General features: G+C 37.9%; 11 protein-coding genes, 2 long non-coding RNA genes, 3 other non-coding genes and 1 pseudogene across 25 annotated transcripts; 10 read left to right on the forward strand and 7 right to left on the reverse strand.

The window, feature by feature from the left end:
* Positions 1 to 6080: 6080 nt before the first annotated feature.
* Positions 6081 to 9961, forward strand: LOC148854661 (protein trichome birefringence-like 19). Its single transcript, XM_088982133.1, has 2 exons — positions 6081 to 6897; positions 9014 to 9961. Exons 1-2 carry the CDS (start codon positions 6385 to 6387, stop codon positions 9815 to 9817), a joined length of 1317 nt encoding a protein of 438 aa, XP_088838259.1. The 5' UTR covers positions 6081 to 6384; the 3' UTR covers positions 9818 to 9961.
* A 17195-nt stretch (positions 9962 to 27156) lies between these two features.
* LOC148854662 (protein trichome birefringence-like 19) lies at positions 27157 to 32609 on the forward strand. The gene is made up of 2 exons (XM_088982894.1): positions 27157 to 27742; positions 31080 to 32609. Exons 1-2 carry the CDS (start codon positions 27248 to 27250, stop codon positions 31863 to 31865), a joined length of 1281 nt encoding a protein of 426 aa, XP_088839020.1. The 5' UTR covers positions 27157 to 27247; the 3' UTR covers positions 31866 to 32609.
* A 4909-nt stretch (positions 32610 to 37518) lies between these two features.
* On the reverse strand, positions 37519 to 41096 carry LOC148854663 (uncharacterized). 2 transcript variants are annotated; one of them, XR_016113431.1, is made up of 5 exons: positions 40648 to 41096; positions 40409 to 40539; positions 39999 to 40102; positions 38531 to 38656; positions 37519 to 37847 (listed from the first exon to the last, which is right to left on the reverse strand). It is a non-coding gene; the product is annotated as an uncharacterized LOC148854663 (long non-coding RNA). The 2 variants fall into 2 exon arrangements; XR_016113430.1 differs by lacking the exon at positions 37519 to 37847 and having other exon boundaries at positions 38376 to 38656.
* A 12339-nt stretch (positions 41097 to 53435) lies between these two features.
* LOC148854664 (glycosyl hydrolase family 81 protein) lies at positions 53436 to 56249 on the forward strand. The gene has a single exon (XM_088981845.1). It carries the CDS (start codon positions 53857 to 53859, stop codon positions 56059 to 56061), a length of 2205 nt encoding a protein of 734 aa, XP_088837971.1. The 5' UTR covers positions 53436 to 53856; the 3' UTR covers positions 56062 to 56249.
* Positions 56250 to 65177: 8928 nt separating this feature from the next.
* On the forward strand, positions 65178 to 91705 carry LOC148854665 (Metal-dependent phosphohydrolase). Its single transcript, XM_088984415.1, has 8 exons — positions 65178 to 65689; positions 77335 to 77459; positions 79035 to 79072; positions 80158 to 80268; positions 80358 to 80437; positions 86032 to 86068; positions 91121 to 91162; positions 91270 to 91705. The coding sequence occupies exons 1-8, from the start codon at positions 65357 to 65359 to the stop codon at positions 91347 to 91349; spliced, it is 846 nt and encodes a 281-aa protein (XP_088840541.1). The 5' UTR covers positions 65178 to 65356; the 3' UTR covers positions 91350 to 91705.
* Positions 91706 to 101891: 10186 nt separating this feature from the next.
* LOC148854666 (proline-rich receptor-like protein kinase PERK8) lies at positions 101892 to 117723 on the forward strand. Of its 2 annotated transcripts, XR_016113435.1 has the most exons (9): positions 101892 to 104112; positions 104503 to 104913; positions 104997 to 105083; positions 113332 to 113402; positions 113498 to 113574; positions 113724 to 113871; positions 116721 to 116882; positions 117015 to 117465; positions 117551 to 117723. XR_016113435.1 is itself a non-coding variant. In XM_088986772.1 (8 exons), exons 1-8 carry the CDS (start codon positions 103146 to 103148, stop codon positions 117195 to 117197), a joined length of 2106 nt encoding a protein of 701 aa, XP_088842898.1. In that variant the 5' UTR covers positions 101892 to 103145; the 3' UTR covers positions 117198 to 117531. The 2 variants fall into 2 exon arrangements, 1 of the variants encoding a protein (XP_088842898.1); XM_088986772.1 differs by lacking the exon at positions 117551 to 117723 and having other exon boundaries at positions 117015 to 117531.
* A 9193-nt stretch (positions 117724 to 126916) lies between these two features.
* LOC148854667 (uncharacterized) lies at positions 126917 to 127517 on the forward strand. Its single transcript, XM_088983131.1, has one exon. It carries the CDS (start codon positions 126964 to 126966, stop codon positions 127456 to 127458), a length of 495 nt encoding a protein of 164 aa, XP_088839257.1. The 5' UTR covers positions 126917 to 126963; the 3' UTR covers positions 127459 to 127517.
* Positions 127518 to 127748: 231 nt separating this feature from the next.
* Positions 127749 to 143297, forward strand: LOC148854668 (dihydroflavonol 4-reductase/flavanone protein). Of its 2 annotated transcripts, XM_088983128.1 has the most exons (10): positions 127749 to 128284; positions 129175 to 129283; positions 129455 to 129555; positions 131976 to 132101; positions 132196 to 132316; positions 132426 to 132510; positions 141080 to 141193; positions 141303 to 141342; positions 142186 to 142334; positions 142665 to 143297. In XM_088983128.1, exons 1-10 carry the CDS (start codon positions 128117 to 128119, stop codon positions 142687 to 142689), a joined length of 1038 nt encoding a protein of 345 aa, XP_088839254.1. In that variant the 5' UTR covers positions 127749 to 128116; the 3' UTR covers positions 142690 to 143297. The 2 variants fall into 2 exon arrangements, with proteins under 2 accessions (XP_088839254.1, XP_088839255.1); XM_088983129.1 differs by lacking the exon at positions 142665 to 143297 and having other exon boundaries at positions 142186 to 142539.
* Positions 143298 to 146412: 3115 nt separating this feature from the next.
* On the forward strand, positions 146413 to 147474 carry LOC148854669 (putative calcium-binding protein CML15 pseudogene; annotated as a pseudogene). The gene has a single exon (XR_016112444.1). The product of XR_016112444.1 is annotated as a putative calcium-binding protein CML15 pseudogene (transcript).
* A 527-nt stretch (positions 147475 to 148001) lies between these two features.
* LOC148854670 (putative phospholipid-transporting ATPase 9) lies at positions 148002 to 156636 on the reverse strand. Its single transcript, XM_088983132.1, has 11 exons — positions 155260 to 156636; positions 152737 to 154088; positions 151687 to 151797; positions 151273 to 151549; positions 151023 to 151111; positions 150825 to 150933; positions 150128 to 150334; positions 149912 to 150037; positions 149719 to 149817; positions 149119 to 149310; positions 148002 to 149021 (listed from the first exon to the last, which is right to left on the reverse strand). The coding sequence occupies exons 1-11, from the start codon at positions 155650 to 155652 to the stop codon at positions 148386 to 148388; spliced, it is 3591 nt and encodes a 1196-aa protein (XP_088839258.1). The 5' UTR covers positions 155653 to 156636; the 3' UTR covers positions 148002 to 148385.
* A 7337-nt stretch (positions 156637 to 163973) lies between these two features.
* TGH (SWAP (Suppressor-of-White-APricot)/surp domain-containing protein) lies at positions 163974 to 232714 on the reverse strand. Of its 5 annotated transcripts, XM_088985750.1 has the most exons (18): positions 232392 to 232539; positions 232089 to 232265; positions 231810 to 231900; positions 231611 to 231705; positions 222450 to 222553; positions 222243 to 222304; positions 222082 to 222156; positions 217704 to 217842; positions 202963 to 203111; positions 178923 to 178998; positions 178748 to 178813; positions 178511 to 178588; positions 177953 to 178097; positions 177178 to 177667; positions 176769 to 177056; positions 176547 to 176675; positions 175717 to 175935; positions 163974 to 165295 (listed from the first exon to the last, which is right to left on the reverse strand). In XM_088985750.1, the coding sequence occupies exons 7-18, from the start codon at positions 222121 to 222123 to the stop codon at positions 164351 to 164353; spliced, it is 2766 nt and encodes a 921-aa protein (XP_088841876.1). In that variant the 5' UTR covers positions 222124 to 222156; positions 222243 to 222304; positions 222450 to 222553; positions 231611 to 231705; positions 231810 to 231900; positions 232089 to 232265; positions 232392 to 232539; the 3' UTR covers positions 163974 to 164350. The 5 variants fall into 5 exon arrangements, with proteins under 5 accessions (XP_088841876.1, XP_088841871.1, XP_088841872.1 ...); XM_088985745.1 differs by lacking the exon at positions 217704 to 217842 and having other exon boundaries at positions 232392 to 232714; XM_088985746.1 differs by lacking the exon at positions 217704 to 217842 and having other exon boundaries at positions 232089 to 232277; positions 232392 to 232668.
* A 1421-nt stretch (positions 232715 to 234135) lies between these two features.
* Positions 234136 to 235539, forward strand: LOC148854672 (uncharacterized). The gene is made up of 3 exons (XR_016112681.1): positions 234136 to 234673; positions 234908 to 234989; positions 235463 to 235539. It is a non-coding gene; the product is annotated as an uncharacterized LOC148854672 (long non-coding RNA).
* A 10660-nt stretch (positions 235540 to 246199) lies between these two features.
* On the reverse strand, positions 246200 to 246272 carry TRNAK-CUU (transfer RNA lysine (anticodon CUU)). Its single transcript has one exon. It is a non-coding gene; the product is annotated as a tRNA-Lys (tRNA).
* Positions 246273 to 251221: 4949 nt separating this feature from the next.
* Positions 251222 to 251294, reverse strand: TRNAM-CAU (transfer RNA methionine (anticodon CAU)). The gene has a single exon. It is a non-coding gene; the product is annotated as a tRNA-Met (tRNA).
* Positions 251295 to 255532: 4238 nt separating this feature from the next.
* On the reverse strand, positions 255533 to 255605 carry TRNAK-CUU (transfer RNA lysine (anticodon CUU)). The gene has a single exon. It is a non-coding gene; the product is annotated as a tRNA-Lys (tRNA).
* A 1231-nt stretch (positions 255606 to 256836) lies between these two features.
* Positions 256837 to 258384, forward strand: LOC148854676 (uncharacterized). Its single transcript, XM_088982621.1, has 2 exons — positions 256837 to 257708; positions 257910 to 258384. Exons 1-2 carry the CDS (start codon positions 257061 to 257063, stop codon positions 258000 to 258002), a joined length of 741 nt encoding a protein of 246 aa, XP_088838747.1. The 5' UTR covers positions 256837 to 257060; the 3' UTR covers positions 258003 to 258384.
* A 15426-nt stretch (positions 258385 to 273810) lies between these two features.
* On the reverse strand, positions 273811 to 280001 carry LOC148854677 (phosphate transporter PHO1 homolog 1-like). 2 transcript variants are annotated; one of them, XM_088982982.1, is made up of 14 exons: positions 279678 to 280000; positions 279255 to 279558; positions 278665 to 279073; positions 278504 to 278552; positions 278342 to 278413; positions 277810 to 277939; positions 276480 to 276600; positions 276110 to 276359; positions 275829 to 275933; positions 275664 to 275708; positions 275376 to 275528; positions 274984 to 275262; positions 274365 to 274501; positions 273811 to 274227 (listed from the first exon to the last, which is right to left on the reverse strand). In XM_088982982.1, the coding sequence occupies exons 1-14, from the start codon at positions 279900 to 279902 to the stop codon at positions 274137 to 274139; spliced, it is 2370 nt and encodes a 789-aa protein (XP_088839108.1). In that variant the 5' UTR covers positions 279903 to 280000; the 3' UTR covers positions 273811 to 274136. The 2 variants fall into 2 exon arrangements, with proteins under 2 accessions (XP_088839108.1, XP_088839109.1); XM_088982983.1 differs by lacking the exon at positions 274984 to 275262 and having other exon boundaries at positions 279678 to 280001.
* Between the last annotated feature and the right edge of the window lie 8357 nt (positions 280002 to 288358).

The raw sequence follows: 288358 nt of genomic DNA on the forward strand, positions 1-288358 counted from the left end.
ACAAATGGGGACTTAGTGAATAAATAAGTACTTGTAGGATAAATAGTGTATCCATGCTCATGCTTGTAGTGCACCATTAAGCCCTAGTTTGGGAGTGCATATTGGATAAATAAGTGCTTATCCTAATAATTGCTTACGAGTGTTAGGCAAAAACTATAATATGGGCAAAGATGGGCCAGAAACACAATAAGCACTTATTGAAAAAGTACTTGAAAATGAACCAAAAATTTTGGCTTCTCGAAAACGGGCTTATTTTCTAGAATAAGCACTTATCGGCTTCTTTCCCTAATGCATAAGTGCTTATTGGCGCATCCCAGCTTAAAATAAGTGTTTAAAAATAAGCATTCCCAACAAGGGGCTAACTACCATGACCAAGCTATATGTTGACTAAATGCTATGGCTAGAACTAGATCCTTGCCTAAAAGTGGAATCATCGGTGGTAATCAATGGTGATAATAGGTGCATTAAAACTAGGGGTACAACTTTAGTTTGCCCATATAAGCATTTTAGACTGCTTCTGGCTCAGGCATTTGGGCCAAGCCCATTAAAATTTTGACAAAAACCTAACCCAAGCCCCTCCAAGTTGCACCTGCAGTTAAGAACAGAAATTACGGTAAATTGCTGTAATCTCCCCTGAAGTTTAATAATTGCAATCGTTTCTCTTAAACTTTCTGACATAATTGCAAGTAGACCCTTTTGTTAGAATTCTCTATAAAGAAGTACGAAAATGTCCAAAATACCCATACAGTTACTTTTGATCAAAATGTTTATTTTCCAAAAATTTCTCCTCGTATGAATCAGTAGCCAAGCCCTTCCAATCTTTATTTCTGAATCAACTATTTCTAACCCTTCATATCAATCAATCAAAGGTGAAGATGCAACTTTAAATTCTCTATTTTTTATTGTTTATAAAGTATGTATTGCTCTTTTTTGGGTAAAAACTAGCTTTGATAATTGCATGGGTATTTTGGACATTTTCATACATTTTGTTAGATGATTCTCACAGAGGGGGTCTATTTGTCATATGTCAAAAGTTTAGGGGAGGTAATTGCAATTATCAAATTTCAGGGGAGGTTTCACGAATGGTTAGAAACGTCAGGGGAGGTTTTAGCAATTTACCCTAGAAATTAAAATAATGCATTCAACCTACCCCTCTTGAACTTTATAAGTCTGGTTGAGATTTGGTAACCCTAACCTAGAAGCCAAGTCTTAGAAAAAAAATTGGAAGTCAAGTTAGATAAACTAGTTTATTTTTTCTATTTCATTTCATATATATATATATATATATATATATATATATTTTTTTTTTTTTATATAATTTAAAATTTTTTTAATCAAATCGAATTTGAATTAGATATCCTAACACATAAATGGATCGAATACAGATATCACAGATTATTATTGGATCATATTTGAATAGACGCCATCTGAATTTGAATTTGATCAATTAAACCATTATGGCACATAGGTCTCAGCTGCAAGGTTTGGCTGGTGGCAGCTTGGAAGTTGAAGGCAAATTCAAGCCCATCAAACTCAAATTTGTTTGCGAGTCGGCCCATTAAGTTATAACCTTAGCCATGACTGCACTTCGAGAGGATGGGATTATGATTGTAGAAAGATACGATATCCAAAAAAACTTGTAACCAATCGGGTGATATTTATCAAAATTCACATATGAGTTGTGATCAATCAAAACTCTTCAAATACTATATTTTTTCGGCACCCTAAATTTTCTCATTCCCATAAAACTGAACAGTTAAACCCTCCCCCTCCCTAAAAAATAATAATAATAAATACAAAGAAAAAAAAATGCTTGGAGCCAATAGATTCCATTTTATATGACATGGCAATAAAAGGAATGAAAAAAAAAATCAAATCAAATATATCAGATTATCACTCCCTTTCACTTCATCTCATATTAAAAGCGAAAACAAATCAATCCTTTCGCTGCTGCCAATTCACAGATGATTTCATTTCTCACTCCAAATAATCCAACTTTCCTGTTAAGCTGACCAACAAACCCCATATCATTGTATTCTAGATGTCCAATCCATACAATAATGTGGTGAGCATGATCAGATTAACATTAGCAGACCAACCTATATATACTGTTAATGTGTTATGGGGAAATGGCGTGTTGATTAGAAAAATCCTTTAACAAAGCACTCAATTGAATACACATTTGATGGGCTTTGTTTGTCGTGTCTTTCCTACAGAGTGGATGACCAAACCATCTTTATATTAAGTTTTTGTCATGTTGTGATTGGTTAGCATTCAATCGCATTTCTCCAGCTATGCCATTTCAGAGAACAAACAGCAAGGAAAAGTACACAGTTCAATGAAAACTAAATTGTTCCTTTCCTCTTGTTACAGGTCCCTTGTCAACATCCATCTTCAGTCTCTTTTCTTCTTTTAGGGTTGTCAATCGACTCAAAAAAAAAAAAAGTCTGTACCCAATTCGGTATCCAATCAAATTATCCTATATTTCAATATTAGAATTTGCATTATATTTGAATGTAAATTTAACCCCATTTGGTATGATATTAAAAGAACTTTGACCAATCAATCTCTCCGAATGAATATTGAGGAATACCACCTGATTGCATACAATTTTTATGTACCCGTTAATTAGTTATTAACTTTTCCAATATCATAGTCAGACCTATATATATTATATGCAATTATATAAAATCTATAGCCAATAAACTTGCTATTTTAGGTTTATATACACTCGCTATATATGTATAAGTTAAAATTAATTGGTTTTTTTTTTTAATTTGTGTCATTTTCAGCACAATAAGTTGCATTGGATGCGAACTCAATCCAAATCTGATATTGGATTCGGATCCAAAAAATACGATAATCAGATTATTAGATGTAGATATGCATGGATCCAACCTAAATCCAATCCGATTACAGGCTTCCGTTCTCCATTCTAACTAATTTTTGCTGATATGAACCATGAATCTTGAGGACGTAGTGGCCTTACTCGTGAGGTATTATTGGCAGCTGATTAAAGATGATTAGCATGGCTCACCTAACTAATGACATGATCATGGTGGGGTATGCCATATTTAAGCATCATGAAAGCTTGACCACAACCAACCTGACATGATTATGATATCAATTGATAATTTAATTAAAGTGGTATACTCATAACTCGTTAATTTTATTTAGTGGAGAAACAGAGGTGCTGGCATTTCAGACCGACCTCTTTTTTTCATACAGTTCTAAGGTCCGTTTGGTATGCAGTTAGAATTGGAATGGTTCATTCCTATAATCTATTTAATTCATATAGGAATAGGAGTCAGCAGGATCGAGATTTCATTCCCAAAGGAGGGGTAGGGAATGTCTATTCTCTGAAATAGAGGAATGTCATTCCATCAAGAATGAGAATGAGATTCTGATTCCACCCAATCAAACAGTTAGAATCGGAATAGTCCATTCGAATTCGATTCTAAACCCTTATTCTCACGAACCAAACAGGATCTAAATATGAAACCATCATTTAAAATAGAACAATAATGCATCTACAATGATTTTCAGGAAATAAGAAAAGAACCAACTTCACGATTTTAAGACTTAGCCTCTATTGCCATTTGTTATGTTGAATCACAAGGTTGGATAGGATGATTTATTGAGGATCAATTTGGTTTGCAGGAATAGGGGTTTGGAATCAGAATGGTCCATTTTAATTTCAACTGTTTGATTAAGCATTATTCAGTTAAAACTGAAAAACCGAACAAAAATTTTTTGTTTTTTTGGTTTTGTTATTTTGGTTTTTGGTTAATTTGGTTTGTTTGTTTTTTTTTTTCATTTTTAAATATTTCAGTTTCGGTTTCAGTTGTTAGGATTAGAAATTCGATTAATTGAAAAAACCGAATTAACCAAACTTCGCTATATAGCATGTAATATATAATATATTATATTTAATATATATATATATATAATAAAATATATTTATATATTATATGTTATGATATATAATATATAATATAGTATATATTTTTGGAATTCAATTTTAACCGAATTAACCAAAAACCAAACTAAAAATTTTGGTTCCGCTTATTTCAGTTTTCCTCTAATTTTGTTTCAATTTTCATTTTCTAATTTAGTTTTTAAATTTTTGGTTTATTCGGTTTGGTTTTTAATCAAATAAACCGAATGCTCACCCTTACCTATTCCCATTCCTGATGAAATGGCATTCCCTCTCAGAATGAAATCCCATTCTAAGGTCCCATTTGGTTCATGGGAACAGTGGTCTGGAATCGGAATCAGAAAAAGCTATCCTGATTCAAACTGTTTGGTTGGGTGGAATCAGAATCCCATTTTCATTCCTGCTATTCCCCCATTTGAGGGAATGCCCCTCCCTTGAGAATGAAATCCTATTCCTGCTGATTCCAATTTCCATTCCTGTCTGATCCAAACAGACTATGGAAATGGACCATTCCGATTCCAACTGCAAACCAAATGGACCCCAACTAATTTTAATTCTGATTCCAATTTCTGCCTAAACCAAACAGACCATAAAATTTGACTATTTTGAGAAAAAATTTTGATTCCAATTCTAACTGAGAATCAAACAGACCCTGAATTTATTCGACTCCTGGCCTTGGTTTTCAAATCTCACTTAAACAGTTGTTGATAATTGAGATCATTTGGTCCACCTTTTCCCTTCCTTTCTCCTTCTCCCTTTTGTTTCACTCACTGTGAAGGTGCAACTCTCTAATAATGAATTGTATTTCAACCAATTAGCTACGATCGAAGAGACTGCACATTAATTAATAAACTTGTTGGCCTGGAGCATGAAGGAAAAGAAATGTGGTCCAATTGGATCAACTAGTCATCCTTTTTTTTAAAAAAAAAAAGAAAAAAAAAAAATCTCTTAGAGGAATCGTTTTGTCAGTCGGTACAGGTCATCCATTAGATTCAGTAGGCAGTAGTGCCCTCTTAACTGGCTATAGTTCTCTAACTCCGGATCTATCAAAGGGCAGCACTATACCCAACCTAGGAAGTGAAAATTTTCAACTTAAATGGCAGCAACCGAAAAACTTAAACAATAAGCTTAAAAATGGCTTTTGTTTATTTATTTATTTTTTCTGAAAATGCTGGAATTTGGGGCAATAATAAAGGCTAGGGTCAGGGAGAAGAACACATGAAACCCTAATAACCCCACTTATGTTGCCATGTGAAAGATTCCTAATTGCTCAGACATATCCAAACCTAATTCATCCTTTCTCAAGTGATTAAACTCTTTTACCATTAAGTACTCTACCTTTTAATAGAGAAAAAACTCAAAAAGTGGCTAGCTTGTTCCCTTTCTTTTGCCTTTTGCTCGTAAGAATTGAAGGATAGGACACACTAACACAGACCACTCTTCTATTTTAATTAATAGTTGCTACAGTATTTAATTAATTCGAGTAGAATAACCAGAATTTATTAGTAAACTTAAACCTTCTTTAGGGGTGCTAGCTACTACCTAGCTAGCCACATGGGTGGCCATCTATCTATATATTTATATATATTCTTTTTAACACCAACTGACGAACACTAAAAGAGTTGAATTGGTTGGTGATCTTCTATAGCTTGTTTATTTATCAAAACGCAAATGTTTCGCTTTGTCATTTTGTGTTTACGAGGAGAGGGCTGTGAGCCTTACAATTTGCACTCCTCGAAACACACTCACCAACTCTGCCACCCCGTTTCGCCATTTTTTGAACTAAAAGCCACCACCATTTTACCTTACAAAACAATCCAAGGACCATCTACAACATATAAAAAAATGTGGTAAGGTCATTGTTATTGGATTCAAGCCGAGTCGGGGTGACGGGTTGACGGGTTGCCCAATAGCTAAACCTGACTTAAACCCCAGAAAACCCAAACCCGAGAATGAGGGGCATTAGTTGGGTCCAAGTTAAAGCGCGCAGGCCAATTAGTTGAATTTCTAGGTCTCAAATGGATTTCGGAAATCGACAACCCGCCTAACTCCACATGTTGCCATTCTAGAGAGCTGGTATAACTGAATTTCATCACCACTTAACCCCACCTAAAAGAAAAAAGGAAAAATACTAAGAAAAAAACAACGAACCTTCCACCCACATAACATAAGAACAGAGAAAGAAAGGCAGAAAGCTATGCACTCATCGCCAAAACAAAGCAAGCACGCACAGTTTCTCCTTTTGGTAAGTCGGAAGTCCCTTTAACGCTTAATGGAAATTCGAGAGATTGGTTGAGGTGTCCTTTCTTTCTTCCCTTTTCTTTTTCTCTTTTATACTTCTTTGCATCATTTGCAATTCAAACCACAAGTACCGCCTTCTTCTTCTAGCATTCTGAACCCATATTTGCATTAATTCTATTCAACCTTTCGTCCATTATTCCTTTTCAATGAAGCTTCAATTCTGGCTGAATCATCTCCTTGAGAAAAGCCAAACACTTGTTCAAAAGACACAAAAAAGAGTTCTTGTAGCAATCACAGCCCTGATTCTTGTAACCATCGTACCTCTTTATTATCCGTTCCTTGGCTATTTCCCTTCATTCTTATGGAACAATTCTTCTCAGTCATCACCGTCTTCTTCCTCCTTCAACACTGTAAAGAATACAAAAGGCGCAGCATCAACCACACAATGTGACATTTTTACAGGAGAATGGGTTCCGAACCCGGAGGCGCCTTATTACACCAATCTGAGTTGTTGGGCGATCCACGAACACCAGAATTGCATGAAGTATGGAAGGCCTGATACTGAGTTCATGAAATGGAGGTGGAAACCAAACGACTGTGAGCTACCCATCTTCAACCCGGCTAAGTTCCTTCAACTTGTCACCGGCAAGTCCTTGGCTTTCGTCGGAGATTCTGTGGCCAGAAACCAGATGCAGTCTTTGATATGCCTCTTATCCAGGGTAAACCTTCCATCACCTATGCTTTACATATAAGATATATTGTGATTTCTCTTTAGCTTTCATTAATGCTTTTGTTCAAGTTAATTTATTGAAACAATAAATGTTAGTTGTTTTATTTCCTCAAAATTCACAACTCTTCAAGAGTAGTTGTCTTTGTGCTTGCATGCATGTGATGTGCTCGACTGGAACTAATCTCGAACTCAAAGCTAATTAAATCTGTTTCAAAATTTTTATCTAGCATTTTGCAAAGATATTGCCATTAACAGATCTGTGGGTTTTGGTTGAGAACTGGTTTTGAAGTTAAAGCCTTGTTTGGTTTCTTCTGATCATTGAATCGATCAATGGATAGTTCCTTGTTGGTCCATGAGCACTACTGCAACCAAGTTGCCAGAATGGCCACTCTGTTAAAATATAAAAACAATTAATAAGGAAGCTGTTGATCACTTGATATAGATTAATAAACTGATCTATGTGCCCTGTAAGAGGATATGAGATATCCATTCCCCATGTACTGAAAAACTAATAAACAAAGACAACTTGTGGCATTGATAATTAATAGCAACTCTTACATCATAACAACTAGGATATTAAGTCAATAAGATGGATATGTATAAGATATTACATTAAACAAATAGCTTAATGCAATTGTAATGACCAAAATAACCCTGTCAGTTGGAATGTTGCGTCTTAGTTGGAAGTACTGTGAGGAATGATAGAGTACACACTAGTGTTTACACTTTGTCTCAACATGGAAATTGGAAGCAGAACTCCACATATATAGAGCAATTCTCTTGGAATTAATTAATCTGGATGAAGCTTGAAGCTAGCTATCTCCACGTATATTGATCATATATACATAATTGCACGTACGTACATCCAGATATTTACCCAAAATTAACTAGAAATCAAGGGTATTAATGTAAGAGATTAAGATTAATTAATGCATGATAATCCTAGTACTAGTCTCCTCTTGTTAGAGATGAGATGAACTCAATTCCCACTTACATGTGTTTGTGTAGTCTATTGTAAATCTGTAATATGTAAGGGTGCTGTCATTACCAAAGCATCTCCATGTCAAAAGACATAAGCACTCTTAATGTGGACACGTGGGCACAATTATTAACTAAATGACTTCTCCCCATATCCCTAATCTTATCACACGTGCAGTATTGTAATGCAAGGTGAAATATAAATCAAGAATGGAGAGTGCCAGGATTAGAAGTTGACTGGGTTTAACTTGAATCATCAAGACTAATTGATAATTAGCTATAGACGGGCATAGTTTACCTAACTATGAAAAATAAATTAAAAAAAATAAAGAAAAACCAAGGAGAGGTCACGTTTGAGGCTGACAATTGACATTCACAGGGGCCTATATGCATGCTGCATATTAATGCACTCACAAGCATCATATGGTTGTGGGATTTCATATTTGACCCGATTCATCTGGAATCTGGAAAAAAAAAACCCGAACAGAGAGGTGTTGCAGTTGCCATTTGATTCCCCCACCCCACACCTTTATATCCTGGATTTATAGATAGGGGGAGTAATTGAAGGAGATTGTCGGGTCTAGACTCTAGGGGTCAATGGACCGGTAGATGCGGATCTAGGGCACCCAATTGCCTCATTTTCACGTTGATTGATTTCATGCCTTTTTTTTTAGTTTTATGTATATTTAAATGTGTGGCGTGCTAACTTGAAACTTCCAATAATAAAAATAAAAAGAAATCACACATCAACGTTTTGATGGAGAGAAAACAAGGAATTAATTAATTATACACATATGTAAACCTGTGGACGTAGTTTGCCGTATCACACACTACTCAAGCTGGGGTGCTCATTGCCAAAACGCATCGGGCCAGAACAGAACTCTGAGTTCTGACCTGTTGGGATTTTATAAGCTGGGCTATTTGGGCTTCCACTTTCAACCCCATCAGTAAATGGGTGCTTGAATTTTGTTCTGATCAGGCCCAAACTGAGTTGAAGTCGAGCCCAAGCCCAAAGAAGAGAGATCACAGCCTCACAGCATTGCAGATTGCAGAGCATGACTTGTTTTCTCTCATCATCCCTAACAAGTAACAAATTATTGTTTTCATGTCATGTCACATGTGTATAGGTGGAATATCCAGTGGATGTTTCATACACAGCGGATGAACACTTCAAGCGCTGGAAATATATGAGCTACAATTTCACCATTGCCAGCTTCTGGACCCCCTTTCTTGTTAAAGCAGAGGAAACCGAGGCCGACGGTCCCACCAAAACCGGCCTTTTCAATCTCTACCTCGATGAGTTCGACCCAGAATGGACCACCCAGATTGACGATTTCGATTACCTCATCATCTCTGCCGGCCACTGGTTCTTCCGACCAGGCATGTATTATGAGAAGGGTCAGCTGGTGGGGTGCCGCTACTGTCTCATAGAGAATGTCACAGACCTCCCCATGTCCTACGGTTACACAAAAGCCATTCACACTGCCTTCAGAGCCATCAACAGCTTAGAAAGCTTCAAGGGAGTGACGATTCTCAGGACATTTGCGCCTTCACACTTTGAGAATGGTTTATGGAACCAGGGAGGGAATTGTTTGAGGAGAAGGCCGTATAGGAGCAAGGAGAAGCGTTTAGATGGGACGGATTTAGAGCTGTATAGGATCCAGGTGGAGGAGTTCAAGGTTGCAGCAGAGAGAGGAGGAAAGAGAGGGTTGAAATTTAGGTTGCTTGATACAACCCAAGCTTCGTTATTAAGACCAGATGGACACCCTAGTCGATATGGGCACTGGCCTCATGAGAATGTTACTTTGTATAACGATTGTGTGCATTGGTGCTTGCCTGGGCCAATTGACACCTGGAACGATTTCCTGCTTGACATGTTGAAAATGGAGGAGAGGTCTCACGCTGCCAACTTAAAGAAGGTAACTAGGTAGGGCTATTCATTATTTAATGGTGTAATTCTTCTTAATTGTTCCTCGCCTCTGCAGGTCTTGTATCACATCGGATGTGTACATGTACAAATATTTATTTGATCCTAGTGTAAGCATACAAACATTGTTTTTGGCTTTGGCTTCAAAGTTTTCTTAAGGCTTTGGGTTGGGTTCCCTACTTAGCTCAGCTTTCTTAAGCCCATGGACATTGTCAGGTACAATTTTAAGCTCAAAATTTACAATCACACAACTCCATTATTCAAAAACAAAAACCTGGTTCAAACATTAATATCGATCGTCATAAATAAAAAGAAATTAATTTGTTCTTTACGCCAAAAGGCAAAATTTCATTCAAAATACTCGGTGAGTACAGTCAGAATCAATCACTTGTCGGAGAAAAGGACACTCCTACCTGGTACAAGCACCCGAAATTGAAGGTGCGCGCGCATGTCTTGCTAATTCCTTGTTGCAACACTTCATACTAAAACCTCACTGAGTATTGGGAGAATTTGGTAAAAGGATTTCTCTGCAGTCGGCTAAGATCATGTTGATTCACCGAGGGGTGAGGTAATGTACCCAATACAGAATTAATGATAATTTACACATTTCTCTCAAAAATAATATGATCCATATTCAAATCAGATGCTAATTTCAAAGCTTCCAAAAGGGCTCAAGCTTCACTTTCCAAAGGAGTGCAGGTAGCGAGATTAATAGATCGAGCAACAAGAAGATTCTCCAAAAATAAATTAAATTACAAGAGGACGTGTAGCAACTAGAATATAATTTCTAACAAAGGTGGCCTGAGTTGAGCCTTTTATCAAACAACTGAGTTCAAATACAACAGACAGCAAACTGAACTAGCTAGCTAGCATGGCTGGTTGGCAGTGTGAAGACTATTGAACTCAATCTTCAAATTCTGTTCATGACTTCATGTTTTGGATAACCACAAATTTGATCAGAAGTAATCGACTACAAAACCACGAACTAAACAAAAAGTACTTCCAAGATGGAAAATCTGCCTCAGAGATGAATAAAAGTTCAAATCAATTTTTTTCCCTGATTTGGATTTTGTTCCAGTAAATGACCCGGAGGCTGACGCATGTTAATCCTATAAGAAACTTGCATTTTGGTCCCTGTTATGTAGAACTATAAGAAAAAAAAATTGAATTACATGTTTACCTAGCTTTGATAAGACCTAATTTTCTAGGGAAAGGTACATACTTCTCCATCATATTCTGTATTGTCTTTTTTATTTTATGGTTATATTCTGTCTAAGTTGTGAAAAAAGAAATTAATACTCCTTCAGAACTTGGATTCTTAGTAATCCTCTAGCAAGTATCAAATTCCTCGCTAAAGTATAAAACCTCTAATAGAAATAAGTGTTAATAAGTGCTTATTCTCATAAACATTCATAAACGTTTGGTGAAAAAGCAATTAGGCTCTGTTTGCTTCGCAGGAATAGGGATTTGGAATTGAAATCGGATTGGGTTTCAATCCCAACTGTTTGATTGGATGAATGGCATTTTCCCATTTGACGGAATGGCCATCCCCCCCTCACCCCTTTCCTTGGGAATGAAATCCCATACCAATTTATTTCAATTCCCATTCTGATTTCTGATTCCTGTATGAATCAAAACAAATTATGAGAATAGAACAATTCAATTCAAATTTCAAAGGATATTGATTCTAATTCCAACTGCAAACCAAACGGACCCTTATTTTCAAACAGGGGTAGTATAGGTACTTAAAAATGGCATGGTGGGCCATAATAGGTCAGAAAAGGAATAAGTACTTAAAAATAAGCCCAAAATTTGGGCATAAGGATTTATATGAGCTTATTTTCCAAATGCAAATAAGTGTTTATTGGTTTGGTCGTAGTCCAAAATAAGTGTTTATTTGAATAAACACTTATTTTTACGCACTTCCATACTTAGCCTTATAATTAAGAAAAATAAAACGCAATGTGTAAATAGTAATGGCAAGGGATGGGTTAGGGAAACACTCCCATCCCCGTCCCCGCCAACTAGGGGTAGCAAATGTGTGGGTTGGGCTGGGTGTAGGTTGAGTATCAATCCACCCATATTGACCCATTAACTCATTCCTAACCCATATTTATTGATGTTAGTGAGTCACAATCCACCCTGACCCTAACCTGCTCATATGACCCCCTAACCCACATTGGATTTTTTTTTTTTTTACTTTTTTATGTAAAAGAATAGAAATTGCAAAAAAATAGAAAATAATAAAAAATAAACGAACATATACATTTCATTTAAACATAAATAGTAAAAAAATAATGAATTAAAGAAAACACAGAAAATTGCATCAAAAATATAAAAATGCAAGAAAATGAAAAAATTACAGAAAATTTGCAAGGAAAGTAAAAAATGCAGAAAATGCAAAAAAAAATGATAGAAATGGTTGAAAATATATAAAATGATAAAAAACAAAAATATATTTTCATCCAAAAAATCATATATTTCAAAATAATAAATAGTCAAAAAATTATATATTTCAACTAAAAAACAACAACCATGGAAAATACAGAAATTTGTAATAAAAATCTCCAAAAAATTATATATTTCAGGTTAAAAAGAAAAAAAATCATAAAACACATAAAAAGATATTTTTCCAAAAAATATATTTCTGAAAAGAATTAGAAATTATATATTTCTGCTATAAAATTAAAATTGCAGAAAATAATCACAGAAAATGATAAAATAATAATCATCTACTCATCCTTATATATTTCAACTAAAAAATATTTATCAAAATAACTAAAACGCAATAGTCACATAAAAATCTCAAAAAAAATTTATTGGCAGTGGCAATGCCTCCGAATCAGATGGTCTCACCTGACTTCCCCGCATCATCTACTCTGATTGCTTGCCCCTGTTTCTCCTCCTCTGCTTAATCTACCAAAATAAGAACATGGGAAAATAAGATAGAGAAACCACCTTTGGTGAGTTCGGATCTGGTTCCAACAAGATGTTCTTAATTAATGCTCAACTACAATGGCCGTTGGGATCATGGTTTTCAAAACTGGACCGGAATGGATAGTTGGATTGGAAAAACCAGGAATCCGTTAGGTGATCAGTTTCGGTTTTCCCCAAAATCAGATTTTCTTCAAAAATCGTTGATTTTGATCAGTAAACCGCTGATCCGGGAAGTTAATCATTCGAATCATTCGAACGGTTTTGACTGTTTTTTATTTTTTACTTTTTTATCAGAATGGTCAGACCGTTAGACCCAGTAACTAGACCCCTGACCGGTTCGGTCTCTAAATCGATTTTAAAAATCATGATTGAGACTTTATCCAAACTCCCCTAGGGAGGAGGAATGATCGTCGATGGTTTTAAAAACCATCGCCGAGGCTGTTGAAAGAAGATTGCACCAGTGTTGTTGCTTCAAAGCTTGTCGAGGAGAAACGCCAATGTAAAGCTTTGAGACAGGATTCCAAATAATTGTTCCAAGGCTCAGTTGGGAAAGAACATAAATACAAATGTGTATAGCACAAATTCATGTAAATTAGTACAAAATACAAGGTTCTGCACTCTATATATTTGTATTTATATTTCTTGGAAATTAAGGCTTAGTTTGGAAGGAGTATAAATGCAAATATGTACCATACAAATTCATACAAAATAATATATAAGTACATAGTTTTGCACTCAATAAATTTGTATTTATTCTCCTTCCAAACTGAGTCGAATATACAATATAAGGTTTTGCACTCTATATATTTGTATTTGTATTTCTTCTAAATTAATATAAAATACAAGGTTTTGCACTCTATGGTTGTGAAGCTTGCTTTAGCCATTTGAGCAAGCCCTAAAACAGAGGATAAGAAAGCTCTAAATGGTAAATAGAGAAGAAGAAAGAAATTTTCAAACAAGTTTAGACAAAGGGTCACTGGTAACCCAACCCCACCCTGACCTTAATGGGCCACTCGACCCATATTGACCTGTCATTGAATGGCTGGGCATGAGGAGTTCGGATTTTCTCCTCATAAAATACACTTCACACCGATCACATCACACGTTTTAGTCAAGTATATGAAACATCTTCAGAATTGTAAATTTTCATTCATGAGCCAAATGCAGGGCTGGAACTAGAAGTGCAACTTTTCCGGATTAAGGTTGGGATTTTGTCAAATTTTCAAAAGGCCAAACTCAGAAATCAAGCCCAAAACAGTATAAACTGTTAACTCAGTCCAACCCAAGTTGCACCCTTAGCTGAAACATACTATGAGGTCTGGTGTGTGTGAGCAACAGATCGAACTCGAGTATGAATAGATTTTCAAGAGGACAGGTTGAATGAGTTTGGGGTCAAAATTGCGAGCTTACCAACAACGACAAGGTTTCCCGTTCCTGTCCCAAGGGTTTATGATGATAAATTCAAATTACTAATTTTTATTTCTATTTCATTCAAAATCCTATAAAACCCAAACCCAAGAATGAGGTGCATTAGTTGGGTCAAAGTTAAAGCAGGCCAATTAATTGGATTTCTAGCTAGCTTCTAGGTGTGGGGAAGCACTCAAATGCACAACCCGCCTTACTCCACAAGTTGTCATTTAAGAGAGCATATATAACCGAATTTCATCACCACCTAACCCCAACTAAAAGAAAGGGAAAATATTAGGACAAAAACAATGAACCTGCTACCGACATATATTAGAGAAAGCTATGCACATTTACTCCTTTTGTTAATTAAGTCGAAAGTCCTCTTAACGCCTTATGGAACTTGGAGAGATTGGTTGAGGCGATGTCCTTGTCAGCTTTTCTTCTTTTCTTTGTCTGTTTTATAATACATCTCTTCGCATCATTTTCAATTGAAACCACAATCTTGCATAGACACCAATTACCACCTTCTTCTAACATTCTACACTCATATTTGCATTCCACTCAACCTTTCGTCCATTCCTTTTTAATCAAGCTTCAATTCTGGTTGAATCATCCGCTTGTGAAAAGCCAAACACTTGTCCAAAATCAAGACACAAATTAAAAAAAAAAAAGATGTTCTTTTAGCTATCATAGCCTTGATTCTTCTAACCATCATACCTCTCTATTATCCATTCCTTGACTATTTCCCTCATTCTTACGGAACGGTTCTTCTCATCAGCCATCAGACTCATCATCATCTTCTTCCTCCTCTAACGCTGCGGAGGATATAGAAAGCGCAGCACCAACCAAACAATGTGACATTTTTTAGTTCAAATCAGCTCCCATAACGTCCCACAGCACATCCCTACCGTGTTTAACACCTCTCGATGATGACATCATCATTCCTGGTATTATCATTGGGAAGTGTTCCTAATACACAACGGGGATGTGTTGTGGTACATTGTGGGGAGCAGTCTTGTGGAGGCTGATTACAGGAGAATGGTTTCCAAATCCAAAGGCACCTTATTACACCAATCTGACTTGTTGGGCGATCCACGACCTCCAAAACTGCATGAAGTATGAAAGTCCTAGTGCTAGGTTTATGAAATGGAGGTGGAAACCAAATGTTGGGAATTGAGGTCATTGAAACTTGGAGGAGAAGCTCTGAGGCGCAGTTGAAGACTTTGTCTTTAGAGCATTATTTGCCTTCACTTAGTTCTATTAAGTTTGTTGTTGGGTTATAGACAAATCTATTCCCAAGACACAATAGAGCTTTAGTTGAGAATCTGAAACTAGCAAAGTTGAAGAGTCTCCGAAGAAACCTTTTGTGAGATAGTAGCAAACTGTAAGAGACAAAATTGATTTCAAAACTTGTGTCTACAATTTCTCTATTCATGCCATCACAATAAATGTAGTTAACAGTTAATGACTATTAACTTTTGTTGGGAAGATACACTACAGTAGCTGAAATTGAGTGTAAAACCAATCCCATGACAGCAAGAACTTTTCCCCTAAGTTTGTGTATGAAAAATATATGCCAACAACAATGATAACAAGTATATATATATATAGTCACCACACAATAGCACACCAGAATTTTTACGTGGAAAACCCCAAAACCAAGGAAAAACCATAGGACATATGGTCCTTAAAAGTCTTCCGCTAATTAAAAACTAATGGGTACAATAGTCTTCTCTAGTTGCAACTGGAGGTTTACAAACATCAAGAAAACAATCATTGGCTCACAAGAACAACATTAACATCACCAAATGCAAGGTGGATACTACACAAAGGTTTAGATCTCACCAAGTTACTATAAATCTGAACTGAGAAGTAGAGAAATGAAGGATCACCAAATTTGAACTGGAGTGGGATTCTTAACTCCAGCACTTATTATCATCAAGAATGGGCTTGAAGCACCTCCGAGCTTGGCCTTGAATGGAGCAGAAAAATCAACTCTCTTCTTCACAAACTCAAAAAAAAAAAACCCAGAAACCCTTGTTTTTCCTTAGTTCGGTGGTTACAAAACATGATGCCCAAATCAAAAAAAAAAAAAAAAGAGATGGAAGCCTTTTTTTTGGCTTCCACTATGCGGCTCCTTTTGGGAGCAAATAAAAGTGGGTGGGCCCCTTATATGGGCTGGACCCACACCCAACAACTCTGAATGGTGTCTCTTGATTACACCTAAATGAATCTAATGGACGCCAATAAGGTTGCAGAATGGGTGGGCGAATTTCAAAAAATTTTCTACCTTTTTTCAACTGGGAATCATATTCCCTAAATTTAGAATACAATATTCAGGGATCCTACTTGAACCATAATCGAACCAGATCTGAACCAAAAGGTGAAAGGGAGGAATATACCTGATCCGGAGAAGTAGTATCTCCCAAAGTTGGTGTTCACGCCCAAAGAAGAAACCAAAATCCGCTCCTGCTGAAGATGATAGCTGTGGGTGGAACGGAACCAACAGGGTGCGTCCTACACATTGGATCCTTCGCAAGAACCCTCTGGAAACTCTGAACACCGAATCTTTTTCAGTCTTTCCTGCAAGACTGATGTCAAGAACTGATTTCTTGACTTCCTTTTGTTGCAAAGATCAAATCCTGCAAGAGGGAATGGCGGCAGCTGGAGGAGAACTCTTGGGACGAAAATGGCTGAACTGCTTCTCTTGTCTCTGGAGTTTTTGTATGAGATCTAATCTCAGTTCGCAGGATAATTTCTTGCACACTAAAACCCTTGGTTCGAATTCTGATATGTTTCTCTTGGGTTTCTCCTCCTTTCCTCTTGATTAAGAAACCTCCTAATTAGGAATTATTCCAATCCAAATCAGTATTTGGATAGGGGATTATCTTAATCCTATCTGTAGATTAAATTGGCTTACTCTTGTTCTTATCAGGAGGTTACCAGATTCAAATCTGATTTAAAAGGCCCTATCCTTTTGCTAACATAATCTCAGATCCGTCCCATAAATGGGTGATCATATCAGCCCAGCTCGAAATGGGCTTTTGGCCCATTAAGTGTTCAATGATTAACTAGTTTCCAATCTGTTGGCCAGTTGGGCTTCTTTGTATGGCGTGGGAGCCAAGCATTGATCTGCACACCAGCCACATGGGTTCAGCCCAGCCTTTATTACAAGGCTCAGCCAAATTCACTGAAAAACTCAGTGAACCCCTGAGCCCATCACATGGACCCAATAGGCCCAACACTTACATTAAGTGGTCCTTGGGCCAAGCCATCTTATAAAAACCTAGGGACTGTGGGCAGATGCAAGATTAGCTCATAAGGTTTTATCCTAAATGGTCTTACACTTAACTTCTTAGCCCTTAATGATCAAGCACTGCCCGACAAGAGAGGACCTCTCCCTTGGTTGCAAGGAACAGTGTCGCACTCTCCACTCACATGGATCTCGGGAATTAAAACCATTTGCAAACATTTCGAAACCGTACACACATATATATGTATATATTAATTTTGCAAAAACAAAAATTCCAACGATTGAAATCAACTACCGGCAGTTTGGTTTCCATTAGAGAGAGTGCATTCCCGATCATTACCTTTTGTCCGACAAAAGGGCTAATCCTGTCACTATGATCACCCACTCAGATGAATTCTCAGACTGTCCCAACATACCCAGGTTTTGATCCCCATCTAAGGATCTCATTGATTGGCATATCAAAGGCAGCCCGATCCGACACCTAGTGAAGTGTCATAATCAAGTCTAGGGGTCAGGTGTAATTTTTCAATTTTTCCCATCTATCTCCAAGGTTTAGGACAATACTGGAAAACTGGTCTGGTTCAAGGATTCAAATAATCCCAACATGTGCCTTGGGTGTTACCCTGGTAGCCGAGACAGGTCATCCCAACACTTGGTGGCACACCAGTATCAGCCTTGGCAGGATAAATCTCCCCAGACTTATCCAATGGCTGTGAACATTTAAAACTAACACGAGTCTCTATAAGTGTCCAGTTTTAGGTCTTACACAGAATTATACCAAAGTACATCAAATTGGATTGAAACTAAGGGCATACAAAACTGTCTAACAGACTCTTGATCACACCTAACTGAATCATGGCTATTGAAACATTAACGGACAACCTCGCATCAAAAGTCAAAATTGCCCTTCGCGTGTGCGTGCATTGCATGGAAGTAAGCCTCCATACTCTCTTCTTTATTTTCTAAAGAGTGTAAATAAGCTACTATTTAAAAATTCAAAACAAATCTTGTAATTTTATAGTGTGGGACAAGTTAAAAAATGGTTTTAATAAGAAAAGAAACTATTTTTCTAGACATGTATGCATATGTGTTTTTCATATAATTGATCAATCAAACCCCATTAAATTTAATCTCTAATGATCCAACACAAAATGACTGTGATCTATTCATCTTCAACCCGGATCAGTTCCTTCAAATTGTCACAGGCAAGTCCTTGGCCTTCGTGGGAGACTCTGGCCAGAAACCAGATGCAGTCCTTGATATGTCTCTTATCCAGGGTAAATACTCCATCATCTGCTTAACGTAACGTCGTCTTTAGTTTTCAATGCATTTCTTCGAAGTTCTAATTAAGTTTATTGAACAATAATTCTTTAATTTATTTCATATAAATTCACAAATCTTCAAGAGTAGCGTCAGTGCTTGCATGAATGTACTTGAGTGGAAACTAATCTCAAACGCAAAGCTAAATCTGTTACAAAATTTTTATCTAGCATTTGCAAATTATTGTTTGATTTGGTTGTCATTAACAGATCAATGGGTTTTGGCTGAGAACTGGTTCGAAGTTAAAAGTTAAAACCCTATTTGGTTTCTTTTGATCATTGAATGGATGGTACGTCGTCGTTGTTCCATGATTACAACCAAATTGTTAGATGGCCACTCTGTTAACAATAAAAGTAATTAATAGGAAACTGTTTTTCACTTGATATCGCATATAAATATATAAACTGATTTGTGTGCTCTGTAACAGGATGAGATATCCATTCCCCATGTTCATGTACTGAAAAACTAATAAAGACATACACCTTGCGGCATTGATAATTAAGAGCAACTCTTACATCATACCAACTAAGATATTTAGTCATCAATAAGATATGTATATATATCAAAATTAATTTGAATGGATTGGACCGATCAATAAGACATATTGAATAGGACCAGTCCAGAGTTAATGGTCCATCTTATTTATATGGTTGGATTGGACTTCTAGGTTTTGTTCTTTTGTTCTGTTTTCAATCTCTAATTCATATACCTATATATAAAAGAGAGAATTTAACGCTCTCTCCATTTAATCGGATTTGTTCTGGTCATTGGTTTCTAGGTTGATGGTTCAAGCAGACGTTTTGAATGGATGATCCATTCCAATTTAAAAATAATTAAAATAAAAAGGGCTAAAAACCGTTGAACAGATCAAACGGGTCAACATTTTGACTGCTTGCATCAACTGGTCACTGTCCAATTCAACAGTTTATGACCTAAGATCAAGATTAAGGTAAAATGGAACTGGTCTCCTAGATGGTTTCCAGGTTGAATGGTCTAACCATCTAGGTCAAAGGTTATTCAAAAACATTGCTAAAACTTTACAAATAATAATAATAATAATAACAATAATATATAATATATTTATATTTATTAGCATAATAATATTTTAATAAAATAATAATGTTTTCCTAATATTTAATTGTGTATTATTAAAATCATAATTATTTATGATTACTTCATTACTCTATCTGTTATTTGTTACTTAATTACTTAATTATTTATTATTAAAATTATAATAATTTATTATTTTAAATGATTATCTTATTAATAATATTATTATTTAATTAATAATTATAATTAACATCAATATCCATTCTCATAAGCAATTATGGAGGCAAAATTGTAGAATATCCATATTCAGCATTCATCGTCTAAGTTTCAGCTTATCATTCTCTACATTCAGATTTCAGATAACGCAAAAAAAAAAAAAAAAAAAATCAAAGTACATTTTCTAGAGCTTTTTTGCTTTTCAAACATCATATTTTAGACCAAAAGAATGATACTTTACTCTATCTGCAATGGATTTACATTGGATTAAGTCAAATTGAACCAATATCCAATCCATTGAGAGATGATAAGAGTACAAGTGTCAATAGATCAGGTTTGGATTGGCCCCAATCTAAGTTGGAACTAATTTGAACAGATTAAATAGTCTAAACATTAAATTGAAGCAATCCAAAATGGTTCAAAGCATTCATCATATTGAATTGGACCTGATCCATTTGTTATAGATTCATATTAGAAGGTCCAAACATTGAATTGGACCAATCTAAAATGGGCCAAGGTAGTATTGATTGATCGGATTGGATTAGACCTGATCCATCTGCAAAGGACTGACATTGGACCGGTAGGGTTGGACCAATATCCAGTCCATTGATAGTCTTACATTAAACAAGTAGCTTTTCGTAATTGGTATGACCAAAATAGCACTGTCATTGGAATGTTTTTGTCTTGGTTGGTATGTACAGTTACGAGTAATGACAAATGTTTATATTTGTCTTTTAACATGGAAGATGGAAACAAATTAAACTCCATATATAGAGCATCGTTTTTGGATTCTCACAAGTGTTTTAGGCCATTTTTCTATTACACTAGGGAAGCAATTTTCTTGGAATTAGTTTGGATGAAGCTTGAAGTTAAGCTCCATTTATATTTGGTTTATGTACATAATTGCCCTTACATCCAGATATTTACTCGAAGTAATTAAGCACCTTTAATATCGACACGTGGACACATTACAAAAGCAATGATGTATGAAGGAATAGATCTCTCTAGAGTCTATACTCTAATCCTGCTTCTCACAGCACGTCTCAACCGCACATCGGGATCATCTTCCGGTACTTGGGGAGATGTTCCGAATACATGGTGAGATGTGTCTGTGATAAGCTTTGTGAGGTATAAATTCCAATTTACTTCTCGCACGTGCAGTATTGTACACATCAGGTGCCACCCTCTATTTGTAGGTAAATGCCAGTTTGCCACTTGCCATAGGTTAATAGTTGACTGAGTTTAACTTAAAAAAGTAAGGGCTCATAAGCGCCCATCTGATATGGGGAGTAGTTGAAGGACTTCGATGGATCTTGACTCTAGGGGTAGGGGGTCAGTCAAAAGTCAAAACAAACGCTCCAGTGGATGCGGATCCAAGGGCGCCCATAGTGAGTGTTCGAAGAACCAAGCACACCGCCTTTTTGTTAAACCCTCCTTATATGAAAAGAGGTGTAAAGTGGGCCCGGCTCGTGCAAAGTGCGGGCCGTGCTGTACTGGCCCATGGGCCATCATGGGCTGTATCGTTCTCTTTGGTAAAAAATTTGGGGGTTGGCTCGACGGTCCAGGCCCATGCGAGCTCATGGGCCAAGCTATGGATTAAGTCGGGCCGTGCATCGGGCCAAAACTATTTATTTAAAAAAAATAACAAAAAACTTAAAATTTTAATTTTATATGAATTTTGTGTATAAAATTACTTATATATAATAATTAAATAAATTGGTATAATAAAATTAAAAATTTATTTATTTTATTAATATATTATTATATAATTATAATTTATATATATAATATATGGGCTGTGCCAGGCTGGGCCAGCGTGCGGGCTGGGCCATACTGGCCCATGGGTTATGAGTGACACGGCCCATTCAGTCATACGATGCCATAAGGGCTCGTGGACATAAAACCCCAAACCTAACAGAGCACACATAAACGTACCAGGCTTGGCACAGCTCGCGGATCATGATGTCACATTGCCGGCGGTATGGTCTGATTTATACCTCTAGGCAATAATTGTTACAATCACACAGTACATAGCGGCACTCGGCAGAGTATTCCACACGTACGTTGTGTAAAATAAAGAGGGTAAATTATTACCCAATTTAGCTAATTGATTAAGTGTACTCCTGTTTGAAAATTAAAATTGATTAATTCAACCCTTATCGTTTGAATCCATTAATATTTCGCTAAATTCGTATATAAGTCACGTATATAATTTTTTTAAATCTCAATTTTATCATTGCCGTCTTCTTCCTTTCAGCAGCAAACCAAACTGATTCGGTCCGGAACCCAAATCTGAGTATTGCCTCCGTCAAAAATCAATTATACTACCCAGAAAAAGAAAAAACGAAACAAACAGATAGAGCGGAGGATGTCAACCGAATACCCTTAACTGAGAACCAGAGAAGAGCTCCTGAGCGGATATGCTAGAAAGAGCTCTCTGAAGTAATCTCAGCGGAACACAAAAACAGAGAAAGAGAAAAGAGGAGACAGTGGATACCGCCCAAGTCCTTCAAACAATCTCCAACCTACCGCTAACCTTGCCACGAAGGTACCGGTGCTGGAGGGGGTCGATGTAGATGATGGTGGCGGAGCTGTTATAGTGGTTGTTAGTTGCTGCTGCAGTGGCGCATGCGGCATGTCAGCAATTTTTAATCCAAAGCCCAAAGGGAGCCGTGCCTTGCTGAAGCTGAAAATGAAAAATACGTTGATGCCGTATCAATACTTAGAGAAGAAATCACACATCAAGTCAAGGGTCTGACTCTGAGGGAGAGAAAGGTCATACACTACTAGTACTACCCTATGAACGCAGTTTGCCGAATCAATACTTCAGTTGGGCCTGGGGTGCCAATGCCAATGCCAATGCCAATGCCAACTCCCAATACACATTGGGCCAGAACTGTTACTGTTAAGATTTTCTAAGTTGGGCCATTTGGGCCTCCATTTTCAACCCCATTCTGTAAATGGGTGGCAGAATTTTGTTCACTTCGATATATCCAGCTCCAGCCCAAGCCCAAATAAGAGAAATCCCAGGCTCACAGTTACAGCCAGCATGGGGATTGCAGATTGCAGAGCATGAGTTGTTTTGTTGATTGTAGTGAAATTTCTCTTATCATCCCTAACAAGTAACAAATTATTGTTTTCATGTCATGTGTATAGGTGGAATATCCGGTGTGTGTTTACCTCATTGCAAGCAAAATACATTGTTTTGGCTTCAAATTTTGGTAATTTGGGTTGGGCTCCCTACTTAGCTCAGCTTTCACTAGCCCATTGACTGAGTATGATGTCAGAAAAAAATAATAATAAACTTATACCCCAGAAATTAATAAAAGTTAAAATAAAATTTTCCCCAATTTAAATTTTACTCCAATATTTTAAAAACCGACTTGAAGGCTGACCCATTTTTCCCTCTATATAGCATGTTCATCCTAGAAGGAACATGCATTTTTTGTGTTTGTAATGGTGAATTGATGGCTGTTTTAACTGAATCTAATTGAGTTTGTAATATGAATGGGATGATAGATCTTGGTTGTTCTAAGCATACACAATTTCGTGGATGTACAAACCTAATTATGATTTATATATAATTCATGTCTTACTTCAGACTTGTAAATCTATTCCATATAATTAATTATAAATTATATGTATTTAAATAGATCGAATGATCTCAGTGTTGACTACTTAAATCCAAATTTGTGACTGGACATTGTACCAAACAAGTGGAATTATTTTTATTTTTAGCTTTTTTGAGAAGGGGACTATCTCATCATAGTCAATCTCCTTTTTAATCTTGAAGCTTCTCATAACTAGCCAAGCATCACTGAAATAGAATTTTTCATCCAAGTCAACTCCACAACTCTTTTAAAATCTCATTTGGTTTTCAATTAATGTCATTCCTCAACACAAGAATACTTTCACTCCCTATTCGGTAGTTGAGTCGAGACATAGATCCCTCAAATATTAATTTTTGCAACGAGGAAGAGGAATTGTTCTGCACAGGCTCACAGATTAGCTTTCAATTTGGTGAAGAGAAATTGAAACCCATTTCTATATGTTCTTGTTCTTTCCTGAGCAAACTGAAAAACCCATTACTCTAATTAATTACAAGTTCAGAATTGGCACTTCTAAGTTTCACCATGAATTCTCTCTTTTCCAATAATATTAATTCGAGAAACTAAACCAGCGTGTTCCCAACTAAAAACACTGTCATTCCTTTAACTTCATAGGCCTAATTAAATACGTGTATCAAGTGGGTTCTTCATAAATCATAATAATTGGTTCTTTTAATGGGAAGATGAAGTTATCATCGTCCCACAGCCACAAGGATATTAGATTAATGCGACGACGTCTTGAGAATTGAGTAATAATATTAATAGACAAAACCCACTAGTAAGTATGAATTCTGTACAGCGATTAGTTGTGGAGTTGTGGAGACAGAAGCAAGAGTTGGCACTGCAAATAGACTCAGGCCGACGCCATGGCCAAACAGAGAATTAGCTAGAGATATAAATAAGAGGAGAGAGAGAGAGAGAGAGAGAGATGCGGTTCTTCTGGTTCCATGTCATACACTTGGGCTCATTCTTATTCCAATAATATGACATTTTATGATTATTAATAGACTCGGCCAACCAAATCAATATCACCCTACTGAGTAGAGAATATTTTATTAGCATTTCTCAATCAGCCATCAGTATGGATATATTCAATCCATCCATATCACAGCTCATCAATTGGACCTAATTGAGTGAGAGCCACATCTGCTTCGAAAGCCCAGTACCACCCACCTCTTCAGACTTGAGCGATAAGCTAGATCGATATTCGATACTACCATCTTACAAAACAATAATAATTAATTAAACTCTAAAATTATAGCATACTTGAATCAAAGCATTCGGTTTCTCAGTATCTACTTGTCATGGAAACTAAGCAAGTATGACCCCCCCCCCCCAATGTAAGTGGAGATCACACATGAAGTCATCTCTCTCTTTCATTCCAATTCCAAGAGTTCCACCACCTCCCAGTTGGCATGTGGGCCATGCACGTGTTCAAAACTTGCGTTGTCTCTCTCTTTGTTTCCCACGTTCACACTTAACATTGACACCCCCTAATCAGAAGAAAACTCTAGTGCTAATAGGGCCCATGCTCGATTGAAATCTCCTAAAACGCCACGTTACCTATGAATTAAATCAAGATTTCAATCAATCATACATTATATATTGTTGTGAATTATTTTACATCAAAAATGTAAAAACTTCAAGGATATCAACTATGATTTTTAAAATCGGACCAGACTGGACAATTAGACCAGAAAAATTAGGAACCAATCACCTAATTAGTTTCATTTTACCTCAAAAGCTTTTTTTTTTTTTTTGGCAAAAATGTGTTGATTTGGTCAGCAAACCATTTATCCCGGGGTTAGAGTGTCAAACTGCCAATCTGGACAATGTTTTTGGCCATTTTTTATTTTTTGTTAAAACGGGTTGTCCGTTCGAACCAGATGACTGAACCGCTCAATCCGAAAACCGGTTCCAAAACAGTTCCATGTCCAATCTGATTTTAAAAACGTTGATATCAACTGTGAAATATCATTTCATTATTAATTCATATCTTTTGTTGTGCGATACAATTGATGTACATTTTGCTTAAAAAGTAAAAAAAAAAATATATTTGTGAATGTAAAACCTGAAAAACACTTTTGCTTTTATATAAAGGGTAAATTACAATGACCCGCTGTGCTAGAGGATTAGTGACAAATACATCCTAAACTTTTATTTGCAATAAAAACCCTTTGAAGTTCCACTCTGACAAATACCTCCTTTATTAAGAGTTTTGTCAAGTAACTCAGAAAAAGTTGATCTTATTCACCTGTTTACAAATTTTCAAATACCTAAACTACGCTTTTCTTATTTATTTAGATGACTTATTATTCAATTGATTTTCTAAATATAACATTGAAGTCCTCCCATTTTCTCCAATGTATCTTTGCACAGATTTTTGGCTGGATACAGTATTCAAATAAAATTGTAGAGGTTTCTTTCTTATAGATATAAATTTATGATTTTATTTGTTTTTTTTTATTTATTAGAAAGGAATGGATAATTTTTATTTTTTAAGATGAAGAGAGACATTCAGGTCAGTGAAATGAATCAAGAATTAAAATATATATATATGCCAATGAAATGATTCTTGTTATTTTAGTTTATTTCTTTTGGAAGAAAATGGAGGTATATTTGGTCAATTAGAGTTTTAGAGAAAAGGGTAAGGAAAAGAAAATAAGGAAAGTTGGTGTACACATTTTGGTAATTTAACCTATTCCATTATTATTGGATTTAACAGTCAAGGGGTATTTATTTGTCACAAAGTGAAAGACTAGTTCTTTGTTGCAAATAAATGTTCAGGGGTATTTGTTAAAACGTGAAAGTATAAGGGGACTTTGTTGTAAATGAAAATTTAGGTCTATTTGTCATTGACTCCTGGGGGGTCTTTATAATTTATTACCATGTAAAAGAGGAAAACGGTCCTGATCCACGGTGGATGATAGGGTTACGCTTCTTAATTTCTGAAAAGTTCTGTAGATTTTGATGAGATCGATGGCTTTACTTTTAACATCCGCCGAGAATGGGAGCGTTTCCTCTTTTATTTAAAATCCGAGCGAAAGTCAGGTCACAGGAAGATATTCGAATCAGAAGTTTTTTTATGTAACGCCTCAGAGTTTGACGACCAAAACGCCTCACTCGCTTCTGCTGAGTGCTGACTTAGACCACCCGATTTTGAACATGAATGAATCCAATGAATTTTTCTTTTTTTAATTTTCAAATAACAGGGGCTCTTATCTACCAATTAACTTCCAATGGATCCACCATCTCACTGTTCACTAATTCAATTACCTAAATGCCCACGTTGAAACATTGAAACCCATCAGATTCATATACACAAAAATATTCCATTTTATTATCAATAAAAGAAAAGGAAGAGAGAGAGAGCCTAATTCTACGCCAAACGTGTCCTTATCTCAAAATATTGTAACCAAGGGCGGCTTAGCTTCAAGCCTTCAACGGTCTTTTTCATACTTAAAATTTCAAAAAGAAAAAAATGAAGATTACTTTCATAACACGTTCAACATCCATAGAAAAAAGAAAAAAGAAAAAAAGAAAGAAAGAAGAAACATGATAACAGAAGCTCCTTGTGATTATAAGTCTCTATATAAGCACATGGACACAAGGCAGGTGTCTCTGTTCTTGGTTTTCTTCTTCAATGAAGATTAACGTAGCTGATCTTCCACAGGGGAAGACCATCCCCCATAACATCCTGAGATTTCTCCTTCTAGTCCTCACCCTAACCTTCATTTGTTTCACCCTCATCCCTCTCTGTGTATATCAGACTCCTGCTTCCTCCTCCTCCTCCTCTTACCCTTCTCACAGTCACAGGAAAGTTGCATATGAATCAAAACAGCTTAGGTTAATTAGGAAGAGGTGTGATATATCCAGTGGAGAATGGATCCCTCAAACCCAGGGACCTTATTACACCAATATGACTTGCAAACATATACATGACCAACAAAACTGCATGCTCCATGGGAGACCCGATACCGGCTATTTGTACTGGAGATGGAAGCCCGGCGACTGCGAGCTACCTCGCTTCGACGCCCGGCAGTTCTTGGACATTGCCAGAGGGAAGTCCATGGCCTTTGTTGGGGACTCTGTGGCAAGAAACCAAATGCAATCCTTGCTCTGCATGCTTTCTACTACTGTAAGTACTCCTTGTTTCTCAGTAGCATATTTAGGATTAATGGTTATTGGGTTTCTGATGGCCCAGAGGACCGATATAATCTTTTCTTTGGATCTTGATAGTTTTCCATTCATTAAAAGTTGTTGACCATGGTTGTTTACATGCAAATAACGAGCTGTGTCCTGTGAATTCATCAGCTTGTTTGGATATATAGAATTAGAAGCTAATTAAGCCAGACTCAGTCATCGCCTAATATATAAAACTAAAGCAGCCTAACGAACAACGATGGATCACAGGACAGGAGGCCGGTGATCATAGTTGATACTTGATAGAGTCCAAGCCAATACCACAAAACGAGTCGGCCGGGACCAACTTCGACATCTGTAGCTCCGAATGAAACAAGTAGATACGTAAATGGAAACCGTCCAGAAGAATTAATCAAAATTAATATCAAGTCCACCATGTCATGCTGTGCTGCTAAAACATTTTTAATGTTGTGAGAATTAATCCCAAATATATAGCATCTAACTAATAACAAGAAAAAAAAAAGAATGAGAAATAGAATCCAATCATCCATGCTGAACAGCTGAAGTAATACCATTATATATACCAACCCTTGTATTTGTATACCTCACGTAAGTTGCGTTACAGCGTACGCTACAACAATTTATGTTTTATATCCATCTATTAATTCTTTTAATTATCTTTTATTGTAAATATATATTTTTTATTTTATTGAAAGAAAAGAAAAGGATCACCTAGGGATCAGCATGCGTATGTCTGGTTCTTTCTACGTGGTCCCGTTGGTTGACATTTTCCAATTTGTTACGCTGATCCTGTCCGTAGGCTGTGGCACGGTCCTGGTGATAGCATGTGCAGGCCTGATAACTTTGGCTGTCCACGTTCGACAGCCTATGCTGTCCACATGCTCTTTCTGTTTCCCCACGTGATACGCACGCTAGAAAGCGCCGTGAACGTGTTGCACAAAGAAAGCACCGTGAACGTGGACGGCCAAAATTTTCCTGCGAGATCACACCATTGTCCCATTTTCGTGCCATAGCTTGGGTTGACTAAGGCAAGCAGTCAACGAGATTGGATTCAGTTCTCACAACCTCCTTACAACGCTTACAATCATTTATTTAAATCTTAAAACATCTCTATAATTATATTTTTTCATTCATGCTTCCACTACAGGACTACAACTGTTGTGAGAAAGGTGTGAGTACAATTTTTATGAGGACTGAATTCCGATTCCCATGCAACGAGTCACTTGCTTTTGAACTAAAGACCTTGAAATTACAATTTGTGACTTGGTGGAAATTAAAGTCATGGGATTATAGACCAACATTTTAAAAAATGACCCGGAAATGGGACCGTTGTAGGAATCGGTTTCTGGGTCAATGGTCCGATCGTCCAGTTCGAACGGATGGCCCATTTTGACAGTAAAATTAAAAAATTTAAAAATTAAAAAAAAATTAAAAAAAAAAGTCAAAACCGTTGAACGAGTCAATGGTTCGACTACTCGGGTGAATGGTTTGTTGACTTTTTCAACGGTTTTTTACCAGATTCCAGGTTTTGAGTAAAACGGAACCGGTTGCCTGAACAGTTCCTGGGCTGAACAGTCTGACCATCCAAGTCAACGGCGGTTTGAAAACGTTGCTATAGACATCTAGGTTTTTTTGTCCTTTTTTTATTATTTTTAAGAAAGGCCACATGGCAATCATGGTTTGTGGTGCTATCATGTGTTGTGGGCCACATGTGTTGTGGGGCACAAATGCGAACTCCACGAACGGAAGACATTAAAGCTGTTTGATCCTAACATTCTAAATTTTTTAAAAAATTAGGGGGCATGGCCTTATTATCCACATTATAACAAAATTAGTCATGTCAAATGGCCTCTCTTTTTTTCCATTACCCAATGGAGTCTTCTATTTAATTACTCCATATCTCTTACCCATGAAATTTCCATATCTATACCCACGAAACACCACCACCATGTATTGGGAACATCCCCTGTGAATGAAAAGGGAGATATTCTCAATGTGCAGTTGTTATGTCTGTGTGTAGGGTTGTGGGAACAATTAGTGAATAGCAGATTCGAGACCCTATTTGGTTATCGTTTCTCAATTTATCACATTGCCACCCTATTTTTCCCTTTCACTAGAGCTCCGCCCATTTATTCTCTTGATTTATAGGAAATTCTAAATTATGTCCAACCCCCTCTCTTCCCTCTGCTTTCCTATAAAAGCAGGGCCTTAGTTCAGGAAGATTTGATTCCCTAAATCAAAAAAAGAAAAAAAAAATTGATTTCATCCTCCACTCATATGCACAGTTGATCCTGCACCCACCATATGTGTTTTTAAACATCTTCTCCTCGTTAGCTTGTGGCATAGTCCTTTTTATTAGCATGTGGTCTTTCCTTCTCTTCTATTTGGATTGGTTGTTTTGTTTTTCACTAAGGGGACGCTCTTTGTTTGGATTTTGAGAGGGGGAAAAGTTGGTCAATGGGATTTTGGTCCCCATTGATCAAGAAACTCATATTCTTTTTACAAATTTATGCAAGGACCAGAGAAACTTTACTTCCAAGTATCACTTACCCAGGTAAGTGATATCCATCTCCTAAATGGATAATTAACTTTTTCATATAGGAAAAAAGTTGTCAACACTTAAATGGTACAAAAATGATTCTTTTAATAATAGACTTTTATGGGTAAAATGGTCATTACATGAATAAATGCACTTACATTTATCCAGATAAATAACTTACCGAAAAGTTAACAGGGCCTGACTGTTTTTTCCATTATTGAACATGCAGATAAAAGGTTATTCGTTGAGAATTGCATACACTAACTACCCAGAAACTGAACGCCATTAATGAGCTGAAGTCCATGCTTTCATGTTTTCAAAGTTTGTGCTGAAGTCCATAAAACTCAAGATTTTCTATTCAGGCTCAGTTTGGAAGGAATACAAATGCAAATTTGTATGGTAAAATAATAAAAAATAAAGGTTTTACACACTACATAATTGCATTTATACTCCTTCCAAACTGAGCCTCAAGTACACTCCTTAATGGGCCCGTTACTTCGATTAATTAGTAGTCTTCCTAATCGAAAGCATTATGTTTATTCTTAATGACACCATCAATGTGTGTTCCAGGCTTGATCAGTTGTACCATCATAACACCTGTTGAACAAATGATTCATGCAATCCAATCAAAAGCTTCTTTATCTGTATTTACTGAGACAATGCAAATTTGTGCGCTGTCATACATACATGGCTGTTTGAGCAACAATGGAATGCCTGTTTTTGGAAGTTTGTCTTAGGTTCAGGATCTCATGTTAACTCTTTATGCTTTCAGGTGGGTGAGCCTGTGGATGTTTCTGAAAATTCGTGGGATGGAAAATTCAAACGCTGGCTCTTCACTGATTACAACTTCACCATTGCTACCTTCTGGTCTCCACAACTAGTAAAAGCCAAGGACACCTGGCCAAAAGAGACAACTGGTCTCATGCACCTGTATGTAGATGAACCAGATGAGGCCTGGATAACCAAGATTGACAAATTTGACTATGTGATCATCTCAGCTGGGCAGTGGTTCTGGCGGCCACTTCTGTTCTATGAACATGGCAAGGTTGTAGGGTGCCATATCTGCTTTGACAAGAAAATGAAAGACCTTACCATGTACTATGGCTACAGAAGGGCGTTTAGGACTGCTTTCAAAGCCATTAGTAAGCGGAAGGAATTCAAAGGAGTAGTATTTCTTAGGACATTTTCTACTGGTCACTTCGAAGATGGGACATGGAAAACTGGAGGAACCTGTCCCAGGACAAAACCTTTCAAAAGCAGTGAAAAGAGGCTAAAAGAGTTTGATTTGGAGTTCTATTTGACCCAGATGGAGGAATATAGGGCTGCAGAAAGGAAAGCAAGGAAGCGAGGCTTGAAGCTTAGATTGTTAGATACCACTCAGGCTACATTGCTGAGACCAGATGGGCACCCTGGTCCTTATGGGCATTTTCCACAAGAAAACAGAACAGTTCATGACTGTGTCCACTGGTGCTTACCAGGACCTATTGATACATGGAATGAGTTCTTGCTACAGATGTTGAAGACAGATGGTGAGAGATCCTTTGAAGAAAGATTGTAAAGATGTGATGATAAATGAGCATCAGTTAAATTCTTCAAATATTGTTTGGTTCAATATAATTAATCTCACCATTTTCTCGTCCATCAAGTCTTGAAGACATTAAAATGGACACTCCCCACAAATATTCATGTCAGATGCCTGTAAATTTGACACTGGTTTGCACTAATCAATGGGATTTGGTACCCCTTCTTCCTTGCAGAGAATTGGGACTCTGTCTTTAAAAGCTTACTGTTTAAAATTCAATGAGATATGCTACCATCAGAGAAAAGATGTGTTGACAAAGAAAATGATAGAAAACTAGGCAGAATTTGCAATTCTACATATTTCCACAAGGATTGGAAAGCTCACCTCTTTGATCAAGTGTTGACAGCCAGACGACTCAAGACCCCCTATCTTATGGAGTGAAACTGCAAGGATACAGAAAATGTTGTCAAACTTCTCCACTAAGGAGCCATGTATAGAGAACAGCTAGGGAACCTCTTCTAAACAAGACATCAGAGCTTTGACATAAAGCTATGCCAACCTCAAGGGAAAAGCCAACGCATTCAACACCCATTAGGTCGTACTCTGCTCACAGGCCAGCATGGTTCTTCTATCTGAGTTTCTTAGCATAGTATGGTCCAAGGAATCTAATAGCCAAATTTTAGTTGTTTAAACTTCCTGGCAAAAAAATAGGGCTTTTCTCAACAGCACAGATAAGAGCTTATGTGATGGATGACTTCACATCAATGAGTATTTGCTGCTCTCTCTCTCTCTCTCTCTCTCTCTCTCTCTCTTTTGCTTTGTCACAACAGCATCTGAAAGAGGCCAATAGCCAGTTTAGGCCGGCAATATGTCAAATTTTTAATAGGAGCTTCTTTGCCAAATTTGTTGACCCACACTTGCAAGGTTAAGTAGAAAACCTTGAGATCTTACCGTTGTTTTGTCTCAATTCTTATTTCCCATTGTATTGTGTTTGGAATTCAAAATCGGTAGAATTTAAACTTAGGAGGATTTCTGTTTAAGCTTCCCTAACTTGGACGTGTTTGAAATCCTTGGGGGAATTAGTCATCCCAAAATACCCCTGGTTGCAATTCTGGAATTTGTGGAATTTGTTTCCAGTTCTGCAGTTTGACTCCAAACATAGCTTATTATGTTTCAACTTTTAAATAGCAAATGAGGATAAACAGCTTTGAGAATCAAACATTTCCTTGAGTAGGCGTAGAACTGTATGGGCAGAGATAAGTCCCTCTGCTTTCTAATCTCATATTCATATAAAACTTAAGAGAGACAAAAGCAAAAGCAGAATGTCTCAGTCTTTAATCATGCTAATTCCTAGACCATACTGATACAAGGACCATGTACAGTATGTGTGCTAAACACACACACACAAACGACTCCAAATAAATGCAAACCTTGAAAAAGGACAAAAGGAATTCCTGCAGTTGCCACAGCCCACAGGATCCAATGTTGTGATGGACCTGATGTGCAAATGGGATTCCCAATTTGAGGAATTTACACTGCATTGGGCCTGAGCTTTCGGGCCAGGTCCATCCCTAACCCGAGCACACCCAACGGCCCAAGTTGCACTGCGTCCTGTGTACTGTCGAGAGTGTAATGGGCCACGCCTGGGCCATCAGTTGAACTCAAAGAGGCCCAAGATCAATGCGCAATCCATACAGTTGAAGTAAAGGCCCAAACAACCGTTCATTCAGGCACTAAAGAGAGGATAAAACCACCATCTGGCATCTGCCTGGTTAAGGTTAATGGTTTATCTTTCATCAGTTGTCCCTCTGCTCACAATAGAGACGAAAGTGGAGCCGAAGCTAGAAAGAAACGTGAAGTTTGTTTGTTTTGTACCTTGAGGTGCGAGTTTTGTTTTGAGTAAGTAATTGGATGTATTCCACATGATTTGTATTTGGATTGATTGAGCTAACCAGTGATGAGGAAGTATCAAAAATTCAATTTTTTATTATATAATAGTTGCGTTCATGTCCAGCCAAAGTAACCTTGTTTCCTTTCCGATTTTTTTTTTTTTTTTCTTTTGGGTAGTCCCGATTGTCCTTGTTATCTGAAAGCTAAATTGGACTCATATAATATTTTTCTTAGCTCTTAGTTGTTGAATTTGGATTTAGTGACTATATAAGGATTTATATAGTTCAGGTTATGGTTTTCTAATCACTGTTGACCCAAACGGTTGGATTGTTTGGCCCGGAAATTGCTCAGGTTGGCAACTGGTTTTATTTCACTTTGAACCGTTTGTTAAAAAACCGTTGATTTGGTCAGTGATTCATTGAACCGGAAAGTTGAACTGTCCACTCATTTGACCTGAACATTGGTTTTGGCTAATTTTAATTTTAATTAATTTTTTTATTTTTTATGTTTTAAATTACAATGGACTATCCTTTCAAACCAGATGATCAAACCACTTGACCCAAAGTCAAAAAGAGGTGAAGAGACTCGAAGTCGCAAAGTGGGGTTGGATGGTTTAGATTAACAGTTTTAAAAGAAATCAGCCTCGACTCTTTGGTAATTCTTTTTTACATTGAACCGTAAGTTACATTAAGGGGCATTCTATTTTTGGATTTTGAGAGGGGAGAAAGTTGGTTGGTCAATGGGATTTTGATTCTCATTGACCAAGAAACCCATATTCATTTTTCAGATTTATGTGGTGACGGGTAAAAATTTATTTTCCTGGATAAGTGATACCTATCTCGTAGGTAGATAATTTAACTTTCCCATCTAGGGAAAAGTTATCAATACTTGGATGGAACAAAAATGCCCCTTTTAATAATGGAATTTTATGACTAAGATTGTCATTGCCTTATTTACATGAAAAATAAAATAACATGGATAAATGCACTTACCAGATTAAGTGCATTTATCCGGATAAATGACATACCGAAAAGCAAACGGAGCATAAAAATACCTCTTCTAGTATGGTTTTCAAAAAATCCACTTCTCTGTTATCTTGTCTAATTCAATGTTATCATGGGAAAGTTGGACTAGTTGGAAAACTAACCTTATAAGCTTTATAAGGGTATTGACATGGAGACATTACCACACTTTTTAAAGGTATTGACACGGAAAGCTAACCTTAAGAGCTTTATAAAGGTTAGTTGGAAAACCAGCATATTTGTAGTATTTGTACTCATTTCAAACTGAGGCTGAGAGACTGAGGAGAAAGAGAAAGAGAATAAATAGGAGGAAAAGCAATTAGAGTCTGAGACATGCACGGAGATGGAGGGGAATAATATGAACTTTGAAGCTAACAGAGGCAAACTCAATCCGTTTAAAAGATTCCCAGATAAAGAATGGCAATAAAATGACACAACATTGTCTTGAGGTATATGCCGGAGAGTTGTTCCAAAATATTTGGAGACTGGTCTAGGCCTCAGTAAGTAGCACCAATATTACATTACATGATATCCAGTAGTTAGTAGTTGCCAGTTCCTGAGTTCCAGTTGGGGTTGGAGGGACCAGAAATATATGCGAAAGCCAAAGAAAAGGGTAGAAAATGACAGAGTTCAATCTACCTTCATCCCATTTGCCCATTTCCAAAGCACGCTATCTGGGCATCTTCTCTTTTCAGAAACTCCCTTCATCAGAAAGGCATTTCTCATAACACTTTTGAGGATGAGGACATCTTCTTTTTCAGTTTTCACATTTCCCAGGCATCTCTTTGTTTAATTTCCTGATTTTTTCTGTTTGCCCTTTCAACAATCAAGCATGTATGGCTTTTACTGTTTCTCACATTTCCCAACTAGGAATCCCTAGAACTTGCCTATGAATTTGGATTTTGATTTGGACGGGTCCAACCCAAAACTTGTCCATTGACACTTCTGATGAATGATTGTGGGGGATAAACCTCCCCCAACAATCACACAAACAAACAAAGAGAAAAACAAAAGAATTATCTAAGAACAAAACCCCATTAGAGCTCCCCCCAACCCATGACCTGCATTAGCCAGCCAATGCCAATCAGAATTCAGCAGCCGAATTGGCTTCTCTGAGGAATTGTGAATATTGAATATAAAAGCACCACCTTCTACACACAGACACAGTAAAGCATTCATCCAAAATGCTCTTGATACCAGTTACTACGAGCCTCAAGAACCTGACCCAGCTCACCTCTGGCTAAACTAAACAACCAATGGCCGAATCAGCATTTCTAGAGATCTATAAAACTTTTATAGACAATACGCAACCACCCCAAGACTATATTCATCGGTACTGGAAAATGCTTTGCGGCATCCTTTGGATTAGAAATTTTAGAATAGAAAAGTAAGCAGCGATACCGGTACCCACCTATCCTCGTCTTTTGGTCACTTCACTCTCCATACTTTTTTGGTTGCATCAACCAACAGCTACATACATGTCTCGTATTTGACACTTTACAGGGAGTGTTTTGGGAGTAGGGGGACAGGGACTGCAGATGGATCAGGACAACCCACCCCCGCCTATTTACTTGCCATTTGTCCATGTTGCAAGAATTTGGACTCACCATTTGTTTTTTTTTTTTTCATTTTATTTTTGAATGAATATATAGATCCTACTATTTGCACAGCTGTTTTGCAGATTTCGCAGAAACTTTTCTCCACAAATAGAGACATGTGACAAATAGTTTGTAAATCGGAATATATTAATTCAATCGAAGATTTCAATGGAATGAATATCATACGGCTAAAGTGGCTTAACTCCATGACTGTATGCTTTGCAAATTTGTAATATAAAGGGTATAAATAATCGACCCAATTAGGGATAAGGAGTTCACTAATGGAATGACTTTAGCATAAATCCCCCATAGAGATTAAGATTCCTGAGGCAGAGGTTACAGAGAAACTAAACCAAAGTTGAAATAATAAAGATGGGATTGACTTCTTTCTCTCCAGCCTTCAATTTGTGGTGTCCTTGTCATCACATTCTAAGTACCACATGCCCCATGTCAATGCGAAGTGTGTGATTCGTGGGTGGGCAGCAGTTCCAAATGACTTCTTTCCGATAATCTTTCGTCAGTTGTCGCTGTACATGGTAAAGAAGTTGAATGAAGGGGTCCTGAACTCGACTTTCATAGTTTCATTGGAATCAAAGTAGAATAACTTTACTTTCCTTTGTTCCCCCCAATCGCTATCCACCATTCTACTTGGGGATGATGGCTTCGCTAAAGTTGGTTCTCTCTCGCACTGTCCAGATTCTAATTTCTAAAGCAATTCCTTTAGTAGTAGTAGTAGCCATGGTCCCCCAGGAGAAGTTAAACCGAATGTTCTACATTTTTTAAGTTTGAACCAACAAGCAATCAACCCCATAGGGATCAAAATCATATTGGGTCTGGGCGGAGTTAAATTCGAGGGCTACAATCCAACTTAATAATTATGCTAAATTAAGAAGCGAAAATTAGGCCAACTTTCTCAATAATTGGCTAATTGCTATAGTTAGGTGATTTCTTTCAAGAGTCGGCTTCTAGCATTTTGGCGAAAATTCAGAGTCGATATAGAATGTCAGAATCATGACTATAACATAAAACTTAATGTTAACTTATCCGAAACATAGGTGATATACCAAGCAGCTCGATTAATGCGTCTCTACCCATGGGCAAACAATGCTCATATGCGTACAGGAGATTTTCCTTGTATGCTGCCACTGTGGTGTCTTGTGCATAATGTGTACCCAACAATAATAGAAACTGAAGTCATGGCATTATTATTATTATTATTATTATTAAAATACTTCCAAGAATCTCTCGATTTAAAAACTGACACCACACAAGTATTGCATTGTGTACCATTTTGGCATATTTCAACATCGTTTGGGATTGATCAATACAAATTGGTAAGATTTGTCTGGTCACATCACTTATCAGTCATTAGTACCGTCGCTGCTTCTCCCTGAAACGTCAATTTGATCACCCACAGGCCAAAGCACAAAACAGCATTCTGGAAAACAACAGTGCCACCCGTCAAGCGTGCGTCCTTTGGAAGATGACCCACCACTCACCAATTTGATCTGCATTCTTCAATCAAGTGATCAATAATGGATATACACAGCAATCCTAACCGTAAATTAACCATCAATGCTCAGTTACTGTTTGGAAAACAATATCCACCCATTACCAAAATAATTCTCTCTCAATTCAAAGCATCCATACAAATGATATTAAGGATGATGATATAATAAATGGACCGACCGACTAACTGGTCAGACCAAACCCTATCTAAATGTCTATGTGGCTGTGTTTCGTGGCGAGACAAGGATCGTTGTGGAAGAAAAACCCGAGCTTGAAGCATTTTATGAAATTTAGAAACTTCTTCCTTTCACATTCTCAAGATGAATACCATACCATAAACAAAGGATCCCAAAATCCATAAAAAAGAAAATAAATAATTCATGGCAAATGGACAACAAAATATGTCGAATGGGTTCTACCAAATTTCATTCCATCCGCCGATCATTTTTTTTCAAGCTTGCAGCCAACAATGTAATATAGCTTATAATATAACTGTTATAGCTACTTGAAGAGATGACAAGAAGGTGAATCAGAAACCTTATTCAGCAAAAATCCCTTCCATAAACCCTAATTCTGACTGAATTAGAAAGTAAAATAGAAAGCTACATGTTTATCTCAAACAACATAATATCCACATTTATCAACACAACCACTTTTTACCATACTTTCGGTGCAAACCCACCTTTAGTTCAATATTCCCACATAGTTTTTTCCCCAATGTTTTACATTTGAGTAACTTGTAAACGTTCATATCAGGCATTGCAGATTCCTTGACAATGTGGTAGTTCACAGCACTTTCCTCTCAGACCTGTAACACACAATGACAACACGGTCTACAACATTTTTTTTTTTCCTTTTTCTACATTATACAATAGCAGTTTGTATAACCTCTTTTAACATCTGCTGAAAACATCTACATTAAAGTACTTTCTCCCACACATTTCTCTTCTGTAATACTTAGCAGTTGAAGAAACCATTATCCATCATCAAATCCAGCGACATTGATATAATCAACCATGAATTACCTTTAGGTTATGTTTGGTTTGAAAGAAAATGTAAGGATAGGAAGGGAAATGTAGGGAAACCTTTACAAATCTTGTATAGGTTTCCCCACATTTTCCTTCAAACCAAACACAGCCTTAGAGAATAATATTGCAGAATATAGATCCAAGGAATCAACATTTATTAAAGATAATGTGATATATCTCTGAAAAGTAATTAGATGATATATTCCCCATTTCCCTTGGGCATAGGGAGGGATGCAATAAATGACTCTAAGCAAATGCAATAAAAATAGGAGATAGACTGATGCTGCAGATAAGCATCTTTGAATGAGCAAAAGAAGAATGCTGAACTTAAATCAACAGGACAATCAGCACTTCATTTACTCATTGAAACTTCACCATCAATCAAACTAGTAGAAATTAACAGGGCAAGCCTCCACTCTCCAGAGTTAAGATAACTCTTTAGCACAGATGAAAGAGAAAACAAATAAGAAAACGAGGATATGCTACATAGAAATAGCTAAAACAGCTTAACTACATGCCAGGATATTTTTGAAAGATTGTTGACTGAATACATAACGAAGAATCAACAGTTACACATATGCCGAACATGGCTGAAAATGGTGGCAAAGGAAGAACATGCAAGGTTACCTGAGGTAAAAGAATTAAAGAAAAAGAGAAAAGCTATGATATTCTGCATGGACGTTTCTAACTACAAGGTTTTAGACTTCAAACATAATAAATATCAGCAAGAATTGATTAATTTGATCTCATTTATACTATGACTAACACGATTCTCTTAATCATCCAGTTTCTATAATATCAAAGCTGTGCATCATCAAAATATAGTTCTTCAAGAACAAGGAGACGTTTTTTTTTTTCTTTTTAAGAACAAATGCAAGTAAAAGAGATTTGATAAAACATATACAGAAATTTGATGCTGGAGTCCCCTGAAGACTTCAAAGACAACAATCAGAAGTAAAAACATAATTAAATCTCACATGAAACTATACCACAAAATGGAATTAAAACTCAGAATTTCTAACTGGGTATTGTTACATGATAATACTACCAAGCTGTTCTTGGACCAAGAACAACCCAACACAAACTGTACAGTAAGGAAATGTTCACAACCCTAAAACGTACGCAAAATATCTGATTTTTGCATGCGAGGTTAGTGGATAAGAAGCGATATTCCACATAGAGAATCTGCAAGACTGATAAAGCATTTTGGGTCCTAACTGCAGAACCTGATTGAGACAACAAACAAACAATAATTGAGTGCAAGAAGCATAACTATTGTAGAGAGGAAGATATAGCAGATGCTTAGAAGTTAGAAAGATTTTCATAATATGGATAGATTACTCTGGCAACAGTGCAAATATTCCATACACCAATTGAAGTGAACAGTGAGCAAATAACAGGAAAAAATAAATAAGAAAGTATTTAAAAGGGAAAGGAAACGCTACAGAAGAGAGAGAGATAGAGAGAGAGAGAGAAAGAGAGAGAGAGAGAGAAAGAGAGAGAGAGAAAGAGGGGAGAGAGAGAGTGAGCACCGGATGCAGAGGTTTATCGACCGATTCCTGTTTTGTCTTTCACTTCAATTGGCAAGCAATCCGTTCAAACAACCAGTCCAGGAAGAGATCGATAAACCGCTGCGCCCGGAGACACCACAAGTTCGTCTTTCCTGAAACACCAACCAGACGAAGCAAGACATCCTTTCAGAGATGGAAGACCTGCTAACCCACAAGCATTAACACGGAGGAGAAAACAAAATACTTAAAACAATCTAGACCTTGTGTTCTAACTTCCAACTAGGATTCTGTTCTAATCAACTGGATTTACAGATCAGATCTGAAATTTTACAGCTTTAACGATGGAAAATAAAGACGGAGAGTCAAAAGAAAAAGTAAAAAAACAAGAAAAAAAAATCAGGGAATGGAAAACCGAGAAGAGATTGGTTAAGATCAACTTTTTTTCCTCTACCAGATCTGAGGGTAGAAGTACGAATAGATCTGGTGCCATTTTTATATTCTTATTTTCTCCTGGCCAGAGGAGCGAAGAGGAGAGGAGAGGACTCTCTCTCTCTCTCTCTCTCTCTCCCTCTCTCTTCTCTCCAGAGAATCGCCATGCCAAACGTATTCTTCCTTTGCCTTTGCGTTGGTGGTGGCGAGTGCGATGCAGAGCGAGAGAGAGTAGAGAGAGTAGACGAGTCAGTGTGATGGCTGATGGGATTTAGGCTTTAGGCATTTAGGGCACAATGGAATTATAATAGATTTGTGGTTAGGGTTTGGGTCCCACGCTAAACAGATATAAAAGGTTTAATTTACGACAATATCCTTCTTTATGGAAAAAATTGACGAGCACACGTCAGCAAAAGTTGATCACTGGAACTGAGACAAAAGTTGCAAGATAATTGGAGTCAACTAGTCAAGAATATGCTCTTCACCGGTCAATAGGTTTGCCAACGTGGCAAAATGGACTCGAAATCAGCAGGGCCCCAGCTCCGTTCCGGTCTGACCATTGATTAAATAACAACCATTAGACCGGCCAGGCCATGAAAATGGAAAAACGGCAATATACCTGTTAGTTAAAGGCAGATTCCTGGCCGAACGATACTGTGCAGTCACCGCAAGGACTCGGCTGAAGGACAGCGTTTTGGAGTTCAGAACTTCAGATCAACCTGATTCAACCATCCATACACGGTCCCAACACTCGATCAGATCTCTACCTACTAATTCTTCCCACTTCTCTGCCCACACAACACTACAGGATCGCGTGTTCCTAATTCAAGGCGATAGTATCGTGTGGGTGGGGGGATTAGACTTGTTCGTGGATCTGGCTTTCGCTCTTTAACAGAATTTCTTCAAACTTGAGGCCGAAGCCGGTGCGACCATCAAGCCCAAAACCAGCCCTTATAAGAGCCCGAAACTCAGGCCCAAAACTGAAGCCCAACCTAGACTGAGACTGAGGTCCATATTTCCCTTTTTTTTTATTCGATGTTAGGTGCTGGATAATGGTGGTTGGTGGTGGTGAGGCACCACCGTAAGGCAACATTGTGGAGTGGTGCCGTACTACAGTGGTGGTGGACGGTGGTGGTGACGCACCGTTGAGGTGTTGTGGTTGTGAGTGTAGTGGTGATTACTGAGTTGGGTGAGAAAAGCGAAGAGAGAGAGAGAGAGGGGGGGGGGACCTGGTTGATTGGGGAGGTGGTGCTTTCTACTCTGTCATGGTGGTGAGTGCAGCGGAGTGGTGACAAGGAGCTGGCCGGACCTCCTGTGTTTTCACTTTAACAAAAATCTCTCTATACTATTGAAAAAACACAGTTTCCTCCTTTCAATCATTTCCCGAGATAGATAATGCTGATTTAATGCTTTATATTTTGAAAATACCTATTTTACCCTTACCCTTATCTCTATTCATGTATAGTTGTACTAAAATACCCCCAAAATATTTACTTATCTTCTTTCCACCACAACTAAGTATATGTTTGGCATCCATGTCAGATATAACACCATTTTCTCAAAAAACAATGCTGCTGATGTGTGAGTTAGAAGCATTATTTACAGCGTCTTTTTTTTTTCTTTTTGTTTGGAAACATTGCTCCTAGGACCTAGGATGTTTTCTTGAGCAACAGCAACACTTTTTGTTTGGTACAGTCCTTCATATCTGTTTTTAGCGTCACTTTCACATTATGTCCTGGTAGCAACGAGCTCTAACTTGAGAAAACGTCTAATTCAACATTGTTCTAAACCATACTTTCTCAATTTTCAAGACGTGGCTTGAAGAAAAAATGATTTCAAATATATTGACGTTTTCTGAAATACCATTTTTTTCAACGTAACACTAATATGTCACCGTTTTCTGGAGCAACTGCATCAATGCCAAACAGATGCTAAGAGCAGGTGGAGAATAAAATACAATGTTCATATTGGAAATTAATTAATCACTTTTCCATTACTAAATAAACTTGTAGTCTACCCCTCTATAGACTACAAGTGAAATTTTCTACAGCACAATCAAGGAGCTATAAATGCCTTAAACAAAAAATTTGCTAGAAGAAGGACCAGTTGCGGTGCAGGATAGAAAGATACCAGGCATGAAAAGTAAGCAATCTTTATTTCTCTCTCTCCCTCTCTCTCTAAATGAACAACAATCCCTTGATTCCCTGTTTCATTCAATACTGGTATTGGTGCAAACACAAGCAGTAGAAAGAACAACCACAACAGGACATTGTCATCAGGATTTTGGTGGTTCTTGAAACCTCATCACCTGGGCTTTTATTGCTTATCCTCCACCCTTCCATCTTTACAGTGTTCAAATGGGTACTCAGGCCAAATAGGAAGTTGGTTGAATGGTTGGGTATCTAATGGTATCCCGTCCAATAAAATACGGTAAAATCCCATGGTAGTCTATCCACACTGACTTTTAATCAAACAAGTGGCATGCATTCAATATATACGTAACAACATTCTCTTGGACTGGCTTCTCTCAAATGAAACAACAAAACGGTTGTGAACACCGTTTTGGCTCACTCTCTTTATGCCTTTTACCAACCTATATTTTGCATTTGGATAATTTCCTATATGTTTGCTCTTGCTAAGAAAACCCCCAAGCTGCATTACCACCAAGCTTTCAGAGTAATACAATTTAGTGTTGATTGTTGGAAGAAAAGGAAAAGTATAAGTAGTAGACACTACCATGGCCACCACCCACTGTATTACTTGAAGATTAACTAACGTAGAGCTCTAGAGAAATTAAGATGATTTTGGATGCAGATTGTTTGATTGGATTGTACCAGAGTGCCATGTTTTAACTTGATTGCTTTTGGTTTCCCTGATCTTAGTTAAACAAATCATTTAATCATTCTACTCATCAACAAGATGTTGGAAGAGAGGCCATAAGCCCTCACTTGCTAATCCTCAACATGTTAGAGAATTCAATGGTTATGTGACAAGCCACGTATTAATGGAGAACAATTTATCTCTATGCTGGACTCTCACACACACAACCAAGTTTTTCCTTGTATTATTATCTATCTATTTTCCTATAAAAAATCTTTTTTTTTTATTGTTTTTTGCACAAATATTTTTTTTGCATAGACATATTATTATTGGAATACTAACCATATCCATTTCAGCTCTTATTGGGTCAATGGTAGACCATTTGGCCCTAGTATAGACCGCATGATCAAGTGGCAAGATCCATGATCAGTGAGACACTTGTCTCAATCTGGAGGAGCTTTGGCCTAATCAACCAACAATTCTGTTATAATGTTCCTGTTAGCATTAAATGTGCAAGGAAACATTAGAGATTGAGCTTGTTATATAAGGGATACATGGCTTATATCCAACGTATGAAAAAATTCTATGTGAAAAGAGTCAAGAGAGGTCAAAGCTCAATTCGGATTAGTTAGTCCTTCGTTGCACCTTGCTTCAAGGTCTTGTGTCTCGAGTCATTTTTTGTTGCTTATTTTTGCAGGTTGAATCATAGCAAGTTTCATGCATTAATATTTTGGTCACAGTCATGGGTATGCTCATCACTGGTATCAGAGCTACTTCATAAAGTTTTTTGGTGGTGTGCTATACCATATCGCATCCCACTTTAAATGTTTACAAGAGTGAAAAGAGAGAGGAACTGTCATTATTCGTAACTCTCCTCTCACCACCAACTATAAGAGACGAAAGCTCCTCAATGTTTTTAAATCCAATCGGGTCTTTGTTACTCAATCCTTTTCAATCCAATAAAAGTTGTTGCAATACACATCTAGCCATCAATCTGTTGTGTTCATTTTTTTTTTTCCTTTTATTTTCCTCTCTCTTGAGACACATCCAAGAACCCCAGTTTTCTATCAGTGTTTTCCATCAGTAGCTATTTCTTTCCTAGTGCCATCAATGTTAGAGAAAGTCATTTTTTTACTGTTGTTCATTAGAAGGATTAGATCATAATTTTTAGGATTCCATCTGCAACAATTCCTAAACAAATTTAGGGTTTCTTTTTTGGTTGAGCTTGCTTCCAATGCTTATGTAACTCTAATCTCAACAACAGTGGAAGATTGGAACAAAGGGTCAATACGAAAAACAAGTCAGGTATTAGAGATCCACATTCCCCTAATTTTTTGGTTATTTATTATTGTTTAAATTGTTTATTTATTATAATTTTGTTTATCTTTTTTTTTTTTTTTGCAATTTTTGCTTATCTACATGCGGGACTGTATGCTGACAAGGAACATTTGAATCAACATGGTGCAAAATTATTGACACTATAGACTATTGCTGAACAAAGAAGGTAGTCGATTCAGGTGGGTTAAGAGAAATGAAATCTTCAGGGGTCTAAACAGTTAAATCTTCAAATCAGCTAAAATTTTCCTTATTCCCATTTTATTTTTATTTTGTAAACACGCCTATAACTGAAAAGCTGAATGGAACGAACCACTCCCTTTGGAAACGAAGGATTATGAGGATTTTGGACGAGGAAAATGTTGATTACATTTTAGATAAATCAATTCCTCCTAAACCCTCAAACGATGATGCTTTACATATTGTACAAAAATATAATAAATGGAAAAAGGATAATAGAAAAGCCAAAACATGTGCTAACTTTCATGGAGCCTAATGTATAAGTAATTTTTTATGAATATAAATATGCTAAAAAAATGTTTGAAGCAATCAACGAAACATATGGAAAAATAACTAAAACTTATATTCAGTTATTAATAGAAAAATATTATGGTTGTGAGATGAAAAAAGAAGATTCGGTAATTGATCATGTAAACAGAATAAAATGTGATTGCCAAAGAATTGACAACTACAGGTAACCCTATTCTAGAAAAAATTCAAGTTTCTACCATTTTGAATAGCTTACCTCATTCATGGAATATGGTAATAACAACACTGAATCTATCTAGAAGATAAATAAATTTTAAAAACCTTCCAACTCTACTTGGCTTAGATGTTGAGAGAAAGAAGAAGAGATCCCAACCATCTTCTTTGATGGTCACCCCAAAAACAGTTGAGAAACCTCAAGTAACTGAAATGCCTAAGGGCAGACACTTCAAAAACAAAGCTAAGAAATTTAACAAAAAGATCAAATTCTCAAAAGAATTCAAAAAAACTAAGAATAAACACTGTTTTGGTTGTGGGAAGCAAGGCTACACTAAATTTAATTGCCCTAATTGTAGCAAAAGCAAAACAAATACTAGAAAGAGTAGTGCATGAAAGGAAAATATTGTCTATGTGATATCTAAATCATTCTTTACTGATTCTAATTTGTATGGTTAGTGCATAGATTCATGTTCCTCTAGGCATATTTGCAAATCCAAGGAGATGTTCCTAGAATTGGAGTTAAAAGCGAGAAAACATGGAGCATTTATGGGAAATAACTCTTTCACTGATGTGTTTAGGACTAGAAGTGTGAAGATCCTTATAAATGAGAATACAAATCTGATTCTTATTGATGTACTATATGCACCTAACTTTAGGAATAACTTGTTGTCTATCCCCTTATTGGATGAGAAGGGATTTGATGTATGTTTTAGGGGTGGAAAGGTGATTATTGGCAAACATAGAAGAGTATTATTGTTTGGGGTTAAATCTGATGGTTTGTACCATTTAAACACTAATGACAATAAACAAGCCTCCCGTTCCGATTATCTTGATTGTGCTTATCATATAGATAATGATAGTTACATTCGGCATTTAAGACTTTGTCACATAGATAAAAGACAAAATGATGAGAATGAGTTCAAATGAGTTTATACCTAAGATAGAGAAGAATTTTACATATTGTGAGCCATGCTTTATGGAAAAAAAATGTCTAAATTCTCATTCAAAAGGGGAAAAAATCAAAAGTAGGGCTGTTCATGGGTCAGTTCAGTTTGATCTTACTTAATATTATCAATCGAACCGAAAAAGTTGGGTTATCATTAAGAGCAACTGAAACCGACCAACAACTAAAGAAAATTGACTTCTTTTTTCATTTTACCTGAAATCAGTTTAATCGGTTTTAATTAAACTGAGACGTAATTAATGTTTATTTAAAAAAGGTCAATTGTTGATTGGCCCAACCTCTAACGGTTATGCCTACAATTATTGCTAGCCTATAGCTATGCAAGCTATACCTACAATTGCATGCCAGTCGACAGTCTGTCATGGCAAAAATCTGTCAAAATAGGTTTCTAAAAGTTTTCTTTTACTTTATAAAACATGTTGTCCCTCGCCAAATTTACTAATGTGTCAATATAGGCAAATGTATTGGACATGGAATGCAGTGGCTATAAAACTAAGAAAAGACTAAAATCATTATGTTTTTTAACTTTTTACATATACATGAAAAGTTTTACATCGGTTCGGATCGGTTTGAAGTCAGATTACAAGGTCAAAAACCGCATCTGAACTGAATTGTCAGGTTCTACCATTTTTTAAACTAAAACCGACCGACTGCTTTTTAGAAATGACCATGTTAAGTCGGGTTGGTTCAGTTTGGTCAGTTAAATCGGTTTACAAGATATTATGAACAACCCTAATCAAATGAATTATTAGCAATTGTGCATTCAAATGTGTGTGGCTCTCTAAATATAAAAACTCATAAGGGCATGGAATACTTTGTCACATTCATTGATGGTTTTTCAATGTATGGGCATGTATATTTAATTAAGAAAAAATCTAATGTATTAGAGAAGTTTAAAGAATACAAAATTTTGGTAGAAAATCAATTAGGAAGGAATATCAAAACTCTTAGAGGTGATAGAGGTGGAGAATACATCAGCTCATCATGTCCTTTACACCTCAACAAAATGGAGTAGCTGAACGTAGGAATAAAACCTTATTAGACATGGTGAGGTCAATGTTGTCTCACTCAAGTTTGGGATCACATTTTTGGGGAGAAACTCTAGATACAATTGTTTACATACTAAATAAGATTCCAACCAAAGCAAATAGTTTGACACCCCATGAAATGTGGACAGGTAGGAAACTAAACTTAACAGATATCAAAATTTGGGGTTCTAGTGCACATGTAAGGATTCCAAATCAATAAAGGAGCAAGTTGGACAACAAGAGTATTAAATGTACCTTCATAGGATATAGTGAGAATAGCAAAGGGTACAGATTCATTAATCACAAATCTGATAGATCCATTGAATTAATAGAAAGCAGAGATGTTGTATTCTTAGAAGACCAAATTCAAGATAGAAAAGATCTACCAAATTTTTTTGGAATTATTAAAGAAAAAAATGATGATAAAGACACATTTGAATGACAAAATTTGTCTAATAATGGCACTTTAACCAAAACTCAAAGAGAAAGATATCCCTCGTCAATGTTAAAGGATTATTAAACTTATTTCAATGAAGAATGGTGTGAAACCATAAAAGAGGAACTAGACTCAATAAATAAAAATCGAGTTTGGGAACTAGTTGATTTGCCCCAAAATTAAAAACCTATAGAATGCAAATGGGTACTAAAAAGGAAGTTGAATGTTAACGGATCCATAGAAAAATATAAAGCAAGACTCATTGCAAAAGGATATACTCAATTATAAAGGATTTGTTGTAAAGAAACTTATTCCTCAGTTGCAAGGTTTACTTCAATAAGAATCATAATGTCTTTGGTTGCATCCCTAGATTTAGAATTGTGTCAGTTAGATGTGAAAACTGCTTTTCTTAATGGAAAATTAAATGAAGAAAAATATATATGTCTCAACCAATAGGTTATGAGGTCAAAGGACAAGAAGATAAGTGATGTAGCGCGATCTGGGCACTCCTAACTGACTGCTGACTGGCTCCTTGCTGGCAATGAGCGGAACCTAAGAAGATGAAAAGAAGGATTCCCAGGGATTTATCCGGTGGGAATACTCCGATGCTTAAGTTAGTACTGTGTCCGGGTCACGTTGTTTTTCCATACTCAAGAGATTTCTTGGTTTTTTTCCAGAATAAGATTTTATCCTCTGCCCTGAGGGCTTTTATAGGGCCACTCCTTGGGAGATCAGACATAACTGCCACTGGGCCCCCTGCTACAGTCGTTTCCTGCCAGGGCTGCGCAGGTGGCCGTTGCGACGTACTCCTTACCCGGGCGAGTGACATGTCTCCAAAGTGACAGGCACGCCTCTACCTACTGAGAGACGTGGGTGCAGATTGCCGAAAGGACAGGGACTGCGTCGTCAGTAGGGGATATGGTGTAGTCTGATTGGTACGGCCTATCAAATAGAAGCTTCCTGCGGAATGCTCGTGCGACCCATTCGCGAGCTACTTTGTAGTGAGCTAGGAATACTTCAGGAGTACCCTTAGTAGAATTAGTCCTCGGGATGACTTGTTTGCTTGGAAGTTTGGGCGAGCTGGTTTTCTTAGCTTGCGAGCTAAAGTTGCCTCGGAATATCCCTTTGGGGGTAGCTCGAGGAACCCATAGCTTGCATCGTGGCGAGCTGCTTTAGGGGCCCGTTACTTAGCTGTACCAGGCCAGAATGCTGAGTTGTCGCTTACGTCGGGTCAGTGTCCAAGTGTTTCCATTTCATAGATCGGGTCAAATCACCCTTCATCGATTGCCCCCCACTCCTCGGGCTAAGGGTATCACCTTAGCGTAGGGAGTTTATGAAGCGCGATGGGCTAATTTGACCAAAATTCAAACTTGATTGACTACCTTTATTAAATGCGTTCACGGGAATCAAGAGATCTTCTGTCTTCCCTGACTTTTCGGATTTCAAAAACGTGTTGAGGTGGCCTTTAATTCTGAACGTCATGCGGCTGCGACTACCTCAATTGTGAAAGATGTGCCGCCAATCGCCTTCGGTTTTCAGAAGGCGTGCGGTCAGGAAATCTGCAGACCGTTGGATCTGCTTTGATCTGGGCCGTCAGTTTGAAAGGGCGGGGGCTATAAATAGGGGCCCCCCTCGGGCCCTATCTTCCTCCATGCCATCCTTTGGATTCTGAGGTTGCGTTTCTCTGGGCTTGTGGCTTCCGGGTGCCGTAAACCCGGTCTTTCACAAGATTTCAGTTGGGCGGTTATGCCCTATGATGATGGAACCTTTCCCGAGCTGTTTAGCTCGGTTATTGCACTTGTCATTTTTATTTCATTTTTTTTAATGAAAGTTTCTTCCTGCTTCTAAGTATGATGGACTGACTTTATTTTTGCCAAAGCAATCTCATCACTTGAGCTGTTAAAGTTACATACTTGAAGTAAGGCTCTTTGGTAGGCGTTATCCCGATTTGTCACATCTAAGGCCTGTGTGTTATCACGGAGTGATTTACAGCGTATACTCGAGCTAAGCATCGGTTGGCTATTTCTCAGTTCGACCAACGTATCGGGATGAACTATGCTTCGCGGAGTTTAAACCCGAGCTACTTACGCTTTTAATATTTCATACCTTGCTTTTGCCACTAAAAGTGTCTTTTCTTCACGCCGAGGTCTTTGTTAGCTCGGTGTTTTGGCCCTTAGGCTTTGGGAGGGACCCGTAGTCGGCTCCTGGATTTCTCCCAGGTCGAAGTGGCAACTGGGGTCTTCTTGTGCCGAGGTCGTGTTAGCTCGGTATTCTGGCCGTTAGGCTTGGGGAGTGGCTCGTGGCCTACCCGATTCTTACAAATAATATTGTCTTAGGTTGACAATATTCCATGCTTGAGGTATTTGTTTCCCTTCGAGGGTCTCGAGTTTGTATGTTCCTTCCTCGAGCACTCGTTTCACTTGATAAGGACCTTTCCAGTTGGACCTGAGCTTGCCAGCGCCGGGCTCAAGTACCATAACTTTACGAAGGATCATGTCGCCAACGTGGAGGTTTTGCTTCTTGACCCTAGCATTTTAGTACCGAGCTACTCTCTGCTGGTAGGCTGCGGTCCTAATGTACGCGAGGTCCCTTACTTCGTCGAGTAGATCGAGGTTGGTATGTAGCTCATATTCGTTTGTCTAATCACTGTATTCTTCTAGTCGTAGCGTAGGTACTTTGATCTCTGTGGGGATCACTGCTTCGGTGTCGTAGGTGAGATTGAATGGTGTTTCTCTCATGGCGGTCTTCTCCGTGGTCCGCTAGGCCCACGGGACACTAGGTAGTTCATCTGCTCACAATCCTTTAGCTCGGTTTAGCCATGCCTTTAGTCCACGGAGGATGGCTCAGTTCATGACTTCTGCCTGACCGTTTGCTTGAGGGTGCGTGACTGAAGTAAAGTTCTGTTGGATCCCCATGTCTCGACTCCAATCTTGAAAATTGATGTCCTCAAACTGTTTGCCATTGTCGGAAATCAATACTCGAGGTAGTCCGAAGCAGCATACGATGTTCTTCCAAAAGAAGTTTTGGACATTTCGGGCTGTGATCGTCACGAGGGGCTTGGCTTCTACCCACTTGGTAAAATAGTCCACCACCACTACTAAGAACTTTCTTGCACCCATTGCTGGCGGGAATGGCCCGAGTAGATCAATGCCCCACTGCGCAAAGGGCCACGGGCTGGTGAGATTCTTGAGGTCGACAGCGGGTTGGTGGTGAATATTGGCATGTCTCTGGCATTTATCACATTTTATGCCGAGCTCAATAGCGTCTTCCTTCATTGTTGGCCAATAGTACCCTTGTCGAAGTGCCTTTTGGGCGAGGGCCCTACCCCCCCAAGTGCCCACTGCACAGACCCTCATGGATGTCGCAGAGTACGAGCTTGGCTTCAGTAGGTCGCAAGCAGTGCAAGTAGGAGAGCGTGTAAGATCTCCGATATAGTTGTTCGTCTATCATGACATATTTGGTTGCCTGGCGCTGCACCCTTCTAGCTGCATTGCGGTTTGCAGGGAGGGTCCCGTGTAGTAAAAAGCTTGCGAGCGGATCAATCCAGCTCGGCTCTGCTTGAACGACGGGAGCGACCTCCTTTGCCCCTTGAGAATGCTAGGCCGAGACAGGTACTCTATGTACACGGTTCTCATGGTGATGTCGCTAGTGCTGGCTAACTTGGACAGAGCATCGGCCTCGGCGTTCTCTGACCTAGGGATTTGTCTGATAAAGTGTGACTAGAAGTTGAGCAAGGCCTCTCTGACTTTGGCTAAGTAGGCGATCATGGTTGGCTCGCGAGCTTCGTACTCGCCGGTGACTTGGTTAACCACAAGCTGGGAGTTGCTGCAAATAACGATGTGGTTGGCTTTTACTTCTCTGGCTAGAGCTAGTCCAGCTATCAGCGCCTCGTATTTTGCTTCATTGTTGGATGCCTCAAACTCGAAGCGTAGCGCGTACTCCAGTTTTATGCCGCTTGGGGTGTGCAGAACTATTCCGACACCGCTGCCCTGTTGGTTCGAGGAGCCATTTATGTGAAGGATCCAGGGCTCCTCATCCCAGCTCGCGGTTGGCCGAGCTAGGAGAGGTGCCACACTGGCTACTACTTCACGGGATTCGAACTCGATCGATCCGGGAGCTTCGGACTCACCCGAGGTGGGAGCCTCGCGCTCCCTTTTAATGGGCCTCAAAGCCGCAAGGTCGAACAACATCAAACATCTTCTGATAATGTAGACCTAATAGATCTTGTAAATACAAATAGACCCACAAAGCATTGGGTGGATCAACTACATTGCTGCAGTCCAAGGCATGCTAGATCTGACTTTTTGTCTAAAAAATTTGTACATATTAATAGAGAGCACAACCAAATTGCCCATCTTTTTGCTTACATGTCATGCATGGGGCAGTTACTTATCCAATATGGCTATAGACGATCTTCTCATGTAACCCTTTCTACAATCACTTAACGAAAATCTCTTTCTTTTGCAAAAAAAAAAAAACTGTGGGCCTATTTTCCAAGCTGAATTAATAGTACTGATTTTTAAAAAATCAGTAACAAAACCAAATTGAAACCAATTAATTAATTGGTTGATTGGTTTTGTTAACTATCAGTTTGGTTTTTCAATTTTTTATTTTTATAATATATTATAAATAAATATATAAATGTATAATAAAAACTAGAAATACATATAAATTATTAAATTATAAATAAAAAATAATATATTATATATTATAAATATATATAATATACACATATATTCATTTACAATATATAAATAATATAAAATATATATAATATACATAAAGTGAGACAGAATTGATACTTTTGATTTTTCAAAAATATGGAACCAATTGATTCGATTAATCGAAATTTTAGGTTTGATCTTTTATCAGTTAAGTTCAGTCTTTCAGTTTTCATGATAACCCCTAGTATTTTAGGGTTGAGCCAGAATCGGCATTAAACCAGTTACAACCCTCCTCGTATTCGACTACCCGCCAATATGTAATGTTTTGTTTCCTTTTTCCAAAGAAAAAATAATTGTAACATCAGCAAAATACGCGAAACTTCAAAACCTAATATATGGATGAAAAGCAGCTAATAAAGCTAGCTCTATTAGGCTAAGCATTTCTAAGTCAACTAATTCTATTTCAGCATTACATGGCCAGAAACACAATCTAGACAAATTATACCGCCAACAGAAGCAAAACAAATGTCTACTCCAAGTGTAAAGTTATCTTTACTTGGCAGCCAAAACAGAAAAAAACAACTTGGCAAACAAAGATGTCAAGGATCCTTTACTTCACTTGGCAACTATTACTATCTCTAAATGAAAACCAAATTAACTCATGAAACTGCATATTATAGGCCAAAGAACCCAGGTTTCAAACATTTTATTCAAATCCCAAGTCCCAACCCAAAACAACGATATTCGTTTACTTGCATCCTAAACATTCCCTGAATATTAATTACATAGAACTTTCTCATGATCTCATGACTCAATGACTCATCCCCTTGCCTCAAAAACAAAATCCATTAATACCCAAGACTCATTTCTCAAACGCCTCCTCTTCTCAGCACCTTCCTTCATCCATCAACCCCTCCTATCGACTGTTGCCCGTTGCCAAACGTCTTCGGTCTTCCTCCTTCCCTATTAAGTTTCAACTCATTGATTGATTGCGCTTCAGGCTTCACAGAGTCAACACTGGTTCGAGGTTGAAGGTTCAACCACCGAGTTCCCACGCGGCTCCACCTGCTCCCACCTCACCAAGGAAAATGTTGAAAAAGGTCAAGCGAAGAGTCACAGCTCTGATTATAAAAAGCTTCAGAATCAGGAAGCGCCGCAGACCCTCGACACCCCAGCAACAACTGGATCTCCCTCCTCCTCCTCCTCAAGAATTGACGCCCTCAACCATGCCACACAGGCACCATAAACCCTCCTCCACCACTCCTTTCCTTTTCCCCAAGACCCAATCAACGGTTCTCCCTGACCCTTCACCTTTCTTCGCTCCCAACCTTCTATCATCACCTCTCCCCACCAATTCATTCTTCCAGAATTTTGTCCTCAAACATGGCGACCAACCTGAATACATACACCCATACCTCATCAAATCAGCCCCCTCCTCCCTTTCTATCTGCTACCCACCTCGCTTCTGTAACTCTGCTTTCATCTACCAGATATTCAACGCCGACCTCACCATCTCAGCCACCCGAAGCACCAACAACGGCACCGATGTCAACAACATCGTTTCTTCGTATAGCGATCTCAGTGTAACCCTAGATGTCCCTGGCAACCTGCGCTTCTTCCTTGTCCGGGGAAGCCCTTTCTTGACCTGCTCCGTTACCAGCCCTACCCCACTTTCCATCTCAACCATCCACGCTATCCTCTCCCTCACATCCAATGGCAATCAAACAAAGCACATCATTCGGCTCAACAACAATCAGACATGGCTTTGCTACTCTTCTTCGCCCATTAACCTAACGCATAGCATATCTCTTCTTACTTCCGATCCATTCTTCGGCGTAATCAGATTTGCGATCTTGCCGGATTCTGACCCACGTTTTGAAACAATCCTTGATAGGTTCAGCACTTGTTACCCAACCTCTGGCGATGCGGTATTCACTAAACCCTTCTGTGTGGAGTACAAATGGGAGAAGAAAGGATGGGGAGAGCTGCTCCTACTTGCCCACCCTCTCCATCATCAGCTCTTATCGGTTGACGATGGAAATGTCACTGTTTTGAAGGATTTCAAGTATAAAAGCATAGATGGCGACCTTGTCGGTGTCGTTGGCGATTCGTGGGTCTTGAGACCGAGTCAAGTTTCAGTAACTTGGCATTCGATTAATGGGATCAGCGAAGAATACTATCCTGAAATTGTTTCTGCGCTTGTCAAGGACGTCGAGGCTCTGGATTCGACGAAGACAACGACATCTTCGTCTTACTTCTATGGAAAGTTGATTGCTAGAGCAGCCAGATTGGCATTGATAGCGGAAGAGGTGTGTTGTCCCGATGTGATTCCAGCGGTTCGGAAGTACTTGAAGGAGACAATTGAGCCATGGTTAGAGGGGAGTTTCAATGGAAATGGGTTCTTTTACGATCCCAAATGGGGAGGAATTGTCACCAAACAAGGGGCAGTAGATTCTGGGGCAGATTTTGGGTTCGGAGTATACAATGATCACCATTACCATCTGGGCTACTTTCTTTATGCCATTGCAGTGCTTGCTAAGATTGACCCAGCATGGGGGAGGAAGTACAGGCCTCAGGCGTATTCGCTTATGGCGGATTTCATGACTCTGGGCAGGCGAGAAGGTTCGTATTATCCGCGTCTAAGGAATTTTGATCTGTGGAAATTGCACTCTTGGGCGGGTGGACTCACTGAATTTGCAGACGGGCGGAATCAGGAAAGTACAAGCGAAGCAATCAACGCTTATTACTCAGCGGCACTTATGGGTCTGAGCTATGGAGATTCGCAACTTGTATCCATCGGTTCGACGCTGGCTACTTTGGAGATTCAATCGTCTCAGACTTGGTGGCATGTACGAGAGGGAGATGATATGTACGAGGCAGAGTTCACAAGGGAGAACAGGGTGGTGGGAGTTCTGTGGGCAAACAAGAGGGACAGTGGACTTTGGTTTGCACCACCTGATTGGAAGGAATGTAGGCTGGGAATTCAGGTGCTGCCATTGTTGCCAATAACAGAGGTTTTGTTTTCTGATATTGGACATGCAAGAGATCTCGTACAATGGACAATGCCGGCTCTGGAGAGGGAAGGGGTTGGAGAAGGATGGAAGGGATTTGTGTATGCAATGGAAGGACTGTACAACAAGGATGGGGCCTTGGAGAAGATTAGACGTTTGAATAAATTTGATGATGGAAACTCACTTTCCAATTTGCTCTGGTGGATCCATAGCAGAGGTGATGGGGAAGAAGAGTGGGGAGGTACGAGGGGGAATTGCTGGTTTGGCCATTATTGTCACTGAATGAAAGGGTACGTGTGTTTGGTGCTTTTGGTTTCATTTATAATGCAAATGTTGAGTGAGTTGTGCAGAAAATTATACTATTTGCATATAAAATTATTCAGGTTATCAGGTGATTTGCAACAATAATGTTATAAGTTAATGGTAGGGTTCTAATGAACTGATAAATAAAAATAGTTTATATACTCCAATCAGGTGATTGTGCAACAATAATATTATAAGTTATTTGTAGATTCCATAAACGATAAATAAAAATAGTTAGTATACTCGAATTTCTTTGATCTGGGTTTCTGAATCTGCATCTGCTCCTCACTGAGATCACCTCACAAGTCACAACACATTCCAGTCTCGTTCCCTTTTATTTACGTGTTATTATTCCATGGATCTTTATTTTGGAATTCCAGAATGCAGCAGATTCAAGTACCAAGGTGCTTTGTCCTTGAGCTTATCAAAAAAAAAAAAAGTTGCTTTGTCCTTGGGAAAAGCATTTTCTATTTTCTGTTTCAAAAGATAGATGGGAAATTGTCTACAACTCACCATTAATTTTTTGTGCATTTTCTCTTGAATTAACCATAACCAAAACTCACCATAACTCACGTCCAAAAACCACCAAGTAATTAATTTGGCGTTAGATAGATTAAGGGATGTTATTAAACTACAATTTTACCCTTTGTTAAAGTTTTCACTGGCCATCCGGTCTGGGCCGCTTGGCTGTGACTTGTTTTTCCACATCCATAGATCAATCAGAATTTAGAATCTGATACAGTTCGCTTTTAACAAGGTGGTTCCTGATTTGGTGCCTTTAAGTGTTTAGCATCAGGATTGTCATCAAGGTCCATCTATTCCAGACTTTTGTCCCCGATGTTTCTTAAGTTTCTAGAGGCATTTTTTATGCTAATTTCTCACATCTTGTAAACGTTCAACTCTTCTATAATTGTACTGTTCTCCTCTTTCAATGTTTCCACACAACCTGCAAGTTCTTCAGTCAGCTTGCTTACTATGTGTGGATGTCAAAATTAGGAATAAAATCATTACCAAAGGACTGGTAAGCATCCAACAAAATATAGAAGTATGGCTGTTCACGGATTGGGTTGGGTCAGTTTAGTTCACGGGTTGGGTTGGGTTGGTTTATTAATGTTTTTTCAATTGATCCGCCCTAATTGGATTACTTATAGATCAAATTAAAACCGACCCTCTATTAAGTAAAATCGACCTGATCAGTTTGGGTTTGAACGAACTCCAAGCTTGCACAATGCACATGAAGTTAAAGTGTTAATATTATATATAATATTTCAAAATATATTTTCTAGAAATATATATTTAAAACCAAAACATATATACAAATATATCAAAATATATATTTTCTAATTTATGGAAATATATATCTGATATATTTCAGAATATATATATATTTTTAGATATATATTTATTATTTAAAACTAAAATAACTATATTTAACAGATATTTTTCAAAATATATATATTTTTTTACGTAACTCGGTTCGATTTCTGTTTTCACATATGAAAACCAAAACCAAACCGAATTATCGATTTATTTATCGTTGTAACTCAAAACTGACCAATAGTAAAGAAAAAACGGCCAACTCGAATTGAGTCGAGCCGGATTGATCGTTTGATCGATTTGAATTTATTTGTAAACAGTCCTATACAAAAGCATTCAACGCATAGAGGAACCGAGGAAGAGCCTATAAGTCTGAAGGTAAACGGAACGGATTGAACCAGATGAATTCCTCGGAATTAATATGTATCAACATTGAGTGGATGTATCTAGAAGCGGAGGTCGCTTGAAGTGTTGGACAAGATTCAGAAGAGCATCGAAGTTCAAGGGGCATGAAACACCAGCGAGAATTCTTTCTGGGGTCTGCCCAAAACGAGTGATGAGATGTGCTGTGGTGCAGTATGGGGCGGCGCTGATGTGAAGTCGCTTGGAAGGGACGTTACCCAATGTTGGTCGAAATATCTGGGCTCGAGAGGAGTGCAATGCATACGGATTCTCATTCTTATCAGCTTGAGTTTTTATCACTGCATTGAGCCATCTCCCAATGCTGTGGTGTAGTATAAGGTTTTGCAATCTATGTATTTGCGTTTGTACTGCATCCAATGCTGTGTTTTCAAGCATTTTTTGGTACAGTGGTAAAAAACTCAAGCTGACAAGAATGAGAATCCGTGTGCATTGCTCCCCTCTCTTGCTCAGATATCTCGACCAACATTGGGTGATGGCCGTTCCAAACGACTTTACATCAGCACCACCCCATAATGCACCACAGCACATCCAATATTCATCTTGATATTCATCTTGGGGAAATATTTCCAATACAGGTCGGGATGTGATGCAGGGCATTGTGGGGCGCTGATGTAACTCGTTAGGAAAGGCCATCACCCAATGTTGATGTAAACACTCCCAAAAGTTTGCACGTTGAGGGATGCAAATGCTCCAAGCATCCTTGCTCGAGAAAGAGGGGGAAGAGAGGGAGGAAAAAAAAAGATGCTTGATAACTTGGAAATTCTTGGCAAGGTTTAGAAGTGATCGATTGTGGGATTGCTTGATTGCAACCCTGCATTTGATTATCTGTTCTTGATTATTAAAGAGATTATTTCTTCTCAAAAACAAGAAAAGAAACTAGTTGTATTTTAATAAGAAATAGCAACAACAATGAAAACGATAATGCCAAAGACAATTAGGGGATGATGAAGATGGTGATGGATGTGTGACCCTTGCACTTCAGCTTGCTTTCATGCGAATACCAATTATCCTTCTCCTTGAGTTTGGTAGATTGAGGGTGGACTGGAGACTTGGAATTACAAATAATGTTGATTCTATCAACAACCCAACTGGGAAGATTGGCGCATTGACCGTTTGACCTGTTTATTAACTTTTTTTATTGCCATGTGGTGTAGATGGTTGAGCAGGTAATCCATCCGTTTGGAGGGAAAAGTGGTTTAGCCTTCAAGTTTGAATTTTTTTAATAGGATTGAAAATAAAATAAAAAACAAAAACAGAATAGTTGATATTATAAAAAATTATGGAGAGTGGAGATTCTCGTGGGAATGGAGATGGGGATAACCTTGTCTCTATTAGCAGGGATGGGGATTTTCACAAGGACGGAGATGGAGAGAGGCTCTCTGTCCCTGCCCCGTCCTCTTGCCATTCCTATTCACGAACTCTACCTTTCAATCCCCGCCTTGAAAAGGGCTCGATAAGCTTTCAACAGATAGGGTCCATTTGGTTTGCTTCTAAAATTGGAATTGAAATCTAAATCGCTAGGAAATGAAATCAGCCAGAATGAAATCTCATTTCCCTCTTTCAAATGAGGAAATGTCATTCCACCAAGAATGGGAATGGGATTCCAATTCTACCCAGCCAAATGAATGGAATCAGAATGATCCATTCCGACATTGATTCTAAATTCCTATTCTCATGCACCAAACAGGCCCAAAATAAGTAAGGAGGATAAATGTTTTTTTTTTTTTTTGAAAATAGGCCTTTGAGCACTTATAGTTTCAGAGATAGTTTCATTTCAACCTAGCATACATACACTTTTGACCATCAAGTTAGAAGACCTATTTAATCCCATTCCCTTGTTACTTTTTCACATAATGAATGACTCATAAGCAATAATAACATTATATATCATATAGCTTTTTGAAATAAACATAAATTAGAAACGATATATATATTTATCAAATACTTGGGCCAATAAACGAACAACTTAGTTATAATCCATCCTTCCATTCATCATCCAAGCCTTATCCCAATTATGAGTTCAAATCAGCTCCCCACAAGATTTCCCCCCACAACGTCCCACAGCACATTCCTGCTATGTATTGGGAACATCTCCTGATGATGACATCATCATTTCTGATATTATGATCGGGAAATATTCTCAATACATGATGGGGATGTGCTGTGGGACGTTGTGGGAGGCAATATTGTGGGGGGCTGATTTGATCTCCCCAATTATATATGGGGATGGCGGCATAAATCCTGTTTCTGTTTAAAGTCATATCCTTCTTTAAATTATGGATATAAAATGCTATAATGCAGTACAAAAACAATGTAAAAAAAAATATTGGGTTTATTATCTCCAACAACAAAATCAATGATCATATCTCTATGAATTAAAACAATGAAGATGCAATTTATTCTTTTCAATAGTTTCTTATATACAATAAAATCAAGCACCAATTAAATTTTCCTTACCGGTAATAACCCTATAGTTTAAACTACGACATTTATCCACAAACTTTCTCAATTAAGACATTTTGACTAGATTTATAATATATTAGTGGGGATTCGTGAGATGCATAGAAATTAAAGATAAACAATAGAAATATGTAAAAGTATATAATTATTTCATATAATAATTAATAGTCAGTTATATTTTATATACTACTTTTAATAATTTGTTTACAATACAAAAGTAACAATAATTAATTTTAGATAGGGTTGTTTATCAAACATAGGGATTGCAATTTTCCCCATTTCCTTGATCCCCGTGGGGATCTGCCCCGAATGGGGCATGGATGAGGATGATCCCCCCCCCCCTCCCCACGGTAGGGACGGAGATGGGGAAAGTTTCATCCCCATTGGCAAGGATGGGGAAAACATTAGTTGTCCTGCAAGGACCTTGATCCCCGCCAATATATATGTATATATGCATATGTTAATATATGTATATATGTACACATACGCCTATATGTTAATATTTTTAAAAATATGGTTGAATATGTTTGAATCTTTTCTAATAGGATTATAAAATTTAATTATTTTATTTTATTTTTAAATAAAATAATAAAATAAAAAATAAATGGTTTACATTATAAATAATCACAGGGAGTGGGGATCCCCGTGTACATGGGGATGGGAATAGCTTTGTCCCCGTTAGTGGGGATGGGGACCGAGATATGGATGGGGATTTTCACGGGGACGGGGATGGAGAGAGGCTCCTCGTCCTTGCCCTTCCTCATTGTCATTCCTAATCAAACTAATGAAACTGACCAACCTAATTTCTAGTATTTCCAACCAACTTTGGTTCAACAATTTCTCAATCCGATTGGGTTGGATCAGTTTTGCTTTGGCCATTTGTAAAATAACTAAAATCAATGACCCAAATATATATTAATATTTTATATTTTAAATATATTTTCTAATACGAGAAAGTGGAAAAATTCCAATAAGTTTATGTTAAAATATTTTATATCACAAATTTAAAATTTTAAATCTATTTTTTTTCATAATGCCATTATAATTTTAAAAAATTTAAACTTAACTTTTAAACCTAATCTTTTAAATTGATTGACCAATTCAAAAATTGACCCAAACAGATATAACCTAAGTGACCAACTCCCCAACCTAACCAAGTCGATTTGGTTGGGCAAACATACTACAAATGGACTGAACCAACTTGTGAACAATAGTTTAATCTCCAATCATTATTAAAAAATTATAGCAAAAATGCATAATAAATTAAATTTAAAAAACTAAACAATAGTAGTTTAAACTCCAATAGTTATTAAAAATTTTCTGTTAAATAACAAAACAAAAATAGATTTATACATGATTATTGAAAATATATTTATCACAAAAAATAATAAATAATTACTGAAATACAATAATTATTATTTTTAGTATATATCAATTAAGTTTTTTTAATTATTATTAATAAACAATATTTTTTGAAAGTTATTTCAAGGATTATTAATTGGTATAAATGAAATTAATTATTTACAACATTATTTATTTATAGAAATAATATCATTATTTAAAATTAAAATACTAATTACTTGTCAAATTTAATAATCCATAAAATTATAGTACTATTAATGCATAATTTTGTTATTTTAACTATTTAAAATCTAGTTATGTTAATAATTCGTTATTTAAAATATTTTGTTATTTAACTAAGTATTTAAAACCTTAATCTATTTATTATAATTGAAAGTTATTCAGTAACTATTTAAAATATATTATTAATTGACTTAAAATATTAATTTCAATATTTTTTTATGTAATATATTTAGTTGTTGAAATGTTTAATTTTTAATGTTAGATTTTTATTATTTGAATAACATTTAGATTGAATAATCCAGAAAACCATAATTTATATTGTTTGTACATAATTTCATAATGAATTTTATAAAATTATATAATTAATAATAATATGAATATTATTAAATCGATTATAATTATTTTTTGTTTTTTCAATAAATATTTTAAAGTTATTATATAATTCTTTTAGAGTATTTAAATAATTCTTAAATTTTTTAATTCATACTTTCTTTAGATAGATGTAGATAAAAAGTGGGGTGGAAGATAAATAAGAATTAGAGATGATTTAGGAGAGAAACTCTCTACTAAATAATTTAGGTTATTTAAATTATTGGAATGTGTGGGAGACTAGGGAGAGAGAGAGAGAAAGAGAGAGGGGGATTTTATGAAGATTTTTTAGGGAAAGTAGAATTTCTAATTGGTAGTTTCAAAAATGACATTGATTAAAAAATTTTAAAAATTCAAAAAAAGGAGAAAAATTATAGACTTTATTGTTTTAATATATATATATATATATATATATATATATATATATATATATATATATATATATATATATATATATATATATACACACACACACACACACAATTAGGGTTCGAGACAATTAAGTGGACTCTACCAAACAGTTAACAATTTTATAAAATTTTGAAGACTATAAAACGTAGAGACCTACAAATATTGAAAAGACTTTTCTCCTTGTATATTATGTACTAGCGGGGACCCATGCGATGCACAGGCTTTGTTAAGCGAAAGTTAAACAATATGAATACATAATAATATATGATTGTTTTATATTTATACTTTTTAATAACCAATATGATCAAACTCAACCCAAGTTGGTTGGTTGTCTAGTATTTTCTGGTCAGCTTTGATTTAGCAATTTTTCAACCCAACCAAGTTAGGTCAGTTTCGGTTTGGCCATTCGTAAACTGATCAAAACTGAACTGACCTGGCCATAAATATATTAATGTTTTATATTTTAAATTTAATTTTTTAATACAAAAAATAGGAAAGTTCCCATATTTCATAGTCTAAAATGTTTTTATATCATAAATTTATTTTTAATAATATCACTATAATTTATTAAATTTAAATTTATTTTTTAAGTTTAAATATTGTGAAAAAACAAACCAAACAAAAAATAGACCCAAACTGATACAACCCAAGTTGGTGGGTTTTCACTAATCAAGTTGGCAATTTTCTTTGAAAACCATTTGAGTAAAAAATTGAAACGTATGCTTTCCAAAACAAAAGTACCATTTTTTGTTTGACAAAAGCATGCCTATTTGTACTTATGGTGACGGTTTCTGGTGGTTTCGAGGTTTGAGACCAGTGATGGCACTCTGATTCTAGCCGCAACAAGTAGAGGTAAGGTTGATAGTTTATTAAAGGATGGTCACACATGACGACCCATTTGCATGAAAACGAAAGCACAATTTTACCAAAAGCACAAAGTATAAAAAGTTAACTTTGTGCTTTTGAGATTTTTCATACTTTTTAAAGTATAAAAACAAAAAGTATAAAGTGCACAATACAAACACTATGTCATGTTTTTCATACTTTTATACATTCAAAAGTATGAAAGTATTTATAAAAGTCTATCCAAACAAAGCCTAAATTTATAATGAAAATATAATATATATCTAATAAAAATACAATAATTACAAAACTACAATAAAAACTAAAAATATATTAAATTAGTCACTAAATAGTGTAATCTCAAATAATATTTTAATCTCCAATAAATATTAATCCATAAATTATAAAAAGTATAGAATTTTTAAAAACAAATTTATAACAAAAATACAATAAATATGTCAAATTAAACTTCAAAAGTTAAATAATAGTTTTTTAATCTCCAATAATAATTGAATTTTTCTGTTAAATAACAAAACAAAAATAGATTTTAAATAATTATTGAAAACATGTTTATCCAAAAATAAACTAAATAATTACTAAAAATATAATAAATATTAATTTTATTATACATAAATATATAATGAATATACATTATTAATTTTTTTGAAAGCTATTTTCTATAATTATTAATTGATATAAGTGAAATTAGTTATTTACAATGCTATTTAGTTATTTAAAAATTTAAAATATTAATTATTTATTGAATTTAATAATCCATGAAATTATAATTAGTACTATTATTACATAATTCGTTATTAATTTTGTAAAATATTTATTTATTATATATACGAATATTATGAAATCTGTTATAATTATTTTTCTACTTTTAGGATTTTTTTTAGTTATTACATAAATTTTTTATTTTAACTATTTAAAATTTATTCTTCTTAAATATTTATTCTTGTTAAATATTTCATTATTTTAATTTTATTTATTTTAATGTTATTACATAATATTAAATATTTTTATATAATTATGTAGCTATTTTGGATGTTTTTTTATTTAGGATATTTAGTTATTGAAATATTTAAATAATGTTTTATTTTTTAATGTTAAATTCTTATTATTTGAATAACATTTAAATTGAACAATTCATAAAATTATAATTTATATTGTTGCTACATAATTTCATGATAAATTTTGTAAAAATATAGAATTATCATTAATATGAATTTTATTAAATCTATTATAGTTAATTTTGTGTTTTGAATAAATTTTTTAAACTTAGTATATAATTTTGTTATAATATTTAAATAATTTTGAAAAATTTTAATTGAAACTTTATTTAGATAGATATAAATAAAAAATGGGGGAGAGGATAAACAGGAATTAGGGATAGTTTAGGAGAGAATCTCTCTACTAAATTAAATATAGTTTAAGAGATAAATAGGAGTTAAAGATAATTTAGAAGATAAATAAGAATTAGAGACAATTTAAAAATTAGAGATAAATAGGATTTATCTGAATTCAGATAAAATTAGATTTCCATCCAAGAACGTCAGTATTTTAACAGATTCACCCACTCAACCGTCAACACTATTCAGGATTTCAAGTTGACGTCGGAATGTTTATATGAATTCCTAAACGAGGGTGTTTTAATAAATTCTCAAAGTGACACATCGTCTGTTGGACACGTGCATATCAAGGCAACGAACCGTTTTTTTTGAGCGGCACAACGAGACGAGACGAGACACGAGAGAAGAGAGAACGAAATGAAAAATGTTTAGGAGGGGGAACTTGAAAAGCTTGGTCTCGCATTTCATTGTCTGAGATTTGTGATTGGCAATTGGGATCTTTTGCGACCACAATGGCGGCAAATCCATCTCTCTCTCATTCGTCGTATTCATCTTCGTCTTCAACCTCTCCTCTTCATCGCTGCCTTTTTGCTCGCTCTCCATCTCTGCTTCTTTCTCGTCATTCATTAAAGTATGGATTTTGCCACGAAACTCCGAGAATCCTCACCGTCCGATCCCAAGCAATAAATTCTGGTTCAGGTCCAGGTATTTCTTCGGTCCCTTCTAATGGTGGTGGGTTTGGATCAAACGGGTTGGGGAATCTGGGGAAGAACGAAGCTGAATCTTCGGGCGTATCGTCGGCTTCTTCGGCCATCGATTTTCTCACATTGTGTCATCGTCTTAAGGTACGCCAAACTACCAAAGACTAGAGAGGTAGATTGGTTTTTCCGATTATATGACTACTTTGCCATTGTTTGATTTGGACCTCCTATTTATTAGTTTCTGAATTTAACTAGTTTGGTTTGAGAAATGCCCCGTCCTTAGTTGTGGTATACGAATTTTTCAATGTACGTGTCGAATGTGGCTAGACTTTTTCCGCTGGTGTTCTTCATTCTCTTTATGGTCGTAGCATGGACAATTGTGTCGGTGCACTTTATCAAAATTTAGAGACTCTGGAATTTTTTGGTCCTTCACACTTCCAACTACTGAAGTTTCAAATGATTATTTGGGAAAACACCAATATATGGAGCGTGCGTATTTCACAGCCTAGGAAGTGAATGATGCTTTTTTGATAATTAGGAAGCGAATGATTTTCCCTCTTCTTCTTTTCTTTTCTTTCCTTTCTTTTTTTGAATCATTGATTAGGTGTTGACCTCTTCTGAAGCGGAATAGTTTTTCTAAGTTTATCCTGGACTCTCTTTTTTTTTTTTCTTTTTCAAAATATAATCAAAGTAAAATGAGAATGCTATAAAAAATGACAAAAGACTAAAAATGCAGAAAACTTGGAAAAATATAAAACCATAAGAAATGCTGTTTAAAAAGAAAATGAGCGAAGCTAAAATTAAGGCATATGATTATCTATTTCATAAATTCAACACCAAAGAGGGAGAGAACAGAATTTATAAATTGGAAAAAATGAGAAGAAGAAAAGGTAGGCATTTAAACCATGTTAGATGCATTAAAGGGGAAGATTAAAGAGTCTTGATAAAAGATTAGGAAATTAAGGAAAGATGGAAAACGTTTTTGAAAAATTAAATGAAGAATATGCAGTGGGTGCTAGTGGAGGAGGGATTAGTAACTCTAATAGTACTAAAAAGTAACATATTACCTTCATAAAACTAGTATTGTTGGAGTGAAGGAGGCGCTAAACAAAATGAAGAAGGCAAAGGTGTTAGGACCTGATGGTATTCCAATAGAAGTGTGGAAAGATATGGGGTAGATAGGTTTATTATAGCTAATTAAACTATTTAATAAGATAATGAAAACAAAGAAGATTCTAGGTGAATGGAGAAAGTGCATTATGATGTCTATATTTAAAAACAAGGGCAACACACGAAGTTGTAATAATTATTGAGGAATTAAGCTCATGAGGCACAGTGTGAAACTTTTTTTTTATGAATAAAAGAAACTGATTTATTATAATAATAAAGAAAGTGTACAAAGGGGATAAGGGGAGAGATAAACTCTCTAAACTCTCCCAAATACAAACAGCAAAATTATAATACAGTCCAAAATAAATGATTGATCTAAAGTTTGTTAATGAATAATTGATCTGAAGTTTGACATGAAACAAGTATATCAGAAATTGAAAAAAAATAATATTAGTAGATCAAATTGGGTTTATGCCAGGGAGATGGAATCCATTTATTAGGACAATTGATAGAAAAGTTTAGAGAGAAGAAGAGAGATCTTCATATGGTTTTCATTGATTTGGAGAAACCATATGATAGAAAATGTATGAGTCTGCAAAAACAAATGCTAGAACACCTATGGGAGAGAGAGTAACTGATGCTGTTGATGTGAAAAAAGTTGAGTGTGAGATGGAAGAAGGCTTCATGGTGACCTCAAGGTGGAGGAATGTTCTGAAAGTGGAGTCCAAGGAATTTCTGTTTGAGGAGTTGAAAATCACGGGACAACCTAGCTTGAAGGTAAGGGAGACGACAACTATATTGGTGGAAAGAAGAGAGATGGTTGAATGGCTCAAAGCCTTTATGGCTGAGGCTGCAGACGAAGGAAAGAAACCAAGCTGGAAGGGAAGGACTACAATAACAGGAAGAAGTTATGTACTGGAGTGCTGAAGGAATGTTTAAGGTTCCAACATCACTCTCTTAGAGTTCTTTGCCAAGGTTAAGAAGCAAATGGTGCGTTTTCCTGAAGGACAAAATAGCCAAGGATGGAAAAGGGTAGCTGTAGGTTTTCAGGGACTTCTTATGCTGGAAGGCAGAAAAATGTGAGATCTCACAAGTGGGAGTAGATAAAGCTCCCTTCGAGCCTACGGTCTAAAGCATGAATCTATTGCCTTGGCTCACAGCACAACCATTCCCACTGTGAGCATTAATCTCGGGAGAGAACATTGGGAAAGAATGCTAGTAGTTGAAGCTGAGAAACAAGTCTCAGATTGCAGGAGAGTTGCTGATCTTCTGCAGTGTAAATTGAGGTAAGAAGCACCTTCATATTAACTCCTTTTGACAATCTTAAAGCAATGCTCGATCCCCATGAAAATTTGGTGGAAGCTGCTTCTATGAGATTTTAAGAAGCTTGGGGGTCCTTTGATGTGTTTAAGTGGACTCCCTCCTCTAACTCAAAATCATTCTCAGCTGAAGATGGAATGGTGGTTCAGGTGTTTCGGTTGACTTTTCATCTTTGGGAACATGAGGTAGCAGCATTCATTGCAGTTTTATGTGGTGCCCACCTTGATGGTGAATTTTGGGGAGATCTTCGTTCAACAGCCCTTCTCTTGAGCGGAGTAAAACCAGAGGGGATTCCAAGGAAGGTGACCTTTTGTGTGGATGGACTGTTTATCCCGGTGTGGTTGGCTTCCTCCATTGAAAGCTGCAATGTGGAAGGAGGGTTGACAAGAAAGAGATGAGCAGGTGGATGCATAGGTGCTACATGGAAGGTTGGGATTGGAAAATTAGTGGTTGGACAGAAATATTACAAAAATGGGCAAGCAAGCTTTAGTTCTTTCAAAAGAGTTGGGCAGTTTGGCAAGTCAAAGACGTGAAGACCAAGCAAACGGACTAGAGCCTATTTGGACCTATGCCCAAGTGGTGATGGGTGGCACCAAAAGAAGGGACTCAAATAGCGCAATATGTTCAACTTCAAAGGTAAAGCATAATGAGACTAGGCTGGCGGAAGTGATTTTAAAGGAAGGTGAATCGGTGGATCAAACTAGAAGGGCGGACTAACTTAAACAGTCACGTGTGAGACCAGGTTGGTAATTGTAGGCCTGTAGAGTCGAGTGAGCCCACGAATTTGGGAGGAAAAATCAAACATGCAAGAGGCTTTATTTGACCCAACTTCATTTAGCCCATCCAAGGTTCAAAATATCAATGCGTATTGGGCCATATCGACCGGTATGTATTGTACCGGTGGCCTCCCAATATGCCCTTATAGTGGGTGTTTCGGAGTCTGACTTGGTTCAAGGGGTAGATGGGCCTTAAATTGACCTCTCTGAACCAGTTTGAAAAAAAAACCAAAAAAAGACCCTCGATATAGGCCGATACGCCCCAAATGGCGTATCAGCTTGTATTGATATTTTGAACCTTGGGCCCATTTGCTAATGTGGTAAATGGGCTGAGATTAGAAGGCCAATCAGGGACAAAGGCACATGATAACTTAAAAACTCACGTGAGGGAGGGACAACCTAAACCAGATGAAAATTCTGGTCTATTTTCATCATCAGGTTCTTTGGTTCATACCTTAGCTTCTGCCCAAATTGGAAGCTCTTTACAATACAAGTAGAGAGAGGAACTAGTTGAGGGAAATCTAGGAAAGCCTGACAAAGAAATAGACCTTGGAGAGAGCTCGGGCAAATATGAGGTTTTAAGGAGAGGAAGTTGAGAGTGTGGCTAAGGGTTGTGAAAATGAGGGGGGAGAGTTACTATTAAAGAAGTTGTAGGAGGAGGAATTAGAGAGGATATGAGGAAAAATTTGTTCCCTCCTTGAGGAGTACAAGCACAAAGAAGAATCCTTGGAGGAAAATCCAGAAAAGTTTGAGAAATTAAAAGACTTTAGAGAGTGTCTAGGCAAATCGGGGGTAGGAAACAACTGAAAAAAAAGGGAAAAAGAATAGAGGTAGAGAGATTGATCCTGAAAATAGGAGATATTGAATTTATCGGAAGAGGGTAGAGAAGAAAGGCTTCTAAGTAGGGGCCTGGAATGCTAGGTGGGTTTTCAAATTTTTTGTTCCTATGAAAATCATTAGTTGGAATGTGAGGGAATTGGGGAGTGCAGGAAAGAGAAGGATAATTAAGGATCTTGTTAAAAGAGAAAGGCTTGACATTGTGATGTTACAAGAGACCAATTAGTTGAGCTTGATAGAAGATTGACTAGAAGTGTTTGGAAGTCAAGAGGAATAAGATGGGTCTTTTGCACCTTCTTCGGGGGGGGGGGGCTTCAAGGAGTATTGCTACTTTTGGAGAGAGGATATTGTAGCGGTAGTGAAGGAATTAATAGGAAATATTTTGGTGTCTTTGAAGTTTAGATTGGTGGAGGATGGTTTCAATTGGGTGTTAACTAATGTGTATGGACCAAGCAATTACAAAGAGAGGAATGAGTTTTGGGAAGACCAAGGGCTATGGGAGGGCCCTTGGTGTTTGGGTGGGGATTTCAATGTAATCCGTTTTACTAATGAGTCAAATAATCCCCAACCAGCGTAAGGAAGTTTAATGCTTTCATCAATAGTAGTGACCTAAAGGAGCTTCCCCTATTGCAAACTCACTTTACTTGGTCCAACTTCTAGGAATGCCTAACTTGCTCAATAGATTTCTCTTAATGAAAGATGTGAAAGTCATTGGAGGGTTTGATAGAAAAAGCTTTGCCTAGAGTTACTTTTGACCATTGTCCTATTGAGCTAGGATAGAAACCTTTTAGTTGTGGACCAAGACCGTTTAGATTTGAAAATATGTGGTTGACACACTTGATTTTGTTAAAAAGGTTGGGAATGGTGGAGTGAAGAGATGAGGGGGGCGAAGTGGAAAGGGGTCAGATTCCATAAGAAGTTTAAAAAGATTAAGAGCAAAATTATGAGAGTGGAATAGGAACCAATTTGGGAGAATACAGGAAATGAAAGTCACTTTGATGACCCAAATAGATGAACCAGATGTGAAGGAATCTCAAAGAATCATGAATGCATAGGAAAGAGAATGAGGATGGAGATTAAAGAAGTAATTAAAAGAGGTCCTTTCGTGAGAAGAAATCTCTTAGAGGCAGAAATCTAGGTATAAGAGGATCAAGGAAGGTGATGGAAACAATAAATTCTTCTAAGAAGTAGCTAATGGGAGGAGGAAAAATTTAGTGACTAAACTCGAGGTGGATGGAGTGGAATTTGATTCTCAAGAGGAAACTGCCAATTGCTTTGTAGCTCACTTCAAATCTATCTTGAGGAGACCTCTAGCTAGTAGAGTGGAGCTGGCTGATTTGGACTAGTCAAGACTTTCCAAAGAAAATAAACATAGAGAGCAAGCCAAGAAAGAGGAAGCTGAGTGAATCAGAAAGGCTAAGGCGAGATGTAGAAGAAGATAAGGAGTTCAGTGAGAGGAAGGGTAGTAGAAAAGGGGTTAATTGACAAGGGGATAGGTAATGGGTAAATAGTAAGTGGAGATGAAGATTCTTAGTTGGAAAGTTAGGGGGTTGGGAGGAGTTAGGAAAAGGCCTTTAATAAAAGAAGTAATAAAAAGAGAGGATCCAAATGTAGTGTTGATTCAGGAGTCTAAGATGATGGAGTTTGATAGGAGATGGGCTAGATCTTTGTGGAGGGTAAGGGGCATTAACTGGGTTATTTGTCCTTCTTGGGGAAGGTTGGGAGGATTAGTGACATTGTGGAAAGAAGAGGTTTTGGAGGGAGTGGAAGAGCTGATTGGGAAGTTCACTGTATCTATTAAGTTCAGACACAGGGTAGACATGTTTGAGTGGGTACTAACCAATGTGTACGGTCCAACTGGTTACAGAGAAAGAAGCGAGTTTTGGGAGGAATTGGGAGACATTAGATGACTCTAGGAAGGCCCATGGTGTTTAGGAGGAAATTTCAATGTCATCAGATTCACAGAGGAGACCATTAGTGTGAGGAGAGGCAACAATACTAGCATGAGAAGATTTAACAGCTTTATCAATAATTTTGAGTTGAAAGAGGTTCCTTTTCTGCATGGTCTGTTCACTTGGTTCAATCTTCAGGAGAACCCTATATTCTCTAAGTTGGATAGGTTCTTATTCACAACAAATTGGGAGGAGCACTGGGGGACTGTTAATTCTAGAACATTGCCTAGGGTAAAATCAAAATCATTGGCCTATTACCTTGGTGAGAGAGGATCTTGGCACTAGAGGGCCTACACCTTTTATATTTGAGAACATGTGTCTGTCTCACCCTGGATGTATTGAGTTGGTAAAAAATTGGTGGAATGACAATAACTCAATGGCTAATTGGGAGGGTATGAAATTTCATTGGAAGTTGAAGGAGCTAAAAAGGAAGATCAAGGATTGGAACATGCTACATTTTGGAAGGATTGAAGAGAGAAAACAGGTAGTGATCAATCAAATTGAGGAGTAGATGCCAAAGAGGGGGTAATTTGAAGTGAGAGACAAGCAAGAAAGATGGGAGCTCAGGAAGCAGTTAAAAGACATCTTATTACAAAGAGGAAGTCAGCTGGAGGCCAAAGTCTAGGCATAAGTGGGTGAAAGAGGGAGATAGGAACACTAAATTTTTCATGCAACGGCCAACGGTAGAAGGAGGAATAGTCTGATTTCTAAGTTGGAGGTTGATGGGGTGTCCTTAACTCAACAGGATGATATTGTGAGGGCCTTTGTGGAGCACTTTAAATCTATTTCTATAAGGCCCTTAAACCTAAGAATCTGGGTAGAAGGGTTAGAGTGGCCAAAATTGTCCAATGAGAATAAGAAGTCGCTCAAAAGAAAGTTTGAGATGGGGGAAATAAGGGAAGCAATATTTGTTCATGGTAGAAAGATAATTGATTAGATCTTAATAACAAATGGATGTGTGAAGGAGATGAGAAGATCGAATCAAGGTTTCATATGCAAATTGGATCTTGAAAAGGCCTATGATTTGGTGGATTGAAGTTTCTTATTAGTAGTGCTTCAGAAGTGTGGTTTTGGGAATAGATGGTGTAATTGGATGGATGGATGTCTCACATCTTGCTTTTATTCAGTTTTAGTTAATGGGGTAGTAAATGATTTCTTCCCAGCCTATAGAAGCCTAAGACAAGGTGATCCATTCTCCCCTTTCTTATTCATACTGGTTGCTGATGTGCTTAGTAGACTTTTATCAGAAGCATATAGGGCTTAATCAATAAGAGGGTGGAGAATAGGAAGAAATAGAGTCTCAGTAGCTCACCTCTAGTTTGCAAATGATATTATAATATTTTGTGAGGGATGTGATTTGTTGAGGGTAAGGAATTTGAAGAATCTTATAATTCTTTTTGAAAGTGCCTTTAACTTGAAAATAAAATTGAGAAGTTTTGGAATTTGGAGACTATAGCTGCCTGCTTAGAGTGCACCATTTCTGAGTGGCCCTTGACATACTTGGGACTCTCTCTAGGTGCTAATCTGAAGGAGAGTCGGTTTTGGAACCCATTGGTGGAAAAGTTTGAAAAGAGACTGACGGCCTGGAGAAAGAATTGTATTTCTCTTAGGGGTAGAGTAACTTTAATTAGGGCCACACTTGCTACATGCCAACCTGCCTATTTATTTTCTACCAGTCTTTAGAATACCTTCTAGGGAAGGTAAGAGGATAGAAAAACTAGTGAGGGATTTTCTGTAGGAGCTAGGGGAAGAGAAGAACCTGGTGGCTAGTATCCATGGCTGTTTTGAAAATAGTTGGGATGCTGGGGTATCTTGACGGGTGTTACAACACTTTGGAAGGCGATTTTTTGGCATCCTACCTAAATTCCTTGGGCTTGTAAGGTATGATGTCTGCTTTGGTACTTCTAATCCTTTTGGGAAGGTGTTTGGGTGGGTATCCAACCATTGAAAGAAAGAAACACAACTCTTCTCAGTAAATGGTTGTGGAGATTCCCTCGGGAACCAAATGCTCTTTGGATTGATGTCATCACTAGCAAGTATGGGAAGCATTCTAACGGTTGGGATAACAATATTCACTTGGACCAGGTCAAAGATACCAACTTTTAGAAAGGTATAATCTCAACTTATCATTTTTTCATATTTTGTATCAGATATGAAAGGTACCAACTTTTGGTGGGTATCCAACCATTAAGTTCTGGACTGATGTTTGGTGGGGTGACCACATTGGTCAATTTCTTTCCTCGCCTTTTCAACCTTACCCTTAACCATGAATCCCATGTTTTGTCCTCATCCCTTACTCAGTTTAACTGGAACCTAAACCTTAGAAGACCGACAAGGGACTTAGAACTTAGTGAAGTTACTAGATTTCTGCACACCATTAGAGAAGTGTACCTCTCCCCAAATACCCCTGACCTTCAAGTTTGGACCCTTCACCCGTCAGGTAACTTTTCAACCAAGTCTTGCTTCAAGGCTCTAATAGAGGGAAAAAAGACATCAAAACAGTTCCCCTTCAAGAGAATTTGGTGCTCCCATACCCCATCTAGAGTTTGTTTGTTTTTTGTTTTTGTTTTTGTTTTTTTGTTTTTTGGTGTGTGGGAAGCTAGTTTGAAGAGGATTAATACTTATGACCTTCTCCAGAAAAAGAACCTTGGAAGATCTTATTTCTCCCCACATGTCTCCTGCTTCTGTTTAAAAGCTGGGGAATCATCCAACGACATACTGTTTCACTATAAGGAAACCAAGAAATTTTGGAACTTCTTCCTCACCCTATTTGATTACAGTTGAGCCTTCCTAGAGCATGTGGCAGATTGTCTAAGACAATGGACAGGAAGAGGCTTAAATGAAAGAGGGAAGACGTTGTGGCAATCAGCAGCTCATGCTATTCTTTGGAGCATATGGGAAGAGAGAAATAATCACGTGTTCAACAGTAGAACAAGAAATCATGAGGAACTCATTTCCATCATATCTCATAGATGTTTCCTTTGGACTTCCATTTCAGAGTACTTTAAAGGAGTCTCCATCTTTGATCTTCAAAGGAATTCAACAAACTTCATAAATTCCAAACGTATGTCTTTCACCATCCCCTGCATCTTCAGAACTGCTGAGGAAGGGGAGATAACCTTGTATTTTGATGGAAGTGCCATCGGAAATCCAGGTGAAGCAGGAATTCGAGGTGTTTTCAGAAGAAGAGATGGTAACATTAATTGGGATAGCCTCTTCAACAAAGACTGAAGTCATGGCAGCATTAACTGGTATCAGGATTGCAAGAGATTTGGGTTATTTGAATATCACCATCAAAGGAGATACAACAAACACTATCAAGTGGTTAGCTCATCCTGACAGAGGCCCCTGGACTCTAGTTCACTACTTGGCTGAAGCAAGAGGCATTTTTTCCACCTTGAACACACAATTGTGTTGGGTCCCTAGGAAGTTAAACTCTAGCTGACGGTCTAGCAAAGGCTGGTGTTCACAGGGATTACCTTTTTAGTGATAGTTTTCTCCCTGTATAACTCTTTGAGTTAGTAGTTTCTGTGTACATCTTCTCATGTACCCTTTTTCCTTTGAATAAAGTTATTTTCTTTTCAAAAAAAGGGAGCCTATTTCTCAGTTCCTCCCTCCCCTGGTCCTTCTGTTGCCTTTAAACTGGGATTTTGGGTTGAATCTGTTTGTGTCTATAAACTTTTACTTCTACTGGGTTCTGTTTGTCTGGACCCTCTTAAACCTGACAGTAGAATTTGGACTTCGACCTCGAGTGGCTCCTTTACTTGAGCCTCCTTCGTTAAGTCCCTATGCTCTATTCCTTCCCCTTGCTGTTCCTAGTAAAAGAAATTTGGTTAAGGCCTATTCCCCCAAAATAGTTGTCTTCAGTTGGGAAATTTTTCATGGTAAGATAATACTTTGGATAACCTGCAAAAGAAGAGACCTTACTTGTGTCCGTCCCCAAACTGGTGTACTCTGTAAAGTGTAGAATGAGGACTGATACCATCTACTAATTCTTTGCTCTTTTGTTGTGGACATTTGAATTAGGTTTTTATGTCGTTCAGGTGCAGGTGGAACTTGCCATTTTGAAGAAAATTTGCTATTTGATCCGCCTACTTTTGGGTGGCCAACTAAAAGAGGGAAACCAATGCAGTAATGTATCAGAGAACCTCTTTTGTAGACTATTTGGGAGGAAAGAAATGTTAGAATATTCCAAGAAAAGGAAAGAAGCCTGGTTGAAGTCAAGGAGTGTATATTGACAAGGGCAATCCTTTGGCTAAAAAGTTCAGATCTTTTCCTGGACTATTCTTGTGATGATCTTTGAAGGAGTTGGACAACAGTGGCTTCCACTTCCTCCAAAAAGAATAAAATACAAGCAATGTGGATATCCCCTTAGGAGGGTGTTGTAAAGTTGAACTTTGATGGGAGTGGTCAAGGCAATCTAGGGCCTTCGGGTGTAGGAGGGATCTTGAGGGATAAGGACAGCAACATTCTCTTATTATTTTCAGGTCCACTGGGATTTGGAGACTCTACAAGGGCTGAGTTACTAGTTGTACAAGGATTACAAATTGCCAACCAACTTGGAGTTGAAAATTTGATAGTGGAGTGATACTCTAAGGTGGTAGTGGGTTGGTTGTTGGATCTGGATACTGTTATTTGGGGCTACAGGGATATTCTTAAAAATGTTCATAATTGTATCCCGCCAATTGTATCCAAAATAGTTTTTCGGACCACATTTTTCAATACTGCGGGGTCCACCTGAATCTCACCACCTGCTTGATGGGTTTGAAAATTGAAAAGTTCCTCTGTAACGTGTTTATTTGCTTCTCTCTGCCTACGTCCACGTGTCAACAGAGCAAGCAATGGAGCACCCCTGCCATTAGTGCTGCCCGTACACTGTTCCCTCCCTCACCTCCCCTGATTCTCCTGAGCTTTCCACCACCACCTCCTTCTCGGTTGCCCGTGGAACTCCCCCTCCCCTGCACTGTCCCTAGAACGGCACTTGAAGCTGAACTTTGATGGGAGTAGTCAAAGCAACCCAGGTCACTCTGGAATTGGAGGGGCTTTTAGAAATAAGGATGGTGTTGTTATGGCCTTATTCTCAGGTCCTGTGGGAGTAGGAGACTCAATAAGGGCTGAATTACTTGCTAACTTACAAGGAGCCCAGATTGCAAATGAGCTAAGAGTGGAGAATTTGGTGATTGAAGGTGATTCTAAGGTTGTGGTGGTGGGATGGTTAAAGGATCGGGAGTCTATCTTTTGGTGCTACAGGGATGAAATCAAGAAATTCAAGTGGTTAACAAGAAACATGAATTTGAGATTACAATGGGTGGGGAGATCGGCTAATACTATGTTTGGTTACTAGCCAAGCAAGGGGCAAATAGGGATAAGTTGTATTTGGCCCAATTGTGATTTGTTTCTTCGTTTGTGATTTGTGTTTTCAGTTTGGAGGTCACAGCTCATGCCTTTCCAAGGGCTGCTTGTAATGCTTGATTTTCTTGATATTAATAAAATCCTATTTCATAGAAAAAAGACTTGCAAAGATAACATGCTGATGTAGGGATGCCCATTCCCCTTGTTATCAGCTTATCCCTCATTAGACATTTGCTTAAGGCTGCTATCCATGCCATGAAAGATACTTTAAGATACCTGGGTCTATTTATTATTTTTTATTCATCTTGATATGGCGTCAATATTTTTCTTCTAAACATAAGAATGCGGTGATTTTTTGAAGACGACTTATTGTACAGGAACCTTTTTGTTTTAATACTGGGATTTCTCCAACCTTTTTTCCTTTACTTTTTTTTTTCTTCAGACAACAAAAAGGAAAGGATGGATCAACCATGGAATTAAGGGTGCTGAATCTATTGCCGATCACATGTATCGCATGGCACTAATGGCTTTGATTGCTGGTGACCTTCCTGGTGTGAACAGGGAAAGGTTAAGTTTAGCAACAGTATCAATAAATTTCTACATAAATTTTCTAATACCTTTGTTGTTTTTTACATTGTAATATAGAATTTTGTTAAACCACTCTTGTTTCATTGATTTGGGTACAAGTTCTGCTCAGTTAAGTTGGTACTAGAAGATCATACAGAACAATTGGAGGAAAGGGAAAAAAAGACAATTGTGCAAATTAATGGGATATAATAGAAGCTGCCGTTAGGCTTCCATTACTTTGTAAATTCTGGTACAAAGGGCTAGAAAAGTGAAAATGGCCTTGATGAAGGTTGTAAATCCTCTAATGTTAGGATTTATATACTGTCTTAGTTGTAATATCGAATAAAAACATTTCATTTAAATCCATAAGCATTTAAGCTTCTAGTAGAATTTAAATGATCCATGAGATATGAAGAATAACATGAATTAGAACTTCAGCCTTGGGATTGTATATCTTGGTAGGTTACTTTATTTCTAATTCAATTTATAATAGACCATGACATTGCTATTAGTTTCCCTTGTTTGATTGTTAATTCCCTTTAAGGCACTTAGAAAGAAATTTGAGGGTTCATTTGGTTCCCTGGATTGGGTGCCTGGAATTGGAATCAGAACTGCCCATTCTGATTCCAATCGTTTGTTTGGTCAGAATGGGATTCCAATTCTCATTCTTGTTGGAATGGGATTCCCCCATATGAGGAATGGTCATTCCAGGCTCCCCCTTGGGAATGGGATCCCACTCTAGAGGCTGTCAAGAAGTAAATAACTCCTAAGTGCTGACAAAAAACCTCTAAACCCTAATATTAATAAAATATTATTAAAGTAATAATAAGATAATAATAACATAGTAATAACAAACTACTAATAAAATAATAATATAACAAAAACAATAATAAAATAATAAAACAATAATAAGAAAATATTAATAACTAATACAATGAAAATTTTCAGTTGATTCTGATTTCAACTCCAAATGAACCAAACAGCAATAATTGGAATCTGACTCCAATTCCTGTTTGAACCAAACAGGCGTTGGGAATAGGTGATTCTGATTCCCATTCCAATTCCGATCCTGACTGCAAACCAAAGGGACCCTGAAACTGTGTTTGCCTATTCTATGTTAGGCAAACCAAAAATGTAGTGCCACTATTAACCATTGAGGGACAGTCTAGATTTTGAAGATACACATGGAACACTAGGATAAATAGGATACATTAAGACATGAATAAATGAAAGCAAATAAATCATAGAAAGAGAAAAATATCTATGTCAAGCTTACTTAAATAAAAAATAAACTGTTTTCCATGTGCAGTCTGATGTTAGGATCCAGAGGAACTGAGTATTCACTCTAGCTGGCAACTATCCAGCCTCCCTGATGTGGCGATGCAGCTTCCAAGCACCCTTACCACCAGGAGACAAAAACATAAACTTTCTGTCCAAGAGATAAAATTGAATGTCAACTATTTGAATGATTGTATCATAATTTTTTAGTGTTGTACCTTTTTCTGTTTCTCTTTCGTTTACTTTCCAAGTTCAGGGGCTTATTTAAGTTTTTAGTTTTTCTTCTCTTTCTAACAGGTGTATTAAGATAGCAATTGTGCATGACATTGCAGAAGGTAGTTTAACTCTGAATCTGTTTCTTTTTCTTATTGTTTTCTTTCTTAGCACTATTCATGCTCAATATTGGTACTCAAAATATTTGAGTAACTGATCAAACAATGTTTATATAAGTTTTGCCAATTAAGTCAACAGGTTCTTATTCTGTCAGACTGTCACTACCTTCTCTGCTTAATAATGTAATTTGTGCTTAATTTTGATATTTAAATGTCACTGTATATTCTTGTCATACATGTACCAATTATGTTTTTCAGAAACTCTTTGGCATATAACTCAAATGCATTTGTGAACTTGGATTTAACATTTGCGTTGTGTTCTTGTTTATGAATTCGTCGTTGTGTGTATACTGTGGGTTTAACACCAGGGCGAGGTGCTTTACTGCCTTGCTAATTTGCTAAACTGTTCAAATTGTTATTTGTCTTGATAGTCTGACATTCTCTATTTTCTTTAGTGTCTGTGTACCTGGTCATCTACACAAAAGGGAAAGAATATAATATGGAGTGAAAATGTTGTAAGATTGTGGAGAAAGAAAAGTGAGAGCAATAGGTTCTATTCTACATGCCATTTTCCACTCAAATTCTGTATAGTAGCCTGCAGCTGCTGAATAGTCAGCACTTTGTACATTTAACAGAAAACAGAGAGATGTGAAAGACAGGGAAGACCTAAACTTGGGAAGAGGAATTGATCTAAGAGGAGGGAAGTATGGTTTTATTGGAAGAATGTCTTTATTTTCAATGAAAAGATGCAATGGCAAGGCAAGGTGTAAATAGAGATGGGGTGTTCGTGGGAATATGTAATGATCTTGGGCGGGGGGGGGGTAAAGTTATGCCAAAAGTGGGAAGAGAAGGCTGTGCTAGCCTAGACGGGTGGTTCTTATATTGCATTCATTATTTTAATAAAAGTTAAGTTATTCATCAAAAAATGAAAGTAACTATCATTTTAAAAGCATAAACTTATTTGATTACATTTTACAATTTCAATTTCATCTTTTGATCTTTTTCACCCAATATAATGTTTTACTTACAAGTAAGCATACAACTTTTCCTACTTCTGGTGATTGAAAATTCTTACTTGGTTTTGCTAGCAATTGTTGGAGATATAACACCTGCAGATGGTGTGCCAAAAGCAGAGAAGAGTAGGCGCGAGCAAGAAGCATTAGATGAAATGTGTGAAGTACTCGGCGGAGGATTAAGGGGTATTTGATGCTATTTTCTTGGCTTAACTTAATTACAAGCTTGTTTTTACTCAGGGAAACAGTACTTACAATAACTGGAATATGTGCAGCTGAGGAGATAAAAGAACTTTGGGCAGAGTATGAAAACAATTCTTCTATAGAGGCTAATCTTGTTAAGGATTTTGATAAAGTATGTATTTTCTTGAATGTATGAGACTATGAATTTTAGTATGGAGTAAAGAGGTTTATTTTCTGAGAATATATGATGTTAATACTTGAGCTTTCCTACATAATATGTGGATGCAATTGTTGGCATTGCGAGGATTGATACCTTACATCTGCTTGGTCCTAGAAGTCTCCAGGGTCAAAAAGCAGAATTCTAGATTACTATAAGCAATTTGGTCTTGATCTGTTTCTTTAGATGGTCAAAATAATTGTGTTGATTCTCAGAAAAAAATCTTTGATAATAAATGATGATCATGCTAATTCTTTGCCCAGGAAATTCTTGTTAGTGTGTGGGTGGGTGGGCGGGAGGTTGTGGTGGGGGTTGGACATTTGTATTTATCATCTGTGTTGTCATTCCCCCTTTTATACTTTATCTACCTGCAAAATATGTGAATGCAATTGTTGGCATGCAAGGATTTATACCTTATATCTGCTGGGTCATAGAAGAGGAATCTCCAGGGCCAAAAGGCAGAACTCTAGATTGCTATAATCAATTTTTTTCTTGATCTATTTCTTTAGATGGTGAAACTAATTGTGTTGAATATGAGAAGAAAATGTTTGATGAATTATCAGAAATGTTGTCATTCCCCGTTATTGCATCTGGTGACACCCCTGAAAGGCCCACTTATATCTAAGGGTTCATTCTGATTAATAAGTGATTGACTAACCACTTATTACTTGTTAGTGGTGCACATAAGTGTTTCCTTTACTCTGTTAACATTTTGAAACTTTCACAATGACGCTAATATCCCTCAAACCCATGTTTAAATAGAAGGAACTGCAATAGCTACTCCCATCAACAACTTCAACATGATAGTTTATGCAGACTTTAGATAAAGACCGTTCAGAAATAAATATAAGCTCTTATCCCAATGTGATCTAATTAGTCATCAGAGGTTTCAGATTGTTCAGAAATATATATGAGCATGAACTTGTTAAAAGGTATATCTTCCACATGGAAACATGGTTTGGTTCCAAAAGGATCCTGCTTCTTCCCCTCTTAACCTTAAATTTACTGGACACTTTTCACTTTAGAAGCCTTTGCTGCAGTGTTTAAATTAAGCCCTTTTTGTGTGCAGTTCTTCAGTTGAAAAGTTGAAACTTTGGATAGATAATATCACTTGGGAAAAATTCAAATACAAGGTTATACTGAGCTGAGGTAGTATGTGATCTATCAAGAGGTTCCCCTATGGCCCTATCTTATGGACAATTGAGATTTTTTTTATCAGCAAAACAAATAAATTTATTAAATTAAAAGATAGATGAAATTAATAGTCAGTTGACAGGACTGTTAACCCAACAACACAACCAAAAATTACGTAGAAGCCCAAAACAGTTGCTGCCTCAAAACTCCTTGCCTAGCAAGGAAATCAGCCATCCCATTTGCAGTCCTTACCCATTTGAATTCAGCATTTATGTCCTCACCCATTTGAATTTAGCCATTCCACGAGATATGTCTGCTACAATTTGCCCATGAGATAATTAGCTTTGAGTCACCTTCCACCACTATCTTTCTATAACAATGTGTTAAAACGTGGAGGCATGATGCGAGGCGTTTCACTACCTAGAGGCATGAGGCATAGTTCAGAACATAAGAGGCGTAAGCCTCCCGAACACAAGGAGGCGTAAGCCTCCTTAAGAGGAGGGGGGATGAGGAGGAAGAAGAGGAAGAAAAATCTCATTTTTTTTATTTTTAATAAAAAATTTTTATATTAAGAAAAATGAAGATGCATATCACTAGTTGAAAAGGGGGGGGGCTTGTCGAAATAGAGGTAAGCGACCAAAGCGAGTGAGCCGAAAAATATTTCAAGTGCCCCAAGTCCTTAGTCTGGAACAGGCTTTGTGAGAACTATTTGAGCTTTTCAATGCCATGCTCATCACTTCCTATTGTAATAATAATGTCATCAACATAAACTTCCAACACAATCTTTCCAGAGGTAGTATCTCTATTGAACACTGAATGGTCAACCCTACACTGTGTCATTCCAATTTGCTGAACCGCACTACTAAATCTCCCAAACCAGGCCCTTAGAGATTGCTTCAACCCATAAATTGCTTTCTTCAACTGGAACACCTTTCCTTCCTCCCTCTAAGCAACATAACCTGGAGGTTGCTCCATATACACCTCCTCTTCTTGGTCATAGTGGAGAAGTGCATTCTTAATATCCAATTGAAACAATGGCCTATCAAAATGTGCAACTAGAGAAAAAAGTACACTAACTGAACCCATTTTAGCTACATGTGAAAAAGTATTAGTGTAATAAACTCTATAGGTTTGTGTGTACTGTTTGGCTACTAAGCATGCTTTATATCTCTCCACACTATCATTTGCAAGATGCTTAACATTGTAAACCCACTGACAACCAACTGCTTTCTTCCCTGGAGGAAGAGAAGTAGTGTCCCAAGTATGATTAAATCAAGAGAAGTAGACTCTATTGATGAGAAGAAAGAGACATTTTCAAAGGTCACATAAGGAAGGGAAAAGGAGCGACGAAGAGAAGGACTATGGCACTTATACCCTTTTTGGGTCCAAGAGTACCCTCAAAAACACACATTTAAGGGAACGAGCATCTAACTTATCTAAACCTGGACCCAGATGATGAACAAAACAAACACACCCAAAGACATGCGGAGGTAAAGGAAACAAAGATTTGAGAAGGAAAGACAGTAGAGAAGGGAGGGGAACCACGTAACACCGAATATGGCATATGATTAATGAGAAAGAAAGAAGTAAGAACAACATCACTCCAATATTTTTTTTGGAACTGGCATTTGAATCAAAAGTACCTGAGCAATGTCAAGTAAATGTCTATTTTTCCGCTCAGCTACACCATTTTGTTGTGGAGTAAAGGAGCAGGACGATTGATGTATTATGCCATGAGATTCAAAGAACATACGAAACGAGCGTTGGAAATATTCTTTTGCATTGTTAGATCGAAAATATTTAATGGAGATGCCAAGATGATTCTTAATTTCAGCGTAAAAGGAGAGAAAGATATTAAACACTTAGATTTCATTAAATAAGTCCAAGTCATCCTTGAAAAATCATCAACAAAGGAAAAAAAATATTTAAAACCATTGTAAGACTCAACTAGACAAGGACCCCAAACATCTAAATGAACAAGTTCAAAAGGCTCGAGACTCTAGCAGATTCCCTTGGAACAAAAGAGATACGATGATTTTTACTAAGCTGACAAACTTCACATTGTAACTCATGAACAAACACAACATTTGGAACAAGACTATTGAGAGCTGGAAGAGAGGGATGACCCATCCGACAATGCCATTGCAACAATGTAATGAAAGAATGAAGAGCTGTCTGTGATCCACCGCCATCTAGATAATACAATCCTCTAGCTTCATGCCCGCTACTAATCGTCTTCCCCATCTTGAGATCCTAAAAAATACAATAAGATGGAAAGGGTGAGACGGAGCAATTGAAAGATTTTGTTAACTTACTAATAGACATAAACTAAGGGGAAATTTAGGAACATATAGAACCGACAACAAAGAGAAATCAGAATGCAAAATAATGCCACCGGTACCGAAAACAAGAGAGGTAGTACCATTAGCCAAGGTAACCGATTGGGTGGTAGAGGGAGGGGAAAACGATGCAAATAAGTCTGAGGACCCAATCATGTGATCTGAGGCCCCATAATCAATAATCCATGATTTAGTAGAGGAAACGAGACATGTACCTATCTTCGCAAGAGTTGCAGTATTACCAGATGAAGAAAAGGAAGACAAACAAAGCTTTTCATTCTCTTCATGGTGATAGAAACCATTTCCTTCTGCTTCCTAGTGCCTAAAACAGTTGTAGGGTCATCGCCAGCGGTACCACTATCTCCTTCTACAGCAACATGATTAGCCCAAGTAGATGGTGGGCCATGTAGATCATAAGAAGTTTACAATATTTCCTTCCCGTCCACAATAACTTTTGATCATACCTCGACCACCAACATCGACACAACGACCTCTAAAATTCCCATTTCTACCACTACTACGACCTCCTCTCACACCATGGTTACCACCTCTGGGATAACTGCTTCTGCCACGTGATCCACCTCTACCACCTTCCGTTGCAGCTAGGGCAGACTTCTCTAATATTGGAGAACTATCTATATGTGGACTAGTAACCCTTTTTACTTTGGAAAAAACTTCTGATAGTGTAGGTATATCACCTTGTTGTAGTTGAAAATATTCTTGATACAATTGATAGATTCTATTTACATTGTCTTGTCCTGAATACAACTGCTTAGCATGTTCCCAAATTTCTTTCGCAGTATCAAAGAATATCAGGTTCACACTAATATGAGGTTCCATATTGTTCTAAAGACGTCATAATCTATGCATTCTCCTAGATCCAATCATTATACCCTGCAGTTCCTGGGTCTGGTCTATTTTCTTTAATATATTTTAACTTTCCTCTGCCAGTCAAATTTACCTCAACCGACTTCGCCCATGGTACAGAGTTTGTACCATTGCATTTGATTGATGTCATCTGTGCAGCCATGAAATCAGGTTGTTGGTTTCATTGCCAAAAGCTGCCATCAGTTATTTCTGCAACACTCTCCCAAGGCGAACACCTTTCAGACTCAACAAACTTAACTACAGGTTCAGAAACTTCAACAGCATGGCCACAACCCCTAAACCTGGAACATCAGAACAAAAACTTCTTCTACGAGTCAACCAACCTCACGGTTCACAGAAAACAACCCACCAAACACACCAAACACCATCCTCTCTGTAATTTATTGTGATAATTAATGAATTGTGTTTTTTGATAAAAACACCAAACACAAAAAACGACCAACCAAACTTAACATTCACAGTTGCACTTTGAACTGTCAAATAGAGGGAGTCTAAGACACCATCAAACAATCAACCAATGGTGCAACTTGAGGGCATGGAAGCTTCCTAACCTTCTGGGCAATCAGTCCTTTTAGGTCCTTCCCCTTCCTTTCTTCTCTTATTAGTAGAAAACCTCAGCCAAACCAGTTCCAGGCTTCCTTTACTGATGCAGTCAGGAAACTCAATCAACCAGGCTCTGATACCATGTTAATTGGCCTGTATTTAGTTAAACAAATAAGGGGAAACCTTCTGGTATGATTCTAGAATGAGAACTGATGGAGAAGAAGAAGAAGAGAAGGAGACAAAGAGAATAGGGCAAACAGTCTCTGTCAAATGAGAGAGAGCTACTGCCCCTATGTGTTTAATTCATAATGAGAAGGAGAATTACAATATTACACCTGTAAACTGAGACTTAAGAACAGAGACAAAAAACAGAGTTAAAATAAAGGGGAAAGACTAAAATAGCCCCAGAACAAAAACTGTATTTTAACAATGTGCAACTTGTTATTGCTTCCTGATGTAATGTTGCTGCTATTGGAACTGGACTATATGGCTTTCTATTGATTCCACACCTTTACATGTTTTAGTCATCTATTCATCATGGAAATTTGATTTATACTATGTGGAATTTAAAGCCTCTTCTAAATTCAATGTGTCATTCATTCTAAATAAAGTACATAAGCTCTCAACTGTGTTATTTTTGGCTAGGTTGAAATGATTCTGCAAGCATTGGAATATGAAGTTGGTAAGCACTTTGTCATAGAAGCACTTCAAATTCATAGGCTTCAACATCAACTATAGTTGTTTTCAGAACTTCTGAATTGGAGACACTGTGACAAGAACAAGAAAACTAATTGTTTTATTGAATTCTTGCATGATCCTTTTTATGTGTTAATGTGTATGAGAAAGTCAAATTTGTTGGCATTTATATTAATTTGCATACAGGTGTACATTAACAAACTTGTGCAAACAAGCCAGTCCCTGAAGGAATATCTTTAGGAGTGCATCATTAGCATGTTGTACAGTTTCAGTTCTATTGTGTCATTTATTTGCATAAATTTTACCTATGCACAGATATGTGCATGAGTTATTCCTTTAATATGCTTGTGGATGTATTGATACCATGATTTTGTTCTCATTCATATAATTGTGTAAACACAAATTAATCCTCTCTCTCTCTCTCTCTCTTCATTTACCAATATATGAAACTTGTTTCAAGTTATTGATAATTTGATATGACTGTAACTCAAAACAGTAACTAAACCCCAAAAGGTTGTAGTCATTTATTTGCATAAATTTTACCTATGCACAGATATGTGCATGAGTTATTCCTTTAATATGCTTGTGGATGTATTGATACCATGATTTTGTTCACATTCATATAATTGAATGTAAACACAAATTAGTCCTCTTTCTCTCTCTTTCTCTCTCTCTCTCTCTCTCTTCATTTACAAATATATGAAACTTGTTTCATTATTGATATAACTGGAACTCAAAACAGTAACTAAGCCCCAAAAGGTTGTAGAATGTTAATTATTTTTTTGCATTGCAGGATTAATCTGGATGAGAGAGAAATAATAGAAGGGGCATAAGTTTTAGGATGTGTGGTTTCTCTGTGGCCTATGAATTACTTAGGCTTACCTTTGGGGGATGGTCCAAGAAATAACAACTTTTGGTATATAATGGTAGAAAGGTTTACTAAGAAATTGGCTTCTTGGAAAAGCAATTATTTATCTTTGGGTGGAAGGATTGCATTGATTAAGTCCACTTTGGCCAATCTTCTTGTCTATTTTATGTCGGCATTTAGGATTCCACAAGGGGTCAGCAAAAGACTATAAAAGTTGATGAGGGACTTCCTATGGGAACTGAGAGAGGAGAAAAAGGATCACAGGGTCAGTTGAGAGGTGGTTAGTAGAAGGAATATGATGGCTTTAAGTATTGGGAATATTCAGGAAAAGAACATACCCTTGTTGGAAAAGTGGTTGTGGAGATTGCCAAATGATAGGGATAAACTGTGGGCAAATGTAATCATTAGCATTCATGGACTTGTGGCTGAAGGCTGGGACTCTGGAGTGTAGAATAGGGCAACAAGAGCTTCTCCTTGGAAATCCATTCATGACATTCTGCCATCTTTTCTGCCTTTTATCAAGTATAATCCTAGCATTGGGAACTGTGTTAAATTTTGGAAATTTGATTGGGTAATTCAACCCTAAAGGAGCAACTCCCAACCTTATTTGCCTTGTCAAACTGTAGGGGTGAACATATTTCCTCTTTCTTGACTCATTCCAACTCTAGGGATAGACTTGATTGGGACTTGGGTTTTAGAAGAGATCTTTGTGAGTCGGAATAAGTACTATTTTGCCTCTTCTCTAAAGTCTCAAGAAAATGGTCTTGAATCCTCTAGAAAGGGATAGTTGAGTTTGGACGCCTCCTTCTAGATCCTTCACATGTGCCTCTTTTTTTAGGTCCTTAAAATAACCGAGTGATAGCCTAGGATTACTTTTCCAGTTAAAGAGGTTTGGAGTAGACTGTTCCACCTAGAGTTGATGGTTTTTGCTAGGAAGTGTACCTAGAACGAATTAATACCTGTAATTTTCTCCAAAGAAAAAACTTCATTAGTCATCCTTCACTGGTTTTCTCCCTGTAAAGTTGAGGGTGAGACTTGTTTTCACTTATTAATCTCCTGCCCTTTTCCTCTTCAGTTTGGGATTGGTTTTCCTCTTTGTTTGGACTTGAGGTGGAACCCCCCACCTTCTGTACAAATCCTGTTTGCCCCTAACTTGTCATCTGGCCAACGAAGAGGGGGATAACCCTTTGGAGGTGTACAAAGGGCTGTTCTCCTGCTTTAATTGAAATCATTACTATTAGGGTGGTCCATTGGGTGAAGTCTCTGAAACTCTTTGAAGATTTCTGCTGGGAATTTGATGAGGAAGTGGTTTGAGATTGCTTGCTCTTCCTCCTCTAAGGCTATGGTTAGGCCTTTGTGGTCACCACCTAATGGTGGTTTCACAAAGCTTTACTTTGATGGAAGCAGTAAAGGAAATCTGGGTCCTTCGGGTATAGGTGGAATATTTAGGGATGAGGAAGGTAGAGTCCTTCCTCTTTATTTGGGTTCAATTGGGGAGGGTGACTCTTTGGGGGCTGGAATGATGGCTGTGATGGAAGGAGTGAAAAAGGTCAAGGAATTACTTATCCACAAGCTGGTGATCAAAGGAGATTCTAAGTTGGTTGCAAAAAGAGGAGGATACTGGTTGGTGGGACTACATCTTTGAGAAGAGGAAAATTAGAAGCCTGATACAAAACATGGAGGCCATCATACAATGAGTGAAAAGAGATGCTAATTCTTTTGCTGACTGTTTGGCTAAACAAGGGGTGGGAATAAATCAGTTTTTTTTTTTTTTTGGGCAACATTGTGAATTTTTTTCTGTTTTGAGGGAGTTAAGAGAGTTGATCTCTCCTTTTTTTTTTTCCTTGTAATGCTTTCTCTATTATTTTAATGAAATGCTTGTGTTGTCGATAAGAAAAAGTATAGCTCCTTACATGCATATCCTGATTGGAATATTTGACATCTATACTTTGTTCTCTGTTTTCCTTTTTTTTTTTATATTTAGAATGTGTCACTTTTGCTTCTTGTATGATAACTTTTTTACATACATAAGAATGTTGAAAGCTCCTATTTAAATCTTAAGTTACCCCATCGTTTACCCATGAAACAAAGGAGATAGGTTTTGTGATAGAAGTAGAGAGGATGGTTTGTGAAAATTCACATGCAGCTCCTTTTTTTTGTGTTTTGTTTTTCTCTTTTGTGCCTTTCTTTTTGATGAATCAGTGACAAGGGGGACGTTGGTGCAGTATTTTCTATATCCTATTTTTTGGCATATCTTATTTCTTTTCCTTTCTTCTAAGAAGGAAGTGGGGGAGGGGGGGGGGTTGTGGATGACAATTTAGTTAACAAATTTGTTTATTTACAATTTTCAGACAACCATAGTTCAAGATTGTTTCAGGGTTAATATATAGACCATAGAGAAGAAAACTTAAAGCAGATATTATTTCAGTCAAGTATATCAATCAATGTTTTAAAACATGGAGGTGTGACACGAGGCGTTCCACTACCTAGAGGCGTGAGGCGTAGTTTGGAATGTAAGAGGCATAAGCCTCCTGAATCACAAGGAGGTGTAAGCCTCTTTAAGAGGAGGGGGGGGGGTCAGGAGGAAGGGGAGGAGGAGGAAGAAGAGGAAGGGGGATCTCGTTTTTTCTTTATTTTTAATAAAATTCTTTTATATTAAGAAAAATAAAGATGCATTGCACTAGTTGAAAGGGGGGGGGTCTTGCGAAGGGTCCGGGGGCAGACCACTTTCTTTCCCCTTATCTTTTCTTCCCTTCCCTTTTCTTTTCTCTTTTTTTTTTTTTCTTCTCTTTCTTTTTCTCTCCCTTCCCTTTCTTTTCTTTTCCTTTCCTTCTTTTTTTTTTCAGTCTTTTTATATGAGGTGTGCACGAGGCGTACGCCTCTAGCACACCTCATGATTCATGAAAAAAGCACATGAGGCATATGCCTCAGAGGTGTCAGCACCTCTGACATATGCCTCAGGGCGTTCTGGGAGTGCCTCGCTTGGAGGCGCACCTCCAGGTGTATGCTTCCCACGCCTTTTAAAACACCGATATCAATTTTACATCCATTGACTATCATTTACAATTAAAAAGACAAGTGGAAAAGACTTCTTGTTTTGCTTTTAACTATTTTAATCTTTCTCCTAAGTTGTAATCATAGATCCAATGTGACAGGTTGTTATGATTAATTTCCAAGTTTTTTGACCTTTTAAGACGCAAATATCTTTGGCTAGGAGTTAAAGGAATGCATCTTGTGTATGGTTTGAACCACTTTCCCTTTCCTATCAAAGGTCATCCAGCCCTATGTTGTCTACTAAATTTATCCGTGTTTGGGCTTTCCTCCAGTCAAACTTCGTGATTAGACACATTCCATGAAGTATGAACTCATTTCATTCAAGATCAACAAGTATCAAGCTTAGCCAACATAAACCATCTTGTATAGTACTAATGTCAGTTTGCTTCTATTTATTGATTTAGGCTAGGTTTGGTTCTTTGGAAAATAAGGAATTTTCTCAATTTTCTTATAAAATAAGGAGAAAGCGTAGACTATGGTCATTTAGTAAAATAGTTATCGAAAAATGGCTATTTGGTAAAACAAAAGTTATTAACCATACAACCTGGTGAAAGTTACTTTAGTGGGTATGTTTTAAGGAGATTAGATCTCATTTTTTTTCATCCAATTAAAAGCCTGCATGCACAAATTCCAACTTTAATGAAATTCATTAAATTCCCATAATACCCTCTAAAATGTAAAGCAACTTTTTATGATCATCAGACTCGTACATTATTTTGTAACACATATACTACCTTTTATACTAAGAGCAGTCACTTTGTGTGAAAAAATGCCAAAGGTTAGGAACATATCCGGTCCACCCCTACCAAGACTCCAGATAGTTGGGACTTAGGATCAACATTGTGTAATGGCCTTTAAAGACTACCTTCTTACAACTTTAAACTGATCAGAGTATCCCCTTATCTTCTAATGGACTGATCTTTAGTTACTCACCATTATTACCCATCGAAGACAACTAAAGTTCATACAGGTGGACCTTGATGTTATGTTATCTCTTCTTATCCACTTCCCTGTTTCTTATGGTATCATATATTCCACCAATTGTTTGTTTAGATTACCTCTGACCTGTCACTGGTACCTTCACCTTGATGTTATATTCCCATATTATTGTTGCAGATCATGGAAAAGTCTTGGATGAATTTTTTCTCTCAACAGCAGGTAGATCAAAATTTATTGTCTTTTAAGTTTTAACTACACGGTATAGATCAGTTCAGTTTTATTGCCTTCTCAAGTTGGTCATACTGTATATCCTTTTCAATTGACAGGAAAGTTCCAGACTGATATAGGAAAGAATTGGGCAGCTGAAATTACATCACGAAGAAATTTAAGGTTAGGAAAGGCTTAACTAATCATCTTTCTCTAAGCTAAGTGATGTATTTTGCGTCCCTGATTTTATATCAACCCCAGCTCACCCTTCCCACCCTCCTTTGGCCTTTCCTATCCACTACAGTTATATTGAAAGGTTGATAGGTGGAATTTTTACATCATAACTTGTATCTTTTGAAGCTCAATAAAACGTTGATTTGCCTAAGCCATGGCAAATGACAGTAAAGGGTTTATAGCTCTGACTCTGATAAGATTTGAGCTTCGTTGCCTCAATGGCTCAATGTTAACAAAATCAAAATGATTGGTGCCATAGCTGTTGAGTTCTTGTAAATTTGATTTATATATTTTCTCAGAAAAATTGATTTATATCTTTAACAGCTTGGTTTATGGCAGTTGAAAACTGGTTTAAGATTGTTGAAAGAACAAATAATTTCAGCAACTTGAAAAGCTTGGGTTGTCAGCTTGATAGTTGGAATACATGATGTTTAAACAAGTTTACTGGAGTGTAGACTAGAAACTAAAGGCTCACAGGCAGTTGCTTGGAATCATAAACAAGAGATCTATTTATCTGGAACATTCATTCCAGGGGACGCCTCTTGATTTTTATCCACCCAATCCAAGCAAATCAAACACGAAACTGATGATATTGAAAGTAACAAATACTCCAGAGTCTAGATGTTATATGCATCTCATTATAATGTTAATGAGGGTTGGAGGATGATGGGATTATTGTGTGCTGTATGGATTCCATGAACCCTTGAAGTATATGCCCATTCACTTGAAGTTTGCCTAATACAAGGATCATGATCAAGGTTCAAACTCCGTTTTCTGCGGAGGATGCAAATTATGACTCCGGATTTACTACAAAATCCTGTACAATGGGGCTATGCAACCCGCTCATGAGTAAAAACATAGGCAATCCATACAGTTACCAAGTGTGTTTGCTTATGATTGAGTTACATCATAGCCTGTCATTGAATGGGCACCAGATTGCGACAAGATTCCCTGCCCTGCTATGAAAACGTAAGAGTCCAGCTGCACATTGGAAGCATCACCCCGTGAATTTAACATACATGTAAGCCCCATGAATTTGACATACATGTAAGGAAGATATTTCCAATGGGGCTGGATGCTATGTTATTTGTCCCTTGGGTATGGCAGGAAGATGTTCCCAATAGGAATGGCAATGGGTAGGGTACCTAAACCCATCTAACTTTTCATCTCAATTTTTTAAACCCATTAAACCTGGCCCGACCTTCTTACCCTTCTTAATGCTTATAGTGTGACTTGAACCAGTTCAATTAATGATAGTGCCAAATCTCTTAACACTAATTTAAGCCACTAAACCATTTCATCTTTTGTGTTATTTAATAAACTAAAATAGATTTTATTAATTTTTGTCTTCATTGGAACAATAAATACATGTATATGATTAACAATTCCAAATAAAATATTAATAATAGATTAATTATCTTTGTACTTAAAGTTTATAAATTTGTGCATGATATATAATATAATAGGTTCATATTTATGCATCCCAGGTATCGGGTATTGAATACCCTAAAGTCAAAACCCAAACCCGTCCCAAACCCGTCCCAAATCCTATAGGATTTTTATCTAAAATCCCAAACCCTATGGGGTTTTGATAAACGGGTCCTATTAGAATCGGGACGGGTCAGATGCCCGAAAATTCCCATGAAATTGCCATCCCTAGTTCCCAATGCTTTCTTTTAATGACTTGTGGGTATGGGATGTGGGAACAGTTTGTGGGCACAAGATTCAATCTTCTTCATAGTATTCCTCCTCGGCAAAAAAAGAAAAAAAAGAAAAAAAAATTAATAAAAAAAAGAAAAAGAAGAAGGAAATTAATTGAAATATGTTGGGGTCAACTTGAGAATTTATCATTGAATGGTTCACTTGAGAATTCATCCCTGAGTATGTATAAAGTGCTACACAACGAGTTTGGATGAGTGTATTTATGATAATACATGTCCCATATCGTTTGGTGCTTCTACTCATGTACCTAAAACTTAAAAGCCAGTGTTAGGATGCTCATCAAATCGATTAACCAAATTGACCCAACTACTCTAATTGGTTGGCTTTTTAGTATTTTCGGTTGGTTTTAGTTCACAATTTTTCTAACCTGACAAAGTCGGGTTGGGCCAGTTTCATTTTGGTTATTTATTATCCAACTAAAACCAATCCAATATATATGTATATATATTAGTTTTTTATACTTTAAATTTGAAGTTTTCAATTTAAAGAAGTAGGAAAATTTCCATATTTCATAGTCTAAAATATTTTATATTGTAAACTTAATTTTTTAACGATACCACTGTAATTTTTAAACTTAATTTTTTAAGTTTAAATCTTTTGAATCGAATCAAACCGATACAACCCTAGATGATCGGTTTTCATTAATGGTTAGTATATTTTGGGTGGCCAATTTCCCAATCTGATCAAGTGATCAAACTGATACAACCCTAGCTAATCGGTTTTCAAGGTTCAAAGTATCGGAAACGTCGAGTGTATCGGAAAAGCAATTTTAAGAGACGTATCGGGATACGCCTTGGATACACATGCATATTGGAGAAAAAGTAAGATACACATAGATACACTTGGAAACTCTATAAATACTTTAGTGAATCATAAAAATACATCAACAACACTCTATAAATACTTTAGTGAATCATTAAACTAATATATTTTAATGGTTTTATGAATAAATATATTGTAGCTAATTATAACTTCATTAAAAATCCTATGCTTAACTATAATTTATAAATTATAATTCTTAAGTTTTAATGTTTTATGGGATGGGAAAAACCAAACTCTCCTATCCAACCATAAAACATGCATTGGCACAACTTCTATGTGAAATTATAATTAATAATTATTTATTATTCCAAAAATTATATAAAAAATGAACATTATATAATATATTCAAAATAGTTATTAAAGAATAAATTTCAATTCCTTTGTGAATATGATAGATCATCCATAGAATTATAATATATTCAATAATTGTGATCAAATAATAAAATATAATTAATTAATTATTTTTAATTCTAAAAATATAAAAATGAAAAATTATTATTAAAAAAGAAATATCAATTAATCTGTGGATATCATCCATAGAATTATAATATATTCAGTTGTTGTGATCAAATGATAAAATATAATTAATTATTATATATTTTTTAATTCTAAAAATATAAAAAAATATTAAAAAAGAAATTTCAATTGCTCTATGGATATGATAGATAAATCCATAGATCTAAAACATACTTAATCTTTATAGGCAAAGAAAAAATTACATTTTCAAATTTTTTGTTAATTTATATTTCCCCAAATATCTTCCTAAAATTTCCTTAAATCTACTGATAACACAAAAAAAATGATTTTGAATGTAAGAAATGAAGATCAACATAAATTTAAACATCCAAGAAAAAAAAGAGAAATCACAAGATTTTATAAAAAAATGAAAAAAATTATCTATTTTTGCCATATTTTTTCAAAATTTGAAAAATTTAAAAAAAAAATTAATGATTCACACTTGTTTCTTGCAAACTTTTGCAAATCTAGCACTCTAGGAATGAAGTTTGGAGTTTTAGAGTCATTTGGGGGTGAAAAAAGGCTTATTTTGGGAAAAAGTAGATTGCTTTCCCCCTTTATTTTTTTTTAAGTTTTTGGATGTATCTTTTTCGTCAATACACTATCGATAGGCCCCGATACACCCCTGATACGCCCCAATACGGGTCTGATATGCATGCAAAAAGATGAAACATCTAATTTCCATGCGTATCCCGTATCTATTTTTCAAACGATATGATACACCCTGTATCAGGCGTATCATATTGAAATTTTAAACCTTGCTGGTTTTCATTAATGATTGGTTAATTTTTGGTGACCAATTTCCTAACCTGGCTAGGTCAATTCAGTTGACCAAGGAGCATGCAACCAAACTCATCTGACCCATGGACACCCTTATCCAATGTCATGCACCCTCATCCAATGATCAAAAATTTGTCACATATCGGCTTGTATCAGTTGATATATATTGTATTGAGGCCTTCTCGATATGCCCCTACAGGGGGTAGCTGGGACATAAAACGACCCCTCTGAACCAGTTTTGAAAAAAAAAATAAATAAAACACAAAAAAAGCACTGATATAGGATGATGCACCCTACCGACATATCAACCTGTATGGATACTTAGAACCTTGCTCCCATCTATGCTTTGACAACACTCAAAATCTGCTACTCACAAATTTTCACACATCTCTACACATAAAGTACCTCTGCTGTGTATTGAGAACATCTCCCCATGAATGAAAGGGAGATATTCCTAATGCACAACTGAAATGTCCCGTGGGTAGGGATTGTGGGAACAACTTGTGAACAGCAGATCCGAGCCCCTCCAAAGGGTTTGTTTTTTATAACAATCCACTATTGGGCCTTGAGGAGAGTAAGCTTATCTAAACAAAGTAAACAACTAAGGGCAAGTTCCGAAAGAATATAAATACAAATAATTAGAAAACAGGATTTGCTATTCATGTCCTTTAGTGAGCTTCCAATAAAACCAACCAATGAGTCTTATATGTGGCAAGTTAATTTGGAGCATGAAAGGAATACCTCAGTTTTTCTCTCTCTGCCCTTAGGCTTAGTTTGGGAAGAATAGCATAGTGCAAATATAGATTTAGGTTGTGTTTGGTATCATTGCCACTTTTAATTGCAATGTTTTAAATACGATTTTTTTTGTGAAATTGCCTTATCACATCATACCACATAACCACTTTCACTAAAAAAATATAAGCATTAGATTGGGTGTTGGCAATTATAGTAGAAACATCAAATTTGACGTTTTATGAAAAAACAACAATGCTTCCAAATGTTATATTGATAACTCAAAGCATTTGTGTTAGAAACAAATATATTCTCATAAAATTTGTATTAACCAACCTAAAATGGTACCAAACATAACATTAGAAATACAGAACACAAGGCTTTACACTCTACATATTTATATTTATAATCTTTCCAAACTGAGCCTAAAGGAAAATTGAAATCATTTTGTCATGTATGCAAAATAAGCCTATTTTGTTGGTATATAAGTTTTATATTAAAAATTATAAACAACTAATATTCGTAAGAACCATGATTCAAAGTGGGTCATATGCTTGATAGTTGATACGCACTACAGGGTTGAAAGTGTGACCGATCTAGTAGGTTCCCAATCCCTATCTAATGGATCGTCTGAATTTACCACAAGATATCTAAAGTCTAAACACTGCAAGATTATGTGGATTTTGAAGGGAAGTTCCCTGTTTGACCCACTAGTTAGCCTTTTTTTTTTTTTAACAACTACGGTTCTTTTTGATGTTGCTTGCAACTTTTGGGGCCAACACAAATTTGTGAGAAGATACCTTTTTCTATCACAAACCTTTTGGGTTGGTTTATTCAAATTGGCATTTCAACCTGCAATGCAAAATTTGATATTTTGTCACAAAATGCTAATGATCAATAAATTGAATAGAAGGGGCAATGGTGCCAAACAATACCTATATCCAAGATTCAAAGTATTAGTATCGCAAAGAATATTGGAAAGGCAAATTTATGATAAGTATCATGCTACATTTTTTATATGGTGGAATGATTACAATTCACAGAAAAACTCATATAGATCCTACAAATGTATCAGTAACACTAAACCGATTCTAAAACGAAACCATTTTGGTTATCGGTTTTCAGTCGACGGTTCGACCATTCGATTCGAATGGACAGTCCGTTCTAACAAAAAAATTAAGAAAATAATTAAAAATAAAAAATGGCCAAAATCATTGAACGGGTTGATGGGTCAATGGTTCAACCGCCCAGATCAGCAGGTCGTTGACTGATTCAATGGTCTTTTTCTAGGGATTGGGTATGGGGTAAAATGGAACCGGTTGCCTGAATGGTTCCCAGGCTAAACAGTCTAACCATCCAAGTCAATGGCGGTTCGAAAACCATGACATGAACTATACGAGGCGACACGGGTGGAATGGCCCAATTTAAACCTTGTATCTCTAATCTCTATCATGGCATCAAATGGGTCAGAATTAGGGGTTCAACTTGGGTGGGCCCATCTCGAACCCAAATCAGCCCAACCCAGAATTTTACATAGGCTAGGCTCGGATTTTGGATCCTCAAGCTGGGCTCGGGCCCAAGAAGTCAGTTTTTTTTTTTTTTTTTGGCCGGGCTTGGGCCTATCCCTTAGGTAGCCCGAACCCAGCCCAATTATATACATTTATACATATATATATGTATATATATGTAAATGTTGCATACATATTTACATATATATACTTGCATATTTGTATATATAACATTTGTATAGATATTTTGCATGAATATTTACATACACACATAGATATATAGATATATATATTTGCATAAATACATTTATAAATATATAATTTTAGAGTGGGTTCATTAACCAACCCGAGCCCAACCCAAATGCATCAAATTATAGGACAGGCTAGGCTTGGGTTGGGAAAGTCGGACTTGACCTTGGGCTCAGGCCTTAGGCCCAAATTTTAGGGCCAGGCCTGGGTTGACCATAAAGCTGGTCCAACCCGCCCGGCTTGCACCCCTAGTCAGAATGGAGTTAATCTGGCTAAACAGGCATTGGATATGTATATGTTTCGAGATCCAAGCCTGGACTATATGTTCATGTATGCATATAATTTATGAATTTGAGCGGAGTATTTTGTGTTTCTGAAGGGAAAAAAAGCATAAAATGGGATCCAAACCAAGTATAATTTGGATCTACCCATCGATGATTGAACCCGAAAGTGGCCCATGTTGAAATATGATTCCTCTTGGAAGCTCCAAACTTGTTTAGAACGGATACAATGGGAATGGGGAAAGATATCTCAGACCCAACACCCTATTGCAGCCTTATAATTCAGACAACCTAGCAGATCGGTGAATAATTGAGTTGGCTACTTGGCTACACTTACACAGAGGCCCTACCATTCTCCTTGGGAGGTTCATGAACCTGATTGTAGTGAATCCCAGACCTGTTTTCTTGCAAACAGATGGGGATTTCATGTTAAATTAACTTAAGAAAATAAATGGTTGGGAGAGGAGAGAGGGCATTTCACAAAGACTGTTGAGGAAGTTATTTTGTTGTTCTGACCAGTCTGTTGAGGGTTGTTGAAGTTGTGAATAGATGCTCAGTTTAAATCATTTAAATGCCAGAGAAGGAGGCTCTAGGGAAGACAAAAATGCTGATTCATTGGTTGTCAAGTTGGTCATAAGGCATCCCTAATAATGGGAAGGCATGGGTCGTTCAATCTGCGGAAAGGCAGGCTCCACACTCCACACTTACTAGTGGGCCTGTGTGCACCTTGCTACTAACCCCACTAATCCATTAATTAGGTCTGGAGTAACAGTGGTATAGAATCACACCCCCACAGGGATGAGAGAGAGAGAGAGAGAATGCTTCAGTTGTTGTCTTCCAAACCTTAAACAGCTATTGCTAGTTTCGTATTAGGGTCGAAAAGTAGGGCTGATAGTATTGGATTCTATACAGGTCATAAAAAATTAAATTTGATTATATAATGTTAATACAAAACATAATACTTGAAGGGTTTTCACCAAATAAACCCCCTTACTCCTGAGTTTTGATAAATATCACTTGATTCGTTATCTCTTTTATGATACCATTGATTGGTTAAAAGTTTTTCTGGTATCATAGTCCAACAAAAAATATCAACTTATATTTTTACTTTATAGATATAATATAGGAAAGTTTTCTTAGCCGCGCCTCTGTTATCTATTCTTGAAACTCGATGCTTAATTAATGGCTAGCTACCTTTTTCTATTGAAAGTTAAACTGTTGCATCAATTAGGGGAAAATCAATTGTTGAAGCAGTTAAGGGGGGAAAACTTTTGCTCCCCAGCTTTTCTTTTGAGTTTTGATAGCTACTTGTTAGTCAGCTTGGTAAAATATTCTAGGCAACCTGGGATTCTGAATTGAACTTTTATAAATATTTGCATGGTCAACTTCCATTAGCAAAACTAAATTGCAACAACTTTCTTTTTTTTCTTAATTCCTTTCAAAACAATTTGAAAATGCAAAGAAAAGTGAATGACAAGTTCTAAATGGGTAGATGGAGCCCACCACCATGTGTCATTTTATACTTTTGTTCTTCTTGCTAATCAATGTAACAAAGAAAATAAACAGTCACCTTTTTCTTTTTCTTTTTTATTGCTTAGTTTCTTTCACTTTTTCATATTCTCTTGCTATATTTAAAAGGAGGTTAATGCAAGCTTAAGTTATAGGTCTGAGGCTCAGCTGGGACTGGGAACAAACAGCAGGTGCCCACTTCAATTATTTATCTCCACATCTAAATTCTGTCATCTGAAGTCATTTTTAAAAGAAGACAAGTTGATCCTATTAGGGCTACCTAGCTTTTTTTTGGCTTATTGCAATTAATCACTTTTGCTTGTCACGTGCGTGCATTAGAGAGCTAGGAAAAGAAATGGAGCTGCTATCCTCACCCCTAATTCGTCATTGGTTCTGTGATTCATAGAGAGAGAGAGAGAGAGATTAGGCGGTATTTATTTATTAATACTTAATAGTGAGGGAATTGGAAAGAGAATTTGAAGTACGTCCCAGGGTGGAATTGGAGCAGAGAGTGTTTCCATCAAAACAAACAATCTTCTTTACATGGCTGCCAACCTCACGTGTGTGGGGACACATGGGCCCTGGCTGTGGAAAACATGTGACTTCAGCTTATGTACAAATTTGGTGGCCTTGGCTTGACCTACCCACTTGGGTTGGCTCTTGCCAGTTGGCACTTTTACCCTCTCTCAATTCTCCTTTTTCTTACTACCGGCTAGTAGCTACTAGGGATTGGGCCGATTGGGGTAGTTCTTTCTAGGTAGACGGTCCCCACTCGGTCACTCACAATTTGGGCCCCCATTCACTCGGTAATGGCTTGGTGGATCTCTCTCTCTCTCTCTCTCTGTTGAGCATCTTTTCCGAACCATCAGATTGGTATCACTAACGGTCAACCATCCTCATGCAACAAAACAGTCACATGGAAGATCATGGGTCTCGGGCCTATAATAAGTTTGTTTGATTATATTGGTCAACGGTCAACCATCAGATTGGTATTTATCTGGTTGCTAGACAGTGATTAATGTCTATGAACAGACCACTTTTAGATGTTGCCTGCTAAATGCAGACATCCCCACCAACAAAATTCAGTCCACTAACAACTAACATGGTAAAGATAAGTGGATCAAGAAATTCAGAGAACACTCAATTGTATATTCTTGGGTTAATGATTATCCGGTGGCCCACACTTTCATGGGCTACAGCTCTATGATCATTCTTGGGTCAATCTTATCATCTCCAACTCGATCGGATGCTTTGCATTCATCAACAACTTTTGATGATAGGACTATAATTATTGACTCGTAAATCAAACCCGCCTGAATGCACTCGCTCCCCTAGTCCCCTTTTTTAACAGTTACCGGGTTGGGTAATCCAAAGTCGGTTTGATTCTGATATGCTTCAATAATCAATCCGGTTCGGATTCTCAGTTTCTTTCCATTTGCCTGCTAAATGCAGACTTCCGAACATGCCCTAATGGGCCAGCACTTTTTAATTGTTATCCCAATTCCCGGTTGCAGTTCGACCTGAGCATTATTGGCCCAAGAATCCATTCTCCAAATGATGGATATTTGGATCTTATGGGTATGGCCATCCCAACCCAGTTGAAAAACTGGTTCCTATTGTCAACCATGGACATTCAATCCAACCCGACCTCAAAACGGACACGGACATGTCAGTGAAGGTGGATTCTTGTGTCGAGTTTCTAAAGGCTACAAAATGGAGCGGGTTGATACAATGAATGTGGATCCACCGTGACACCATCTGATATGACTCAATTGGATTGTTTATTAATAACATTCACTATTTGATTTATTAATAATAATATTCAATATTTAAATCCAGGTTAAAAAAAAACCCAATGGGTAAAATTAGATTATCCTAAAATCGACGAATCTTGATCGCCGGAGATGAGGGATGGTAGAAGGATAACTGTCGAGGGGTCCGAGCAGTGGAAGAGGGTAACCGTTAAGGACCATTTTCCTGTCCTATATGGATTTGGGTTTTTCTGGTTCCTCAAGATCCTATTCAACGATCACTATTACTAATTAAATGTTGAGCTGAATATTGGCCAAACTGGTCAAAGCATTTACAATCCATTAGATTAGCAAATGGCAATTGTATCTCTTTTCTTTCTTTTGTTTGGGTAATTTTCATTTTATTTTAATTTTTGGTATTGTTTCGTATTGCGACACAGAATCAGAATATGGGGCCCACTACCATTCGCCGGGACCACCTACTTGCCACCTGGCATCTTATTTTACGCACCAACGTCAAAGATCGTCACGCGTAGAGGACTCCCTCAAACAAGCTCTGTAGTCCGTAGTCTGTACCAGTAAGGGTAAAACCGCATCATCATGTAATAAATGGATCAACACGGAACAAATATCACGCGTCGTATTCGGTATTCCTTCTTTCTCTGTTGGTCTGCTTCTTTCATTCTGCAAAATTTTTACAGTATTCTCTAGTTTATACCCGGAATTTCACAGGCTGTGTTCGCACGTAGCAATTCGAATAAAAAGTGAGTCAAAACTCACGACTCTAAACCGAAAAAGTCGGGAAATACGTTCAGAAGAATTACATTAAACTATGAACCCTCAACCCTGGGGAGGTGGGTGGGAAATTGGAACCAAGGAAGATCATTTTCGGTTTTTCCTATAAAAACTTGAAAAAATGGATTTTTCATTTCCCCGTTTATTTAAATTTAAGCAGATCCTGATTTTGAGAGCGCTGACCATAGGAACAGGAACTTGAACGTCAGGTGTTGCTTTTCTTGACTTTATAGAAATGTATTTTGATGAGTTGATGAAGAGGGAAATAGGGCCGAGCAATATCTCTCTGTGCAATGTAAGTATACAATGATGTGATGATGTATATTATTTCCGACGCTCTCTCGTTGGGTGGGAAGAAAATTAGCCTGAAGTCGTTCTCACGCTGTCGTGTTTTCTTTTGGACTCCCTCTCTTTTTCGCGTGCCTCCTCTGAGTTTTTAACTTTTATTTTGGTGGAGAAGAACTTTGAAGCTTCGTGGGCGTGGGGAAGGACTAACTGGAATTCAAGCTTTCACTCCGTAACCCCTAAGTTCAATTGATTGCGATTTGGGCATGAGAAAACCACTGAACAATTAGGAGATATGCAAGGAAATAGGTAGGAATTTGGGATTTAAGCATGTGGGGGCTTTTGTCTTTGCTCATTTTGGTAAGCTGGGTATAATGCATTTGTTCTTGCAAGTTTCTGTATATTTCGATGAACTCGCTTGTGCTCAGAAAAGTATTTGGTGATCTGAGTTTTCTGTTTTCAGTGGAAACGCTCTCGTGATCTAGGTTTTGCAGTTTTGCTTATCAGTTTCGAAGTCTCTCAGTGACATAGAGTGATTATAGATATGGGGTTTTGATTGGCCAAGTTATTGCCGAGTGAGAGATCTATTATCTAGTGCGGAGATTTGGATTTTGGAAAAGAGAAGGGATTGATCACTGGCTTCAGTTCAGAGGAGACTGCTTCCAATGTTTGAGTTTTTTCTGTAGAGACATTGTGGTTTGTGAAGTCCTCGGAAAAGCTTTGAGGTTTGGGTATAATTGATTGTACAATTTCATCTGAGTGGGAATTCTAGGTTTGGATCTTTTGATCATAGAGCGAAATTTCGGTAGAGATGGCGTCACCTGTTTCAAATTCTCCTCCTGCTGCAGTTCCGCCGGCTTTGGCTACTAGTCCACCACCTTCCCCGTCAACGGCTGCGGAATCTCCCTCAGTGACTCGGCCCAATGCCACTCCGGGCTCACCGGCGCCCACAATTCCACCAGTTCAATCCCCTCCCCCGCCTGCTACTACCGTTCCTCCTCCCGCTACACCATCGCCCCCACCGCCAACTCCTACTGCTCCCCCTCCAGCACCGCCACCTTCTCCTCCTGCAGTCTCCCCACCACCGGCTGTGCCTTCATCACCCTCCCCAGTAGTATCCCCTCCACCTCCCGTTGTGGTTCCCTCTCCACCTCCTCCTGCAGGTTCTCCCCCTCCCCCAGTTTCCCGTTTGCCACCTGCAGCATCACCGCCTCCACCTCAAGCAGGCTCACCTTCTCCGCCGCCAGCAGCTGTCTCTCCTCCTCCTCCTCCTCCTTCGGCCACTGTTCCGCCCCCATCGCCCTCCAATTCTCCCCCAACACCGTCGACTGAACCTCCTGCAGGTTCACCTCCACCTCCACCTCCCCCTTCACCTCGAAGGCATGCACCCCCTCCTCCTGGTTCTCAACCGGCACCTCCACCATCCCCAAAGTCTCCTCCAGCCCCATCGTCACCATCACCCAGTGAGCCAGCGGTTGCCACTCCACCACCTCCCTCGCCCCCTTCTCCTTCTTCTTTTTCTCCTCCTCCTCCTCCTCCTAGTAATTCATCTACTCAAAATCCTTCACTTCCCTCACCATCTTCTCCAACTGATCCTACAAATGCATCACATTCCATCTCACCTCGTGCTGTAGTGGCAATTAGTGTTGTAGCTGGCTTTATAGTTCTTGCTCTGATTGGAATAGCCGTCTGGTGTGTAAAGAAGCAAAAGAAGAAAAGTGTCGGATATAATGGTGGCTATATCATGCCTTCGCCAACAGCCTCTTCCCCGAAGTCGGGTAGTGCTTTAAACATTCAATTGTTCTTTACAAGTATTTATCTTATGGATAACTCAACTGTCATCCAGCCCTTCAAATTTTGGGTGCTTTTATTTAGCTTTTCTTATCATGTGGCTTAAGTTAGATTCAGTTCAAAATCTGGTGTATAACCATTAGTGGGATAATAACATTGGTATTTGGTGTATAACCATTCTCTCAATATCTGATATCCATACATATACTATTGAATTGGTACATTGTGAATCTTTTTATAATTAAAATAATTAAACAAGAGGTTAGGCAATATTTTCTTGATAAAGCTTTTAAACTTTACTTGAATAGTTTTTTCTTTTTTCTATGCACTTGAAGGCCATGCAATTAAAGTTAACTAGGCCTGCATCTCTTCTTCAGATTCATACATTTTAAAGGCCCATTCTTCAGCTCCACTTGTAGGAAGTGGCTCTAGCAGTGGTTTTATGTATTCACCATCGGAGCCAGGTGGTTTGAGCAATTCAAAGTCATGGTTCACATATTCAGAACTAGTAGAGGCCACAAATGGTTTTTCCCCACATAATCTTTTGGGCGAAGGTGGATTTGGTTGTGTGTACAAAGGTTACCTGCCAGATGGAAGAGAGGTGGCTGTGAAACAGCTCAAGGATGGTGGTGGACAAGGAGAGCGTGAATTCAGAGCTGAAGTTGAAATTATTAGCCGTGTACACCATCGCCATTTGGTTTCACTGGTTGGCTACTGCATATCAGAGAGTCAGAGATTGCTGGTTTATGATTATGTCCCGAACAACACTCTTCATTACCATCTGCATGGTAAGTTGTACTGTTTAGCTTTCTTGAGTTCATTCATGCACAAGAGTTAAACAATCTTCTGTGCTCTGTTCTACATATTGTAGGGGAAGGGAGGCCAGTTATGGAATGGGCGACCAGAATTAAGGTTGCTGCTGGTGCAGCTCGCGGAATAGCTTACCTGCATGAAGACTGTAATTGTTTTTCTTGTTGCTTTGAATTTAGTTAGTCTATCTTTTTATTGTATTTTCACCACACTCATTACAGAGATAAAGTGAGCTTACTACATGAATGCACAATAATACCCTAGTGGAATTAATCCAACCAACCAGCCAAGCTGAGGCAAGCTTTATCCAGCTTCTCTTGCACTGTCAAACCAAGAGCCGAGATTTTAGAATCCTATAAAGTCAACAATTGTAGGCCCAAGAGTGTCATCATCGCCTTATCTATATGGGGCCGGCTACATGATTCCTGCTTTGCCAATCTGTTCCATTTAATCCATATCCACTTTAAATTATTAGTGGTTAAATCATTTCTTACTACTTCTACCCATGTCTGTTTTGGTCTACCCCAAGCTCTTCTGTCCCCTTCAGTGTGTAACAAATCACTTCTTCTAACTAGCGCAATTGGTGGTCTTCTATGAACATGCCCAAACCATCTTAGTCTAGTCTCTCCCATTTTATCACCTATTGGAGCTACTTCTAGGCTCCTACGGATTGCTTAATTCCTAATCCTATCGTTTCTAGTGTTTCCACTCATCCATCTTAGCATTCGCATTCTACCACATTCATTTTCTGGACATGTTGTTTCTCAACTGCCTAACACTCTGCTCCATACAACATAGCTGGCCTTACAATTATATAGAATTTTCCTTTTAACCCAAGTGATATTTTCCTATCACATAAAATTTCATATGCACCCCTCCATTTTTCCCATCCTACTCTAATTCTTTAGGTAAGATCCTCCTCAATTTAAGAATAGCAACGGGGTGTGGTGGGGCTGGGTTTTGCATGCCTCGTTCTCAACCCCTAACTCAAACACCATCCACCAAACCCCACCGGGGCTAGAAATCCCAACCCCATCCTTGTCCCCATGGGCAACAAGGATCCCCAAATTTGCCCCATCTCACCCCGGTCATTCCTATTTGCAAATTTATTTATTTATTTATTTGTGAGTTCTAAGCTCCCTTGAAACCTGCCCCAAAGTCCGACTAGTGGTAAAAAAACCCACCCAGACTAGGGCGGGGTGGAGCTCCACAGGGACGGGTCAAATTGCCATCTCTACTCAATCTCTCCCTTGTTATGAATTGTTGAACCAAGGATGGTAGTCTACTCTCTCTCACTCCTAGGCCCAAGAATGTGTGGTCACTAAATAAATGGAGCATACATTAATTATGTAAAATATAATATAATAAGCAAGACCAGGGAAAAGATTATGTCAGCCCTACTCCTGGTTGTTTTGGCCAGATGAACTCAATAGAGGCTTTGGCCTTTTGGTCATAAGCCCAAAATTATTATCATGCTTGCTTAAGCATGAGTGTATGACAAACTCGCTCCACTCATTGACAACCTAACTGTAAGGGATACCAAGAAATCATGTCAGTTGGACATAGCACAAGTATTCTTTACATAAAAGATAGTTCATGGATATATACAATAAAAAAGCTCAAGAAACTTGAAAATCAAAGTTTTATCACTATGGATATATTTTTTTTTTTGTTGATTTTTTGGTCATCAGCTTGAAGCATCATTACTATCCTGAAAATTGATATTTTGTCAAATTGTAATATGGTGTCCATATGAGGGACAACTAGAACACTTGGTTTTTAGTAAAAGGAACCTTAATGTTCCAACATATGAACTTTTTTTAAAGTAGGTAAAGTATTGAATTGTATTAAAAACTAAAGCCAATTACGTCGGCCCATGTACAAGGAGAGCCTGTACATTGGGAATATATAAAAAACCTGAGTAATCACCCAAAAAAGGTCCAGCTTGCTAAAAAGAGATAAGCTGGACACCATGAAAAGCCCTTTGTACACTCAACCAGGAACATGTTAAACCTATAAGATTGTTCTTAGCTGAGTCTAAATCAGAAAATTTGTTGTAAAAAATGCAAAGATTTCCTTCCTTCCATAGAGGCCACAATATGGCAGCTGGAAAAGTCCTCCATAACAATTTCGGAATTTCCCCCCTTCAGTTCAAATCCTTGATTGCTCATCCCTGCAGATGCTGAAAGACTGACTCAAGTGCGCATTGTACAACAAAACAGGACCATGCCATTGCCCACAACTGGTGAGAAAAGCTACAATGAGGTCATTGGAGGATTCAGGCAACTCATTACATAAAGGACACAAAAAATACTAGGTAGAGGCATCCCATTTTTGATCAGGTCTGAAGTTAAACATCTGCCAAGAGCTGCAGTCGAAACCAGGAAGGCTATTTTTGATGGGATGTGGGGGCTCCAGATTAAAGCCACAGGGAAATCATTTTCCCTAGACAAGAGGTTATTGTAGAAAGATTTATAAAAAAAAAAAGAGGTTATTTGTAGAGAGACTGAGTTGAAAACTTGCCTGAACTCTCCCATGACCAAATTCTTTCATCACCAGTTTGAGGGTTAGGCTTTGTATTTTGAATGGGACATATGAACTTCTTTATGAAGTTATATGTTAGTAATCAGTTACGGAGGCTCTATTCCACATTGCCCCCTGGTATAATTGGTAAAGTCTCTTGGTGTACATACCAAGGACCTGAATCAAATTCTTCCTCCATTCTAACAACTGCAGGCAGGACATTTATGGGTCTGTTACACCTGATACTGCTATTTAGTGATCTGGGTTCCCAGGGATGGCATAAGAGCAAAACGACTTCTGCTAGCATGGTCACCACCCTGTAGTAGAGCCTGTGTTGAGGGCCCGGGAATAGGATATCGTTACGGGTCGGTCCACGGGGAAAACCTCCTGTTTTCCCTTGTTCCTTCCTGCTCGTGATGAACCTATCTTGGCGCCTTTGGTGATTTGTCCAAGAGATCACCAACTCTCCTAACTCACTCTTGACTGAATAATTTGCTATCTCATTCAATAATGGGGTCTCCTTAAATAGGATATTACAAGAGTCCTAATCAAGGAGAGTCTCCTTGCTGAATAGGGAGACTTCCAGTTCTATCTTGCTAAGGATAAGATAAGCTAATCCTAAATTGATAAGCTACTAACAAGATAAGATAAGCTAAGCTAATCCTAATCTGATAAGCTATTAACAAGATAAGATAAGAGATAAGAACAAGCAAAATGAGCTAATCTGATCTAGATAAGGCTGTTGTTGCCGAATTGGGTAGGATGAGCATCACTGAATCCTTGCTGCTGCTGGCGGTGGGCCCGGGGCCTGTTACTGCCGGCGGCGATGGTACGTCTTCCCGAGGAAGGCATCCATAACATTACTCCCCTCCTGGACTACGAGCTTGTCCTCAAGCTCGAAAGTTGGATATGTGGCTTGGAACTCTGCCAATGGGATCCATGTGGCTTCTGTTGGTGGTAGATCACACCATTCCACCAAGACTTCAAGGATTCCACAATTGAAACGAGAGCGGGTGACAGTTTTAGGCTGGGGGACCAGTTTGCCATCTTTCAAGGGTGGCAGGGAGGGAACTTGGTCCGGGGGAACACCTATAAATGGTTTCAGCAAGGAGATGTGGAAGACATCATGAATTCGGCTAGTCTCTGGCAATTCCAACTGGTAGGCCACACTGCCAATCCGTTGTAGAACCTTGTAGGACCCATAGAACTTCGGGGCAGCCTTGTGGCGCACCACAGTTTCCGGTGGTGCTTATCATAGTGGAGCTTCATGCGGAGCTGGGCCTGCTGTAAGCGAATGCGGACGTTGGCGAGGAGGGCGTTGCGGTCCTGTAAGGAGTGATCGACTGCGTCCAAGCGAGTAGATCCGGGCTCGTAGTACATCAAGCGGGGAGGATCCCTGCCGTAAATGACGCGAAAGGGAGTCATGCCGAGGGAGGAATGGTAGGCTGTGTTGTAGCAGTACTCGGCCCAAGGAAGCCATTCCAACCGCCGTCGAGGTTGATCGCCTACGAAACAGTGGAGATACATCTCGATAGTGCGGTTAACCACTTCCGTCTTGTGGCCGGTAAGCTGATGAGTAGGCCAGGGTGCTGCCATGTAGTTGAAATAACTCTTTCCAGAAGGCACTAGTGAAGACTAGGTCTCTATTGCTGACGATGGATTCCGGCAACCCATGTAAGCGAAAGATATGTGTAAAGAAGGCGAGGGCAACCGAAGTGGCACTGTACGAGTGTGATAGAGGAATGAAGTGTGCGTATTTAGAGAAGCGGTCGACTACCACAAAGAGAACTGATTTGCCCCCTACCTTGGGAAGTCTCTCAATGAAGTCCATGGAGATGTCGGCCCAGATCTGCGATGGGATGGAAAGGGGCTGAAGGAGGCCTGTTGGGTGTAGGTTTTCCCATTTGTGTTGTTGGCATGTGGAGCAATTCTGGACAAAATCTCAAATAGAAGTCTTCATACCTCGCCAATGGAAATCAGTCCGAATGCTGTGTAGTGTTTTTTGAATGCCCTCATGGGTGGAGTTATGGATGCTGGTGATGATGGTGGGAATCAATGGGCAGTCTGCTGGAAGATGGACTCGTCCCTTATACAGTACCAACCCGTCGTGAAGTGACCAATCGGGGTCGGCCGTGCCGGTCTAGATCTTCTGTAGTAAGAGCGACCATTCCGGGGACTGTGGTGCTGCCTTGTTAATGTTGTCAAACAGAGAAATCCGAGGTTGGGAAATGCTACATAGAACCATCGCGTCTTCTTCTCGCCTAGACAAGGCATCAATTGTGCGATTAGAGGATCCCGCCTTATATTCCACCCGGAAGTTAAACCCGAGCAGTTTGCTTAACCCAATGCTGCTGAGGGGAAGTGGTGAGACGCTACTCTAACAGGTATTCGAGGCTGTAATGATCAGTTTTGACGATGAATGACCGTCCCCACAAATACGGCCTCCAATGCTGGATGGCTCGGGCAAGGCCGATTAGTTCGCGCTCATAGGCTGGAAGCTTCAGATGTCGGCCGGCCAATCTGCGGCTGAAGAAAGTGATCAGGTGCCCTTGCTGCTATAGTACGACCGTGATACCCACTTCGGAAGCATCACACTCAACTGTAATTGAGGGCAGTGCATTTCGTAGTGATAGAAAAGCTTCATCAGCTGCGTCGTCCCACCGGAAGGAGTTTCTCTTCAACAAGTTGGTTAACGGGGCTGCCAACACTCCATAGTTCTGTACGAATTTGCGGTAGTAACCCGTTAAACCGAGGAACCCGCGTAAGGCCTTGGCGGATTGAGGTTTGGGCCATTCTGTTATAGCCTGAATCTTGGAACTATCAACTGTGACACCCTGCCCATGGATGATGTGGCCGAGGTAAAGAACCTATCGTTCCCCGAAGGAGCACTTGGACCATTTTAGGAATAAGCTGTGTTGGCGTAGGAGTACGAAAATGGTTCTCAGATGGTGGACGTGCTCTACCCATGATTTGTTGTAAATGAGGATATCATCAAAGAAAACTAAAACAAATTTGCGCAGATGGGGCTGGAATACCTCATTCGTTAGTGCCTGAAATGTAGATGGTGCATTGGAGAGTCCGAATGGCATGACTAAAAATTCGAAGTGGCCATGGTGGGTGCGAAAAGCAGTCTTCACGTCACCGGGAGCCATGCGAACTTGGAAATATCCGGACCTGAGGTCCAACTTAGAGAAATACTGGGCACCATGCAACTTGTCCAACAGTTCGTCCACAACGGGAATAGGGAACTTATCTTTGATCATCTAGTCATTGAGTTCTCTATAGTCAACACAGAACCTCCATGTTCCATCCCACTTTGCCACCAACAGAACCGGCGAAGAGAAGGGGGAGTGACTTTTGCGTATGATCCCTTGGTTCAGCATCGTTGTACATTGTTTTTCTATCTCATCCTTCTGCAAGTGAGGGTAGCGATAAGGCCTGACAACAACTGGTGCTGAACCCGCCACCAAAGGAATATGATGGTTGCAAGCTCGGGAAGGGGGAAGGCCCTTTGGTTCCTAGAACAGATCTGAAAACTCAGCGAGAAGTTTTTCCATGGCTGTCGGTTATGTTTGGAGTGCATGAACCTGCGGTGTCTTTTCTTTAACCCTGCAACCGTGCCATGAAACTTGCTTGCCATTCAGGTGGAAGGTCATGGTGAATGCGCTGAAGTCCCACAAAATCGGGCCTAGGGTAATTAACCATTTGACCCCGAGAACAATATCGAACCCATCCAATGAGAGTACAAATAAATCAACAAGGATTAGTTCAGAATTGACCTGTACTGGGACGTCCTTACAAATTCCTGGACTATGAACTTTTTTCACCATTTGCGACGGCTACCTGTAGTCGCGGCTGGAGTTCCATTGGTAGTTTTAATTGCAAGGCTGCATGTTCACTTATGAAGTTGTGTGTGCTCCCTGAATCGACGAGAATGCTGACCTGCGATCTGTGCCTGTAACTGCATGGTCTGAGAGGTTTTATTACCGGTGATTGCATGGAGAGAGATCTCTGGTTCGAATGTGACGGGTTCCCCTTCCTCCTCCTCTTGCTCATCTATGAGAAGGCAGAAAAGCCTCTTGCATCTGTCCCGTCGAGTAGAGGTCATCACAGTTGAAACATTGACCTCTCACTCGGCGCTCTGCCATTTCTGCCCTGGTCAAGCGCTTGATGGGAGGAGTGACCATGTTACTGCCTGTACTTGTCATTGCTCTAGAGGTGGTGGTCATGGGAGGCTTCATTTTCCGGCTGGTAGCAGAAGAGGGGGTCGTTGCTGCTGGTCTTGGGGGCACCCACGAGTTCGGTGGACGACCCACATTAAAAATTCCGCGGCTGAGCTGCAGCTTGCGCTCAAATGCGTGGGCTAAGTTCATGGTTGTGACCAAATTTGGGGGATTTTGCATCTCAACATCCACTCGCAGGGGTTCTGCTAACCCTGCTGTGAACATAGCTACTTGCTGGTCTGGTTGCACGGAGGATGCCCTCGCGAGGAGGGTTTGGAACTATCGCTGGTATTCAGCAACTGTTCCGGTCTGTTTAAGGTTAATTAGCTCGCCCAGTGGGTTGCTGGTCAATGGGGGTCCGAACCGAAGAAGGCAATAGGATTTAAACTGGGGCCAACTGAGCCCAGGTTCTTCTTTCTCTAACTGATAAAACCAAAGTTGTGCTTCTTCTGTTAAATGAAAGGCGGCTAGGCTTACCTTGTCCCGGTCATTTGTCCGTTGATTCCGGAAGAACTGCTCGCAGCGATACAGCCAGCCTAGGGGGTCTCCATTGCCGTTGTACGATGGGAACTCTAGCCTGCTGTACTTGGGGATGATGGCTGCTCCATGGCCGACGGACTGCTGTTCGCCGGAAGACTCCGACAGATCTGGCTGGCGGTCGTTAGCTGCTGTCCCTCCGTCAGAGTTCCTTTCCCTACTGGAAAGAAACATCTCCATTAGTCGCCGCAGTTCTAGCACTTCACCTTTGATCTCACGAACTTCGGAGTTGGTCTCCACGAGTTGGTGCTTGAGGTCGTGGACCCTGGAAGGTAGCTGCTCCAAATCTCCCATGACGCCTTGCTCTGATACCAAGTTGTTGAGGGTCCGGGAATAGGATCTCGTCACGGGTTGGTCCACGGGTTCCTAGTCGTGATGAACCTTTCTTGGTGCCTTTGGTGATTTGTCTAAGAGATCACCAACTCTCCTAACTCACTCTTGACTGAATAATTTGCTATCTCATTCAATGATGGGGTCTCCTTAAATAGGAGATTACAAGAGTCCTAATCAAGGGGAGTCTCCTTGCTGAATAGGGAGACTTCCAGTTCTATCTTGCCAAGGATAAGATAAGCTAATCCTAAATTGATAAGCTACTAACAAGATAAGATAAGCTAAGCTAATCCTAATCTGATAAGCTATTAACAAGATAAGATAAGAGATAAGAACAATAAGATAAGAACAAGCAAAATGAGCTAATCTAATCTAGATAAGGCTGCTATTGCCGAACTGGGTAGGATGAGCATCACTGAATCCTTGCTGCTGCTGGCGGTGGGCCCGGGGCCTGTTGCTGCCGGCGGCGATGGTACGTCTTCCCGAGGAAGACATCCACAGCCTGTCTTCCCAATAAAAAAGAAATTGTTATCTGAATTGTGCCAAAAAAAATCATGGCCCAAAGCTAGAATAAATGCAATGGAATTTATAAATTTTATGGAAACAAAATAAGAAGCAAGTCAATAAGAACAGCACTAGTATTGAGTACTTTACTAGTAGCATCTTGTGGGAAATCCATGTAAAAAATTCCTTAGAAGAATAATTTATGATTTTCTTGTAAGTTCATTTTCATTTGTGACATCTATATGTCCTTTTTACATTGTTCTTTTGTGTATTTTTCAGGTCACCCACGCATTATTCACAGGGATATTAAGTCATCAAACATTCTTTTAGATAATAACTTTGAAGCTCAAGTATGCTTTTTTTTTTTGGCAGACAATATTTCCGTCACTTTCCTCTTTGCCAGTGATTCATATTTGTCATATTCTTGTTTTTCTCATATTGACAGGTTTCAGATTTTGGGCTTGCAAAGTTAGCTCTGGACACATACACCCATGTCACTACACGTGTGATGGGAACCTTTGGGTAGGCACTATGTAACAAACTAGCAATTTATCTTATTATATTATCTTCTTATGGGACTCTCTACTATGTGTAAGGGTGTTGTATATGAGCTTGTATTTTTTTGTTCATGTTTATATGTATGTAACAAGTGGCATTTGTTGCTTTTCCAGATACATGGCACCAGAGTATGCATCAAGTGGCAAATTGACTGAGAAGTCAGATGTGTACTCTTTTGGAGTTGTGCTTCTTGAGCTAATTACTGGTCGCAAACCTGTGGATGCGTCTCAGCCCTTGGGAGATGAGAGTCTAGTTGAATGGGTAAGTTTTGTATACCAAGGGATGGCAACACATTGGGTATGGTGTGAATTGGAAACAATCAGAACTAAAAGGATAAAGAAAACACTAAGGCTGTGTTTGGCTGCTTTGCAAGTTTATTTGCACTAGTACAAATGCATGGGAGTGCAAATGTAATAAATGCAATTTTTTGTTTAATTTCGTTTTGGATTTTATTTTATTCTGCTTCATGTCCTTCTTTACTTCATTTGTACTGCAATCAAACAAAATAAGCTAAAATTTGAAACAAAAATAGGTCAGAATTTACACTCAAACCATTTGCACTGCCATGGTTTTGCATCAGTGCAAATTTATTTGCATTGCAACCAAACACAGCCTAAGAAAAAAAAGAGAAGAGGGATAATATAGACAATTTTTTTTTTCTAATACTCAAACAATTCTGAGCTAGTTTATGTGGGCATTTGCAATTGAAAGCAGACATATACTGTACACATACAAAATATGCTCCAGTAGGGGTGGATGGCTGGATGATTTACCCCTTTAACCAAACCTCTTACTGTTACAATTTATTTCTACTGTGAACAAATTTTATTTGGAAAAATTTTATATGTTGCTACTTCCATATATTGAGTTTCATATAGTACTCAGGATGAGGAGCATGATTTTAGTTTGATTTTCCATGGACTTGTCCAGCCAAGGTTGTGGCTGTTGCAAAAGTGTTACTTGTGTAGTTTTGTTAGATCAATCTTTGTGGTGCCAACCTCACTTAGGTGGATAAGACAGTTGATTCTGATTTTCTTTTTCTTTAGTGAATCAAAAACTTCATTTTATTTTTTTCTAATAGATAACAGAAATCTCATTAAAAAACTTTTTATTTTCAAGTATCCTATGTTTTATTTTTTGGGTAGCTCAGACACCCACCCTGTACTTATGGTGTCATGACATTTAGCCCCCCAAACTTTGTTTTGTGACAAAGATTCCCGTTCGTCTAGATTCCATCACTTTGTCCCTCATAAGTTAATGGGATAATGATGGAAGTGAAATTTCCAAATTACCCCTTCAAGATTTTATGGGCTAATGGAAGCAATGATAAAATTTGCAAAAGTACCCATTGTAAAGAACAGTATTTGAAAATCAACTATTTCTTCAAGGTGTTGGGGATCAAGTAGTTGTTCAGTAGCACTTCCATAGAAGGTGCGAGCTGCTACTAGCCTTCTTTAAGGGAAACATGTAAGAGCAAAAAAAAAAAAGTTAAAAGGACAAAGTGGTCTTAAAAAAAATAAGGGTTGTATGGGATTTTAGAAATGTATAAACCTACACATGACAGTCGCATAGGAATATTCCATGTAGTTAAACGACAGAATGATAACGGTAGGGGGGGAGTGCTGAAATCCAGAATAACAGTAGGGTCTTTGTTGCAAAAGAATTGGCATCATATGTGAAAGCGAAACAGAGGGTTACGTGCATGCTGAAACAAGAAATTTAAAGAACTGGAAGAAGTGTCACTGAAAATATCCGTACTGTACTTCTGTACAGTAGGGTCTTGCACAAGCAGTCCTGAAGAAGGTTCATGACAACATCCTTCAAAGAATCGACAAGGGTCCAGTTCCTTGTCTTACACAATATAAAAGTATTTTTATTAATGAATAACATAACATTTTATTGATCATGTAAACAAATATGTACAATATTCCTACACCTCTAAGAGAGCATAGTAACTACTGTATCTCCCCAGAAATTTGCTTTACAACTGAACCCAAAAAGGAAAAACTGATTCCTAATCATCCCTTGTTTGCCTAGGGCATCAATCATACAATTAGCCAATCTAGGTACCCACTTGACTTTTACTTGCATACTCCTTGTCAGCCATCTAAACTTAATTTCATTTCCATAGGCCCATGCAGATTTTTCTTTTATTTCTTATTTCTTTCTTTCTTTCTTTCTTTCTTTTTTGACCAGTACCCAAGTACTTTTTCACCATTCAATAGACACCCAACCACTATATAAAAGTATTATCAATTTCCAATCAGAAAACCACAAAAAAAAACAGAATCCTCCAATTATTTTTTTGAAAAGGGAAAATATTGTTTTCTTGTTAATTTTTTGCTAACAGAAATTCTGTATAGTCCTATCATGGAATGGATGTACATGGCATGGGATTGCAATCTCACTTTTTGTTCATAACACAATACCTTTTTAAGAAAAAGTTGTTTTGTCTATGTAGGGTATTTTGCCATCTTAAATTTCTTGTTGCAGCATGCACTTAACCCTCTGTTTCACCTATGATATTTTGCTCCTATGTGTGAGCTAAGAAATTATTACCTCATGGAGAACTGCACATTGATACATGGGACACAAATTAAGATAAAACCTAGATCAAGACAACTACATGGAACTGGAAAGGCATCCTGAAAACTGACTAAGAAGGCTTTAATATATATCTACTAGGAAAAGAAAAAACTGATGAGATTGGAAAAGGGGAAATAACTGGAGACAATGGATAATGAAACGATGCCAATATGCCATCATACTCCAAGATAGAATACCCAACTCTTCAGTAGTATCAATCAAAAGCAGCGGTAGTCCCAAAAGACCATTTCAAGAAGCTATAGCACCTTGATGATACATGTAAACAATAGCTTCCTGAGTTGGTAATGTTGTTGGGTGTCATTTTAAACTGGCTTCAAACCCATATTGAGGCTTGACCTCTTAATTTTTTTCTTATTCATTTCTTTGATGTGGCTCTAAATCACATCTGGTCAGTTCGTCTTTGGTATAGGAGCTTAAAACTTTGTAATGCTGCAAAGCACTAGGATGTTGCATCATGAAAGGGATGGAAGTAGTGGTAACCAAACTGCCTACTTATTTCTCAGGCTCGACCTTTGCTTACACATGCACTTGATAATGAAGAATTTGAAGAGTTGGTAGATCCAAGGCTTGAAAAGAACTATGTGGAAAGTGAAATGTTCAGGATGATTGAAGCAGCTGCAGCATGTGTGCGTCATTCAGCAGCAAAGAGACCTCGAATGAGCCAGGTGATGAATTATCATTTATTCAGTTCACTGAAACCTTTAGTTACTTTATTTTCCTGTTTCTCCTGGTTTTGCTCAAGCATGTGGGGTTGACACTTAAAATTAAAATGGTTAAGGCTTTAATTTGTTTCTCAGGTGGTGAGAACTCTTGGCAGTATAGGGGACCCATCAGATCTTAGTAATGGAATGAAACCAGGCCAAAGTGAAATCTTTGACTCTAGAGAACAGTCCAGAGAATTAAGAATGTTTCGGAGGATGGCTTTTGGTACTCAAGATTACAGTTCAGATTTTTTCAGCCAAAATAGCTGGAGGACTTGAGATTGTTGATTCTGTACAGTGATAGGTGTTTCTGAATTTCCAAGAGGCTGAGAGCCTGAGACAAGTTCAAGAAGTTAGAAGGCAATTCTTTATTGTGGTAAACTTCATGTAATGTGCAAATTACTCGGCCAAATTTCGATGCTGTCTCGTTGTAATCTCAGACTCGGCCAAAAACAGCATGAAGACCAAGCCTCCTGAGTGAGGTCATTCAACCAGGTTCCTCCAAATTACAAGCCTCTTGTAATGTGCAAATTCAAGCCTCCTGCTTGTAAGGATACACGTTCATCCCTCACCATTTTTTTTCCAGAGCTGCAATAAAAATTTCATTTGTTTACTTCTTCTTTTTCTTTCAGATGCTGGAAGTTGCTTCAATCTGTGGGTATTTCGTTCTTTTCCTTCTTTTAACTCTCTGAGACCAAGTAAACTGTGCACAGAGAATAGGGCGTTCTTTTGCTTGAAAGTTGGAATCGGAAGAAATATAAAAAATTCAAGGAAGAAAATCTTTAAGGTTACTTTCAATGATAAATGGCTGTATGCGTGCTGTACACACTAAAATTTAAACCCGTTTTTAGACCTTGGAAGTAGTCATTGATGTGGGAGCAAAATACACCAATGTCCCCTTCCAGCACTATTCTCAGTCCTGTTCTTTGCGTGTTCATTAAGCAGACATTGAAATGAAACGAGAAGCACGAGTTGGAGCCAAAGATGGTGCATTCTGAATTCATGCAAATACCAAATTATCAAGGGAAAAAGATCAGAAGCGACAGGAGTGAAGTGGGGTTTTTGAAAATGAAACCAATGAAAAGAGTATTTAGCGAGAATATATACACTTATTCCTTGTAACATGAAGTGGTTCCTCAAGAAAACTAGTCCAAAATCCCAATTATTTTTCACTACTGGTAGAATGAATCAGATTCAGCTCAAAGGTGGTCAATGTCGTCATACAATCTCAGATGACCTGATCTCTCTCTCTCTCTTGGTGGGTATGTAGGGCTGTGTAATTTCGCCCAACAAGCAATGTAGGACCCAAGGAAAGACTAAGTTTTGTTATACCAGTCTTCCATTCCCTGTTTGGGGAAGAAAGAAAAGTTTTATCTTGTGTTTGAAGCTGGTTTGTCTAATGTGAAATTGTGGATCTATTAAACATATCTGCCATTTTGCGAGTACACATCTCTGCCCCACAACGTTCCACAGCACATTCACACCTTGTATTGAGAACATCTTCCGATGATGACATCATTAGGAGTGGTATTATCATTGGGAGATGTTCCCAATACATGGCGACGTTGTGGGGTGGCCCCTTGTGGGGAGGAGATTTCTACTTCATTTCGGCCCATGAAGGTGGGAGGCGGAGTTGATATCGACCGTGACAAGTTGAAAGGAAACAATGAAATTTGAAGACGAGAGGATGCGTGAAGAACAGAATAAGTGGAAAAGGAAGGGACAGGAGTTTTTCATTTTTGGGTCGCATGAACCAATAGTCGTAGCCAAATAGCCAATACATACATTCCTTCAGATAACGCATATTCTATTTTGGGTTCTCCACTTACTCTGTCCGTGTCAATTAATGTGCCCATACTGACATATTCTACCAACATTCTGTGCCCATTCTGAGGCCATGTCTTTCACATCTGGTAAAGGAATTAATGCTTATAGCGCATTTTGTTAAGCTTTTCATTGTTGATGCCATGGAAGTGAATCCAGTTTCTTACTTTTTGATAAGCAAGGAATAAGCAAGGAACTGGAGTCACTTGATTTTCTACTGTTAGCATCAATATAAATCGAAGAACAAAGACATTTTCCCCAGATTTCTTCTATTTCCTTGCAAATAAATCCATCTTCAAAAGCAAGGTTATAATTCGTGCATGTTAGGTTGCTATCTTCTACGACTTTTATAGCAGAACGCTAGTATTCGATAAAGGAGGACAGTTTGTTATCATAAAGCCGGGCTTAAAGAACTAACTTCCTGTATATACTTTTTGAAATGGGCTGAAGCATCCATCCTCAGCTTCTTAAAAATAGGTTTTAAGCATTTCTTAGTACAAAGCAAGCACAAACAAGATATACAATGACAGGAGCTCTTCACTGAATGACAATAGATGCTTCCATGCAACTTAAGTTTCAATCATAGTTAATCTATTCAATTTCAAATTCAGCCAAAGAAACTCACAACTCCCTTGACAATTTATATAAGAAATGTATGACTTGAAGAAGAGAAAAAGGTAATTGTATTACATTCTTAGCAGTAATTTATAGATATAGGGAGGTAGAGCCTAACTGATTTAATTCACTTGTACAAGACAGTTGTACATTGTACATGTGGATGTATAGGTGCAATAGTCTAATTGATTTCAATTATCTGTAATACACCCCCTCATGTTGGAGCATGGGGATGATGATTGCCCAACTTGGGAATTAAGGAGAGGAAGCAATCATGACCAAGAGCCTTAGTAAATATATCAGTTGGTTGTACTACAAAAAAGATATGTGTTGTGGCAATTGTCTTGGAAAGTAATTTCTCATGGATGAAATGATAGTTTATCTCGATATGCTTTGTTCGTTCATAAAACACTAGGTTGGTAGCTATGTGGAGTGTAGCATTTTTATCACAAAATAAGTGTATAAGTTGGGGGCGAAGAAGCCCAAGGTGACATTTGAGCCATAACAATTCTGCGGTGGTGGTTGCCATACCATGGTATTTGGTTTCAGCTGAGAATGAGTAATAGTAGACTGCTTCTTGGTCTTCTAGGATAATGGAGAAGAACCAAGAATAGTAAAGTAACCAAATGTGGATTTTCTTATTGGGGGACATCCAACCCAATTGGAGTTACAATAAGCCCTCAACTAAAAACCACAAGTGGTAAAAAGTAGGATATAGTAGTATCCCAGTGTTGTTGAAGTGGGTCCCCCATGAATTGACTTAAGATGTGGACACCATATGTGATATTGGGATGAGTAATTGTTAAGTATATGAGATACCCAATGAGTCTTATGTACTAGTTTGGGTTGTCAATAGGTGGCCAATCATCTGGCTTGAGGTGATGTTGTTGTTATGGAGGGAAGGAACTAGGCCTACACCCCAATACATTGTAGTCCTTAAGTATGCCCAAAATGTATATTCATTGACTCAAGAAGATGTCATCACTACAAGAGACGTTAATTCCTAGAAAATGTCGTAAAGGACCAAGGTCCTTGTTGGGAAAGCAATGAAGGAAATAAGCTTTGAGGGCAATAATACGTGAGGAGTCGTTCCTACCAATGATCAAATCATCAACAAAGGCAAGAACAACGAGAAAGTTTCCAGGTTGAATACATGTGAAGAGGGAATGATCAATAGATAATTGAATGAATCCCCGTTGCTTGAATGCTTGTGCAAGGGTCTCAAACTAGTTGTGAGAAGCTTGTTTGAGACTATAAGTGGATTTATTAAGGTTTTAAACTCGAGCGTCACCATCTAAGAGCTAACCAGGGGAGGTACTATGTAAACTTCCTCATGTAACTTTCTGTGAAAGAACGCATTGTCTATATCCATTTGATGGAGTTCCTAGTACTAGGCAGTGGCCAATGCCAACAAACACTACATAGTAGCGAGCTTGGCTACAGGTGCAAATGTTTCATTATAATCAACTCAAACCATTTTTGTGTATATCTTAGCTACTAAGTGCATTTTATGGTGCTCAACAGAACCACCGGAGTTTCTCTAACTTTGTATACCCATCAATAGCCAATGGGAACTTTTCCCAAGGGTAGAAAGGTCATGGTCCAAGTGTGTGTTCATTCCAAGGCTGCAAGTTCAATAGTCATGGCCTTGCGCCAATAGTCAAATTGTTTGGTTTGATGGTAGGTAGTGAGTTCAGTAGGTGAGTCCAAGAGAGTTGTGGTGAAGGTTGATGGGGGGTTCATGGTGATGCGATCAGAAATGGGGTGGGTAGTAAATAAGGGACGAGAGTTCACAGTGGTGGGCTCTAAGATGTGCTTAATTGAGGGACAATGGAAGTCGGATAAATGTGGTGGTAGTCTTCTTGTGCAAGTGGGGCATTGCCTAATGGTCTATAAGGGAGGTCCAAGCAATGGATTTGATGGGTCATGTAGTGAAATGGATGCTAGTTTTGAGTATTTGATGGAGTGTCAACATGTGATATGAGCTCCAGATTACCATTAAGTGTGGAATTATTAACATCTTCACCATTTGTTGGTAGTATTGTGGGCATTACTGGTTCTATGTTCATAGTGAAGCCATCATCTAGAGCAGGAAGAGGGGACACTAGCGAGCTATCAACACCCCAGACATCTTGCATAATGCCACCCATGAATGGTATGTTGGCAAAAGAAAATTTGTCTTCGAAGAACACCACATCCCGAGATACAAAGATTTGGTGGGAATTAAGATCAAATAGAGGACATCCCTTATGTCCAGATGGATATCCAACAAAAATACATGGAGCAGAACATGGTGAAAACTTGTATCGACCATGTTTGAGAGTGTTGGTGTAGTAGAGACATCTAAATAGTCAAAAATGTTTGTAAGTTGGTGGTTTATGGAACAACGATTCAAAGGGTGTTTTACCATTTAGCAATGGTGTAGGTAGATAATTGATTATATACATCACTGTCAAGACACATTCACCCCATATTGGTAGGCTAGCTTGAAATCTTAACGCTCATGCTACTTCAGGAATACGACAATGCTTGCGTTCAGCTACCCCGTTTTGTTGAGGGGTATCGACACAAGATTGCTGATGTGTGATCCCATGAGTGAGAAGATAGTTTTGCATTGGTCTAGAAAGGAATTTGGACCCATTGTCTGATTGAACACACTTAACATGAGCATTAAACTACTTTTGTATCATAGAGCGAAAATGTGTGAAATAAAAGTAACCATTAGATTTACATTTCATCAAGAAAATCCAAGTTTCCCTGGTACAATCATCAACTATAGTCAAGAAGTACTTGGCACTAGACAATGAAGGAGTGCAGTATCCTCCCCATATGTCACAATGAAGGATCTCAAACTTGGTTAAATCTCAACAGGTGCTTGTTGGAAAAGTTTATCAAGTTAACTAGGTTCTTAAGCAAGTGTTGCAGCAATTGTTGGAATTATTGGAAGGTGGTGAAACTTGTACTTCAGGAATCAATGATATCCATCTATAAGAGGCATGACCTAGGTGAGAATGCCACAAAGCTGAGGTTGAGTGTTGCATGGCTTATGAAGATATAGTAGCAAGAGATTTTGGTTTTCAATGGGAGATGTTGGTGGAGAAACAACTGTGGGAGAAGGCATGAAGTGATATAAACCATCGATAACTTGGCCCACTTCAATAAATTTCATGGAGGTCAGGTCCCATAGAGCACAAACGGTAGGAAAAAAAGGCACACATTTCATATCAATTGTGAGTTTACTAATAGAGATGAAACTGCATTGGAAATTTGGAATGAATAAAGTGTTCTTCAAAATCAAACTAGGTATAAGGGGAACATCTCCTTGGCACTGTATTGGTAACAGGTTGCCATTCGACAACTATATTGGCTGAGCAATGGTATGTTCTGTCATTGGGGGGATACAAGGGATTGTTCCAAGAGGAACCATGTGATCTGAGGAGAGAGAGAGAGAGAGAGAGAGAGAGAGAGAGAGAGAGAGAGAGAGAGTACTTACAAAGTTTGTGGATGCCCTTGGGTTGTTGCCATTAAGCAAATTCATGAGTTGGTGATACTATTCTACAATCAAGCCATAAGTCTTCTGTTCTACCATCTGAGTAATTGAATTTGATTTGAGATTTGGCTTGTCCTTGTCAGTAGTCGATGGTTTTGTGGATCGCATTGTCTCCCAACCTAGTAGATAACCAACTAAGCATCTTTCTGTGCTGTGATTAAGTTTCTTGCAATGATCACATCTGATCTTGGGATGAACTTTGGCATTCTTATTGTTATTGGATTTAGATAAGACATGAAGGGTGGTTGCCTCCATGGTCAAACTTTGGCTTGCAACTAGTGCTTGATTTCTCTCATCTTGAGAAACTAGAGCATAGATTTTGTTAATTGTAGGTAGGGGCTCCATGCTTAAAATGTTGGATCGAATGTTATTGAATCAATCACCGAGTCCTAGTAAGAATTGGTAGTTTCTTTCTTTATCTTTTTTGGCTTGGAAATCCTGTGAACTGCCGCACGAGTAGGGCAAGAGCATATCAAACCTGGTGTGTAAATTGATAACTCATCCCAGATTGCCTTCAATTTCATGAAGTAAATAGAGTCAAAAGGTTTTCTTGCCGTAGTAGTGTCAGTTCTCACTTCAGCTAGAAGAAACGAGGTGTGTTCCCTTGTGAAAGTTGTTCTTTGAGGTCTTTCAAGATTTCTTGCACACTCTCAACATAGGCTACACTCTCGTATAGTCTCTTTGCTAAGGCGTTCTAAATCCAAGACATGACCTTTGAATTGCATTTCATCCAAGCATGCAATTCTACTGGTTTCGTCAAACTTGGCTTCTTGATTATGTCGTCGATGAACCCTATCTTATTCTTTGCCCATAGTGCATTCACAATGGTTCTCATCCAAGTGGCATAATTTTCACCATCTAGAGAGCATGAAATGAGCACCGTTCCCAGATTGTCAAATGTGCTCAAGAAATATGGTGACACTGGATTTGTGTAGGCTAGATCTCCACCACCTATCATGGTTGTTGTCGTCATCTTTGATGAAAGAAACAAGAACAAGATTTCAAAAACTGTTCAATGAATGAAGAATGAAAGCCTAAGGCTTTGATACCATATAAGAAATGTATGATTCAAAGAAGAGAAAAAGGTAATTGTATTACATTCTCATTGGTTATTTATAGATAGAAGGAGATAGAGCTTAACTAATTTAATTCACTTGTACAAGACAATTGTACACTATACACATGAATATATAGGTGTAACAGTCTAATTGATTTCAATTATTTGTAATAACTTATTTACTAAATGAAGTTTCAGCCACGACTTTGAGCCTAGGGACATGGTGTCATACTTTAATTATGATGCCCTAAGTAGATGATGCTATATTGCCTGAAGAAAGATATGAAAAGTCATAGGAAGTTTACATAAAACTGGTCCAAAACTTCCTCCATCGCAATTTATATTCATTTCATTCAGGGTTAATTGTTGAAACCTCCCCTAAAGTTTCTCACCATTTCTAAGACCTCCCCTCAAGTTTGGTTATTACAATCACCTCCCTTGAACTTTCTGACATAGTTGCAATTAGACCCCTTTCGTTAAAATCCTTTAACAAGAGACACAAAATATCCAAAATACCCATATAGTAATTATTGAAGCTGATTTCTACAGTAAAACAATACAAGCTTTTGGAACAACAAAAAAGAGAGTTTAAAGTTGTAGTTTTACCTTTGAGCGGTAAGCGAAAATTCATAAAATAAATCAATTTTTGAAAATAGATTAGAAGGGCTTGGGGCATCGGTTAATATGAAGAGAAAATTTGGAAAATAGATATTTTGGTCAAAGTAAATGGAGCCAATGGACCAGTTCTTGTCCTGTGGATAAGAATTGTGGGAGCAATGAAGAACTCTACAGAGAAAAAAAAGGAAGTCCAATTCAATTTTTGAATTTGATCACACAGAGCTGAGCCTAGACAAAGGTTTCAGTCCAATTCAATTCAATTTTACATGGGAGACTAGTCTTTCCCCACAGCAAGATCAAAGACTGGACTAGACAATACTCTATTATTTTGTCCTGAGGAACAACTTTGGCTCACCTTGAGTAAAACAACATCAAAGAAGATTGCTCGAGCTAAGGGTGTCAATAGACCAGTTTTGGATTAGACCCCGTCCAAATCAAAATGATGGGGTGGACATACTAATAAGATATATTGAATTAAACTAGTCTAGACTTAATGGACCAAAGTATTTTATTGGATTGGATTGGACCTGGTTCATCCGTAATGGATTTATATTGGATTGGATTGGATTGAACCCATATCCAGTTCATTGATAGAAGATAGGAATACTGGTGTTAATTGACCAGGTTTGGTTTAGAACCAATTTGAACAGATTGAATGATCCAAAATGGTCCAAAGTATTCATTAAATTGAATTGGACCTGATCCATCTGTAATGGATCTATATTGAACCGGATTGGATTGAACCAAATCCAGTCCAATTGACACCCCTACCTAGAGCCGGAGGATGTCCAAAATCTGAAAGTACAGCTTGTGACGATAAATTTCAGTTACAAAATACAAATAGTCATTTGTTGCAGTAGTCTTTAATTTCAAATTCTAGAATCTATCTCTGGTCATGAGGCTTATTTTGCAAACTAGAAAACGAAGCTATTAAAAAAGAATCTGGAAACAGGTTGGCATTTAAGTAGGGCTTGCTTTTTTATCTGTTTCGCTTACCTTTCACTTGCGTAATATGTGAAACCCACTCTTGAAAATGAAATCAGAGTACCAAAAAAAAACATTAATTACAAGGGACCCTTTTCTTGAGAAAACTATCTGAACGAAATAACCACATTATCAAACTCCAGCTAAGTGAACCATTCCTACTATTAAGGGTCCATTTGGTTCACGGGAATAGGAATTTGGAATCGGATTCATTTTAATTCTAACTATTTAGTTGAGCGGAAACAAAATCTAATTCCCATTTCTGGTAGAATGGTATTCTTCCAGTTGAGGGAATGGCCATTTCCTCCTCGTTTAGGAATGAGAATCCATTCCAACCAATTCTGATTCCAATTTCAGTTCCATCTTGAACCAAACAGGGGGAGGATTAAAACCATTCTGATTCCAGAGGACTTTGATTCCAATTCTGATTGTGAAACAAACAGACCCTAACTTCTTTTGATGATAATAAAACCTTTATTTAACATCTAAATTTCCCTATGACTCACTTTCTGTTCTTTAAAATAAAAGGGTAAGCAAATTTCAATCCATAGAGTTTTAAGTTATATTTTTGACCCTTTTTACACCCAAAACTTTGTTCTCTTCCCCTTTAAAAAATGAAACAATCGCAGCCAATGGAAACAGAATCTGTTACTGAATTTTAATCACAAATAAGTAGGTGGAGGCATCACCTTACAAGTTACAACAGGGAGGCTTGGAAACTGTAGATGCTCGTAAGGTGGTAGAGTCAAATATCCTGTCTAGCTATGAAGCTATGTATCATGGAGCTTGTGGGCGATCTCTCTGCTTTAAAAAAGTGATAAGAAGATTTAGGTGAAGTCATCGATCTAGAAAAATAGATAGAAGACGCATGACCAAAATTATTAGGAGGAAAAAATTAATGGAGATCCACAAAAATTATATGCATATTATATGACATATCATATGAAAAAAATATAAATGATATTTTATACATTAAATACATAAATACATAGGCGTGGAACTTGGGACGGGCCCAGGATATGGCCCTTATCATAGGCCCATGATCATCCTTAAATGAGAGGATAAGAATAAAATAAAAGAGCAAGCTTGAGTTGAAAGAAACCCACCTCCACGAGGCTTCTAAAATGAAGAGTAGAGTCCAGTTTAACAGAATCCTTACAGAAGTAGTCTATTTTGATAGTTTATGAGGAGGATTATTGATATGATAGCCCTTGTTAGAAGTTAAAGCAAATATATATATATATATATATTGGTCCGTTAAGTTGATTGTTTTGTTGCTTCACCCTATCTAATTCCTCTCAAGAGGAGAAGGGACTAATTTCTTTACAAGAAATGATTTCTATTACCATTCATCTCCACCCTTTTGTCTCCTCCAGCTTCAGACACCTTTCAGTGCCATGGAGGATGCAAACATCTTGGCTGCAGACTGCGTCGTCATATGTTGCTGTTGCCCTTGCTTGATCATTCATCTCATCGTCTTTGTCTTGCTCAAACTTCCCTACAAATTGGCCCAGAAGTCCCAGAGATTCGCCCGGAGAAAACTTAGAAAGACAATGTGGAGAAAGAAGATAACAGGAGGAGATCCATATAGACAGGTGCTGAGGAGAATTGTTGAAGCAAATTCTTCAAGCATTCAAATAATGGGGGTTCCCGTTCCTCTCAACCACCATCACCGTCAGCATGGTTGTGGGTGCTCCATGGCAGAGATTGACAAGGTTTTTGAGGAATTATCCCTACAGGGAGAGTTTGGTTTTGGGAGCTTTTGGGGGAGGAAGCAGGAATCAGGAAACTTCTCCCCAAAGTTAGGCCAGGACCAAGACCAGAAAGAATATGAAAATGTTGTACGCTATCATTTCATTCAAGTTATAAACCCTTTAAGGTATTTATCATAATCCAGTAATGTTGTATATGAGAATATTTTATTTATGAGATTTATTGCTTTGTCTGTTTATTTTTTGTTTGTTAAAAAATGGGCCCCCCATCACCAGATGGAGCCCATGATGGAGTTTGGAGGAGTGAGCCCACACATTCCACTGCTGGCGCTGAGTCCATTCATCTTTTCTTCGTAGATGGGCCCATTTGTAAGGGTCCAATTGATGGTGGGTCTGTTCACTTCTAGTTCTAGTCCACACAACTGCTGGGTGCTGGCAAGTGGCAGCACTAAAGTCGCAATTTTACGGCCTGCTGAGTGCTGAGCCCGGGTGTTGAGTAGTCAAAATGCCTCAATGGCCTCAGGCCGATCTGGTATTTCTACGGCTACTGCATTAAACAACACCAACCGTTCACCGCTGTAGATTTATTCCTAAAATTCAAAAGATGCTTCTAGATACATCTCGATGTTTCTCCTCCTTGGATGGATCATTTGGACTAGATAGAGAATATCTTCCAAAGCACGAAGAAGCGAAGAAAGCCGATCGTCAGAGGCCTTTCCTCTTTCTGAAACTTGCCGCGGTACATTAGACAAAGCACACACACTCACAGAGAGAGAGAGAGAGAGAGAGAGAGCGAGCTAAGACCGGACACCGGAGACGAACCCGCAATCAAAGTGCAATGGGGGAAGATCCACAACGCTTAAAGAGGATTGCAGCGGCCTCATACGACTACGAGAACGACCCGCGATGGGCAGATTACTGGTCGAACATCCTCATTCCTCCTCACATGGCAGCTCGGTCCGACGTGGTCGATCACTTCAAGCGCAAGTTCTACCAGCGTTACATGGTTAGTACAACAATCCATCTCCCTGCTTTTCTCTTTCCTCTGGTCTTTGTTCTTCTGGGTTTGTTTGCTTTCCATGGAATTAGAACTCAAGACCATTCATTTCATTTGGGATTTTTCGATAGTACCTGCAACGTTTTGTTTGGACTTCTATAAATCGGCTTTTTTATTAGATTTTTACTCAAAATTTGGGATTTTTAGCAGATTCTTACTATTGTTATTATTTAACTATTCTCTTCCTCCAAAATTCCAAATAAATTGCCGATTGTTCTCTCTATATAGAGGAACTTCATGTGCTTTTCTTTTTTTTGCCTTTTTAACTCTCGAATTTGCACTTAATGGTATTTCATTGGCATTGTAAATCGAGTACTGCAAGTATTGGATGGCCCACGCATCTCATTTGATTGTTGCAGTTGGTACATTGCTTTTGGACCTCTGTAGACTTGAAATTTGATGGATTTCTCTTCAGATTGTGTAACACTTTGAATGTTAAGATTGCTGCTCTTACTTAGAGAATTCATGGTAAAGTTGGGGCATTATTTTTTGCTAACTATCGGCTTGGTATTTGCCTTTAAAAGGTCCAAAGCAGGAGGAGATTTCCATTGGATGTATTAAAACACATGAGAGTTTGACTATTGATGTAGAGTTGAAATTCTATTTCTAAACTTGGGAATGCTTACAAGATTAAGATTGGATTTTTATGCATTATAATGTGTAAAACATCTCTAGTTAGAGACTTTTCGAGAAGTTAATAATGAATAAAAAAGGTTTCAATCTCTTTTTATTTTGATTCGTATTATGAATTTGCAAATTCATGTATGAACAGAAGGTATTCTAACTTCTAACTAGACAGTAATTCTTTTTCTATTTGTTTTTTTTTTTTACATGAGCAGGACCCTGATCTTGTGGTTGAGTCAATGTCTTCAAGTATCTCATCTCAGTCAGCAAGACCATCTGCTCAATCCTCAACCTCATCTTCAAATGAACGACCACGGAGCTCAGGTAGACATACGTTATAATATCTATTGAGGCTCTGTTTCTACTCTAAATTTAAGAAGGGAAATTTCATAATGAACAATTCCAGAAGAAGATATCAATAGCACTTTCCTCTTTTACTTTTCATTTCAACTTTTTTTTTTTTTTTTTCCAGTCTAACCCAAAGTTTTGGTGTAGGGGCAACTGCCAGAACATCAGGGCCATCATCAACACCAAATGCAAATCCAACTTCTATGCGCTGGGACCGGCAAACAATACAATTTTCAGTCAATGCTTGGGTACAAAAAGTGACAGTTTTACATGTGCATGCACAGTTGCACAAACAAGCATAATCAAATTTACACCCATGCATGATTTCATACCTGAGCTTCCATATATAAAACTGTAACCAAACTGATCTATTTCTCTATTGGCTGATTTGTAATATGTATTCATGTGAAGTTGCATCCGTCATCAAGCATTTTTTTTTTTCTGTGCCTTGTCCTGCTTGGAGTTTTGGTTGTATCAAGAATATCTATAAATTAATGAATTTTGTCAAATTCAAATAGAATTGTCACTTTCAAATAATTTGTTCCTCTGAGATGGTCTGGGCATGGTCATTTAAGGCAACCTACTTCACCAGTGAGGAGTAGTGATTTGGTGCAAATTGAAGGTTCTAAAAGAGAAAAGAAAACTGAAATGTACATGAGTTCAGGACAGATTTGATGATTCCCAATTTAATGTGGGATACAGCCCTTGGTAGAGTGCAATTGTGAAACAGGATTTCTGCAACAAGGGATAGGACTTTTTCATGTTGGGTTGAGCATTTGTTTCTGAAGTCAAAAGTTGTGTTCATGCTCTGTAATCTGAAGAGAGTGAGAGTCGTAGAAATGTGGTCATGATGTATGAGCTATGAACTAGATGATTAGCATTCAAAGCAGCCAAGAAGGAAATTAGAATAGTAAATTTCATGTTTTCTTCTTCTGACAATGAAAATACAAAATTTAGTTTTATCTGGGCACAGTATGCACTTTTTTTTCCCTTTTTGTGTTAACTAAAATTTTGAAGGCTGAAGAGAGTATGAGTTTGGTGGAATGCTGCAAAGGGCACAAACTTATGGATATGGATGCGGCTTTAATGCAGTTATACAGAAGTAGTAGTATCATGAGAAAACTTAATAATTAGGTAAGAGTAGTGTGGATTAATTAGGATGCATTATGAGAAAGATGTTGAAAAGTATGTCCTGCAATAGGTACGGTTGGACATGATGATGAAGTAGTACCTTGTGAAGTTTTAATCATTAGGCACAATAGTATGGTACCTTGTGGAGATGTTGTAAATCAGTTACCTTGTTCTTTTTTTTTTTTCTTTTTTTGATAGGGATAGATTGTTTATACTTGAATATATTATTACAAGGACACTGATAAAAAAAAATTATTACAAGGACTGTTGGTATTCCCACTGTACAGGTCCTCAGTATGCATGGGTTTTCTCCTTTCAGCCTGGCCTTTCAACTGTGGTCTGGCTGCTATAAATTGCTGATGCATCTTATAAAGAGAAATTGCTAGATATCTTAGTGCAATTAGGAGGATCATTGGGTTTGTCTTCTGCTGCAGATTGTCTTCCTTTTTATAAATCTTAAATGATGTTATCACATACACAACAAGATTCTATATAAAGGAATCACTTTTCAGCTTACATAAAAGCAAAAAAGAAAGAGACAATGTATTATTGCGGTAGTGAAGTGTTAAAAATTTTTATAATGGAATGTCTTCAGAATCATGACCTGTCAGAAATGTAAACATTGTTTACTTTGGTACCCATCAAAATGATGATTTTTGGGATTTGGCTGTCTGCTGGAACTTTGAAACTGTTCACAAGTGAAGCATTGTCTTTGAATGGGATTAGGTAGTTAGGTTGAAGAGTACAGAATGAGAAAATGAGAGTCGAGTTTAGGATAAATTGGTTTATTTAAATGAAGAATAGCACTATGGCAGAGGGAAGCAAAGCTATTCTTTTATTATCTTTTTTTGGTACCATAAAGAGTATACTACAATTTCAACAGAATATCTAAATATTCTTTTGAGTTTTTTCCCTTTTTAGTCATCACTGTTTTGAAGACAACTTATTGACCCTCTAGAGGACTAATAAAGGAAACTAGTTTAGGCAGCTGGTTTTTATTCTGGATTTTTTAACCATCTCCATTTTGATAGCAATTGGGGTTTATAATGCAAGTAATGCATGCTATTATTGCTGACTATGATACCCAAATACCTGTTCATGCCCAGTATACTAGTGTCGGACATGATATATACCCGGCATCACACTGGATGCTGCACTGAAGCTTGTATATTATACTTTACTGTATTATCACTTTAATACATGTAAAATGGTATGTTTTAACAATCATACTACAAATAAACTGATAAAAAAATACTATATGAAAAAAATCTGTTTATGTTGGTAGTTTAATTAAATTTGGCAAGTTATAGTTATTGAGAAATGAAAGCTTTACAAACTAGATATATTAAATGGGATACTTTCATGCATATCCAAGTTTGAGATCTTGGAAAATGGAGTATTGTATCCCCTATTCCTGTATCCATGTCATTGTCAGTATTTGTATGTGGGCTTTGTAGCTTGTTGGTATATGCTTACATTGCTCTGCTAACAACTGTCTTTTCCATTTTTCTAATTGTTACATGTGCTTGTTCTGCAGGTTTTTATTGTTGGTCTGCTTGCCATCCTTCCAATTATATCTAGAAACCTCTCCAATAGAGCATATCGTTTGTCCTTTGTGGGCACTGCCTGTTCCTCTTTGTATTCCTTGTACTCATTATACGGGGTAATTTTTTCTATTGAAATCATTTTTATCCAATTTGAAATAATGTTTTTTGATGAATGCCAACTTGAGTTAATCATTTATTTCTTGTTTTCAGAAACCTAGGGCATGGAATCTGCAGGCTGTTCAAGTATGGTTTCAATCAGTAATTGCGACCAAGGATTTTATCTATTTCCTATACTGTCTTATGTTTGTAACATCTCATCTCCAAACCAAATGTGAGCATTATTTTACCAAACTATTTCAATATATATTTTTTTGTTCAATGCATTTTAGTATGAATCTGGGTTTTTATCTAGGATTTTCTAATATTGAGCTTTATGGCAGTTGCTTTGATACCTGTACTTTGCCGAGCTCTTGAACATGTTGCAAAGTTCTTAAGGCGCAATTTTAGTCGTTCCTCTTTGTACAGGTAAAAGAATAATAAGCAACCAGACCTATTAAAAGGACTTTATTCTTTAATTGGTAGTTACTAACTATATAGATTTTTTTTTTTTTTTGTGAAAAAAAGGTATTGTATTAATATGAATATAACTGTAGAACATAACAACTATCAGTCCACAGAACGCTCCATGTACAGCCAGTAACTATACAGAAAAGCCACAAAAAAAAAAAAAACTAGTCTCTCTAGAATAAATACAAGAGACAACCAATGAAATCGGGTAAACAAAAAGCCATGATCAAAATACTGATGATGAGGGATATGCTTAAAAGAATCCTTGGCCGAAAGCCAAGAATGCAGAGTAGCCATTGCCTGAACCACCAAATCATCCAAGGAGCAGAACTGTCCTTCAAAAAGGTATTGTATTAATATGAATATAACTGTAGAACATAACAACTATCAGTCCACAGAACGCTCCATGTACAGCCAGTAACTATACAGAAAAGCCACAAAAAAAAAAACTAGTCTCTCTAGAATAAATACAAGAGACAACCAATGAAATCGGGTAAACAAAAAGCCATGATCAAAATACTGATGATGAGGGATATGCTTAAAAGAATCCTTGGCCGAAAGCCAAGAATGCAGAGTAGCCATTGCCTGAACCACCAAATCATCCAAGGAGCAGAACTGTCCTTCAAAAAGGTATTGTATTAATATGAATATAACTGTAGAACATAACAACTATCAGTCCACAGAACGCTCCATGTACAGCCAGTAACTATACAGAAAAGCCACAAAAAAAAAAAAAAAAACTAGTCTCTCTAGAATAAATACAAGAGACAACCAATGAAATCAGGTAAACAAAAAGCCATGATCAAAATACTGATGATGAGGGATATGCCTAAAAGAATCCTTGGCTGAAAGCCAAGAATGCAGAGTAGCCATTGCCTGAACCACCAAATCATCCAAGGAGCAGAACTGTCCTTCAAAAATCCTACTATTTCTTTCCACAGGACCCAACACACCACATGAGGGATCACACACCACAGCACCTTACCCCTGTTGCTTAAGCCCGACAACTTCCAAGGGAAAAGCAAGTCAGACAGTGATCTGGGTAAGCACCACCTGACATTTAACAGGGAGCAGAAGTGGCTGCACAGCAAATGAGCAGCCTTACAATGAATAAATAAGTGATCTACAGATTCAGCTTCCTCATTGCTCATCACACAGCTTAGGGAGGACAGCACCAAACCCTTCCTGTTCAACTGATCCTCGGAAAGACATTTGCCATGAACTGCTGTCCAGACCAAGGAGACTTTAGTAGGAATGTGAGGGAGCCAAGTCTCTTTCCATGGAAAAGCCTGAGACTAACCAGCATTCAGCTTCAAATAAAAGGACTTTACCGAGAAAATCCCGTCCCTAGCCCACTTCCAAATTCTAGAATCTTGCTGATTTGAATTCGGTTGATGATCCTGAATTAGTTGGAGCAGCTCTAGCAGATCTGAAACTTCCCAGTCATTGAGATTCCTCCTAAAATTTGGACACCAGTATCCTGAATTTCCATGCCACTCAAACTGATCTGTCACCATCACATCCCTATCTTCTGCTATAAGGAATAGTGAAGGGAAAACCTCCATTATAGCAGAACTATTGCACCAAGTGTCTTGTCAGAATCTAACCCTGTTGTCATTCCCCTAATTTCAGCCTCACCCCTTGGATGAAATTAGGATGACTTTCTCAATTCCTTTCCAAACTGAGCAACCAGCTGATGTGGGGGCAGGCCCAGCATCCCATCCACAGTTTCTAGTTCCATGCACAGTTCCTGTTGAAGACCGCTTGAACTTCTAAAAAAACCAGAAGATGACCCATTCACAAGTCACAAGGATAGAAAATTTAGCAGTAGATATGCACACTCTGATCCAATTCCTCCATTTCTGGCCAAAGTTCAATTTCTGCAACACCGAGTCAAGGAACCTCCAGTTTACATGATCGTATGACTTATCTAAATTGATTTTGCATACCACCCCATTACTTCTAAAAAAACCAGAAGATGACCCATTCACAAGTCACAAGGATAGAAAATTTAGCAGTAGATATGCACACTCTGATCCAATTCCTCCATTTCTGGCCAAAGTTCAATTTCTGCAACACCGAGTCAAGGAACCTCCAGTTTACATGATCGTATGACTTATCTAAATTGATTTTGCATACCACCCCATTACTCCCACTCCTTAATTTTGAGTCCACCAACTCATTAGCAACTAGAACACCTTCTAATAACAGCCGGCCGGGCAGGAATGCCCCCTGCACATCTGAAATGATCTCTGAAAGTACCTTCCTCATTCTATTAGCAAGGGTTTTCGCCAGAATTTTGTAAAAACATCCTACCAAACTTATGGGTTTGTAATCAGAGATACAATGGAGTTCTTAACCTTTGGAATCAATGTTATAAATGTAGCATTTAAACCACGTTCCATCATATTGATAAAAAAAAAAACTACGTTCCATCATTCATCAAAAAAAAAAAAAAAATTTAAACTATACATTCCAAGGAGGCTCTGTTGTGAAAATCCAACAAAGCCTTCATCTCATCCAGCTTCAGGAAACTCCCAACATTTCTCGAAGAACAGCATTGTGAAACCATCATGGCCAGGGGTCTTCTCTCCCTCTAGGCTCAAGACAACCTCCCAAACTTCCTCTTCCGAGAAAGGTTTCTCCAAGTCATCTCTCTGACTCTTGGAAATGGCTTCAAAAAGGCCCCCATCCAAACCTGGACGAATCTGCCATGTTTGTATAAATTCTTAAAAAATTTCACCACCTCCTTAATAGAGGTTTCGTCCTCGATAAACCTTTCCCCCACCTGCAGCTTCTTCAGAGTACTTTCCCTTCTGCGGCAATTTGCAACTGCGTGGAAGTACTTTGTATTCCTATGCCCTGTCTTCAGCCAAGAGATTTTAGCCCGTTGCCTCCACTTAATCTCTTCCTGGTATGCTGCTCTATCAAAACACGATTTAGCCTCATTCCTAGGCCCTAGCTGCCTTCTCTTCTTCAGATAGGTTCACAAGCTTCTCTTTTCTGTCCAGCTCTTCAATGGTGCTTAACAACTCTCTTTTCTTTAATTCTACTGCCTTAAAACTGTTTTTCTTCCAGTTTAAGAATTTTCTCCTTTCAATAACTGTAGCTTCTTGGCTAAGATGTGAGATCCTGAACCTTCTACTTCGAAGGACAGCCACTAATCCTTCAACGTTGCTTCGAAACCGGCATCCTGAGACCATAAATGTTCAAATCGAAAAGGACCTGGCTTTCTCCTCAAGCCCTCCCCGCCAAGCAGAATAGGCCTGTGGTCAGATACAGGCCTTGGTATGGCTTCCTGAAACAGGTTAGGGAGCCTTTCCTCCCACTCTGTTGACACCAGGATTAACGCCATCTGTGAAGCCTCAACCCTCCAATAAACCACCTTTGAGTCACCTTCCACCTCTACCTATCCTGAGCCTATTAATTGCATCAGAGTGAGGCTCCAAATAACTTTAGTTCAATCACCTGAGCCAAAAAGGCCAAGCATATACCGATAGAATCTTTAAACACATCTCATTTCAGAGGGTCATATATTTTCCTAGGAGCAGCCATCAAAGTGAAGCATGATTTCACCTTGGGATTTGTTTTTGGGTGGGGAGAGGGAATCATTGATCTGCTATGTTGTTCAGTTGTTCTGTTGTTGGGGTGTTATCTTAACACCCAGCTGTTGCTTGTGTTCTGTTCCTTTTTTCCTTTTAGTGAATTTTATTTTTTACCTTTCAAAAAAGAAAATAAAGCATTGCCATTTTGAATAAAGCACAGCTCTTATTGTGGGTGCCCTATAGGCTCAGTAGGAGTACAAATGCAAATATGTAGAGTGCAAAACCCTATATTTTGTATGTATTTACACTGTACGTATTTGCATATGTAGTCTTTCCAAATTGAGCCATAAAGTTTTTCATTCATTGATTAATACATTCTGATCACACATCACTTACTAGGTTCCATAATCAGCTCATTTTGAGCTTTTAAAATGTTGTTAAAGTTATTTGCTATTCTTTTTTCTTTTTGTTGATCAGCAAGACAAAGAAAGGAGTTTTATTAAGAAAACCCATAGCAATTTACAACAAGAAGTTGTGAAAAAAAGAAGTTCAAAACCGGATTAGCCCCCCAAAGTGTTACAATTATGCCCAGTACAAAATGGTGTCTCTGAACCCCTTGCTTAGAAAGACTATCTGCCAAGCTGTTAGCAGATCTTCTAATCCATCTTACTTTCATATTCAGATCTTTTGAGAGCCATTTGAAGCACCTAAACTCATTTTTGAGCTGCCAAATCACTCCTTCACCTTTTCTCAGCCAACCTACTACAATCTTTGAGTCACGTTCAATGATCAGCTTGCCAATACCCATTTCTTTGGCTCTCTCAACCCCATTAGCTGCTGCTAAGAATTCTGCTCTTACCAAATCCCCTTGCTCAATTGGGCCTAAAAACAAGGCCCAGATAGCACCACTTTCATCCCTAATTACCCCTCCAATGCCTGAGGGCCCTAGATCACCCATACTGCTGCCATCAAAATTCAGCTTCATCCATCCCCTTCCAGGGGGAGACCAAACTTCCAGAGTTTTTGTTTTGTAGAGGAAGACTCAGCTATGCCCCCCAGCTTCTAAAGAAGTCCTCCACCTTGAAATTCGAGAATAGTGTCAAAGTTTTGACCTAGTGTGCCAGTCTTAGTTATGATTTCAATAACTGTTTCCAAACTCTGCTCATTTTCCTAAAAAATTCTCATGTTTCTTTCTTCCCAGATTGTCCACACCACTGCTGATCTCGTACATCTCCATAACAGCCTTCCCCTCCTTTTTCTACTTCTCAAGCAATAGGGCTATACAACCACTCCAACCTGTTATGAGGTCCCACCTGCACCCAAAAAGAGAAAAAACCATTCCCAAATACAATAAACAAAGGTACAAGAGATTAGGAGATGAAAAATAGTCTCACCATTCAACTTACATGAAAAACACCAATTGGGGGACAATGACCAACTTGGTCTTTTCCTTTGTAGCCAATCACAAGTGTTAATGCAACCAAGAAGACTTCCTACAGAAAGCATTTACCTAAAAGGGATAGGGAAGCAACAAATTTCCTTAATAGGAAGCAACTATGCTGCATTAATTGCCATTAATTAATGCTACTTGCCACATTGTCAGGATATTTAATGGCCCGATGGCATTGCGCTTTACATGGCATGGCCGCGATGCCTCCTCATCCTGCCAAACTTTATCTGGTTAATTGTGCCTTCATGATATTCCTTCTTGAGAAGTTATGAGTTGGCTCATCCATTCGTCTCTTCATTTGTCTTGACCTACGAGACACCTTACTACTGATGCTTCGTCATTAATGGCCTTGACTCTTCCTTGATGGTGGTGTATCTCACCTCTTCGTAGTTTGAATGCATGCTCATCTAATTCATTGGATTGGCACTTCCAATTTTAGGTTCAACGTTCAGTCCCTTGACAGACAGGTCACCCTATGGGAAGGCGTGGCTGTCACAGTTGGTTTGTGGGTTCTAACCCCCTAGTAACTACTTCCAAGCTTAGGCTATCTTGGTGGAAACCGAGGCGTAGTTATGCCTGAATCGGTTTCATGGATAATTATCCCACATTCCCATGTTTGGGTTGGGCTTCTGCGCTCGATCCTTGTGCTCAACCATGTGGAGCTTCCTTGGCCAGATAGCTTTGAGTTTGAAACCCTCATGTTGTGTTGAAGTTTTGATCAAACTTGTGGCAAGCTTAAGATGAGTTCTCTGGCTGGACATAAAGGTTTTGCCAGTTTTTTTTTTGAATAGCTCATCTTGCTGAAGCCCCTCCACCTCCAATTTATGGGCTTAACAAAATCCACAAAGCCCCTGATTTAAACCCTACAAACCAAAGCCTCTCCACCTCCAATTGGACACCTACCCCCAATGGCATTTTCTCGTGTGCTTCGTTCTTCAAAGTCTTAAGTCAGTCCACTAGTCCTATCTTGTCCCCTTTCCTGTTGGTGAGGTTTGGTGCAGAGCTATACCTCCTAGGGTTGGTAGTTTTTGATGGGAAGCCTATCTGGAAAGAATCAACACTGGTGATCTACTCCAAAAGAAGAGACCCAGTACTTGCTTGTCACCTTAGTGGTGTGTTCTGGTAAAGCAGATGGGGAGACTGGTTTTCACCTATTGGTGTCTTGCCACTTCGCGAGGTCATTGTGGGATTGGGCTTTCTCCTTATTTGGATGCAGCTGGAATCCCCCATCAGACATGCATGGCCTTTTCTCCCCTTCCTTTTTCAGGTGGCAGTTAAAAAGGGAATGTGGAGAGGACTAAGGGCTGTAGTATGTTGGACAATGTGGGAAGAAAGAAACTCCAGGATATTCTCAGAAACTCATAGAGGGCTAGCAGATCTGAGGGCTATCATACACTTTAGGGTGGTACAGTGGCTGAAATCTTTGGAAATATTCACAGATTACATTGTGAATGACATGTTGAGGAAGTGGGGTGAAATTGCAAATTGCACACAGACCAAGTCAGTAATGAGTGTGGCTTGGACCCCCCCCCCCTCACCTAGTGGATTCTTGAAATTAAACTTTGATGGATGCAGTAGGGGAAACCCGTGACAATTGGGGATCGGGGGTGTTTTTAGAGATGATAATGGGGTCATCTCTGGTATGTTCTCAGGCCCAATTGGAGTGGGTGACTCCCTTAGAGCTGAGATATGTGCAGTTATGGAAGGAGCCCGGAAAGCTAAGGAATTGAACATCAGGAAACTTATAATTGAAGGTGATTCAGAAGTGGTGATAGGGTGGCTGACTAAAGATCAAAATGATTTATGGAAGTATAATAATGAGAAGCGGAAATTCAAATGGCTGGTGTGGGAGATGGAAGTTAAGACATGTTGGATTAAAAGATCAGCTAATTCCTTAGCTGACGGTTTAGCAAAACAAGGGGCAGAAAGGGATAAGTGTGTTTGTCTTCCTTAGCTAATTCCTTTCTTGAAGTTCTTTGTGACTTTTGGAAGATAAGTGTGTTTGTCTTCCACTTGTAAATTTTCTACTGATGAATTAATGAAAGTGTTATTGATAAAAAAAAAAAAATTGATCTTTGAATTATAAGAGTAAAGATGAGCACTATTTTATTTGTATTTCATCTTTGAATAATGTATCATATAATGTGATATTGAAACAAACCAATTCCTTTTAGCTTTATGAGCTGGATTTTAGGCTTAGATAAGCTCATATCAATCCCGGCTAGATCATGATCAACTAGTTTCTAGCCTTTGAGTGGCCCACGAAAAGAGGGAGAACTATGTTGAAATGTATCAGAGCAGCTCTCCTGTGGACTACTTGGGAAGAAAGGAATGCCAGAATATTCCAGTAGTAGGAAATAAGACTTTTTGAAGTCAAGGAGTGTATATTCTTTGGCCAAAATCTTTAGAACTCTTTGAAAGTTACTCCTTCAATGATATTCAGAGGAGCTGGTCAGCAGTGGCTGTTACTTCTTCTACGATGCTCAGAATTCAAGCAAGATAGACTCCTATAGAGGGTTTTGTTAAGCTGAATTTTTTACGGGAGTAGTCAGGGCAATCCAGGACTGTTCATAATAGGTGTTCTGAGAAACAAGGACAGTAGCATTCTCTCTTTTTTTCAGGCCTAGTGGGGATAGGAGACTCTACGAGGGATGAGCTTCTAGCTGATTACAAGGGATACAGATTGCAAACCAACTTGGAATGGAGAACTTAATAATTAAAGGAGATTTCAAGGTGGTTGTGGGATGGTTGTCTGACCTGGATACTGTCACTTGGGGCTATAAGGACCTTCTAAAAAAAAAGGTAATTGGCTTATAAGAAACATGGCAGTTAGATTTTAGTGGGTGGGCAGATTGGCAAATGCCTCAGCTGATTCTCTTGCCAAACAAGGGGCTTCTTGGATTATTTTATATTTGGTTTCTCTGTAATTTTATTTTGCTTGGTGTAATCAACTAAAGGGTAGGTAGAATCCTCCATCTCCCTTTCTTAAAGAGGAGGTAGCATCTCGTGCCTCCTCTTGGGCTGTAGTCCTTGCCCTATGAATTAATAAATCTTCCTGTTCAATTATTAAAAAAAAACCTAGTTTCCCGCCTTACCCTTGGTTTGTTGACATTCTGCAGTAACCTTGAATTTTTGGGGTCAGTTTTCCTCCCCCTTCTCAGAGGATGCTTTTGAAGTTCTATCTGCTTTTTTCTTTTTTATGTACTGGAAATTTGTGAAAAAGCATTAAGCCTCGTCTAACAAATTGGGTTTCACTTCATATTCTGAGTCTGGCATCTCAAGGTGAATTACATATAGTTCCACTTATTCAAAGGACATGGTACAACTAATTTAGATTTGCTTTCGTTATTGATGATCTCTATTTTTTGTGCTTTAATTTCTCAAATGGAAGTTGGCAGTCACATGTCAACTCTGTGTGATGTTGTCATATTGGTATTCGCCTTTTCTTTCCAGATATTATTATCAAGCTTTTTCTGTTTATTATTTTTTCTATGTAAATTTACTTGAAGGTTGAATATGCTTTTCTCAACAGGAAGTATTTAGAAGAGCTGTGTTTGTGGGTGGAGTCTAACACTACCACGCTAAACATATTGACTTCACATGCCGAGATTGCACTGGGCTTTCTTCTAATTATTTCACTATTCTCGTCAGTTGCTCTTTATTTATTTGTTTATTTTTATTTTTTTGGTTCATTTTACTTTCTGCTTTTTGGTCTTCCTTTATACAGACTCAGAAATCTAGTTTTGTGGTTGCAGATGGCAACGCAACATAATACAAACGTTCATGTATTGGCAGGTCTCTCTCTCTTTCTCTCTGTGTGTGTGTGTGTGTGTGTGTGTGTGTGTGTGTGTGTGTGTGCATATGCAGATGGTCTATTGTTGGGCTCTATTACCGCCAAACAGTGCAGGTGTGGGCATGAAGAAACATACTCGTGTTAGTCTAAATCTTCTTAGAAAGTAGAGAGGAGCATTTGAGAAGAGAACAAAATGATTGGAGTCAGAAAAAGAGAGTGGGCAGTAGCCCCTCATATTATTTTGTTAGGGCAACCATAATAAAGGGGAAATACAGAGCTACCACTGCCACTAAACATAGAAGAGCATAAAAAACAATATAACAACATTGTAAATCACACTACAACATATACTAGGTCTGCATAAATAGATTACTCCTTTATGAGCCCCATCCGGTAGGGAGTAAAAAACAGTACGACAGTGTAAGTCACACTACAACATATACTAGGTCTGCATCAGTAAATTGTTGCTTTATGCCCATCCAGTAGGGACTAAAAACCATCCATCGGAAAAGCTAATAGAGATCCGTTTACCAGATGATTCCTACTTTTAGTAAATAATGATCAATATGAGTGCTTGGCTACGTTTTCCTTAATTTTTGAGTTTCAATTAGATTCCTATGCATGCCTCATGAGGCAGACACAGAGATCTGAAACTTCATGAAGAATCAATCCTTAACCGCTAGTTGGAATGAATCTATCATTGTGCTCCTACCATCTAGGCTTCTTACATGTTTTTATAAGATTTTATTTACCAATTTCGTGCGTGAATAATATTTTATTTTAAGATTTAAAATGTAGTGATTGATTCTATCATCATTTTGTTTCTGTGGAATATAATTGTGCAGTTGTTGAAGCTCATGTATCATGCCCCTGTAACTGCAAGCTACCATCAAAGTGTATGGGCTAAGATTGGTCGGACTGTATGCCCTCACATCAACCGTTATGCCCCATTCTTGAACACTCCAATCACTGCCATTCAGAGATGGTGGTTCAGGTAAAGATTCAAATTGAAAGAGAGAGGGAAAGAAGAGGAGAGACATGCAGAGATCAAATGAGATTCACTTCTTGTTTTTGCTGGTCACTGATTTCAAACCACTGAAATCCTTTTACAACTACTCGAATCACCTTTTGGAAAGACTCTCACTGATAAAATGCTACAAAATTCTTGATTAAAATAGTCAAATGAACCCTTTACTTAACATCATTCTTGTTTTTACATTGTCTTATTTCTGTCTCCTCGGATAATAGAGTGCTAGCTTGGCTTTGGTAAGTTTGTTAATTGTCCATAAATCACACTGCACTGGATCTGTTCTTGCTAAAACAGATATAGCAACGAACACATTGCCTGACCATCAGGAGCTGCAGAAAACCGGTTATCCTATCCATCCAGAAGCTGTTAAGCAGTGCTTGGAACAGTGAAGAATCATTTTGACTGTTGTTTGTGGTTGCCTACTAATTGTGCTGGCTGTATTATGATGTGTTCGGTTGGGTCTATGCAAGCACGAGCAGTGACTCCATTGGGAAGTGTAAGGCTGCGTTTGTTTGCAGTGTAAATGCAAAACTACATCGATGGAATTTAACAACGGTCAGATGCTTGAGTGTAAAAAGTGAACCGACATTATACTCATTTTACACATTTAACAACGGTCAGAAAGCGTCACGTTTTTGTATGCCTTTAGAGAATATTCATCAAATGCAAATCTCCACCCTCCCCAACTCTCCTCTTAGAGACGAAATGGTTATCAGAACTAAGTTTGAATTCTGAAGTCGAAAACATTTCCTCCGCTCTTGGGTTAGAGAAAAGAGGGAAAACTTGATTTTCAAGTAGTACCAACACAGTTTGATCAGCATTGAAGCTTTGACCGGCAAACCTGAGCACCGTAGCAGTTTCAAAAAATGCTTTCCATGTGTAAATCTGTAAAAACTGTTGACATATGTTGGGTTTCATTTCTCTACACTCGACTTGGCGTCTGATACTTGTCTTGTTTCTCTGGAGATGTTTATTGGGAAAAACAAAACTTAGAAAGACATTTTCGCAAAGTTAAGCCCTTACAAGTTCTATTTTAAATACTACATCTGATGATTTTCTTTGATAAAGAAATCAAAGCCAGAGACCTGGAAATCAAGAACAAAGAAATCATTAGAAGAAAGCATAGAACAAAGCCTATAGTTCTTTTACTAGATATTCTTTGTTGGTGGGATCGTGGGTTTCTTACGAGAAATCACAAACGCGTCGGGTGCCTCTCACAGACCTGAAAATCAAGAACAAAGATTTTCAGTCTTCCTTTCCCCTGAATCACCTCTCAACTAGATGCAAGACAAAGAATATTGAACCAATGGAGAAGAGAGACGTCGATGAAGAGAAAGAGAAAGTGAGACACCGATGGAGAAATGCACAAAGGAGAAGTAGCGGTGCCAGCGAAGAGTTATCACAACGGGAGCATTTCGAAGATGGATAGGAGAGACATTATTGATAGTGCTTTCACACCGATGGAGAGACGAAGAAATTTTTACATTGATTTTTTCGATGTATTTTTTTACATTGATTCTTGATGTAAAAATCTATCGAAGAGGTTATTTACATCGATATTTGTTGTTATTTTACACACAATCCAAACAGTCACAAAGCTGGATTGGAGTATAAAGTAATAATGAATTGGGATTTACACTGCTTCCAAACACAATCTAAGGCATAGAGGCTACTTGTGTTGGTTAAGGCAATGCTGTGCCCGTTTGGCAAGTCTTTTTTAGAAGATCTGTTGCAAGATCTTACAGTTAAGAAACATAGTGAGCTTTTGCAAATAGATCTTGGAAGACAAAAAACTGGTTGGTTAAAATATTCTTCATAGATATTTATCAAAAAAAAATCATAGATCTCCAAAAAGACTATAAAAGTTGAAAGACTGTTTGGTAATGTGATGAAAATGTGTTATGTATATAAGAATGTCTTGTGTGTGGGCTGTAGTTGCGAGTCATGCAATCATCATAAATGGGTCCTATATGCAAATTCCATATATGCATATTCTTCATTGAGTCCACAAATATTTTTCAAGGTAGGCCTCACATACATTTCAATATATGCGTAATACATAATGTGCATTCCACAAACATTTCAATATGTGCATAACACATAATATGGGCCCCATATGCAAGTCCACCTATGCATATTCTTCATTATTGAATCCACAAATATATTTTAAGGTGGGTCTCACATACATTTTAATGTATGCATAACACGTAATGTGTGCCCTACAATATTTTCAATCTTGGGCCACTCATATAAGTCCATATTTGTGGTCTTCACTTGTGTTTAGAATATTGGGCCCACATATGTTTTCCAAAAGTGGGCCTTATATGTACATACCATTGATGGGTCTCACTTATACATTCAAATAGTTTTTTATTGAAAGATAACCCATTTTCTCCCAAGCGTGTACATCGTGCCACATGTGGGAAGAAGAGGTGGAATACAGTGCATTGATGCCAATCATGAACTGGGAGCCAAGCCAAAGTGGTTGCTGGTGAGCTATTACTTCTTCCTCCAGTTTCGTATCTTGGTCTGGTCTTGGAGTTAACTACTACCCAGCTGGGTTGGTACTGGTTTTGAAAATTGTGTTATTATTATTTATTGAAATTTTCAAAAAATAGAAGATTTTAGATTTTGGTCCTCTTTTTTCCCTTATTTATGCCAATAATTTGGCTCCTGGGAGCTCAACTTGTATATGTTCTCCTTGGACCCAACATGGTAGATCCTGCAATTTAGTAATCTAGTCAGGAAACCAAGAATTCCGGAGACCATATGTAATTGGGGTTGGAATTCGAAGACCATGCAATTTGGTAGCTAGTTTGTGCTGTGTTGGTGTATGTTCTCAGTTTAATGGAATAATTATTGCCACAGCATCCCCATTGATATTGGAGTTTGTATCTGCTATGTGGGAATGAGTTTGATATTGTACTTATCAGGATTTGAAGTGAATATGGAGTACAAACAAATACTGATTTGGGGGGCATTGAATGACACGGAGGATTCAGACTGCTGCATGGGGACCATCATTCGTGATCCGGCCTGGCCCAGCTTGCAAATTTCTGGCCCCGGGCCCAGTTTTTTTGTCCAAGCTCGACTTATATAATATATTATATTATGTGCTATATATAATAAATTAGATAGACTTAATGTTATAATTATATATATATGTAAGTATTTATTATTTTATACATATATATAGCTTTGTAATATATAGATATTATGAGTTACACATGTGAGTTGTCTTTTTAAGTAAGGCCTTGTATGGATGAAGGCATGGCTTTACTTCTATTTTTGAGCAATGTGGCCATGTGGGTGTTTAGGACAAAGCTTATGGTAACACTATCGAATATTGTTCCGTCTTACATTGTTCAAGAATGGTAAACCAAGTTTAAGGCCCATTTCTTATATTGTGTGCAATAGGCCCAAAACCTAACCAAGTACAGCTTAGTTTGGGTTTGTGTAATGTTTATTTTTTTCTTCTATATATTATATTAATTAACTTAGGTTGAAGCCTTTATCATCAGTGTTTGACCTAGCCCATGATCACCAGAGTGTTGCAGTGGCACGGTCTCATCATGGAAAATGTATGGATGGGTGGGGCTCTCTGGGCCCGACCCAGAAACATGGTTAGTTTTGAACTGTCATGTAAGCAAAAACAGCTGATGTGAGAGTTGATTTTGTTTTAAAAACAAAACCAACCATGTTGCCTAAAAGCAATGCTTTTTTTTTTTTGTTTGTTTGTTTAATATAACAAATGTCCTCCAAAGAATGACATTTACTATTACTACTAGTCTACTACTAATTCACTATTGTCAATTTGTCGTTCTCTAGGCCTGTGTTTGGTTTAAAGGAAAAAGTAGGGAAAGGAAGGGAAAAAGTAAAAATACCTATACAAACTTTGTAAATGTTTTCTTACCTTTCACTTTCTTTCCCTATTTTTTTCCTTCAAACCAAACATTGCCTAAAGTTAGAGAGGATTGATTTTTAGTATTAATGTGAATTCAAATGTTGCCACACCACCCATACGTAAATCTCAATCGTCCATCTGAAGCATTAAAATTCACCCACGTCCCACGACGTGCTTTCTTTTTCTGTCATTCATTCTGATGATTCATTCACCTCTCATCCTGTGTCCCTGTCCCAAGTTTGCAACGGCCAACGGGCCAACCCCACAACACAAATCTACATAACAAACAATCCCGGGGTCAAGAGGCCCAACAAACACTCTAATTGTTCTTCCCTCTCAATCTCATTCTCATCTCTCATCATCTCTTCTTCTTCTTCTCCTTCGTAATCATCACTTCATCCCTAATATCGTCGTCTTCATCTTCCTCTCCTCATGGACACGCTCGAAACTGGTCAGCTTAAGGAGCTCAAAACCATCTTTTCTCGTTTCGACAAGGACTCGGACGGCAGTCTTACACATCTGGAGCTCGCAGCACTCTTGCGCTCCCTTGGCCTCAGGCCAACAGGCGATCAGGTGCACGAATTGCTCTCCAACATGGACTCCAATGGTAATGGCTCCATCGAATTCGATGAATTCGTCAGAGTCATAATGCCCGACCTCCAGAACGAGGGGATTTTGATGAACCAGAAGTATCTACTGGAGGCGTTCCAGTCTTTTGATCAAGACGGCAATGGATACATAACTACGGCGGAGCTTGCACGGGCCATGGCCAAGATGGGTCAGCCCCTAACCTACCGAGAACTCGCAGAAATGATGCGACAGGCGGACAGTGACGGAGATGGGGTCATTAGTTTTGATGAGTTTGCAACCGTCATGGCCAAGTCCGCCGCTGATTACCTCGGAATCGCCATCCCATAGCCGGAGATTGCCATTCCGTTAGCATCATCATCGTCGTTGTCATCTCTTCATCTCTCCCATCCACATGACTATTCTTGGGCGGATTGACTTAACCGCATTGACCTGGTCCTTAGGTCTTCTCTTCTGTACAATTTCATTATTAGAAGAGTGTGTATTATAAAGTAAAAGTGATGTGGCAAGGAAAGAAACATCTGTCATCATCTATCAAACTCAAACTTTTGTTTTAATTAATCTGCTCGACTCCTAGGAACTGTGAATGAAGATGACTCTTGATTATTGGAAGGTCGTTATGTCTAAAGAGAATTATATCCTTGCTTTTGCGGTTTACTTTAATATTGGGTTAGAATTTAGATAAATAGAATTGTGGAAATGAAATCCAATATAAATCCAAATTTGGTCATTTTAGTAACGAGACATTTACGAGTACGCAGCTCAAATTCTTCATTACTTCTTCAAGACAGCATTTTTAATCAGGTTTCTAACATCTGTACTCATTTTTTAGCTCAACAAAGCCAATCAAGATGACACAGAGAAATTGTACAGTCAGCTGTCAAATTTCTTATTTCTTACAGCCCCTTATCCCTGAAGAAATAACTCCTGGACACTGACTCCGAATAAAATTCCTTTAAGGCTGTGAAAAAGCAATTTCTCGGTCCTTTCTTCTGATGAAGCGAACTGATGGAGTTGAATGTCCCCATAGATCGCATCAAGAAATACCATGATAGATGATATACAAGGAAGTTAAACAGATAAAAATTGAACTTACATTGATGAAGAGAATACAGAAACAGAGAAGTGTACCCCGCTCCTATAGGAATATAAACAGTTGTAAAAGAAAACTATTCAAAATTGGAGTGAGTATTACTTACATCTTGACAATTATACAATATTGATGAGTAAAAATTGAAAAAAAAAGAAAAAAAAATGATTCCTTAAATGGACAAGAATCAAAATTTACAGCTTTTGGGGTTCTACCCACTCAACTAATAGTACAACAGGTTCTGCTTTTGACTGTAAAACTTGGAGAAGATAGTATGAACAGTTAATCATGATTGCCGAGGCATGCTTTCTAGTCAAGAAGCATGTAAGCAGCCGTTTGTTTACAAGTTGTACTTGATGGGCAGCATTTTGGCTTACAAATCACCTGAGCAAGCATCCAATAGCAAAAACCCACAAATAATATCACAATTTTTTTATGGAATCTGATGATGATGCTTCTGTTTTAAGCGGTTTCTTTTTGCTTCTGCCCTTGCTGTATAACCTACTGTTGTGGGCCGCAAGGATCTTTGCCGCACCATATGGCAAAACTCAGGATCTTCAGATTGACCCTCCAGTCTTATCCATTGTATCATCTCATGATACATTGGAAAGAATCGCATCTGGATGGCTGAGTATGTGAAGTAAGGGATGAGGCTGGAGATTAGCACAAAAAGTGTGACGAGCCAGTAAGACGGTGCTGGTGCACAAGCTTCAATGAAGACCTTGTAAGCAGTGGTAGATATAATTGGGGACATGGCTCCATAGGCCAAGAGGAAGAGATACCATAGCATGATTCCACCCCAGATGAAGATATGTTGTATCAGGGTGAAGTAACTGACAGAAAGTGCCATCTGGCAGTTAACAACCCAGACAACACAAGTGTACATGGTGGTACCCAGGATCTCCAGTCCAACAACCTCACCTCCCTTACGGAATGCCTGATGCTCCAAAGCCCTTGTGCAGAAGAAGAAAACGATAATGGAAGTGCAAACCCCATTAAACATCCAGCTCAATATTCGGAACCAGCTGAATAGGACATTTTGCACACCTTCTTGGTATAGCAGAGGGAACTGTCACATGGAAAGCAGTAAGCTAAAGTTATTATACACATACAGGAGTAGAATTAAAAAAGGAAAAAAAAAATGACCATCTTATATGATGGAATACCTTGAGACAAAACCTTGCTGAGACATCCTGGTCAAATACGCCAAGAGCAATCACGGGAAGTGATGTGAAAAAGACATTATATAATGATAAATACCAATCATTATATGCAGGTTGCCCAGAGAATGATGCATAAGCCTCAAAAAAGAAAAGAGTGAAACCAAATGCGATATTCTTGTAGAAGAAGTAGCATATCTGTAGAGAAGCAGAAGAAAACCATCAAACTTTTGCCTTTTTTTTTTATTATTTATTTTGGAGCTAAGGGTGACGTTGATTAGCATGCATTAGTAAATTGTGATGGAAATCATCAAGGTTGTTAAACAAAGCATAGCTTAAAAGCTAATGGGTTGATTAGGAACAAAAGGGCCATTACCCCAATGTTGGTCCTGGCTATCCAGGATCTTGGGAGGGGTAGACTGGATATTGACCCCCAGCATTTTCTTGCACAAAATGTCTGCTCTCAGACAAGTTTGTCTCATACTTGACAGCCTCAGGTTTAGCCAGTGCACCAAGCCACAACCCCCTCCCAAGATCTAGAAATGACAAGCTAAATGCATATTGACGATAGCTTCTAACCGAAGTATAAAGATATGAAAGACTAACCATTGATGAAATCCTTCTATAACACCAATGCCCATGTACAAGTAGCAAACGTTCCAGGAATTGGAACTGAGCAATTGCAATGTCACTTGACATGACTGCCTGAAATAATCAAAGAAGAAGAAATGAGGTGAAACAGAAAAATAACTCAATTTTCTCCAAGAACCACAAGTTTTGTATTTATTGGACATTTTACCTGCATCCCTTCAACACCACTAATACCAACTCCAATATCTGCTTCTTGAAGCATGCCCACATCATTGGCCCCATCGCCAATTGCTAATGTTGTCTTACCTGTTCCATTTTTAACCAACCGTGTAACCTGAAATTATTGAAGAAATAGATATCTCATTAGTCAAAATAATTCCTTAAGAAACATCTTTTGATGAAATAAACAACTTTGCAAACTTACAAGTGCTTTCTGTTTTGGTGATGAACGACAGCAGATAACAGATGCACAGCCAATTGCCAAATGTAGAAATTTGCTCTTGACATCATCCTCCAGAGCATATGAAAGTGACTTTCCATCAATGATCAAAGCATATGCATCATTACCATTTGATGCAGTGAGCTGTGCCTGCCCTTCACTTATCTGATGGATAACACTTGCTTTTGATTCCTAAAAAAGGATCCCAAAATGACAAAAAATCACTTAAGAGGTTTTACAATTCCATTTACTGAGCTTAATAGATTTGCCAATAAAATAATGATTAATGAATCAAAACTCTTGTTGGTATTTCCCATTTGTCCATATTCTACTCATGAAAGAAACCAATACTGGCAACACCAGTAAAATTATTGTCAGACACCCCTTAAATTTGAAGAGAAAGTTGGCAAAGATCTTTTCCAGCCACTAAAACAGGAAACTTTGAAATAAAAATAATGTGGAGACCCCGCTGATGATGTCCCCTCACCACATATCAATACAATAGGTAGATGACCCTAGTGGACAACCTTTAGCTAGCAAATGTGTATACTAACTTTGCGGTCCATTATTACCTAATATATACTATCCAATAACCCTTTCATATTTAAAAATATGTACAGCTGCTATTCGAACTTTTATTTCCACTACTGATATGAGAACAAGAAGTAAAACTAATTTCTACCTTGGCAATGGCGATCTTGTCCCCCTCTTTCTCCAATGCTTTAATTACTGGTGTCTCCAAGTTGATAATTATTTGCTTCATTCCTTGTCTAAGCAAACTACAGGCAAAACTGCAATATTTAACTAATAGTCAGGTACATCAGAAGAGTATACTTTACAATATAAATATTAAAAAAAGAACCATATCCAGAACTTGTACCCAATATTGATGGCTGTCTCCATCTTATCTCCAGTTAAAACCCATATCTTTATTCCAGCTTGTGCAAGTTTGTCAATGCACTCAGGAACCTGAAAGATGAAAAACAATAATCACTCCGAAATCTCACAATTATCTCCCTCCCCCCCCCAAAAAAAAAAAAAAAAAAAAAAAATTCAATCACCTAAAGACTTACCATCCCCCCACCCCACAAAAATAAGTAATAATAATAGTTAAAAGATCTTCTACCCACCCCATTTTGGAGTTTGTCCTCTACAGCTGTAGCACCGAGAAGAATTAAATCTCTCTCAATCTTATCTGCCACTTCATCGACCCTTTCATCCCGATATGCATTGACTGAGTTCTTGGCTTCAGTGAATTCCTCATTGAATTCCTTGTATTCATCCTCACTTAGTTCACGATAAGCAAGTACCAAGGTCCTCAAGCCTGCATCAGCATAGTCATTCATGTGATCCCTAGTCCGCTCTTCAAATTCCATCCCATTCTTTGCAAGCCTTTCAAACATAACACTGCTTGTGGAAAAAAAAAATACACAAGGGGGGGGGGGGGGAGGGTTAGATTCTTTAGAGAAAGGGGAAATTGAAATCGAAGAGCCTTTGTTACTTTTTCAATTCATGCTAGACTAAAGTCTTTTCTTTTTACAAACCTGTCAGCGCCTTTACAAAGTAGTAGTATTTTTCCCTCTTCATTTTGTACTATCACAGACATCCGCTTTCTTGAGCTATTAAACTCTAATATATTCAAGAGTTTATATGATCTGCAAAAAGAAAGGAGAACCAACTAAATATACAATCGCTAGCAAATTGTCTGGTCATCTCAAGCAGAAAATACGTTAAACTGAAAGAAAGGACACCCCTCTCTTCCTGTATACTAGCCATTTCTAACCTCCATGGTCATTGTGTAATACACTTGAAGGTTCATTTCATTGTCAGACCCACTGGTATGACCAACATGTCAGGAACCACATAAATTAAAACAAATCTATAGATAGTCACTCTAGTACTCTACCGGTTCATGTGAATTTCAGAAATATTGATCACAAGTACAGCTTATAGATTGGATTACATGGAGAGTCCCACATGTATACCAATGTTTTAAAACACAGAGGAATGATGCAAGTTGTTCCACTACCTAGAGGCGTGAGGCATAGTTCAAAACATAACAGGCATAAGCCTCCTTAAGAAGAGGAGGATGAGGAGGAGGAAGAAGAGGTAGGAAGATCTCATTTTTCTTTATTTTTAATAAAAATATTTTATATTAAGAAGAATGAAGATGCATAACACTAGATGAAAAAGGGGTTTGTCAAAGTGGAGGCGAGTGAGCCAGAGCAGAGTAAGACCCCACTAGCACAAAAAAAAGGGCTTCATTGAAAAGGGGGTGGGGGGCGAAAGGGGGTCCAGGGTCGGAGTCCCCAGCCCACATTCTTTCCCATTCTCTTTCCTTCCCTTCCCTTTTCTTTTCTTTCTTTTCTCTTTCTTTTTCTTTCCGTTCTCTTTCTTTTCCTTTTTTTTCCTTTTTGTCTTTTTATATGAGGTGTGCATGAGGTGTGTGAGGCATACAGGCGTACGCCTCCCACACCTTTTGAAACACTGATATATACTACAGAATAGAAAAGGGTTATTAAAAGAAAATGACAATGCTATGCATGTAGAGCACTATAAGATTTCTCTACAACACATCTAGTGGAGAAACTAACCTTTCAACCTGTTTGCCAGACACAGGGTCCAACTCATGCAGAGATATGCTTGTTTGTGTTCTCTTGTAAAATTCAAATCCAAGTTCTCTTGCTGCAATGACAAATGCTGCCTCATCTGGTGATTCAGCTTCATAGGAAATCTTCCTGGTCACATCATCCACTTCAGGTATGGCTGTGTGGCAGATTGCCAATAAACGAAGGAACTTCTGAATGACATCCGGTCGAGGCTCATTAACCCATTTCCCATCCATCATTCTTTCATCCTTAAAATTGAAACCTTTAATAGATGGCTTTTTTGGAGCAGGATCCTCAATGTCATCTCCACCGTTTTCCACATCATGAACCAATGGTGACCCCTTCCTTCGAGCCATAGCCCTCTCAACCTCAGTGACCCCACGGCCATAAGCTGTGCCAGCCACTGAACACTTAATGAATTCCATGGAGTTGCAGGTTAGAGTTCCAGTTTTATCAGAAAGTATAGTGTCAACTTGGCCAAGTTCCTCATTCAAATTAGAGGTGCGAGCTCGTGCAGGCTTGTCAGCTTCCTCATAGTACATGTGCAGATCTTGGTTGATGAAGATGCTCTGTAGTACTTTTACAATTTCTATTGATACATACAAAGAAATTGGGATCAAGTAGCTATATAACATCAGTGCAGTCAAAAAATGCAGAATTGCTGCAATAGGTGCACTTTTAGGATCAAAGTAGATGGTTGTATCATCTGGTCTAAGATACCACCTTTTCATCCATCCATTCTCTAGGTCCTCTCTAGTTGAAATCCCGAATACAATTGATCCAATGAAAGCCAATAAAAACAAAATGCAAAACAAGAAGTAGACTATCTTATCCATCTTCCTCTCGATTTTGCTTCTCTTTGATGGGGGATCAGTGGAATTTTGAATAACTTTAGTGTCCTGACCTGCAAAAATAACAGCCCCATAGATGTAATCTGTATTCCGAAGCTTTGAGTCCCTGAGTAGAAGTTGCTGAGGATTAAGGGGATACTGTTGCTCATTAAAATCCATACTTCCAACAAAAGTGTACAGGCTTGCATTTGGATCTTCACATTTAACAATAGCCTTGAATTCCCTGAAACTGGAGTCCTCATTTAAGCCTGAAGTCACCTCCAGTGCTTGTTTTAGTTTCAAATTTGTCTCCCCATCAAGGTTCATGGTCTCAACATAGCAAACAGCATCCTCATAACTGGATGAAAGCAAGAGTAGGTCAGCTGGAAAAAAGGAATCCTTCTCTACCTTCACTATGTCTCCAACTCTCAGATGCCTCCATTCAGTATAGTCAAAATTGCCATCACCAAGATGCACCTTAACCTTCCTATTGTTCACCTCAATATCCTGAGAAAGAATTTGGATATTAGATTATGCATTTAAGACACAGGAACAACACCCTGCTAGAATCACAGAATGAGTACAAATTGTAGAAGCCTAGATCAGAAAATGAAATTGGACAATTATCTGCTTAAATATAATTATATACATATACATATACACATGAGAAGGAGAATCGGAAAGTTGTTTAGATACTAATAATGTATAAATCAGCCATAACCAACTCTTCAAAAAGGTATGTGAGGAGTGGCCAACAGTTGTTGTCTAGACCCTAAAATAGTAAATCTAAAAACTAAATTAATAAGTGGATGAGATAGAGGAAAAGTATATCTGTTAGTCTGTAGTTTCTGCTTTACCTTTCTAATCTAGTTATTACTGTGAGTTGATTTTTGAGCTAATAATCTTAACATGGATTAAAAAATTTTTTAGAAGGTTTGACAATCAATCATTTATAAAAAATGAAATTTAGTCTTAGTATATATATATATATATTTTTTTTCAAAACAAATGCGAAAGTGGTAAAAAGAAGTAAAAATAATAATACAACAATAACAAGAATAAAACCAAGAATGCAACGATGACAATATCAATGACAGCAACAGTACTTTACAATTTAATTTCATATTGCAGAACATGACATTAGGTCTAAATAATAAGCCACCGCTTCTTATAACAATTAAGTTCCTCTCTCACAGCTGGATAGACAGATTAACTTTGTTTTAGATCCAACAAAAAAATGCAAAAATAGGAAGAAAACTTTCCAACAGGAAACTTTATTAAATAAATAGTTAATGTTCTAATAAAAGCACCTTCTTATATACAGGACAAGAAAATTTCTCCGGGTATCATGTTTCAAACATAAAATTAACTGGAGCAGTATCCTTCTGGCATAGTCTTTCAGAAGCAAAAATACTGGAGGACATTTTCTCATGATTAATTGTGCCAGATTTTCAATTCATAACTTCCCAGGTATTATCAAGAAAAAAACAAAGGTGATTGAAATCCAATTTTGAGTTTCGAACTTCAAATGACTTAAAAGCCTTACTGAGAAGCGTCTAATTTACATCAGGCAGGTTTATGAGTTTGAAAAAGGAAACAAGTTTCTCCGTAACAACTCAAGTGCGTTCAGAGAAGGATTATCCAACAATAGGCATAGAAAGCACATAAAAACAAATACCTGCTTTTTTCTCCTCCAATCCTCGATCGCCTCTTTGACCATGCTAGCCCCAATCACAACGAGAAGAGGGAGGATAGCACTGACTGCAGAGTAAGGAGCAAGCGGAGTGAAGGACAAGCAGCCGGTGAATAGGAAATACATGTTAGCGACTCTCCTGAACTGTTCAAACAAGGACTTGGGGAAGAAGGTGGCGAGCGTATACTTTGTTGTTCTAACATAATTGCCTCCATAATTTCGGATAGCAGAGTCAGGGCTATCTGGTTCATTGCAGAAGACCACCCTCGAGAAGCCCGGGCCACCAATCTGAGAGTGGTCGTCCTTGAAAGATGCTTTCCCACAGGTGAAAGCATAGATCTTGCTGATATGTAGCTTCCTTCTTCTACCATTAGGCATCCTATTCCACCACCAGCTCTACCCTCAATTCCCACAGCACAGTTTAATTCACCAGAAAGACCAGAACTTTGCGACCTTCAAGAGCAAAAAAACTCCCAACGAAATGCACCTTCTTCAAGAAGGACCACCTCCCACCAATTCACAGAACCGAAACCCAAAAAATTCCAACTTTTTTTTTTTAACAGAACACCAACCAACTACTGAGTCCAGAACCCCAGAACAGGTTTCTACCCTAAAGCTCAGGACCCCAGAAGATAAAATTTAAATAAAAAAGCAGCACTTCTTCACGGATGCAGGAAGAAATAAAACCAATTCTTCACGGATGCAGAAAGGTCCAACCAATTCCGCAAATTTACAAACTAAAAAATAGAAATTGAAATAAAATGTTACTGATATAGACAAAAGTCACAAAACAAAGGCAATATTTCCGACCTGCAACACCACTTATTAATCTGCTAATTGGTAGCTCAATTGAAATCTCCGCCTCAGAAAAAAGGAACCCAGAATCATACACCCCTCTAACCTACAAATGCGCTTGTCAAAAATCAGAATGTTAAGCATCTCATTCCCACAAGCCTGTAAAATAGCTATAAACAGGGCCAATCCCATTGTTGTTTCTTCTCCCTCATGGCGTGAAAGTTTCGAACGTAGACTTGTATCTCTCCATTGACTAGCAGACAATAGCGACGGAAGCAACGCGCATATGGAAACCGATCTCAACGTGCAAGCTTTTAATTTCAACTTTCGTCTCTCGAAAAACCACCCCCCAAAACCATAAATATATAAAACAAATAAAGAATCCCTGTTCTAGAAGGTCAATGAAATGTCTGCTGCAATAATCGTTCACGACTTCACGCCTATGGGGGCTTCGAGGGTTAAACTCAGAAGCTAATAATGGGCTTTCATTCCGGGCGGATTTTTGGTGTTCTGTCTACGAAGCTGCAGTCTGCAGAGAAAAACAGACGAATTTGTTGTATTAAATTTATTTTACATGCATATACATATTTATATATAATTAAATTCAATGCTTAAACGATGTTAGAAAAATAGAAAAAAAAAGGATATCTTTTAAGCGAGAATTACTAAGAAGTAGTCGCTATAATTGTCTAAATTCTATTCAACAACCACGCTTTAAACTCAGGTTCCGTGGGTGATCATCATATCACATTAATATAAAGAAAATTTGTGTTTTTGAATGATCAAAAGATACCTCCTCATGGCGGGGAAGTCGCAACGTGTAGACGGAGTCAAACAGGATGCACTCACATGAGTAATGAGTTGACGTTCTCCCTTCTCACCTTTTTTTTTTTTTTTCTAATTTCGTTTTTTTCTTCTTTTATCTTTTATATTTCATTCCAAACTAACAAATGATTCTCTACTCACTCCCGTAGGGAACCATATTTTATTACTTTTAATATCTGACAACTTAAAAAATTAATTTTTGATATATTTAAATTCCCTAACGTAAATGATTAAAAGCACTACTTGATAATATTTTATCAAGCACTACTTTTCTTTTCTTCATCTTCTCAGTGGGAAGAAATTGAAATAAGCATAGAGAAAATAAGATGGGCCAGAGTATTATTAGCAAAAAAAAAAAAAGAAAGAAAAATACAGCAGCCATTAATTATAAAATTATCTTCTCTCATTCTTGACCTACAATGTTGCTAAATTCTATCTACTCTTTTTTTCAATAATTATAAAATTTTCCTCCAAAAATAATTAGTTACACAAAATCCATATTTGTCATATGGGTTTTCCAGTGGTCAACAATGTCAATGAGCCCAATATCTAGCCTTCCCATAGCCATAGGTGATAGGACGACTAGTGGGATTGAATCAGATGTTATGTACATGTACTGGTAGTCTGGTACAAGGAGATCAACCCAAAAAAACAAAAAGTAAAAATAAAAAACAGTAGGGACAAGCAATTTTCTGCTCCTGCAGAGGAATACAAGAGTTGAGGCTTAGGACTTCTCGTTCTGATGCAAAAGACTTTTTATCTGCCTGAGAAGGTATTATATTCTAGGCTATCATCTGGTTCAGTGAGAGGAAAAATAACAGGAATGTTCCTTTGTTTCTTTTTCAATGTTGAGGGCGTACGTATTGGTTTAAAAGTCCGAAACGCGGCAACGTGGCTTGACCTCATTGGGTGCTGCAGTTTAAGGGAAGACTTACGAATCTCCCACCACCAGGAATGTGATTATGTTAGCGGCAACTGGAGATAGATGCTGGGAACCCAGAAACTTCGTCATTAAAAAACATTAAAACAACCTCTCTCCAGCTTATTACATTATAAGTCGCCAATCATAAATGTGGTCGGTCTTGGAGAGAGAGAGAGAGAGAGTCTACGCATAAATCCAGAGTATAGATACATTCAAAGGATGAACTAATGTGTAAGGCATCAATATTTTAATTTTTCTTTGTATCAGCACTGATTGCGGAATTCTGATGCCTTAAGGGACATGGCAAAGATCAAATGGATATGGGTTCATCTTATCATCTACAAGTCTATAAGCCCCTTAAATTCCAAGTTTATTACTTAAGAGGAAAAATGACGAATATAACCATTTGACAGCAATGAACGTTTGACAAACTGGGTTCATGAGTTCTATTTCTACAGAGCTTCGTTCACCAATAGCGGCATAGACTTGTCAATCTGGATGGCTCAATTCGTCTATTTCTTTTCTTTCTTTTTTTCTCGTTTAACTTGTTGTCTTCAGAAAATGATGGTATAGGTATTAGGTAATACGTATGTGCTGATGTAGGCATTCAGAACTCTTAAATGAATTCAGAAACTTCTAGGGGGGCGTCAGGATTTACCACCCAAGAAATGTATTGTGGTTAGTTAATGTTTACATCAAGTAATGAATGACTGAATATCCCAAAATAATGCGTTATCTAAGGGAGGATACACTCTAGTGGTCTTTAATTAAAATAAACATTTATTCAGTTTCAAACTTAGGTTTTCACCATGACCTCCTCAACCCCAAGTGGCAATTATTTTATTCTTTTGATGTAATCTGGCCTAACTACTGCTTCTTCTTGATTGGATGTGTTATTTGGGACCTCCACCATATCAAACTAAGCAGGGGATAGAAACAACGGAGAAGTATAAAAACACACGATGCAAAATAACAATACGAGAGAGAGAGAGAGATTGGCAGGTTATAGGAAAAATGGCGAAAAGAAACAAGAAAACAACAGTCAAACCATACAAGGACAAATGGGAAAGGAAAAAATCCAAAGGAATATTTCTTGCTTTTTAAACAAACAAAAAAAACCCAATTTGGACGCATGGAAAGTGAGACAATAATTGGATCATGGTTTGGGAATTCTGGGCAAGGTGGCGGACAAAGTAGAGCTAAAACCTTTTAGGCTTTTACGGGGTGAAGAGAGGCCCATGGGATCTAGTAGTCTCGTCTGCTTTGGTGATTGCATTTAGAAATGATAACAAAACAAAGGGATTACAGAGAGATTCAAGATCTAGAAGGTTCCATATGAATACACATGATCTCTTTTCTTTTTTGGGATTTTGCTTTTTTTATTTTTTTTACTGCTTTTCACGCTCCTTCTCCTAAGATCCACCCCACTTGGGAGGCTATGGATTCAGCCCAACCCCACCAGTCCACCACTTGACTTGAAAATAATAGGTCAAGAAGAAATTGTATAAACTTGACTCCATCTCTCTCTTCTTGTTCTTTTCACACGTTCATGTTGTCTGTGAATGGGTCATGGATGGGTGAGGGTGCCGGGTGGTGTCAACTTCTGAATCCATTTATGCTTTCTTCATGGTTGGGTTGTGCTTTGGTTTGATATTATTCTCAAGACCCACGCAGTTGGACCCACCAATGAAGCTGGCCCAACCAATCCCCCTTTTCATCTCTCTTTGCCAAAAGCACTGCCCAGTTTCCAAGCCTAGGGGCCAGTTTAGCCCAACCCTAGGCCCATCCATTATAACAATTCATGAATCACAACCATTCTGTATTGAACAAAAACCAAGGGACAATGGCTACAAGGTTGAGAATAACACTAGCTCATCCATGAAGAGGAAAGCTTTAGCTCTAGTGCATTGTGGGTACTAGTAGTATAACTTGTCTGGTTTTGTTTCTCCTGGTTCAGGTACCTAAACCAATTATAAATAGTGTACCATTTCTCAACCAAAAACCCTACCTGATCCCTGATAAAATGCAACCCTTTGATTGGGTTTGGGGTAGGAGGGATTGGGATACTTTTTTTTAAAAGCTGGGTGGATTCAGTTTGCTTCCCCCACTCCCTCAAATTAAAGCAAAACCAAAACAAAAAGTAAAGGTGGATTCAGTTCCAGGTTTCCAGCCAGCAATTGATATTTGAAACTGAACCTTTTGAGTCCAAAAAATTGCTTTACTTCATTGATTATAATAATGAGAAAGTTGTCATAAGTTAGAAATATATAAATGTAGAATAGAATAGAGAAAAGGTGTCTAAGGCTGAAAGGGTTTCTTCTCCCAAATAAACGCTGCCCTGCCTTTTGCTGTGCTCACATGGGTGTGTTGTTTCCTGCCGGGTCACTGCTCTTCGTTAGGTGAGAATTTATTGTTGTTTTTCAATTACAAGTAATTTACAACAACCGTGAGAACGTGAAAACCCCACGTGAACACATACTTGCAGCATACGTACAATACTTTCATTCTTCTTTCTTCATTTATTAACTTTTGGAGGGTGTTTGGTTCTGTTTACAATACTTTCATTCTTCTTTCTTCATTTATTAACTTTTAGAGGGTGTTTGGTTCTGTTTATGTTTATTAAATAAAGGTTTTATAATTGTATGATAGTAAAATCGAAAAAAATAATCAATGAAGATGTTTATAACATATAAATGCTATTAAGCACCACATCAGCAAAGTGCGATAAATGCCTATCCCTTTCAGGAAGGCATACGGAAATTACATATAAATACAACTATTGAGGCCTTTTCTTATGGGGTGCCTATGTAGTATCATTTACTCATAAATATAAACGGAGCCAAACACATACTCTAAGATCCAATACTGCTGCTACTTTTTTTTTTTTTATAATTTTACTTTTATACCCGTGTTTACATGGTTTGTTACATATTAAATAAACTCCCACGGTGTAAGAGGCCTTTGGCGGATGGTAAAATAGCATTTTCACGGTGTAATGAGGGGCCATATTCTTGACATGTCATGTCGACTGTCGAGGGATGAAGATCATTGGCCATGTGGTAGATAGATCTATCATCTTTACGACAAAAACAATTATTTTAGCATTATCTTGATGGTCGTAAATGGCCTTCCAAAAAAAATCTTGATGGTCGTAAAATGGTTCTATGTTCGGTTTTCTTCTCGACCCGATAAGAGTCCATTTCGCAGCATGACAGAATGAAGTGATTCCATTGAATTGGCAAATAAACAAGTTTTCTTTTGTCGCCATCAGCCCCATGGGCTGCCATCCATCATTTATGATCATTAACCCTTGAGCTTGGGTGAAGACATGGTTTAAAACTTGGATGGGGCCCAAAGGAAGACTTATGAGCAACACCACTTTTCATGGGCCCGGCCCATGCCTCTACCGTGGTCGAAACTTGAAAAAAAGAAGCAAAGACTAACTAACTGCCTAAGCGTGTTGTATTGAAAATTGCATTTGGATTTAAGACCAGTCAATATTTCATCATATCCATGAATCCACCTCAGCTGTGCCCGAATAGAGCTCCTTCCTTTTAAGAAATTGTCGTGTTATTTCTAGGAAGGCGGTATAATTGTATAAAGACAGACAGAATTAACTTATCTTCCATCATTATTAAACGGGTCAAATCATGATTAGGTATATATAGATTCATTGGAAAACTATGAGGTCAAGGAAGCTCCTCCTTAAACCCATTAAACTAATTATCGTAAAGGGTTGATGGTCTTTGTTATGTACTTATTGAATGAAGTTGTTGGTCTCCTACTCCCCTTCACCTAAAACCTAAAAGTGGTTGAAGTTTTAATAAAACTACAAGTGATCACCTGAAAGTCTGAGAATTTAGATGGAAGTGAAGTGACACTAACACCAAAATGTGAAGGCCAGTGAAACTCTGGGGTTCACCCTTCAAATTAACATGAAGAAACACATCAGCTCAGCTGCTACAAGTGAAAATCGAAAGAAAGATTCCTTCCATTATTAGAAGTGGGTCATGGGTTTCAAACCAAGACTGACATGAATATAAGATATTTAATGCAGTAACCCTAAAAACCAAATCTGTGGATCCTACACCTAAAAGATTGAATGTATGATACATAGATAGAGGTGATCGATTTGATCAGATCATTACCTGAAGTTGGAGCTTGAGATTATGACATTTTCTTAATTAAAACTCTACCCATATAACATTCCTAGCCCATTTGTATCATGCCCATTTATATTTGTCGACAAGGATTTCAGTGCCAACTACCCACATTAATATCAAGTTGTAACAATCTTGGAGTTAAAAAAAAATCAATAATTTAAGAAGTAAAAAGAGAAAAATAATACCTAAGACGTGGGCAAAGGCCTATAGTGTGTTGACTGAGTGTGGATGTGACGAGCCCTAAGAGATAAATACGTGTAGTTTGAGGTAGACTCGCACCTAAGAGCTAAGACTTGATATTTACATTAAAGGAAAGCTAAATAAACAAATCGGTGTGGTAGCATCTGGTCCACGTCATTTCCATTTATAAGATCGACATATAAAAGCTACTCAGTTGAGAAGACTATGAACTTGTTTTGGTAGAGTTGGATTGCAGTTTTGGTAAAGCAGGTCTGCAATCCTGTCCCTTTGTGATGTTTAGTGAATGCTTGGAAGATGAGTTCTTTTCTTGTTTGGTAATGGTGGAAGATGATGTAGGAGCCCAGTATGTTTCTACATGTTAATTCTTCCAATGTTGCAAGACCCTACTGTAACCCTTGTCTATGTATAAAGAAAATTGTGAGAACTAAGGCTACTGTTATTGGGTGAAAAGTTTGAAAAACCATTGAGTACTGGGTAGGACAGTACATGTGGACGATCCCTCACCACATGGATGGAAAGATTAGCTGTCCAGGGTCCGGAGCATGGAGAGATGAACAGATTAGTATTTAATTCAATAAAAAGAAAATGTAAATATGACATGGATCAGATGTCGTTATTTGTATCAAGACGCACAGAGCATCTTAATTAATAGAACACTTCTCTCCCTGTTTACCAAAATAAACAAAATAACTAATAAAATTTTGAAGGAGTCACAATTTAATTAGTCTATGGTCGAAGGACAGAAAAGAGATAGGTTCGGTATTGCCTGAAATCGAATAATCTCATCTCCCCCATGTGTTTCCAGACTCCAGTCCTACGGAATATAAGAGCTAAAAGTCTAAAACCCAGAGTTCCAGAATATTCTGCTTCTTATCTAAAGGAGAAACAACTGGTTAGCATTAATCAATTTTTGGTCCTCCCAAGTCCCAACTAGCATGTCTTACCATATCCTACATGACCTCAGGTTCAACGGTTTTAAGAAATGAATGAATTGAAATTCAGGTCATTTTGGTCTCACATATGGCAATTGTTTGATAATCCATCAAACGTCATCGTTATTATGGTTACCCACAATAAGCATACTTGGTTTCATAGTCTAATTGGAATCAGCACTCTAAATAAATCCAATTAGCAAGTGTGTGATGCCTGATGAGAGATTCTATACAAGTTGGGGAAAGCTATAGAGTTAATCCTTCAGATTGGGACACTGGAAAAAATGTGATACCCTCAAAGGTTTTAGTGGTATAGTACACTCTTCCATTATCACGGAGCGTTAAAACTAAAGAGTAGCCAAGGCTATTGAAAACCTTCATGATTTAAATAACTCGGGGAAAATTTAGACTATGATTTTTAAATCCAGTTGACTAATTGTGGAACGGGTCATTACTTGATGTATCAACAGGCTAATGATTCTAATCAAACTTAGGCTGCATTTGGCATTCCTTATTTTAATGACTTGTCTCCTTTTTGCAAATAAAAACTCAATGTTTATAGGGGCATTTTATCTGCAAAAAGGAGATAAATCCTTAAAATAAGGAATGCCAAATGCAGCCTTACTGTGTTGGATACAAACAAGAGTTTTTATTCTCATACCATATTCCTAATATTCTCTGCAAGCCATGGATCCTGCATTTTTCTTCTTTTCTCGGATGAAAAAAATTTTGGTATTCCTTTCTTTGATGTAAAGGATCCTCGGTGTATTTCTATATATGGCAGTCTTATTATGCATGCCTTAATGCTTCCTTGAAGCAAACTTAATCATTTGCTTACAATAAAGCTACACGAGGTAAAAATTGCACAAGCTATCTATATACAAATCTTAATGTTCGCAACCACACTTGTACATGAATCACATCTGACTGGAGTGAACACTTAGAATTTGGGGAAGATATTTAACCTCACGACAACATACTGAAGTAGACAGGTATTTAAGGGATAAATCTAAAATGAAATTCATTCCTGTTGTTGGCCGCCCAACTCATAACTGAAACCCGATGCATCTCATTTTTCCATGGGAAAGCCCCATCTGAAGAGGTGCCAACCAAGAGAGGGCGAAAGAAATAGAAATTTTGCTTCAACAAAAATAAAGCAAACCAGTCCTTGAAGAACTGACACATCTCCATTCAACTTAACTTGCACATCCTGTCTTCCGAAGGAATATAGCTAAGAACTACCTTTCATCTCGGCGGTGCTTTCTGTGAGAACCATATTTTGAAGAAACTGAACTTCCATGGTCTTTTGATTTTCTTTTCTCTTTCTTAGCTTCTCCATGTCTTCTTCTCTCAGTACCATGACGAGAAGAACTACTAGGAGAATCCCCATTTCTGTGGGTTCGGTGCCTTGAGTGTTTTTTATTTCTGTTGGTACTAGAACTCTTCCCTCGAGATGAACCTTTCTTTTCCACTTTTGATCTTGAATGATCTCGATATCTAGGGCCATCAGAAGAGTCGCTGCCTGAAGTACTGCTCCTACTCCAATGTTGCCTAGAGTGTTTCTGAACCTGTTCATCTTCTGATGATGAACTGCTATTCTGACTCCTGTGCCGGCTTGAGTGTCTTCTACTCCTTTCATCATCCGATGATTCACTGCTCTTCCAACCTTGATCCTGTCTGAAGCATGTTTTAACCCTCTTATCATCTGGGTCCATCTTTCCTAGATCAACTTTACTGGAGTTTCCGCCAGATTGGATGGTGGAATTTACTTGAGTCCCATCATTCTGTGGGTTAGCATAGTCAAGGTTGTTTCCATTGGATGAGCTTCCTGTTTTGATTTGCAGAAGGCTAATTTTTCCATATGCAGCCTCCTGCGTTCTCACAGGTTTATTCACATCATCAAGTATGGAAGAAGATTTGACATCAGCAGGTTGATGTTTAACACATCCTGTGCTTGCCCTTAAGCTTTCCTTTTGAGAAGCTGTGGTGCTGGCCTTGTTTATTGAGTCAACTGGATCAGGAGGAACCTCTAAGCCTAGCTCTTTACCCAAAGATTCCAGAAAATCACCTGCTATCAAACGGTTCAGAGTTGTATTAGCTACTTCGGTCTTCTTTTCTGGATTCTCCACTTGATTAGCACTAGAGCTCTCCCCTTCATCATCTGAATCATCGGAGAAAATAGCCTGCATAGATGTGATGTTTCATATTTATGAGTGAAGATGATTAAACAAATCCTAGCATACACCCTACATGAGCAATGTAGTGACCCCAATATGCACACAAACCATCTACCCAACCCACCATGCAAACAAATATGTCTCTAAATGTTACTGTCATGCATACATAGACATATGTATATTCACATCAACCATATAACTGTATATGGACGCATATACAAATTAATTTGCATGTATCAATATCGAACCATGTACCAACATGCATCTAAAACTGAATGTAAAATTACAAAATGTCACTAAACAGTGTGGTTCAGCCATCAACCGTATTGTAAATTACCACACTCATCTTCAACATGATCAGAATACCCATTGTCAACTTGATAAAATATGATAATGACACTAGATACAGCAGTATTGCTACAATAAAAACAACTTTTCTCATTTCTGATGATAGTCTCACAGCATGATCACCACAAGATAACAAGTTTTTCATTTCCAATCATTCCATGCATTACCATCTTAACTCTAAAACAGTTTTACTTATTTCTTTGTCAACAAAATATTGATGGCATTTTTTATCTTGTTTGCTGGGTAGAATGTGAACACTAAGGGAAGAAACACATAAAATTAATATATACATATATATTAGATGGGATACTCCACAACTACTTTCCACTAGATTTTGAAAAGCAAATAGCATTTTCCCCATTTACCAATGCTAATGTCCATATCAATATTTGGATCTTGGAATTGAGGTGCTGAAGTATTTTAAGCAAGTCAAGCCTGAGCCTGATCTGATAAAAAATCTTGACAAGCTGAGACAAAGGTTGGCACTTCAGACTTGTCAAGGACCTAAGCCTCACCCTAGAGTGACAAGCCTAAGTCTAGCTGTGCGTGGCTGAGCTAATTGACAGCCCTAGAGTGACAAGCCTAAGTCTAGCTGTGCGTGAAGAACTGGTAGGCTGAACAGTAAATGCATTGAAACTGGAAGTTTGTGCATGCTATATGTAAGTATGCACTCATGCATGCTTAAAATAGCTTACAAGAAAGTTTTGAATGATGATGTTTTCCTATTTATTTAATATTTGTTTTTCTAAGTGGAGAAAGAGCAGTATGATGCCTGTATTTAACAACAAAGGTATATAATATACAAAGTTGTATTAATTATCGGAGGATTAAACTCATGAGCCACATATGAAACTTTGGGAGAGAATAATTGACCAAAGGTTATGACATAAAACAAGTATATCAGAGAACCAATTTGGGTTTTTGCCAAGAAGATCAATCTTTCAAGCTATCTTTCTTTTGAGACGATTAATACCAAAGTTCAGAGAGAAGAGAAGAGATCTTCATATGGTGTCCATTGATCTAAAGATAGCATATGATAGAGTCTCTAGAAAAATAATACGGTGGATCTTGGAAAATAATATGGTGCAACAACCCATGTAAGAACACTTCTTGGAGAGACATCAAATTTTACAGTTATGATGGGTCTTCACCAAGGTTCAACACTTAGCCCTTATATATTTGCACAGAAGGATCATGGTGCACGTTTTTTGTTGATGACATTATTTTAATTGATAAAACTAATGAAGGATTAAATGAAAAATTAAATTTATGGACAAATACCTTAGAAGCAAGAGGTTTTAAAAAAAGTCAGACTAAAATAGAATATATGATATGCAAATTTAATCCAACTACAGTGCATTTCAAAATTTTTTCAGCACGTTACATCAAAATTTCAATCAATCACATTAAAGATGTCACATGATCAACTTACTTTCATTGGTTCACATTTCACAAGGTGTACATATCATTAAAGGCTTTTAACAACATTAAAGACATAACTGTGACGTGTTGCTTTATCATTGATCTATTCACATTTGAGTTACAGTGCAACAATTTCCATAGAATGCATCAAAGATTTTGCTGTAAATTTAATAAAAGACCAATTTCCATCCTTTTATGCATTGTCTTATTTTAAAGGGTAATTTGTCTCAAAAATTGTTGCACCCTCGCATTACATAGGCTTTGGCTGGGATGTGTGTTTTAGAAGGGGTACTAGGGATTCTGAATTTCCAAATGTGTAAAGACTCCTTCAAATCTTTTTGATTATTGGATTTGATCTCCTTCCTCTTTAGGTTCTTCTTGTGCCTATTTTTTTGAAGTCTTGTCCCATCCTTCTTTATCCCTACAGCTTTTTCTTATAGAAGAGGTTTCGTATATACCAATTCCGCCTAGAGTTTGTGTCTTTTGTTGGAAGGTCTTTTATGAGAGAATTAACACTTGTAACCTACTACAAAAAAGGAGACCTTAGTGTTGCTTATCCCCCTTTTAGTGTATATTTTGCAAAGCAAATGGTGAGACATGCTATCACTTGCTAATCTTGTCGATTTGTTACTTGTATTTGGGATTGATTTTTCTCTCTATATGGATGTGGGTGAATGAGTTCCTTCTAGCTTGTCAAACCTTTTTGCATCTACAATTTTCAGTTGGCCAAAGAAAAAGGGAAGGGTTATGTGGAAATGCACAAGGGATACAATTATTTGGACAGTATGGGAGGAAAGAAATGCTCAAATCTTCAAAGAGAAGGAAAGAATCAAAGAACATTAGAAGCAATAATTGAATGCATCACTGTTAAACATGTTCACAAGTTATTTTATGAAAGATGTCCTATGTTAAGAAAAATGAAGATGCACAACACTAGCTGAAAACCAAATTGGGCTGGCATTAAAAAGGTGTAACAAGGGGGTCCGGGGGGAAAGCCCTCAGCCGAAACTTTCTTCCCCCTTCTCTTTCCTTCCCTTCCCTTTCCTTTTCTTTTCTTTCTTTTCTCCTTTTTTCTTCTCTTTCTTTCTTTCTTTCTTTTTCTTTCCCATCCCTTTCCTTCCCTTCCCTTTTGTTCCATTTTATGAGGTGTGCATGAGGCGTATGCCTCTAGCATGCCTCATGCAAAAGGCGTATGAGGCATACGCCTCGGAGGCATCAATGCTTCTTGCATACACCTTAGGGCATTTTGGGGGCGCCTCACCTGGAGATGTGCCTCCAAGCATACAGCTTCCATGCCTTTTAAAACACTGAACCATATAGCAATGTTGAAATGCAATACTAGTCTCCAAACCCAAAATGGATCATAAGAAATTATAGATCAAATTTTTCTGCTGGGTTTGGAGTAAAATGCTAGATCTTATTGTTGTTTCTTTTTTTTTTTTTTTTTTGATCGATAACGGAAATCTTTATTAATGAATAATACTTGTGAAAATTAATTACAGAAAATGGGGAGGTAAACTATCTTAACTCCCCAACATCAAAATGGCAACAAAATACTAAAAATGTGCCCAAAATAAAGAATCCTTAGCCACCCCTTGCTTAGCTAACCCATCAGCTATTGAGTTAGCACTTCTCTTCACCTAGCTGTATTGCACCTCTAAGTCCTTACACAGCCAATTAAATTTTTTCTTCTCATTGCTGTAGCTCCACAAGCAACTGATATCTCCTTTCAGCCACCTAATCACCACCTTCGAGTCCCCCTCAATCACTAAGCATCTAATGCTTAATTCTCAGCTCTAAGAGAGTCACCCTCTGCAATTGGCCCAGAGAACATGGCAGTAATATACCCCTCCTCATTCCTGAAAACACCCCCTATCCCAGAGGGCCCTGGATTCCTTAAACTACATCCATCAAAATTCAGTTTTATGAATCCGGCGGGAGGGGGGGTCCAAATGGGAATACAGTTCCTTTTATACATAATGGCAGTAGCAACCTCTTTCCACTTTCTCAGCATGTCTGCCATAGAGAATTCAGAGAATATCTCCATTGAGTTCAGCCAATGAGCAACCCTTGAAAGTATCAAATCTGTTAGGTTTTCTGTGGTTCTTCCCTTATCTGAAAAAATTCGTGAATTTCTTTCTTCCCATATTGACCAGCACACTGCAGTCCTAATGCTTCTCCACATAATCTTCCCCCTTCTCATAGGCCAACTAAAGAAAGGAGAGAACAAGCATTGCACACTTCCGGGAGGAATGGGTTCGCTCCAAATGTCTTAAACCGGGAATGACAGCCCAAGCGGTGTAGTAGATTGGACTAATGTCTCAAAAAACGAAGCACAAGAGAAAGAGCCGGATGAAGGAGCCCAGATTCTGGTGTCTCCCTTACTAGGGTTCAAGAAAAGATTTTCAAGGATGGTTAACAAAGATGACAAACACCCCAAATCTGTATCCCTTATTTCCCTTCTCAACCCCAGATTCCACCCAAACCCAGAAGAAGAATAAGAAGGAACCAAGGAGGAAATGGGTTCATTTTTCAAATCTGACAAAGCAAGCAATGATGGAAATTGGTCTTTCGGGGGTAGGTCCCCAACCCAAATTTGCTCCTAGAATTTTATTTGATTACCGAAGTTCAAATCGTACCTGATCCAAGGGGAAAAAACTGGAAGCAGATCATGAATGGCTTTCCACAGGGATGCGGTAGTAGTCCTTGCCAAAATTCCAAGATCCCAGTCATTCTCATCCAGCCCATGTATGCTAGCCACAATCTTCGTCCACAATTTGTCCCTTTCCAACGGGAATCTCCACAACTATTTCCCCAATAATGCCATGTTCCTTTTCCTAATATTCCCAATCCCAAGCCCCCCTAGCTTATTGTTCCTATTTACCACTTCCCACCTCATCCTATGGTCTTTCTTCTCTACTCCTGGTTCCCATGAAAAAATCCCTCATTAATTTTTCTATCCTGTTTGAGACCTTTGTAGGAATCTTAAACACTAGCATGAAGTAAATAGGAAGGTTGGAAAGGGTAGACCTAATCAAGGTGATTCTCCCTCCAAGAGAAAGATAAATTTTCCTCCAAGAAGCAAGCCTTTTCTCAAATCTATCTACTACCGGGTTCCAAAAGCTTTCATTCTTGGGGTTATCTCCTAGGGGGAGGCCCAAATAAGTGATAGGCCACTCTGAGATAGCGCACCCTAACACACCTGCACAATCACTTACTTCCCTTTCCTCTAAATTCACTCCCACCACACAACTCTTATTGAAGTTCACTTTAAGATTAGACATCTGCTCAAAGAGTTGTATTGTTAGTTTTAGGTTTCTAATCCATCTTATATCCCTGCCCTCACAAAATAGGATTGTGTCATCTACAAACTACAAGTGTGTAAATGGTACTTCCCCCCTTCCGACTCTCCAACCTCTTATTAAGTCTCTAGAATCGGCTCTATGTATCAGTCTCCCCAGGACATCTGCAATCAAAGTAAAGAGAAAGGGGGAGAGCGGATCACCTTGTCTTATTCTTCTCATGGCCGGAAAGAAATCCACCGCAATTCCATTCACCAATATCGAGTAATGGCGACTCCTAATACAACTCCAGATCCATCTACACCATCTGTCTCCAAAAACCAAAACTATTCATTACCTCCACCAAGGACCAGTCAACTAGGTCATAAGCCTTCTCTAAATCTAGTTTGCATACCACTCCCTTTTTCTTGGATTTCCTAAAATTCTCTAAGCTCTCATTTGCAATCAAAATTTGATCAGTGATCTGCCTTCCCTTCACAAAAGCTCCTTGATTGGGTGTGATAATGGCTGGAAGAACTTTCTTAATTCTTAGAGACAAGACTTTTGCAATTATCTTGTACAAACTATTCACCAAATTAATCGGCCTGAAATCCCTTGGATGTGATGCCTCTTTCTTCTTAAAGACCAATGCAATGAATGTGGAGTTTAAACCCAGATTAATGATTCCCCTCCTATGGAACTCCTCAAAAACCAACACTAGGTCCTTCTTCACAATATCCCAACAATCTTGATAAAATGCCATTGTAAATCTATCTGGGCATGGAGCTTTCGTTCTATCCATTGAAAATACTGCTTCCTTTATCTCCTCTAAGTCAAAGTTTTTCTCTAACCCCACTCTGGTTTCTAAACTAAGAGTTGGCCATTCCAGCCCCTCCACCCAAATCCTCTCATTTAGAGGCCTTCCAAAAATTGATTTAAAATGGGTTGCAAAAGCCTCTGCTATTTCTGCTAGTTGGGAAAGAATAACTCCATCAACTTCTAGCTTAGAAATGATATTCTTCCTTCTTTTAGTGTTTGCCGCAGAGTGAAAAAATCTAGTGTTTCTGTCTCCCTCCTTTAACCATTTACATCTAGACTTTTGTCAGCAACTTATCTCTTCCTGTAATAAGAGATCCTCCAACTGCTTTCTAACCCTCCATCTCAATTCTCTATCTTCTTCTCCAAAAGAACCCCTTTCCTCCTTCAAGTCCAGTTCCTCAATTTGCTCCTTTAAAATCTTCTTTCTTTCCTCCACTCTTCCAAATTCCAGTCGGTTCCACTCCTTTATTTGAGATTTTAGGAATTGGATCTTTTTGTGGAATCTCGTCCCCTCCCATTCAACTGACGGATTGTGTTGTTCCCACCATTCTTTGATCTTTTCTATGAATCCTGAATGGATCAAGCACATATTCTCAAACCCAAAGGGAGCAGGTCCACCTCCTCTTAAGTCCTCCTTACACAACACTATAGGCCAATGGTTTGAAGTGAGTCTAGGAGTGTAGTAGAAGATCAAGATTGTAATCAGTCTTGAATCCTAATAGGTTTTAGGTTTACAAAACAGAAGAAAAGTGAGAGAAAGGAGAAGGAATAGAAGAGAAGCAGGAGAACACAAGGGGTTGAAAGGAGGGACAGATTCTAACAGATCTGCTGCTGCCACTCTCTTATTATTTATAGGTTATGTTCAGTACATAATGGAAAGGACACATCTGCCCTTAGTACTTACATGATAAATAAAGTAAATAAAAACTGAAATAAATAACAACTGAATTAACAAACTGATTCAAAACTGACACTACTATAACTGAAACAAATAACTACACATGCTGTCCTACAAACACAGTGGGGACCACTGCAGTGGGGCCCACATCACAGTTCTCTACACTCCCCCTCAAGTTGGGAGTAGATATCTATCATTCCCAACTTGGATAGGTCTGTCTCTAACTTCTTCCTTGGTACAGCCTTGGTGAGGATATCCGCGAGCTGCATATTAGATGTGATGTACGGAAGACACTTCTTGTGATGTGACCCTCTCTCGCACAAAATGTCGATAAACTTCGATATGTTTAGTTCTGTCATGCTGCACTGGGTTGTGGGCTATATTAATAGCTGCCTGATTATCACAATACAACATTAAGGGCTTTTCATAGTCAATACCCAACTCTTCAAGTAGTGATCTCAGCCATAAGATTTCAGCCACTCCGTTAGCCATTGACTTGTATTCCGCTTCAGCACTGCAGCGGGAAACAACACTCTGCTTCTTACTCCTCCAAGAGAAAGTTACCTCCCACAAGGGCACAATATCCAGAGGTAGACCTTCTATCATCAACACTCTCAGTCCAATCGGCATCTGTATAGACTTCCACCCTCACGTGATTATTGTTCTTGAGCAGTATACCTCTACCCGGGCATCTCTTCAAGTATGCTAATATTCTCTCTGCCGCAAGAAGATGAGAAGTTCTAGGGGAGTGCATGCACTGGCTAACAACACTAACTGCATAGCTGATATTTGGCCGAGTGAGGCAAAGATATAGGAGCTTTCCAACCAACCGTTGGAACATAACTATCTTCAAGAGGCTCCCCGCCCTCTGCACTAATCTTGTGATTTTGTTCGATGGGTGTATCAACCGGCTTAACACCCAACTTTCTAGTTTCCGCCAACAGATCTAGAACATATTTTCTTTGAGAGATAAAAATCCCCTGCTTGGATCTAGCAACCTCAATACCCAAAAAATACCGTAGTGCACCAAGATCTTTCACTTCAAACTCTTGATGAAGGAGCTGTTTGAGGGACTCAATCTCATGGCTGTCATTTCCTGTCACCACAATATCATCAACATATGCTGCAAGTAGTGTCAGAGAGGACTCCACCCTCTTGATGAATAGTGTATGATCTGACTGGACCTGTACATAGCTAAACTTTCCAAGGGCTAATCTGAACCTATCAAACCAGGCTCTAGGTGACTGCTTCAAACCATATAATGCCTTGTTCAGTCGGCAAACCTTCTTACCTGTCTCTGTATCATAGAATCCAGGAGGCAACTACATGTAGACCTCTTCCTGTAAGTCTCCATTCAGAAATGCATTTTTGACATCCATCTGAAACAAGGGCCAAGAATGATTTGCTGCAAGGGATAATAGAACTCGGATGGTGGTCATCTTGGCTACTGGGGCAAAGGTCTCCAAGTAGTCTATACCATAAGTCTGAGTGAACCCCTTTGCAACCAGCCGGGCTTTGTACCTTTCAATAGAGCCATCAACATTATGCTTCACAGTGAACACCCATCTGCATCCCACCGGTTTCTTTCCTTTTGGTGGGTCAACCAGTACCCAAGTATTATTCTTCAACAGGGCATCCATTTCGACTTGCATTGCATCTTTCCATTCTAGAACTGATAAGGCTTCTTGCACTGTTCTTGGGATAGGGACATCAGCAATGAAAGTGAGATAGGACTGGTAAGATGGAGATAGACGATCATAGGATAAGAACTGTGAGATGATGTGAGCTATAGAAGTGGTGCAATGTCATTTCCCTTTGCAAATGGCAATAGGGAGATCAAGGTCATCCATAAGAGGCGAAGTGGCAACAGTGGGAGGTGTCTCAGTAGGCTCTGGATCTGGAGCCGCAGAAGGAACTAGAGCTGGTCGGAACTGCCGATGACTAGGATCAACCTACCTGCATCGCCTGTGATAGACTCTCAACTTCGACTCCCTCTGACCACCCTCACCACTACAACCTTCATTACCTAGTGGAATAGGTAAAGGAACAACCCCACCCAAAACAGCCCCACTTCCACTCTCACTGCTCTCCCCCTGAGGAAAGAAACTCAAAACAGCCCCTCTCATTGCTCTCCCCCTGAGGAGAAACCCTATGATAATAGGGTGTCTCCTCAAAGAAGGTGACATCCATGGAGACAAACCTTTTCCCTAAAACCGAATCATAGTGGTAATAACCCTTTTGAGTTTGTGCATAACCGAGGAAAATGCATTTAGAGGCCTTAGGTTCAAACTTGGAATGATGAGGTTCGAGAAGCTGAACGAAACAGGTACAACCAAAGGTTTTAAGGGGAACAATGAACAACTCCTCGTCTGGGTATAGAAGGGAAAAAGGGGTTTTCATATCAAGAACCCGGGAAGGAACTCGATTAATGAGATAAACTGCCGTGAGGATAGCATCACCCCAGAAGCGAATAGGTACATTGGAGGTAAACATAATGCTTCTAGCCACCTCCAAGATATGCCTATTCTTCCTTTCGGCAATGCCGTTTTGCTTGGTACCTGAGGGGTTTGTGCAAGGCTGGTAGGGTGGCATGGAGAATTATTCCAATAGCAGTGTTCTAGGCAGTGTGGAGTGAAAGAAATGCTAGAACATTTGAAGCAAGGCAGAGTTCAAAAGAGGAGGTTCTCAAAAAGGTGTTGGGCATGGTGTTTTCATGGTTGGCAAATCACTCTTTGTTTAGAAGTAGACATACTCATACTTCTTTTGATTGGGATTTTCTTTTGTAAAGCTATATAAAGATAATAGCATATGTAATTGGGCATTAGTATAGGGTTCATATCAATGTTTTAAAAGGCGTGGGAGGCATTTCTCCAAGCGAGGCGCTCTCAAAATGCCCTGAGGTGTATACTAGAGGCACTGACACCTCTGAGGCATACGCCTCTTGCGCTTTTTTCATGAGGTGTGCTAAAGGCGTATGCCTCATGCAAATCTGATATAAAAAGACAAGAAAAAGAAAATTAAAAAAAAAGGAAAGGAAAGGAAAAGAAATGGAAGAAAAAAAGAGAAAATGAAAGAAAAGGAAAGGGAAGGGAAGGGAAGAAAAGATAAGAGGAAAGAAAGTGGTTTTCCCCCTGCCCCTTCGGTTGGGGGGCTTCATCCCCCAAACCCCCTGCCCCCTTTTCAATGCAGCCCAATTTGTATTTTTTTTTTTGAGTTAGGGGCCCCTTTCAACTAATGTTATGCATCTTTATTCTTCTTAATATAAAATATTTTTATTAAAAATAAAGAAAAAATGAGATCCCCCCTTCCTCTTCATCCTCCTCCTAACCCCCTCCTCTTAAGGAGGCTTTGTGTTCGGGAGGCTTATGCCTCTTGCATTCTGAACTATACCTCACGCCTCTTGGTAGTGGAACGCCTCGCGTCACGCCTCTGCGTTTTAAAACATTGGTTCATATATCCTTGTACAGATCCTCATTGTACAGGGGCTGGCTTTGTACTTTTTTGAATATATATTAATGAAATACTAGAAAAAAAAAAGAAAAAAATGCAGGTGCAACTAAAAAGGAAGAAAGACCGAATCAACATGCTGATATATGTCTGGCAGACCAACCCTTAAAATCAATGGTATTGGTTATATTGGATAAGAAACAAATGTATACCTTATACAGGTCAACTGGCCTCTCAATATTTTCCTTATTTGAGTCAACCACAGTTTCCATGCTGGTTATTTCAAACTTTTTGTCTTCAGGCTCTAATTGAGATAAGGGCAATGCATCTCTATTTGTAGTTGCAGTGTCTTCAGCTTTTGTGGTTTTGACAGAATCCGAAGTAAATATGAGAGTATCCATCCTGCTCCTAGGTCTTGGGACTGGTGGTGGCTGCAAATGGTGACAAAAAACATGTTTTAGTTTGTTTTATATAGGACAATCATATCAATAAGCCAAACAAGCACATATAAATGATAGCATTAATAGTGTCTATCATAATTGAGAAAATTGCAATTTCATATATGTTCAAGGAATGCTCATTGATACATGAAAAAATAATATACATATCAATGTTCTAACCCCCCCGTCTAGTTGTTTAGAACACTGATACTAGACAATCCAATCCAGTTGGACTGGCATCTGATCTAGGTTAATTGTTCAGATAAGGTTAGTTAGGAATTTCAAATTTGAAAATAAAAGATTCACTCCATACACAGTTATGATCATTTGGTCAAAATTTGATGCATATCCAGGTCACAGATTACACAAACAGTTCAGAAATTCACAGCCCTATTAATGGCAATGATAGGGGCCAGGCCTGACCTAATATTAAAACATCAAACTAGAGAAGAAACAGTGGGTGCTTCTCTTGGATCTGGTTAGTAAATATCTACTTGCACATTTGATGTGAATGAACAAAATGGTATTTACGAGGAAACAACAAAACAATATTTAGATTATGGATAATCAAAATACAAGTCAATGTGTTGACACTAAAGTACCTTTCCCATGTATGGATCAATAATATCAAACCGCTTGCAAAGAATAGGTGAAGGTCGCCACTGAAACTCTTCACGCTTGGGGTACATCTTCTTTGTAATCAGCTCTTCAGCTTGAGGGGATTTAACTTGCTGAATGCACAGATATTAGTGAATAACATGAAAGAAAATACGAAAATTTAAATACTTGCATATAATACAACAATACAGGGTCCTTTTACTGACCTCCAGACCACCAGATGTAAATTGCAATTTTGTAGCTGTTGACAACTCTAGAAACTGCTGACTAGAGGAAAGATTTGTTCCCTTGCTATGCCCCCCTTTCTCAATTGCTTCAACAGCAGCCTCAAAGTCCAATCTCTCACGAGCACGCTCAGCTTCAGACATGGTACTAGAACCTCCAGAATCAGTAGAGCGAAGCCCTCCTTGATACTTCTCCTTGAGAAACAGCTCAAATCTTTCTTGTTTTGCAGGATCATCTATGAAGGGCTTTGCAGCTTCTAGGAACTCATTCTGTAATTAAATATAGAATATATGCAAATTTCATCAAAAAGAAAGCTGGAACTTGTCCAGAAACTAACAATTTGGAATATATAGTAGTTGGAACTGGACAGAAAATGGACAGGATGCTCACAAGTGATGCAGGTTTAGTAAATGTATCTGAAAGATTAATTTTGAGATGAAGGAAATCGGCAGAAGTGACAGATGAATCAGAATCCCTCAAACTCCTCTCCAGAGGCTTTTCTCCAAGAATTTTACCACGGCTCTCTGCTGTCAACTTCTTCTCAGTTGGTAGTGGCTTCAAATTCATCTGCTGCTTTTTCTGATCATTACGCTTCTGCTGCTCCTCCCACAGTTTTCGAGCATAATAGTCATGCCCTTTTCCTCCAGTAAGGAAACAAAATAATGGATTTGACTTGTTCTTCTCTTTTGACAGATCTTCGAATAATTTACCACAGCGAGCAACCAGAGTTGCAAATCCCTCAATCAAAACTTTCATATTATTGTCCTCTGGAGGAGGAACTTCCAGAGGAGGAGGTTCAGCAAATTTGTTTTCTACTTCAAGAGGTGAAGCAAATTTATGATGAGGTTTAGAATCATTTGGAATAACTGGAGGATCAAATCTGGAGAACAGTTTTTGCAAATTAATCATAAGAGAACCTCGAGAAATATATCATAAGAGATAAAATAGACGGTTTTTAAATTTTTACACACAAAAGCATCTGCCCCCCCCCCAATCTCCCACATAAATAATTTTTTTTTCTAATTTCCGGTCAATTGGAAACATTTGAATTACTAGAATGCATTTCTAAGTACTTCAATATAACTAAGCATTAGTTGTTATATATGGAGAATGCAAAATAGCTTGCACCATAGCCAAACTAGAGGACAGACCTACTGTTAATTACCTTTCCAACTGATAGTCAGACTTTGATGCAACTTTAAAACCAGGAAGAATACCCTCTTCATTTTTGCCCATTATTTGCTTATGATCCCTGTTCATTTTTGATGGCTCTTCAACTTCTTCGACATAAGTTTCTTCAAAGCCATATCCTGAAGAACAACTTGTCTTAAGAGGGGAAATACAAGACCATCAAATGAAATTAGGAAAGAAAAAACAATTTCTGTAGTTTCTCAGAAATATCATGTTAGTAATTGCCAGTACCACCCCCCCAACAAATAATTAGATGGCTGTGGCCCCTTTGGTGAAGCCTCTACAAACGATGAGATAACCATTTCTGTCATCCCTAAGTATGGAACATCATGAGAACCACCCTCTACCTTGGACTTGGAGGAAAGAAACTCAGTAAATGCCACAAGATGGAAAAGGGTTTTGGGAGAGGTCCATCTATTAAAACTCAGGTACAGTATAGTAGTTCCTGACAAATGAAACATTGCTAACCAGATAGAAGAATAGAAGACTTTATGAAAATTTGAAAATTAATTCATATCATGGTAGTACTCACCTGAAGCATAGATATCTTCATCTTCAACATCAAGCTCTTCAAGAGCTCCAATTCCAAAACCAGGAGCAACTTTTCCTGCTGATGAATTCAAGTAAATGAATTAATCAACTCCAGAGCTTCAAAGACAATTTCATTCTCATCCAAATTCAATCAAAGGCAAAAGAGGAACATAATAGGTCTTGACAGTTCTAGGGAAAGAGGCACATATGTCATTGACAATAAATTGAGAGGTCTTACACCTAGATGCAAAAAGACTTTCACTCATTGAAATATCTCTTCCAGATACACGCTGTCTTTTCTTTTCTGAAAAGAAAAAGGGGGAAATATTATGATGCAGATACAGTAACATTTCCTGAAGGACATTGTAATTTGCATGCAAATATGTACAAGTTACTAAAAGGAATCATTTTACCTCTGAATTCAGGAGCATGTTTGAAAGGATCATAACCTAAACCATGCAAGTCCTGCTTTGGATGGAGTACATAAACCTGAAGCAAAATAAAAAAGAAAGACAAGAAACAAAAAGAAATAAGATAGCATCTTCTTTTCTTGGTTCATGGTTGTAAGTTGTAACCTGTATTAACTTTAGAATATAGTTATATAGAAAGATGTCAACAAGGATGAAGGACCACAGTCATTCTCAATACAATTATAGAAAAAGGAAAAAAAATGAAGGTTCAGTTAGAAATGTAGGAAAGTAATAAAATTAAGGGTAAAAAGGCTTAAACATACCCTCATTTTTAAGAAATTGACTTAAACATACCCTAAGTTTTATAAATGGACTTAAAGATACCTTCACCCCATTATGTTAGAAGGATTTAAGAAAAAGGTGTGTTTACCCTTCATAAAGTGTCATCTTCCACCTCAAGAATTCGTTCTTCTTCAGTTTTCACAAATGTTTGTCACTCTAATTGGGATTTTCCCCATTACAGAGTAGTCAAAAGTCAAGATTACTTATAAAGGAATCCCATTTACCACAAATTATTGTTATCTCAATGTTTATATAATTATATAGATGATCCTCCTTGAGGCTGCAAATCAAGTCGTCGAGAAAATTGAGCTTTCTGTAAATTGTTATATTTGTATAGTCCAGACTGAAAAGATATTCTGTCTATTGGTCCAAATAAACAAGGTGCAATATTGCAGCAAAACCAAAGCAAAGATCTGCAAGAGGGGAAGATGCGCTGTCAATTTCGCTGTTAGCTAGGGGGAACGGGGGAAGTTCAAGAAGATGTGGGTGGCAAGATGGAAAAGAAGAAGAACAAAGGGCTCTGGTGATGCATCGAATATCTTGAGCTGACAAAGTGGAGAGACAAGAGAAACAAAACCAGGAGGCCTCAGGTAGCATCTCCAACTAGGTGATAGCAAACCTCGGGGATATCAGCAAGTTTCTAGGGGTTTCAATGGAGGGGCAAGAAGAGCAGATATTGGCACTATTTGAAGCAATTGAAAAAAGGAATGCATGGGAAGGAGTGCATGGAGTGAAAACTCTTTTCATTCATCCCAATGAATTTTTCAATTCTCTCTTGGAACGTGCAGGGTTTAGGAGACCCCAACAAGAGAGCGGGAGTAAAAAAGTTAATTGATAGCAGGAAGTCGGGTATTATTTTGCTACAAGAAACGAAAAAATCAACCTGGAACAGATGCTAGATGGAAGAGGTGTGGTCTGTGAGAATATGCGAGTGGATCACTCTCCTGTCTACAGGGGTGTCGGGAGGCATACTAGTGACATGGGACAAGAATCTTTTCAACAAAATGGATTTTTGGTCAGGTATGTTCCCAATTTCAATTCTGTTAAAAAACGTTGTTGACGATGCCCAGTGGATTTTAACAACTATGTATGGCCCAGTGTTGTCAAACCTATAGAGGGAGTTTATGGAGGAGTTGGACAGAATTCCAGCAAGATGGAATGCTCCTTGGTGCCCAGCTGGGGATTTCAATATTGTGCGTTTTAGTCATGAGAAAAATGGGCAGCAGAGAAGAATGAGGGAAATGGAAGGTTTTGATGATTTTGTAAGCAAGTGGAGACTGATGGATCTGCCACTCTAAGGAGCCAAGTACATAGAGCAGCCTGAGGGGAAATCCGTTCCTTTCAAAGTTGGACAGATTTCTTATCGACAGGAGGTGGGATGATTTGTTTTGTGAGATCAATCAACTAGCTTTGTCGAGGCCAACATTGGATCACAGACCAATTTTACTAGAAATAGGGTCAACTTAGAGGAAGGGAAGCCCGTTTAGATTGGAGCTGATGCTGTTTGAAATTCCTGGCTTTCAAGAAAAATTGGAACAGTGGTAAGCTGAGGCAGAATTTGAAGGAAAACCGGATTTTGTGCCATGGCCAAAGCTAAGATTCCTTAAACAGAGAATTAAGGAGTGGTGCAAAACAGAACTGGGGTGTATCTCCTTAAGAAAAAAGAAATGGCTGGAAAAGCTTAAACATCTGGAGATGAATGAGGAAGCTGGTGGCCTTTCAGGGGAGGAACTTGTGCAAAGGGCCATAGCCAAAGAGGAATTTTGCAGGTTGTCCCGCATGAAAGAAATTGCATGGAGACAAAGATCGAGAGTTCAATGGTTAAGAGAGGGAGATAATAACACAGCATTCTTCCACAAAGTGGCGGACACTAGAAGAAGACTGAATACCATTAACCAGATTAACATAAGGGAGAACCATTACAAAGGAGACAAGGAAGTTGCAGAGGCGGTTGTCAATTTCTACAAAGAACTTTTTCAGCAAAAGAAATAGAGAGACCCAGTCTGGATGGATTGGATTTTCCCCAGATTTCTGAACATTGAGGCTACGGCACTAGAAGCACCTTTTTTTTTATCAATAACAACAGATTTCATTAAATAAAATAAGGTTACAAAAAAAGGGGAGCTAAAGAATCTTAACTCCCCAGGGAAAGGATAAATCCCAAGCTGAAATAGAACAAAACAATTACAACTGAGCCCAGAACCCAGAAATCCAATTCACTCCTTGCCTAGCCAGACCATCAGCAAACGAGTTTGCACTTCTCTTAACCCAATTACACTGAACTTCCATATTCTTGGACAGCCATTTGAATTTCCTCTTCTCATTACTGTAACTCTAGAGCTTAGAATTGTCTTCTTTCAATCAGTTCACTACCACCACAGAATCTCCCTCTACAATCAGCTTCTTGACCTTTAGTTCTTTAGCCCTTTGTACCCCTTCCAAGGCTGCTAACACCTCAGCCCTCAACGAATCCCCCACTCCAATTGAACTAGAGAACATAGCTGTTATAATACCATTCTCATCTTGTAAAACCCCCCCAATACCCGAAAGCCCTGGATTCCCCATGCTACTACCATCAAAATTTAATTTGATAAATCCAGGAGGAGGAGGACTCCATGTAGTATTCAGGGTCTTCTTAGCCGAGACTGAACTTGCAATTTCTTTCCATTTCCTTAACATATCATCTGTTGAAAAATCTGTGAACTCATCCGTTGTCTTCAACCAGTGTATTACCCTTATATGGATCACTTCCAACATATTTTCCAACCCTCTCCTTTTCTAAGAAAATCCTTGAATTCCTTTCTTCCCATATTGTCCAGCAAACAGCAGCTCTCACACACCTCCACATGATCCTTGATCTTTTTGTTGGGTAGTTAACAGAGGAAGAGGTAAGCAAGCTTTGCACATTCATTGGGGGAATCCACCTGCACCCAAACAAAGAAGCAAACCATTCCCAAATATTTTTTACCAAAACACATGATATTAGTAAGTGGTAACCGGACTCACCATCAACTCTACAGAGAATACACCAGTGTGGAGATAAACAACTATTGGGTCTTTTTCTTTGAAGTAAGTCACGTGTTAATTTTTTCCAAAAAAGCTTCCCAACCCTCGAAGGTATAGGTTGACACCACACATCCTTGACAGGGAATGACAAGCCAATAGGGCTTTCCAGATGCAACAGGGCTTTAAAGAAGGAGGCACAAGTAAAGGATCCAGAAGGAGACAAGGTCTAGATCCTACTATCCGTTTTTGTCGGCTCCAAGAAAACCCCATCAAGAATGGATAGGAGATTAGAGGTACAATTCAGTTCTGTGTCCCTGAGGGCTCTTCTCAATCCCAAGTTCCACCCAAACCCAGAATTTGAATTTGAGGGAACAAGGAAAGTGGCAATTGGTTCATTTTTGAAGGTGGAGTTTGCAAAAAGGGCTGGAAATTGGTCTTTCAACGGAAGATCCCCAATCCACACATGTTCCCAAAACTTAATTGAGTTACCCAAGTGCAAGTCATACCTGATCCAAGGAGAGAATAGAGGCCAAATAGCATGGATTGATTTCCATGGTGATGCTCTTGTTGCCATAGCCATAACCCTAGAGTCCCATCCATTCTCTGCAAGCCCGTGAATACTACCAATTATCTTAGCCCACAACTTTTCCTTTTCCAATGAGAATCTCCACAACCATTTCCCTAGTAGAGCCATGTTCCTCTTCCTAATATTCCCAATCCCTGAGCCTCCCTCCTACTTACTTCTACAAACCACCTCCCACCTAACTCTATGGTCCTTTTTCTCCTCCCCAGGCTCCCACAAGAAATCTCTCATCAACTTTTCCAACTTGTCAGCCACCCCTGCAGGCACCTTAAAAACTGAAAGGTAATAAACGGGCAGGTTAGCAATCTCACCATGAATAGATTTGGCCACTCCATCCCCTCAATCCACACCCTATTACCTAAAGGCTTCCTATAGATAGATTAAAATGGTTTGCAAAGGCCCTAGCAATCTCACCATGAATAGAAATGATTGTCCCCTCCACTTCCAAGCTTGAGATGAGATTTTTTCTTCTTCTCCCACTTGCCATAGCATGAAAAAATTTGGTATTCCTATCCCCCTCCTTTAACCATTTACACCTTGACTTTTGCTTCCAACTAATTTCCTCCTTGAGCAATTCATCCTCCAATTGTTTTCGCAATTTCCACCTTTGTTCTTTGTCCTCCCTTCCTTCACATCCAGATCTTCCAGTTGTGCAATCACAGCTTGCTTCCTTTCTTCTAGCCTCCCAAATTCAAGCTTATTCCATTCCTTAATTTTGCCCTTCAAAAATTGTAACTTCTACGAACCTCATCCCATACCATTCTACTGAGGGGTCACTTTCTAACCACCACTCCTTGATTTTATTAATGAAACCTGGGTGGTGTAACCACATATTTTCAAATCTGAACGGGGCAGGCCCTATATTTCCCAATTCTTCATCTCCAATCATAATAGGCCAATGATCTGAGGTTACCCTAGGAAGTGTCCTCGAGGTCAAATTACCCCAATGTTCCTCCCAATCTACTGAGAGGAGAAATCTATCCAGCCTAGAACAAATGGGATTAACTTGTAGATTGGACCATGAAGTTACTATGCACCATAGGAATCTCTTTAAGTTCAAACATCTCCACAAACTAGTTAAACTTCCTCATGCTTGTAGTCACCCTCTAGCTAGGATTATTTGTTTCTTCTGAAAACTTGACTATATTAGAATCACCTCCTATGCACCAAGGTCCTTCCCACAAACCCCTTATATCCCCCAATTCTTCCCACAGAACCCTCCTCTCTCTATAATCATTAGGCCCGTAACATTTGTTAAAACCCACTCAAATCCATTCTCCACCTGCCTAAACTTCAAAGATACTGAAAATTGGCCTATCAACTCTTCCAATCCTATGCAGACCTCATTCTTCCAAAGTGTAATTATACCCCCTGTAGACCCCCAAGAAGGAGCAGTAACCCAACTGATACCCCTAGCTCCCCAAATACTCCTGGCCCATCTAGCATCAAATTCTGCTCTCTTAGACTCCTGTAACATAACTATATATGGTTTTATCTTTTTAATCACCTCTTTAATTACTGCTCTTTTCCTAGCACTTCCCAACCCTCTAACAATGCAACTAACAATTTTCATTCTGCTCTCTTGTTTTCCTCCACCAAACCCAATAGGTTATCACTTAACCCCCTTCCTTCTTTCCCCTTTGACACCCAAAAGCTTGTCCCCCCCCCCCGCATCCCTTATCAGTCTTTCGGCCTCACTCAGTTTCCTCTTCCTCACCTTACCTTCCTCCTTTTGCAAGAAAATCTTCAGATCATTTGGGTTTTTCAAGCTACACCCCAGGTTCCTCACAAAAGCTGCTATGGAATCCTCACTATTCCCCTCCCCCACACTTAACTTATTGGGACTTCCTTTCCTACGTATTCCCTCACCACTTCCTACACCCTTGTTCTCATTTTCTACACCTAGCCCATCTGCCATCTCCTTCTGTAAGTTATTTTCCTCAAATTCATCCACTAGCCTCTTTAACATTTCCCAGATTCTTATATTTCTCTCTATTGCCTCCTCCCTTTCACCTTTTTCAATGTCATCTCCACTTCTACCGCTTTCTTTTCTTCCTTCTTCAACACGGGCTCCGTCCTCTGGAATGGGAAGGGAATATAGCACAACAGACAGAGAGCAGTCATTAGTAACAAAAATCGAAGTGACACAAATACCTGAGTTTTGCTGGTTCTGGGGGGAACTGCAATGACTGGTAACAATGTATGTTATTCCCTGTTTTGGAGTGTGAATGTTATCTATTTCCTCAGCTTGATTCTGAATGGACAGCCGGAGTCCACACCCTGTTGTTTACCCCTTACTGACATACTTCTATTTTGTTGCTAGGAAGCATTAGAAACTTCCTTACATATAGACTGCCTTGGAATCTGGTTTGGCAATGGTTCTTCTGGTTGAGAGCAAAGGTTTCCATCCCCAAAGATTTATCTGTGCTCAGTTGCGTCAGCCTCCTCTTCTCTATCAGGTCGAGTCGTTACACCATTAATAATGTCGTTTTCTACTTCTTCTGTAAAAAATTGTTCCAGGTCTAGATTGGCTACAATCTCTTCCACCTACAACTCCCTTTCCGCTACACTACCAAGACTAGAGGAAACTTATAGTCATCTTCCCCTTCAACCTCCTCCAAATTGCAAGCTACCCAACCTTCATTCACTAAGTCCCTCTCCGCCACATTTTCTCGTGCATACCTAGGGTTTGGGCAGTCTGAATAAGAGTGACCATCAAAGTCCGAAGCCACGTCTGTGCGAGGTACCCATTGTAGGAAACCCCTTGAACCCCGTTCAGTCCTTCGTGACGGTCCAACCCGAACTATCTTTGTTGGAGAAGAAGATAGACAGAAGCTGCTGTCTATAGTCGCGAGTTGCTTCCCCTGACCCACGTGATCAATTAAAACATCACGTGGGTCGGTCTTCACACCACTGGTTAAACCGCATCTACCCCCGGTCGGTTCAGAGCAGGCGGTTCTCATATTATAATTACTCGACCCACTCCCCCTCTTGGCCACATCAGCTTAGGAAACCCGACCCTCTTTTGTTCCTAATAATTCAAAATTTGTTGAATTTTTTTTCCTTTAATTAGCTTACTTGTGCCTTGGTTTTCCTTGGCCGACTTTACAGCTTCCCCAAATAAATCTCCTTGCTCGCCAATAACTCTCACCACCGATTGCATGCCACGTGTATACCAGCCTGCCACCTTGGCATCTTCAACCTTTGTTCTTCTTCCCCAAAGAGTCGCTTCCACTTCCGAAATCAGAGGAAACCGCATCCATCAGCTAACACATCAACTGATCTGGGCAGCAACTCCGGTTTCACCCCTGCAATTTTTACCTCAGCAGCGTATAAATCCTGAAAGTTAAACTCCTCCATGGCTCCTCCCAACAACTTCACTATTTTATCCAGGTTCGACACATTCCATAGATGAAACGGAAGACCTAACAACTTGAGTATGAAACTTCCAGGGTTGAGTTCCATTTCATTACAGAGTGGCTTCCAATTCTGAAGCTGGAGCAGACCCTCTTCAGAATCCAACGTAGTGAGATCTCACTGCTCATCACCTACGTCAAGGATTGCCTTCCTTTCAGAAAAGGGCTTCAATGCAACATTGGATTGAGTCCCTACGTTGCACACCACTGTATCCAACACTTCTCTCCAATCCTTCACTTCCTTGTTAGCTGTTACCACCATTCTCCTCACCCAGGTATTCTTCTCCGCCTCCATCAAAAGCCTTTTCACCCCTATCGAACTAGCAAAAGCTTCTCCGCAATTGGAAGGACTCTGCTTTGTGTTTCCTTGCTCCTCATCATCTGTCACCTTCTTGGATCGAAAGTTTGTGCTCTTTGGGCTCCTTTGTACTCACGTCTTGTGTCTCGTTTAGATAACCTTGTAATTTATCTGCAACAGCCAGCCACCCCTGTGCCTCCTTCCCTTCCGAAAAACAAACCATCTGTCTCCTATTGTCAAAAAATTCTATGACAGCAATGAACCATCCTCTCTCATTTCTTCTCAGCTCAACTACAAATCTTTTCCTGTGCACTCCTATGGAGTTCCTCCAGCCTTCTTTTCTGATAGAGTAAGTCACTCCATCAATAAAGCCTTTCAACCACAACACCACTTCGTCTATTAGGAGAACTGTCGCCCTCTTTTCTTCTCTGATTTTCAGTAGGTTCCTGCCTCCAGCCCTTCCAAGATCGAACAAGAATCTCTTCGACTCAACTTTCAGCTCCTTTTTCCACCGGTTTACCTTCTAGAACCCTCCCGCGCTTCGAGTTCTCTCCATCTTTTGCAGTAGTCTGAACGGCTCTTGGTTTCTTCCTCGCCCTAGAAGCACCTTTTGCTAAAGGGAAAATTTGGCAGGCTATAAATGATTTAGTTGAAGACAAGACTCCGGGGCCAAATGGTTTCCAAATTGAATTTTACAAGAAATGCTAGCCTTTCCTTAAACAAGAGGTGCTAGTAATGTTTTCAGAATTTCAGTCATCAGCTGAAGTGGTGGGTGCAATAAAGGCCACCTTAGTGACCCACACTCCAAAGAAAAATGGAATAGAGGACCTGAAAGATTACAGGCCGATAAGCTTGGTAAGCAGCATCTACAAGTTGATCGCAAAAGTAATAGCCAACAGATTGAGGTACACCCTAACTCCATTAATATCTCCCTCTCAATACGCCTTTGTGGATGGAAGGCAGATCCTACATGGGGCTCCAATCGCAAAACGAATGTATAGATGCAAGAATTAAATCTGGTATTCCAGTAGTTGTCTGCACGCTGAATTTAGAGAAGGCATACACAACCATGTCCATTGAGACTTCGTGCAGTATATTTTGAGAAGAATGGGTTATGGTTTAAAATGGAGATCTTGGATCAGAAGCTGTATGGAAGCGGCTAAAATCCCAATTATGGTGAATGGTCGACCTAGAGGTTTCTTCTCAGTGAAGAGAGGACTGCGTCAAGGGGACCCCTTGTCCTCCTTTCTTTTTATCATGATAGTGGAAGCCCCAAGTAGAATGGTGGAAAGGGCAGAGTCATGGGGTCATTTGGAGGGATTCACAGTCTCAGAGTAGTAGTCCAATCACACTCTTACAATTTGCAGATGACTCCTTAATATTCTCGAGGGCCAGCTGTAGAGATTTGCTATTCCTGAGATGCCTCCTTATATGTTTTGAAGCAGTATCTGGGCTAAAAGTCAACCTGCAAAAAACAACCATCTTTCCGGTAGGTGAAGTCTCTCAAATTGACAAGTTAGCTACAGTCTTGGGCTGTGGTATAGCTTAGGTGCCATCAAAATTTGTAGGGCTTCCCTTGGGAGATCATTGCATAGCAAAAGAGATATGGGATCCAATCATTGAAAGAATTAAGCAAAAATTGGCTGGTTGGAAAAAGGTTTACCTGTCCAAAAAAGGAAGAATCACACTGATCAGAAGTGTACTATCAAGCATGTCTATGTATGTTATGTCTTTGTATAAAGCCCCAGCATCAGTAGCTAAGTGCATTGAAAAAATCAAAAGAGATTTCCTGCCGGATGATTCTGAAGAGAAGAAGTTCCATTTGGTGACCTGGTCAGAGGTATGTAAGTCCGAGCAGAGAGGTGGTTTAGGCATCAAACCTAATCCCAAACAAATACAGCCCTGCTCTCCAAATGGCTTTGGAGATATGCTACAGAAAGGGATCACCTCTGGAAGATTGTAGTCACGAACAAATATGGGGAAGATTCATTGGGATATAAATCTTGAAGCTCTAATGAACCTTATGGCACAAGTTTTTGGAGAGGCATCATGCAGAATAGAGATGTTTTCTTTAAACATATCTCTTTTGAACCTGGATCAGGTGAAAGGATTAAATTTTGGAAGGACGGTTGGTGCTGCACCAACCCCCTTCATATGGAGTTCCCCTCTATTTTTGAGTTGGCAGCCAACAAAGAAGCAAGGGTGAGAGACTATCTTCAATATTCCAATGAGCATCCAATCTGGGTACCGAGACTTAGAAGGGAGGTGTAGAGAAGATGGGCCGAATGGCCCATAGGTTGTTTATTATTTCTTGTTATTTATGCTTTTCTATAATGGGCCTTATTCTGGGCCCATCCTGTCTGTATTAAGTTCTTTGTAAATTCTTGCCCAACTAAGGGCCTCCTTGTAATTATTAATATATATCTTAATAAAATAGTGTTAGGGTGCTGAGAGAGATGGTTCGAAACTCTCATTCTCAGACCCTCATTGCCGAACTCTCAACTCTCCTCTCTTCAGTTTTCTTCATGGTATCAGAGCATACCCGAACTTCAATATTCTAGGGCTGGAAGCTTAGGCTCGTATTGCCTGATTCTTGGAAGTCATTGGAAGTGCCCAAGACTAGAATCTCTTGGAGAAATGGTTCGGTGGCCAGGAAGAATCAGAGAAAAAAAAAAGGGAAGGGGAACAACTCGGTTCTGTTTTGAAGCTCGAACTGTAAGTTGTGCTCAGTTTTCTGGTTCTGTATTACTTTCGACTGTGTTTGGATTGTTGAAGTGTCTAAAAATCTCTGATTGTTTTGTATTACTCTCGGCTATGTTTGGACTGTTGAAGTGTCCGAAAACTTTGGTTGTTCTATACTACCTTCGGATGCCATTGAATATGGTTTAACCCAAAAATTTCTGGGCTGTTTTTTTTCACTCCTTCTTGGACTGTCAAAACTGCCGAAACATCCTTGTAACAAGGCTGTGGATTGTTACTTATTTTTGGCTGTTTTGGGGGGCTGTACGAACTGTTCTTGAGGTCTTTTTTTCTTTTTTGACAGTGGGGTTGTCTCTATTGCCCACACTGTGTTTGTAAAAAGGGCTATTTCAGCAATACCAAGTGGTATTTACCTTGAAGTCCGGATTTGAAAAGGTACTTCGACTGAGTGCCTAGAAGTTTCTGTTGCCTTCTTGTGGTCGGCTGAACTCAATGTGTTGCCTTCTTGTGGTCGGCTGAACTCTGTTATTGCTTGTCCTCATTCAGTTTATTTGTAAAAGTCATCTGAAATCATATTTTGAGTGTTTACATGATGTACTCCTCAGAGTTTGAAAACAAAAGTGGTGTTGAATATGGACTGGTTCAAGGGACTCCAAGTGATTCCTTATTGACTGTGACTACAGTTAAACTAGATGGAACTAATTATCTGGCATGGTTACAATCAGTAAAGATTCATGTATGTAGTAGAGGAAAGTAGGGGTTCATTTCCGGGAGTAAGAAGGCTCCCCCAGAAGATGATCCATCCTACGAAAAGTGGATCCAAGAAAACTACACTGTCATTGGGTGGCTTGTGAACTCAATGCAGCCACAAATCAGCCAACACTACCTATGAATGAATTCAGCAAAAGAAATTTGGGACAGTGTTGCAGAAACCTATTCCCAAAAACTCAATGTGGCCCGGGCATATAAATTGAGAAGTGATGTAAAGAATTTAAGGCAAGGGGAGAAACCTCTTGCTGTATATTTCTCAACCCTGAAGTCCCTATGGCAAGAGATTGACCTAATAGAAGTTGTAACTTGGGATACCACCAATGATGTAGAGACCTACAGAAAATTGGTTGAAAGGAACAGGGTATTTGAGTTCTTAACTGAACTAAACCCAGAATATGATATCACAAAACATAATATTCTTTCCAAGGAGTGTGTCTCTTTGTCACAAGCTTATGCATTGGTGAGTAGTGAAGAAAGCAGAAGGGCTATCCAGGTTTAGGGGGTTGATATTAATGATCACTTTGCCAATATGTGGATTAAACCTAAAGGGAATGTTGGAACTTCTGGTGGCACAAGAAAGAAAGAAGTTATATGTGAGTACTGCAAGAAGCCGAAGTACACCAAAGACAAGTGCTGGAAATTACATCATAATCTTGTTCCCAGTCGTTTTCAGAAAAAACATGATAGTAAAAGATCAGGAAGTGCAAATGTAGCTGTCGGGCCAGATAGTGAAGAGATGTCTGCTTCTGCACAGTTGGCAGCCATGAGAGCAGAATATGAAAAGTTCAAGAAGATGATCAATCAGCTGAGTGATATGACCTCTCCTTCCAACCCTTCAGAAATTTTTGCTACTTCAGCATTTGGTCATTCAGGTATAAGGGCTTCTGCCAATCATGCTACCACTTCAGGTAATCTCAAGATCCCTTGGATTATTGACTCAGGTGCTTCTGACCATATGGCCAATTTGTCTACCTTGTTTGTTTCATGACTTGCTTCCTGGACGTGATAAAATCACTTTAGCTGATGGTTCACTTGCCCCTATCTCTGGTAAGGGAACCATAAAGGCTACGAATTCCTTGTTCCTACCTTCTGCCCTCCATGTACCTAAACTAAATACAAATTTGTTGTCTGTGAGTAGTTTAACCAAGTCACTAAACTGTTGTGTAACACTTTTTCCTTCCTACTGTGTTTTTCAAGATCTGGAGTCTCAGAAGGTGATTGGAAGTGGCCGTGAGGCGAACGGAATATACCTACTTGATACTCCGGGACAATGCACTGATCATCTTGGGAATGTTGCTCTCGGATCTGTCTCTTCAGAGTCTGTTAGTCGGATTATGTTGTGTCATCGCCGTTTTGGTCATTTGTCTTTTTCTGCCTTGAGTCATCTATTCCCTGAACTGTTTAAGGGAATTAGTTTGTCCAATCTTCATTGTGAGTCTTGTGAATTGTCAAAGCATTGTAGAAACAATTATCCTTTGAGCAATAAAAGATCTTCTTTTCCTTTTAATATTGTGCATTCTGATGTGTGGAGGCTTTACCACTTACCCTTCATGGGTGGCTACAAATATTTTATCCTGTTTATTGATGACTTTTCTCGGTTCACTTGGATATTCCTGATGAAATCCCGTGATGAAGTTCCAAGACTTGTTAAACAATTCCATGAATTTGTTCTAACCCAATTTGATACCATGATTAAAATCTTCAGATCTGAAAATGCAAAAGAATACTTTGAGAAAAACCTATCCTATTATCTCTCTGACATGGGGGTTATTCATCAAAGCTCATGTGCTAGGACCCTAGAACAGAATGGGGTTGCTGAGAGGAAAAATAGGCATATTGTTGAAGTTGCAAGAAGTATCTTATTTGCCTCACATGTTCCTACCAGGTTTTGGGGTGATGTTCTTCTTACTGCTACCTACCTTATAAACCGTATGCCATCCAGGGTTTTGGGGTTTAAGTCTCCCTTCAATCTTCTTCATCCGGACAAGGACCTTTTTCCTGTTCCTATTCGTGTCTTTGGCTACACCTGTTATGTACATGTTCCAAGTGTCCAAATGCATAAATTTGAACCCAAAGCTCAAAAGTGTATCTTCCTTGGTTATTCCCCCACACAGAAGGGTTATTGTTGTTTTGATCCAAAGTCTGGCAATCGGTATGTCTCAATGGATGTCACCTTTGATGAGCTTTCCCCCTTTTATGGTTCCTCTCCAGATGGACATTGTCCACAGGGGGAGGATTTGTCACAGGTGTTTGCTCTTCCTCTTCTTGTCCATGTTGAATCTCTTGATGTGTCTGCTTCTCCTTCAAATGTATCAAGGGTGGATCAGTCGTTCCATTCTCCTTGTCCCAGTACTCTACCTCCTCGTCCTATCCTCAATCCCAAGGTGTATCAAAGGCAAAGATCCAGAAATGTGCAGGTTGTTTCTCCTACAGCACATGAGCCTCATACACTCCCAGTCACATAAGAGACAACAGGTACTATTTCAGCACCTTTGGATTCATCCTTCCCTGACCTTGATATTCCCATTGCTGTTAGAAAAGGAAAACGAAAATGCACTGCACACTGCATTTCCAAGCACCTTTCTTACAGTTTGCTTTCACCTTCATACTTTGCCTATCTCTCTTCTGTTGCTTCTCATCCTATTCCCAGGTTTGTGTCAGAAGCTCTTAAGATTCCAGAATGGAGGGATGCTATGAAATCTGAAATCGATCTTCAGTTTTCTTCAGGAGGTAAACGACTGGGAGTTAGACTCCCTAATGGGCCTACTGAATGTAGTGGACAAATCCAAGGTGAATCCTTTGGAGATGAACAAAATCAGATGGAATAAAGAAATGTCTGGTATTTTTACTGTGAAATCGATGTTGTCTTCCTTAATGTCAACGGAAGAACCAAATCCCCCTTGGACCTGGCTGTGGAAAACCTCTATACCACGAAAAGCTCAGTTTTTCATGTGGGTTGCTCTAAAAGAAAAAATCCTTACCATGGATGTCTTGGATAAAAAGGGAATGGCCTTGGTGAACCGCTGCTGTCTGTGCGAGGAAGATGAGGAAATTGTGAATCATCTGCTAATTTTCTACAGCTTCTTAGAGAATATGGGTCCATGTTTTAAACTTGTTTGATCTGAGTTGGGTTACACCTCAGAATCTGAATTCTTTGTTGGCTCATTGGCGAAATCAGTGCTTTGTGAAATGGGTATCTATCAACAACCTCTTTAAGGGTTGTACCTTTAAGTTTTTTCTAGACATTGGAGCTCGTTGTTATGGGATGAAAATTTAGGTTTGTAAGTGAGATTTCTGGCTATCATTTGTATTGGCTGCCTAAGAAAATCTCTCCCTCAGCAATATATTTCTATCTTTTTTTTTATCAGTAAAGGTGATTTTATTAAGAAAATGATATTAGAATTAGTACAGAAATTGAGTAGCCTCGGCTACCCCATTGTCCTTTAAATTCCCACCTAAGATTTTGCTTTACATCCTTACAACTGAGCCCAAAAACAATGTTCCCTATTAGCCCCTTGCTTCGCTAGCTGGTCTGCAAAACCATTTGCTGCTCTTGGAGTCCACTGAAATAATAACTGCGTCCTTGGTAATGTGATTAAGTTTCTTGATCTCATTTCTGAACGCCCATGGAGTCTTTCCATTCTGCTTTAGCCAGCTTATAATTACTTTGAAGTCGCCTTATACAACCAACTTTCTCACACCTATTTCCATGGTTTTTTGTATTCCAAAGACCATTGCTTTTAGTTCAGCTGTAATGGAGTCTCCCCATCCAATAGGGCCCGAATACAGCCCCACTACTTTCCCCATGTCATCTCTTATGACCCCACCAATTCCAGCCACACCAAGGTTGCCAAAGCTGCTCCCATCAAAGTCTAATTTGAGGAATCCAGATTCAGGAGGTAAACAGAAACACTATATTTTGGGCTGTTTTGTAATTGCTTCATGGTCAGGATGTACCTTGGATAGTTGGGAGTTAAGATTCTTTAGCCCCTTCCTTTGTAATTCCGATTCTCTCAATCATTAATAAAATAAAATTTCATTGTTATTGATCAAAAAAAAAAAAAAAAGAATCCAGATTCAGGAGGATCCCAGCTTCTTAACACCTTTTTTGCTGATGTCGAGGATGCTACAGTCCTCCAGTTCCTGATTATATCATCCATAGTAAAGTCTGAGAATAAACCCAAAGATTTTACCCATGAGATCACTTTTATCATAATCCCTATCAGTAATTCCTTACACCTTTTATTTCCTTAAAAAATTCTCTGATTTCTTTCCTCCCATAACATCCAAAGTACTGCTGCCCGTGTGCATCTCCAGAGTTCTTCCTCTTCTTTTTGGCCACGTGGAGGCATCAAACAGTCTTCCCAAGCTCACCGGGGTATCCCACCTGCACCCAAAGAGAGAAAAAGACCAATTCCATATGCTGCTAGCTACAGGACAGGAAACAAAAATATGATGAGCAGTTTCACCATTTGATTCGCACAAGCAACACCAATTAGGTGAAAGGAACCAACCAGGTTTCTTCCTCTGCATCAGATCACATGTGTTAATTGCACCATGGTAAACCTCCCAACAGAAATCACCCACTTTAGGGGGAATAGGGCGACACCAGACTTCTCGGACTGGGAATTGTACCCTGATGTGGACACGTATTGGGAGCAGCAGCAGCAATGATCTGGTGTTCTCATCCTATCCAATTCGGCAGCAACAGTCTTATCCATTCAGCATATTAGATTAGACTATCTTGTTATTCTTATCTTATCTTATTAAGTTAGTAGATTAGATTATCTGATCTTATTAGATTAGGATTAAGAGAGACTTATCTTATTAGATTAAGATTAAGAGAGACTTATCTTATCTTATCAGTCTTATCTTATCAAGATAGAGTTGGAAGTCTCCCTATTCAGCAAGGAGTCTCCCTAAGAGCAGGACTCTTGTAATCTCCTATTTAAGGAGCCACTATTATTGAATAAAGGCATTCAAAATTTCAGTCAAGAGAAGAGTTAAGGAGAGTTAGGGTGATCTCTTGGACAAATCACCCCTTAGGTCGTCACGATAGGGTCTGCATGCAAAGGGAGGGGCAAGGGGAAGCTAGAGGTTCTCCCTGTGGACCGACCTATGACGAGATCCTACACCCGGGCCCATAACATACCCCTGGTTGATTAGAGGTCAAGGTTTTGAAAAAAGACGCACAACTGAAAGCTCCAAGGGGATTAGGAGCCCAGAGTCTAGTATCTTGCTTAGCAGGATTAATAAATACCCCGTCAAGCAGCTGAATAATAGAACACACCAAATCCAGCTCTGAATCTTGCACATTTCTGTGGAGACCCAGATTTCAAGCAAAACCAGGCTGAAGGAGAAGGGGACAGAAAATCAGCAACCGGTGTGCCCTTAAGGCAGGACAGGGCATAAATTGATGGGAATAAGGTCTTTAAAGAAGAGCCACCCACCCATACATCTTCCCAAAATTTAACTTTGTTACTTGAGTAGAGATCAAACCTGACATGATTGAGGAGCAATGGGAGGAGTTTGTGAATCGCTTTCCAAGGTGAAGCATTGGAAACCCTGTTAGACACTCCAGCATTCCAACCATTCTCTGAGAGCCCATGAATACTAGTCGCAATCTTGTGCCACAACCTATTTGTTTCTTGTGGGTACCTCCATAACCACTTCCCTAGTAGAGCCTCGTTCCTTTCCTTCAATCTTCCTAACCCCAATCCTCCAAATTCTTTTCTCCTAGATACTAGATCCCATCTTACTAAATGATCTTTCTTCTTCTCGCCCGGTTCCCACAAAAATCCCTGATTTTTCTCTCTAATTTCTTTCCCACAGCTTGAGGCATGCTGAACACCGAGAGGTAGTAAACTGGAAGGCTTGCTAGGGTAGACTTAATGAGAGTAATCCTACCCCCCAAAGATATATAATTCCTCTTCCACACAGCGAGTTTCTTTTCAAACCTTTTCACAATTGGATTCCAAAAATCTATACTTCTAGGATTTGCACCAAGGGGGAGGCCTAAATACTTGAGTGGCCAATCACTTCTTAAGCATCCTAGCTCCTCAGCCCACAAATTAACATCTTCTTGTGCTAAATTGATCCCTACCACCAGACTCTTATTAAGGTTCACCCTCAGATTTGTCACTTTTTCAAAGAGTTTCACCAACATCCTTACGTTTCTTGCTCCTAACTCAAGAGTTTCACCAACACCCTTACGTTTCTTGCTCCTAACTCATCTCCAATCTCGCAAAAAATAATGATGTCATCTGCGAATTGTAGAAGAGTTACAACCACCCTCTCCCTCCCTACTTTCCAACCCTTTAACAAACCAACCTCCTCTACCTTCGAGATCAATCTGCTAAAAGCCTCAGCTAATATGGTGAAAAGGAAAGGGGATAAAGGGTTCCCTTGTCGCACTTCTCTTAGGGCACCAAAGAAATCCTTGACTGCAGCATTTACCAGCATTGAGAAGTGAGAAGATTGTAGGCATCCTTTAATGCATTTACACCATCTTGCTCCAAAACCACACTTCCTTAATGCATTAATTAAGAACTCCCAGTCCACCAAGTCATAAACTTTCTCTAGATCCAGCTTACACACAATGCCCTTCCTTCCAGCTTTCTTGAAATCCTCCACACATTCATTGGCAATGAGTATTTGATCTGATATTTGTCTATCTTGGATGAAAGCCTCTTAACTGAAGGGAGAGGAATTTTGCAAGGATTTTGTACCGACTTTTTCAATATATTTCTATCTTATTATTATTATTATTATTATTATTATTATTATTATTATTATTATCATTATATTTCATCATTTCTCAAAAAAAAAAGTGAGAGAAAGAAATCTGAAAATTCGTTGGCTTTTTTTTATCGATAACAAAAACTTTTATTAAGAGGAACAAAAGAGAGAAAGATACAACAGGAAGGGAGGGGTAAAATCTCTTAACCCTCCCTAAAAGTAGAAATCAGATTACAACAATGCCCAAAAGAGATTAGCTCTTCCCACCCCTTGTTTGGCCAAAGAGTCTACCAGAGAATTAGCACTCCTCTTGGACCACTGAAACTGAATTTCCATGTTTTTGAGTTAGCTGGTTTTTTTTCTCATTTAATAACTTCCAAAACTGAAATCTTCCTTCTGCAGCCAACTAACAGCCAGCCTAGAGTCACCTTCCACCAGCAGCTTTCTAATACTCATCTGCTGGGCTCTTTTGATCCCTTCCAAAACTGCCAAAATTTCAGCTCTCAGAGAATCCCCCCAACCTATAGGGCCCGAAAACATGGCAATAATTCGAACTTCTTCATCCCTGAACGTTCTAGCAATACCTGAAGGGCCTGGGTTTCCTTTAGTGCTGCCATCAAAGTTCAATTTAGTGAACCCCGTAGTTGGAGGATTCTAAGCTGGAACAGGGGAAGTATTCAAGGGAGCAGACCAAGCCACTTCTTTCCAATTTCTAATGATATCTCCTGCTGAATAACCTTCAAAGAGCTTCATAGTCTTGACCCAATGAACCACCCTAACAGAGATTAATTCAATGATGCCTTGTTTCTTTCTTTTTCATGGAAGGTTCTTTGATTTCTTTTCTCCCACACTGTCCAGCATACAGCTGCTCTAGCACATCACAAAATTTTACCTCTCTTTTTTAAACCCCTCACAGAAGTAGAGTTAAACAAGCTCTGCACATTTGGAGGGGAGGGCCACCTACAACCAAAAAGAGAGAAAAACTAACACCAGATTTCTGAAACAAAAGGGCAGGATACTAACAAGTGATAGCATCTCTCACCATTCTCCTTGCATAGGATGCACCAGTGCGGGGATAAACACCAATTAGGCCTTTTCTTTTGAAGTCACAAGTGTTAACACTTTTCTAGGACAGCTTCCTAGCAGAAAGCACCTACTCTGGGAGGAATTGGTCTACCTCAAACTTCCAAGACTGGGAAAGGGTATCGAAGGTACGGAGGGATTGGGTTAATTCTTTGTAAAAAGAACAATAGAAGATACCTGAAGAAGGAACCCAAATCCTACTATCCAGTCTAGAGGGGTCAAACAAATGAGCTATACAATTGCTTTTTAGTTTTTCCTGGCTGTGATGGATCAGCTTTTGTTATAAGGGGATACATGATCCAACTTCTTACTAGGTTGGCCCTGGGCTAATAAATAATTGGGGGGAAGAGAAAGTTGAAAAGCACCCAAATGTTAAAAAAGCAATCACCGATTCACCGGAAATGGTCAATCAAACAACAAGATTCCCATTTCCTCAACTGTATAATTCATGTAAAAATGTGTTGTCTTGTAACTTTGAAGATCAACTTAAAATTCCTTTTTGTAACCATTGCCTTGATTGCAGATAAAAATTACTGTCATTTGAATCAATTAATACTCTGAATTTTAGTTCTACCCTGCTCTAATTGTCTCTGTTCTTCATACAAATCAGTTCGAGAGCCTCTATGGGTGCCGCCACTTTCTCCCTGATGGATTGGTGAGGACCACCATGATACAATTGTTAACAAGGTGGTAGTTGTTCGTGGATACGAACAAGCCTGCTCACTACATGGACGACTAAAGGAAGGAGGAGAGAACAAAGCCTCTGTTCTCTTTGTTGGTGGAACATGAAGACAGTCAACAAATGGTAAAATGGGGATTTTAAATTTTAAAGAGGACAATTGATTCCTAAAGATTTACCAGTAGAGGGTATTTTTAAGTCCAGTGGGGTCAGCCTACAAGGTATATTTAAGTCAGATTGAAAAGCTTGGGGTATGTTTAAGTCAATTTCTGAAAACCCAAGGTATTTTTAAGTCTTTTACCCTAAAATTAAAATCAAGAGGGAACAGACAAGTCACTGTTTTTTAATAATTGTAAAATAGGGATAAACCCAATACAGTGAATGGCTGCACATGCATTGAGAATACACAAAATATCACAAGATGTAATAATTACGAAAAGAGGGCATCAGTTGTGAAATTGGAAGATTTTGCCCAAGAGGATATTTTTGTTTACATATATATATGTATGGTTTGATCAATTTAAGAGGATTTGCCTTCTAAAATTCTTATGTTTGTCTCCATCAGATGGTCAAAAAAAAGTCATAGGTAGCATGCATCACACTAGCTTACATAAAGTAGGGAAATGCAATATACTATTTAAGGAAAAAAGAAAGGAGGGAAATACAATAAAGAAGTACAAGAAAGAGTAAACCCCACAACTATCTTGCTATAGCCTCCACAATAAAATACATGTGGACACAAGATGTCTTGTCCCACCCCCTTTCTAGTTCACTAGAATTTAACATCCTTGACACTCCTCTCCTTGTTCACTCATACGCATCAAGAGAAAAGAATACATGGACAGTTTCAGAGCTAATTGATTGTATGTGGTGAAAAGACAAACTTATATGGATATATCACCTTAATTAGGTCCACATACCTATTTGGGACTCCTTCCTTTTCCAAAACCCACCATATTACCTCTCTAGAGACTCTTCTTTTTCTTTTTCTTTTTTTTTTTGTGAAGATCAATAAAAAAGAAAATTTATTAAGAAAAGAGGGAAAAATACAAATAGGTGATAAGATAAAAGATATCACTTCTCTAGAGACTCTATCATAAGCTTTCTCTAGATAATGAAAACCATATGAAGATCTCTCTGTCTCTGAACTTTTCTTTCAACTGTCTTAAAGTAAGATGGCTTTGGCTTCCAAGGCTGAACTCCCTGGCATAAAGCCAAATTGGTTTTCTGAAATATTTGTTTCATGTCATAACCTTTACTCAATTACTATCTCCCAAAGTTTTCATAGTGTCGACACATGTCCACAATTCCTTTTTTGAGTTTTCCAAGCTGGACTTGTGGGACATGTTAGATTCTGACTCCTGTGTCTGAGTCCATGCAACACTTAAAATCTTGACCTACAAGAAAGCCTATGGGCCTTCTCTGGCTTACCCACATGTTTGTGAAGCCCATTCTGGTAGTCCGCTTAGCGACTAGAGATAAAATATACAAGACAAGCCCATTCTGATGAAGATGCTGCCTGATCTAGAGAAACCATTCTCAGAGGAAGAAATCAGGGAGGATATCTTTCTAATGGAGGGGGATAAAGCGCAGGCCCAGATGGCTTCACATTGAAATTCTATAAAACTGGGCTGGCACTTTATCAAGCAGGATCTTTTGAAGGTTTTTTGAAGAGTTCCACTAAAGGACTGCTTTGGAAAGGTGTCTCAACTCAACCTTTATCACCTTGGTTCCAAAAAAGCAAGGGGCCTTGGAGTTGAAAGAATACAAACCCATCAGTCTCTCAGGAAGTGTGTATAAAATTCTTGCAAAAGTTTTAGCTTCAAGGCTGAAAAGAGTGATGGGCCAGATCATCTCTCCCTCCAAGGTGCCTTTGTAGAAGGGAGACAGATTCTTAATGGGGCCCTTATAGCTAACAAATTGATTGACTCACAGAAAAGGTAAGGCAGAGAAGGGCTGATTCTCAAGGTGGATTTAGAAAAGGCTTTTGATCATGTTAGCTGGAATTTCCTGGACTATATGCTGTTTAGAATGAACATTAGCTCCAAATGGAGAAATTGGATCAACGTTTGTGTTACCACTCCCACATTCTCTGTTCTCTTCAATGGTGTCTCCTGTGGAAGATTCAAAAGCTCAAGGGTTTAAGGCAAGGAGATCCTTCGTCTCCCTTCCTATTCAATATAATAATGGAAGCTTTGAGTAAGCTCACCTGCAGGGCGACAGCTGGTGGCCTCATTCATGGGTTTAAAGTTAGGGAGAGCATTGAACAGATCTCCCTGCTTCAATTCACTGATGACACCATCTTCTTTTGTGATTCCTCAACTGATGAGCTGATTTATTTGGGCATCTTTAGATGGTTCAAAGCTGTCCCACGCCTTAAAATCAACCTTTCAAACAGTGAATTAATGAAGACAGAGGAAGGTAATCCCGACCCCCAGCTGGCTAGTATTTTGGGCTGCAAAACTAGGAATTTGCCCACCACCTACCTTGGCCTTCCCCTGGGATCCAAAAGCAGTTCCTAGAGGATCTGGGATCTGGTTATTGATAGATTTGACAAGAAACTGTCAATGTGGAAATCTAAGTGCTTATCAAAAGGTGGTAAACTTACTTTGATTCAGAGTGTTTTGTCTTCAGTCTTCACTCCCAATTTATTACATGTCTTTATTTCAAATCCCTGCAACTGTTGCAAAACACTTAGAGAAGAAAATGTGGTTTTTTATGGGCTGGCTGGAGGAACTTCAAATTTAATTTGGTGAGTTGGAAAACAGTATGCCAATCAAGGAAAGTTGGTGACCTAGGCATCAGAAATATTAAAACTGTTAAACAAGGCCCTTCTTGGCAAATGGTGTTGGAGATTCAGCGAAGAGAAGCAACATCTAGAGAAGAATCATCATTGATAAGTATGGACTCACAAATCGGGGTTGGGACTTGAGCCCTGGCCTACCCCCAAGGAGCTGTGGCCTGTGGAGTAATATTGTCTCCATTCTTCCTGTTTTCTATAAGGACATTTGATGCAAGTTGGCAATGGTAATCATATCAAGTTCTGGCTTGACAAATAGTGTGGGGACCTTGCTTTGTGTGAAAGGTTCCCCTCTCTCTTTGATATTGCACAAGATAAAGATGTGGTTGAAGACTGCTTTGACTCAGTGAATGGTGAGATAATTTGGGGTCCTACATAATTTAAGAAAAAAGGAAAGTGAATACATCAGCCCATGCACAATGGGAGCCTGTACATTGGGAATATACAAAAAGACCTGAGAAATTGGATAAAAAAGGTCCAGCTTGCAAAAAAAAAGAGAGAGAGATAAAAGCTGGACACCTTTTTTTTTATCAATAACAGAAACTTTTATTAATAAAGGAGTAAAAGCTGGAGACCATTGAAGGCCCTTTGTACACTTAACCAAGAACACAGGAAGCCTATAATTTTGTTCTTGACTGAAGCTACATCAGTACATTTATTGTAAAAAATCCAGCAGTTCCTTTCCTTCCAAAGAGCCCACAAGATAGCAGCTTGAAAAATCCTCCAAAGCAGCTTGCCCCTTACATTCAAACCCTTGAGAGTTCACCCTTGAAGAAGCTGAAGGACTGATGCAGGCAGGCCACTATCTTCATCCTTTCTTGGTGAGATGATCCCAAAGTGGGTTAGATAATCTAATTGTACTGTTTTCCTTCTTTCAGTTCCTCTCCTGTTCCTTCTCATTTTTCCCATTTTTATGCAAGATTTTCATCATTGGTGGGATTTCATTTTCATGCGCGTAACTGCTCTTTCACCTTTTTTTTCTATTTCACTGATGTCTTATCAACAGTTCCTGTACTCTGGTTTATTTTAATAAAAGTTTTCTTTTACTATCAAAAAAATGTGCACAAAGCAAGAAGACCATTAATTCCACCTGCAAGTTTGAAGTGTCCCTTGACTCAAAGACTGCCTAATCAACTGGGCTTTCTAATATGATGTCAAATTGACCAAGGATCAAGCACCAACCATACACCTAATAATCAACTTAAAATCCACCTGCCTCCACTCTCTTTACACCCTAACCATACATGAGTCTAAAAGCATAGAGAGGGATCAAGATCTCAGCCCAAATCCATCTTGGTAACATTAAGAGAATGTTCTATTCCTACCATTGTGGATGGACTCCAAAGTGACAGGCAACTGAAGAGGCACATTGAAAATGCATAGCAACTATGAGTACAATAAGATATCAGGTTGTGTGTGGGGAAAGAATTGTTTTACAGACCCTAAAAGGAGCAAAGAAACAGATAAATTATCTTAACATAATACCAAGCAACATGATATGTTTATTTGGAAAAGAATGTCAGAAGTATTTCATAGTTTTACATTCAAAACTTAACCTATAGAAGTATTGAGAAATTAAGAAGAATAAAAGTTTATTTTAATTCATAAAGCTGAAAAGAACACTCACAGGTGTGCTTTGAGAAGAATATATGTTATCATTAGGCTGCTCAATAGTAGTTTCATGGTCACGGATTACAGGCTCAGACTGATCGCTTGATGTTTTTGCATCATCAGAAGAAAAGGCAAGAAATGCTTTTCTAGCCTCCCTTCGTACATCTGAAAACACATAAAGATTTTGAATAGGTATGATGTATTGAACTCTGAAACCAGTTTCATTAACAGGGAGAGCATCATAAAAAAATGGTAAATATGAACCAGAAGTTGATTGATGCATATGTCAACTTCCAGAATAATTATGTTAAAATGATTCTTTTGTAACATGCAGCATGCACAAGTGGTGTGCCCTTTCTGATGTTCCCTAATCTTTACAGAAATTAGAAAATTTCAGCCCATCAAATACAATAAAATGGAAGTCCATAAACTATATAGGGCACCTCATCGGTTCACCTTTCTGATTACTTCATTCTCCACACCCCTTTCTTCTGGGATTCTATAGTTTCTTTCCTTCCAAACACACCACCATAAGGCAAAAAGTGTAACAATCAATAACATACAAGATACAACCATGTTTACTAAACCCCTTCACCAGCCAAGATTCAATCATTCAAGACAAACTTCTTGGGATTACCCATTTTGGGGTTAATAGTTACATTTTACTAGTTCAGGGTTAAAAGTTTGAGCCATTAAAGTCTTGACACAATTGTTTTAGCCCTAAAACCACAAAATGAATTCCCTCAAGCTTTAAGCCATATTCTTTTCTTTAATGTCCCACTAATCCAATATTGTTTTTTCAGCCCTAGAACTAAACTAGTTTCTTATTTAATTTTCACATGTTTATTTATTTATTTATTTATATATATTTTTTATAAGCAACAAATCAATTTCTTGTTTATTTAAGTAGAAATTTGCAAAAATTCTCTTCTGATATAAAATATGTGAAAGAGAGAAAGAAAGAAACTAAAGAGAAGGTTTATGCAGAGAAGAGAAGAGGAAAAAATTTGAAAAAAATGGGGAGCAATCAAAAAAATTAGGTCTGCCTGACCCTTTCATTAGCTTATTTACTTATAAATAAAACTGAATACAAAGACAAGTATGCCCTTAGTAAGTCTGCTACTTGTAAAAACTAGGTAAAAACTCTTAGTTTAAACATAAACTAATGGGCCTTGGACCCAATAACTCTCCAATTCGGCCCTCACTGCAGCTGCTGCAACAGACTCTAGAGAAGTTGTAGTAAGTGGTCCTGATAAATCACCAACGTGAATATGACTACCATATTCACATTTCCCTTCTTGTTTTCAAGCCGGCTCGGTATAAGGTGTGGGTGAAGCTTCCAATAGGTATCTCTAGTATGTTTAGGTTTCTTACAATAGTCAGAAATCAAGTCCTTCTTGTCCTCCTTCCTTGGTTCCTTTCAACCCTTATCCCCACTCAGCTTAGGCTTCACTATGCTAACCATAGTTGAATGCTCAAGGCCTAGGTTTCTCATCATCACATTCCTCCTACTCTCCTCTCCAGACACAAAGGCATATGCCTAAGAGAGAGTTACACTGTCTCGAGAAAGAATATGCTGCCATGCAATGTCATATTCAGAGCTAAGTCTTACTAGAAACTCAAATACCCTATTCTTCTCTACCAGCTTCTGATAAGTTGTTGCAACTTTGCTACTTTCCCAAACCACAGTCACCAAATGATCTATCTCCTACCATAAGGTTTTGAGGGATGAAAAATAAATTGCAACAGACTTATCTCCCTGCCTAGTAGCAATCACCTGGTTTCTCAACTGGTAGGCTCTAGCAACATTCTCACTTTGTGAATAAGTTTCTGCTACTCCATCACAAATCTCCTTAGTTGGGTTAGCCCATAGAAAATTCTTACTTATATGGGGTAACATGGAATTGCATAGCCAGGTCATCACCATGTAGTTCTCTTGTACCCATCGGGAGTAGTTAGTCTCAGGTTTCTTCTCTTCACCAGTGACATCCAATTTTCCACAAGCTCCAATGGCCATCTTTGTAGATTGTAACCATTCTAAGTAGTTTGTACCATCCAACTTAACTATAGTGATTGTCTCAGCCCCGAAGAGGTCACCAACACCTTCTCCACCTAGTCTCATTTCACCTACAGATTTGTTTTCAACTCCACAGCCCTCAATAACTCCCAGAACAGATTAGGAAATCAATTTGAGATGAAAAAAAAAGAGTTTTATCTCCTTTAGAAACCTCAAACACCTTCTCGGTACCCTATAAGCCCCTCTCACCAAAGATTCCCTTCTCCATGGGAGTAGGGAAAGGAAGAGAAGAGGTTGCCGCTCCCTCCAGAGGCTTCCAAAAAGACTGGAACTAGAACTGTCCTCTTCAAAAAACCTCTAGAAACCCTAAAAAGCCAGAGCGCCACCTCCTAAGTAAAAATTAAGGAGTCCTACTAAATCAGGAATCTTCCCCTTTCTCCAGTTCTTCCTGATTTTGGTGATAAACCCAAGACCAGCTACAAGGGATTGCAAATCTACCAAAAATTGGGCTTACCTTAAGTCCTCAATCAGCACTTTACCCCATCATGCAGTCGGTCGATCTAGGGCTGCACGATGGAGCAGCTCAAAAAATCCCTAAACTTGCTCTGATACCAAGTAGAAAACTGCAAAAATTCTGTTTTGATATAAAATCTGTGAAAGAGAAAAAGCAAGAAAGGAAAGAGAAGGTTTGTGTAGAGAAGAGAAGAGAGGAGAAATTGAAGAGAATGGAGAGTAGCCAAAAAAAAAGGTCTGGCCGCCACTTTAATTAGCTTATATACTCATAAATAAAACTGAGTACAAAGACAAGTATGTCCTTAGTAAGTCAGCTACTTGTAAAAACCAAGTAAACACTCTTAGTTTAAGCATAAGTAAAACTGAATACAAAGACAAGTATGTCCTTAGTATTATAGGTCCATCCCAATTTCAAAGTTGGGTATAAATGCCCCAAATGAATGTTTTATCAATTGGATACGAACTGTGGAAGTACAGTCTAGTGACTTCGAGACTGATCATAATAGACTCATGGGACAAGTAGAGTGTTGTTCAGAAGCTGGAGCAAGATTTAAAGCTCTTACTCTTGAGAAGGTTGACAACTCACCAAATGCCCTGGTCAATGTGATGATGAGCTCGTATCCAGCATTGATGCATATGCTAGCACGGAAACAGAGGTGGTGAGATAAATTCAGGTTTAGAGGTTTAGTTGATTTTTGCTCGGTTTTGCTAGAATGGACTGAAGTGATTTTGAGAGATTATGAAAAGGAGCTTCAGCAAGCTAGAGTTTATGGGGTTGTTGCAGTTTCTAGATATCCATATCATTGTAACCCAAATGTTTGGCGAGCCTTTTATGAGATGTGGTGGTGGTGAACTTGGGGTTTCTTTGCTCGATATCAACCGAATAAGTGGATTACCCATTCTGGGTATTCCTTATGAAGAGTTTATACCCACCAATCAAGATTTATTTGCTCCTATAGAGATTGATGAGCGCATATATTCTCCTATTGTTGCTGAATTATTATTAATCCATGCACAGTTATGTCATCATTTCAATATTGATGAAGTTGATTGGATCCGTTGACTTGAGCATTTCTATGGGGGAGAAATCATTTATGAAGGACACGGAGAAGACCCATCCTCAGAAAAATGTTAAGGGTAGATATAGCAGGAGGACTGACTCTGGCTTCAAGAAATTGATTGACTCTTCTTCTTCTAAAGAGAAGCTCCCTTTAATTGTTTCAAAGACGGGTCAACTAGCAGCTTATTTAGCATTTTGGCTGAGTCGCTTTGTTCTTCCATACAATAGAGATGTGGTAAGGCCAGAGACATTTTATATGGCCTCATAGATGGCTCAGGGTACCTGCATTTCCCTAGCCCCAGTAGTTTTGGGTTTGATCACATCCTCAAGGGCCTGGGCATGCGAATGCCAAAATTCCTATTCATTATGTGATGGGATGGCTTGCTGAACACTTACGTCACTTATATCAATGTCGATCAGATCATGAATTTCCAGAGAGTTATCCTCATTTGGCTAGATATGCAGGTTTATAACCTGAATTCCAGAATGTTTTCCATGCATGAATGACTTTTCGTAATAGCAGCTATTTTACTTTTCAGCCTTTTTCCTATGTTCAAACTGAAGATGTGGAAAAACTTGACAAAGATGATCTTTCAGAATCAGAATTTGAATTCCTAATTAGTATCCGATCGCGGCTTCTTCCTGTGTGGATAGGTTCTGATCTTTGGTTAGAACCCTATTATCCAAGCCGCTTTGCTCGACAATTTGGCTTTGTTCAAGGCATCCCAAGAAATACCCTCAAGTTCAGCTTTGAGCAATGTGAGAAGTGCACCTTAGAAGTGGCACTAGCTTGGCAGATGTTATTTCATACTAATACTCGTTCTCGTTTCATCATTCCAAGGATGAGTAGATATGGTGTATGTACATATTCATATGTGAGATGGTGGTCCCGATTTACAAATCCCATTTTGATGAGACCACTACGTGATGTGATTTCTGTTGTAGTTGGTTCTAAGGACACACCGACTCGTGAGGCATATGTGTGCATCATAAATTTGAGGCAAGTCCATACAAGCATAAAGGGTGCCATTAAAATTGGAGAATGGCAGTGTGATCTACAAGTAGTTGAAAATCCCAAGCAATCTTCACCTATTGCTGACACCTCAAGTTCAAAGGGATGTGGTATTCATTGTCCCTTGTGTCTCTCAGGTGAAGAAGATCGTGGCATAAATTTCAAGAGGGAAAGATATCCAAGACCCAATGAATTTCAAGAGACAAGTGATGTGGAAAGGGTTGTTGATTCCCCAATAATAATTTCTGATGAAGAACCATTAGATTATGGAGCATATGAGGATGTCACCCGCCAACTTGATGATCTTGATCCCATTCTCATGCCAAGTAGCAACATAGATGGACATGATCCTTCAAACGACTTTTGTATAGTGTGTCATGTTGATTCTTCTTCTCAAGTGGAGATGATAGGTGGGATTGTAGCAAAAGATTTGGAACAACCAAGTGATGCAAAAGAAGAAATTCCATCTATTGCTACAACATCTAACACTCATGGCAGCATAGATTCACTTATTTCGAATTTGATTGAGACTACCATCAATACAATAAGGAGGGAAATTGAGAAGGCATCTCCTAAGGCATTGATTTTGGGCAGACAAAAGATTGAGGATACAATCAGTTTGTTAAAGGGTATGGCCCTTCAGTCTCTTTTATGGCAATCTAAGGTTGAATCTATTATCAAGAACAACCAAATCATCATGCAACAAGCTGTTGAAATTGAGGAGTTAGATGGTATTATTCGAGCATGTCTGAATATAGACATGTTTCATTTTGAGAAAGTATCTTCTCGACATCAAGACTGCTTGAAACAAATTAAACAAGTTAATGGGACTATTGGGACTTTGGAGAGAGACTTGGATATCAAGAATTCTGATTTGATTATGTTAGAGAAGGAGCTCCAAGATATTGAAGATAAAGCCAAATCTTCAGAGAAATTTGAAGCTGGTAAGATATTTAAGTCAAAACTTCAAGGTGACATTGAGACCTTGAAGCAAGAATTGGAAAGGCATGAAAAGGCTGAAGCAGAACTCAAGATAGCAAAGCTTGAGGCTGGTGGAGACATTCTTGCAAAATTTGAAGAAAAGAAGAAAGCCAAAGCTTCCTTACTAGAGTACTCCTCTCGGGGTACTCTTTTTTATGGTGCTTGATGCATTGTTTTTTCTTAGTTAATGAAGAGATTTTTTTAAGGAATGTTTATTCTTTCCTCATCATATTTAATGAAGTACTTATTTACATTTATTTTACTTTGTTCCATGAATGAACACTCCTTTTTTTATTTTTATTTTTCCGTTCACGGTTTAAACTCGTGCGGGCCAGGAGTACAACATCAATATATGTTTTCCTTCCACAAGGCAAGTCTCTTCTCAAACCTCTCCACAACTAGATTCCAGACCCCCCTATGGATTATCTCCCAAAGGCAACCAAGGTAACTTGAAGGCCAATTAGACATTGCACACTCCATTATATCCCCCCTCCCTCAAATTTATTCCTACTAGACAACTTTTCTCAAAATTTACTTTAAGATTTGACATCTGCTCAAAAAGTTGTATAGTGAGTTTCAAGTTCCTAATCCAATTGAGATACCCTCCTTCATAGAAAAGTATCATATCATTTTCAAACTGCAACTATGGTATGTTCTCCCTCCCAAATCTCCACCCCCTAATTAAATTCCATGAATCTACTCTAAAGATTAGTCCCCCCAACACTTTTACAACCAAGGTAAATAGAAAAGGAGAAAGGGGGTCTCCCTGTCTGATTCCTCTCAATGTCGGGAAAAAATCCACCACTATCCCATTCACCAAAATATAGTGGCAAGTCCTAATATATCCCATCACCCACCTACACCATTTGTCCCCAAACCCAAAGTTGATCATCACCTCCAGCAAGAAGGACCAATCTACCATATGATAGGCCTTTTCTAAATCCAATTTGCAAACCACCCTTTTTTCTTGGATTTCTTGAAATCCTCGACGCTCTCATTTGCTATAAGTATTTGATCTGTTACTTGCTTCCCCCTCACAAAGGCTCCTTGGTTATTTGTTACGATGGTAGGGAGCACCTTCCTAATCCTAAGAGACAACACCTTTACAATATTGTACAGGCTATTTACTAGGTTGATTGGTTTATAGTCCCTCGGATGGTTTGCTTCTTTTTTTCTTGGGAACCAAGGCCATGAAAGTGGAATTAAAACCTGGGTTGATCACTCCTCTGTCATGAAATTCATCAAATTCCACCATTAGATCCTCTTTTAGTATCTCCCAGCAGTCTTGATAAAATTCCATTGTAAGGCCATCTGAGCCTAGTGCCTTTGACCTATCCATATAGAACACAACCTCCTTCACCTCTTCCATGTCAAATTTCCTCTCTAACCACTCTCTATACTCTAAATTCAAGAATGGCCAATCTAACCCCTCAAGCCACACCTGTTATTTATGGGTCTTCTAAAAATATATCTAAAATGATCGACAAAGGCTCCAACAATCTCACTTTGATTGGATAGTGTTACCCCTTCAATTTCCAGGCTTGAGATGAAATTTTTCCTCCTTCCATTTTCCACATGATGAAAGAATTTAGTATTCCCATCCCCCTCTTTCAACCACTTACATCTTGATTTTTGCCTCCAACTTATTTCCTCCTTGAGAAAATAATCCTCTAACTGTTTCCACAGTCTCCATCTTTGTTCCTTATCCTCTTCTGTAAGGCATCCCCTCCCTTCCTTCAAATCTAGGTCTTTTCAATTTGTGTAGTCACAGATTGCTTCCTTTCCTCCAACCTCCCAAACTCTAGAAGATTCCACTCCTTAACTCTATCTTTCATATATTTGAGCTTCTTGTGGAACCTCATTCCACTCTAGTCAACTGTAGGATTACTCTCTAGCCACCATTCTTTAACTTTCCTAATAAATCCTAGGTGGCCTAACTCTTCCTTACATATCACAATAGGCCAATGATCAAAGGTCACCCTTGAAAGGGCTCTAGATGTCAATCTCCCCCAATGCTCTTCCCAATCATTTGAAAAGAAAAATCTGTCCAGCTTAGAGCAGACAGGATCACTTGGAGATTGGACCATGTAAAGCTGCTATGTGACAATGGGATCTCTTTAAGCTCAAAGGCATCCACAATTTGGTTAAATTTTCTATACACATGGTCCTTTCCATAGTCCCCTAATATAACCCAATTCTTCCCATAATTTCCCCCTCTCTATACTCATTTAGCACATAAACATTTGTTAACACCCACTCAAATCCATCCTCCACCTGCTTAAACTTCAAGGAAACTGAAAATCGGCCTATCAAATCCTCCAAGCCTATGAAAACATCATTCTTCCACATTGTCACAATACCCCCTAAGCCCCCCAGAGGGAGCCGCAACCCAGTTGATCCTAGCTCTCAAGACACTCTTTGCCCACCTGACATCAAAGTTTGCTCTTTTGGTCTCCTGCAACATTGCCACATCCGGATTTATCTTCTTGATTGCCTCATTAATTACTGCTCTCTTTCTAGCATTTCCTAGGCCTCTAACATTCTAGCTAATTATTCTCATTTCCCTATTTTTTCACCCCTGAATTCCAATGCCCTTACTTATTTCTTTTCCTCCTCTCCCCTTTAACACCAAAGCTTTTATCTCCTTCCACACCCCTCATTAGTCTTTCAGCCTCACTCAATTTCCTCTTTTTTTACATATATTTCCTCTCTCTTCTTTTGTAAGAAAACTTTGAGATCATTTGGGTCTTTCAGTTCCAAGTTTCCCCACAAAGGCTGCCACGGAATCCTCACTATTCAGCTCTCTTTTTCAGATTTATAGTTCCCTCCTTGATGACTTGTTCCCCCCAATCTTCCTTCATCCTCTTTAGCTTTTTCTAAGTTTACCCATCTGCCCCTTCCTTTTATAAGTAATTCTCTTCAATTCCATCCAGAAACCTATCTAGAATTTCCCAAACCCTTTCATTTCTCTTTGCTCCCTCCTTTACCCCTTCACCCCTCTCCTAACCCTCCCTAACTCCACTTCTCTCACTTAACCCTTCTTCTTCCACAAGGGTTGCATCCTCTGGAATGCGAACAGAATCTATCACAACAGACACAGAGCACTCGTTAGTAGCACAAACCGAAATGACACAGTTACCTGGAGTTGGGAAGGGATTGTAGGGGTAGGGGGTATGAGTAGAGTCTGTCCTGCCCTGTTTTGGAGAGCGGGATTCGCCTATCTCCTTGGCTTGAGTCTGATGAGAATGACTTCCCATCTCTTGTGTTATATAGTGATTCCTTCCCTCACCCTTTCGTTTGTCCCTCGCTAGTGTACCCATGTCTTGCCTCTGAGAAGTCTCAAGTATTTGCTTACACACTTCCTACCTAGCAAATTGGATTGGTAATGGCCCTTCTGAATGTGAGCAGGGCTTTCCAATCCCAATATTCTGTCTGTGCTCCACTCTGTTGACTGTCACTCCTCTGTCAGGCCAGAGTAGAAGGTCACCACGATTTTTATATTCTACTTCTATGACGAATATCAACTCCAGATTTAGCGTTACTTTAGGCTCTTCCTTGGACATGATCTCGTTCCCTACACTTCCTAGGCTGGACTGGTCTTCAGAATCTTCTTCACTTTTCACTTCCTCCGAATTGCAGGCTACCCAACCCTCACCAACTCCCTCCCTTTCCTCAATGCAAGCTCTAGTGCACCTAGGATTTCGTTGATCCTATGAGGACTGGACGGCGCTAGCTGAATCTACTGTGGCTCAAGAAGTCCATTGCAAAGAGCCCCTTGAGCTCTGCTCTAACCATCGGGCCTGCGAGAGAACGCAAGCATTGGCCCTCTATGGAGAAGATGATAGATGATCTCTATCATCTATAAGCATGAGTCCCTTTCCCTGATCCATGTGATTACTTAAAGTGTCACATGGGTCAGCTTTCTGTTTGTGGTTGGACCGCGCTGCCTTCCGGTTGGTTCAAACACAATGGCTCGTCCAAACAATTTGGCCAAACCACTCTCCCTCTTCGACACATCAGCATATGAAGCCAGGGCCTCCACCTTTTCTTTTAATTCAAATTCTTTTGAATTACTTTCTTTAAATGACTTACTTATCTTTTGGTTTTCCTTCGCCGACTTTCCATTTTCCCATTTGGACTAGTTCAGGTTATCAAGCTTTCTCACCAGCAACTATGTGCCATGTGTAAACCAGCCTGCCACGCCAGCATTGCCTTCAGCCTTGGAACTTCATCCCCAAAGAGACGCTTCCACTTCTGAGATCAGCCAGGCTCGGTACCAGGCATCACCAGATAAAACTTCAACTGATCTAGGTAGAAGTTCTGGTTTCACCTCTGTGATCCTAACCTCCTCAGCAAATCTTGCAGCTTAACTTCCTCTAGAACTCCTCCCAGCAGCCTCACTATGTTTTCCAGATTGGACTAATTCCATAGGTGGAATGGAAGTCCTACCAGTTTTAGCAACAAGCTGCCAGAGATAATGTTCCAACTCATTACACAGCGGCTTCCAGTTCTGGACTAGGACCAGCCCCTCTTCAGAGTCAAAAGTTGTGAAGCTCCGATTTACTTCATCACCAACAACAAGAATTGCCTTCCTGCCTGAGAATGGTTTTAAGGCTACCTCAGCTTCCAGTTTCAATTTATTCACCGCTATGTCTAATATTTTTTCTCCAATCTTTTACCTCTATTAGCTGTTATGACCGATCTCCGCTCCCAATTACTCTCAGCCTCGAGCAGCAACTTCTTTATAACATTTGAACTTAGAACCGCTTCACCCCAAAGATATGAACTCTGCTTTTACTTCTCCCTGTCATTTAAATCGACTAGCAACTGTCTCGGAACCTGCTCAAAATATCTTCTGAGTTTGGTTCTTATTCCTTGTCTGAGGTCCTGTCAATAGAGACAAGGAATTGTTGTAACTCATCCGCAAATGCTATCCAACCCTGTATCCGCTTCCCTTCCAGTATGCATACTATTTGTTTCCTATCAGAAAATATTCTGTAATGGCAATGAACCATCCTTTCCCATTCCTCCTTAACTCAACTTCATTATCTTTTCCTTAATACCTCCATGGAGTTTGTCCAACCTACTGTCCTGATAAAGTTGATTACTCCATCAATAAACCCTTTCAGCCACAGCCAACAGCACGGCTTCCTTATGTAATAAAATCATCGCCTTCCTATCTTCTCTGATTTTTAGCATGTTCCTACCTCTGGCCCTTCCAAGTTCGAACAGCAACCTTTTTGCTTCAACATTCAGTTAGATTTCCACCTGTTCACCGCCTGGAAAGCTTTGTCACTTAGCCCTTTCCCCATATTCGTCCCTTCGGATGAAAATTGTCCTCATCAAGAGTTTTCTTTCAAGCCTCTCTAACCATTATTATCATGCTTCAGTTTCCTTCTAAAGTTGCTAGCAGTTTGGATAAGATTTAAAGAGATCTTCTGTGGAAAGGGTGGAAACTGGAAAGAAGATAAAAAGATCCACCTGGAGGACTTGCCCAGCATTTGCTCTCCTGAACAGGAGGAAATGGGCATATATCATATAAGAGACATGAAAACTGCCTTATTACGTAAATGGCATTGGAGATTCAATGCTGAAAGAAACAGTTGGTGGAGTCTTTTGATTGCAGGTAAACATGGCCTCTCTGAGGGAGGGTGGGATACAAATCAGGATACCAGAGGCCCAGAACCTCTAATAGTGCTGTTGGAAGGGTAATAAGTAATAACAAAAGACCCAATCTCATTCCTTAGCTGCCAAGTCACCCCCTCACTTTTTCCAACCATCCCACAACTACCTTCGAATCACCTTCAATAATCAAGCTGTCAATTCCCAGTTCTTTGTCCTTCTTGAAGGCACTGAAATCACCTGACCCAATCTCATTTTCTTGAAGGCACTGCCATCAGACTGGCAACGGTACCTGTATAAGATTTTGGTAGGATAACCAGTGTGGTGATAGGCCTTTGGTTGAAGCATTCCCTAGCCTTTTTAACACTTCCACCAATAAAGATGCTACAGTTGTACAAATGCTCTCACTTGAATAAATTAAACCAGCAAATAGTTGTTTTCTGATTTAAACGGGTAGAAAAGAAAGAGAAAGAAGGGTCACGAATAGAAGAGGAAGGGAGAGAGGAAGAGAAGTAGGAAAGAAAGGGTTCGGCTGAATTATGTTTCTAGCCGCACACTAAGATGTATTTATATTGTAATCTATTACAATGACTAATTACCATAATACCCTTACTTAAAACAAATGAAAGAAAGACAAACAAGGCCCAGCCGGCCTAATTATTCTAAATAAAAAATAAAATAAACAGCAGGTATAAAATGTGGGGTTGGAACCCCACAAACACTAACAGCTTATCAGCTATCTCTACACTCCCCCTCAAGTTGGGAGTAGATATTTGTCATACCCAACTTGCGTAAATCTGTCTCCAACCTGAATCTTGTGACTGTTTTAGTAAAGAGATCAGCTAGCTGCATGTCAGAGGTAACATAGGGAAGACGCACTTCTTGAAATGCCAACACGCTCTCGGATAAAATATTTGTCCACCTCGATATGTTTAGTCCTGTCATGCTGTATTGAGTTATGGACAATGTTAATTGCTGCTTAATTATCACAATACAATATCAAAGGTTTCTCATAGTCAATTCCAAGTTCATCCAGCAAAGATTTCAGCCACAACACTTCTGCAACACCATTGGCCATGGACCTGTATTCAGCTTCAACACTGGAGCAAGCAACAACATTTTGTTTCTTGCTTCTCCAAGAAACAAGGTTCCCCCCTACAAATGCACAACACCCCGAGGTAGATCTGCCATCAATATATCCAGCCCAATCAGCATTTGTATGCACTTCTATCTTCATGTGTCCATTGTTCTTGAAAAGTATGCCTCTCCCTAGGCATCTCTTCAAGTAAGCAAGTATCATTTCCACTACAAGAAGGTGAGTGGTCCTAGGAGAATGCATGTACTGACTGACAACACTGACAGCATATGAAATGTCTGGTCGTGTTAGGTAGAGATAAAGAAGTTTCCCAACCAACCTTTGATACAAAGCCCTATCCTCAAGAGGTTCTCCACCTTCTGCACTTATTTTATGGTTCAACTCAATGGATGTGTCAACAAGCTTTACTCCTAACTTTCCAGTTTCTTCCAATAAGTCAAGGACATACTTTCTTTGAGAGATGAAGATGCCATGCTTAGATCGAACCACCTCAATTCTTAGGAAATAGTGCAGTTCTCCCAAGTCTTTTACTTCAAATTCTTTGTGAAGATTCTGCTTAAGAGCATCTATCTCATTAATATCACTTCCAATCATCACAATATCATCCGCATAGACAGCAAGTAAGGTCAAAGAAAAGTCTGTCTTCTTAAAGAAGAGAGTGTGATCTGATTGAGCCTACATGTAGCCGAACTTTTCTAATGCTAATCTAAACCTGTCAAACCAAGCTTTCGGAGACTGTTTCAGCCCATACAAAGCCTTCTTTAGTCGACAAACTTTCTTTCCTGCTTCTGTATTGTAAAAACCGGGAGGTAACTCTGTACACCTCCTCTTGCAAATTTCCATTTAGAAAAGCATTCTTGACGTCCATCTGAAAAAGTGGCCATAGATAGTAGGACTCTAATTGTGTTCATCCTTGCAACTGGTGCAAAGGTCTCCATATAGTCTATGCCACAAGTTTGTGTGAAGCCCTTTGCAACCAATCTAGCCTTGTATCTCTCTACAAAGCCATCAACATTATATTTTACTGTAAACACCCATCTGCATCCAACAGGTTTCTTCCTCTCAGACTGGTCAACTAGTTCCCAAGTGTTGTTCTTAATAAGTGCATCAATCTCTATTTGCATTGCTTCCTTCCATTCAGGTATCAGAAGAGCCTCTTGCACTGTTCTGGGTATAGGAATGGTAGCAATAGATGCCAAAAATGATCTGTAGGATTCTGAGAGACGACCATAAGAGAGAAACTGGGAAATACAATGAGCAGTGGATGAAGTACAACCATGCTTCCCTTTACGAATTGCAATTGGGAGATCAAGGTCATCTGAAGGAAGGGACTGAGACTCAATAGTGTTAAGTGAAGTACCTGCAATAGTGAGCTCAACAATGGGTGTAATGCCTAGATCTGAAGCTGTAGGAGGTGTTGGGATCGGCCGGGACTGCTGTGAACGAGAACCAACCTGCCTCCACCACTGTTTGTGATACACTCTCAACTTCCTGGACTTTTGGCAACCCTCTTCATGGCACTCCCCCTCAACAATTGGGATAGGTAATGGAACTTCTGGGGCTGAAATCCCTTCCTCATGACTCTCCCCCTAAGGAGAGGCCCTATGATAGTAGGGCATATCCTCAAAAAAGGTGACATCCATGGACACATAACGCCTTCCCGAAACAGGATCATAACAGCAATACCCCTTTTGAATTTGTGCATCCCAAGGAAAATACATTTAGCAGCTTTGGGATCAAATTTGGAGTGATGAGGTCCCAGGATTTGAACAAAGCAAGTACACCCAAAGGTTTTAAGGGGAATAGTGAACAAGTCCTTGTTTGAATATAGAAGGTTGAATGGTGTTTTCATGTCCAAAACCCATGAGGGAATTCGGTTAATAAGGTAAACAGCAGTACGGATTGCATCCCCCCAGAAGCGTATGGGAACATTAGAGTTGAGCATAATGCTTCTGGCTACTTCCAAAATATGTCTGTTTTTTCTCTCAGCAACCCCATTCTGCTGAGGTGTACGGGGGACAAGTGCTCTAATGAATAACTCCATGGTCTAGAAGATAATGATGCCAGGGGTTTTGCAAAATACCCCTTGGCATTATCAGATATGAGAATTTTGATCTTGATTTCAATTTGGGTCAATACCATCTAAGGGAAAGCTTGGGTCAGTGAAGGAACCTCATCTCGAGAGTGCATGAGGTATATCAACGAGAAACGGGTATAATCATCAACAAATATCAAGAAGTATTTGTACCCCCCCCATGGCAGGAATATGATATGGCCCCCAAACATCAGTATGCACAATTTCAAATGGAACATTGCTTCTTTTATTCCTCAAAGAATAAGTTGACCTACAATGTTTTGCAAGTTCACTGCTTTCACACTTCAAACTAGACACTTGGACTGACTCAAACAAACTTGGAAACAGGCTCTTCAAAGACCCAAAGGACAAATGACCTAACCTGTTATGCCAAAGCATAATCTGACCCAAAGACTGAGAAACAATCTCCCAACTTCACTTTCCTTCCCCTGTGGATGCTCAAGCAGGAAGACTCCATTCGTCTCACAGCCAATCCCAATCACCTTCCTCGTTTCCAGATCCTGAAAGACACAACGATCGGGAAAAATAGTCATTGAACAGTTTAATTCTTAGTAATACTACTAACTGAAAGCAAGTTAGCACTAAGCTTAGAGACATGCAAAACTGAGGACAAGGAGATGGCATCCGACAACCTGATGTCTCCCTTGCCAGAAATAAGAACAAGAGAACCATCTACAATAGACACTTTGTCATTGCCTGAGGATAAACAATAGGTGGTAAACAAGGTGGATAAACTAGTCATATGGTCAGAAGCACCTGAATCTATTACCCAAACGGGTCTAGTATTACCTGGGGCTAAAGTGTGATATGTTGTAGCTCTTGTACCTGAGGAAGCAAAAGCTGAAGTAGGAATGGCAGGAGTAACAGTTGAAGACTGAGATGATGACCCGGAAATACCAGCTTCATTCTCCATTTGTGTCAAGGCAGCCCGGACAGCAGCTAAGGCATCTAGAGATGTGGTTCTTGTATTGGAAGATGATGCACTGTCAGTGTTGGCTGCGAACATTAGCACTTCCCTTTCTTATTTTTTAATCTAGTTGGAACAAGATGGGGATGCAACTTCCAACAATTATCCCTAGTATGCTTGGGCTTCTTACAATGATCACAAAAATCTCCCTTTTATCTTCCTTCTTTATTTCCTTTTCCTGATCTTTCCCATATTTTTGTTTTGTTGCTGCGACGGCTGATTCCATGGGTTGAACTTGTAACATCACTTTTCTTCTACTCTCTTCACTATGCATTAGTGAATAAGCCTGAGACAAAGTCACACTATCCCTGGTAGGAAGTTGTTGTCTTACTATGTCAAATTCAGACCTGCTAGGAATTCAAAAACTCTGTTTGTTTCAACCAACTTGCTATAGGTAGTCGCATCTCTCTGACTCTCCCATTCAATGGTTTCCAAATGGTCAATTTCATGCCACAAAAATTTCAAAGCAGCAAAGTAAACGGATACTAGCTTCTCCCCCTACTTGAGAATTTTCACTTCACACTTCAGTTCATAAGCCCTAGCAACATTAAGAGGTTGGGAGTAGGTCTCTTTCATATTATCCCAGATTTCTTTAGCCGTTTTGGCCCATAAATAATTTCGGCTAATGTGGGGCTGCATTGAAATACACAACCATGTCATCACCAAATAGTTCTCTTGAACCCATTTGGCAAGTGATGTGTCTTCATTTGTTGGTTTCTTTATATCCCCCGTCACATAGCCTAATGTACCTCTACCCCCAATTGCCATCATGGCTGATTGTACCCACTCCAAGTAATTTGTTCCATCAAACCTAACAGTTGTAATTTGAAAAGAACTTTCAGTCATACTTCCAGTCCCTAAAAAACTTTCTCCTGGAGTCTTGAATTCACTTCCTACTTTCTCCATTTTTAAGAGGATGTTAACAGTCACTACCAGAAATCAATTTCAGATTATTGGTAACTCCCAAGAAACAATCCTCAGCCAACAAGAACACCCAGGAGCCAAAAACCCAGATTACTGTAGCTACTCAAGAACCAGTCACAGTCACAGAAAAATGGGAGCAATAGTTGACCATGGGATTTCACAAAAAAAACTCGGAGAAACTAGCAGATATATCAGAAAACTGCTGAATTAAGGTCGACCTCTGTCAGAAAACTAACAGCAATAATTGACTTAAATCAGAACTGTCAAAAAAAAGCTCCTTTCAAGGTCGATCTCTGTCAAGAAACCCTAAAGAAATGGCAAAGGAGACAGAATTCTATTAACCACTGCTTCCAGAAGGTTAAAAGCTGTTCCATTTAAGGTGTATCTCAATAAAGATGAGTTCTTTCTCAGAAAGAATTTGATCACACCTTTAACCTTCAGATTAAGCCCTAATCTTTGACTTACCTGACTTCTCTGACTCTTCCTGGTCACCGGGCACTCTCCAAAGGTTGTGTAACCCCTTGGGCACAATTCGAATCTCCAGTGATCCTCCAAGACTCAGGTGAAGATGCAATACTTCAGATTCAATAACTTCTCATGCTGCCGACTGGATTAGGCTCACATGAGAGCCCTAAACTGCTCTAGTTTTGGCTCTGATACCAACTTGAATAAATTAAACCAGCAAATAGTTGTTTTCTGATTTAAAAGGGTAGAAAAGAAAGAGAAAAAAAGGTCACGAATAGAAGAGGAAGAGAAGTAGGAAAGAAAGGGTTTGGCTAAATTATGTTTCTAGCCGCCCACTAAGATGTATTTATATTGTAATCTATTACAATGACTAATTACCATAACACCCTTACTTAAAACAAATAAAAGAAAGACAAACAAGGCCTAGCCGGCCTAATTATTCTAAATAAAAAATAAAATAAACAGCAGGTCTAAAATGTGGGGTTGGAACCCCACAAACACTAACAGCTTATCATCTATCTCTACACTCTCTAATGGTGTTTGGAGCCTCACTTTCAGAAGGAACCTATTTGACCGGGAAATAGAGTTTGAATCCTTACTACACCGGTTACAGCAATCCCATCCCATTGCCTCTGAAGAGGATTGATTGTAGGATTTGGAGGTGAGACAGCAAAGGGATCCTCTAAGTTAAAGTCCATGATGCAACACCTCAGCCAGGGTGGTTCCTCCTTTCCTCACAAAATTGTTTGGGCTCGTAAAGAACCATCAAAGGTCTCTTTCCTGGTTTGGACAGCAGCCTTGGGCAAATGGCTAACAAAAAACAAACTGGATGAGAGAGGCATTCAGATCACCTCCCAAAATTGTCCACTATGCAATGTGGAGTTGGAAACGATATATCATTTATTCCTGCATTGCTCAACCAGCAGGTCTCTTTAGAGGCATTTGCTTGGAAACCTGAGGGTCCTTTTGGTTCGCATCGGAACCAGAATCGAAATCCCTCAGAGTCAGAATGCTCTATTCCCATAGTCTGTTTGGTTCAGACAGGAATCAGAATGGGAATCGGAATCAGTTGGAATGGGATTTCATTCCACCCAAGGGCAGGGGAGGGAATGGTCATTTCCTCAAATGGGAGAATGCCATTCCACCAGGAATAGGAATGGGATTCCAATTTCACCCAACCAAACGGTTGGAATTGGAATCCAGACCCATATTCCCATGAACCAAGCAGACCCTCAATCTTTGTTGGGTCTTCCCTAACACCATCCTAGACTTTTAAAAGGCTGGTATGTGGAGGGACTTTCCAGCAATGGCAAGTTATTGTGGTGTATGTTTCCTGTGAAACCAGATCTAGTCCCAACAAGGGCCACAACAGCCTTTGCAGCCGTGCATTGGGAACATCTCCCTTCTCCTCAATGGCAAGATGTTCCCAATGCACAGCTGCAAAGGCTGTTGTGACTTGTTGCTGGGACCCTGTGTTGGAACCTGATCCAAACTCATTTCCTGCAGCTGCCTTTTGGACTATCTGGATGGAGATGAACAGTAGAATTTTTATGGCAAATCCTAGTAGATGAAATGATTCGGAATAGTATAACTAAAGTTTATTCTTGAGCTCATGCTGCTAATCTATCTACTGAAATTCTATTTTTTGTAGTTATCACAACAGCTGAACTACTGTGTATTTTCTCTACTTGTACAGTTTCTTACTGTCCTTACTGTACTGGGATTTTCCCTCTCAATCATCAATACAATTATACATTACTTTTTCCTAAAAAGAATTAAAAAAAAAACTAATCCATTTGTAACACTAATGAGAAAAAAAATGCTAACAAAGAAAGCAAATTACTCTATAACAAAAAAAAAATTACAAAATGTATAGCAAAAAGGAAAACTATTAATAGAAGAATGATATAGAAAAACAAGTAGAAGATGATTTCCCAAAACTAATATTTTCCCCATTAGCACCTTTTTTTTTTCTTTTGTAACCATGACAGGTTAGGGACTTTGGTCTATTCTCTTAAAAGGTGCCTAAGAAAGATGTAAAACGGGATATGAAGGATTACTTTAAAGTATCATATTGTTTGTGTTGTCATTGTGGCCATTGATTCTAGGTATGGCTCTATACTGTGTACTCCTTTTTCCTTTTTTTTTTTTAATTTTTTGGTACCCCTTTTATGATAGGAACCAGTTTCATAATAATTTTTCATTGTCAATTATAAAGAAAAGGAAAAAAACATAAATTTCATCCAATCTAATAATATTTCTAACAGGAAGAAAAAACATATCCCAGGTCATATAGACAGTCAAAAACTTCAATTAAATGGATCAAAGATAATACCAAGAGGAAATGAAGGATGTCTGATTTAATGATGCTGAAAAAACATACCATACAGTGAATTAGAGTGTGCATCCCTAATGGAATGGCCATGCCTCCACCCCATCTTAAGCAGCAGCTTTACACCTAATTAACAAAAATCCAGGTGTTTATTTTTGGAATCTATAATTTTTTTACCAAGAAACTATGTTAATGAATTAATGAAAACAAACCAATAGAATTTGCAGCAGGTAGAACTATTTCATCAGGAACAGGTCCAGGAATAGCTGATGGCCTGAATTACAGTGAAGAAACAATTAAACCAAGTAAATAAGAGTTAACAGTGATATGACAATAAAATAACTACTTAATTTTAACATTGGCACAGATAATATGTGATCAAGAAAATTTATAATAATAAAAGTTGAGCCTGAGAAAACCTCTTCTGTTGTTCCTTCTCAGCTTGTTTGCGAGCAAGCTCTGCAGCTGTAAATCCAAATGTATCAAACTGCAAAGACGTCCCTAAGGAACGGCCTTCCAATTCCTTAAGATCAAACAAGAGAAAAGATGGAGTCAATATTAAACAAACTTAGAACCTTAGATGAGCAAGCAATCTATCAATCACATAGGATGGATAAGTAAGATAAATTTGTTAGTGAAAAGGAAGAAACAAGCTACAGCAGGGGTTCTCCATAAAAGAGGAAAAGCTTAAAGTACAAAGACAATTAGTATATTACTCTGGAAACAAGAGGACAAAACTCCAAAGCTCAAAACTATCCTTTTTTTTCTTAAGAAACAAATCCTTAGAGTTGCATAAAAAATTAGTGTCCTTTGATTCATGTGAACCATAGTATTTGTGGATGGACTCAAATAGAAGGAAATGTATAACTAACCTAAAGCATAGTTGTCAAGGTGACACACCTAGGTGACAAAGTACCCATGGCAAGTCAAAGCACCCCAACACTTCTTCATACAGAAGAAGAAAAAGACCACAGAGAGCCAAATAGAGTGGTTTCTTGTGTCTTATTAGGGTCAAAATTGGTATTTTTAATGTTATTTTCATTTGATTACATTAATTCAATTAGACATTAGGGTCAAAACTGTCATTTTCTACTGTCACCTAATGGAAGGTCAATTAAGTAAATCGATTGCAAACTACAGGGGTGTTTTACTAAAACACAAACTATAGGGTAGGTTTTAGTAAATGACCCTAATAATAATAATAATAACAACAACAACAACAACAATAATAATAATAAAGACATTATCAAACTACATTATTCATTTTGTGGGTTTATACACTAACTTTTTTATTACCTTCTTATTTGTTAGTGTTCAATCAACACACATGTTGGCGTATGATGTCTTGAACCCTCAAGAACTTCAAAACCTAACCCGATAAGCAAGGAAGAACTTAAATTTTTGTCCAATGAAAACATTCTGGATTTTCTTTTCTTTCTTCTTTTTCTTTTCTTTTTTATTGTTTGATAGATTTCTTTCTTCTTTTTCTTCTCATGAACATGTTGATTTTCTATGTTTTAATACAAAGTTCATACTTTGTTACGAAGGTTATAGAGGATTATAATTGAAAGATGATTGTCGGTTGCTATGGAACCTAGAGAGTTACCCTAGAATTCATGATTTTTATTTAAAAATAAATAAAAAATCCATTGCCTAGGTGAAGAGCCCCCCCGCCCCCCCAACCTCACCTTGGCACCTTGAAAATAGGAGTGCAACTTGGGCAGGCTCAGGTTGGGATTTTGTCAATTTTTAAACAGGCCTGGTCCCGAAATCTAGGCCTCATGCAGTGCAAAATATTCAAATCAGGTACCCAACTTGCACCCCCTACTTGAAAACTATGCCATGGAGTCATCCACATAAGCCTCAGATATGCAATCTGTTCATTCATTGCAAACTTGCTGGCTAGATATGAGGAAAAGCCTTGAGGCTGTTTGAAGTTAACTTCTGTTTCCCAAAAGATCTGATCTCTTTGTTGGAGTGCTGGCAGCTTGAGGGTCTGTCCAAGAGAGGGAAAGTTTTGTGGGAAGTGATCCCAGAAGCAGTAATTTAGTCTATTTGGTTGGAAAGAAATAGGAGAATCTTTGAAAACAAGTGCAATTCGGAGGATACAATTCTAAAAAGCTTATGGGGAAGAATCTATTCTTGGTCTGCAATGCATAAACAGCTAAAGGATGTACCTTTCAGTTCTTTTTTTATCATAGAAATCTTTTAGTATCTAGATCAGATATATAATCAGCTTTTTTTATCAATAACAGTGAATTTTATTGAAGTATTGAAAATTACAAAGCGAAGGAGCTAAACAATCTTAACTCCCAAATACAACCAATGTACACCCAAAATGTAAAGCAATTACAGCACAGCCCAAAACATAAAGTTCCTGTTCACCCCTTGCCTAGCTAGACCATCTGCCAATGAATTTGCACTTCTCTTTGCCCATGTACATTGAATTTCAATGTCATTAGTCAGCCACTTAAATTTCCTCTTTTCATTGCTGTAATTCCAGAGCCTAGAGTTATCCTCTTTTAGCCAGTTCACCACAATTTCATAATCTCCTTCTATGATCAATTTATTAATATTCATGTCCTTGACCCTTTGTACCCCTTCAAGGGCTGCTAGTATCTCAGCCCTCAAAGAATCTCCCACCCCAATTGGACCAGAATATATAGCTAACAGATTCCCGTTTTCATCTCTTATCACTCCCCCTATTCCGGAGGGCCCTGGATTGCCCATACTGCTGCCATCGAAATTCAGGTTAGTAAAACCATGAGGTGGAGGGGTCCAGCAGGAACTTGAAGCCTTTTTAGCTGAAGCTGATTCTGCAATCTCCTTCCAATTCCTTAGCAACTCATCAACTAAGAAATCTGCAAACAAGTCCAAAGTTTTCAACCAATGTATCACCCTAATATGAATAACCTCCAAAAATACTTCCAAGCTTCTCTCCTTATCAGAAAAAATCCGTGAATTCCTCTCCTCCCAAACAGTCTAACAAACTGCAGCCCTAACACATCAGCTTTTGTTTTTCTCTTCCCTGCATCAATTTCTTTCTGAGCAGGGTTTGTAAATCTTTTGCTTATTTTATTGCATTACCCATTTCTCAAAAAAAAATAAATAAATAAAGAACTTGCAATAAAGTGAGCAACTCAGTTTTGAAGGAAGATGCCAAAAAAAAGAGGGAAATGCCTTTATCTGCAAGCCCTAAGTGTCTAAGTAGAATACTTCCTTCATGCTTAAAGAGAAACTATCAATGTTTACTTTCTTTGTCCCTGCCTCCGGCATCTCCCAAATAGCATTTCTTTGTTGTCTACCACTGGAGTAGCTTGCTACATACTGGCAACCACACAAATCTCATACATAGTGACACCCTTAAACTCCTTATCTTAGAACCCAATGTGCCATTCTAACCAAAATGAAGTCTATCAGAAGCTGCACATCAGTACTGCTGCCCTGGTACATTGCCACATAATTTCCCCCTTTGGTGTGTAAAGGTGGAACTCAAAAAGTAAATATATCAAAAATGCTAATGGGCAGAGACCAAAAAGCACCAAAATTGGGGTGGCATAGGACGCAAATTTGAGGGGATAGGCACCAGGTTTTCCTTCCCTTTCGGAGCATGTTATAAGTGTTAATAATCTGCAACACAACCTCCCAGCAAAAGGACTTGATCCTTGGGGGAGTTGGACTGTCCTAAATGACTTGACAGGAAAAGGTTAGAACAAAATTAGGGTGGCATGCAAGGGCTTGAAAGAAAAAAAAAAAAAAAAAAAAAACTCTAGGATAAGGTTTGACAAAGAGATTGTTACCCCTACCAAATATCTTCCCCAAAGTTTACCCTGACGCAAAATCAAACCACACCTAATGTATCTCATGAAAATAGAGTAAATTACCCTAATGGCTTTTTGAGGGCAGTCAGGGCACCATAGAATGACACTTCTAGGGGGTCCCAGTTCCCAAATCCCATCTATTTCACCAAATGCCAGAAAGACAAATATTCAATGAGGAATCTCCACACCACTTACCAAGGAGAGCTGTATTCTTATCCTTTAACCAAACAAACCCTAGTAGCTTTATTTTTGCACAGAAAATCCAGCTTGAGGATGTGTTTCTCTCTCTTACCCCAGTTTCCCAAAAAAAATCTCTAATTATTTTTTTCAATTCTTTTCACTACTTTCATGGGAACCCTAAAAAACAGATAGAAAGCTGTATTATTACTCTTTAACCTAACAAACCGCCATTAGCTTTATTTTTGCACAGAAAATCCAACTTGACTAGGTGATCTTTTTTCTCTTCCCTAGTTCCCACAAAAAATTCTCTAATAATTTTTTTCAATTCTTATCATTTCTTTCATGGAAACCCTAAAAACAAATATGAAGTAGACTAGGAGTTTGGAAAAAAAAAAGTTGATTTGATAAGGGAATTTCTAGGAAAATATGGTTTTCTTTTATTAGGTAGTTGCTTGGAGAATCTTTCCGCTATTAACATAAAATCATAATTATATTTAAATCTGGTAAAAAAAAAAAGAATCTTTCCACTATTAACTCAGCAGCCCTTCAAAGGAACCTCAATGCAACTTTTGTTTCCTTAATCACCAAGAAAAGTGGTGCTGTCAAGCCTAAAGATTTCAAACCAATCGGTCTGATTGGATGTGTGTATAAGATTTAGCTAAAGTGCTGGCAACAAGACTAAAGGAAGGTAATGAGTTCTGTCATCTCCATCTTTCAAGGTGTTTTTATCTACAACAAGTGCATTCATGACAGCATTCTCATTGCAAATGAGCTTATTGACTTGAGATCTAGGAGTGGCTGTAATGGTTTGGTGTGCAAGATTGACCTAGAAAAGGCTTACAATCATGTAAACCGGGCTTTTCTAGACTACTTGATGGACAGATTACATTTTGGCGAGAGGTGGAGAAATTAGATGAAAGTTTGCATTACTACTAATTTCTCCATCCTCATAAACGGGGCAGCCAAAGGAAGGTCCAAAAGTTCAAGGGGGCTTAGACAAGGTGATTCAGTATCACCTTTATTGTTTTTGATAGTCATGGAAGATTTAGCAGATTGGCAGGAAAAGCTTCAAAGATGGGTCTTCTGGAAGGTTTTGAGGTTTGTAATGGAGGCTCTAAGACTTCTCTATTGCAATTTGCCAACAATACTCTCTTCTTTTGTGAGGCATCACTGAACCAGATCTTAAACTTCACTTCTTGCTTTATTGGTTTGAGGTGGTCTCTAGTTTAAAGGACGACGTTTCCAAAAGTGAGATTTTACCAGTTAGTGAAGTTCCAAACTTGTAAGCCTTGGCTGATATTTTGGGGTGCAAAATAGGTAGCTTTCCTTCAAAGTATTTAGGTTTTCCTTGGGGGGAAAATGAAATTCAAGCAGCACTTGGAATCCTATTTTGGAGAAGATTGACAACAAGTTGGCTTCTTGGAAAGTTAGATATCTTTCTAAAGGGGGAAAGCCTGTCTTAGTTAAGAGCATTCCGGCTAGTCTTCCATGTAATTTTATGTCTCTCTTCTTAATGCCATCGGAGGTAGCGAGGAAAACTAAGAATGAGGGATTTTCTGTGCCTTGGATGAAAGCACTCTTCTAAATACCATCTGGTGAACTGGGATGAGATCTATAAACCCATTTCTCAAGAAGGGTCGGGCATTTCAGAAAGGTGAAAGTGTTTAATTTGGCACTTTTGGGAAGCTGGTTCTGGAGATTTTCAAGTGAACCACAAGAATTATGGAGAAAAGTAATCGTTGACAAATATGGCTTCATTAACACTGGGTGGGACGAAGGTGGCTCTCTTCCCTCCTACGGGTTTAGCATTTGGAAAGGAATTTCTAGAGCTTACCCTCATTTCTTGAATGGCATTTCCTATAGATTTGGAAATGGAAGAAGACTGAGGTTTTGGCTGTACCCTTGGTGTGGTAATACTATTTTAAAAGAGAGTTTTCCTTCTTTGTTTGTTGCAGTTGCAGCAGATGACCCTCAAATTTCTGTGGCTGATTGCCTCGTTCAGGAAGGAGACAACTTAGTTTGCTCTCCAGTTTTCAGAAGGAATTTCAATGATTGGGAGTTGGATCAGGTGGCAAAGCTTCTGTCTTTGCTTCAGAATCAGCACCCTGAGTTGCATTCTGAGGACTCTAGATGTTGGAAATAGGCAAAATCTGAAAGCTTTTCAGTCGGGTCCTGTTACTGGGGGCTCCTGGGTGAAATTTAATAGACCTTCCCTTTCAAGGCCATTTGAAGAGTAACTGCGCCTCTAAAAGTCAAGCTTTTCACCTTGGAAGCTGCCAAGAAGAAATGCCTTACCAAAGAGATGCCGATGAGAAGAGGCTTTACCTTACCAGACTTGCTCTGCCCCTTGTGCAATCAACAAACTGAGTCTTTAAGTCATCTGTTTATCCACTGCAAGTTCTCAACAGGAGTTTGGCACCATTTTCTTTTTTTCTTTTTTTATCAATAACTTTGAAACTTTTATTGATTAAAATACTTTAGGATACAATAATAAGATACAAAAGAAATCAGCATAGCAAGCTGACCCAGTACAGATTACAAGTGTGCCCAAAACATATCTGTTCTGTGAACCCCTTGCTTTGCTAAGCTATCTGCCAGACTGTTGGCAGATCTCCTTACCCATCTCACCTGAACTGACAAGTTCCTTGACATCCATTTAAATCTTTTGAATTCATTCTTCAACTGCCATGTCACCCCTTCACCTTTCTGCAACCATTTTATCACAGTTTTTGAATCTCCCTCGATGATCAGCCTATTGATCCCCAACTCTTTGACCTTCTCAACCCCATATACTGCAGCTAAAAACTCTGCCCTTGTCACATCACCTACCTCCACCGAACTGGAGTAAAGGGCAATGATGGAACCATTTTCGTCTCTAATGACCCCCTCAATGCCTGAAGGGCCCGGGTTATCCACACAACTCCCATCAAAATTTAGCTTCTTCCAACCCTCTGTTGGAGGGGACCAAGTCTCAACAAACTGTCGTCTCATAGATGATGAAGCAGCAATAAGTCCCCAAACCCTGAAAAAATCTTCAACCTTGAAAGCTGAAAACAGCTTCAAACTTTTTACCCAATGAGCCACCCTCAATGTTATTGTTTCAACTAAAGCTTCCTTGCATTTTTCTTTACTTTCAAATATCCTATCATTGCTTTCTTCCCAGATGATACAAAGTATTGCTGCTCGAGTGCACTTCCAAAGAATCCTTCCCCTCCTAGTCATACCATTGATACCATTAGGGCCGAATAAGCCTTCCACCCTGTCAGGAGAGGACCACCTGCACCCAAAAAGGGAAGTAAACCAATTCCAAATAAAACTGACAAAAGGGCAAGATATAAGAAGGTGGAAAACAGTCTCACCATTCAATTTACACAGGATTCTTAGGGCCATTAATCTGAGTTGGTGCTGGCCAAAAACAATCTCTTCTGTGCTAGCTGGATGGAGAGTGCCTGGCATGTCTAAAGAAGGGAAACAAGTTTGATCTGTCATCCCATCTGCAGTGTTGGGCTATCTGGTAGGGACGAAACTGTAAGGTTTTTGAGCAAAAAGCTAAGACTGAGGCTGGGTTATTAATTTTATAATAGAAGAGCTTAGGATCTAATTATCTCCTTCTGATATACATAGAGATGTTTATAGTTCTGGTTCTCTTTTGAGGGTTGACTTTTTTGGGGTTTCCTAGTTCTGGTTGCGCTTGTACAGATTCTCTTTGTATAGGACCTTATACTTTTGAATCTAATACAATACTTTACCTCTTCAAAAAAAGAGAATCTTTCACTGATCCAAGAGAGAGAGAGAGAGAGAGAGAGAGAGAGAGAATCTTTCCACTATTGCATCCCAAAAGAAATGCCTCCCTCAGTTCCCCCCCCCCCAAATGTAATCCAAATATTTGCCATGAAGAGGTCTCACCACAAACCCTAAAACACTAGCAGACCCCCCCCAAAACTCCTTTAGTTCTAGAGTGATCCCCACTCTACAACATTTCAAAAGGTTAATTTTCATCAACTTTAGTGTGAGGCTAACAATGCTCTGGTCGTTTTCCTTCTAGGATCCTTTTCATCTAGGGCTGTAAACGGATTGGATTTGAATTGGATCCAGCTAAATCCACATCCGATCCGATTATCAAACCCCTGGATCCAAGTCCAGCATTTTGGGTTTTTGGATTGGATCCAGATTTTTCTTTATTGTGTTTAAAATGACAAAAAATAAAAAATAAAAAAAATAAAAAGTCTTAAAAAACTAATTACTTTTAATGGTTACATGTATACATGTATACATGTATAAAAATGTATGAAAATATAAAATATTAAATTTAGCATTTATAAACATACTATATATATATATATATATATATATATATATATATATATATATATATATATCACATAATCATACTACATATATAATAAATTAATAATACTCTTTTATCGGATTTGGATTTTAATCGGATCAGATGGGGTTAAATCTGCATCTCATCCAATTATTAATCAAATGCAAGTTTTAACATCCAAATCCGGGATAATGGGATTCAGAGTCAAATTGGATATTAGACTTTAATAGTCTGTTGACAGCCCTATTTTTAGTCCATTATGTTCTCTCCTTTATCTTTTATAGTTTGTACTTTGTACATAGCATGTTGGCAAGAACCCATATGGTAGATCTAACTATTGTCATAGTAATACCATTTTATGTTACATATTAGAGAAAATAGTGCCTGTTAATTCTGATTCTTTCTGCAATGGTGAGAAGCAAATTTTAGTGAAATACATTTAAAGCACCGATGTCCTTGTCTGGACCATATAAACCTCATAATACCAACTAAAGTAATCTGTATTTAGAGGTTGTTTTAATGCAGTCATCAAGGAAATTATATTAAAGCCATACAACTAGTTATACATATTTATTTTATATGGTGTAACAATGTAACATACACTTCTCCCAAGTAGCTCCTACCATGTGTCTGTTTGATAACTTTTTTTTGGCTCCATGGGGCTACACAACAGGGGTAGCCCATCCCCCAAACCCATAACCCCTCCAACCCTGGTGCAGGTGGGATTCAATCCTAAGTTTTCGCTACAAACCAGCAGGAGACCTTATCAACCAGCCAGTTGGCACCTTGCCCTGTTTGATAACAATTTGTGAAGTCCAGTTTCAAGGAACATATGCTAAATAGTCCTCAAATATCCAACTGAAAGCTAAAATTGCATTGAATGATTCAATTCCTATAACAGAATGAATAACCGCTGATAATGGCAAAAAAAAATAAAGCTTTAATAATAGTCATGGGACTGCAAACCATTTAAAAATTTATAGATGATAAGAGCTCCTAGACTGTTTGTTTGAAAGGATAAATGCCAATAATAGACAAATTTAAATAACAAAATCAATCACAAATACAACTGAGGGAATATAGGGAATATATATATATATATATGACATGTAAGCATGTAAATGTGCATATGCGCATACTATATATATGCATTCAAATTTCTTTACACGCTGGCACATGCATGTACAACGTTTAGTGTGTGTATGTGTATACCAAGAGATCAAAGCAATGGAATATGAATATCAGAGCATACAGCTTTCTCATCATCATCCAAGAAGTTAAATATGCTCTGCTGCTTCACTTCAGCTCTGTTCTTCCTTGATGACGTAAACGACCGTGGAGTCCATCCTGCATTTCGATAATCAAGTTTACTAGATTCGCCATTCTCAATAACTTCAGACACTAAACCACGAAGAATCATTATAAAATCTCAATGGAGAATAACGATATACCCTCTTTTGAACCAGCAGTATTGTAATAACCAGCTGAAAATCCTCCCGTAAATGCTCCATGAAATCTTCTTCGTCCTTCCTCATCCCTGACCTGAAAGTTACAAATTTGCCATACCCAAATGAAGAAAAAAATGTAAAATAAAACACTTAAGCATCTGAGTAGATTTTTTTAATCACACCCATTAATCCAAATTATGGAAAGAATAAATTGTGCTTCTAATTACAAATTCACTTCGTTCTATGAATAACAATAAATGATAATCAATTAGGAAATAACACCTCTTGCTTCCATGGAGGAAGAGCTCGCATTTGGCCTGTCGCCTCTGCGGCCGCTTTCTTCTTCCGGCTTGTCATCTCCTCTTCTCGTTCAATTGGAGTCCCATAGAAGACAAAATCTTCCTCGTCCGCGTCCATCTTCTCTTTCTTTTGTTGGTTCTTGCTAGTTTCAATCTAGACCTGTCAAGTAAACTAAGGATATTTTAATTGATAGTAATTGAAACCCTAAGATATTAGAAAGCAAATATGAATATATGCGAAGAAATGGAAAAAGGAATAAGATGATGATCGAAACTCTGAGAAAACCTTTTTTTCCTGCTGATTGATAGGTTTTGCAATCAAACTGGTGATGAAGTTGAAGCTTGGAGAAAACGGTGACGGTAACTTGGGGTATGCTTGCCAATAGCATTTGCAACTTGGATGGGGTGTTTCGGTCCAGCCTACACCCGACAACTTGTACCCCAACCCATTTGATCCACCCAACCAACACACTTGAAAACCCAGCCAAATCCATCCATTTTAGTTGGGTCAGGGTATAAAGCTCGAGGTGGTTTTGGATCGAGGGTTACCCATTAACCCTCATATTATCATTAGGAGAACATCTTCCATAATTATAGTCATATGAGAACATCTTCCCCACGCGCCCCAAAAGCGTGTCATATAGTCATCTCATATTAGAACATCTTCAGTAATTATCATTGGGAGATGTTCTCAATATACGGTTAGGATGTGTTGTGGGACGTTTTTGAGGCATAATTTGTGGGGACAGATGTAACTTCATATTAGGCCTGTCAACGGTCTAAATTTGGTTCAGTATAGGGTAAAACCGTTTCGAACCCGTTGCTAAAATCGATAGTACTAGAACCGAATCAGACCCGATTGGTTCTATTATTTCACAACCGGTACTGAACCAATGGGCCAATTGAAACAATCGGGTCTAATCCAATTGGACCCAATTAAATAAAAACCCATACTTAAAATGGAAAGACTTGTAGTTTTTTATACTGTCTTCAAAACTAGATCGAACCGGATAGTTAGACTGAAAAAATTCGGGAATCGGTCACAGTTCCGTTTTCCTCCAAAACTGTTTTTCCCCAAAACCATTGATTTTGGTCAGTAAATCGCTGAACCGGCCGATTAACCATTCGAATGGTTTTGATCGTTTTCCAATTTTTTTTAACTTTTTAAAATTTTTTTATTTTATTTTATTTTTGTCAGAGTGGGCCAATCATTTAGAGCAAACGGCCAGACCATTTGAACCGGTAACTAGACCCTGACCGGTTTAGTCACCGATTCGTTTTTAAAAACCATGTTTTTTTATAAAATATTCTATATTAATAAAAATCTATATTAATTAATTAATTAATATTCCTAATGAATACATCAGCGAAAAAGGACTTACTTGATGCTAGTTTGATAAGAAAAAGAACATTTTGTTCAATAACTTGTTATCAGAATATTAGTAGGATATTTGTCAAAAAAAAAATCTGTTGTCTTTATATAATCTTGCTAAAAATCAATCTGTAAATAGCCTACAATCATTTACAGTTTCAGTTTAACTTTACTAAAAACAAAATAATAGCAATTAAATTGAAGCTAAGGCTGCGTTTGGTTAGAGTGCAAATCTGAACCGTTGTAAATTTGCATTTCGATTTATATTTGCATTCGTTTGGTAAGAATTAAAAAATATGCCTATTTTCGATGCAAAAATGTGCATAGACCAAGGTTTGCATCGAAAATAGGTGAAACTATTGCTTTATAAAAAACGGAGGAAATTGTGCCACGATTTTGGTCGAAGTGAATAAGCAGGTTTCCAACTGTTTTCTCTTCGAGCGTTCGATAGAGAAGAAAGGTTATGCGTTTGCGATAGAGGTAAGATTGATCTAAACTCCAAATCCATCCATCTGTCGAGGTAATGAGAGATCTGAACTCTCATTTTGATTTTGTTTTCGTTTTTAGGTCACTTCCCTCGTCGGAAGAGAGATCTGAACTCCAAATCCATCGATTTACCTTTTCCTGAGAGGTATGTCTGATATTTCTTCGTCCCATGGGTTTTCTCGAATCTTCCTTCGGTTCAGGTTTGCACTGTGTTCATCCGTTATGTGAAATGGAGTGCAGCCATTTCCAGATCCCTCCTCTTATTCCTTCTTGATTCCTTCTTCTGCAAGTCTGCATCTTCATAACTTGATTCCTTCGTTCTTCACTTTTGTTGTTGTTATTTTCTTAATGAAATGCCATTTTCGTAATGGTTTGTGAATTTCCTTTTCTGATTAAAACTAAATGTAACAGATTATAAATTCGAAAGGTAAGGAAGGTGGACGAAAGCAGGGTGATGGCATCCTAAGATTAAAAACGGCGAAAAGACGAGTAGGAAGAAGTGCAGAGAGGATTTGGAAAATGTAGCAGAGGAAATCATCTACAACATCCTGGTGAACATCCCGGCTCGCACACTCTATGATTTGAGGCCAGTTTGCAAGCTTTGGTATAAACTCATGGAGTATCCAGAGTTCTACTGTTAGCCAAAGTTATAGCCTGATTTGTAATGTAGATAATCAAGAAAGGGAAAAGAAAATATAAGGACAGAAGAGGTATATAGACATATTCATGAATATTTTATGCCTGAACTCTTAGTATTCTCCCAAAAACTTCCATGTCTCTGGATGTATTGTAAGGTTTATACTGTTTGGTTCTTTTTGTGATTTTTTAATAAATAATAGAAACTTTTCAATAAACATTGAACACCGCACTGCACACCATATTGTTTGATTCTTTTTGTGAAATCAATTTCTATCACTTTAGTAGTGACAAGCTGTTAATTGCAGATTCAGGGGTTTCAAATAATAGAGATGGTTTAGTTGTTGTAAATGAGAAACTCAATGAGTGCAAGTCAAGTAAATTTTCACTGTGAGTGGCTCCCTCATCAAGCTTTTATATCATATACCCGCCTATGTATGGTTGTGTGTGCATTCATACTGCATATAAAAAATTGCATAGTGAAACTGATAATCAACAAAGTTTTTGTTACCTGCCAAATAACTGTTATAATATAATTAGCTGCTAATATATTACTGTTATTCTTTTGTTTTTTTTATAAATGTTAATATATTACTAGTTAACCTTTTAACATCTCATTTATCAATAAACCAATGAAAAACAATTAGTCCAAGGATTTATGGCACCACTGGATCCCAGTTATCAATAAATGTTAATATATTCTACCATTTTTATGATTGGTGAAAAATGAGTTTACTATTGCTAAGTTACTATTACTTCCCAGTTTTTTTTTTTTTTTGTGATCAACATCTATTACTTCCCAGTTGATGTACAACATTTGAATACATATCTAACACATTCTTGAAATATTTCACTTGTGGCAGATCTAAGGGTGTATTGAAGACTTTGAGTCATTTTGAAAGATTTGGGAGAGATATCAAAGTGCTTTTGCTTAATAAGGTTTATGTTGTAAATGTTGTAGGTATTGTTTTATCATCTTCAGTCCTACAGTTTATTGTGTACTGCATATGTCTGAAGGATGAGATAAGAAGTTGCAAAATGTTTATTCACAAATTTCCCATGCTCTTGATATTATTTTATCTATTTTTGGTTACATATGTTGCTAGATTTGACGAGGGTGTTCAATTTTCAAGAACCTACTCCCAGCTATTTGTCATATTGGCTTCTTGTTATAACTTCATTTGGACCAAGCTGGATTAGCTTTTAGACATTTTTACTGATTTTCAATGGGAAAATTTTCTAAGAGATGAGAGTGATGTAACCCATGGGGGGTGCGCAGCCTAACTCCAACCCCAAGGTGGGAACTCCTAAGCCCTTGAGGTTGATAAATTCAATGTTCTTCTAACCATCCATGGAATCATGGATAGGGGAGTGCATTCTTTCCTTTAGGAAGAGGGAGAAAGGGAGAGAGAGGTATGGCTTAATAATTCCCTTTCACCCATTGAACAATGGTCCCTGTAATAGGCATAAACTTTACAATTGTAATGTTCAGTATACCTCTGGGATAGCCACTTGCTAGTGACTTCTTTCATCTAGCTTTTTTAACTGTTTGCTTTCCCTTTTGGGAATTTATTTTATCTACTTAAGCTTTGGGCTAAGATGTAATCATATTTTTTAACTCCCATAAACATGGAAACGGCCGTGATGGCCTTGAGAGTGTACACAGATTTTGTTGTGTAACATTTTCAAGAGGCTATTGAGAAGAACATCATGGCCATTGGATTCTTTTATTTCTAGACTTTGATGTATGCGGGATGGTTTATGTCACTAATTTTTATTTTTTTTGTTCCTTTATGTGAAAGCTCCATAGTTCCTATTCAAAAAGAATAGTTGTCATTGGCGTGAGGAGGAGAGAGAAACTAACTTACTTGGTAGAAGAGACCGTTGTATTTGCATTGATGGTAGGAGTGGCTGGTTGTTTTTATGTTGCTATTTTTTACCAAGGTGCCTGTTCTATGCCTATTGTATGCCCGGGCTGCTTATTATTTTTTATATTTGTTTAATGGTGGGAGTAGCTGGAACACCATTTGGTAGAAGAGACCGTTGTATTTGCATTGATGGTAGGAGTGGCTGGTTGTTTTTATGTTGCTATTTTTTACCAAGGTGCCTGTTCTATGCCTATTGTATGCCCGGGCAGCTTGTTATTTTTTATATTTGTTTAATGGTGGGAGTAGCTGGAACACCATTTAGTAGAAGAGACCGTTGTATTTGCATTGATGGTAGGAGTGGCTGGTCGTTTTTATGTTGCTATTTTTTACCAAGGTGCCTATTCTATGCCTATTGTATGCCCGGGCAGCTTGTTATTTTTTATATTTGTTTAATGGTGGGAGTAGCTGGAACACCATTTGGTAGAAGAGACCGTGGTATTTGCATTGATGGTAGGAGTAGCTGGTTGTTTTTATGTTGCTATTTTTTACCAAGGTGCCTGTTCTATGCCTATTGTATGCCCGAGCAGCTTGTTATTTTTTATATTTGTTTAATGGTGGGAGTAGCTGGAACACCATTTGGTAGCAAGAAACAATTGTATTTGCATTGATAGAAATGTCAAACATCCACAAAAATTGTATTCTTATTTGCATCTTTCAAAACAAATGAGACGAGTGCAAAGTGAGTGTGTAAATCTTGAACCACTTTGAATCATCAAAAAAAAAAAAAAATCTTGAACCACTTTGCACTCACATGAACCAAACATTTTTGTTTTGCACTCTACAAATTTGTATTTGTACTCCAACCAAACGGAGCCTAATGGGAAAAAAAATAAGCAAACCTGCATATACGAGTGATCTTGAAATCAAACTGCCTCCTTATTCAATAATTGAAATATCCAGCAATTAAGCAAGAGCCCACTTACTAGCCGTCCATTTATCTAGTACTCCCAGTACTAGGTTCACATGGGTGGCATTTAAATTGTGATGAGCTTTCTTTTCTTCTACCCCATCTTCTCTTTTTCTTTGTTCACATGGGTGGCATTTAAATTGTGATAAACTTTCTTTTCTTCTACCCCATCTTCTCTTTTTCTTTGTCCATAGTAGAGCTTGGTGTGTAGGGATTGGTAAAGAGAGGTATTCATTGCCAAACCTATATATTCCATTAACCCATTAAATCATTCATAAAATCACTACAAGAATTGAAACCATTAAACAATCCTCCCTCAAACCTGCGTACTTCAAGAATGATTGACAATCCATTAAATTAAATCATTGAGAACAAAACTTTAACAAATTCTCAAACATTCATTAAACTTTTAAACCATAAGTCTATAATCCATTAAACCATTAAAAGTTCAAAAACATTAAGTTTCTCAAATCTCAATAAACAATTCCATTAGTCAATTTTGAACAAAAAAAAAAGATATAAAATCTCCAAAAGTTCAAGACTCCACAAAATATCCAATAGTTAAGAGCTAAGACAACTCCAAATCCACCAACCAAGTCTAAGACTCCAAAATAATGCCAACTGCAATCTTCCCATTTCCAATCTTTTAATCCAAGCTCCCACTCCTACAAGAAAAAATAATCAAAACATACTTGTATTCATATGATTATAATGAAAGATAAAAGCACCTGGTTTGTGTTAATTTTTCTTACCATTTCATAATGATCAAAACTCTTAAACTCCATCAAGTATTGTTTTCCGAAGTAGTATTTTCTAATACAAGAAAAAAAAAACATTGAAAGGAATTAATATGTCCATCAAATAAGTCTGAAGTCAAATAAACAATGTTTCTTTACTTACTAATATCTAAATCCGGAAACCAATCTTGTCCACATATCAAGGCTTCAACAATATTAGGAAAAAGGCAACTACATCTTGAATCAATAAATCTATGCTTGTGAATGCCAACTTTGATGCCATAGTTGAAACAGGATCATCAATACATCACGTGCCATCTTAGAGAGTATAGGACCCTTTGGAGTATTGACTTTCCACCAATTTAATATATTGAAATATGGATTTCTAGGAAAGAGTGGTTCATCCAAATATTGATCCAAATCTGCCTTTTGGTGTAGCATTTGATTAGTAGGGCATTCACTCATACACCAACTATCGAAAGATGTGAACAAGTCTCCTACATTCATTAGCATCAACAAATGAATCATTATTCAAACCATCATTTTCTCCAATAATTGAGGGAGTAACACACCTCATGAATGAATCCATGTCATCAATTTCATATTAAAAAAAAAAAAAGATCTACCGGTGCATGATTAACCTTACCAATGTAAAAAGAATAATTACTACCATAAATCTTAGTGTAGTAAAACATCACTAGTACCATCTTAAACCGTGGATCAAGAACTAATGAAATGTCTAAGATCAAATTGCATTCATGCCAATACTTGTCGAACTTTATCTTCATCTCATTTTCCATCATTATGATTTCCACACGGTCACTTTTTACCCATTCAAGCAATTTTAGATGAATTTCACAAACATCTTGAAAATAAAGATTTGTAATTGGATATTTAAACCCAGAGAAGTTATTGGTGGCATCATGGCAAATCTTTAAGCATTTTTTTTAATAATTAATGCCATTTTCCACTCCTCCTTAGATGGATTTGATTTGTAGTCACAATCCATCTACTCCAAATGACAAAAAGAGGGTCTAAGTGCTAAAGTAAACTCTGACATAAGATATGTAGAGTTCCACCTAGTTCCCACATCCATGGGCACACTTCTTTTTTTCTTGCACCTTTATTTGATTTATTGCATTATGAAACTTTTGATCTATTGATTGTGATGAATTAACATATTTAACAGATTCTTAAACTTTCTCAAGCACATGTCCTATGACTTTTAAACCATTTTGCGCAATTATATTCAAAATATGAGCTGAACAATGGATATGAAAATATGCCCCAAACAATGGAAGTAAATGTCAACCAACAATGCAACTCTTAATTTCCTTAACCATAGCATCATTTGTAGATGCATTGTCAAGTATTGGTAGCCACCTTTTTAATGATATTCCACTCCATCATCTTATCCATTATAACCTTACTAAGAGTCTCTGCATCATGAGGAGTTGGTACTTTCACAAAAGAAATGATTTTCTTATGCTACTCCCAGTCATCATCAATAAAATGAGCAATGATGCAACAATACCCAATGTTCTGGTTCTCCACTGTCCACATGTAAGTGGTGAGACCAACCCTACTAGAAAGCTTATCTAAAAATTTATAAAACTTTTATTTCTGTTGGTACACTGCCATTATGTCGGCCGTAATTGTATTGTGTGAAATTAGTCTAAACATAGGTTGAAGATTATTGCAAAACTTCTGAAAATATCCATGTTCAACCATATTAAAAGGGTACTCATGCTTAATGATCATTTCCCTGAGATTCCTACGACTTTTCTCTTGATCAAATTTAAAGTTTTGCAACTTTGTGGATATATCTTGTGAAGTTTTAGATACTGACAATACTTGTTGACCACCTTCATTGCACCTCTTCCTAAAGCATTTAAGCAAATGTTTCCTCAAATGACCGGTGCCATTGGAACTAGACCCATTAAAGTCTTGTTTACAATGATTATAAATGGCAAGATATTCACCAACTGCACTTTTATTGAGAGAAAAATCTTTCAAAACTTCAGATCTTCTTTTCCTAAGCCCCTAGGATTTAGATATTTGAGAGTCTTGTTCTAATGGATCACCACCACCTTGAACAGTTGGTTGACTTTGAGTTGTTTCAGCTTGAGACATGCTTATAACTAGAAAAAAAAATCTTATATGTAAATGCATGAAAGTATCTGTTATATATCTACTAAGTAATATTAAATTATTCTAAAAAATAAAGCTAGAAAATCAAGAAAATGAATTTACCTCTAGATCACCTAAGTGTGATTGATATTTGCAACTATAATTGATAATTCAAAATAACAAGAAACCATCTGGTCTATTTAGTGTCGAATGGTGTCTAAGCTTGTAAAACACCATCCGGTCTATTCAGTGCCAGATGGATTATACACTTATGAGAATCATATATAACCATGCGGTCTATTGGGCTCTAGATGCATTTGGTGGTGTAATTACTAGTAGATCACCTAGGAGATAGATGTTTGCAACTATAATTGATAATTCAAAATAATAAGAAACCATCCAATTTGTTTATTGTTGGGTGTCTAGGCTTGTAAAATACCATCTAGTTTGTTCAACACCGGATGGATTGTACACTTATGAGAATCATATAGAACCGTGTGGTCTTATTGGGTTCTAGATGCATTTCATGGTGTAAATAATAATAGATCACTTGGGTGATAGATGCTTGCAATTATAATTGATAATTCAAAATTACAAGTGTCAATGTCAAGAAAAGCCCAACTATTCACTTCAAGGCCAGACGGATGGAGTCACCACACACTAAAAAGCATAATAGGGTGGCTCACTACAAGAAACCATCAGTTCTATAGAGTATCGAAGTGCAAAACTCTATTAAAAACCATATAGTCTGTTAAATATTGAATGGCCTGTACATATTTGAAAGTCATATAGAACCATGCTATGTACTGGTTTTTATATTTGAGGCTATAAATACTACTAGACACTTAGAGTGATATTTGTTTGTCACTTTAACAAGTAATTTGAAAGTCAAAGAAACCATCTAGTTTACTTAATGTCAAAAATGTGAAAGCTTGTTAAAACTATGTAGTCTATTATATTTTAGATGCATTTGAGATTGTAAATACTATTAGATCACATGAGTGATAGAAGTTTATTACTTTAACTGGCAATTTGAAAGTAAAAGAAACCATCCAATATATATAGTGTCGGATGGTGCAAGGTCTATTAAAAGCCATCTAGTCTATTAAATATAACAATCAACAAACCAAATACAAAGTTCAATAGCTATAAGCAAGGGTGACAAGAAACAAATAATATCCTTCTTTTCTTAGTATTAAAATTGGGAATATCATTATTATAAATTGAAGAACAAACCCCAAATACAAAGTTTAGTAGCAATGCAAATAGCCAAAGGGTTGGACATCCAATCCATTCCCTAATACAACTCCTACATACATATTGTACAATGTAATTCAATAAAAAGTTAAACTTGGATATGAGAGACCAAACTTCTTGTTGGTCATTCAAAAATTCGTTTAATGGTCCATTGGTTCTTTGTCTTGGATTGCCCCAAAGTTTAGGAGTTTATGTGTGCATTGCAAACAAGGTGGGGTGGACACTCTTTCACTAGAGTTGCTTCATTCAATATGGTTGTGGTTGCTTCCTCGATTGGATGTGAAGTATTGGGATCATTAACACAGTTGCAACTTTTTCCTGTTTTTATATCTCCCACATGTTGTATCTTTCATTAGAAACTCTACTCATTAGTTTCTTCATTGTTATGGGCACACTTGCTAATGAATCAATGATATTTAATCTTTGCTTGAATCTATAGTTTCAACACCCTGCACATATTAAACAATAATAGGTAATTGATATTAATCCTTTTTGTTATTTGTAAAAGTGGAAGTTGAAGCTAATAAAAAATACTATTACTTATAAGTCCTTACACTCAAAATAAGTAGGGAAGCAAGGACGGAAACTAAAATAGGCATCTATGTAATAATAATGGATAAATCTATGATGCGGAAAGGATGTGGTATGGGAAGAGTTTTGACCAATCAAAACCCACCCATGAATTTTGATAAATAACACCTGATTGGCTACCCCGTTTATGATTCCAATTGACTGGTCAAAAGTTTTTCAGATATCATATCTTTTCCATATCATAGTCGAACCCAATAATAAAATAAACATTTAAAGGATAACTTCACTAACCTATTCCCTTGCAATTGCCTTTGCCCCCTTAAATGATAGATAAACATGAGTTTTCTTCATCACAAGTTGGCCAATGGATATGACATTAACAATAATAGAAAGACCAGAAACTGCCCAAAACCTCTTTGTATTACTATCCATGATGCAAGCTTCCATTTATACTATGCCGCTGCTAATTTGTTGGAGGAGTTGCAATGACGAGAGAAAGAAGAAGTAGGGTTGTTCATAAGAAGGCCCAACCCGACCAAAACGACCAACCCGGACCGACCCAACTTGAGTCGACCAGGCTATCTTCAGCATCGGTTGGTTTCGGGTTGTAAAATATCATAAACCAATGGTTCGTGTCGGTTTTGGTTTTCTTGTGTGAAAACCGAAACCGACCCAAACCGAACTGACTTAGCTAAAGAAGCATGTTATTATATACTTTGTTTAGTTGTTCATAATCCTTTGTGCAGTGCATACGAGTTGATATAATGTTTGAAATTCATGATTTCAGTTTTCATGGTGAAAATAATCTCTAATCCCAGATGCTTATCAATTTGTCTTCTTTTTGTCGTCTTCACTTGTAGTGAGAATAAATTCTCAAACTGACAACCCAAACTTGCACCACATAGGCACATGGGGGGCATGGTTGAACTTAGAGTCGAAACAGACCCAAACCGACCCAACCCGACTCAAACCGATCAGGTCAGTTTTTCTTAACACTGGGTCGGTTTTGGTTTCAAGTTAAGGTAACCCGACCAGGTCGGGTCAGTTGGAAAAACCTCAGTAAACCAACCCAACCCGACCCATGAACAGCCCTAAGAAGAATAAAGGAGAGAGAGAGAGTGTGTGTGTGTTGAAGGGTATTTTAGACTTTTGGCCAGGTTTGAAACACATTTGAACGTGTCCACCTGGCCCATGTCTTATTATTTCAGATATGAAAATGATTTTGAAACCCAAATTCAGATACATTTCCAAACACCTCTCTGATATCTGAAAAACAACATTTTCATACTTCAGATGTCTGAAAAGTGTTATCAAGCGCCACCTAAACCATCTAGTAAAGCAAAAGCCTCAGCCATGAAGTTCGTATTCAAACCATAAGAATTTTGGAAGGCTGAGACGAAACCATTACTACCATCCCTGATCAAACCGCCACCCCCACTTGGGCATGGTTTATCCCTAGCTGACCCATTAACATTCAACTTTATAAATCCTGCTGGGACCGGATTCACATAGATTATTTAAAATCTTTTTGTAGTGGGCTGAATGGATCGCAGTCCCAAACTAGATAACACCTGAATTTGCCACGAATCAGAACGAGATCGAACCTTATACAAGGCTGATCTCTTGCAACCAGCGTTTAACTTTAAAAATAACTCGTTGGAAGCAACCGTAGGCTCATTCCATCTTCCTTTTGCATCTTACCTCCCAAACTTCCCACACTATAAAACATGCTACAGCCTTAACACACCAAGTCCATTGACTTTGAGAATTCAAAGCCACTGTGAACCACCTGAATGGGCTCATACTGGAAAAGCCTATTCCCATTATGTTGCCAAAGTAGGCCCATACTTTCTTATCCAAATCACTGTGAACTAGCAAATGAACCCTGCCGTCACTTTTTGGATCTTTACCACAGGTGCATCTAGAGGCCAATTGTACTGATTATTTAGTTCGGGATGCTGTAGGATGAATATTTAGTTCACTTATTTATTTATTCATTCAGTATTTTTTTTTGGGAAAAACATTTTATGTAACACGTGAATAGGGGTGGCCACGAGTTGAGTTATTTACAAGCTATTCGAGTTCGGCTCGGCTTATTTTTATCTGATTTTCCAGTCGAGTTCAAATTATATATATAAATATTATAAATCTTAATTATTATAATTTTTTAAATATTAAATAAAAATATTTTATATATATAATTTTTTATTTTTATAAAATATTTTTTAAAATTGATCTCGAGCTTACGAATTCTTAACTCAAGCCGAGTTCGAGCTCACAATTCCTTATACTACTTTGGTGAACCGAACTCGAACCTCGTACCATTCGACTCGACTCGGTTAGAATCCACCCCTACACGTGAACCATGTCACATGTGTGCTGGATGCCTGGATCAATACTTCAAACTAGAATTCCTACTTTGGTATTGAGTTCGAAATTAGCTTTTAGGAGCAGATGTCAGCAGGCCAGATCGGGTATATGTAATTTACACCGTGGTATCTTACATGTTAATCTGTTTTTTTTTTTTTTTTCTTTTTTTTTCTGCCTTTGAAATTTCACTTTGCAGAGAGCTGGTTTCAACTTTCCACAGTTAATTCTATCTCTGAGCAAGGAAAACTCCACTTATTCAAATTCTTATATGTTAGGGTACAAATATAGACATCTTCTTTCTCATTTCTACCTATAATGTTTTCTTATATATCTGTTATATATCTTTACTCGGTTAATTATATGTTGGTTACATAGGTATGCATATATAATCATTTTTCTAATGTGTATCAAGTGAAAAAGGCATCCATTTAGGTGGTTTATAGATACATCTACTAGTGATCTAGATGTATGCATGGCTAGACAAAGGTAGAACTATAGAAGGGGCCTGGGATTCAGCAACCAGCAGATAGGTGTAGATGAACATGGGCAACTAATCAACTCTGGGCTTGTTTCCCATTTCTCTTGCAATAAGTTGGTTTGTCATCTAATCAGTTTAGGGATATGAGATTTCTATTAGGGAACTATTAGATTATACATTTTGCTCCCCTATGTGTTGCAGATGTATCCATGGCTTAATTCAATCTACTTTGACAATGGTAGAAACTATATTTAGATAAGTAACTAGTAGTAATACATTTGGTGAAGTAAAAGCAAATTGACATATGAGAAGAGATTTACTTATTTTTTGTTATCACATATGCACACAGGGAAGTTGGGATTGGGATTTGGGGTTGAGCAGGGTGCATGTAAGGGGCCCACTGGCCATACCATGAAGAACTTGCACTTGCATGGGTCTGATCATCCCACACCTCCAAATTGGAGGAGATGCCAGTGACCATATCAACTCCTGGATCATCAGATAAAAAGAGAAGATAAAGGTTTTAAGAATTCATTTGCATTACTTCTAAGTGTTATATTAATTGCAGAAAGGATTTCGATTTCAGTTAATACATATAGTTCACTACCAGTCTAATTAAAGGTCTACTACAAAAATCCAATATATCAACATACAGAATGATCTTGTATGGAGTCTAACCAAAACAATGAATTGTCAATTTACAAGCTATAAACAATAGTGGTTATTGGGAGTTGGGAGAATCTACTTGTGTGACAAGTGGAAACTATTGCCTGTGTTTTCCCTACTTTTGGGAAAGGCTCCAAACATGGGTACCTTGCTGCTGCTGGTTGGTTTCATGCATGATTCATTAACCACCACCTACTTTAGTACTGGACTCCATTTTTCAGAGATACCATACTTAAATTCTTTCATCAAATAACACCTGAACCTGAATCTATGCTCATCCTTTAATTGTCAATGTACAGTAATTAGGCATTCAATATTAGTGGTTTATGGTGAGACTGGATTCAATAGTTACAGCCTTGTGAGACACCGAAAGGGCGTATAATTTCTGTTGATGTGACAATTATTTTTGATTTCAAAACAAAACCATGCAATGGAATGTATTCGGATGTCAGTGAATGAGCACATAACGTTACTGCTTAACGAGTGTGAAGATCCCCTGTCGGTTATGGTATAGTAAGAAGAGTATAAATACCAAAAAAATTAGGGATATCGGTAAGATGTCAATAAGGCTCAACAAATCAATCAGTAAAGGAAATCGCCCACCATGGGGCTCGAACCCACGACCACAAGGTTAAGAGCCTTGCGCTCTACCGACTGAGCTAGACGGGCATTGTTGTTTAGTGGTTTACTCATAACTAATTTTACAAGCGATATTACTGTCAGTATCAAGAAAAATTTTAATGAGGGCAGACACGAAATGGGGCTCCTTTTTTAGTGATATTACTGTCAATATCAAGAAAATTTGAAATAAGGAATAGATATACACAATGGTTAAATTCCATCTACTTTGACAATAGTAGAAAATATGTTTAGTATAAGTAATTATTAGGCCCCGTTCGCTTTTCAGTAAGTTATTTATCCAAGTAAATGCAATTATCCAGGAAAGTGTAATTACCTGGGTAAGTGTATTTACCCATGTTCTTTTCATGTTCTTTTACTTCCCAGATAAATAAGGTAATAACTATTTTAGCTATAAAAATCTATTATTAAAAAGGGTATTTTTGTCCTATTCAAGTGTTAGCAACTTTCCCCCTATGTGGGAAAGTTATTTACCCACTTAGGAGATGGGTATCATTTAACTAGGTAAGCGATGCATAGGAAAATAAACTTTTCCTGGTCCCTAGATAAATTTGAAAAAATGAACATGGGATTCTTGGTCAATAGGAACCAAAATCCTATTGTCCCCCCTCTCAAAATCCAAAAAAAGAACACCCACTTACTAATATATTTGGTGAAGTAAAAGAAAATTGGCCTGTGAAAAGAGATATTTATTTATTTTTTTCTATCACATATGCACACAAAGAAGTTGGGATTAAGGCAAAGCAGGATGAATGCAAGGCCCAATGGCCATTTCATGAAGAGCCTGCACTTCCATGGGTTTGATCCCACACCTCTAGATTGGAGGAGATGCCAAGTGACCATCTCAACTTGTGGATCATGGGCTAAAACCAGAAATTAAAGGTTTTAATAATTCATCTGTAGTGACTTCTAAGTGTCATATTGCAGATTTTTCCTAGTGGATGCACAGAAGGAAGTTGATTTGATGCAAAGAATCAGCCAGATGGTCTGATCCATCCAATATTTCACCTAAAAATGATGATACATAGAGGGGTCAAGGCAATAGTGTGCAAATCTATCTATCTATCTATCTATCTATCTATCTATCTATATATATATATATATATAAGTGACGTAATCCACGTAGACTTCTTTCTCTCCTTCAAAACTCACCCCAAAACCCCCTTCAATTTTTTTTTTTAATTTTTGGATTTTTATTTCCACCCACATTCAACCACTCACGTTTCAGACTTTCTCACCCCAACTAAAAGTTTCCTAATCTCTCTCTCTCTCTCTCTCTCTCTCTCTCTCAATCCACACAAATGGTGATGTGGAAGGGAAGCTTGCCTAAAACCCAAGTAGGTGGAGATGGAGGAAAAGGAAACCTTCCCTATAATCTCTCTCCCTAGATATCTAAATAAATTCCATTAGATATTAAATAATATACATATAAACTACTAAAATTAGCTAATCATTGATTTACCTAAATTACAAAGGTGAACTTTTATTAATTGTGATTAGTAAATTTTTTAATTACTTTGATTTATCCGTTAACGTTAACGTACTAGATATATAAATTTGTTCAAAGTGAGCCAGTAAAGTTCAAATTAGAAAGGTAGTTAAATTACTAAATTAGCAAATTACTTAATTTTCTTAAGTTAGTGAATTAGAAAATTACAAAAATTACTGAATCAAAGTTCAGTGAACTTCTTAAAATTACTCATTTAATAAAGTTAGTTAACAATAAAATTAATAATTACTAAAACTACTAGAAATTAGTATATTAGTAACATGTTAATAATTATTAAAATTTATGGTAAATAGTACATTATTAAATTAGTAAATTAGAACATTAATAAATTAGTAAAGGTACCGTGAATTACTAAATTAAAAAATTAGTAACTAATGATGTTATTATAAATTATTTAATAATTTACTAATAAAGTTACTATTTTAAGTAAATGAGTAAAATTAGTAAGTTAGAAAAATTAAAAATTAGAAAATTTGTTAAATTTTCTTGTACTATAGATACCCTTGTCTTTTGCTTTGTTGCTTATGTGTGTAAATAAGCAATTTCATAGCTTTTGGTAGTTGAATTCAGCTGTTGATGAAATGGGATTTCTGATCAATGATATTGAGCTCCCTTGGCTGAAAGGCGTTGGATTTTCAGTTAATAGTTCACTACCAGTGTAATTAAAGGACTAGTAAAAAATATAATATATTTGTTTTTCAACAGGATGATCTTGTAATGGAGTCAAGAGGGCGGAGTCAGAAATTTTTTACGAAGGAGCAAAATCTAAAGTGGAATGGGGAGGGGGAATAAGTATTGATGGGCCCATAGGAAGGCCAAGTATTAGGGTGGGGAGTTTAGGAGAGGGAATTTTACATAGAAAACTCTATTCGAAGTGGAGAATTTGGACCACAGGGGGAGCCATGGCTACCCTGGGTCCCCCCTGAGAGTCTATGAATTGTCAATTTACAAGTTATAGGCAATAGTGGTTATTGGGACTTGGGAGAATCTACTTGTGTGACCTGTGAATACTGTTGCCTGTGTTTTCCCTACTTTTGAGAAATGTTCCAAACATAGGTACCTTGCTACTGGTTGGTTTCATGCATGATTCATGAACCACCACCTACTTTAGTGGACTCCATTTTTGAGAGCTACCATACTTAAATCTTTCACCAAATAAGGCCCCTGAACCTGAATCTGTGCTCAACCTTCAATTGTCAATGTACCATAATTAGACATCCAATATTAGTGGTTTATGGTGAGACTGGATTCGGTAGCCAAACCCTTGTGACAACACTGAAAGGGTGTATAATTCTATTGATGTGACAATTATTTTTAATTTCATTCACTGTATTACCCTTGTAATTACAGTGAATGAATACACAAATATTATACATCTTTCTCAAAAGTTGATTTTAATCTTTTAGAAAGGTATTTTAAGAGACATGTGCAAAAACGCATCCAAATTAATGTGTTTACTTCATAGATGGATTTATTCTAGGGTTTTTAGGCAATTATTTGCTTTTAATATCAATAAAAAAAATAATATTTTTATATAATAATCAAAATAGGATAACTTTTATTGGAAAAATATGAAGGGCAGTAGACACTGTTGCTCGTCATCCTCCTCTGCCTCTGTATTCACCCGCTTCGACGGTGCATGAGGGGGCAGAGGAGGCGTTCCCATGGACTGTTCTGCTCAGTAGTTTGTTTCCCGCCCATCACTCCACTCACTCATTTTCTTTTGCTCGGTTGCTCCACCTCCTGAGCCTCCTTTGTTATTGTTAGAATTATTTAGGGAGCTTTTCAACATCTCTAATAGTGTCCCGTTGGATGAAGAGCTCCTTTTTATCTGTTCAAGAAGTTCGTTGCGTGTTATTATTCTTCCTCTTAGCTTTGGGCTCCAGACTGCCTTCACGATCTGCACTACCCATGCTTGCCAAGACAGGATTCGAGCTGGGTGGGGTGGTTTGCCTAGCATTCGCGTTTGAATTTTTGTTGGCGGTCGTGTTGGTATGGCCCTTATTGTTGCCCGTTCTTGAGCTTCTAACACCCGACGTTGTGGGCCATTTTCTCGTCTTCTTCTTGTCATCGGCTACAGTCGCAAATGAGTCATCAACTTGCTTTCTATCGACAACCGGTTTCTCATCGACCGTTGCTGTTACTAGTCGTTGCTTCCCTTTCCTATCTATGCTTGTCGTAGAATAAGCTTTGGTAGAGATTGAGCTGCGTTTATGATAGGCAATTATGGGAGCAGCAGGCTTTGGTGTAAGAAGCATTGAATCCTGTGGTTCGTTTTTGGATGGTACTGGAAGAACAGGAAGAGGTGGTGGAGGTGGGTCCTAGATCTGTGGGCTGATCTAATTTCCGAGGTCTTTTCGCCATCTCCTTTCTGACGACGTCTCCAAGTGCAATTGCGACGAAGGACTTAGACGAGTTTTTGGGGAAGAATACAGTCGCATTGCTAAAGAGGAGAAGCTTCTGTACGTGGCCGGACCAAGATCAAGATGTTGGAATACAGTCGTCACACTGGGGAACTCGTCTTTAGCAATGCGACTGGCCTCAGTGTGACGACGTCACTGTTTCAAGATCAAGATGTTTCCAGACCAAGCTTCTGTACCTAGTCGTATCCTACAAATCGAAAAAAAAAAAAAAAAAAAATCATCAGCAGCTGCAATGTGGTTTTCCGGCCAATTAAGTAGTTTTTCGGCACAATCTGTAAATTATTTGTCTTTTTTGCGTGGACATCATTCAGACATTATCATATTGGTCATGATAACTATTGCCAAGCGGGAAAGAAAATTATGATCCATTCGCATGAATACAGAGGCAGAGAGGAAGACGAGCAACAGTTTCCACTGCTTTTTTTTTTTTTTTGATATTTTCAAAAAAAAGTTAGTTCCATTTTGATTATTATATAAAAATATTATTTTTTATTGATATTAAGGGCAAAAATTTTCCGCTAGAAACCCTTTATTCTATGAATATTTTGACAACTGTCTACTAAATTTGTTTTCAAAAAATTTATTTAGACTCAGTTTGGAAAGAGTACAAATACAAATTTGTAGGGTACAAAATCTTGTACTTTGTATTATTTTGTATATATTTATATTTATACTATTTCCAAATTGAGCCTTAGTGTTTAAGAGTGTGACTACTACTTATTAGATCCACTTAGGGCTGTCAACCTAAAATTCATTAATTGAAGTCATGAAATTCTTTTATAGATTCTGAGGTGTCACTTTTCTAAAGAAGAAAACTAAAATCAAAATATATATATAAATAAATCTTAAAATTTAAAATTAGAAGTTAAAAAATTATAAGAATATTTGTATATGTATAGGAATCATGACCTTGGATGAATCGGCCAAAACCCAAATGACAGTCAAACCAACTCGGTTAAAATAATCAAAATCATAATCTGACCCTAAAGTCAAATATACTTAACCTTAATTCGATCCATATGATTGGGTTACATTAAGATAAAATACGCCAACCTCGGGGCTCGAACCCACGACCACAAGGTTATGAGCGTTGCGCTCTACCGACTGAGCCAGACGGGCATCGTCGTTTGGTGATTTACTCATAGTCAATCCACCAATTTTACAAGCGCGATACTACTGTCGATATCAAGAAGAATTTTAACGAGGGCAGATACGAAATGGGGCTCCTTTTTTGGGGTTTCCTACTTCTGAGATAGATTGGAATAATTTATTTACACTTTGTCCTACATTGAGAGAGATATTCGCGAACATTCTTGAGAAAATTTGTTATTGGAGAAATTGTTTAAAATTCATCATGAGTTTTTAACATTTTTCTTAAATTCATTATAATTTTTTAAAATGTCTAAGACTCACTATATCAACACGTGAATACTATTTATTAGATCCATTTAGGGATGTTAATGGATCAAGTTTTGCACGATTTGCCTCAACCCTAACCCGACCCTCCAGTGCCTCAACCTGAACCAACTATACCCAGCTTAAAATTGCATAATTCCCGAACCCAACTTTATAGGGTCTAACCTGATACTAATGCAACCCGACTTGTAGTGTTTCAACTGTACTGTTTTTTAACATGTTCTGAAGACTTAAAATTCATTAACTGAAGTCACGAAATTATTTTGTAGATTGTAAGGTATCACTACTTTTCCCATTTAAAAAGAGAAGAAAACTAAAATCAAGATATACACATGTAACCCCAACACCTCTTCAATGCGCCAGTTAGGGGGTCTTCTTCCTGGAAAGGGGTTTGTAAAATCAGACCCGTTTTAAAACAAAAGGGTGTTGCCGACTTATTGGGGATGGGAGGATCCATGGATTCCTGAAGTACATAAATTTACACTCGCTAATTCTCTAAGAAATGAGAATTTGGGTGTGAAACTTGTAAGTGAACTGCTTACACACTCTCGAGAGTGGAATGAAAACTTGTTAGAAGCTCTTTTTCCTAATGATATTCAGGTGGCAATCAAAAAGGTTGGCGTTTCCAGTCTAACTACGATGTTAGTGACACAAGGTTTTCTAGAGGTACGGGAACGGGCCTTTTGGGTGAAACTTTGAAAAGCTAAAATCTATCCCTTTGAAAATTATTGCAAGGAGTGGTGTTCACCAAGAATAGGTGGTGGGGTGATTATGTGGATTGATGTTGCGTCTTTTGTAGACCTGTTCATGGGCCGGGTTGCTCGATGGGCTAGCCCGGCCCGACTTGGCCTTCGGACGGGCTTGAGCATGTGTTTTAGCCCATGGGCTTGACCTTGGGCCTAAAAGCCTAAGCCTGACTATTTTATGGGTTGGGTTCGAGATTTGTTAAAAAAGCCCAGCCTGACTTTTCCTAAACTGCCTAACCCTAACCCTAAATACTTAAAATTTTACTTTTCATTCTCCTTTCTCACTCTCACTCTCAGAAGCGGCTCTCATTTCTCCCTCTCAAACTCTCAGAACCGATGAATCTAGTTGCACCTGCAAACTCAGTCACTCGTGGCCGACGCCACCAAAAGTAGTCATTTCTCTCTTCGGCGATAATCTCTCTCTCTCTCTCTCTCTCTCTTTAGCCAGCACCGTTATCATCTTCTTTCTTTTCATTATCATTTCTCTCTCTTCTTAGAACTATGTCTTCTATCTTCTTAGTTCTCTCTCTAGTTGGCGCCACCAGAACCCAGGCGCACCGTTTTCATTCTGCGAACTTAGGCACTAGAAACTGATGCCACCAGATCTAGATCGTCTCTCTCTCTCTCTCTCTCTCTCTCTCTAGCAGTGAGTTCTCTTTCTCTCTCTCTCTCTCTGGCCAGCATTGTTGTCATCTTCTATCTTCTCACTTTCTCAGTTTCTATTCTCATTCTCAAACTCCCAGGAATCGGCGAACTCAACAAGAATCATTCAATCCTTAGAGGGCACTGGCGCTCAGACTTCCAAGTCGGGCTTTGGGCTCGGGCCTAAAAAATTTATGTTAATAAAGAGCAAAACCCCGGCCCAGCTCGGCCCATGAACATGTCTAGTCTTTTGTAATGGAGATATAGAAGCATTGGGGCATTTGTTCTTATCTTGTGCTTTTTCTAAAATTGTGTGGTTTGGAGTGATATGTTGGCATATTGATAATTAGGGGAAATTTCTCATTGCATGAGCTTGTTCTATCGAAGTGATGGATGCAAAAACCACAAAAATGTGAGTTTTACTTTTGGTAATGGAGACAATCAAGGTTTAAAGTATCGAAAAGGTAACTTTAATAAACATATCGAGATATGCTTTGGAAACGTATACATACGGACGAAAAATCAAGATACTCATGGATACACTAGAAAAAAGAAAACATCATTAAAAATATGAACAATAAGAAAAATGAGTTTTATGTTAGTATAACTAATTTATTTAAGCATAAAAACCATTCTTTAATGATTTATATAAAGTATCGGGATATAATTAGTAATCATTGAAAAATAATAGAAGAACTAAAATGTGTGTATATATATACTAATATTTATTAGTTAATATTTTTTTAAAATCATTTATTAGTTAACATTTATTATATATAGATTTAGATAATATTTATTATGTATACAAGTTAATATATACCTTAATTTTTAATAAATAAATATAACTTGTTTCAACTTATTATTATATAAATATTAATAATCAAATTTATAGCATTTATAGGGAAACATCCACCAAGGCAAAAAAGATTGCTTTAAGTATAAAAAAAATGTGTCATTTTAATAAGTAATTAAGGTTGGCATAACAGTTAAGTAATTATTGTTATAAGAAAATGAGTTGGGTTTGAAACTTGTTACCTTTGGTTTGTGATTTTTAACAAGTTATTTCACTTAAATAACATTTAATGACATATTAAATGTTGTAATAAAATGTAACTTAAATGAGAATTTAATTAAATTATATTAGCATTTAGTGATGTCTCAAACTTTAAGACTTAATTAAAATTGATATTAATGAAATATAAGAGATAAGTTAAATTTAAATTTTTAAAAAAAGAGGAAAATTAAATTTAGTTGATACATAATGCACATTGGCCCATTTCGGGTATGTATCGGCGTGGCCGTATCGGCTGATACGTTATGAAATTTAAAACCTTGGAGACAACAGTCGATTATATATTACGGAAGGTGGATTCAAATCAAAGGTGATTGCTTGTTGTTGATTACACACATGCAAGGTTCAAGGTCAAGGTCAACAGTACCATGGAGATGGAGGCATATGTTGAACGATGCAAAGACTATTGCTGACTCACATTGTCTATTGTCCTTTTCCCATGTTAAAAGAAACACCAATGTACTAGTTCAAAAAGTTGTTATTTGGGCCGTTTGTTTTTTGGTAAATTACTTACTCAGGTAAATGCAATTATTTGGGTAAGTTTTCTTGAAAACACTTACTTGGATAACTGCATTTACCCATGTTCTTTTATTTCTCATGTAAAAAGGCAATGACCATTTTATCCATAAAGATACACTATTAAAAGGGGCATTTTTGTTCCATTCAAGTGGTGGCAACTTTCCCCTAGGTGGGAAAAGTTATTTACCCACCTAATAGATTAAATTATATTTAATACCTAGGAAAATAAACATTCCCTCATCCCTACATAAATTTGAAAAAAGAACATGAAATTCTTGGTCAACAGGAGCTTGATCTAATGTATTAAATTATATTTTATAGAAAAAAAAGAAAAAAGAAACTTAAACTTTAAAGTTATTAGAATTAGAAGTCAAAATTTTACAAGAATACTTTTATATGTACAAAAGATCATGACCCGGCATGAATCAGCCAAAACCCAAATGACCCAAACCAACATGGTTAAAAGAATCAAAACCATAACCTCATGTAAAAAGGCAATGACCATTTTATCCATAAAGATACACTATTAAAAGGGGCATTTTTGTTCCATTCAAGTGGTGGCAACTTTCCCCTAGGTGGGAAAGTTATTTACCCACCTAATAGATTAAATTATATTTAATACCTAAGAAAATAAACATTCCCTGATCCCTACATAAATCTGAAAAAAGAATATGAAATTCTTGGTCAAAAGGAGCTTGATCTAATGTATTAAATTATATTTTATAGAAAAAAAAAGAAAAAAAAAACTTAAACTTTAAAGTTATTAGAATTAGAAGTAAAAAATTTACAAGAATACTTTTATATGTACAAAAGATCGTGACCCGGCATGAATCAGCCAAAACCCAAATGACCCAAACCAACGTGGTTAAAAGAATCAAAACCATAACCTCACCCTAAAACCAAATATACATAACCTTAATTCAACCCATATGATTGGGTCACAATAAAAAAAAGAAAGATGACGCCGACCGTGGGGCTCGAACCCACGACCACAAGGTTAAGAGCCTTGCACTCTACCGAGAGAGCTAGACGGGCATCATTGTATAACGACTTACTCATAGTTAATCGAAAAATTTAACAAGCGATACTACTGTCAACATCAACAAGAATTTTAATGAGGGCAGACACGAAATGGGGCTCCTTTTTTGGGGTTTCCTACTTTTGAGATTGATTAAAATAATTTACCTACACTTTGGTCCTACATTGAGAGACAGATGTTCACGAACATTCCTGAGAAAAAAATGTTATTAAATGTGGCTGCTAGTTAGGAATTAGGAGTTAATATACCCAGTAAAAGGGTATTTTGTTGCCGATGGCTTTGAAGTTTGAAACTTGCTTGTCTCAGGTTAAAACCTAAAACCTTATTGCTTGATCCGAAAAATACCAAAATACAGCTAAGTGGCATCAGCCGTTGTGTAGACCAAAACACAATATCTCGTCATTCTTCCATGAAACCAAACACTACCTAAGTAAACTAACCTAATTACTCGTTAAAAACATAAAAGGCTGCATTTGGTTGCACGTTATAAAATGAAGAAGGAAAAATTAACCCATTAATTTCTTAAAAATCAATAATATATATTATGGTAATTGATTCTGGAAAACATTTTTCAAAAAGTAAGTATTAGTTGTAAGACAATGACATTTCTTCTCTGTTAGTCAAGGTTTTTCCTCTCTCCATGCATTCATTCATGTCTTGTATCTCCTACATTTTTCAACCACTCAGGTTTAGTTTGTAAGTTAAGCAAGAGACCATCAAGAAAATTGGGACTATGATTTGTTTTGCTATCTATCGATTACTAATTTTCAGAAGGCAGCCACACAAAATAAGTATAGTTAGGAATTTGGGCATGCAATCAGATAGAACACGGAGAGCCCGGCATTGTTTTAAAAAACGATCCGGAATCGAAACCATTTCGGGCATTAGTTTTTGAGTCAGCCATTCGATTGTTTGGTTTGAATGAATGATTTATTCCAATTAAAAAAAAAAAAAGCAAAAACCATTATATGGGTTGAATGGATCAAAAGCTTGATCACTCGGGCCAATGGATTCCTGACAAAATCAACAGTTTTTTATCAAAAGACAGGCTAAGGGTGAAACTGAACTGATTGGCTGGATGATTCTTTGGCCGAACGGTCCGACCCTCCGGGTTAATGATAGTTGGAAATGAAAACACAGGAGCCCGGGCCACTAGTACTAGTACTAGTTAACTTATAGTAAGTTTTATCAATGCTACAAATTAAAAAAAGATTACCATCATTGATTGTAATGAAAGTGAGCAGGTTAATTAGAGGGCCATGGATCAAAGGAAGCTAACCTACTTTTCCCATCAACAACCTCATTCTTCAAATGAGTAGCAGGGACGTCCACTTCACATGAAGATTACATCTCCCCCTCATTCACCAAATATTTTTAATTCCAATTACCATTCTTTCTTCCTTTATTGTATATAAACACCATTGCTTCCATCAACTGCCATCGCAGAGGAAATGGCTTCCTGGTGGTTGGCTTGCACTTTGGCCTGCCTTTGTATTCAGATAGGCATATCTCATGCCCAAGCACCCGCAACCGCACCTTCTAGCCCTGTCACTGCGGCGGTGCCTGCAACCACAACTACTCCTATATCTTCACCATCTCCTAGACCACCACCGGCGGCTTCAAGCCCAAGTGTTTCACCCCAAGTTTCACCACCCACACAGACCCCACCGCCACCGGTTGCTGCTCCTCCGAAACCACCAGCCCCAGCTTCACCTCCAGCTATAGCACCCGCTCTACCTCCACCACCACAGGTCACGCCTCCACCAGCACCGACTTCACCTCCACCTGTACCTCCACCAACAAAGCCACCAGCGCCAGCACCAGCTAAGAAAGCACCACTACCGGCACCGGTGCCCTCACCGACAAAACAGCCACCAGCACCAGCACCAGTTAAGGAGTCACCTGCGCCAGCACCAGCACCAGTACTGGTTCCTTCACCTGCACCTGCTCCCACAAAGCACAAGAGGCACAAGCACAAGCACAAGAAGCATCATCATGCACCAGCGCCAGCACCAACTGTACCAAGTCCCCCAGCACCACCTGCCACTCCGGATCCTGATGATCAAACGGCATTGGCACCGGCACCTGATTCCAACCTGGTAATTAATATCATTAACCTGCCTTCTCTTTTCCTATTCTAATTAAGTGACTGTCATTAATGTTTTCATAATCTTTTGAGGGGCATTATTCACCATTAATTTCATCACATTTTTCTTCGTGTCTGAGTTACAACTGCACCCAAATCGGACTTTTTTCAAAGGCTTGTGAATGACCGCCGATTCATTTTATTTCAATTGCAGAATGGAGGTATCGGAACCTTTGAGCACGGAGGACTACTTGGGTGGGTGAGGATTGGCATAGCTGTTCTTGCTCCCCTGGCAATTATGGGCTAGATTGCTTTATTTATTTATTTATTTATTTTTTTGTTGAAATCCTTTTCGATAAGATTCTTTCATTTACTGAGCAGAGATGCATATTTAAGTTGTGCGGATTTATGGTTTTGAGACCTTTGTTGAGTTTGTAAACTTTCTCCACTACAACACCATGAATTTTGAGCTCTACTTCTAGCTTACCCACAAAAGAGAATTGAAAAAGGGTCCCTCTACAGAGAAGAATAAAACAAAATATTAATCATCTAGTCATATCAAGGGAGAAGAAGAGAATAGAAGACCCAGTATATCCTACATGCAGCGTTAGCCATGAGGATTTGTATAATATATGATTCTCATGTCATTGTTGATTTTTGATCTATGTATTGCTTGATGTGTGCTTTCATTGAGTTAGTCTTGGTACTGGTCTCACAATATACAATTACAGTTTAACCACCAATTACCATTCATCTATGAATGCAAAGACATTGTGTAACAATGCAGCATATGGGATATGGAGGGCAACAAAAACAATTAATTTTAAAAACCTGATGAGATCAAAAGGCTTCCCGATCTAAAAATGTAAACAATTAAAGCCTGTTTGGTTCATAGGCATGGGGTCTGGAATCGGAATCAGAATGGCCCATTCTGATTTCAACTGTTTGGTTAAGCGGAATCGAAATCCCAGTTTAATTCATGGTGGAATGGCAGTCCTCTTCCTCCTCACTTGAAAATGAAATCCCATCTGATCCAGCTGATTCTAATTCCCATTCTGCAGATTTCTGTATGAACCAAACAAACTATGAAAATACATCATTTCAATACCTATTGCAGAGGGACTTCGATTTCGATTTCGACTCCAGTAATTCTGGCTGTGACCCAGATGGACCCTTAGTTTGATGTTGTAAAGGTTTCAATTCTGAAGAGTATTAATCCACGCTACTGGCATTGCCATGCTCCAGTGCATATTACGACAAAGAAATGAAAAAATATAGCTGATAAATTTGCTACTATTGAAATCCAGAGGGATTTCGATTGTGCTATTATAACCACCACTGCTGAACGGTGATGCTACATATTTTACTTGATCAGCACTCAAAGTTTTTGCTTATATCTTCTCGCAAGTCATACTCAACAAGCCCAAGATTGTCAACTAATTTGTGACGCTGGACAGATAAAATTGATATAATATAATTGTGACCAAAAGCATCCTGATGTGACCTTACAACTGACGTGGGTTAATAAATATAATCAACAAAAATTCTTTAAGAAAGAAAATGTACCACATAAAAGTAGGTTGTGCATGCAATACCTAAACCTACAATTTGTTAATGGGCCAAACTTCTATTCACCTGATGAGCTCAACCTTCACCAAGGTGGGCCAGCTGCAGTCTGATTCGGTTTGGAGGGGAGTAAAGGAAAGAAGGGGGAGAAACAGCTAAGATTTGGGGGATTTGAGTTGGCTGCTGCTTGGCTGGGCAAAAAGTTTGTTTACTTTCTTTCCCTTTTACTCAACCCAGCCATCTTCTAAATAAGACATGGTCAATGGAGAGATTGCATCATTTTAGTAGGAATTCAGCAAAGCAATGGGTACCACCTATATGTAATCGGCAGATCCAATATATAAGCATTTATTAATTTCATGAACCACCTCCGAAACTACTTTTTCCACACCAAGATGGTGAGTAGTAGTAGTGATCCAAAGCTTTCTAACAAAAATGACATGGTATCTGCTCTAATTGATTAGCCTCCAGATTGCTTACTAATAAATGTGTTTCTTCTATCAACACAATTTCATGTCTTGCTTCCCAAGAAAACCTTCTCACGTTTGTATCAGAAAAAAAAAAAAAACTGAAAAAATAGAACATTTCTTTAATTAGTTCTTCCAAAAAATAGAATCCTAATTCTATATCTGGTCATATCTATTTTCTCTATATATAAAGCAAGGTTGTCCATGTCACCATGCCTTTCCTTGCTTCAAACCCCTTCCTAATTTTCTGTTTTTATTTTATTTTACTTTAATTTTTTAATTCTATATAATTACCCATTAAATCAACAAAGAAAGGGTGAATTACAGATAGGTACCCTATACTTTTGGGGGAGTAATAGAAAGGTACTTGAACTTTCAATTGCAACACTTGAGTATCCTAAACTCTCAAAAATAGACACTTGGGTCCATTTCCGTTAAGTCACGTTTCTGTATAAAATAAAATTACTGAAATGTCCATATATTTTTTAAATTATTAAACTGAAAAAATTTAAAATGACCAAAACAACACCGATTAAAATCATTTCACCGGTAAGGGTAATAAATCATCGACAAAGTAAATTTGTCACTAGAACTACCCAACTGTGATTGTGACAGTTAAACATTAAACATGTGTATAGTTTTCTTCTCTCTCTTAAAGTCCAAGGATCCAAGACTTGCTGTCAGCGCCATCCAGCTCCGCACCTTCTCCATCTCCAAAAGCTAGGGGTGGCCACAAGCCAAGCCTTTCATGAGCTATTCGAGCTTGGCTCGTTAAAAGCTCGGCTCGATAGGGGGAGGGTGTGTGCCTTTGAAAGTGATGAGAGAGAGAGAGAGAGAGAGAGAGAGAGAGATCGGTTTCAACCTCCAATGAAAGAAACTGATCTCTCCTCACTTAAGGGTGCAAATGGATCAACCCGATCCTATCTGAGATCCGATTCTATTTGGTTAAATTCGGATCACCCTTCTATTCGATCCGAAACATATTATATATTTATAAATATAAATATATAATATATATGTTATTTATTTATTTATTTATAATTATATATTTTTTGTATTATATTTTTATAAATTTGTTATATTATTTATTTATTTTTATAAAAATATGTATATATATATGAGAAAATAATTAAGAAATGCTTGTATTTTTGGTTTTACTTTATATAAATTAGTATATTTTATTTTTTAATAATTTATTAAATTTTAAAGAATACAAATCAGATTGGAAAAGATCCGAAGATCTGACTTATCGATAGGATTTGAATTCAAATCGAGTCCTATAAGATCCGATCAGATCGGATCTGACATGAATGTCAAATCGGATTTGAATATGATCCGATCGGTTTGCATCCCTACTCCTGACCTCACTCTCACCATCTCTGATTGGAGATGAAATTTCTTGAGAGGAGTTTGGGTTGTTTGTATAGAGAGATAGGAGAGCATAGGGTAGCCCTTCAACTAAGCTTGTGTTTCCATCTTACTTGCTTCCTAAATTTGGGGCAAGACCCAAGAATCCTCATTTAACCACAATACTGAGAGTGCAATCTTGGGTTACATTGACGCATACACTGTGTACACTGTTATGTGAGTTAATTTTGGTTGTTTGTCCTAATAGTAATAGCTTATACTATTGAGAGCGTTTTTAGGTTGGACATGTTCATAAATTCATGCCCATATCTATAATTATGGTTAAAAAGAAATAGGGAGCAATTACTATTTTACCTCACTCTATGTAACGTGACATTCCCAATAATGTTTTTAACAGCAGATGCTGATGGCCCCTAACAGCCAAAGTTTTTTCTATTTCTCTAAAACTAGCCACGTGTCACTTGTTCTCAAATGAAGCCTCTCAAAGGAAAGCTGTCTTACATGTGAAAAATTCTATTTGGAAAGATCAAATTCTTCAGAAAAAGGTAGAGGAATCAGTTAATATTGATTTCTCAATAATCGGCACCGAATCCACATCAACAATTTAGGAGATGTTTGGAACCGTAGCCGTTTTTCAAAAAAATGGTGCCACGTCAGATCCACATAGGCATTTCAACAAACACTCATTTATCTCGTTATTTGGTTCAACCGATTATTAAAAAATCGGGCATGCCTCGAAAATTGGGACCCCACCGATTTGGCATTTCACACATCGGTGAACCGTTTCCCCCAACGGTTGACTGATGTGTATCCTATGTGGTGTTTACTTGTCAGCACATACATGAAAAACGGTGATGAAATTCACCTTACCAAACAACATAGTGTTGCTCAATACCTACGTGGCAGAAGCGTTTTTTTTTTTTTTTTTTGTGAAAAATGGGTCTTGGAAGCATGGGCATTTTTTCTTGAAAATCGGTCCCAAAAAGTGCCTACGCTTCCAAACACCATATTAGAAATCAATGGTTTTTCTTCTATTTGGTTGGCCGATTAAACATATTTCTAGGAAATCAATAGAAAATTGATCCTTGAAATTGGACTTGATCGAGGAATCACCACTTTCGGTGATTTTCCGATTTTCTTCTGATTCCAATTTTTTAGAATAATATGACATCATACTGTTGGGAATAATCCCAATAAATTTTCCTTGTGAAAAATCATAGAGATTTTCTCTCTCAAATACTAAGCATGCAATAATAATAATACAAATAACAAAAAAATAGAGCAAGCAACAGTAGACACCAACTTTTTATGTGGAAAACTCCTCAATGCGAGGGTAAAAACCATGGGACAGAAGTCCAAAACATCCACTATCAGCAATAATAATGGGGTACAATGTTTTCTTGTCTATTTACAACTAGATGATGAACCTCAAGAAAACTCTTGGATACCAATAACAAAAATCATCATTAAACTGGACAACAAACAAGAAATTTCTCACCAAAGGTGGAACCGGAACAATGGAAGCGAGAGGAGATGCTAAAAATGGATTTGTCTTCTTCTTCGTTTCAACCCTTGTAACTCTTCTTCTTCTTCCAAAAAACCTTCTTCTCTAAACCCTTGTTCTATTCTCTGATATTTCCTAGAGAGCTATTTTTGGAGTTGAGAGAGTAGAGAGTGAAGAGAGGTCTCTCCAATTCGTTGGTTAGCCAATGATGTGTTGGCTTGCATTGCAAGCTAATGCAAAAAGTCCATTGACTTTTCAATACCTTCTTTTTTGTCTTTTCTTTCTCATGTCTTTATTAGTGGGTCCCACCTCATAAGGAGGGAATCCCAACAATCTCCCCCTCCCGACTTATGAGGAGGGCTGTACCATGCCCAAACCTGCAATGCTTCTATAGTATTCAAACTTTTCTTTCGATAAGGCCTTGGTCATCATGTTTGACCCATTCCTATCAGTGTGAATTTTTTCAAGTTGCACTTCCCTTTCTTCAAGAAAATTCCGAATCTAGTGATACCTCACATCAATGTGTTTGGACTTAGAATGAGAGATTGGATTCTTAAACAAGTGAATATCGCTCTGGCTATCACAAAGAAGTGTAAATCTTTCTTCCATCAAACCAAGTTCATTTAAGAACCTCTTCATCCACAATATCTCTTTGCAAGCCTTTGTGACAACTATGTATTCAGCCTTTGTAGTTGACAAAGCTACACATTTTTGCAACTTTGATTGCCATGACACTGCTCCCCCAGCAAAAGTGAACAAGAAACATGATGTAGACTTTCTAGAGTCAATGTCACCTACTATATCAGCATTTGTAAACCCTTCAAGTATAGGTTTACCACCACCAAAACACGAACATATCTTGGATGTGCCTTTCAAACACTTGAGGATCAATTTCACTACAAGCCAATTCTCTTTGCCTAGATTGATAAAAAATCTATTAACCACACCAATTGCATGTGTTATGTCCGACCTAATACAAACCATAGCATAGATAAGACTTCCTATGGTAGAGGCATAGGGAATGTTCTTCATTTTTTCAATTTCTTTCTCATTCTTTGAGCTTTGATCACTAGACAATCTGAAATGATTTGCCAATGGAGTATTAACTGGTTTTGCTTTGTCCATGCAAAATCTCTCAATGACCTTTTCTTTGTAGCTATTCTTGTGACAACCATAATCCCTTGGATTTTCCTATCACGTGAGATTTTCATACCCAAGATTTGTTGGGCTGGACCTAAGTCCTTCATGGAGAAATACTTGCTTAACTACTTTAATTTGTCAATTTTTGTCTTATCTTGCCCAACAATCAACTTGTCATCAACATTTAGCAAAATAATGATAAAATCATCATTAGAAAAATACTTAGTGAAAACACAGTGATTTGAAGTTGTTTTACCATACCCATGCTCTGTCATAAAAGATTCAAACTTTTGGTACCATTGCCTTGGAGCTTGTTTCAAACTATACAAGCTCTTCCTCAGCTTGCAAATCATATGTTCTTTCCCTTTGACTTCAAATCCTTCTAGTTGTTTCATGTAGATGTCTTCTTCCAAGTCACCATGGAGCTGTTTTGGCATTTAATTGTTCAACTTCCAAATCCATACTTACAGCCAAGGTCAATGTAATACGTATTGATGACATTTTTACAACTATGGAGAAAATTTCATCAAAATTGATGCCATTTTTCTGTCCAAATCCCTTCACAACCAATCTTGCCTTGTACCTTGGTTGCGAGCTCTTATCTTCGTGCTTCAACTTATATACCCATTTGTTCTTGAGTGCCTTTTTACCCTTGGGTAGTTCCACCAAATCATAGGTATGACTCTTATGCAAAGAGTCAATCTCCTCTTACATAGCTTTGAACCATTCTTTCTTGTGCTTACTTTCTTGAGCCTTATGATAGCTTTTGGGTTCACCTACATCTAAAAGCATTATGTACTCATTTGGTGGATATTTTCTTGATGGTTGACATTCCCTAGTTGATCTTCTTAATTCAATTGGTGGCTCTTGAGAGGGATGCTCCCCCTGTTCATCATCACTATTGACATCTTCATTGGGAACATTCTCATTATTTTTTGAATTCACATCTTCTTGTTGCACATCTCCCCCATCATTTCTGTGCACCAAGGGAGGAGACATTGGATCCAAGTCTACAAGTTCACCATCATTTGCATGAGGCTTCTCAACTTTTTCAAAGTCTTCAATTGTTTGGTCTTCAAGAAAGACCACATCTCTATTTCTGATGATATTCTTTCCGACTGAACCCCATAGCCTGTAGCCAAACTTTTCATCTGCATATCCCAAGAAAACATACTACTTGGTTTTGTTATCAAGCTTAGACCGCTCATCCTTGGGTATATGCACAAAGGCCCTGTAGCCAAACTTTTCATCTGCATATCCCAAGAAAACATACTACTTGGTTTTGTTATCAAGCTTAGACTGCTCATCCTTGGGTATATGCACAAAGGCCCTGCAACCAAATACTTTGAGATGACCATAGGAAATATCTTTTCCAATCCATACCCTTTCAGCAACATCACCATTCAAAGGAACTGTGGGAGACAAATTAATCAAATACACAGCTGTACGCATTGCTTCTCCCCAATAACATCTTGGCAACTTTGCTTGGGACAACATGCATCCAACTCTCTCTAGAATGGTGCGGTTCATTCTCTTAGCTACACCATTTTGTAGTGGGGTCTTAGGGACTGGACTGATTGCTGAAGTCGAATGCCATAGTTTTTATAATAATTCTGAAATGGACCTTCGTACTCACTACCATTGTCAGTACGAATACACTTGAGAGGTCTACCTGTCTCTCTTTCAACCATAGCATGAAAAACTTTAAAAACATCTAGTACTTGATCTTTAGATTTCAAAGCATAAGCCCATACTTTTCTACTAGCATCATCTATGAAAGTAACAAAATAAGATGTACCACCAAGAGTTTTGACTTTCATAGGCTCACAGGCATCAGAATGAATTAGTTCTAAAACATGTTTTCTTCTATGAGGAGGAGAGCTTTGAAATGAAACTCTATTTTGCTTACCAGCTAAGCAATGAATGCAAGTATTAAAATGTGTACCTTTCATGCTAGTTAATAGACTTTTCTTGGCAAGAATTTGCATTCCCTTCTTGCTCATGTGTCCCAATCGTCTATGCCATAAATCTATAGAGACTTCATTTTCTATGGTGTTCATTTCGCCTTTGCAAACACATCCCTGTGTATGGTAGAGAGTGCAACACCTGTTGCCTTTTGCTACTGCAAGAGACCCCTTAGATAGTCTCCATTATCCATTGCCAAATTGATTATTAAAACCTTCTCCATCTAGCTTTCTAGTTGAAATAAGATTTAAGCGGAGATTTGAAACATGCCTGACATCCTTGAGAACTAATTTATAATCTATATTAGTCTCAAGGTAAATATCACCCATCCCCACAATTTTGTAAATTCCACTATTTCCCATTCTCACAACACCAAAATCACCTATATTGTAAGAGATGAAATATTCCTTGTGAGGAGTAGCATGATAGGAAGCACCTGTATCAACAATCCAATCCATGTCATGACATGCTAAATTAATGAATGACTCTTCATAGCCTGTAAGAACAATGATATCTCCACTTGTAACTGTAGTGGTGTTTTTTTCCTCATTTCTATCACTTTCTTTACTATCTTTCTTGTTGTACATTTTTAGTTTCCAACACTCACTCTTGTAATGACCTTGTTTTTTGCAATGAAAGCATGTAATGTCCTTCCTTGACTTTGACTTGCCTCTAGACTTGTCATGGCTATGTGGACCTCTGCTTTGGCTTCTACCCCGTCTTTCTGTAAGGAGAGCATATGGTTTTGGGTTCATTGATTTTCTCTTAATTTCTTCATTTAGAAAACTACTTCTTACCATGCTTGTTATCATTATTCCATCGGGTGTAGAGTTGTTGAGAGATACCATAAGTGTTTTCCAACTTTATAGCAATGAACTAAGTAATAATAGAGATTGAAGCTCATCATCCAACACCATTTTCATTGAAGCTAATTAATTTACAATGTCCTACATTTGTTTCAAGTGTTCAGTGATAGACGTACTTTCTTTGTACTTCAAATTTACAAGCTTTCTAATTAGGAAAGCCTTATTGTTGGTGGTTTTCTTCTCATACAATTCTTCCAACTTGATCCAAAGTGGAAGAGTTGAGGTTTCATTTGCTACAAGGTGATAAAAATTATCATCCAACCATTGTCTAATAAAAGCAACTGCTTTCAAGTCAAAGAGTTCCCAATCTTCATTGGACATGTCTTTTAGCTTGCCATTTTCACCTTTCGTAGGTGCATATAAATCTCTAGAAAGCAACAAATCCTTCATTTTTTGTTTCTAGAGAGACCAATTTCTTCCATTTAGTAAAATCATTCTAATTGAACTTCCTTCCATGATTCACACAAGAACCAAATGTGCTTTGATACTAGTTTGTTGGATAGCCAAGGACGTGTTGGCTTGCCTTGCAAGCCAATGTAAAAAGTCCCTTGACTTGCTAATACCTTCTTTTTTGTCTTTTCTCGTCTTTATTAGTGGGTCCCACCTCATAAGGAGGGAACCCCAACACATACGTGGTAAGGGAGAGAAGTAATTTAGTGCTTCTCGAATTCACAAATTGAAAACAAAACCCCTAATTCTATAATTCACTATACAATCTCACAACCACAGGTGAATGTTGGAGAGTGAGGAGTGGAGACACCATTGCCAGGTATATCTGCAAACCTACAAAAACACCACCCACTAGAGCAAATAAATGTTGGCAACTGGTTAAAATGACTTTTCGTTGTAGTTTTTTTTTTCTTTTTCCTTTTCTTTTCATCTTTAAATGGAGTGAGCCACCCCTACAATGGATGGCCAGTGGCTCCCCTATTATGTTTTGACAATTTCTACTATTTTCAGGTTATGTTTTTTTTTTGTTATACGTGAATATTTTGGATAATCCTCCACAACTTGTAAGTTCCAACTTTTTAATCCCTTGCAATTTTCTATTATTTTCCTGTGTATTTAAGACTAGATACATGGTAGTTGCCATGAGTTTTCTTCTTTAATGCTAACATGAGTCTTCATGATATAATGTTGATACAAGGTTTGTAAAGGTTTTCCTACATTTTCCTTCCTTTCCCTACTTTTTCCTTCAAACCAAACACAACCAAAGTGCTTGAGTGTTGCATTCACAAATCACAAGTTTATTTGGAGTATGATGGGCATACATAATCACATACATGGTTTCACAGTTCAGTGTTTTATTATGGAAGTAAAGAAATGGCAGAAGAGTGACAAGTGATCATCAGTTGCCACATTATCGAGGCCTAGAATGAACAGGTCCAGAAGGGGAACGAGTCCAAGTAATTGGTCATGGTTGATTTTATTGATTCATAGCTCCAATCCTGGAAAAACTGGCTAAGAAACTATCTAGCTAATTCTGATTGATTGGGCTATGGATGAAATGCCAACCTAACCATTTATGGTTCCTACAAGGAAAGAATGTTAGACAGTTTATGCCCTTAGCTCCAATCAACATGATGTATAATATGACATTTATTGTAAATGAATAAAGTACATATTTGATTCGTGTTATTGCAGTGTGTTTTCGTGTAATACCCTTAAACTGGACACATGAAACTTGTGTTATTTAGAATCTTCACAACCATTGGATAGATCTGGGGAGATTTATCCTACCAAGGCTGACACTGATGTGTCGCCAAGTTGATTGGGGTAGGTTGTCTCAACTGCCAGGGTGAGACCTGAGGTACATGTAGTGTGGGTTTTCTTTAAACCCTGAATCGGACCAAATTCCAGTATTGCCCTGGACCTTGAAGACAGATGGGCAAAACTGGAATGTTACACCTGACCCTTAGATTCGATCGTGATACTACACTAGGTGTCGGATTGGGTTATCTTTGATATGTCAATCAGTGAAATCCTTAGAGGGGGTCAAAACCTGGGTATATTGGGACAGTTCGAGAAATCATCTGAGTAGGTGATCATAAGATCAACCCCTTTGTCGGACAAAATGAATGATCAGGGAAATGCACTCTCTTTGATGGAAACCTAAACTGTCGGTAGTGGATTTCAAAAGTGTTTGAAATTTGGTTTTGCAAAATATATTTATATAGAGATATACTTATATATTATGGTCTCAAATTGTTTGCAAAAAGTTTTAATTCCCGGGATCCATGTGATTAGAGAGTGCAGCACTGTACCTTGTAGCCGAGGGAGAGGTCCTCTCTTGTCGGGCAGTATTTGATCATTAAGGGCTGAGAGGTTAAGTGTAAGACTATTGAGGGTTATACATGATGGGCTAATTTTGCATCTGCCCACAGTCCATGGGCCTTCATAAGATGGCTGGACCTGAGGACCATTTATTGTAAATGTTGGGTCCGTTAAGAGTCTATGGTGATGGACTTAGGGTTCACTGTATTCGACAGTGAATTTGGCTAGGCCTTGTAACAGAGGCTAGGCTGAACCCATGTGGTTGATGTGTAAATCGATGATAGGGTCCCACACCATACAAAGAGAACCAAGCTAGCCAACATTAAAAGGAAGTGAGTATGAAAGCTTAATGGGCCTAAGGCCCATTTCGAACTGGGTTAATTGGATTAATTAAATAGGGGCAAATCTGGCTATGGATCAGTAGATAAGGATAAGAGGGTAACTCCTATCCACTTAAAGAGTCCAGATCTAAATAGAGATTTGGATCAAGGAAATCCTAATTTGATTAGGAAAAGCTGATCTTGATATGCAAATAAGATAATGGATTATTCTTATCGCTTAAAGAGTTCAGATCCAAATAAAGATTTGGATCAAGAGAATCCTAATCAGATTAGGAGGTTGTCTCTTTATGGCTATAAATAGAGAGCAGGGCGGATCTGAAAAACACACACAACTCAGTTTGACTGTTTCTGCCTTCAGTTCTTTCTCTCCCTACTCTTGCAGCCCTACCCTGTTCGATCTCCATTTCTCATAACTGACCAAGATTGGATCTTGGTATTGTTTCTTGCTAGAAGAAACAATTCTGAAGTTGTGCTCACTACCCCATTTGATTATTGTTAAAGAATCACAAGTTCTTGGTGAAGAACTACCTGTTGATCTTGCCTCATCATAAACTGTGTCATTTTCAGTAGATGGAGGATTTGGTACACTCTTTGGGCGTGAACACCTGCATTGGGATGAGCATTTTTTCATGAATTTCGTATCAGGTATATTTCTCCCTAATCTTGGTTTCTGATTTGGTCCGGTTTGATTACAAGAATGAACTTTGAAAATGCAGTTTTCTAAATTGGGAATACGATTCCCGGATGGGAGTAAAGAAATTTTTTGAAATTTTGCCCAACCTTCCTGCATGGTCCAATCATCCATATGATGGATCTCCCATCCCTTCAAAGAAGAGCTGCAGTAGAAGATGATGAAACACACATGGTTCTTGCATAAATATATTTTCCATTCCTGTGGAAAAATAGACCTCCATAAACTCTATTTGGACATCAGCTACTTGTTAGTCCTCAAAAATGTGCTTGAGATTTCTATTAATATATGGGGGGTGTTTTGTTTTTGGATTTTGAGAAAGGAAAAGTTGGTTATTTGGATTTTGGTTCCCATTGACCACGAAACCTATATTGTTTTTTTTTTAGATTTATGTGGGGATGAGGGAAACTTTATTTCCTTGGGTATCACTTACCTTATCTGGTGGGTGAATAACTTTCCCACCTAGGGGGATGAGGGAAACTTTGTTTCTGATTTACTTTTTAACATTAATATAAACAAAATATTAGGTCATTAGCTTTGAGCCAGGGACCCATTAGTGGTTAGTGCAAGTCCACTGATGGACTAATGTATCATGTAGATAGACCCTGTTGAGAGAGAACTCGGATTCAGTATTCATAAAATGATGCTCATATTGTTCTTGCAGCCACTTGTAAATGTGTATTAGAAATATCTCAGTATTTAAATATTTTTATTCATAAGGAGATATTCTCAATGCACAACTGCAAGTGACTGTAAATATGTGTATACACTGTTTTGTGAGGACTAAATCCATCTCGTTGAGAGCCCAGGCTGCCAAATATGAACAGCCAAAATTTTCTCGCCTACTCATGTTAATATGTGTGTAAACTGTTTTGTGAGGACTAAGTCCACTTAGGCTCTGAAAGGCCGAAGCCTAATCCAGCATGCAATTCGATTATTTCATATTCTAATGATCTGGATCAAATTCAGATTTTATAACCTACATCTAATTAATAATTGGATTAAACGCGGATTCGTCTCCATATGATCCAATTAACGTTCAAGTTTGATAATATAATTTTATAAATAATAAATTCAATATTTTATATTTATATAATTTTATTATATATATAATTAATATTTTACCCTTTTCATTATTTTAAAGAAATTTAAAACGGATTCGGATTGAATCCAAATCCCACCTACCAAATCCAATCCGAGCCCAGCGTTGTTCATCTGAAAAGCTAGAAATAGGATGGTCTAACTGGGTATCGTCATCCTGAATCCTGTTGCAGAGCTGTTTCTGTAGCCCTCAGTCCAGGATCCACTGGATCAGCCTAAGAGACAAACCCTGCCGGCTGAGAGCCTGAGAATCTGAGTGCCCACGGACCACGACCCACCTATCTGATTCTTTGTGATGCTGTGCTCACTTCTGCATGTAGTAGTGCAGGAATTGTTTGTATTTGGTCTAGCAGGCCCCAGCATTCAAATCAGGGCAGTGGGCAAGGCGGAAAGTTGTGAGCATCCCATGAAGGTGAGCTAAAACCCATTATTAGGTTGGCCCTGTTTGAAGCTAGTTAGTTTGGGCCTTCGGTATCTTACCTTACCTCGGAGCCCATGGGCTGTTTTTACCCCTTACCCACAATGCAAAGAATGTTACGCGAGCCAACTCAATTTTGCTATCGGTCACGGTCCTCACGGACCTCACGGAGTGCTGCAAGTTGCTCCTCCACCGATTCAGCCCACAGGTGGATTAGTTCCAAACTTAATGCCATTTATGAGGCTTTTTTCCTGCCATAAATGTTGAGGCTTTTATATGTTCAGAGAATAAGGGTAAACTTTTGGCCCTTTGCTACTTCGATAAAATTACCCTTTTACCCCTAAAAGAAAACGAAAAATCTAATCCGAGAGATTATGGTTCGTTTGGTTTGCAGGAATAGAAGTCTAGAATTGGAATCTAACTGTTTGGTTGGGTTGAATCGAAATATCATTTTCATTTTTGGTGGAATGGAATTCCCGCTTTAAGGGAATGGTCATTCCCTCCTCTCTTGGGAATGAAAACCATTCCAGCTAAATCCAATTCCCGTCTGAAAAAAAACAAACATTGGGGATAGACCATTTTGGTTCTGATTCTGACAGATTTTGATTTTACTTCTAACTGTGAACTAAACAGACTCTTAGTCAAGGTTTTATAAACCGACCCGGAAGCATAACCGTTCTGGTCACCGGTTTCTGGGTCAACAGTTCGACTGTCCGAGTCAAATGGTTTAAATATTGTAAATGGTGATATGTCATCTTACCCATTAGATTGGAATATTAGGGTAAGATGCATATAAATACAAGAGAAAAAAGGTTTGATTATTTGAGAATGAGAGAGATGTGAGAAGCTATTGATGGTTGAGAGAGTTTAGAAGAAGAAGAAGAAGAAGAAGAAGAAGAAAAAGAGGTAACTTGCAAGAGCGGCGACGACAATGTCAAACTATAGTGGCGGCAATTAAAGTAAATGTGAGATTTCTCTCAGTCTCAGATCTCTCTCTCTCTCTCTCTCTCTCTCTCTCTCTCTCTCTAGTAGATCTCAGATCTGAGAGATCTTCTCTTTTCATTTTTGCTCTTACTTAATAAACTGCAAACTGTTATTCGAGTCGAATGATTCAATGATCAAACCATTCGGATCAACAATTCGTTGACTAATTCAATGGTTTTTTTACCAAAAACCAGATTTGGGGTAAAACGGAACTGTTCGCCTGAACGATTTCTGGTCCAAACAGTCCGATCGTTTGGGTCAACGACGGTTCGAAAACTTTGCTCTTAGTCCTATTAGATTTTATTGCAGTAGGCAATAACATTACCGTATTCCTCCTCCATCCCCATCATCTAAGTCTTGTCGCCATTATAAGTGATTAACTAATTTCTCGTTAATCATGTCCAATTCACTCTAGCTCTTCTATTCCCTTCAACAAAGCACTATTGTTTTATTGCAACTTAAATATTATTTTTATCTAAGATGTGGAAAAGATATGGTATGAAAATAATTTTGACCAATCATTGCGTGCAAATGCACTGTCACATTGTTTTGATTTTCTAGAGGTTGAGTCGAGTACTTGATCCCAAGAATTTACTTGCATTGGGGCCCATTTACCTTTTAAGACATTTCAGTGAAAGATGGGTTCGGATGTAGTATACATGTTAGGTAAAAAATGTTTGGATTAAATGCACGTTAACTAAGATATATATCACCCAGCTATTACATACTCACTCATTGTGCTTGCCTAATGTGCCTACTACATCAGGACCCGTGAAACACCACTCACGCTTGAAGGCAAACTTGTCAACAGATCTAATAGGATTAGGTAAAAGATACAATCTCTACTACAGATGTAATAGGATTAGGTAAAAGATACAATCTCTACTGGTAAGCAGTAGCCCAAAATTTTTGGGCTTGGCTCAGATTTTGTGTCTCAGGCCTAGTCGGTGCCCCACATCAGGTCTGTCCTGGTCCACAATACATTTTTATATATACACACCATATTATCATATAAAATAATATATATTTTATAACATATAATGCATATCATTTATTTTTACATATATTATATATTATTATTACACAACTTAAAATGTAAAATATTATAGATGCTTAATATAATGTTTCAGAAGTCATTGGCCGAGTGAGAACCCGGCCCGGCTCGTGATCACCCCGGTTTTAATCCCTTCTTCTCTTGTAGGTAATCCGAAATTGGAAGAAGCATGTTTTTCTTTTTCTTTCCTTTTTTAACCTCTTCTTTATTCCATTATTCATCCAAACAGAATAGGATAAATAGTTCAAATGAATTGAAGTTTGGAGACCGTCACCCAGAATCTTATTTGCATGCTTTACTACTCCCAACAAAAAGAGGGAAAATGGAATAGCAGAAAAGAAATACAAATTAAAAGTAAACCAAAGATCTAAAGGGAGGAAAAAAACGTAGCTGGGGTAGTTAAATTAAACTAGGTATATTGATGCTGTCTCCCTTTAATAAATTTGTTGGAAGGAATGGAATTTTTGTATACAAAGTATATGAATCCTCTTTCCCTTGGGAAGATGCCAACAACAACGGGTAACCGAAAGGCTCATTGAGACTGACTTGTGATTAACAACAATTAATTTGTACAGTCACAGAATGATTTTTTTTTTCTTTTTCTTTCTTTGATACTGGACGCGTCAAGGAATATAGATATCCACAGCAACGCCAACGCGTAGAGTATTGTACAAGCAAGTATCAGCAAATACTAATGGGCATTTAATCTTCATTATCCACTTCATCAAAGGGAAGGGGCACTGTCTTGACAGCCCTGAACTTCCCAGCATTATTCAAATGCTCATTCTCCAACCTGTACAATATTCTTGTTTATCAGATCAAGCAGGAATTGACATACAGAAAGAGAGAGAGAGAAGTAGGTTTCATATATTTTGATTATTTCGAATAATGGTGTGAGAATGTGTGCTTAATTTTCTGCAACAGTTTTACCTGTAGAAATTCCATTGCCCACGTCGAATCACCTCAAGGGCAGCGAGAAAGAGCCCAGTGACCCTATAGTCTACGCTCCCAAAGTTGGAATGGAGAACAGTTTGTATCCAAGCAAGCCTTAGAACAAGGTTGAGACCCTATATGTAGTACACAAAATAAACCATTATAATTTCAACATTTATATATATGAATGAGAAAAGAAAACTTGGGTTTTAAGTTGAATGAATTGCTTTTTTGCTTTTGATTGGCCTGATGACCGCGCAACTTGAATTAATTGCTTTCCTACTCAGTAAATCATCTAAGAAGATGACAGTACGTGGGTGTTAATTATATTGCATGCCAACCATTTTATCAACATAATATAGCCCCTTTATTTGGGTGGATTGTTGATGTTTCACAACTTTATTTATTGGATAAAGAAGCCAGTCTGATTCATCCATCCTTTTGGACAAGATCATTTGATGATATCTTGCTTTTCCAAAGATATATAAATGGATCTGCCAAAAGTATTTGCACAAATGGGTGCCAATTGTGCCTGCTGGCCGGTAGAGGAATTGTTTGAGGAGGCGGGAGGTAACTGGTAGTAGTGTATATAGAGGATATATAGGGAGAGATGTACCATTGATAAGAAGTAAATAATCTTTCGTCGGAGCACCAATTCATTCCTTAGCCAGGGGTTTTTGGAGTGGAACTGGAGCAAACTCCAATCCTTTACAAAGTCCCAGTACAATTGGTATACAGTTGCAGCACTTGACACCACCACAACTAGACAGAGATATCCAATGCTCCCTTCTTTCTCATATGCCACTTTGGCACCCGCTGCCAGCATGGCTGACACATATTTGCCTAGATTGACAAGGTGGCTTATCTGTCCTTCATCAAAATATCTCCTAGCACACTACACTCCCAAGGAGAAGCAAATTAAAATTCAAGTCCCAATTAGAATTGATTTAACCAATGGAATTCAAACATTAGAAGCAGCAACAGTCAAGAGATTAGCAATAAATGAACCTGCATGGCTCTCCAGTAGTAAGGTAGGAAGGAAACAGCATAAACCATATCTCTGTAATGCTTGGTCCTCATGCAAAATCCATAGTCCTGAGTTTTATAGCTTCCAGTTATGTAGTAACATGCAACATACTCCAAGTTCCTAAGCAGGGGCACCTGTTTCAATAATGGATGCTAATTTGTTTTAATAATTGGCTTTGCTCGGCTAGTTATGGTTTGGGTAATAAGTAAAGATCATTAAGCCTCTTTACCAAAAATTAAATTAAAAAAAAAATCACTAGACATATATACCTGACTACAAAGTTGATCAGCCATGAAGAAGTCCAACATGACAACCTGCACATGAAGTGTAACAAAATCTTAGAAAAAAAATAATTTAACTAGAAAATGAAAATTCAATTCAATTTATCTATTCATTTTCTTCTATGACCCTAATCCTCTTGAAGATGATCTTACCTTGTAAAGAGGTGACAAAATGATATTCCTTATCACCCGGAGGAAACGAAAACGGGTTGATCGATAGAAGATATTGAAAGGACAGACTAGCAATATCAAAAAAATCTGTAAAAATAAAAAAAAAAGTATTAGAATTTTAATATTCTTTAAGTTTATATAAACAAGTGCCCATTGTGGATCATAAATAAACCAGCAAAAAAGGAATTGCCTTTCTCTTTTGTGTCATGTAGAAGAAGAAGAAGAAGAAGAAGAAGAAGAAGAAGAAGAAGAAGAAGAATTACTAGTAACAAAAAGCCAGGTATTGCTTGAACTCGGGTCGATGAGTACCCTTTTGTAATAAGGAATAAGTGAACAAACATAATCCCCACTACTGTAGTCATTGATGTGGTGCAGATCAAGAACACATCTCTGTATTTCAGCTCTTTTGTGGGGGCCAATTCAAATATGAAACTGTAGTTTATACGGGTCTTTCTCCACATGAAAATATTACAACCATACAAAAAGAAGTGCAGAAATAATAGGCTGAACATGCTGCAAACAGGGAGTCCAAAAGTGTAACGGAGGACACATTAGTTATGTATTATTACTTGCAATAATGTTCATTTGAAAAAAAAAAAACATAAAGAATTAATTGCAGTGAAGGAAACTCACCTAAGCACAGGATAAACAGTTTCCATGTATACTGTATCAGATTCCTGGGTGTACATCTTGGTGATATGAGCCATTATGACATATCCGACAAAGAGGGCTATAAAACATCCAGTAAAGAGGCCTGAATTGGAAATGTAAAAATGAGAGTTAGAACTATTGCCTTGGAAATATTTGAGCTTGCTTCACATTTCTTTTCTTTTTTTTTTTTATTTTTGTTGTTTATCAATTATTTATTTTTGTTTTCTAGACTAATTCATTATTCATTCACTAGAGACATAGCATCATGTATGGGTAAATGGGTAGGTTCTACCCAAAACCGAATGGAACTAACTTCGAACCAGCCTTGAACCAACCCTACCCAATTTGCTACAGGGTAGGATCTGGTTCCAAATTCTTGGAACCGATCCTCACCCAAGTCGGTTCTAGGGTCTAGGGATTTATTATACCCAAACTGAATTTGCCTTGAAATAAACCCTAAAATATTTTTAAGGATGTAAAGATTTGAGCATAAGCACTCATGGTTAGAAAAGCCATGGTCTCACTTAACCATCAAGTTACTTAAGTGGTTTGATTATTTGTTTTCATTTTAATATTTGTATGTGTATAATAAATAATGTAAAATGTAATATTTACAAAATTTAAATCATAATGACAAATTTTCAACCATATATTAATATATTATAGTAATCTATATTTTAAATTACTTAATTTAATCAATAAAGATAATACAAATTTTAAATAATATATTATCATTATTAAAAATCAAGTTTTTAATTTGAAGAATATGTTTCATTTTTTTTCTTGAAGAGAGAGAGTAAAGAAAGAATAGGTTGCATGGGTAGATCCTGGAACCGACCCCGAAACTACCAAGACTAAAACCAGCCTACAGGGTAGGGTCGGGATTTTGGGTCTCCAAACCATTTAATGGTCTAATATATATAGTCCCTTCAGCTTTATAATCCACTAATAATGTGGACCAAGTCGGGTCTTTTCAGGCAAGGGGCTTGTGGGTTCCTATTGGCATTGTTACAAAGTGAACCATCTCTCACGAGCTAGCCCCAAACCTCTCCACTAAAAGGAATAATTCAAAAAGGTTGTTAGGAATTAAAGGAGTATTTTATTTTTCTATCTCTAATAACTATTCTTCTCTATATGATAATTTTAAAATAGTTAAAGCACATTCGATTTGATAGAAACAATGAAGCAAAAAAATTGATTAGTTGAAGAAACAACAAATAAAACGAAAGCAAAATATTCCTTGTCAAAGAATTCTTAATTTATCAGAAACAAAATAATTCTTTAAAAATTACATAGACAAAGATTTTTTTACCAATGAAGAAGGTCACAGCGTGGGATTCTTTGCGCTGGTGTGGTTTAAGAAACTTCATGGCTTTTCTTTTGTCGTCTTCAGTGAAGTGTTTGATAAACAGCTCTTCAACTTCATCAGCTAACTTGACTACCTTTCATGGCATACTGAGTTTTGTTAACTAGTTCACAATGTAACTACAAATGATAATATGAAAAAAGAAATATATGTTTTGAGACATGCAAATCCCTGTATACACCTGGAGACACCATGTCGAGTCCTGCTGCACTTTTTTTTTTCCTGCACATATAATGGGACACCCATTGAAGACCGAATGGATGTACAGGGAAAAAAGTGCAGCGCAGATCCCCACTATACCATGTCCCGCCACACGCGACATGTTCAATCATCAAGTGATAGTAACATGTTCATGATTATCTGATGTAAACTTGTTCTTCTTTTCTCCTTTTATTTTCGGAATTTTCTTTCTATTTTGATTGTGGGTATAGTTCTATATGCATGTTGGACACGAATCAGAATTAAGGAATTAATTTACCTTGTCTGAGCTGTTGAAATAGGAGCTCTCCACCACTTTGAGATAAATGGGTAGAACTTGTTTCTCAGTAACCTGGAAGAACACAATAGATTTTGTTAATTATAAACTTAAATCCCGAATCACTCCTTTCCAAGACAATAATTTTAGTTAGTAGTGACCTACTTTATCAAATTTCTTCAATATCTTTACAAAAGCAAGCATGTTCAAGTGTCTGCAACATCAAAATCACCACAATCAGAAAAGCTATTGGGTTTCTTTCTCTTTTTTCATTATTTGGTAGCTAAAGAGAGCTCAAACTTTTAACCTGTTAATAATTAAATTACCTGTAAGTTTTTAGGTGCCCCAACCCTTTATAGAGCTCAGTGAAAGCTCCTCTGATCATCTTCTCGGCATGATGCAGCTTCTTTTTATTTATATGCAGTTTATTTGCTTCAGGGCAACCTTTCTTGGATTGGTTAATCAAATCATCCCAAACCAAGTAAGTAATCGCTGAGAGGGTACGAGTGGGAGTTGTTAGTGGGATGTTAATCCTCACATTCTTTCCCTGGCAAGTGATCACTCGACCAGAAATGCTCCTCATCTTCCCTTCTTCTCTTTTCGTCTGAATTGACTTCTCAATCTCCTCTGACCGCGGTGATTCTGGGAATTCCACATCATTTATTCTGTCAAATTCCACTGTGGAGTTGTCCTGAAGGTGTTCTTGGTCTGTCACGTCCTTACCAGACTCTTCCTCTTTATCCAAAAAAATAAAATGAAACAGAAGAGATATGATTAGTAAAGGATCATCAATATATAGTAAAGCCACTGTTTTGTTCTAGTTGTACAATTACAATGCCTGCACTACTTGTCGTCGATCTGTCGCTCTGTGTATGCTTGGTTCAAACAACGAGGAAAAAAAAAGAATTATATATACCACATGAGATTGTGCATGAGATAGAGGGATCATCCTTCGAGTCATCATCTGCAGAAGCGCCTTTAGCTCGCTGTTGTTTGAGTGCGGCTTTGAGCTCAATGAGAATCTCCATCTGTTTCTTCAGTGACTCCCCTCTCTCCATGAATTCTTTCTCCTTGGTCCTGTAAAACTGGTTCACTTTGTTAAGCTGAAGGTCTAGTCGTGCGAAGAATTCCTTAGCAGCGTCAGTATCAGCGAACTTCTCCAGCAATTCGGTCTCGTACATGTCCCCCTTGCTAGCCGAAGAAGCCAGCTTCGTATGAACCTAATCGATCAGTGACACAAAATTAACCACATTAAACTGTATTCATGTCATGGATATATACAAAGTTATATATACATACACAGAAGAAACAGAAGGATAGAGAGGAAGAGGGAGAATACTTGAATGGCTCCATGGTCTCTATGATGGTGGCCATAGAAAGAGAACTTCTTTAGGGGGGAGAGAAGGGTGTGAGATAAGGAGGCCTGTTGGTGCTTGGAGGGGTTGGTGTTATTGTTAGGGGATGGGATTTTCCTGATATCCTTCTTGAGTTGCCAATAATCAATAAAAGCCTCTTTCCATTCAGGAACAAGCTGACCCTCAAACTGCTTAGAAAACTTCACCATCTTTAATTTTTTTTTTCTCTTATTACTGTCTTATGACAGAGAGAGAATTGCAGACCTTGTAGATGGTTTGTATAGCCGTGTGGTATGTGGGGTGTCTTAATGGAAGCCCACGATCAGATTATTTATGGGGAACGAAAAGGAGAGTGATTGACGTTGCACGTACCGATGCCCGGCAGCACATACCAAAATATCCTTTGCGCTTGTATTATCCTGTACCTCATCCACTTGGATGACATGGTGGCTGGATTCGCCGGAAAATGACGCAACTGCCGCCGGTGGCTTCTGGGCTAAGATGTTCTCGTGGACAGTTGAGAAGCTAGACATCTAAAGTGGGTGGGAGAGGGACCACGTACAACTAAAAATGTGTATACAATTTGCCCTTTTCAAGTGCAAACTTATTGATTGCTATTGCTTTTTAACTTTTATCTTGTGGTGTGAGATTTGTGTAGTGGATTTAGCTCCGCTTGGTTGTGGTCATTTGAGAGAAAACGCCGCTGGGATAATTTGAGTGGGTAAATAAAGCTTATTATTGGCTAACAGATACACGATTATACAAGCATCTGTTCTCATTAGACCAGCTTGACACCAATTAGATAGAGATAAGAACCTATCAATTATTATGTTCCCCCACTCATTTATTACTAGGCTTAGTTTGGAATGAGTATAAATGCAAATATGCAGAGGGCAAAATCTTATATTTTGCATTATTTGTATGTATTTGCACCGTATATATTTGCATTTGTACAAGGCTCAGTTTGGAAAGAGTAAATATACAAATATGTACAGTTAAAACACATACGAAATACAAGGTTTTGCTGTCTACAAATTTGTATTTGTACTCTTTCCAAACTGAGCCTTAGTTTGGAAGGAATACAAATACAAATACAAATATGTATAGTATAAATCTATACAAAATTTAAGATTTTGCTCTCAACATATTTGTATTTGTACTCCTTCCAAATGGAGCCTAAGATTTTTTTTTTGGAATAGACCTGTTCATGGGCTGGGATTTCACTCTGCATTAACAAATTTTTTTAAGGCTCGAGTCCGAGCCACTACTAAAGCGGCTGAATAGAGAGAGAAATTATAAAGAAAAAAGTAAAAAAATGTATATATATATATATTAAATTATTAATATATATTATAATAAATATTATATATTTTATATTATATAAATGAGTTGGGCTGGGTTGGGCTCGGGCCGGGCTTTTATGACAAATCCTGAGCCCGGCCCAACACAAAACCGGACTTAGTGTTTTATTAGGCCCGAGGTCAGGCATACGGGCTTAATTACATGTCCAGCTCGACCGGGGCGCAGCCAGGCCATCAGGCTACCCAACCCATGAACAGGTCTAATTTAGAAAGAATAGAAATACAAATATGCACAATGCAAATACATATAAAATAATACAAAATACAAGATTTTACACTCTACAAATTTATATTTTTACTCTTTCCAATCTGAGCCTTATACTCAACCTTCTCTTTTCTTGCATTGAGATTTTTGTTTCCACAAGCCAAATGACAAATGAGCGGATAGGCAAACCTTCAGGTCATTCTTTCTGGGTTGGGGTGATGGTGGGGTACGTGTTTGATCCACCTAATAAACCAGATTTTAAACGAAATCTGGTTCTTGAGAATTAACCAGATTTGTTTCCACACTTAATTGAACTAACCAGGTAGGTCTTAGGGGACTGATTCTTGAGAATTTACTGACTCCAATAGACTGAGAAATTAAATAATCTGCTGCGACTGTGGCCGAATGGAACCTCCAATGAAATGAAAAAACACACCAGCATTTGAAAGAAAAGACAACATTGATTACATCAACTGATTTTTTGATTCAAACACTGATATATTTGGTTGGCATAGGACAATTGTTGCAGCAGATGTGTGATCCAATCAACGATGCTTGTTTGCTCTATGTTTTGTAACATGGTTATTATGAGCAATTGTGGCTATGTTTGGTTCAATTTTCATTCTTTGTCATTCTTACCCAAGATGAAATTCTAAAATGGACAAGAATGGGTAAAAATAGGTAGAATGATAAAATAATGCTATGAAACAAATGCTTTTTTCCTAAAAATGAATTCTTTTCAGACAGACGAATGTCCTATGTAAAAGTGCTTTTGTAGAACTGTTTTTGTGATTTTACAAAATTACTTTCATAAAAGTGTTTTTGTAGAAGTGTTTTTGTAAAAGTACTTTTATAAAAGTATTTTTGTAAAAGTACTTTTATAAAAGTATTTTTGTAAAAGTACTTTTATAAAAGTGTTTTTATTAAAATGCTTTCATAAAAGTATTTTTTGTAAAAATGCTTTTATAAAAATACTTTCATAAAAAGTGCTTTTACAAAAATGCTTCCATAAAAGTATTTTTGTAAAAGTTCTTTCATAAAAGCACTTTTATAAAAGTTCTTTTATTAAAGTGCATTCATGTAAAAGTAGTTTTATAATGGTGTTTTTATTAAAGTGTTTTCGTGTAAAAGTGATTTCGTAAGAGTACTTCCACGATAGTCTGCTAATAAACATCTATGGTAGTAGTTTTATAGACAGAGTTTCCTCAAAGAATGAAAATGAGCAAGATGGGGTATGATTATTTTTCATGCTGCATGCTACCTCAATTTTTATGCTGTGGACTGATTTTTCATTTTAAAAAGAATGTGACCCATGACAAGAATTTTGTAACCAAATACTCTAATATTATTCATTCTTGCCTGGAATGTACAAGAATTAAAAAAATAAAACCCAAAGCAGTGAACCAAACATAGCATGAAGTGATTCGTGTAATTCAATTGATAAAAGAATTAGTCCTTTGAAGGTGGCATTTGATATGAATTTTGAATGCAACCTAAGTACAAGAAATCTGATAAATGGGCCATGACAAATGCCTTTGGGTAATAATACATCAACTCGATCAGATAACTCTTGCATTAAGCTCACGTCCTCTGCAACCACTTACTTTGCTTACACTGTAGGTGATACTTTTGGGCCGGTCATTAATGGAACTAGTAAGGCATAAATGCCTCCTGTCTGTCAGAGATATCAAGTTAAATGATTTAAAATCTACTTAAGATAAGTGAGAATAATCATACATCACGTTTAAGAAATTTGAATATTGTCTCTAAAAATAAATAATTATCATAAATACTATAATTTTCCAATTTAGCTAGCTAGGAGGATTGTAAGAGGGTTGAGGGGAAAGTTCTATTTTCTATTCCATTAACGCTGAATGCTGGAGTTCCACATTCCTGCCAACTTGTCTCCACACCTCAACTCCAATATTCAACACAATCCCCGAGAAAGAAAAATTCCAAATCAGTGAAGGCCGTGGTTTGTCCCCTTGCTCTCGTATCCTCCCCAACTCATGAATTGTTACATCAACACTTAAGAAAAATAGACACCGTGCCTCTCAAGCTGGCTCATTCCAAGATAACACTTTTGTATCTTTTCGTACAATATTATCCCAACCCAAAAACCCTACATCTCCCTGTGATTCCATTTTTTTATAAATAAATATTCTTTTATCTTAGATAACATATATTAAACATTAGAACGAATAATCTAAAAGAAATGATCCACATTCTGTGTAATATTTTAAGAATTGTACTTAGTATATAACTTTGGTGGTATTATTCTTTGTTCAACCAAAGATGTTGGCATGCCCAATTCAGTATATACAGTGCAACTTGCAATACAAATATGTTCCAGAAAAGGAAAGAGATTAAATAACATGTGCTCACAGATTTTCTTTATTTATTAAAATTTGGACACCCCAGTTGCTCAAAATTGGATGGCCAAACAAGATTCATGTAGTCAGCCTCATGTAATATATAATTAATGATTTAAGGCTTATTCAAAAGAGTTCATCACTACAGAAAGCAAAAATTGTTTGATGGGGTGGTTCAAATCATGTAACCCTAGTGATCATTTAGGCCTTAGCTAGAGACCTAATGGGTTTCACCGTAAATTGGGAATTGTATTTATTTATAGCTAATATATATATATATATATTCTTTTTTTTTCTTTTTATTACTTTTGGGGAACATGATTTTCCACGTGGAATTCTAATTTGAAAGAAAGAGGGCAAGGTGTGTACTATGTAGGGAATCTGCCAATGGCAAGCTCCATTAATGGTGGTCTGAGTCGGATGGCATTTTTGGGTGCGCACTCGCGGCTCCGCACCCCTCTCGGCCCCCTTCACCATCTTTTCCAACCCAACTGTTCCTTCACCTATATATTCCTTACTTATCTTGTCTTCCTATATACTTTATATTCTTTATTTATTTATTTATGACTATTACTATTAATAAATGTAATTTTATGCATGGGCCCAATAAAAAGTAATACGTCCAGTCCGGTGGTTATTATGATCAAAGAATCAAATAGAGGATATTAGTATATTCCCAAGTTCTTCTGATAGACCCATCGCTTTGATTTTGTAGAAAATCTAAGACTTCGTCCACTCCAATTAGTTAAAGATGATTCCTGGTATAGGATTCCATCAGATGACCTAATTTGATGTTGATTACCCACATGAAAGAAAGAATCTCCTGCACTTTGAATGAATTTCAAATTCGTTTCTTCATCTTTCTTTTTTTATTATCTTTTAATTCCTTGAATTATATATATGAGACAATTAATTTTGGTCTAAATGCATGAAAGAAAATTTTCCATGTGATTACATAATTTTCTGGGTCCTTCCTCACTCAGTACAAGAGGTGTTGCCCGCCATGGATTTCTTGGAGTATATGCCCTACTTTGCATCTTTCACGTGTTAACCTTCCACAATTTAAGGGAAAGCGCTCAATCTCGATACAGGATTATTCCGATGCTCACAGTACCAATATTGCAGGAACAAACATCAAGAACCACCAAAAACTTATAGCGATTTGAGGAATTAGTACCGTATTCCTTTCCGTTTATTATGCTTTGTCTGTCCAACTGAGTATTTTCACTAGTTTTTTTTTTTTTTTTTTCTGAAATTTGTTCTAGTTTTTGAGAACTAAATCAGTTGTTTTGAGTATTCTATCCGTCAAATGGCTTTAAGGTGAAGTTATAGGTGCGTTGGGGTCGAAGCCGCCCTCTTGGAAAATTTGAAGATGACTTTATTGGTAGCACAGTCTTCGATCTGAGAACTGGTTTGAACCACTGTAATCTCATTGAGTCATTGTATATTCCTTTGTCCCAATAGGAATAAGATAAACAGAATATTTGAATAATCCGAGAATAATTCACTGATAAACTATAAGAAGAACAGAATATTTGAATAATCCAAGTATAATTCACGGATAAACTATTGTAAGATGGATGCATGATTGTTATTCCTAAATTAAACAAAATGAATTAATGAAGATTGTGGTGTAAATTCCAGTGCAATTTGTTTGGCATCTAAAGCCTTAGTTTCTTTTGGCTCTGAAAGAAAACTTTTTGTAGGTAAGGAAATTTTAGACAGCTTCTTTGTATGTGTGTAGGGATAAGACTGTGTACAACTATCTTTCCTCATATATAGCATTGGTGGGAATCTGGTGCACTAGCCTGCCCTCATATATAGCATTGGTGTAAATATAAATACTAGGGGCGGCAACGAGCCAAGGTTTTCACGATCTGTTCAAGTTCGGCTCAGCTCGTGAGGCTTGCGAGCCAATTCAAATATATAAATATATAATAAAATTATAGAAAATAATATATTTAATAAAAATATTATAATTCTTAAATTTTTAAATATCAAATAAAAAATATTATTTGTATATATAATTTTTTATTTTTATAAAATATTTTTCTTAAAATCGAGCTCGAGTCGAGCCAAGCCAAGCCGAGCTGAGCTCGAGCTCAAGTTTCTGACTTGAACCAAGCTCGAGCCGAGCTTGAGCCTGGAACTATTCGACTCGGCTTGGCTCGGCTCAAATCCACCCCTAATAAATACATAGAATGTAAACAGTGTGGAGTAACAGAGTAGCTCATATCCTAGCCCAAAAGTCCTTGTTTTATTCTTCAAGCGTGATCTGGGTGAACTGTCTGGATTTTATCTCCCACTTATTATACTTTGTGAATTGTGATCATTTTTCTTTATATATCATGTTTTACTTGTTGAATGAATGTAGCCTAAGGGCTATTAAAGAAAAAAAAAGGTTTCAGTTCAATTTGTCGATAAACAATAACATTCTTGCTCTGAGTATCATCTGAAATCTGAATCAAAACATTAGTCTCCTTGTGTTGGGAAGTTATTTACCTAGGTAAATGTATTTATTGGAGTAAGTGTTTCTTGGGAAATACTTATTTGGGTAAGTGCATTTACCCATGTTCTTTTATTTTTCAGACAAATAAGACAAATGACCATTTTATCCATAAAAAGCCATTATTAAAAGGGCAATTTTGTCTCATCTCCAAGTATTGGCAACTTTTCCCTCAGGTGGGAATGTTAATTGTCCACCTAGGAGATGGGTATACCTAGGGAAAATAAATTTTCCATGGACCCCATATAAATCTGAAAGAAAGAACATGGATATCTTAGTCAATGGGAACCAAAATCCCATTGACCAATTTTCCTCCTTTCAAAATCCAAAAAAAAAAAAAAAACAGAACAGGCCTTAAGGCCTTGTTTGCTTTTCGGTAAGTTACTTACTCGGGTAAGTGTTTCCCAGGAAAGACTTACCCAGATAAATACATTTATCCATGTTTTTTTATTTGTAACAATTCTTTACTTGGGCGGCTAGAATCTCTCTATTCCGTACATAATCATTCCTGAGCTTTTTGGAATAAATAAAGTTGGGGGGGTCTTTGAAACAACAATTGGTATCTTTATTACATTAGCTAAAGCTTATTTTGTTCCTATTCATTCCTATCACAACAAGATGGACTTTACCTAGAATGCGAATGGACCAACTATTAAATCTTGGGTGGAAATTTCTTTTACCCATTTCTCTAGGCAATATTATTGACAACTTCTTCTCAACTCCTTTCAGTGTAAAGTAAAACTATATTTTATTTTAGGTTCATAACTTCTCTCAAACAAGAGCAAGAGAAAGAAACATCAAATTCTTTTATTCATAGATATTCACAATATGCTACCATGGTAACTGGGTTCATGAATTATGGTAAACAAACAATATGAACTGTAAAGTATATCGGTCAAAGTTTTATGATTACCTTATCCCACGCGAACACCTGTAGTATTCCATATCCCTATGAAAAATTGATCACATCAGAGTGTTTCCGCGGTTGAATCCACTTGGAATTTGATAAATGCATTGCTTGCGAAGTATGTGTTCGTGCATGTCCTATAGATCTACCCGTTGTTATTGATTTTGGAATCTGTATATTTTGTAGTAACTGTGTCGAGTATTGTCCAACAAATTATTTATCAATGACTGAAGAATATGAACTTTCTACTTTTGATCGTCACGAATTGAATTATAATCAAATTGCTTTGGGTCGGTTACCAATATCAGTAATTGGAGATTCTACAATTCGAACAATTATGAATTCAACTCAACTAAAAATAGCCACGGGAAAATCCCTTGATTCAAAAACAATTACCAATTACTAAGATTCAGTTTTGATCTAAAGGTAGCGAAACTTCTTTCATTTTATCTGGTCAATAACTAAAAATCCTAACTATTAATTGATCAGAATTACGACTTAATTTTGATTGAAACTCTATTCATATATCCGTGATGATTTTGAAATATAATTTTGACATCAATCCACACCCATTCAAATTTCATTTAATTCAATTAGGAACGTATCATAAAAAAATAGGATAATTTGTATATAGGTGGGACAAGTCTTCTTAAATGATGACAATGATGATGATAATGATAATGATTCACAACTAAAAATAGTATTGTCATTAGGAGTAGTTAACCTTTAACCAAAATAGTGTTGTCATGATGGTTACGCAACCTTTAACCAAAAGCACTTGGATGGCAGCATGCAGATGGAATTGGGGCGTAATGTATTATAAAATGTAAAGACACCAAGTGTTGGATCAACAAGATTTGAGAAAACCGTATGTATAATCCGAATCCTTGTCTTTGGGATTTAATTATCAGGATGTAAGGCATAAACACATTGTTAAAGGATTAAACTTTCCTTCACAAAAATCAACTAAGGGCTGGCTCGTTGGTGTATGATCAGCTAGTTTATTCCAATGTTAACATGGAATTAAATCCCGCAATCAATACTTTAGGCTGTGTTTGATTATAGTGTAAATTTATTTTCGCTGATGCAAAATTATGGAAGTGCAAATGTTTTGGGTGTAAATTTTGATTATTAATTAATTAATAGTAAATAAAATTATTTAAACTCTTAGATTTTTCTCTATGGGTCTCTCCTAGTATATACTAAAATAAAGCTTGCCACGTCAACAACCCTCTCCTTGCTCAATTACCCAACCCGAGCAATTCTAGAAGAGTGCTACAAGTCCATGGAGTTGCCACCTAGCATGGCAATCTC

This window comes from Nelumbo lutea, chromosome 4 (genome assembly GCF_056320005.1).
Source record: "Nelumbo lutea isolate HS-2025 chromosome 4, American lotus-T2T, whole genome shotgun sequence".
Lineage (NCBI taxonomy): Eukaryota > Viridiplantae > Streptophyta > Magnoliopsida > Proteales > Nelumbonaceae > Nelumbo > Nelumbo lutea.

What these genes read in the sequence shown, in the direction of transcription:
- LOC148854665 (XM_088984415.1), top strand. Translation starts at nt 65,357, where the DNA reads ATGGCGGCAAATCCATCTCTCTCTCATTCGTCGTATTCATCTTCGTCT. An exon ending in CCTGGTGTGAACAGGGAAAG is followed by an intron (nt 77,460 to 79,034) that starts GTTAAGTTTAGC and finishes TCTTTCTAACAG; the next exon opens with GTGTATTAAGATAGCAATTG. An exon ending in TGTGCATGACATTGCAGAAG is followed by an intron (nt 79,073 to 80,157) that starts GTAGTTTAACTC and finishes TGGTTTTGCTAG; the next exon opens with CAATTGTTGGAGATATAACA.
- LOC148854676 (XM_088982621.1), top strand. Translation starts at nt 257,061, where the DNA reads ATGGCTTCCTGGTGGTTGGCTTGCACTTTGGCCTGCCTTTGTATTCAG. An exon ending in CGGCACCTGATTCCAACCTG is followed by an intron (nt 257,709 to 257,909) that starts GTAATTAATATC and finishes TTTCAATTGCAG; the next exon opens with AATGGAGGTATCGGAACCTT.
- LOC148854661 (XM_088982133.1), top strand. Translation starts at nt 6,385, where the DNA reads ATGAAGCTTCAATTCTGGCTGAATCATCTCCTTGAGAAAAGCCAAACA. An exon ending in TGATATGCCTCTTATCCAGG is followed by an intron (nt 6,898 to 9,013) that starts GTAAACCTTCCA and finishes ACATGTGTATAG; the next exon opens with GTGGAATATCCAGTGGATGT.
- LOC148854666 (XM_088986772.1), top strand. Translation starts at nt 103,146, where the DNA reads ATGGCGTCACCTGTTTCAAATTCTCCTCCTGCTGCAGTTCCGCCGGCT. An exon ending in AGCCTCTTCCCCGAAGTCGG is followed by an intron (nt 104,113 to 104,502) that starts GTAGTGCTTTAA and finishes TCTCTTCTTCAG; the next exon opens with ATTCATACATTTTAAAGGCC. An exon ending in AGCTTACCTGCATGAAGACT is followed by an intron (nt 105,084 to 113,331) that starts GTAATTGTTTTT and finishes TGTATTTTTCAG; the next exon opens with GTCACCCACGCATTATTCAC.
- LOC148854670 (XM_088983132.1), bottom strand. Translation starts at nt 155,652, where the DNA reads ATGCCTAATGGTAGAAGAAGGAAGCTACATATCAGCAAGATCTATGCT. An exon ending in GAGACAGCCATCAATATTGG is followed by an intron (nt 150,934 to 151,022) that starts GTACAAGTTCTG and finishes TAAATATTGCAG; the next exon opens with TTTTGCCTGTAGTTTGCTTA. An exon ending in GTGGTGTTGAAGGGATGCAG is followed by an intron (nt 149,818 to 149,911) that starts GTAAAATGTCCA and finishes TGATTATTTCAG; the next exon opens with GCAGTCATGTCAAGTGACAT.
- TGH (XM_088985745.1), bottom strand. Translation starts at nt 232,223, where the DNA reads ATGGACGCGGACGAGGAAGATTTTGTCTTCTATGGGACTCCAATTGAA. An exon ending in TTACATCTGGTGGTCTGGAG is followed by an intron (nt 176,676 to 176,768) that starts GTCAGTAAAAGG and finishes CTGTGCATTCAG; the next exon opens with CAAGTTAAATCCCCTCAAGC. An exon ending in TTGATCCATACATGGGAAAG is followed by an intron (nt 175,936 to 176,546) that starts GTACTTTAGTGT and finishes CACCATTTGCAG; the next exon opens with CCACCACCAGTCCCAAGACC.
- LOC148854664 (XM_088981845.1), top strand. Translation starts at nt 53,857, where the DNA reads ATGTTGAAAAAGGTCAAGCGAAGAGTCACAGCTCTGATTATAAAAAGC.
- LOC148854667 (XM_088983131.1), top strand. Translation starts at nt 126,964, where the DNA reads ATGGAGGATGCAAACATCTTGGCTGCAGACTGCGTCGTCATATGTTGC.
- LOC148854677 (XM_088982982.1), bottom strand. Translation starts at nt 279,902, where the DNA reads ATGGTGAAGTTTTCTAAGCAGTTTGAGGGTCAGCTTGTTCCTGAATGG. An exon ending in CTCATGCACAATCTCATGTG is followed by an intron (nt 279,074 to 279,254) that starts GTATATATAATT and finishes TTTTGGATAAAG; the next exon opens with AGGAAGAGTCTGGTAAGGAC. An exon ending in ATTTCAACAGCTCAGACAAG is followed by an intron (nt 277,940 to 278,341) that starts GTAAATTAATTC and finishes ATGCCATGAAAG; the next exon opens with GTAGTCAAGTTAGCTGATGA.
- LOC148854668 (XM_088983128.1), top strand. Translation starts at nt 128,117, where the DNA reads ATGGGGGAAGATCCACAACGCTTAAAGAGGATTGCAGCGGCCTCATAC. An exon ending in TGAACGACCACGGAGCTCAG is followed by an intron (nt 129,284 to 129,454) that starts GTAGACATACGT and finishes GTTTTGGTGTAG; the next exon opens with GGGCAACTGCCAGAACATCA. An exon ending in AAACGTTCATGTATTGGCAG is followed by an intron (nt 141,343 to 142,185) that starts GTCTCTCTCTCT and finishes ATAATTGTGCAG; the next exon opens with TTGTTGAAGCTCATGTATCA.
- LOC148854662 (XM_088982894.1), top strand. Translation starts at nt 27,248, where the DNA reads ATGAAGATTAACGTAGCTGATCTTCCACAGGGGAAGACCATCCCCCAT. An exon ending in TCTGCATGCTTTCTACTACT is followed by an intron (nt 27,743 to 31,079) that starts GTAAGTACTCCT and finishes TTATGCTTTCAG; the next exon opens with GTGGGTGAGCCTGTGGATGT.